This window comes from Pelecanus crispus, chromosome 3 (genome assembly GCF_030463565.1).
Source record: "Pelecanus crispus isolate bPelCri1 chromosome 3, bPelCri1.pri, whole genome shotgun sequence".
Lineage (NCBI taxonomy): Eukaryota > Metazoa > Chordata > Aves > Pelecaniformes > Pelecanidae > Pelecanus > Pelecanus crispus.
The window spans coordinates 53,206,161-53,494,518 of NC_134645.1; the positions used below are offsets into that span (position 1 = coordinate 53,206,161).

At 39.9% G+C, this 288,358-nt stretch overlaps 1 protein-coding gene across 1 annotated transcript; it reads left to right on the top strand.

Annotated features, from left to right (window-relative positions):
- The first annotated feature begins 19,307 nt into the window (after window positions 1–19,307).
- Window positions 19,308–216,308, top strand: PDE10A (phosphodiesterase 10A). The gene is made up of 22 exons (XM_075707658.1): window positions 19,308–20,157; window positions 104,336–104,464; window positions 137,555–137,583; window positions 150,644–150,764; window positions 152,705–152,754; window positions 168,095–168,235; window positions 170,612–170,767; window positions 173,574–173,624; window positions 175,546–175,604; window positions 178,280–178,331; window positions 181,919–182,061; window positions 184,248–184,340; window positions 184,979–185,165; window positions 186,591–186,733; window positions 188,801–188,884; window positions 192,916–193,066; window positions 196,168–196,323; window positions 199,572–199,744; window positions 201,773–201,884; window positions 206,403–206,483; window positions 210,484–210,572; window positions 216,191–216,308. The coding sequence occupies exons 1-22, from the start codon at window positions 19,308–19,310 to the stop codon at window positions 216,306–216,308; spliced, it is 3,168 nt and encodes a 1,055-aa protein (XP_075563773.1).
- Window positions 216,309–288,358: the final 72,050 nt, after the last annotated feature.

A 288,358-nucleotide genomic window follows, 5' to 3' on the forward strand; every position in this document is an offset into this window, starting at 1 on the left:
ACTGTTACTGTGAAGCAATAAGGTGTTTTAAATCAGGTTTTCATTAATCTCTCTTGCTCACTGACATTCATGCACACTCTATGTACATTAACGGAGGCTCAGTGAAGTCTTTCTCTACCCTGATATTCCCCTGGCAAAAAATTGCTTGTGCCAAGGTCTTGCGCCTATGGTATTGTAGACACTGGGAGGAGACCACTTTGTTACTGTTTGCATCCCAGGGACAGAGGTTGCTCCTAAACCGCAGTGAAGAAAGGTCAATTGAAAATGGGGCTTCTAAGGTACTTACTCTGTGTCCCCTGTACTGGCCACTTGCTATTTTTTTTCCAGAATTGCCTTGGAGTAACCCAGAGCTGAGGTCTGTTGTGCTAGTTTGTCATACTGCTTGAACACAGAACAGTAGACTCTCCCTGCTTCAAGGCCCTGACAAGCAAACTGATGAATACATAGTCTAAATGAAGTATAAAAACCCCATATAAAGCTAGGTTCAGGCAGCTGCTACTTCATACCTATACAACTCAAGGCTCTTCTTAGTGAAAGAGGAAAAAAAAAAAAATTGCAGTAAAATTCTGGTGACTTTTTAAGGAAATGTATGGTGGCTGCTGAACACAGTTTGCTCTCATCACTCTGTCAAATCCGGGACTGTCCCTGGAGTTCTGCTGGCCTAGCAGAGACAAAAACCTGAGGAATGGTTTGTTGGGCTATTACTATAGATTTCTCCAGTACTGTTAAAAAGGTGCGTGAGGCTTTACAAGTCCTTGAAAATTAGCTTTCGTGGGTGTTAGCACTTTCCTGCAGTTAGATGCTTTGATTAATGACACCTTCTCATAAAACTTCTCCATGAAAAAAAAATTCCAGTTCTTGACAACTAGTTAATAACTGAAGGTCAATAAACTGGAAGGAGGACTCTTGAGATTCCTCTCAGGGTAATGGTTAGTGATAATCAGTCTCCCAAAAGTTAAAGTGACTTTTCAGATGGGAGGTTGGGATTGCTTTTTGGAACAGAAATTCTGGCCCATGAAAATGCCACCAAGATGCTGAAGTGATCCCAGCTGTGGAAACTCCAGCTGTTCCTCACCAATAGCTTTGAGACTGTCAGGCCTGGATGGAGATTCAGGCACAGAAGCAGTGTCATGACCCTGTTTTCTTCTGCCCTGGCTGGAAGAACTCTTACAAGTGAATGAAGAGAGTTAAGACTGCAAGCCAATTCAGCCTGTGTCTCTTCCACTGAAACTACTGAGAAGGCTTGTTAATAATTTTTCATTTTAGAGATGTGCTTTCGAAGTGTTGTTGCCTTGCCTTTTATAGAAATGAATTGCAGCCATCAATGCCCTACAGGCAACCAGAAAGCCATCAGAGCACAGAGAAAGGTTTGAACCGTACTTGACAGAAACACCTCCCTGCGAATTAAATGAGCCCCCTTTTCTTAAGGGGTGAGGAGTGCTCTATTGAGTCTTAGGACATTAATAACTCAATTATTAGTCTGGTCAGCCTCAAGGTGAAATGCTGTTACTATTACCAGCCTCCTGAGATACCCATTCCGCTCTAATTTTGTACCATTGCACTGATTTTGATGCTCTATCCTGTGAAGGAAGTTTTTTTGGTATCTTTTTGCTCTTCCTTTGTTGTTACTGAAGATGTTCATTTAGTAATGCACAGCCAACATGCAAACATGTGCTGCTTTTTGTGTTTGATGCTAGACTACTATGTTGACACAACCCATTATGCATTAATTGCGTGGTTTCAAATCGCCATCGGAGACTTATCAAGGATAGGCAGGAGAGTGAATTGTGCCTCTGCCACAGGACTCTTGGTTCCTTCACAGCAGGTCAGGAGTCATCTTCGCCTCTCGTTGTTGTCCCTGGCCTCTGCGCCTTCCCTCTCTGTTTGCCCAGAGTGCTTTTTCCAGCAGTGTAATCGCCCCCACTGGGAACACCCTTAGAGGGTTTGGGTGACAGACTCACCAGAGTAGGGGTTGCACAGTGCCTGGGTCCCCACAGGCCCTCCCGAGTGCTACCATTATACAAATAATCAAGTGACTTGCACATCTTCACTCTCATCTGTATGTTAGGAGGGAAAAAATTGTCTTCACAGCTCGGTTTTTGGTGTATACATGTTACCTCCAGTTCAAATTGGAGAAGGTGGGGCAGACAGATGTGGTTACCTGCCTGCAAAACTTGAGCAGCACAATGCTTGTTGCTCCTGAGTTAGCAGTGAAATTCAGTGGCTGGTGTTTGTGGGAGAGGAATGCCAGATCCAGCCTGGTCATGTGGAAAGCATGTAAAATGCAACCATCCCACGTTTTAAAAAGGGTCACCCACTGCAGGTCTGGAGATGCTGGGGAGCCTGGGTTATGCTCTGTGCTGCTCCTGTGTGCTGGAAGACAGCGAGATGTTCCTGGTGGATTCTGTCGCCTTCAGCTGGGAGGGCAAAACACCAGTTGTTGTCAAAGAAGGGGTTATCAGACTTTGCCTCAGGAAATCACTCCTTGACAAAAGCCAAATCTCTAGTTATGATTTCTCAACTCATCCTTTCTGGCTGGTGTTTACTAAGACAGCTCAGATGTAGCATCTCCAACTGTGTCTGGAGTTAGCAGGAAGTTTTGGTTCCATTCAGCTCAGTCCTCTCTTCATCAACATGCATGGCACTTTCCGATTGAGATAAAAATGCCCTGAAAAGCTTCCAGCCCAAGTTAAAAGGAGATCAAGCACGAGGGAAAGGCAACAGGGAGCAGGGTGAGAAGGAAAGGGGGGAAAGTGAATGAAGGTGAGACTGGCATGATTATTGGAAAAACTAATTCAGATGACTGATGCCAGTGAGTTTTCCAGATTAATATGACTAAGTTTAAAGGCATTTCTTTGAATGTGGCAGAGGCCACTGTTTAAGTCGCATTGAAGCTAATTTTATGAAGGGGTATAAGGTGGGAGGAAGAGAGAGTGAATGCATGCCAGATGGGGTTTAGGAAGAGAAATCCAGGCACAGAGACAGCATGAAAAGAGCTTGCAAGCGGGCATGTGAGGGGAACACAAAGGGGCTGGAGGGAGGGGGTGAATGAAGATGGGGGAGGGCCAGGCTGAGCAGATGGAGTCGATGAGGAGGAGGATGGGCAGGCGGGAAGGGGATTTGCTTGTAAAGAGACCCTGGAAAGTGAAAGTAAGGAGTTTGGCATTGGCTAAGAGGTGGGGGAAGGGAGAGCACAGGGAGCCCCTGGGTACTGAGTGCAGGTGATGGTGCAGACAAGTTTGGGTGCATCTGGAGGGGACTGAATCCTCTTTCTGGGGCCAGAGCCCACTTGGCACCCCCAGAGACCAAGGCCTCACTCCAGAGTTGCTGTGAGTGCACAGAGAGACAGGATGAAGGTGTTTAGAGGTACAGGGAGTGGGATTTATCTAACCCCTTTCTGGGGAGTCTTTCCTTGTGCTGCTCAGCATTGCAGCCATGATTCAAGCACAGTCATAAAGATGTTAAAATGAAACAAGGCACCAGCTCCTAGAAACTCAAACATCCAAAATCTGTCAAGGGGACAACTCAGAAAGAAGGAAAAGCTCCATGTACAAAGACATGAAAGATAAGGAGATAAGAACAAGCTCAGTAATGCTCACATCTACAGAAATGGAGAGCAGACATGCCTAAAAGGTTTCCAACATAAAAAGTAAGGTGTAAGGAACTTCCATCACCTGTTGCTGAGGAGTAACTCCTGCGTCCCGGTAGAGGCGATGTCTGCCTGGCTGCATTAAGAATCAGGGGTAGGCAGCGCAAATTGAGGTCATCACTTTTGTGTCATCATTGCAACCCGTTACTAAATAGAGGGAGAGGGAAAAGGGGCAAACTAATTAAGAGTTTGGATGACTTGCTAAAATGCAATGGTCCTCCTGTCGGCAGAGAGCAGGAGGAGAGCGCAGGGTACTGACAGGGTACCCTCTGAGGGACTGAATGAGGAGGACGGGCAGTAGAGAGCAGTTCCTGTCCTGTGGGGTGGAAGATGGGCTGTCAGAGGGAGAGCTAATTCTGCAGCAGAGTGCTACCCCCAACCCAGGAGTGCCCTCTGTGCCTCCCGAGTGTGCTTTTGTAGCCCATCCACCCCCAAGAGAGGCTGCTCTACTGGGAGAGAAAGTAAACTTTTTTTTTTTCTTTTTTTTTTTTTTTTTTCATTTTAAACTCATTCAAATTTGTGGAATCAAAATCAGAAAAAAATGATATCTGTGTTTAGATGTATCAAGTTGTCACAAAAATGTCTCCCAGCGTGACCATGAAGTGCAGGTTATTGAACATGAAAGACAGGGTCATTAAAAGCTAACATCTCAAGAGATTTTGGGGATCTTTGTGTGTCCGTATCCATGCATCCCTTTCAGTCTCTTGTTTACATTTTATTATTCCAGACGGCTTTAAAATAACTTTTTTTTTTTTTTTTTTGTAAACAGATTCATTTGGGGGGAAAAAATCAAGGGGGAGGAAATAGCTAAACTTTCTAAAAGGTGGAGTATTTTTCCCAGCTGAGCTCAGCTGGCCTTAGTGGCCAAAACTGTCTGGTGGTAACACGCAGCTCCTTGCGCCTCGGCCACGTATATGTTGTTTGCAATCACCACATCAAGCAAATTGTTGCTTGGGGAATTACCTTTTGGATGAGTGTTGGGGTGATTCAGAGTGCGTTCAGTTGCGTTCAGTTTTGTGATTCACGGAGCTGCAAAGGAAAACTGATGACTGGGGGCGGGGGAAGGAGCGAGACAGTGAGGCAGAAAATCGATGTCCAGAAGGCATTTGTGAACAGGCACGTTTCAGAGTTTCTAACAATATGGGACAGAGACCTTTGGCAACCACTACATTTACGCTGCATGCTTTAATCTCTACTTTTTGACAATATTTTAATGTTTTGCAAAAACACTGTTGCTAACATATGAACACTAATATTTTTAGATCGCTTCCTACTCTTAGCTACTGTTATATCACACAGAAGAAGTTAAACCAACTGTTCCAGCCAGGTACCATTTGGGAATGCAGTCTGCTTGTCGAGCTATATTCTGAAGTCCTTATTCATCTTCTGTTCTGCCAAATTTCTTTTTTCATGTGAAGTGCTCCATTGCTCTGGTTAAACCATGCGTCCCCCTTTCCCCCAGCATTTTTTTAAATTATTTTCTTTTCCCTGAAGTTAGGTTTGCTAGAAACATAGAAGCAGCAGTTGCAGATAAGCCTCTGTAGTGGTCTTGCCCTGCTTTGAGAGGGTGCACTCTCAGAAACTTTGGAAGAATCTGCAAGAAATCTCAGCGAAGGCACCTGTGGAATGAAATGCTCGTGGGGGAGGGTTTTTCCTAGCCTCATTCATTGAATTGCCAGCCTAAATTCTGAAACTTAGGTGAACTTCTTCTCTAATTTCAAGCTTAGCCTTGTTAGCTGTCTATAAACACGTCATTTTTAAAATAGCAGTGATTCCAACAGCATGGTTACACATTGCATATTCTAAATATTTTTAACCAGTTATACAGTTTTAACATTTCTGGAAAAGAAGCAAACCCTTTTAGTTATTAACTACACTACACAAGCCTGACTCCTCAAGTTTCTGAAAACAACCAGGTAGCATCACCATGCACAAGTGCTTAGGTATACCTCAATATTTAGTGTTAATTATGTAGTTAGTTCTGTGTGCATAGCCATTTGTACAAACACAGTGTTCATAGAGTCCTTAGACACAGAGGAACAAAATGTTCCAAGGATTAAACATGGGCTGAAATGACCTGTCAGCTGAGGATGGTCAATGTTTGTGCTTGGAATATGCAAACCCCTAACAAAACCATGATCATCATGTGTACCAATGGAGTCAAAAAGCCCATTCCACTGGGCTCTTACGTACAATACAAAAAAATGATGCCAGAGGTAAAGAAATTCAGAAAAGCTTTTTTTCAAGTAAACAAAGCATTTCCCAAACAGCAGGACATAATGGTTTTGAAGATACCTGCAAAGTCAGAATTATCCCTGTCATAACTTACGGTGAGTTACCTAATCAGATAGTGACACCAGGGAGTAATGAACCTTAAACAATTTCTTTGGTGTATTAAGTACAAATGGGCTTTCATATAGCATCTATTCCTTTTGCCCCACATGATTTTCTTTTAAAAATATACTTATTGTAAAGAACTATAAAGAAATCTCTTTCATTCAGCAGTTAATACAGGGCTTGAAAAATTTACCTTACATCTAAATAGCCAGTGAAGACTGAGTCTACAAATGTGGGCACTTTGGTTTGGTCTCGTGTGAAAAGCCCAGTTGTAATTCTGCTTTCCCTGGCTTTCTGAGGATTTTTTGTTTTGTTTTGTTTTGTTTTCAAACATGCTTGGAAGGCACATGTTGACAAATCAGCAAAATGTGACAGTCTTGTTAGCTTTTTAAGTAATTTTCCATCTGGTAGATTCATCTAATTGGAGTGGTGGGCTTGAAGTTTTTAGCTGCTGCTCATTTCACACAATTCGAACAGTGTTACCTGCATGGGGATTCCTAAACTTCCCACCACTTCCAGTGCTCATTGAGAAATGGATCTACTCCTTGTCCCATGTGACTGCAGCAAGTACTCACCCGCAGCATAAGGCTTAGATAACTTCTAGCATTTTTTGCCTTAGAAAGAGAGAGAACCTCATCTCAGCCAGATCCCTGTGAGCCACAGTTGGAAAGGCTTTGAAATGGAAAAAAAAAAAAAAGAAGTATTACAAAGAGCGAATAAAGCAGGCAGGCAAGGGAGGGGCTGGAAGGAAAGGCCAAAAACATGCGGTCTGGCGCTTCTCTTTGATTGCGGTAGAAATAACTCAATCCATTGAAGTCCATGGCTTTATGTTGGTGCAAAGCGGAAAAGAATCAGGTGCAAGGTTTCAGGCATACTGAGGACACAATATTTCTCATGGGTAAATGAGTGAATTATCATTGCTCAGCTTGAACTTCTCATTACGAAGACTGTCGTATGGGTTGGAGAGTCAGAACATGAAGGGTCCATTAGACATGCATGTTTCCGATTGCCTCAATCAACTGCAAGGGTGTGGTAGGATTTACAATAATTGCTAGCTAAGCAGCTAAAAAACCTGCTCTGCTTTTTCAATAAAGATGATGCATCCTTTCCTGGGGCTCCCCCAGAGCTCCAAGATGGTGACTCCACTTGACTCCACTTACTTTTCCATTACCTTTCTCTACATTTGTCTTCCTTCCGAATTTTAACCTGCCATCTGGTAACACAGCTGTGTTTTTCCCTTCTCTTCTGTATACCTTCACACATCAGATTTCTAGATCTTTTCCATTCTTTCCTACATTTATTCTTCCATTTCCATAGAGTGCTACAGAGAGTTGGGGAAGTAGTATACACTTAGATCTCTTTTCTATAGAGAAACATCTTTGCTGAAACACAGCTATGCTGATTTTCATGGGAGAGTAGCAGTGTGAATTAACTTTGTTGTTATTGTTACTCAACACAAGAGCCATGTCAAAATGTCTTTTGAAAAACCTAATCTGACACACAGTGTACACTGAAGTAGCAGCTGTAATAAGTCCTGCTGTGGTCAGGTCATTTGTGTCCCAAAAAGGAGTACAGGTCCGTGCAACTGCAGCAGCTGCTGCTGTGTCAGTTACCTTCATATTGCTGCCTGAAACCCAGCTATTGGAAAAATCTAAGAAAAACTTTAGAAGCACCTCAAACTGTGTGCCACACGGGTCACATGGATCAAATATTTTTGCTTGGCAGTGTAATGCAGCAATCTCACGAAAGCTGTTAATATTGACAATGTGCTAATCTCTAGGTGGGACTCTTCCTTCTACGCCCAGGCCAGGCCATATACCTGATTGCAGAGAACAAATTCTCACTTACAAGAAAGTATGTGTAACTGGGGAGGTGGGGGCCTCTTTACATCTCACTATGAACAAAAAAATAAACCATGAGGTTGTTGGTTTGTTTGGTTTTTGGTTTTTTTTAATCAAATAACAGGTCAGTTACTTTTGCTTGGAGTTTCTAAATTTCTTCTCAGAATAAATTAAGTGATTTATGTACATTGTAATTTAACGTTTGGTAGAGTGGGCTTGTATAGAAGGCTAGTAGTTCACAGCTGAGGAGGGATGGTTTGATCTCAGCAATGAGTGTGGTTTTGAAAAATTACACTTCTGTTGAATGTGAGGGTTTGTTTTAAAAACTGTTTATTGTCATGTATAACAAAGAAAAATGGCCATGGGAAGAGGGAAAACAAAGGAGAGCAGAAATTTGTTTTCCTTAAAAAGGCAGGACAGCAGGCACTAAGGACAAGCCATGCATTGTGATCATACCCTCGGTGGCTGAGACAGCAGGAGACTTCTTGGGCAAGGCTGGAGCTGTGCTCTTTGGGTGGCTACCCTGCTGGAAGAGCTCATCTGCTTGCCTTCCTTGCAGGGCAGAGCAGGCAGCCAGGTGCCCTCTGGCAGTCTGCAGCTTTCGGGATCTGCTTACTTTGCCTCTGTGTGAAGCCAGCCCCAGCCTGGACTCCTTCCTCATACGTGCGATGGATGAGAAAACGGTGATAATGCAGGCAGAGGAATAGAGGAGGGACCAGGATTCTTTTGTGTCATTCTTTCAATGGTCTTTTGTAACTCTTTTTAAACTTCCTGCATAACTTTAGGGAAAAAAATTAAACTTCTGTGTTTCTTCCTCTGTAAGGCAGTATTAATGAATAATACCTCCCTGTTATGCAGAGCTGTCAGGCAATGTCTTGAGTATTTGTGAAGTCTGCAGAAACATTGGGTGCTGTAGACGACCTGAGAATGAAGTGCTTATAGCTAAAGGGAGGACAATTGCCCCGCTAGCATAAGGAAGGTTATGAGTTGAATTTAGCAAGAATTTGTTTGTTTGGGGACTGAACTGGTTTTATATTTTCTTTCCTGTATGCAAGTAAGGGTGTGTTAGCCGAGTTTATAGATTATAAAATTTGAGAGGCCATTGTCTGCACAGAAGGGAACTGGAGCAGATTTTGGGATGATTCAGAGAGCTCTGAAGTCTGTATTACTGGAAGTGGAATGAAACGTAGCAGTATGGAGTGCAAAATCATTCATCTAGGGACGAATATGAATTTTGTCTTTGAGCTCATCAGCTGGCAACAATGAAGAGGAAAGCAAGTCCTCATGGCTGCACTCATCACAAAATGACTTGGGCAACAGTGACCCCTCCCACCCCTCCAGTACTGCAGCCATGATATATCAGGCAAAATTTCTCCAAAAGAACTGGGCAAGTGCTTAAGCCATCCGTAAAACCTCAGCAAGAGCATGTCTGCAACTGTAGTTACCTGTACTGAGGAAAGCTGCATTTCAGGTGGAAGTGGTGTAGAGAAGGGCTTGTAAGGTGAGACATCAGGAGACTGGAGCTACTGTTATGTGAAAGAACTAAAAGACAATGCCTCGATTAGTCAAGGAAAATGAAGTCTGAGAAAGATACTACTGCTCCTTTTAAATAACAGAGGTCAAGAAGGCAGAAGAGGTATTTAAAGCTAGAAGAAAAAGCTGGACCAAAAGAAATGGCCATACATTTATTTTGGCTGCCGATTAGGAGGAGGAAGAGTGAGGTTCTGAATGACCTTTTTACTGGGGCACTGGAAGCCGTGTAACTGATTTTTAGATGTGTGACCAGTCTACGATACTAGGGACTGACGTCAGGGATCAGGGGATCCCTCACAGGCCTCTGGTTCAGAGCTCCACTGACCTGGAAAAGAGCGACGGGCTCCACGTGGCAGCGCCTGCAGCCAGAGCCCAGCTTCTAGGCAAGGGGGCAGGTGGGTGGGTTCCCCTCCTGTGGCACGTGCCACTTCCTAAACTTCCCCTCACACCAAAATTCTGCCTGATTGTCTCATTTTTGTTTTCTTCCGCCTTTAAAGGTTCCTGCGGCTCCCTTTCCCCCGTCATTTAAAGCCCTGCTCCACAGATCATTTAAAGCTGCGTTAATGGTAGCCTGTTATTTTGGATCTCCATGGGGCTGAAATAGTTAGAAAATCAACTCCGATAGTTTTGCAGGTGAGAAAAATGGTCTCCAATTTTGCGTCTGTATTGTGATAAGCCATGTGCAGGACAAGGGCTAACAGGCAACAAAAGCTATTTGCAGCAAAAAATTCTGCTTTTTAAATAAAATCCTTTAGATTTTATTTAGTGAAGCCACATCCAGTCAACCACAGCTTAGGTTAGAGTATGCTTCTACATAGAACTTCAGTTAAATGGGAGGTTTGTGGTCTCACAAAGGAACCCTTTCTCCAGAAATAAACCCAGAGTTGCTCCTGCATTAATGGCTTGTTTAGTCTGGATGTCAATCCGTACTTCAAAAAAAAAAAAAAAGGTAATGACAGATAATTATATCTGAGTGTGCATGAGCCAGATCAGATGTAGAGATGGTCTGATGTAACTTGGGTGTTGGGACTACCGTGCGATTTACTTTTTCTGCTCTTAGAAACTACAAACTAGAGGGCTTGCCAGAAGATTTCTCAGGGTAGGGATTCTGAGTTATGGGATTCGGTGGGAGCCACATTGTTGCTTTGTCTTGAAAATAGACCCACGGGTCCATTTACATCTCTGCAGACTGTATCCAGCAAGAGAAAGCTGAGCTGAGGATACTGCAGAGATTGCTTCAAATGGGTTACACAGTGCTTTCTCCTCTGCTTTTGTCCTAAAGGTGCAGGAGATTTGCAGAGAAAAGAAAAAAAACGATCAGTTCAAATAAACTGTTTGCAAAAATCTGCTAGGTACTCAGGTCTGTTCTTTCCAAATGTGATTGCAGTATTTTGCAGTATACTGCTCTGTACTTATTTTCTGTATAATAAAGCAATTGATATCTTTTAAAATCCCCATCCTGTTTGGCTAGCGTGAATACAAAGCTTCCTAGCCTGAACAGGACTCCTGTCAGTTATACCTAAGAAATGTAACTTTACTTTCTTTCTAAGGAAAACTCATAAAGAAATTATTTGTGCTTATTTTATTTCTGGGCTGTTTTGTAGTAGCTGCTGATCTGGTATTATCATGGGGGTAGGACATGTCCTATTTGTTCTGCTTGAGCTCCATGGTCTGTACTCAGTCACCCAGTCATTCATTCAGGGAACCCATATCGAGCAGGAGAGATGAGCGGCTCCCTGTCTCTGTGGCCAGGCTGATAAGACAATGCTGCTTCGTTTCTACCATGCTAAAGCCTCCTCCATAGGCAGCCCCAGGCTTCTTGTAGAGCAGAAGCAGTCTCTGTCCTTCCTCTTCCTCTGCTTTACCAGCTGACCTTTATTTAGACCCAAGGCTAGCAAGTACCAGAGCTCTCTGTGGGACCTGGCCAGCGGAAGGGGAGGAGGAGGAGGAGGTGCTTCTGCTGGGGAAAGACTTTGGAAGCAGGGAAGGGAAAGGAAAGCAGGTGAAGAGCTTGTTGAAGCTGAGACAGCAAGGATGCTGCCAGCCTGAAGTGTGTTTGCTGAGACGTGGCAGATGTGGTAGCATGGGGAGAAATGGTGAACTAGAGAGAAGTGTGGAAGGATGGATTGTGCATGAGGGAGGGAAAGCTGTTGGAGTAACAGGGGCTGCTGGATGATGGCAAAGGAGGTAACAGGGAATAAGTAAACAGACAGATAAAAGAGAATGAATAAAGTAGATGGCAGTGGTGTCTTATTTCTGGAGGAGAAGAATTGTACTGAATCAAATTGGCTTGTCTGCAGTGGTCTAGGGTTGCGTATATGAGGTAGTATTTGTTCAGGGATGATGGCAGTAATACCCCAGCCTTCTACATGGTGTTTTTCACATGTTGATATTGAAGAATTTTCCAAAGGAAATCTGTGTCATTATGTTGATTCTGCAGCTAGAGAAATACTGGCTCTGTGTGTGTGTGAGAGAGAGAGGACGAGAAGGAAAAAGAGAGGGAGAAGTGTGAAAAACAGGTGAGAAAAAGATAGCAAGTATGCCCTAGGGTGGGATATAGAGACAGCAGGTACGTGTTCATAGTGTGTGTATGTGTGCTGCTGTAGGGAGATAAGTTGGGTTGAATATCTTGGTGCCTAAAGTGAGGATGGGATAGAGAAAAGTTACTTAGATAATAAACTTTTCTCAATTTTATCAGCATGATCATGGTGTTGAATGAATGCATGTTACAGCAGCATCAGTCTGGGAGTCCATACAGGAGAGCTATGGGTGCACAACAAACTTAAAAAGTTCAAACTTTCATTTCAAAGTCAAGGTTTCTAGTCTTCAGGATTACAAAGGTATGTTTCTACATAGAAACAGGGCTTGGATTTGAAACCAAACTGGTTTAGAAAACATGTTAAATATCCCGTGGTTGCCAGAGGTATGCATTTCCTTGCACTTTTTCTCTCATCAGGGTGTTAACTCTGAAGGCTAATGCCTGCATTTCACTATCAACAGCCACAGTTTCAGGATTGACTCTTTTAGCAGCTAGGGCAGGGGTAGAAGTCCTGTTCTTCCCAGGGGGTAACTTGGTAGTTACTGCAACTGAGGGAAATGGGATTTTGTCAGAAACTGTAAAACAAAGGAGGAATTCCAGTGAAAAGGATGAAGCATTGTTCTAAAAAGAAATTTGTTTCCCTCTGACTGGTGCTCAGAAGTCACAACAAGGTGCTTGAATTCAACATAAATTTGGTTCCTTTGTAGATAATTCTGAAGGCTGGACTGAGTCTCATTTGTTTTTGCACCTGCTGTTAATATCAAAGAGGAATCAGCTGTGGGCTTAGGCTAGAAGAAAGTCTCACACTTAAACTCAGAGCTGAGATTGCTAGTTCCATCAAAGAATTTGCCAGTGATGGGGCAGTAGGATTTCTCATGAACCGTGCAAACTGTGTTGGGGAAAAGTCTGCTTGGTTTTAGTGGTTGGAAAATTTGGGAAGGTGAAGAAGGGGGTTGCAAGAGAGAGTTATGGGCAAAAGCTGGCATCCCTCTTGTGACAGTGGCAGTATATGGTCTGTGCTACAGGCTAGCAAGATGCACAACTCATGGTGAAGGAGTAAAAGATATGTCAGCATTAACTTTTTCTTTTGGATTTTTCTTAAATCTGTTACATATAAAGCAACTTTAGTTCATGTAAATGTTAGAATTTCTATATTCCAGTTGAACACAGAACTGAAATAACTTTTTTGTCTCTAGCAGATAGCAAATCATAACAACGTTCTTCTGTCATAAATTGACCCTAGATTTCATTATGAAAACAGAAAGATTCTTGCATTAAAAATGGCTATTCCAATAGCATTAGGTAACAACAGTGCTGCTGCCTACCATGCCAACTGTGACGTCGTTCGCTGTTTGTGTTTCATTACTACCTAAGAGGCCCTGGTCCCAAGCCAGGACCTGTTGTGCTGGACGTGATTCAAAAGATGGTCTTTGTATCAAAGAGCTTACAGTGTTTATAGTGCTTTGAGTTTATAATATCGCATCTCAGTAAAGAGAGCTGCTGTTAGAGTTTTAATTTATTTAGAGGACAGTTTCTCTGGAGGGGGGTCCTCTACTTTAACAAAAGTAGCTTAAGCCCAAACAGCTGTTTCCTTTTCTGAACACCCTTTAAATAAAACCAATAAATAGCTGATCTTTGTGCTGCATAGGTCAGCACAAAATGGTAGATGGCATCATAAGGTTTTCTTTAGCTTCTTTCGTAGTCTTTTATAGGAAACAAATCTGAGTATGACTATTGTAAATATTTCCCTTTGTACATTGGCATTAGCTTCTTTTTCCCTTTTAAAATTAAATGTATTTTGCTTTTTATTACAATGTAACATGTAGCGATATATTTACCTGAAAATTTTGAGATTAAAAAAGTCCTACCCTTGCACATGAGGAATCTTCTTACCATAAAGAATTGCAATTTTCCCCTGAAAAATAATACTGAAAACTTTGCATAGTTTTGTGTGTTTCTAAAAGGAAAAATTGGCAGGAAAAGACATGGTCTTCACAGCTTTATTAACATACCCGCCATCGTATGTCACATAGCATAGCACTTCTAGAGAAACTTTTATTATTTATAGTTCCAGCCGCATAACCTTTCAGCTGTCACCTTTCAGCAGAGCAGAAAGTAACATAAGCAGAGCTGAACAAACTACTGAAAGCAAAAAATATATTTATGTACTTTTTGTTTTCTTTTTCTGTATGTCAGTTATCTCTGAACAGACCTGGACTTCTTAAAAAAATGTGTTATTTTGGTTTGCTGAACGAATTGCAGTTCATTTTGGATCTCACAGTATTTCTTCTGCATCTGGACTAGGTAATTCCCCAAAACACTTTCCAAATGGCTGCTAGCACATGTTTGCATGTTATCAACACTTGCGGTTAATATCCTTGTGGAAAAGAGGTGGCTTGTATGAGTGTTGTGGGAATCAAAGAAAATGGCTGATACATACCCTTTAAACAAATTTACTCCTTGCATGTGTACAGTGTTTGAGAATAATCCTTTGTAAAAAGAATCCCTTATGAAATAGGGTTCTTTATAAATTACTCTAATTTTATTATAGAATAAGGCTTTAAGAAGCAATGTCTTTTCTGTAGGTTTCTAATTTGTGATAGCAAATCAGTAGCTGGGTAATAATTGCTATATTCTGTAAGATCATTTAGCAGAAAATCCCTAGAAAAAAATGTAATTATTTTTATTAACTTGCACAGGACTTTTCCATAAAGGATTTAATTTGGAGCTGTATTTACTCAGCTCTAGAGCTTGGGTTTTAGCTGCATTTATCCTTTTGCTTGCCCCACCCCACCTTTCCAGCAGGTTGCCTTCTCTGTATTTCATTGTGGCTGCTCCTGCCTCACCCACATTCAGGTGGTTTGTTCCGTCAGCTCCTCTACCACCATCATCCTACATTTTTGTAAGCTACCTTTCCCCATAATCTATCTTATTCCTTATTTTTTTCAGGGAATTGGTCATACATCATAGAGGGGACTCTCAGGATATAAAGATGATGAGTGAGATAAGAGGATTTACCAGGCAAAAGAGTGGGACCAGATAAAAGATGAGTCACTGTCATTCTTAAAATGTAGCAGACAGAATTGGGAAAGAGCAGGTGTTTGGTTTTAAGCTGTATTTAATACCAAACAACCGTTGTTATAACTTGATAACTCGATTTTACTTTTTCCCCATAATGTTTTCCTTCAAGTATTTTGATAATTATTGCCAAATAGGCTTATTTGCTGCTTTCAAACCAGGCCTGTTCCTGTAAGTACGATGCACACTAGACCTCCTGATTTCTTCAGTGGGAACTCTGGCTCCTGAACTCTTGTGAAATCGCGTTTACCCATGCACATGCAACCAAAGACTTTTGCCCATCATTGCATTCATACCAGAACTCTTGCACCTGACGCAAGTGGATGCATCAGAGTATTTAAATTTGCATTTCTTTGTGTTTCAGAGTTTTTTAAATCCTCTTGTTGGGATGATGTAGCAAACCCCCCCACTGTTTCACATAAAAAATTCCTATTGGAGTGGGTGAGACTTTTCTGGTAAATGACATGGGTGTATGGTTAGGACCACAGTGGCATCAGTGACATCATCGCTCTGTGGCACTGGAAACTGTCATGCTGCCTGAGCAATGAAAACCCAGATTGACAGATACATTGGGGAACGAGCAAATGCGATTCCTCACTAATTTATTCCCAGGTATTTAGATGGCCACCAAGCATATTTGACTTGTCCGCTAATCCGTGTATTTTACAAATATGTATGTACAGAGCTTGAAAATTAATTTTCACTGTCATCTAACTTTTCTTCTGTAATCGCTTTTGCTTGCCCAGCCAAGAAGCAGGTGACCAATCAGGTATGAATTGCTAATGGCTAATGAATAATAATCAAATGAACAGTTTGTAAATAACCCTTAACCTGAAAGCTGCTTGTCTAGAATATCTGTTGATTTCTTACAAATCAAAACGTATTTTGCCTGGTTTGTTGAATATACACATACATATTTATACATGCACAATTCACATTCCCTGTATAAATACAGAGATATCCAGTTTCAGGCAGCGATGTTTGAACAACTGTAGTTTGGATGAACAGCAATTGAGGAATTTAGTGTAGATTAGCATAGTCAAACAAGATTTCTACAATTATAAATTGCCGATGTAAAGTTTCAGTAGTTTACTCTTGATATTGACAGAACAATTTGGGACTAATCTGTCTAAAGGAGCAACTTTCATTTTTTCAGGTGAATAGCTCTTGCTTTTTGTCAGTCATTTCAGTCTGATTATCTCTTTCAATTGCAGCATTTTAGTATAAGAGATTTTCTAATAAGAAGTTGTTAATTGCTAAACAAATAGGCTGCAACAACAAAACACAATTCGCTGAAGTTTTGTTTCCATTAGCTAAGCTTTCTCTCAGAATTTAAATATTTGCTGGATCTCTAGTCATCCCGCAGCAGTTATGAGAGAAAAGCTCTATATGTAAAGCAGGCAATGCTTTGACTTAAGGAAATAAAAGCATCTCACACAAATAGACGTATGAAATAGAGGTTATTAAACTGTTTTGATAAAGTCAAATATACTAAGGGAAAATGGACCGCAAAAGCAGGTGCAGTTTTCTGTGTTTTAGTTCAGGACTTTTAGGCAACAGTTTTAAGAACCACGCAGAGGAAAACAGTTTAGGAAAACCTGTCCTCTCTGAGGCTGTTTGTTTTGTTGTGTGGGTTTTTTGTTTGTGTAATGAGAGTCTTTACTCTGTTTCGGCATTTTAAACCTTGTGCAAACTCTGTGGCTTGTTTCTCACCGTTACAGAACGTTCAACTGGCTGAAAACGCACTTTCATTTGAAGGCGTTGTTATTTGCAGAGGAACATCTTATTTTGCAGCCTTGCAGATTAAGCGATACATAAAGACTCCAAGTTTGACGGGAGTTAGCGTGTATTGCAGCATTTAAAGAAGTCCTGAAACGCTGCCTGTAAAACACTTGAACGATTTAAAATAAAAACCAAAAGCGCAGGTTTGTGTTGTTTTCAAAGCAGGAGTCGAAATTCGAAAGGCAAGAGCCTAATTTGGAAGGGAAAGAGGAAGATGCGGTGGTTCCATGAGGGTTCCCGCAGGTCCCCGGGATCGCACACCCGCTGAGGCAGCGCCTGGACTCGCAGCGGAGGACGCGGAGGTTGGAGCTCCCGCAAGACCGAGGAGGAGGAGAACAGAATCGCCCGCCTTTCGGGTGCCCCGCTGGCAGCAGCGGGAGAAACCTCTTCGCCGCGAATATCCGCAGCGGTTGCCGCGGTGCCCGCTCCCAGCCCCCCGAGCGGGGCAGCGCCGGCGCCCTCCCCGCCGCCGAGGAGCCGCTCCCCGCCGCCCCGCAACAAAATCCGCCGGCAGCGGCACGGCGGCAGCCCCGGCCGGGCGGGCACGGCCGCGGCGGCCGCTTCTCCGCCCGCTGGCGGGCGGGAGCGCCGGGGGAGCCGGCCGCCCACCTGAGGAGCGCGGTTCCCTCCGCCCCGTCCAGGTATTTGAGGGGAAGAAGCCTCGGCCGGGACGCCCAGCCGAGGCGGGTGGGCGCTGCGGCGGGAGCCGGCCGCGGCGGGAGCCGGCCCCGGCCCCGCGGCGGAGCCCCGGGAGCGCGGTTCCCCCCGGGGAGGGCGCTTGGCGCCGAGGCTGCCCCGCCGGGAGCCGGGTGCTGCCAGCCCGGCGCTCGGGCAGCGGCCTCGGCGTCCCCTCTGAGGGCGGGGGGCCGCCGGGCGAGGGGCGGCGAGGGCAGGGCGGCCCCCGCCCAGGTGAGCGCCGCCGCCCCAGGGCGAGGGCAGGGGCGCCGCGGGCCCTGAGCCGCCCGGGGCACGAACGGGCGCCGGCGGGGCGCGGGCGCGGCCGTCCCGGGGAAGGGCGGCGGCGGCGGGCTGCCCGTGCCCGGCCTGCCGTTAAGCTGCCGGGCGGCGCGGGGCAGCGGCTCCCCAGCGGCCGCGTCCCGCTCGGCCCGGCCCGGAGGAAGCGGCCCGGCCCGGGGAGGCCGGAGCCCCGCGGCCGGCTGGAGATGCCGGCCCACTTGCCCGCGGCCCGAGGTAAGCGCCGGCGGCCTTGGACCTCCCCGCCCGCTTCGCGGCGGCGGCGGCGGCCGGCGCCCAGGGCCGAGGGAGTTCGGGGCGAAAACGAAATTCGCGGGGCGGGGGCTTCCAGCGCGGCCCCGGGTCCCGCTCCGTTCCGAGCCCGCCCTCGGGCTTCCCTCGGCCGGGCGTTCCCCCGGCGGCTGCCCCGCTGAGGGCCGCCGTAGCGCGGCCCGCCGAGGCGCCGCGCCGCTGGGACGGGCGGGCTGGCGGGGCGGGGTGGGGCGGCGGGGCGCGGCGGCGGCCGAGGGGGCGGCGGTGGCGGCGGGACGCTCCTTCCAGGGGGGCTGCGGGGCGGGACCCGCGCCTGCCCGGGGACCCCGCCGCGGGGTCGGGGCGGCGGCTGGGCGGCGCGGCGGGCTGCGCTGGTGAGCGGCGCCGCCTGCGCCTGTGGAGCGAGGCCGGTGGCGGCCCCGGAGCCGCGCCGCACCTGCGGGCAGGGTCTGGGGCAGCCCCTCGGGGAGCCGGACGGCTCGGAGGGCCGGGGCGGAGGGGTGGGTGTGCCGAGCAGAGGCTGGGGGGGCTGAAGGGAGCACGTGTGATGCGGAGCATCGGGGAGGGGCTGTGCGTCCCCGTAGAGGAGCGGGGGGGGGGGGGGGGGTTTGATGCCCCCGCCGACACGGAGGGGCAGCTTCTGTGGCACCTTCGTGCCAGGCGCCGCAGGGCGTCTGCCTTTGGCTCTCGGTGGCTGGAAATAGCTGTTTAAAATAATGAGGCCGCATAGGGAGGATCTTTTTCTCGCGTCTCTGCCTGCGTTCCCTTTAGGTAACCGCTGTGCCGCGGCTCCTGTGTGCGCGGCGGTAATGAGAGGCAGGCGGGGAGGCAGGGAGGGAGGGAGCGGGGCCGCCTGGCAGCGCTGGCCCCGCCAGTGGGCGTTTTCTGGCGGCCGGGGCTGCTGTTGGAAGCGGCACTGCAGTGGTTGTAGCTGCCTCTTTGCAGACGCGCACGCAGATACGGGGCAGTGTTTGCCTCGCTCGAAGAAAACACAGGTTGTTGCCGTTCTCTGGCTTTGAATGCGAGGTGGGAGCATGAGGAAAAGCGGACTTTAACAGGGGATCGGAACCGCTTGGCGGTCAGTAGCGCCCTGTCCCCTCCGGCCTAAAGGGGGAACGGAAATGTGAGGATTTTATGAGGGTGGGGAGCCGGGGTGCAGAGGAAATACTGCCCGGGGGTTGCCTGGAGGGAACGAAGCGCCGAACCGCGGTTGCCCCTCGCTTGGCTCCGTCCTTTTTCGGCTTCCCCCGTCGGGTTACTCCGGGATCTCTCGTAGACGTCCTGCCTTAAACTGCCGCGAAAGGGAGGGAAGAGCGGAAGCATGTCCAACCCGGAGAAGCGGATCTTATCCCGCCCCTCGGCCCCCCTGGCTGCAGCACCCGGGGAAAAGCCCGGCTCCGGCAGCCGCCCGCTCCACTCCCATGGCCAGAGCGGCGGAGGTGGAGGCAGCGGCGGGTCTCCTCCTCCCCCCCCCGCTCCCGGAGGCGGCTCGGCTGCCTGCAGCTCCCTCTCTCTCCTAACAACCACCAGCAGCAGCAGCAGGAGCCGCGCTGCAGGGACAGCCTCCTCCGCCGCCTCCGCCAGCATCGTCCCCAGAGCGGCGGCGGCTCCTTTCCTCGCTCCAATCCCCTCCTTTTCCTCCGCTTCTCCATCTTCTTTTTACTTCTTGCCGCCGCCTCCTCGTTTCCCCTCCTCGTCTTCCTTTAACCTCACGAGTCTCCAAGGGAGGGAAGGAGGAGGAGAGGCGGCGAGAGCGGCAGGAGGAGGAGGAAGAGATGTTGGCGGAGCAGCAGCAGCAGCAGCAGCTCACTTGATCGCCCATCCAGGCGGCAGCGGCAGGAGGAGACTCTTCTGTTCTTCCTCCATCCAGGGCTTGCTGCTCCGTTCCGCCGGCGGCGGCCCCCGGCAGCACCACTCCCGGCTCCTCCTCTCCCCGGCCGCCTCTCGCCCGTGGTCCTGCAATTCCCTGGGTGCTGCAGCGGCAGCAGCCCGCGGCGACGGGATCCGAGGAGGCGACGGCCCCGGCGGGAGCAGGACTCCGAGGCGGCAGCAGCGGCAGAGAGGCGCCTTCTTCTCCTTCTCGTCTCCCCTGCTCCTAGGGCCAGACATGGAAGATGGATCTAATTCTGCAAGCTGCTTTAGGAGGTTTACGGACTGTTTCTTGAACACAAGTAGGTACCGGAGCTCCGTGCCCGGCGGCGGGTCGCCTGTGCCCGGGGGGGGAGGCGAGGGGCCGGGGCCGGGTGCATGCCTTGAGGAAAGGGCTTTTCTTTGTGAGCGGGGGGGAGGCGAAGACACAAAGGGGCCGTATACGTGGGGCGTGCGTGGACGCATGGAGGAGCGGCCGGGTGTGTATCGAGGATGCACGGACAAAGGGGATGCTCGATGTAACTGAGTGCTCTTTGTGGCAGCTGGCTGTTAGCGCCTCGGGGGTTTCGGCATCGTTTCGGGAGCAGACAACTCTACGTCTGCGTGTGTCAGCCTTTCACTCGGTGCGTGCTTGATTTGCTCAGGATGATGCGAATGGAGACTTTCACCCCTACTTACTTGAAGTAGCAATAAGGAAGCATCATGGTATCGGCAGCTGACAGAAAAGCGGCGGCGGCGGCGGACCGGAAAGGGCGAAACGTATCGCCGCTTTCTGCATCCCCTGTCAGATCTGCCGCACGCCTGCGAATTCCCTGGCTGTGGAGCGGCGTTGGTAGCGGGTGCCGCCTTCCCGCGGCCGCGGCTGGTTGCGAGGCGGGCGAGGAGCCGGAGAGAAGCAGGAGCCATGTGCTCCCTGCGGTGGGGGGCTGGCGCGGTAGCGGGGACGCTGACCGGCGGGCGGAGCGGAGCGGAGCGGGCATTGAGGCGCTCCGCGGCGAGCCTGCTCCGCTGCCGGCGGGGGTCTCGCCGGCTCCCACCGAGCTTCCCAAAGGCGGGGGGAGGGCGCGGGGCCGCGCTCGCCCCGTGGCGGGAGCCGGGAGGCGGGAGCGGGGGGAGAGCAGCCGCTCGGCCTCTCGCTGCGGGGCTCGGCGGGCGCCCTGCCCGCGCTGGACGGGGGAGCCCGGCGGCAGCGGGGGCCGCTGGCCGGCCCCAGCCCCTGAGGCGGGCTGCGGGAGCGGGGAGCGGGGTTTCGCACGGCAGGAACTCCTCGTTCGCGGGGACGCGGCCCGGCTCCCCCCGGGGTGTCTCGCCCCGAGCCTGCCGCTGCCGCCTGCCCCTCTCCGAGGCGTTCCGCTGGGCGCCCCCGGGCCTTCGGGCTGGACCCTGCCCTCCCGCCAGCCCTCAGCTCCAGCGCCCCGCCGGGAAACGTGCTGGGGTTCAGTTTGCTCATGGGGTTAATGAATTTCCAAGTGGAGCGCGCATCAGGGCTGAAATACGTCTTTTTTTAATCAGCAACTTTTTTTTTGCTCGCCTAATGTCTTGATGCTTAGGGTGACTCCAATCAGCTGTGGGTTTTTTGTGCTTTTGTTTTTTTTTTTTTCTTCCTTTTGTGACAGTTTCTTAAATCATAGATTTATGCCTTAAAAATATGCTAAGAGATTAAAATGCATGTTTAGGGACACTTTATTAGGTAACTTTTTGGATACAGGTGAATGGTACGTAGTTCACACATACGTATTTTGGGGGGATGTGAGAAGAGCTATAGAGATGTCAGCTGAAACCTTGTTACTTGTCTTATTGCCTTACAGCTGTCTTTAGCCCAGTAGCCTGCAAGCGTGGTAGTACTTGTTCAGTTCTACAGTAGAGGTGAATAAAGGTGGCTATATATTTGCTGCATTGTCTTTTTGAAACTTTACTCAATAGCTGACTATGTTACAGAGCCATATACTTGTTTAGTTTTGAGGCTTGAAGGGAATCCTAAGCTCTTCCAGTTTTTATTTTCTCTGTGTTTGAGAGGGGTAGAATGCTGTCATGTGTGTGGTACCACTCTGATGTTTTAAAATAAGTGGCCTTTGGAGCACGGGACCGAGCCAGGGAATGTGTGTCATGCAGGGCAATTCTCTCCTGTGCTAGACCAAGAAAGATGACATGGAAAGCATCAGCTCTGTTCAAAACACCATTTTAAAAGCAGCGGTGAATTCAGCTTAAGCTCTCTTATGAACACTTGAACACAAGAAACCTGGTTGCCTTTGACTGATTGTGACCTCTGAGTGAAGATTTTCCTGCAGGCAGGAAAGGAGCAGAACGGTTCTTTCCGCTGTGAGTTTACTGACGTCTAAGAAGACATGCTGCGTCTCTCTCTGTGGAGACACTTTTCTGTGCTCTGCAGCCTGCTCTCATGAAACTTTCAAGAACCTAAATGTCTGATATCTCTACTCCTCTTTTGAATGTGATTGAAACTGGCCAATGGGCTCCAAAGGTATTAGTGAGGTCAGACGGACAGACATCCACGTGTGTGCGTATATACATATGCGTACACTTCCCTCCCTCCCTGAGTGATTGCATAAGTCTGATTTCCTTAGGAAACCAGGCTGAAAAAAGGAGTGGAGGGAAGTCAAACAAGATACTATTCAGTTCCAGTGCAGCTACTGCAAAGAGCACTCGTCTTACTGTTTGGAGTACAGTGCACAGTCCTGGTTACAGTGCTACCGGAAGGCTATTATTGTTTTGAAGAGGATGAGATCATGTAGAATAATGAAGATAATGTGCTGCATCTCATAGCTTTTGTTTCCTGAACTGTATTTTAGGTTCTAAATCATACATATGTACACTGACTTTAAAGACAAAAAAGCCTAAATATTTTTGTAGGGAAACTGAGGAGTTTTGTAGGCAGGGGAATTAAGATGAGCTCTTTTGGAAGGGAGATTTAAAAGTGACTTAACAGAATCCTCAGGACTGAAAAACAGTGAAATTGCTAGAGATGTATTGTTCTTTCTCCTCTGAGCTCTTTCAACTTGCATGCTCCCCAGTCAGGATTTTGTTAGCAGGTTCTTGATATTATTGAAATTTTAGCTTCTACAATACTCAGTTTGTGCCTTGTCTGGTTATTTTTTTTTTTTAAGATTCCTAATAAAACACTGGACTGGATTGCAGGAGCTTATATGAACTTTGTGTGATGTTTTTAACTGTTTAAAAACTATAACTTGGTGCATAACACAGTGTTTGAGAAACTTTTTGTATCTAACATCTTGGATCAATTCTCCAGTGGAGTTCAACCATATTTAGGATATTGCAAGCTGCCAGGTATTCCAGGTTTCTGTGAAATGTCTTACCTTCAGGGGAGCATCCCATGTTCCTTCTACACTCAAGATCTTTCAAGCTGCATATGTGTAGCTATTTCATCTGTGTCCCGTGAGTCTACTCACAGGTATGAGTATTTTACAGTGTGGGGGCTTTCTGCTTGTTAGAGTGTTATCAGTATATTGATATTTCATACAGAGTTACCTTTTATCTAGCGCCTTTTTTTTTTTTTTTTTTTTTGTGATGCAGTAAGTTTATCCTGCACCTTCATGTGCCAGATACTAAGACTTTCTGCTTGAGTAGTACTCTCTAGGAAGAGTAGGTGTAGTAAGACCTGTAGCTGTGGAAGAAAATAGTAATTAAGATTTAAATAAAGTTAAAAGTATTCCTGTTACCTGTGCTAATGGGAAAGTTGATCTTGGCTTGACTCTTCCTCCCCTCCCCCTGCTCCGGTCTGTGTATTCATTACTTGCAATCAGGGTTTTGTTTTCTGATGCTGATCTTCAGCAACGAATCCCACGTGTAAAGGTGGACAGGGTTTGGTTTTACAATTAAATCATCCTTAAAATTTAGATGCTGATGTAGCAAATGGAATTGCCTCTGGTTTTCACCCCAGAGATTCCGGCTCCGCATTAATTGAAAGCAGAATTGTCACTAGAGCGGTGTAGAGTTATGATGATAAGTGATGTCATTCAGCAGCTCCCATCAGGGCTGGCGCTTCATAATACTGCATTTTGCGTTAATGTATAGGAACACTGCGTATCCTGGTCTGAAGCACTGCCATTCTATTTAGAGTGGTAATGGAGCAATATATAGGGCAGACAGCGAGGAATGGCATGGAAAGGGAATGGAAACTGTGCGGGCACAAGCAGTTAACAGTGAAAGAGGGCTTGTTTGTCCCAGTCGGATATCGTTGTCTATAAAGCATGCAGTTTACATTTGAAATAACTAATCCTCTGTCCCTTTGACTCCTCAGCTCTGCTGCCCATGTTTGCCTGATGGCTTGGGGGTTCCTAGCGCTCACAGGCCTTGAGAAAGGAGGTAACGCCTTCACTGTTAACTCAGTAAGCTTGCTCCTCGTGTAAAATAGACTGTGGAAGGTGTGGTTATGCATGGTGGGATAGCATAGGTGGGTTGAGAGATGGTTTCTTTGTCACTTGTGTGAGGAAGATGGCAGCTCATTTCAGATTCTAACAAAAGGCTGGTGGCACCAATCACCCCGTGTGTGTCTTCCTTCCTTTTGCTTGTGTTTAAGCCACGCGCATCAGCTGGACATGGTGAAAACCTGAAAGCATAAAGATGAGTCTTTATTTCAGCATATACATGACTTAGTGGCTTGATTTGGAAACAGTCATGTAAACACTCATTTCCACTAATGACCTAGGGCATATACTTGGCTTACTTGCTTTTAAATCTTCTGTTGTACAAATCAGTACAGCAGTACCTTCTGTTCAGGTTTAAGATTTTGTGCCGTATTCTAATACAAATAGATTATACCTAACATTCTCAAATCATGAACTTAGTTTTACATTCGAAAAATAAGAATGAGAGTCTGTGTATGTGTGGATTTATAACTTGGAAAAGGCTTATGCAGCTTGTTGGTCAGTGTTAACCTTGTCTGTGATTAAAATCGTATTTCAGTTTGGTGAGGCTAATATAGGCTAATTTTTTAATGCTTCTTTAAAAAGTATTTTAGTTTCAAGTCATTATGTTTAATACTTTAAAATTCAATGTTTTTTACAATATTCTAGTTTTTGCACTTTTGGCACTATTATATTCTAAAAGAAAGCTAAGATCATAAGAAAAAAAAATACATTAAAAGAAAAAGGGCTGTTTGGGTTTTTTAATTTTGTTTTAATACTCCCTCTGCTGGCTGTTTCAATTACAAGTACCTCTACTCGAACTTTGTTACTAAATCTGCTCTTCCCTTTACTGTTTTATCAAATGAGCAGTAACATGTATTGATTTTAATCTGTATTTAAAATACAAAAAAAGCCTGTAATTGTTAAATGAAGAAACACTATTTGCAGGAATGGAAAATTTGACACCTGTTCTATGGAGTAATGTTTTAATTTTTGTTATACCTTGTATTGATTTGAACTCTAAAAACAATTGAATCTTTTGGTGCGTGGGCCACATATTCACCAGTAAATATCACAGAAATAACAATTCATATATTTTTCTAAAAGTTTTAGTTTTCTATTCCATTTATTGTGACAAATTTATTGCCCAGCTTTGAAGAACAGCTGTGGCAAAACCTAAATAATTATGCTATGTTTTGTTATGTTGAAAAAAAACCCCATCATTCACAAGTTTGACTTGCATCTACATGATTAGCTACAAGGCTGTACTCCAGGTGTTCTGCTGATGTAATGGATAATTTCTTAAGATACTGGTTTTAGTACAATAGTATACAGTAGTGTTCATCCAAAATAGTTATAGCAGTCAAAAATTATAATTCTTAGGAACTTCAGAGGTTATGTACAAGGATTGCTGTATATATTATTGAATGAAGCCACTGCATTCCCCATGGGTGTCAGTTGTGGTTAAAATTGTTCAATATTTCTTGTTGATGTTTCTGCTAAAGATCCAGACTTTGCTACGTAATGTGTCCTCACTTGTGCTGGTACTTGGCTTCTCACTGTCAGAGTTTGAAGAGTGCCACCTACTGATTGACAGCTCCTTGCAGTACTTCGTTCCTTTGCCATCTGAAGGCTCTCAGAGCTCAGCCTCACTTATCTTGTGGGATGTGACAAGTTGATGTGGTTGAATGTGGCAACTGTGTTGAATCAAGCCTCAGCTTTGAGCTCCTCTATTAAATGATGCTATTTTTTCTTTCTAATTTGTTTCAAGGTGAGGAAACAGGATTTTCATCCTGGGAGGTGAGCTTCCCCCACCCCCCTTGTCCCCTTTTTAAAAGCTTGTGAGAGAGCAGTGTATTTCTGTGGTTTCATCATCACTTCTTGTCAAGCTGTCATAATTAGTGTGGGAGGAACCAGCCTGGCTGATGTTTATAGAAGACTTTGGCTTCTGCTATGCCAGACAAATGCATTGATGTGTTGCACACTTGAAAGAGACAGTTCAAAAGGCAGGTAACAGACTCGCAATCATGACTTTATTAACAAATGAACATTCCAAAATGCTCATGACGTGTTTGTTTTTGCAGGGGAGAAGGACAATCTGGTTAACAAGTTCTAAATTTTTATGGTAAATTGATGAATTCGTCTTTACTGTTAGTGCACGCTGAGAATGCTTTATTTCAACTTAGAAGTATGCTAATTATGTTCTTAGGGGAAAAAAAACTTGGCAAGAGTATTAATTAGTTCAAAAAAGTGTATCATTTACATATTTACAAGGAACTCCTTTGTTTTGGAGTTCTTTTTATGTATCTTCCCAGTGATTTATCGCCACAGGAAGCTTTCTTAATTCCCAGCTCCTAAGCACCTTGTCATAGGTGGCATTAAGAAGAAAACATACTGTGTTTCCAAATTTCATATTCTTTTGAAAAAATACATTGATAGCATGTTTTAGTCTGGGTGAGTGAGATTTTTAACAATGTTACATCACTAAGAGATGCCAAATCTTATGCCTCAGTAGGACTAGAACTGGGGTCTCTCTATCACTTGAAGGCTTTCCATGGTACTTCTGGCTCAAGAATACCAAAGGAGAAGGCTTTTGGATGTTACTCACTGCCTTCAGAGAACTCATACTCATTTTAGTGGTTTCTAATTAAAATAATAATAAAAAAACTCAACATAGAAGCAGCAGTAGTGATCTCACCTTCTTTGATGTTAGGACCCAAAGAAGAGATTGTGAGGATCAGAGACTGGTTAATCCACCTTCCATCTGGGAACTGTGGAGGTTTAATGCTTCCATTAGCACTTATTGATCTGATTCCTTAGTTCTACTTTATCAACCAACTCCTGTGCGCTGAGCTGTATTTCTCTTAACAAAGTTTATTCAGCTGTTAATAATTTTCCAACATTCTTCCTTCCTCTTATCCTTCCACTTGCATCAAAAAGAAATCCCCTAATGTCAAGCCACAAATAGTTCCTAAAAGAAAGCTTTTGCATCCAAAGTTCTAACAACTTTGTACAGAAACCTCACATCTCTAATCCTTCTGATCCATACATACCCAAAATAGCAGATATTTCTAGCTGCTGACAAGCATTGCCATGTTCACCTTAATAATACTGTTTACTTTGCTTCACCCTGTGGGGAAATTTCCTAACTTGCAGGAAAGATGCCACTTTCGTTGCCCTAGATATTTTAGCAGCATTTCTGCAACATTGGGTTGTTCTGCTGGTTCAGAAAATAAGATGCTTAGCCTGAATTATGGTGTGCTAAGTGTGCATCCTGTTCATTCTTTTGTGGTTTTCCTCACTGCCTAATTTTTATTTCCCCATTGTATTTCTTCCATAGTGTCTTATTTTATTTACTTCCAAACTGGGTAAAGCTACCACCCTCTTTTCTAATGGGCTTTGACTTATTCTAAAAGAAAAAAAAAAAATTATGTGCCTTAGTAGTTCACTAACGATTTTTCTCCCTAACACATAGCAGTTAAGTTTATGATAATTCTTTTACTTACACTGCTTTTTTGTGTTTATATTTTGGTTTTCTTTCGTGCATCTGCAGATACCTTGGCAACTTCTCCAGAGTGAATTCTTTCTTGGAACATAGCTCTATAGGCTGTGCTTTCTTTGCATGGCTTTCTTTCCCTTTCAGTTGTATCTGTATTTTTGGCTTAATATTATTTCCTACTTGTCCACCCATCAGCTTATTTTAGCTGATGTTTTCTTCTTGATTGCTGAATTGTGTTGATTTTGTTTCTTCCTGCAGTGGGCCTGTGTCTTACCCTGTCCTTTTTACAATGTTCTTATTTTCCCCAACTGCTTTGGTTGTGTGAAGGCACTAAGCTGCTGCTGTTGTTCTTCTGGTGTAGTCACTTCAGCTGTATTGTCTTTTTTTTTTTTTTTTTTTTTTTTTTTTTGGTAAGAGTAAATTTTGCATGGCAGTTTGAAAACTCTTGCTATGTGTTCTGTGTTTGCAGTGACTCATTGTATTTCCTAATCTGCCACTGTCTGCCCAGCCCTAAGTGTGATGTCAGTAGAGATTTTTTTTCTTGCTTTTTTTTTTTTAAGCAAATGTAGGACTGATGAAAGTTACTGTTTGATGTAACAGGAAACTGAACTCATCTGTTCTCAAAACAGGCACTGCTGTAGCCAGTGTACTCAGGTTTCATCATGCCAGGCTCCCGTGGCTCATGCTTATGAGCAAATTGCTTTTGTGGGGATGTGTCTTGCTGTTCCTGTTTCTTCAGACTCCAGTTTTCACCAGCAAAGACTTCCGAGCCAACTGCCTTCAAGAAGCTGCTTTTTCACAAATCTTGAGTCTTAAATGTTGTTCTGTGGCCTTCAGTTCATGATTATGAATGCAAGAGGGTCTTGGGATTAGAGGCGTCCTTTTGAGAAGTGCTTTCAAGAGGTCAGAGAGTATAGGTGACCTGCAGTCGCCAATGTTTATAGAACAGTGCATTCCCCTTACAACTTCTGGCTTAGCTCTTGTGGTGGTAGAGAGAACAGGATCATCTGGCACGTTGTAGGAACTTTCATAGGCTGTTTGTCGGTAGGAATGTGCTTGTAGATTGCCTGTTTCTTTCAAACCTTTTTTGGACTTTACTCGGAGCTATATGCAGTGCTTATACTTTTGAGCTAAGCACAGAGAGGATGCGGGCTCGAGCTCTGGCCCTGTCCATTCTGCTTAATTTTTAGTGTGCTTCTTGGACCAGTTTAGACGGGTGCGTAACTGCCTGCATGTGTGTTGGGAGAAAGCAAAGGGGGGCCGTTTCCAAAAGGAAGTGGGAATGGTACTTGTCTCTTCTGACCTTGTGTGAGGAGAAGAGTTTAGCTTTGTGGACACAAGCTGGGTCATGCCCCTTTATTTTGTGGCTGGAGAACAGTCTCTGGGCTGTTTTGTTTACTTGTATAGGGACACAGCCATACGGACCAGCAGAGGAAGCTTTATACTGTTTGTGGCACTAGGGCAGACCTTGTTTCTACAGACCAAGTTCTCCTGGCGAATGAACCACAGGTTCTACAAAGTCCTGAATGAAAGATGCATCCAGTGAATAAGGAGGACGGGGCTTGCTGCCTGACTCAGTGCAATTATTTAGCTTGTCTGTCTTTGTTTCCTCAACTTGCTGCTTTGGAAGGCTTCTTAAAAGTTGTGGCTAAAGTGCGTAAATGAATGTTCATGGGGGAACGAGAAGACACAAAGTTTGTCAACTGACAAGGATGAATGAAGTGTGTGTTGTGATAGCATGCATCCTGTGCTAACGAAAAATGATGGAGGCTTATCCATCCATGACAGTAGTATTGAAGGGGTAGAAATTGGAAATAGAAAAAGGAGAAGATTGGAATGATAAGAGAATGTAACCCTTTTATTGCTCAAAGGAATGTGATTACAGCATAAATAAATGTTCATCCTTATAGGGAAAGCTATTTATAAACTCTGAGAGGTTTCTTTTGGGGTAGATGAAAGACTTCATATGTAAATATCTCCCAGCAAATCATCAAATTTTGAAGAAATCTTTTCACTGAAGTGTAAGATTACAGGTTTTTTAAGTGTGAGGGTTATTTTTCTTTTTAACATCACAAATGCTTTCTTTCTGCTTAACTATAATTTTTTTCCTCTTTTTAGTAACAACATAAACAGTGCCTGGTGAATCTTCTGTACTTTATGAATGTACTTACAGATAACCTTTTAATTTATTTCTTCACTTTTTGTAGCTTAACATTATCTTCACCAATTGGCCAACTGCCATTTGACAGTCTCTTGTGTATGCTAGCTGGCCATGTCTTTTTACCATTATTTTACTAGGTCACTCTGAAAGTTTTAGTGTTCTACCCTGTGTGTTTTTATTTTCTTTTGTTTTGAAAGCTATATTTGTAATTTAATAACTTAATCACCTTGTTCCTGTTTTTTCTAACAGTTTATTAAAGCATAAATCTGGCTGGAGTATCTACAGTGTCTTAGGCTTTAATGATTTGAATGATTAATTAAATGTTCTGATATTAATTACATGTTAAGGACATTTATTCATGCTCTTGGGCTGTATATGCAAACGTATGTATAGTATACCTTAAAGGGGAAAGAACTACATGAATGTCCTGAGTAAGTATGGACTACATTAGTATAGTTAAGTGGTAAGAAGGCTCTCTTCTTAAAGGCTACCTGGTAGTAATCTTGTTGAGTAGCTGTGTCAAAATGTTACATACAGTTTGTGAAAATCCTCTGAATTTCACAATGGGAGTACAGTAAACAGTGCTATCATTTTCTGTAAGTTAAGATGTTAATTATTTATTATGTGATAATACTGACAGCACCCTACTAGTACTGATAATACATGTAGAGTGCATGCCCTTTCTCTGTCTCTTAACGTGAACTGCCTTGGATGGCTCTAGCCATGGATATGTTGTGAGTATAGCTAACATCACTGTGGCTGGTTACTTTGCAGATGGTGACCTCTTACTTGTCCCTGACAAGCCTTGGTTCTTGTTTACAAGATGATGTTGCAGTTGTTACCTTCTGATTTGACTGCAAGGCTAATTCTTTGTTTTTGTTCATTCAGCTGTATGTACCTTTTTTTAAAAAAAATAAGTTGTACTACTCTCTTAGCACTTTGCAACATCTTGTTTTAACAACTTGTGTTTGAATCAAAGCAACTAGCCCTTCTGCTGTGCCAAGAAACACTTTTTCCCAAGCACTTGTAAAAGGAGGTTTTTGTTCTTGTTTGACAACAATTCTTTTGGTGTTTATGGGGCTGAAGGGAGGAATGGTAAGTTGAATTTGAAATCTGCTATATATATCAAAATTGAAGAGAACATGAGAACAGTTACACAGTTATATTGAGCAATATTGGAATATTGAAATTATTTTGCTAAAACATAAATTGGTAAGACTTAAGCTTTGTCTAAATACAGAAATGTCCTGTGCTGAACTTCTCTTTGGAACTTAAAACTGAGTTGTCAAACTGATTTGAAAGTCTGTATAAAGACTTTTATATTGCCTTAAAGTAATCTAATTTTGGTAGGTTTTTTAGACCTCTCAGAGGTGAGATCTGGCAGGTCTGCTAGTGGCAGCTGAGATACCTAACCTATGCTTCTCTGCTCGAGGTCACTACCAGCTCAGCAGAGGTAGCAGAAGAAAGGCTCAAGCACATTGTCTGGCTTCCTAACCTGTGATACATGCAGAGGTGAATGTCTGCTGATATACTTAGTGGTAGGCTGCCATGATTGATGAACTGCAAAAGTGACCTTGGGGCCTACTCGTGTGCTGGTAATTTCTAGAAAAAGGTTGCCAGAGGCTGTTAAGATCCATGAGGACATAAGCTGTTACACTTACTTCCTTCGTTCCCCTTTCTGTCTGTTAATGCTGGAACATGTCTGACCCCAAAGCAAGCGTTTCAGGAAGCTTAGATGGTAGGTGCCTGTTGACTCTCTCTGGTGTATAGTAAGTTTTCTGCTGGCTAACTTCCTGAATAAGTTCACTGTGGATTCAGAGGACCACCAGTGCTGATGGGAAAACAAGCCACGTCAGCATGTTGCTGGGAGCCGATGAGAGGATAACCTTTTCATCAGCAGCTCATCTTAGACCAGCTTGGCTGTGCTTGATACAATTATGCCATAGCTTCATGGTCGCTTGACGTTCACATAAACTAACCCTCCTGTTTAAAGAAATGGCCTAATTCTTTCTCCTCAAGGCTGCTCTTTCCTATACATATGTCGCCCTCCCTTGTGCAGGCCCATGCGTGTGGCCCCATGGTGATCTAGACTGAGGAGCTGCTCTCAATTAAAACAGACCAGGATTAAAAAGGGAGAAGATGCATGCCTTAAAGGGTCCATAAACTTCTGAAAATAAGTTGGAAGTGCATGTTTGAAATGGAGAAGATGCATGCCTTAAAGGGTCCATAAACTTCTGAAAATAAGTTGGAAGTGCATGTTTGAAATGTGTTATTTAAGGTGAAGTGTCCTTCAGAGATGGGGAAATAGCATGATTCATGTAATGTAGGTTTTGCCGTCTTAGAAGTCAGCTTTATGAAGATCTCTACTTGCATGCTCAGTGTTTTTTGCTTTGGTGTTTGTTTTTTTTCCTCACAGGACTTTTGCTTTGCTTGCCCAGTACTTTACGCAGCCAGGAACATGCATGATGTTGATGATAGGAAGTGTTACTTGGTGTCCTCTTTTTTTCTTAGAAAACCCTGAATCCTTCTAATTCTATAATGAAGACCCTCCACAGAGCGTGGAATTGCTAGTTGTCTTACGGGCTTTTCTGCTGGTGGTAGTTGCATGAAAGTTTTGTGGGCATGAATTAATTTTTTTTTGTGCTATGGGGCAGTAGTAGACTTTTGTCACTTGCATATTACTGAAGAAGGCAAAAGGGGTTAGACAGAAGTACAAGAATATTCACTAGGTTTATGTATGTCGATGATTGCTGGTAATCTGAAATAGTGATATCCACCAGCCCTAGCCCCCCACCAAGTGCTGGGTGAGCACAGACTACTTCTCACAAGAAACCTGGAAGTTTTCTAAAACTTAGACAACATGGACACCGCTGTCATCTTTCCAAGCAGCTGGAGAAACCATTTCAAATTAGATGAGTGGCTACAAAGTAGAAAAATGGCAGAGCCACAGTGAGACTTCACAACTTGGCTTCTAATTTGGGATCCCCTCTGCCAGACAACATTGCGTTAATGATCCAAGGAGAATGTTGCTATAGCTTCCCGTGACTTAATTTGTTGTTGTGTTTATCTTTTTCTGTAAACAGCTCCCAGACACTGGGGATCTAGGAGCTTTGAATGAAAAACATAATGGTGCATTGTTCTCTTCAAGGCCAACAGTGAAACCAGCTTAAATATGCTTGTATTAAAACTATGAAGTGAGGTAATTATTAGTTTTGATTAGACCTACTTCTGCTGCCACCACTTTTCTAAGATACATTTTCATTGAGGGAAGAATTACTGTTTTGGCAAATAGTGTTATATTTGTTGAGAAATGGTAAGAACAATAAAGATGACAAGTTCACCTCATCGGTGTCAATAAGACTGGGGGGAGAAAAAAGATGAAAGAGAAGACAGAAGAGGAGATATCTTTCAGATGCTTTTAGACTGTATTTGCAATTCATAGTTTTCTGGGTACTTAGCATTTTCTGCCTCATTTATTGATCTTGAGCATTAGAATTTGCAGCTGTTTGACTTCACCTTTTAATACAAATTTGCTCTGAGTTTCAGAACGTAGTTTCTTCCTCCTGTGTATTTGCTGGTACGGTCTGGCCACTGCTAATTGTGCTGCAGTCAGTGCTGTTGCTTAGAGGGAAGAATTAAGCCGTAAGAATTAAGCTGCAGTTTGGTAATGTGGTGGTTTTTGAAGATGTTTTCGTAACTCAAACCTGCATCTTTGCATCAGTTGGGAAATCTTTGTGAAACTATGTCAGAGCTCTTGAACTTCAAAATAATTACCGTTTTTTGTGACAAGTATCAGTAAAGGGTGAAATTAAGGAGAAATAGATAAGCATGTTTAAAATTGTACAGTGACTGTAAAGTAATGTATCTTCAGTCTAGATGAGGGCTACTGATACCTTCCTATGTTGCTATTCAGCATGCACACTGCCATTTGCATGCAGAAGCATAGATAATGGTGACTTCTTATCTTGTAGTGCTGGAGGTTACATGTGGTCCTTCAGTAACTGGTGTCTTTTATATTTGGCTGTCAAAATCTGCATGTGAAGGTTTAGTCCTTCAGTTGTATCAGCTGATGTACAGATCAGTGAACCTTTTGAATTCAGGCTTGGGATTTATTTGTTTATTTTTTAGCAGTTTATTTCTGTCACACACTTGTTTGGTAATAATGCTGTTCTGAAAAAAAATTAGCTATGTATTTATGCATTGTTTTGGTAAAACACTGTAATACAAATACTGTTATCTTACTGCCATAATGCTTTCCTTTTTTGGAGCAATGCATAATTTGGGTACCACCCAAAGTGCTGCTATCCTATTTTATATATCTTCATATTTTCAGCTACTTTGCTTGCATGGTTTTTCTGCTGAAACTCTGGGAATCCGCTCAACTCTGCACCTGTGAGAGAGCAATTCAAATTAAGTAAGACAAAGACCAGGAACCTCTAAACCCCAAGCATTCAGTGGACATTAGATCTGAAATCTGGATGCTTCTGCTGCTTTTTCTTCTCTCTTTGCTTCCTCCACCCATTTCTTTCTGCCTAGCCTTTGTGCTGCCAGGAACCTCTGCTATCTCATAAGGTGGGCAGAACTTCTGTTCTCTTTTAGTGGCAACTTGTCCATGTCTCTGTGGTAGTCTTAGCTGCTGGTTTTCATGAACTCATCTGATACATGTATTGTTTGGTCAAATTTGATTGCAATTAGTCATAAGGTCAAAATGTATTTGTAGGAGCAAATTTTGTAGCTGAAAAGCCAGTAAGACAATTGCATGTCTTGTTTCTTTTGACCTTCTCAAGATTTGTTGGGCTGTTGCATCTTTATTAGTTCTGTCAGTAGCACTGAGGTTCCATTAATGATGGCTCTAATTTCTCTGGATTCCTAAAATTTTTGATGTTTTATGTACAAGGCAGAGATACATAGCTTCTGCGGGAGAGGTCAATGATGTTTTCAGTAGCTTCTTCCTTCTCAAGTGTAATTTACCAAGGGACTCTGCAATCGAGTCATTGTGATGGGAAGTGCATCTCAACTGATGTAATGCATTTGTGTTTCCTGGAAACAGAACAAAATCGCAGCTCCGCTCCGTTTAATGCAAGATTTGTCATTGATTTCAGTTGCCATGATATTTACTTCTATCGTGTGATCTTTTTGTTGTAATGGGTTGTTCATGCTTTATGAATCTGATTGCCTGACATCAGTCCCTCAAAGCAATGTTGAAAGTTTTTATTCATAAAGAGTATTTTTACAAAATATTTTGAAATATGGTGCAGCCAAATCTGATTTCAATAAAACTTCTAGGCTCTTCCTCTGCATACGATGCTAAAACAGGGAATCAACTTAACTGATACAGCAAGAGGGGCTAGATGCATAAAGCCGGATGGACTTGATAGATAAATTCGTCAAGTAGATTAAATATTTACCTAATGCACATTAATGCTGTCAGGAATATATTTTCTGATGAAGATGCATTGTTTCATCTCAGTCTGTCTCAGAAACGAAAATGTATTAAGTTGAAACAGTATCACCTTGATCCTGTCTGCTGCAACAGTATGTGTTTAAGCCAAATCATTTTGCTGTATTATACACTATTTTAACTATTTTGTCTAGAACCTCGTTTAATCTGAAGTAGAAACACATTGCATTTCATCACTTGCAGAAATGCTGTGCATTTTTTTCAGCGATTCAAACCAGAAATGTTCAGTGACTACTTCTGAATATTATTTTTTGCCTCTGGAAAACGATGACTGTCTTGCTAATTTTTTGACATGGCTTCCTCTGCATTGACTTCAGAAAAAGTAAGTCATGGCAATATATGGAAGAACGTGAGCTCCATGTTACACAAGTGGTTGGTCTGAATGCTTGGAGTGTCCAACTGTTTTTATCTGGTCACAGTTGCTAGAATACAACACACAGAAATTTACCTTAGTGATAATTTGTAGAGTGAATACTTATGTGTAACAAATTTGTGACCAGAAAATCTTCAAGAACACTCCAAAGGAAAGAGTCTTCCCTTAGTTATTCTTGTTTATCCTGAATTTCGGTGGGGTCCATGGCAGTGGAGTAGAGGACAGGTCTTGTGCTTAGTAACTTCAGCTGATTTTTGCTGTATTTAAGGCAATGGTAGAATAGGGGGCAGGAAAGCATACAGCCAATAAGAAAAAAAAATTGCAAAGCAAAAAAGTCCCTCCTGTGTACAGACACTTCGATCACAGAGATGTTTTCACAATTCAGCCAGACCTGTGTGATGTTGTTGTGATGTTCTGAAGAACTTTTTAGGCACTTTGTTACTTATGTATGCAGATATGGGAGCAAAAATGACTACTTGTAAAGGTTGCCCTCTTTCTTGGTCATAATGGTGCTCTGATGGCTCTGTGTTATTAAAAATAATGGTAATTATTTGTGTTGTGGGTAATTCCTTGTGCTGTTTTATAGCCCATGATCTCAAAGAAGTTTGCAAGCCACTGACTGAACCCTGTGGCACCCTTGACAGGAATGAAATGGTAACCAGACAGACAGTTGTTCTTTCTGTATGCTGTAGGGCAGAAGACTCAATGGTCAGGTTTTTATATGCTTAACTCTGCATAAATCTTGCTGAAGAAAACTTCTACAAGTGGTTTAAAAACAGTACGATAAAATGATTTTGTAAAATAAAACAAAGTATGTTTTTGTAACAGCTTGAAGATATTTATTTGGTTTAATGGTCATTTTGTGGCTGTTTGTTTTTGCAGGCCAAAGATGTATTTGCAACTCAAATCCCAATAAAACTCTCTAAACAAGAGTTGGATTCACAGATGAGAATGGTACATAGATTTTTTTTTTTTTTTTTCAAATAGACTTTTTTTTTTCTTTTAAGCGGGGTGATGTCTTTGTGTCCCCTATTAGGAGTATCTGCTGAAAGGGTGAGAGAACTTTCAGTGGCCTTTCCTCCTTCCAAAACTTTTCATATGTTTTGTTAATCGATTCCTACCACAGCCTCTTAGTAGTTGCAGTATCTTCAGGAAGAGGGTTTTTTTTTGGTTTGTTTTTTATCCCATCACAACTCCATTTCAGAAAAGACTTTTCTCTGAAAGACCAGACACCTGCCCCGTGTTGACAGCTTTACCAAGGGAGAGCAGCTGTCAAATGAATGAGATTGGTAGTTTTATAGATACCCATAATGTTTTTGAGAAATACCAGGAATGGATTATCTCCTAGTTACAATTCTGTGACTCCTTTAAGTAGTCGTCTTACAGCTATTTATTGTCTTGACTAATGCTGGCAGCATAAAGGGCTGCTTGATTCTACTGTGAAGTGTACTTTGAAAGATTAACGTGTGCAGGATGTGTTAATAAGAGGAAAACGGAAGGGAGCAAGAAAGCATATAAAAGAAACAAGACAGAATTTCATAGTTTCCTTGCCAATCAGAAAATAAACATAGCTGAAAAGACAGTTGGGACATCAAGAAATGTAAGGGGCATAAGGAATTTTCTGGCAGAAGAGGAAGATTTAAAAAATCCCAACAAAACAAAAATAGATTATGACACATCAGTTCATATTTTTCCATTGAGGAGATACAGTCCCACCTACTCAAGTTTCTGAAAGAAATTCTGCCAGTCTGAGGAGCTGAAGTATCAACCTTTGGTCATACTTCTTGTGATATGTTCTTTTTCTCTATATGTTAGGAGGATATAGGGACTGCCGTGGTTTTTTTATCATGTGAATAAGGCACGTTTTTTATTGCAAATAGCAGCTAGTTTTCTGGTAGATGCCTTTTATGGTGCACTTAGGTTTTAATGCTTCCTTAATCATTTCCTTTTTTGCAGCTTAAAAAGGCAAAGACTGGCCTGCTGCTAAGTTTCTAGGCAGCTGAGCTGACTCTGTGAGAGGGGTTTCTTTGCAGAATTTCCAGTGTGAAAGGAGGATGGTATTTCTTGGCCATTTAGGAAGTCTTAACCTCTTTGGACCTTGAGTCTGTTTTTCAGAGCTATTCAGAGTAAAGATTCCTTGTGTATATGTTTTCTTACTAAAGAAAGCGAGTTCAACTGCAAGTTGAGTGTGGAAAGGCCAAAGAGCTTTACAGACACCTGAGTATCAGAGGGCAAAGCGTTTCATACTTTAGGTTTATATAGAACTTGATTTAAATTTTAACAATGGCAAGGAAATGTCTGAGGCTTTACTGAAAAACAGACAAGGGATTTTCCTTTCTTCCTGTTTCCACTCTTCCAGTGTTGCTGAATTCATTGATGTGTGATTTTTTTTTTAAAAAATATTATTTTATTTTCTTCTCCCCTCTGCCAAGCCCTAGGGGACACAGCTGTCTGCCCTGTAACTTCCACTGTCATCATTAGCACTCTGTTATCTCACACGGCTGTGTGAGGACTTTAATCTTCTATATAATTGGTGGTGCTGATTGCTGCTGAAGCTGTAAAGGAAAAGCATCCGTTCACCTTCGTGTGAAACTGGATGATCGACGAACTCATGAATGTTTCCTCTCTCGGCTCTGAACCGAGTAAGTAAGGCAGAGTACCTCAGGCAGTCTAATTTCCTGGCTTGATAATAGACTGGGAAAAGAGCCATTTGTTGTCTTCGGGGTTGTCCATATATGGACAAATCTTTTGCTGGGCTGAGTGAAAACAGTCATCTTTCAGGAAAGAGTAGAATGTTACAGGATTTTGGAAAATGAAGGTTTTATAAGCAGAGGTCTAGCTTAAAATAATGGATGGTTGTTTGCTTCAATGCACTTCAAACAAGCACGGGCTCAGGTTTGTGTCCTGGAAGCGAGTTAGAGAATTGCAGCTATAGATGTTAAGCATGTAAGCGTGTTTACGCTTACCCTAGTTGTTTGGCAGCCTTTGCTTTGAGAAGGGCCAATGCTGATGCTGGTCCAGACTAGACCCTTAGGCTTTCACTGCCTTTTTATTTAGTTTTGGATTAAAGACTAGGAAGACATGTAAGGTGAAGTTAAATACAAGAAAGATTATTTCAGTCTTTGGCTATCTGTGGCTCGCTAGTAAACTTATTTGTTGTTGTATGAAGACCTTTAAGAGTATTCCTTGATGATCTGGAGGATCAAGCTGATCATTATCACATAGGAGATCCAAGAACAGCTGGACAAATCTTGAGCTGACTGCAGAATTGTGGTGTTATTTTCTAGTAATTCAAAAAGTTTGGGGTTTATGTGGGGTCCCCCCTGTTTTTACTCAAGGAGACTACGAAATACAGAGTATGTGTGTGGGGAAGCAGTGTAACAATTTTCTCTTGGATGGACCCTGAAACACCTCAAAATGAGCTTCTTACAGCCATTGTTGGAATGCTGTTCTGTCTGCGTTTCATCAGATGACAGACTTGAGGACAGGAAGCGGAGGGGAGTAAGTCAAACTCCTGGCTGTAGGATTATCTTGTATCTGCTAATATAGTTTCAACTGGTTACAATATTTTATGTTTAATATCTTTGTTCCAGGTGTAGTAGAAGAGACCTTGATTTCTGATGAGTAGGGACCACAGAGAGAGTCTTAGATTTCTGATAAGGGACTGTGTGTAGGACTCGTCCCAGTCCTTATGTTGTCAAGCCCACAGGCACCCTGCTTAGGACATTGGTTTACTTCTGACTTAGGGGAGATCATGCAGTATACCGAATAACAAAAATCCTCCCTGAAACTGTTATATTGCTCTGGAGGTTCACTTAAAGTTGTTTTGTTGACAGTCTTGAAGATGATGACCTTTTTTTGGCACATTAAAGCCCAGAGCAGCTTTATTTTTTTCTCTCCTACCTGTTGTAGTTGCAAGGAGAAGGTATAGAAGAGAAAGTAGGCAAGATTTATTTTATTTTTTAAAGGGTAGCGGGAACAGAGCAGCTGATTTGCTTTAGGCATCACTGAAAATTTCAGCCGAATTTCTTACACAGAAATAATAGATTGTACAGCAGATTGCTTAGATTGACAGATGTTTGAAACTGAATGATCTCTCTTTTTGACAGTTGGTAGGAGTCTTCCCAAAAGTAGGGAAATCCCCTTAAATATTTTTTGTTGTCTTAGAGGTTGGGTCAACAAAGGTTATAAAAATATCTTTGGCTACTCAAAGTATTGAAGTTTCAAGAGGGGGAGGAAGGAATGGATATAGAGGAAGAGAGCAGCATGCATCCTGTCTTTGAGCCCAGGGTGTTTAAGTGTTATAAAAGAATAGTGCCCAGATTGACTGCATTACCAGGCTGGACATCAAATAATGCAGTTTCATAGTCTGTCTCTAAATGTGTGGGATTCTGTAAGCTTAACTCTCTTAAATCTTAAATCTCAACAGGAGATTGATGTGGTTCGAACTCACCATTTGTGGCCTGAATTTTTAACCTTGAGTTTTTTCCATGCTGTGGGGAAAGTGCTTCACTTCTTTAAGGATTTTATATGTGTATGCTGAGTAACAATGACTTGTGTTTTGTGATTATTTTTTTTTAATTGAAAAAAGAAATTATTCGTTTGTTTCGCCTTTTAAACTTAGCAGTGAGTGTTTCAGTTTCCTGGTTGTCTTACAATGCTTTCCTCTTACAGAGCTGACTTAGAACCCTTGCACAGATCTTCAGCTGTGAAAACTATTACTGCATTTTCTTGTATTTCTTATTAAATTGAGCTAGTTTAAGCCTTCTCCTGTTTTTACGATTACAGTTTTTGCTGAAAGCAAAAGACAGTTAGTGCTGCAAAATAGTTTCTTGTTACTACCACCTGCTTTCAGAAATACCTAATCACCTATTGAAAAGAAAATCCGTATCTGCTCATAGTTTCATGGCAAACATTGGACCACTTTTTCACTAGACAAAAAGTTGGGGTTCGGTTAGGTTCAGCTAACAAAAAACAACTGAGCCAGATAAAATTAAATACTTTTCTTTCCTCCTTTACACAAATCTGTTTGTTGGAGGTGAAGTTTACATTAAGTTTCATTTTTCAAGGAGAATGAATATGAAAACAAATTAATACAAATAAAGTGTGTGTTCATTTTATTTTTACATTTCACTTTTTTTAATGTGTACACTATGCTTTGGTTCATATGTTGTACTAATACTTAGTTTATATTAAGCAAATCAATTAACAGTGTATTAACCATTACTGAGCAATAGCTTGACTGCATTCTGCCTCCAGCCCAAGCTCTGCAATAAGTTTATTTAGCATGAAATTGAAGATTTTGTGACATGTTAGTGAGAAGCACTTTGTTAAAGAATAGCAAAATAGTATTTTAGATTTTTCTAATGAAAAAATTAGCCATATGAATTATTTACATCTGTCCTATATGTATTTTCTCACTCTTTCTTGTGTTTCTGCGTTGCGTGTAGTACTTTCCAAGATCTGTTTTCATTCTGTCCCAGGCAGCTTTACTCTCTGGAGTCAGTTTCCCTCTCCCCTTGTATCTTGTTAGATCACTTTTTGAATGTCTTCCTTCTGATGATCTCTTGACTCACGTGTAATACCATTCCCTGACTGTTGAACTTAGGCAAGGTTTTAATTTTCATTACATTTCAGATAGCTTGAGACTTGTTCCTTTCCAGGCTGCCACAGGCTGGTTCTCCTCTTCCTCATCTGTTCTTTCAACATCGTTGCTGTATTCGGGGCTGTGTGTGCAGGTCTGCTTGAGCCTCAGTTTTGGTTTGAAAGAGTCAGTTAGATGGTTGTGCAGATGAGTAAGAAGCCTACAGGAGAGATCACCCTGAATGTCTACTCTACTCACAGCTAGTTTAAGGAGAAAAGGAACAAAGCCAGTGGGGAGGTTGCTGAGGAAGAGCACTTCAGGCCATGGGCTTGAGTGAGAAAGGGTAAGGATTGGGCCATGGAGGAAGAGGTTTCAGCCTAGGTCTAAGGAAGGATATGATCAAGCAGAGAGAAGGGCAGGGATTTGGGGCAGATTTATACGGTCAGGTTATGAAGAATCACTGACAATTTTCTCCTATCAAAGGCTCAGTTCTGCCTGTTTTATGGTGACAGTGTACTAGATTGCCCATTGCTGAAGTCTCCACCTGCTGGATTGTTCTTCGTTGGCTGACATCAAGACTTAACATTAAGTGGAAAAAAGTGTGACTGGGAGCATGTCTACATTAGCATGTTCAAGTCAAAAGTGTGCTTTTGGGGTGACTTTTCTAACTGTTCTTGTTAGTTTCTGGTTCACATCAGAAAACAGTCCTACAGAGCATCCATCCATTAACTGGATTCTTTCCAGAGAAAACAAAACTGGAATGTGAGCTACAGCATTCTACCCAACGAAGCAGGTTTGGCGCATAGGACCAGATAGATCTAGTCTGAGATGAAACCCACCAAACCATTAAAAGTAAGAATGCAGGGTCCTAGTAATCACCTGGTTTGGTCTGGAAACCCACTCTTGGCAGGCTGTGCTGTGTGCTAAGGTAGGCACAGATCTGATTTGCAGCTCGCTCTGCTTTGACAATTCAGCGGTGCCACATGAATCCTTTATGGTGGTGGTGGAAGGGGGGACCCAAGGTATATGTCATGCATTGACTGACATTTTGCTTGCGTGTAAGAGTCTGAAAAATGTCTTCTGAAGGCCAGGGTCTGCTGAAGACCTTTGGCAAAGCATAATGGAAATAGTGTAGAATATTGCTTTAAGAATATTTCATCAAGCATTGAAAAGAAATCAGATGGATGTGGATGAAGGATCACCTTACCATGGGCTTATTCAATCTGTTCATGATTAATGTGTTTGTAAAACATAGCTAAGGCTTATATATTACACTATTTTGAGATGCTATCTTGGGTTTTGGTGATTTATTAATGTTATAAATTTGATCCTGCTGAACTGAGCCTACTTGCAAAGAAAACCAGAATTTTTATTTCACTGAGAACAGCATTATGTACTGTGCAGGATGTAGTTACGGAAAGTTCAAATAGGTGTGGTTATGAAATGCCATGACTCTGAAATAGGAAGTGGCGAAAAAAAAAAATCCAATATACTTTCAAAACACAAATGACAAGAGAGGAATATTATGTTCTTCCCCACACTTTAATGGTGCGCTACTCAATGTTCTTTCTGGTTTATAACTGATTTTGTAGACTGAACTACTAATCCTTTGTTGTGCCTTCTTTTTGTATTTATATCAATATTGAACCTGATAGAAGAGTCCTAATTTAAACCATATAATGAGAGTTTTCTTGACAAAATTTGTGAATGTTGGTGGTTTTTTTTTTTTTTTTCCCCCTCCCTTGTTCTCCCATATCTAGCCAAGTGCATTTTTTTCCTAGCCTCATAATGGCTAATGGACAAACTTACGCCCTCTTTTCTGACTATCTAACCTAGTTAAAAATAAAATAACCTTAATTAGAAAGGTGTGAAGAACACACATGTTCATGAACTGTGTGATCCTGATTCTGAGCTGCTACTTCTCATGTACAGAATAATTCCAGTGGGCTTGTTCTCAGTTTCCAGTGGTGTGACTTGATTTTGAATAGATCTTTTCTGTTAATCTTCAGACTGTCCTTTGTCTGTATAAATAAGGTTCACTTTGCATTCTCTCATCTTTGTTTTAGTGTCATTTCTGGCTACTTAAGCTAAATGAGTGTCATCCAAAGCTTGTCTGGTTCTTAACGCAGCCATTGGAAGACAGTGAGTGTTTGACGTGTTGTGTAGCTGGATCACATACCAGGAGTTACTGCTTTCGTGTTCCCAAGCAGAAAAGCAAAAGGCCAATGTTGAGCTTCAAACTTGAATTCCCCTTTGATAGTGCACAGTGTCACTGGCAGGCCAAAGGAACATCTATATTTGCAAAAATAAATAAAACTGAAAATTGCATCCTCTGCTGGAGGCTATGCTGATCCCATTTTAATTAGATTCCTATTTGTGTTAAGACCAGTCTGATTTGGTATCTTATGCCATTGATTGGTGTGACATTATAGGTCTAACAGGAATTTCTGTTTGCTGTCAAGAAAGTGTATGTTTCAGCAATGAAGCACAGAGCCAATATTATAATAAGCATGACCTGTACCTTACTCTCGCTGAAGTTTATAGTGAACCTTTCCCTGACTCCTGGGAGCTGGAATGAATCCTGTGATGGCTACTTCCAGGTGTGATGCACTGGGACCATTCTTAGCTCTCTCTGCATGGCATGGGGAGATGTTCATAGGATGGTGCTAGCTGTCTTGCTGGGATTTAATAATTTGTGCTTTGATGAGAAGCCTTTTTGTTACATTTGCTGGAATGCCAAATTAGACAAAATAAAAAAAAAATCTCGTGTGCGTTGTAATTGATTCTCTTCCTAAATGCTGTTTTTTCTCTTTGTTCTCAGTAAATCACTGGTTTTACCTTCAGTAGGTGCAGCATGTTCTCCTCATGCTGATGTTTTATGTAACCATGGTCACAGTTATTTGCAAGGGTTTTATTGACTGATAACAAATCACTATTCTATCTTGCAATTTTATGTATTACATTACTAACACTACAATCATCTCTAGTGCAAGCACTGTACTGACAGGAACATATTAAAGTTTGGTGTTATCTCACTTTTTCTTGGAGTAATTCAGTAGAGCATTCAGGAAGTGTCGCATACACTGACATTACGTGTATTAAGTGTTTGGTGCTCGTAATGTTAGGGGGTGAGTGTGTGTATGTGTGTGTGTTGGAGTTTTTGTTGTTTTTTGTTTTCTTTTGTTCTTTGAAGCCCAGCATTGTCAATGCTACTGTGGCAACATTAGGAGCTTATTACTTCATTTTGATATCCAGAGATTCTGATGTGAAGTTGGTTTAGGAAGTAAACTGTACAAACTCTTGTGTGATAAATGCTGCACCTGTACTGGTCTCAGCTAAGTTATCCAAGGCTGCCTTTGACTCCAACAATATAAGCTAACTATCTAGGCATTTTTGAATTTTAGTGGTGCCGTGTAGCTCATATAAAGAACACTGGCAGCAATGTTTTAACCACAGATAAGGTGATTTTATTAATTGCTCTTTTGTGTAATGTTACTTACATTGATGCTGTGTTGGTACTTTTTATTATAGCTCTGTCTCTGCTGTTTGCATACACTGACAGCATGTTAAAAAATACAGATATGGCATTTGTCACAGATGTGGTTTGTTGTGCAAGGTTCTAGGCTGTTAGCTGGAAAAATAGCAGAGCAGAGTTCATGAATGTACTCGTGTGAAGCAAAGAATGTGGTGCAACACTGTAAGTGAACGTGTACACATAACAGATATAAAACACGCAGAGTTTGTGACTGACTTTTACCTGCCCTCTTGAGATGAATTGAACCATCAACCCCCCTGTTTCCGTTATCTTTATAGTCACGTGTAAGATTTGTGCACTGTAGACATATGTTGAATCCTACCTCCAAGGTGTGGATTTTGTGTTTTGGAAAAACCAGCACTCTAAGAATCCGAGAATTGTTTTCCCAGTTGTAATGACTGCTACAGTTATTGTGAATTGCCATGCTTTTTTTCTGAAAAGTTACGGTAGAGCCTGAATAGGATTTAAACTATGTTGAAATGATTGGTGGTCATGAAGGAGTCTGGCTGGGCGTGCGTTCTTTAATTTTTTCATCCAGGTTTGTCAGCGTTACATTTTGTACACACCAACATACAAAACATGCGTGTTTGATCTTGTTTAATGTCCATTTCTCTAGCGCCCATGTTCTGTTGAGTATTCTTAAGCCATTCCTGAGGCAAAGCAGTTCTTGCTGTCAACTGCAGAAGATAGAGCTGCTAGGCTGCACTTGACCATTGTCATGAAAATGAATCTAAGCACAAAATAAATGTTGTTACTTCTCTGCAAGCTGTTACAAAAGGAATAGTCACTGAAATGTTAGGTTATTATCTAAACCTCTTCCCACCATAAGGCTGTTTTTAACTAGGGGGCTGGGGGGTTGGGAAGGGGGCAGGAGGGAGGTTAGGTTACCTGAAGATGATAGATACTCAATTCAGTCTGACTTCAGGTCTTGTCTGTTTTGCATATACTGATTTTGAGGCAGATTGACTATTGTAAGGAGTCTGCAGGAATGATGCTGTAATAAATACATACATAAATCATACTGTAATGATATTTAACTTGTAACGTGGTCTTGGTGATTTATATATTTTGGTGATTTATAGACTTTGTGCACTTTCTAATTCTGAAAGGCTTTAAAGCTCAGTGGTCTGCCCACCCTCCCAACAAGATTTGAAAGCTCCACCTGGGATAACATGCTTGCTTTCAGATGATGTTTCTTCTGGTAGAAATTTGGAAGCGTACAGCTATAAACCTTAGAGACAGAAGGAGGACTGCTGTGTTTAACAGTGCTGATACAACATCAATACTACATGTAAAGAAAATAATTTAAAAAGACAGTGGAATATATGGGAACTGTTTATGACACTTATCTGATTAATTTGCATTTATGTTGAAATCTTAGGTTTTTTCTTTCTTTAAATGTCGTTTAAAAAAAAACAAGATAAAGTAATAATTCCACATCCCTTGCATAGTTTAACTGTTGCATGGTAGGTGTTGAGATCACACTTTCATAGAGATTAGAGATTAATAAGCGTGCACAGTCATCTCTTTCCACAAGAAATGTATGCTTTGTGTTCCCACTGAGACAGTCCTTAGGATAGAGTAGTATACGCTTATGTAATTAATGATGATAATGATACCACGTAGCCACAGGAAAATGGGGTTACGTTTCAATGATGAGCCTGAAGTTGGTGTATTCTAACTTCTGAATTCTGGCATTGCAAGAGTGAGAAACGATGACATAAAATAGCGTTTTTGCCTTAAATTTCCCTTTTTGGAAAAAAAAAGAAAACTGAAGAATCAGCAAAATTTAATTATAGTCCCATTGTAACAAATACTCAGATATCCAACTTGTAAAAAGGGGGCCTCTTAAATTAGCAGCATGTGGTATTGTTTGTTAACAGAGGTTGTAAAGCCTTAACCCAAGCGAGTGTGAGGGGAAGCTGAACAGAACACTATAAAGTGAGGATTTCAAAGAGAACATATTCTACCATGCTGTGAGGCTAAATAACATGCTTATAAAATGCAGAACTACCAATTTTACTGTGATTTCTGTGGAGCTGGATGTTTTTCCTGAGACTAACCACACTTTGGCAACATACTTAATGCAGGTGGAACATCAAGAAGTTTCTGGGACAAGTATTGAAGTTCTGAGCGTAGCCAATTAAGAATATTCGTTGGTTACTGTTTAACCATATTTGGTGAAGTCTTTGTGCATAGCTATGTATTACTCTGACTTCTGTTGTGATCCCTGTTCCTATTTTTAACCCCATAAGACACTAGAACTAATTAGGCAAATGTGCAAATGAGTGGAGTTTACTGAATGTGGGCAAATCTGTACATTTTCTGTCACTGTTTTCTGAAATAATTCTTTGCTGGTTTTGTGTTCAATCTAAGTTCCACTGAATTAAAACCAGTCACAGAAAACTTTTATTTAAAATCTGTGATTTATGAAATGATGATTTTAAAGAATAGTGTTGAGCAGTCTTAACTATGAAGATAGACACTGTTATCCCAGTCACCCATTTTGGAAAATTTATTAACTATAGATTTTATTTTTACTTTGATATATCGCCTGAGGATTTAGCAGTAATTATAGTAACAATAATTAGGCGTGATGCCTGCTTGTGTTCATTTAAGCTCTGTGAAGACAAATATCAATAAGAAAGCTAGACAGCTGGACCTCTGAGACCTTGTGCTTTGATGTTTTGGGGCAGTCTGACAAATACTTCAAGCCAGCATATGCCAACACTGCTGCTAAAAGAGTTGATAGAGGCGTTTGAGGTCTCCTTGCCAGCTCAAGGGAGGGCAAGGCAAAACATTTCCCCAAGGAGGGAGTGTGTTGATGTGCCCAAAACCAACAGGGAGGACTTTGGGGGGTGAGGAGTGAATAGCTGAGAGAAGAGGAAGGGTGCTCTAGAGATGCTGAGGTATGCCAGATCACATTACCTGTTGAACTAGCCTCAGGTTGGGTGAAGTTAGGGTTGGTCGGCTCTTGAGTGAAAGAACAAGTGATTAAGTAGCCACATGAGACTGAACGCTGAGACTAATAGAGCTTTTTTTCCCCTCTGTTTTTGTCTGGTGGCTGGTCCCCCTCTGTAGGTATCCTTGAATGTTGTAAGGATATAGCCCACACTGCAGACTTTTTCTCAGTGCAGTGCAGGCCCCCTCTTTTCCATGGGGCTGATCATTAATACAAGTATTCTATGGTGATCTCAAACAGATTAAATCCCTGAAGGAGATGAATATTTTTAGTTGCAAATTAACAGAACTTAATGTTTTCTCACATACATGTGCACGTTTGCACATACATTGATCTAATTTGTGCATTCCTTTTGGAAATAATGTAAAACCAAAGTTCTTTCATGTGGAGCTGAATTACACGTTCTGAACTTAGTATCTCTAAAGGTGCCTCTTCCCCACTGTAATGCTTTTGGCCTGTGTCCCCAAATACTCTTCTTCCCATGTTCCCTAATGGCCATGTGGAGAAGATGTAGCATGTGACATGACTGATGGTGTGGGTTGACTGTCTGCGAGTGTGCTGATTGACTAAACCCTGGCCAGGCAAGAGAAAATCTGCACCTTTTTTAACCATGGGCACGCCAGTTTATCCAGTTGCTGGTGGCCATAAAACTTTTGGGAATGTAGTTATCTTCGGATAACTGTTGTCCTGTGTTGATTATAGTTGAAATTGGCTCATAAGCCCAGAAGTTATTAAGGGACAAAAGCAGAGAGGCTGCTGATCTGGCCAGTCAGACAGGAACTGGGCTGAAGGTGTGAACACTGTGGAGCCTGGGTGTTTTCTCCTCTAGACTCCTGCAGCAGCTCTGACTTGCACAGGATGTTTCCAGACTTGCATAAGTCTAATGGGGCGAATGCAGAGTTCATTCTTTCTTCTTGCCTCTGCTTTACATTCCCGTGCTGTGGCATTTGTATCCCTGATCTCAAGTTGCAGGGCAGGATGTAGTCACTGCCTTTCTGCCTGACAAGGCAGTGTGCCAAACTCTGCAGGTCAACAGACTGACTATTCCTGTGATGCGGAGTGGATGTGAGCGTGTTGTGGTGTAACTAGTTAAAAATGCACTCGTCCTCCCCTGGTGTGTGACCCAGTGTACCAAGAGGATTGCCTAGTGTGTGACTCTCTGAGGACTTGTATAACGCCTGAGCAAATGGACTGGAATTCTGTTAGCTTGAGAGGTAAGTCTGTCTGCAATCTTGTCTTCATTCACCATCCACAGGATTGTTTCAGTGCTTTTTGTGTTAGAGACAAAGTGCTCTTTCAGGCAAAAGCTATTGGTGATATGCAATGTTTCCCGATATATTGATGAAGAACGGGAATCACAGTGCTCAGAAGTAATGCAATAAAATGCTTGGGAGTCTAGGATGGTATGTCACGACAACTGTAGAAATGGGGCAGCGGAGGGATGTGTGTTGCAGGGAAGGAGATGTGGAAAAGAAGGCAAGTTCTGTGATGAGAAGTGGATTTGTAGCGGAAAACAGTTTGTGCTAAGGATTCAACATTGATCCTACACATTTTAGTGAGGTTTACTTCAGCCTGGCTCTATTTCAGTTCTGTGCATTCTAAATACCCTTGGAGTTCCTGGAGTGCATCTTCCCACGTAGCTCAGCCTATGGGGCAGCCTCCATGCATGTGCTCTGAGACTGCTCTGCCATGGGGACCAAGGTGCGGTGAGGGGGGGAAATGGGGAGATTCACTGCAGAAGCAAACTGCAGCCTGTGATGTATGAATAGTGTGCTAGCATGATGCTAGCATGGAGATGCACCCCATAGGGTGCTTCTGGCAGTGTTGTTAACACACTTAAAGAGCACTGTGGATATCCCTGGAATCTTCTAGTAGTGGTTTGTTTCAGGTTTCCCTCCCTCCAGTGTCTGTGATGGGCTGCAGGGGTGGCGGTGCTGGGCCGCCCTGCGTGGGTGAGCCTTAGTCTTGCAGACGCTTTGCCAAGGCCCGCAGCAAAAGCTTCCAGAGAGCAATGGTGGGTTGGAGGCTGGTGGAGCGGCTTGCCAGTGTTGCTCACAAGCAGGCAAGGGGCAGGGTGCTTGCTGCTCCATGCTCGCTGCTCCGCTCCATCCTTTGTCCTTGCTGCCAGCTAACTGAGCCGAGTGTGTCGCCAGCCCTGATAGAGCATGCAGCGTTGTCGTGGTTGGGCGCCAAAAAGGACTGTCGTGGTTTAGCCCCAGCCAGCAACTAAGCACCACGCAGCCACTCGCTCACTCCCCCTACCCCGATGGGATGGGGGAGAGAATCGGAGGAGCAAGAGTGAGAAACACTCCTGCGTTGAGATAAGAACAGTTTAATAATTGAAATAAAGTAAAATAATAATAATAATATAATAATAATATACAAAGCAAGTGATGAACAATGCAATTGCTCGCCACCCGACGACTGATACCCAGACAGTTCCCAAGCAGCGATCGCTGCTCCCTGGCCAACCCCCCCCAGTTTATATACTGAGCATGATGTCATATGGTATGGAATAGCCCTTTGGTCAGTTTGGATCAACTATTCTGGCTGTGCCCCCTCCCAGTTTCTTGTGCCCCTGGCAGAGCATGGGAAGCTGAAAAGTCCTTGACTAGCATAAGCAGTACTCAGCAACAACTAAAAACATCAGCGTGTTATCAACATTATTCTTCTCCTATTAAATCCAAACCACAGCACTGTGCCTGCTACTAGGAAGAAAATTAACTCTATCCCAGCCGAAACCAGGACAAGCGTTTATGTCCTTGACCCCTGATCCACCAGGGTGGTATAAAGCAGTGCGTCAGAGGGGACCAAAAAGTGACACCTGGACCCATGGGCAAGATGACAAAAAAAAGAAGGAAGGAAGGAGAAATGGGTAAGGAAAAAGTGTTTGGAAGTCAGGGCTTGTGAGCAGCACCGAATGGGCAGGGCTGGCCTGTTGAAGGAAGAATGATGAAAAATGAGTGCTGGGGGGGGGGGGGGCGGGGAGCTTTCCCATGTCAAAATTCAGGGCTGGTTTTTTGCTTTAGATGCATTTGTTGCCCAAGTGGGCAGGCGTAACTGTATTTGAAATTCTTTCGGTGGTTGGTTGGTTGGCTTTAAAATTAACACATGTGCCACTGATGAGAAAAGGCTACGAAAATCTGTTAGCTGAAATAAATGCATGCTGTCTATCTGCATTTTCTTTCCAGAAGCTTCTCTAGGTCCTAAGTTACTTCTGTGACTTTAAAAGGAATATTTTCACTTGTCTCATTTTAAGTCTCTTTTTAAAAAAAAAAAAAAAAAAAAAAGTACTATTTTTTAAAAGGTTCCAAAGTTCAGTAGCTGTGAGGAAGCCAAAGATTAGTGTCAGTGGTGGTTAGCCCGCAGCAGCAAAGTCGGTGGACACATCCCAAGCCATAAGCACTGCAACTGATGACAGGTTTTGGCAGGTATTTGCAGACCACCAGCAGATACAAAGATAAAAGCAGTGCCAAGTGAGGTGCGATGGGGAGAAAGCTAGTGAAAGGGAAGGAAAAAAACCATAGAGCCGGCCAGATCTTGGTGGATGGAAAGGTCGGTTTTCCATGTGAGGAGAAAAGAGCTATTGCTGAGTAAGTCCATTCATGGCCTTGTCCGCTCCTAGAGAGAGGTTAGCAAGCTTTACGGGGAGAGGGAAGGTGTTAGCTCCTTTGGGGGAGAAAGCTGGAGCTGGTCAGCTGAATGGGATGAATTATCCGCTTTTCTAGGATTAAAAATTTTGGCAGTGCTTGTAGAGAGTGTGGGACTTAAAGTGCGAAACCTTTGCTAATAAGCATGCATCACTGATCCATTTGTGACTGACAGATTTTTTTTGCCTGAAGAGGGTTCAGCTCTTGTTGTCTGCAGGAGGCAATTCAATGGCTTTGGAATTTGTAAATTTTTCTCTTTCGTTTCTACAAGGTCAGTGAAAGGTGTATTTTAAAATTTGCTGTTCAAGGTTTGCTTGTTCATGTATTTCCACTTCAGCTTTCAAAAAGTGAGAGGCAAATAAACTTAGCAAAAGGGAAAGCCTTCAAACTTTTTGACTCCAGAAGAGATTTCTGCCCCTGCACCCTTTTCTTTCCCCTGCCTGTGGACAAGATGTGGCTTGCCTACTCACTTGACTGACCTGTCACTTCCATCACTGCCAGTTGTCCACTTTTCTGTGGAGATTCATGAATAATTTGTTATTTCTTCTGTCAAACCTGAAAATCCTGGAGATGCAAAAGACAGTATCAGCTTGTAGTCATGCAGCTTTTGAACATGGAAAGCCTGGTAATGCTGAAGAGGAAAGGCCTCCCACTGAACTGGTTGGAACTGGTTTGGCCAGTGGGTGGCTTGCTTTCTCCTGTGTCTGTAAGGGAGCGGGAGCTTTGTGTAATATTAAAGGCTAGTGTGCTGTTGAATATTGAAATCGCTAAGATGAAAACCGAGGGCTCAGTCCATTAGTTAAGAAACATTGGTATGACTGCATGTAAGCGTGTGCTTTCCGAACAGTTGGCTTGTACTCCGCTAAACTCGGCTCCGGATGCTTCGTCGGTGGGAGGAGCTCTTCCTCACCTCTCTGCAGGAAACGGGCGCTGGTCGTTGGGTGGTCTCTAGCCTGTACTACGTACAATGCACGTACGTGTACCTCTAGAGCCACAGAGAAAACACCTATCTATACTGTCTCTGTGGTTAAAACACTTCTGTGTTCGGTGAGTTTGAACAAGCTACGTTGACTTCTCCAATTAGATAGTTGCTCATTAGCAAGTGCTTCTACTTTGCAGGAGAGTTTACTATGCTGTATGATGCAGAAATGGTAGAAAAATGCAAGGAGAGTTGTATTCTGGAGTTAAAGCCAGAATAACAGGAAAGAAAATATGGGGGAGGAAGGCCGAGCAATAGAGGGCCGCAGAGCTCAGGGAGCAGGACAGCTTGATTATGTTTTTGGAGAGAAACTTGTTGAAAGGAAAGGAAGAAATTAGGATGTGTGATGTTGGTAATCCAAACAGAAACAGTTAATAAGAGTTGGAGGAGGTGGAGGAATGGAAACTTAGGGGTTTTTTTTTTTGGCGAGGATTCCCATCTGAAACTAATATATGAGAGTAAAACCAACAATAAATATCAGTGAAATGTTAAACATTAAATAGCCATTTCCCTTAAGTTCTGGGGCTCTGTTGAAGGTACTAGATGTGGCAGCATTTGTTAAACAAAAATAATTCCAGTTTGGGATGTTTAAATCAGGCAGAGCTTTGGCTGTTTGCCCATCAAAAGGCAGCATTTTCTAATGTTTATGGTTACACCTGTTACACGCAGCTGGCAAATACATAGCGTAGAAACCTATGGGTCTCAATTGTTTTAAGTAAAGGTATTTGAAAGAAATAATACTTTCTTGGTTTTGAGTTTTTGGCACTGACAGAATGATAGATGGGAGCAGTAACTTAGTGGGTATCTTCAGTTATAATTCATGATCTTTTTTTTCAAAAGTGAATCAGAATATCCACAACAAGCAAGCCTTTCCAGATTGGATGCACATTAGGTGAGAATCATGGATAACTTTTCAAAAGCTGAATTAAAAACATGATTTTTTTTTTTCTGAAGACTAGCGGGGAGGGGGGGGAAAGCTTTTAATTTGTACGTCTCAAATCTCAGGCAGGCCTGACCCTGCCTTTTGGCCAAAGAAGTCTGATCAGGGCAGGACCAGATGAGTAATGTTTGTGGTGGTTCAAATCCCTGGCGATCCATTCTGAGCAGCTGCAGTTCCTAGTTATTGGAAAACTCAGGTTTTTACTAAGACAACAGCCGGGGTCTGGCAGGTTAGTAATAATAAAACAAAATAGTATTATCAGCTTGACAATGGCAACAGCTTTAAATGTTGACTAAGAAATTTTAAATCCTTATTCTAGTTTTGCTTCTCGGCTAAAGGCAGAAAAAATTGGCAGTAAAATAAATCCTCTGAATACATTTCACTGTTCATTGTGTGGTGTTCAGGAGTAGCACAGTAGAATTAATTGGTACTTTTTATATTGGACCAAGGAACAACTTCCTCCCCCCCCCCGGTTTGTCCAATCCACGGAGTTTTGTTCCTTTTGAAAGTGTTGTTCCCAGAGTGATGTTATATGCTTTATAGAGATGGTAGGTATATAGAGGCTTTATATGCCTCATGGGGGGCTCCACTGCACGCCCGAGGTAGATGATAGAATATAAGGCAAACCCAGCTGTGAAAATAAGCCCCCTACCTTATTATTTTAAAACTGATCTAATCCAAAATGTCTGATAATTGAGGGGATCATGTAGCATTCTTTTTTGCCAATTTATTGATTGCAGATACTGTTCTGGTTAAAAATGAACGGCGCTGGTGTTTTAGTTTATAATACTATATTTCATAAACTTCTAGCAACAGTATCAAATATATAAGAAAGCAAATGACGTATATGGGAAAGTGTGTAGACAAGATGGTATTTCACAGGCCAGATGAAATCTAAATGTCAATACTTTTTGGATGTTACGCCTGAGGTTTTGTAATAATTTCACTTGCTCACCTGCTGCGTGTACACATGCAAAAGCAGAATGGAAAGTTTATTTAAAAAAAAAAAAAAATCTTGAGGAAACATTTCCAAGCCAGAAAATAATTCTTTTTAAAGAATATACTAAAATAATATAATTCCTGCCTGCAGTGTAGATATAATTCCATCCATTACTGGGATACTGGAAGGGCTGCAAGGAGTGCATACAACTTTGAGACTAGATGTCCCATTTCTGTGTTTACCTGCTGCTAAGAACTATGGTGATCATTGGGTTGGAAAGCTGAGCAGGAGAACATGTCTAATCTTAAAGCCTTCTGCTTTTGAGTAATAGCCTGTTTATCTTCTATGTTTCATGTTATTTTTTCAGCCCTGGTCATATTTTCCTTTTTGTTGAGCTATCAGAAGTGATCTGACTGCTATGAACAGTGTAATGGCTCTACTACTACTGCTACAGCAACAGTTATCCTAATGGCTCCTGAAAGGATAGTGGGTGTCACGTAGCTTCGAGAGGAAAAAATGCCCAGCACCAGGAAGAGAATAGCCTGTGCCGCTTTAAAGTAAGAGTTGGAGGATAGATGGGGATGTAGAAGGTAGATGCCCTTCATACGTGTTTTTAGTTTTTCTGGTTACACTGTGATAACTCTATAAACGCTTCTAGACATTGCCACTAAGACTACACATCTAATTATGTGCTCCGTGGCAGTTCGCCACTGCCACGGGCACTACTGCATATCTAATCTGATGCAAGATTAGAGGTAGTGCTTTCTTTACTAACAGATGCATCTGTATAAGTTCTTGAAATTTTAGTAATATACAGTCTGTAGTTTATAACAAAAAAAATAGTAGTGCTATTACATAGGAACAGAACATCAAGCAATGTTTTCCTAAGCCTTACTAACAACAGTATTAATACATGGTTTTTGTAAGCTTATGTTTTACTTGGAGTGCATTTAGTGCTGTTGAATCTGCAACTGGAGAGGAATAACTGTAAGTATTTGTAATTGGGTGCCTTTGGTTATCCAGAGTTACGGCACTGGAGGTACATACGAAAAGCCCTCCTTGTTTTCTTTTCCCTGTTGGCTTGCTTGTTTGCGTTTCTGTCTTTTTGTGGTATTTTGGAGAGAATCTTAACCACTTTCCACAGAGAACTACTTAAAAATTAAATGATATGTATGCCTGTGAAAACTAAATAGGCATACTTAATTCAGTGCTTGTTAGAGAGGAGGACTAATCTACTAGTTATAGCCTCAGCTGCTTCTCTCTAGCTAGGGCTTGTGTAGCGTTTCTCAGGATTCCCAGCTTGGTTTGTCAGAGTGCTCCAGAACTGTCTTGAAATAGGCTTCAGAGATCCCACGACACTTTCTGTGGGTGCTCATAATTTCACAATAACACCCGTGTGACTGTGTATTATGGTATTTAATTTTCCTTCATGTTTTCAGCCTCTGTTCAGTGATACTTCCATGCAAACAGTTAATTGAGGGACTGATGCCACAATTCACTCCCCCAGCATTGCATCATGAAATTAATTACAGATGACCACAGACAAAATACTGTCCAAAATTGTCCCTAATCTAATAACAGCTCCACAGAGGCAGACCCCGCATCTCCAGAGAGCCGGAATTAACTCTGAATCTGTACTTGGATCATTCATATGCAACTCATTGCAAGAGCAGTTGTAAACTGTGACCGTGTGACACTGAGTTTACGTACAACTATGAGCAAAGGGCAGGGAAGGAATGCAATATTGTTTACATACTGAAGCTGAGATAGGTGTAGATGCTTTCATATGACCCTGCTGAATATATTGCTATTTTATGGTATGTATGTAGCAACCATTAGCAATATGTACCACTAAGGTTAATATTACAGAAAATAGAAACAATGGAATAGAATAGTGTCTGTTACTGGAGGAATATTGGTTAGGTCAAAGACATTTAAGTAAAATATAAATCCAGTTGATTATCAATTCACAGTTAAATGTTAATCTTGAGAGTTTATAACAGATGTGTCATATTAGACAAATGTTGCTTCTTTTCAGTCACTTAAGTGTACAAAATAACAGATTAGTAACAGGCTTTGGTATTCATGTGTTTAAAAAAAATAAAACAAAAAAAAACCCCCAAAGCCAGACAATTACAGCTGCTCAAAATGATACCAATGTTATGAATTCTGCAAGCCATGGAAGTAGTGAAGAGGGAAAACACCTTCCATATTTTTAATAACATTTTTGTATTAAGTGTTCCTAAATAACCTAACGTTTGAGGAATTTGGGCAGTTCTGATTCCTGTCTTTCATTATTATTATCCATATTTATTAATTGTTTGGGTCTAGTTAGCTTTTAAAAATTATATGAGAAGATAACCTTAATTAAGGTAATAATATGCATTTTAAAAGTTTTTATTTAGTATCTAAGGTGTCTGAATCAAGCATGCAGCGCTTTTGACAATCTGTGCTGTAACACAGTAGCAGTTGATCATTGCTTACTTATCAAAATATTCTAGCTTTAAAAGGCTAATGATTTAAAAAAAAAAAAGAGAGAAGCGGCAAATTCCTGGCAATAAAATAATTCAACTAACTTTAACCTTCTGAGTACGACAGGGATTTTTGCGTCCTGACTCAGTAACAGCTTATTTGATCATTCTGACTGAAAAACCAACTCAGTCTGCTTTGCTTTTATATCCTTGCTTGGTTGATTGACTAATGGAATTATTCACCATAGATTAATCACAGTATTCAACAGCCACTCCTCCATGTGAAAGAGTTCCAAGAAAAAATTCTAAAAATAAGTGAATGGCAGGCAGTAAAGATTATAACTGTCTCTTGGATTGTTAATACACATGGGTTTTTTTGGTCAAGCTCGTTACTGTAGTCTTTTAGCACAAAGGCCATTTTACAGGTGGGAAATTGAGACATTTAGACCCGTATTGTGAAATGTAGCCACAGATTTTACATTCCTCTGTGCTAGAATGTCTCTCCTGAAAATTCTGGGCTTTTAAAAAGTGCTTTCATAACACAGAGTGAACCTAAATAGAAAACAAACTAGCCCTTCTGACAATCAGGCTGAAGAAGTCTCTGCCGGGTACCAGAACGTGACATCTGGAATTGCTGGTTCTTACTGAGTGGTTTGGCCTTTAGAACTTCCTCAAGATCTCATGGGAAAATGATGTCAGAAATGGAAACAGAATTTTGTTCTCTAAAGCAAATCTATTTTTATTAACAAAAATGTTATAATTAAGGCTTCATCATGGTTTCCACTCAAAGTTCCTGATCTAAATGCTCATTGCCCTCTAAAACTTAATGCTCTTTAGGCAGCAATTCCCAGGCTTATTTTTCTGGAGAGGAGAGGCAGGGAATGATGACAGTGACTTTTTGTTTTTTTTAATTGAAGCAAAACTTTGAGTTGAATGTTGAACTTGTACTTACTAAGGGAGATACCTGTTGGAAGTGTTTCAGGTTTTGATTTGACTACTATACAAATTTTGAAAGCTAATGAATGTGCAGGATTCATTTCAAAGCACTATTAAATGTATGAGGGGAGTAGCTAGAGAGGGTCTACTGCTTACGTGTTTCAATAACCTTGTGTTTTACAAATTTGTGTTTTCATGTTTCACATTTCAAGACAGAAAAAAGACAATATTATGCTAACGTGATCTAAAATTCTGTTATAGTTTTGATGAGTTAGCTTAGTAATGGAAAAAATAGAGTATCTTACATACGATTTTAAAAAAATTTTTTTTTTTTTTAAACCTGCTAACTTGACCAAATACAAAACAGATTTTCACCCACGGAGTGCTGTCTTGAAACTACAATTTGTTAATCCTTTGTTTGAATACTTGAGGTACTGTTAAATTTGACAGTATTGGTGGTTTGTGGTTTTTGTTTGTTTGGTTTTTTTGTTTGTTTGTTGGGGGGGTGTGGGTCCTGTCCCGTCCCCCCCATCCCCCCCCGTCCCCAAATAGCAAATGTACTTTATTTTACCATATCTGAAAAAAACTGAACTGTTTATCTGTTAGTCTGGTCTTCCCTGTCTGCGAATGTTTTGATAAACTTGTCTTGAACAGTGAAAATTACAGTTAACTGAAAAAGGCTTTTTCTGACACGAGTAATCTTAAGAATTGCCAGTTTGGGATCTAATGTCAAGTTAATGAGTTGAAAATAATTTCATCCGTCCCAAAAGACCATGAAAATACTGGATCTTCCTGCTGATTGTGAGGTTTGTATCTCATTGTGTTTTAAATGCTTCTGCCTTCTCCTTATGCTGTGAGAAGGATACGTATGAACTAAGGCTGCTGACTACTTCAAGGAGAGGACTTTTAACAAAATATAGCCGGAGTGGAGCCAAATAGCCACATTATTTTAATTAAATAATGCTGCAGCTTTTAATTTTAAATGTTAATTGAAAGGCTTTTTCCTCACATGAGCAAAGCCTGAAGGGTTGCTGTTTTTCTCTAACAGCTGCTGACATCACTCACACCTAAATTATGGCGAACTGCATTCCTTCTGCTGATTTAGGTTCTACCGATGCTACCAATTACAGCAGAGGAAACACTGGAACCCAGAGACCTGAATGCAAATATTGACAATATGTGATAGCAGAAGTTATTTTAATGTTGTTTTTAATGCATTTCTTTGTAATATGGTTTCTCTTCTTGCATTAATAAATGGAAACATCAATTGAGATCTTGTTTTATGTTTTAAATAATTATTTAAAGAGCATTCGTGCTCAATTTCTTGTGATCTATTGGCAGTTCTTTCCAAGCAGTGTGGACTAGCTGTGTTTCTGTGTATTTAATCATAACAATACAAATCTATGTATTGGAGAAGAACATGTATTTAGGATTTTAAATGTGTAGTTTTCCAGATTCTCTCTGCAGTTCTTACGCACTACTGATGTACGTGTGGAGGCTTAGGAATGTCAGCTGAAGAGTAATAATGTGCTTTGTAGAGAAACTGCCAGTATTTTTCAAAAGTACTTGTTAGTGCTCCTTCCTTCTAATCCATAGTGCCGTACAGTACATGCATGCTATACTCTACATGCACGCTGTACATTCTTTGCAAAAATGGATGAACTTTGCAATTCTATTATTAATCTTAATTTTTCTTTTCTGTATGTAATAGGAACTTCAGTGTATTCTAAAAATGAACACTATTGTAAAGTCATTCTTGTGTGAGAAATTTGATAGGCATTTAGTGTTAGTTATTTCTGAGACTGTACAATATTCATGCCTTTCAGTTGCAGGATGGTTGTTGCTGGATTTGGAGACTGAACATTGTGGTGAAGGTAAAATGACTAAGTTGAGAACATGTGAGTTAGAGGTCATAATTATTTTCTAAAAAAGAAAAAAGAGTGAAAGAAATCGTGGCCGTATTAAGAATGTGGCTTCTGTGGTCATCTTGCCGCACTGTAATTTTTTTCAGACATATGAACAGCACTACTGTCAAGATGGGCTCCAACTCTGTATTTGTTAAAGCTGTTTAATTATCTTGTTAAAGACACAACTTCTGAAATGCACATCCACAAGATAGTAATAGTTAGAAACATTTTTTTGACTGTTTTATGCTAATGAATATTTTAATTTCCAAAAACTATTTTTATTTTTCATGGGACTGATTAATATGAGACCTTAAAAATGCAAGCTGAAGCGAAATTGGTGTCAAGTATAGACTAAGTCAAAGTATAACTTTATGTACATTTTTAATGTTGAAAGAGTCTCTTCTTAATTATTAAAATGCATAAAACCAAACACAGTTTCATTTAGGAATAATCTTTGTCTCTTAACATGCTGTAGGTGATAATTTTTTTTGTATGCCAGTGGGAATATTTGTGTAGGAGAAGGCTGATTAAAAGGAGCCTGAAAGTGTCTGAGTGTAGTTAAGCACATATGCTTAATACTTAGTAAACTTATATATATTTAACAAGCGGCTTTTCATTCCTTGCTTGAGGCTGGGGTCAGCCTAGACTTGGAATTGAAAGTTATTACTTATATTACATAAGCTCAAACTTTGCTATTTTTGAATAAAGGACAGTGTTGGCAGTACATGAGTTGTGTTAACATTTTGGGCTTGGGAAGGCAAGGAGCATACAGCCTGGCTGAAGTTAAAAGCGGCGCATCACTTCTTTTTCTGCTTCTAAGAACCTGGCCTTTGCTTGCACTACAGAAGTTAATTCTGCTTGCCTCTTAAAATTCTTGTATTTGTTGTGTTCTCTGTTGTAGTGATGTAATTGTCAAGGCAGGATTCAGAGGTGGCTTTTTAAGTCATACCGTAAAGAGGATGATCCACTAAGATAAATCTCAAACAAGTGGGTCATACTGTCATCTTTAGAGTTTTTAGAATCACACAGAAAATACACTTTATAATACATGATTGAGCTGTATTTATGAAGTTATCTTTGGTGTGTTTCATTTGATGCCGCTTTAGCCTAATGAGGCATCAGGTACTATGTAGATGAGTGGTGTGGCAGAAATACTGGATGTCTCTTCTAGTTCCTCAGTGTTCCAGATGTTGGAATCCACACCAGACCGTGGCTAGCCTCACTTGGAGCTACACAGTTGTATATTTGCTCTGCCCCCATTACCAGGTTCCTCTGTTGGCAGAGTTTTTCACATTTCCCAGGTATCCAAGCTCTGTTTGCTCTATATCATAGGTAGTAACAGAATTCTCTCTGTTAAGGAGAGAGGGGAAAATGGGGGGAACAAGAAGAATATGTACAACAAAGGAAAGAGAAAACATGGAATCTAGTTTAAGAGTAAGCAATGGGCATAACCTCTAAAGGACAAATAGTACCAAGCATGCAGTTAGCTAGGGTTTCGGCATCTGAAGAGTTGAAAATCCATCTCTTGTATAACAGACTATTTATCAGTTTATGGCACTGCTTTGCTCTCTTTTAAATACATATTAACTTGAAGAAAATATAGGTCCTATAATTTTCACACTCTTAGTGTTCTTTTTATTCTTTGTGTTACATTCAAAAATGAATAACCTAAAAATTGAAGCTCATCTCCTGTGTAAAATCCTGTGCATTTGAAGTTGAATGCGGTTGTCATTTTGTACATGTACTTTCCACTGATTTATATGGAATTGCTGAGCGTTTCCGTTGCAGTGCTTGGCCTGAATTCAACTCAACTGCCTCCCCATTGTTCACATGAAAATATTGATAGCTTTAATGTTAAAAAAATCCTTTGTTAAGATGCAAGACTAACTTCTTTTTATGTGGTATCCGTATATCAGCCTAGCATTTCTTAGCACAGTATGTTTTCTGCTGTGTAAAGGGCTGTGGCTTTAAAATGGATGAATGAGTTGGCAGCTTATGTGAACCTTTGGGGTCTCCTTGGGTCTTGCCACTTGCATGATTCTGTAAGAGAGGCCCAAGCAATTACTGGCGGCTGTCACCCAGAACGCTTCTGTGTGCGTTTGTCCTCACCAGACCTGCAACTTGAGTCATTACATGCTACTTTCTTAAGGTTGTCAACACATTTGAAAGGCTCATCTGGACACTCTTCAAATGTTTGTTCCCAGCTACAAACACTTGTGGCTTGCCTTGGAATCCTTTTGGATAAACCATAGACACTTGAGCCTGGGGTAACTATTTGAAACATGCATGACAAATGTGTTGATTGCTTCTACCTAATTGTCACTCAGCTTAAAAAAAGAACCCAACAACAAAAAAAACCCCACCCCACAAACCAAAAAAACCAAAACCAAACCACAAATCAAAGAGAAACCACCAGAACTCTCAGGTCTGAAAGGCTAAGGGTTAGTTTGTTTTATTGAGGCTGGAAGGCTGACACCTTTCAAAGCCTGTTGCAGACAAAGCCTTATTGTCAAACTGGAGAAGCAGAGAGGTAGTACTGCAGTGCAAGGGGAGGCATACCTTTCAGAGAAAATTCTCTACAGCCATGCCTTGGCCCAGCTTCAGATTGTCCCTGCCTGATTGGGAAGGAAGGGCCAACCTTATAAAAAACAAAGCCAGGTGGAATCCCGAGTGTTGCTCGCCTCTAAGAGCGAGGCTGCTTTAAAATCAAACAAGACTTGGTGTTACTGCAGAACTACAACATTGCAGTTCTGTGGCTATAGAAGTTCTTACATTTTTCTACTTTAAAAATACTTTAAAAAGCTTGCAAGGTTTCTTATTTTAAAACTTGAAGATGAAAAGTCATCTTTGTATAACAATTTTGATCCCTTTCACTGTTTCAGTGCTGCTGTAGACGTTTGTGCGTGGGAGTCACTTAAAATTTCATAGATATGTGAATATGCCTGCTGAAATCAGTAATACTTCAAATTGGAGACATGCTGACATGTTTGCAGGTTTTGAGTTCTAGGCTTCAGCACAGAAAACATTTTCTGAGCAAAAAATTTTATTCTGTAAGCATGTGCCTCCCCACTCAAAAGTTGGAGCCTGAAAAAAACTCTTAGATTTTGCTGGCAAATCTGACAGGTTTATGAACGCACCGAAGCCTTTTTCTAGTGTACTAGCGCTGGGAATGTTCATGTACCTGTGTCAGTAAAACCCTTTCTCCAGCGATGAACAGGCAATGCAGTCTCCTTGCAGAAATGAGTGTTCCGGAGAGATCTTAAACTCTCAATCCAGAGATCACTGTGAACAGTACAGTCCTCCTTGTGTGCAGTTCAAAAAGGTAAATGAGTAAATTTTAACATTGCACTTTGCCCCTGAAGTGAGCAGCTGAGTGTCATTTTGAATTATGATGGTATTATCACTGTGGGCATCCGGTAAGGTTCTGGATGATGCACTGTAGTTAGCCTGGAGCTTCTGGGCAAAACTCTGTAAATAAAAATGGCAGAAACATGGTACCAGATTGGCCAACTGCTGAGAACTCTTTAAGAATCAGGTAGAGCCATCGTTCCTGCAGAATAGGACTTCAGTTGATGCAATTAATAAATGGCAATTAATAGAGTTGCTTTGCTAATGCCAAATAGTTTGTTATTCTTCCTTTGCATAGGGAACGTTTATGTCTATAGGCTTTTCTTTGAGAGTTTATGGTTTTCTGTATGTTACCATGTTTTCAATATCGAGGAGAAATGAGATGAAAAAGTAACAGGTTGAAATAGAGCTTTGTGGAGTTTGATTGCAAATGGCTACAGTTCCTGAGAGGATATAAGCGTCTTCTGCAGAGTGTGCTGCATCAGCTTTGGCTGTCCTGGGAAAGTTTTCCCCAAAGGGGAGTGTTAGCTGGCAGCACAGAGTGCCCACAAACAAGGCCACATCTCTTCAGCTGAGCTGACCTGATGTTGTGAAGACTGCCCAAGCAAAAGCAGCCAGCTGGGAATGTTCTGCTGGAACACTTCGGTTGCTAGCAAGAGTCTCGGTGGTTTTGGTTTGGTTTTTTTTTTTTTCCCCCCGAACTTTTTAGGGTGCACGGGGTCTAAATTTCCAGAAAAATATAATTTGGACATACAATATAAAGTCAGGTAATACAATGTGTAGGTCTGGAACTGTATCTGTTACTTGACAGTGGTGAAGTAAAGATAGCATTGTTTGTTTTAGAAGAGATTTTGTTAAGGTGGAAAAAATGAGTTACCAGAACGCTTAACAGCTAATGTTTTTGGTATGAGTATTCTTTCAGTCCTTTTAAAATTGTCTTGAAGCAAGATGTTTAGTTTGGGCTTTTAACCTTATAAACTGTATTTCTCTGTGAGAAAGTAGGAATGGGTATTAAGACAATCTGTAATTTCATATTAGTTAGAACTAAAAACAATGGTTATAATTGTGAACATGTCTAGGGTGTTTTCTTGAAAGTAACCCGTCCAAGTAGTTTTACTGGATTTTGTGGAGGAATAAACATTTTGGCTAAATAGTGATAGGTAGAAGATTCACTGCATCCATATGGACCTTATAATATGCTTAATTTCCAATACTAATGCCTTGTGGAGCAGTCTAACTAGTGCAATGAATAGAAAAACATAAGATTGTATAGATAATACTGAGTCTGCATAAAAGGTTTTCTTTTTTTTATGTTGCTTTATTTAAAGTTTATTTTTCTGCAGACCTTCATGCTGTCAGACTTGTTAAAATAATAGCACAGTAGACTCTTTTTCTGCTACTTCTGTAGTATTTTCCATGATGGAATGCAAGAAGACCAAAACATTCTGTAATTACATATCTTAGATGTTTTTACATAACTGATATTTAAAAACAAGTACAACTTGGTCATAATAGACTTAAAATTCCTTCTATACACAAAGAATTTTGTCATTTTTTTTGTTCATCCCTATAGCTGTTTGTCTTGCCAAAGCTTGACCCAGATCTCTGTGGGTAAAAAATGAAGAATTAAAAACAGACACCACCTCCCCGCTCCCCAACCTACATTAGTTTTAGAGAGCACACATTTATACTTTGATTTTTTACATTGTTCTCTTAATATATTTTGAGCACATTCTAGGGGTTTTTGAGATAGTGTTTGCCCAAGTGCATACCTTTCATGCTATGATATTTTTGAGGGATCTCATGCTAAGGAGTATTTTAAGAAATTTCATACGATTAAGGAAACAGTTTTTTCCTTCAGTCTGTGCTGAATCATTCTTTTAGCTGTGGACATGTCTTATCTTTGGATAAGATAACAATTTGTACTATATGGGGTTGTTAACTTTCTCATGGCACTTCATTAGCTGGGGTATGTTAATCCTTTGTTTTGGCCACTTTAGCTCACATAATTCTTCTCCTTCTGACTTACATTCTTTGTGCAATTTTGGTTTCCTAGTGCTTTCCTATTTACATACATAAAGCTGTTGAACTGAATTACATCAGAATGTCAAAAAAGCGGTGTTGCCTTAAGGTCTGATGGAGTTTCTTTAAGGAGGTAGGAAAGACTGGGGATCACTTTATCCATCTCGCATGAGTGTTGGGAGCCTTAAGTTCAGCCACTGTTTGCATAGCAGTTTGAAAACTGCAGAAAAGAGTAATGGAAAGTAAAGGAATCAATAAAAGTGCTTATAAAAGAATGATCAATGGCAAGCTTTTTTTTGTTTGTTTTTGTTTTTATTAGAGTATTTTTAGCAGACGTGGTCAAGATCAAGGCCATGCTCTGCTAAATAGGATGTTCAACCTGTACAGGGTACAAACACATGTCCTTCATTTTGCTGACCACAAATGTGATTATCTTTAAGCATGTGAAGAGACCTATTGACTTAATTATATTAAATACATGAGTAGAAATAGCATGTAAGTATTGGGATATTACCCTAAGAGAAGAGGTAAAGTTTGAATGAAAAGAATTGTACCTCTTTTACAGATGCAGAAATAAGGTGTATAGAGTGAAGGAGTGTTCCATGGTCAGACACAAGAATTAGGAAAATAAATTTAATTTTTTTAATTTTCAGGTTATTGGTTACCAAAGAACTGTTCCTCTTTTTCAGCTTGAAATTTGATTTTGTTGTGTAAAACATTCAGTAGTTGAGTAAATAACATGCTCTCCACGCCCCCTATCCTTCTGTAGCTTGTCACCTAAGTGGAAGAATGAATTCCCTAGCTACTCATCTATAATTTTTGTTCTGTTTCAGTAACAGAGAATATAAAATAATCCTTGTTAATTTTTGGTCTGTTTATAATTGCAGAGAAATTAATGTAACATCTTTTACAGTGCTGTATTAAAATCAGAAATGAAACAATTTCTTGGACCTTAAAAAAAGTAAGTATCCTTCCTCTGCCAGCGTGGGTGCTACTTTTCGATAAATATTTTGAAATTGTTTAATGTAAAAATCAATGGTTTTAATCAAGAACTGCTACCTCCTTGTGAAGTTTGGTAATCCTTCTTCAAGGACTGCAGCTACAAGTTCAGAAAGACTGACCATGTTTGAAGAAGCTTGCTAGCTGTACTGTGCCTCTCTAGTAATGTCATCTGTGTGAGTCTGGTGGGTCACACTCTCAACCAGAGGGCTAGGAGGTTTTTTTTTTTTTTTTTTGTTCTTTCTGGTGTTTAGGCCAATGTGTCATCAGAATTTCTTCCGCTGGGATAGGGTTATGATTGGCAGAAGTACATTTCTTCAGTTAACAAGGAATATAGGCACAGTTAAGAAAAACCTGATGTGCCACCCTCCAGAGGGCTGCATTGCCTCTGACATGGATTCAGAGTCTGGCCCAGCCAACATGGGTTCATGAAAGGCAGGTCCTGCTTGAACAACCTGATCTCCTTTTATGACCTGGTGACCCGCCTGGTAGATGATGGAAAGGCTGTGGATGCCATTTACCTGGACTTTAGCAAAGCTTTTGACACCGTCTCCCACAATATTATCCTTGGGAAGCTGGCAGCTCATGGCTTGGACGGGCGTAGTCTTCGCTGGGTAAAAAACTGGTTGGGTGGCCGAGCCCAGAGAGTTGTAAATGGAGTTAATTCCAGTTGGTGGCCGGTCACGAGGGGTGTTCCCCAGGGCTCTGTTTTGGGGCCAGCCTTGTTTAATATCTTTATCAATGATCTAGATTGAGTGCACCCTCAGTAAGTTTGCAGACGACACCAAATTGGGTGGGAGTGTCGATCTGCTGGAGGGTAGGATGGCCCTGCAGAGGGACCTGGACAGGCTGGACCGATGGGCTGAGACCAACTGTATGAGGTTCAACAAGGCCAAGTGCCGGGTCCTGCACTTGGGTCACAACAACCCCATGCAACGCTACAGGCTTGGGGAAGAGTGGCTGGAAAGCTGCCTGGTGGAAAAGGACCTGGGGGTGTTGGTCGACAGCCGGCTGAACATGAGCCAGCGGTGTGCCCAGGTGGCCAAGAAGGCCAACAGCATCCTGGCCTGTATCAGGAATGGTGTGGCCAGCAGGAGCAGGGAGGTGATTGTCCCCCTGTACTCGGCGCTGGTGAGGCCGCACCTGGAATCCTGTGTCCAGTTTTGGGGCCCTCAATACAAGAAAGACATTGAGGTGCTGGAGCGTGTTCAGAGAAAGGCAACAAGGCTGGTGAAGGGTCTGGAGCATAGGCCTTATGAGGAGCGGCTGAGGGAACTGGGGTTGTTTAGCCTAGAGAAGAGGAGGCTGAGGGGAGACCTTATCGCTCTCTACAACTACCTGAAAGGAGGTTGTAGTGAGGTGGGTGTTGGTCTCTTCTCCCATGTAGTTAGCGATAGGATGAGAGGAAATGGTCTCAAGCTGCACCAGGGGAGGTTTAGGTTGGAAATTAGGACGAATTTCTTTACGGAAAGGGTGGTCAAGAATTGCAACAGGCTGCCCAGAGAGGTGGTGGAGTCACCATCCCTGGTGGTGTTCAAAAACCGGGTAGATGTGGCACTCTGGGACATGGTTTAGTGTAGTCTACCCTTGACTGGTTTAGTGTGGACTTGGTGATGTTAGGTTAATGGTTGGACTGGATGGTCTTGGAGGTCTTTTCCAACCTAAACGATTCTATGATTCTATGATTCTAGTAACAAAATGAGCTCTCCAGAAAAAATATTATACCTGTTATTGTTTCATATTCTGGGATAGAAGTAGGGGGGACTACTTGATTAGTCATGTGAACAGCATGAACAGTAGCACTTCCCTGTAAATAACTTGAATTCTAGTTTTCTATTGTTTTCTAGGGGGGAAAAAAAAATCCTTTTTCTTCTTCCTTCACCTCCCCCCATATTTTCTTTGCTCTTTTTTCTCCCTGCAAAAGCAAAAAAAAAAAAAAACAAAAACCACAAAACCTAAATTGGAACACAAAATAAACCTCTAAACAACAACAGCAAAATTCCTAAACCAACTTCTTTGTGTTTGCCAGCAAGTTAAAATCTGAAGCTGAAAATGAAATTGAGGTCCTCCTTCTCTGTAAGTTATCACAAGACAAACAACAGAAGCTTGGTGGGTAAGAATGTGCCAGTTGTGACATGAAATCTTTGATAGACATGATAACATTTTCATTAATTAGAATTTAAATACAGTTTAAATAAAAAATTGAACAAGCGTGTGCAAGAAGTGTCATCTGGTTCATTCTTCAAGGCTTATGTTGGTTCTATAAGACTTGAGGGGCAGGGGAAAGTGTTATCCAAATATGACTTTGGTCATTGACTTAATTGGCTGTAGCTTTGAATTTTCAGTATTATAAAAACAAATCAACTTTCATATTTGAAGAAAGCCACACTTGAATAGTACATAGTATATATACTTGCTGAGTAGAGCCTGTCATCCGATTTAATTATGTAAAAAATGACTTAATTGTGTTAACAACAGCTGGTGGAGCATCAGTATATGACTTAAGTTTAGCACTTAAATTGACTTATATAAAATGACTTGGTATTGTATATTTGCCCTTGAGATCTTGATGACTGTCTTGTTCCAAAAAAATAAAGGAGCAAGAAGAGAGGGAGTTGCAAAATGCAGATACAAGGTAGGCCCTTTTTTGTACTTGAGCAGCCACGTAATGTGACAGATATGGTCTTCAGAGATGATGCACATTATTTTTTCATGTGTGTCTGTTTTTCTTGGCTAATGAAGCATCACATCCAGTGTTTATGTATGTGTGTCATAGATCTGTAACTACATGTACAATTCATTTGTCAATTGTGTTTTCTAATTGAAGTAGAAAGAGTACTGTTTCTTGAAAAATCACACGATCTAAGAAACGTACCTTCTTCTGTAAGTCACATAACACATGGAGTTGCATGATCCCACATGAAGTGATCTTTGATCACTGCCAGTAACTTCTATGTTTATCATTTAACTCAAGGGGAAACAGCATGCTCTGCAAGCTACTGATCCCAGTCCCTGTGCACAGGCCTTTAGGATGAGCACAGCGGTGACTTCAAGTGCAGAAATCCATCAGTAAAGGTTAGACTGCAGATTAGTGTCTAAAGGTGATGTTTCTCTTCAGGTTTCTGATTCTATTTTTCTCTCTTTCTGTTTCCCAAACCTGATAAAGCAAGAACCTGTTTGACCAAAATAAAGTAACAAATAAAAGAAAAGAAAAATAAATCAGAATCAGAAAAATCAGAATCAGAAAAAGTGTCATATTGTGGTAATTTAATAGATTTTCATAGCAAACCAGTGGTTATGTAGTATTTCACTTTATAGACAGTGTTTAAATGTCAGGATCCTTGATCATACATTTTTATTTTGTGTTTTATGTAAGAATATATTATTGGTGTTTACCTAATAAATAGTCAGGTCATATTTGGAGAAGGAAGTGTACTACTTCTACTGGAAAAATTCCCAAAATACACCGAACTCACAGTGCAGATTTTATTCTCCTACTGGCAATGTTGACAAAGGCTTAGGATGTGTTTTCATTCAGTTCTTCATTTCTGCTAGTGCGTTTTGACCATAAAGCATATTACCTCTTCAGATGAACAATTGTCCCACAGACTACACAGTATTATTGTGGTTCAGAAAGTTGACATAACACAAGGAATGAAACTTGAAGCATGGGATGGTTGTATGCAGCAAAACATAACAATTTTTGACAATACACGTTTGTGAAAACAGTGTTTTGAAGACTAGAACCTTCATTAGAGTGAACAGAAGTCCATGACAGGCTGCCCAGTCCTGGTCCTTCAACAAGGAGGCATTCTCGGCGGTCTGCTGAATCCTTAGCTAACAAGGTTTCTGTGCAAGCGTTGAGCAGTTCTCTTTTGTTCTGTACTGATGTTAATCTGGCTCACTGCGGTATAAGATGAAAAGTTTTTGTAGAGAAATACCTGGAAATAATTATAAAGATTGGTCAAGGGTACTAAACCACTAATTTCCACAGATACTTTAACAGCTTCTCATTTTTTCTTGTAATTTATACCTTGTGATGTGCTTTAGAGGTAGAATAGTGCTTAATTTAAGGAAATTGATCTGAAGGAGGTGACTTTTTCTTTTGCTGTCTGATTCATACCCATTGTGTAGGAAGGGTAGGGTAAGACAAATCATATTTTTCTGAGTAATTATATTAATTTTTCAGTTGGAATAAACCTTGGAAAGCAGATGTTTTACTTGATGATTGCCTTCCTGGGTGAATGTTTTTCTTAGTACTAAATACAAAGGTTCATTTGTGCAATCAAGTTTTAAGCTTGGAGTTGTACTGTATCGAAAGTCTTGTTTGTGTCTGAGAATAATTTGCTATAATAAATCCTGCTGAAGCTGTGCATTTGAAGAAATAATCCGGGCCTTTTAAATCTTGTTTGCAGTAAGAAACTGCACTGGTTCAGAGATTTCCTGGACGCCGCGCTTACCTTGATAAGCTTTTTCATGAGTATGTCATATTCCTCATTTCTCTGGCAGCCCCCTCTATCAGCTGTATGTGAAAGGGAGCATTGTCCCCCCAACATGCACATTGTTCTGCCTTCTCTGAAACCAAATGAGAAGTAGTTCCTCTCTCTTACGAGCGTATGGGGAAACCGGGAGAAATCTCCGTCAGGGTTTTCTGCAACCGTACACAGCACAGTGGGCGAAAGTATAATCTGGGTTCTGTTCTGCAGTCCAACCTGGCTCACAAGTCCCCTTTGACCTCCTCCCTCCCAGTTATACACACCTTCCTTCCTTCCCCTTTTTTTTTTTCCTTTTCTTTTCACACTGCAGCAGTTGAAGTGCCAGACCCTGCAAACTGATAAGATAAGAACCACATGGTGCATTGCCATAAGCCAGGGGTCCCTACTGGGTCTACTGACGCACGCAGTCCTCCCCTGATGTCAAACAGCTGATAAGTAGCACCTTGGCTCTGGTCCCAAATCTCTGTGCCAAGAGGGAAAAAAAGGCTCTTTGTCTGAAAAAGGCAGCTCTGTTGAGATATTTTTTTAACATCTTGTTGCTTTTCTTGAATTCAGGCCAGAGTTCTGTCTGTTTAAACTATTTAGTATTATTTCTGAATTGTTTGGCAAGAATAGATGTCCGCTCAAAAAAAGTGTGTTTAATTCATCATGCATGATGTATATTTGACTGTACTTGCAGCGTCAGACACACAATACAGTGTGTAGTGTTTATAAAGCATGATAGCCAAGCCCAAGTTACAATGCTGTTTAAAGCTATATGAAGCATGCTTTTCAAGAACCTAATATCATACTGTGGAGCAGAACAACAACAACAAAAAAATTACAAATTTAAGACTACATTTATGATTAAAAAAAAAAATTAGCTGTCAAAATGATTCCATAATAAACATAGTACTCTCTGAAGTCCTCCACCTTTTTTTATTGTTTCCATTCATCTTTATAGCTTTTATTGTTTGACCTACTGTATTCAACTGTAGTTTTAGTACTTCAGGTTTTGAAAGATGTGCTCATGCTTTAAAAGTATTATATTTTCTCTTGTTAATTTTTTCTTAACAAAATAACTTTTTGTTGAATATTGCAGAATGTTAAAACCTTTAGAAGTAAGATGGGGTCATTAGCTTACATGACTTCAAAGCTTTAAGTGTTGTAGTATTTTTAAGACAGGAAACTGAACATGTTTCATAATCACGTGCTTATTTTTGTGTATTTATATAAGCCTTTTGTTTGAAAATGGTACATTCATCTATCTATAAATGTTTCGAAATTTGCGTTGTTATTTGAAATTTTTATGTGTATGTTCATTTTTTCATGCTTCAGTGTACTTGCAGATGTATTTATAGGAATATACAGTGACAATTTTAATTTACGCTGCTGTAAAGCCAAATCCAAAACAGACATGCCAAGGTGACCCAATTAATCACAGGTCTCAAAGGTTTGGTTAGCCACTGCAGTGACTACTGTTGTTGAAGCCCCTCTAAGGCTGCTGAAGGTAGCCTTGAAGTGTTGCTGCTGCACGTAGTGAAGCAGTGGCAGAATGGCACTAACATGGTTACCCTGGGCTAACAATTCAAACCCTTACCCAAAGCTTTTGGGGAAGCTTCATGGTCTAAGGGAAAACCTCATACAACTGTTGGGGCTCTACTTTTAGTGCTGCCTGAACTGAAGACGATATCTCTGTGCATTGTGATGTGCAGGGTTGATGCTAACCTTGTCATTTTCAGTGATGATCACGGGGACTTAGTATATGTGGTATATGTGCCGTCTTACAGGTGTTATACAGAAGTTATTAAAATATTTGGACTCATTTTGGGCTACTTTGTGTATAAAGCTATGTATCTTACTTGTCATCTATTTGTAGAACTTCATCCATTTATCGTAGACCAAAAACTGCCTGAGAAGTGTTTGTGTGTGAGTCTGTTGGTGTATGTTTAAAATGCCAAACATGAAAGTCTGCTGCAAAATGGCTTTTCACAATTGCAGAATGATGCTAGCTCTCAGTGCTGCTCAAAGTACTGTTAGGGGTGTATCAAAATATAACTTCTCTTGGGTCTGGCACTCCCCTGGCTATGTAGGCAATGCTTGCAAAATTGCAAAAAAAAGCCTCAGTGGCTCTGAGTTGGATCGGATGTACAGCATTTAAGTCTAAAACACAAACGTGCTTCATTTCTGTAAGTATTCGATGCATAGGTGTGTTAGAAATGATGTGATTTTATATTATTAGTAGTTTATGCATTCTCTTATTAAGATTGGAATACTAGATACAGTATTATTTGTTGTGAAAGACCATGTTACTTCTCAAGTATGTAGTTGTTTTAAGAGATACCTAAATCATCCTGAAGTGGAATTGGGCATCAAGTGATCCATTATATATTTTTTTTTTTTTTATTACATAGGAAGTCAGAATGAATGGAGTGTGTTTTAAATTATGTGCAACTCTGATTATTCGGGGAATTATTATTTAGAAACAAATTATGCAGTGAATTCATCCATATACAGTGTTTTTCTCCTATCTCCCCTCCTCTCTCCCATATGATAGCGGGCATTACCTGATCTCCTTTTATGACCTGGTGACCCGCCTGGTGGATGAAGGAAAGGCTGTGGATGCCATTTACCTGGACTTTAGCAAAGCCTTTGACACCGTGTCCCACAGCATTCTCCTTGGGAAGCTGGCAGCTCGTCGCTTGGACGGGCGTAGTCTTCGCTGGGTAAAAAACTGGTTGGGTGGCCGAGCCCAGAGAGTTGCAAATGGAGTTAATTCCAGTTGGTGGCCGGTCACGAGCGGTGTTCCCCAGGGCTCTGTTTTGGGGCCAGCCTTGTTTAATATCTTTATCGATGATCTGGATGAGGGGATTGAGTGCACCCTCAGTAAGTTTGCAGACGACACCAAACTGGGTGGGAGTGTCGATCTGCTGGAGGGTAGGATAGCCCTGCAGAGGGACCTGGACAGGCTGGACCGATGGGCCGAGGCCAACTGTATGAAGTTCAACAAGGCCAAGTGCCGGGTCCTGCACTTGGGTCACAACAACCCCATGCAACGCTACAGGCTTGGGGAAGAGTGGCTGGAAAGCTGCCTGGCTGTAAAGGACCCGGGGGTGGTGGTAGACAGCCGGCTGAACATGAGCCAGCAGTGTGCCCAGGTGGCCAAGAGGGCCAACAGCATCCTGGCTTGTTTCAGGAATAGTGTGGCCAGCAGGAGCAGGGAGGTGATTGTCCCCCTGTACTCGGCGCTGGTGAGGCCGCACCTGGAATCCTGTGTCCAGTTTTGGGCCCCTCAATACAAGAAAGACATTGAGGTGCTGGAGCGTGTTCAGAGAAGGGCAGCGAAGCTGGTGAAGGGTCTGGAGAATAAGTCTTATGAGGAGCGTCTGAGGGAACTGGGGTTGTTTAGCTTAGAGAAGAGGAGGCTGAGGGGAGACCTTATTGCTCTCTACAGCTACCTGAAAGGAGGTTGTAGTGAGGTGGGTGTTGGTCTCTTCTCCCATGTAGTTAGCGATAGGACAAGAGGAAATGGTCTCAAGCTGCACCAGGGGAGGTTTAGATTGGATATTAGGAAAAATTTCTTCACGGAAGGGGTAGTCAAGCATTGGAACAGGCTGCCCAGAGAGGTGGTGGAGTCACCATCCCTGGAGGTGTTCAAAAACCGGGTAGATGTGGCACTCTGTGACATGGTTTAGTCTAGTGTACCCTTATTTTGTTTAGTGTGGACTTGGTGATGTTGGGTTAATGGTTGGACTGGATGGTCTTGGAGGTCTTTTCCAACCTAAATGATTCTATGATTCTGTGATTATTTCCTGATTGTATGGGAGGGTTTCTCTTAGCTCTCTTCCCCCTTCCCAATCTGGTTTCTGTATACTTGTTTCTCAAAGTCTAAGAAACGTGTTTTGTGTGTCCTCGTTATGGAAAAGAAGGGAGAGGTATTCCCTTAGTCCTCTACTGCTTCTGTTTTCTAGAGACTGTATTCACTGTAGAATCCTATTCAAGAGAATGTATTATGAAGCATGACTTAAAAGGCTAGTATGGAGTTAACTATTGCCAACAAAAATAAAAAGAGATCCAAATATTTTACACATACCTGTATGTTTTCACAGTTGTCACATTTAGAGAGCCTTTCTCTGACAAACCTTTTCTTCTGCTTAAACTTTGCAAGAGGAAGTACAGATAGATACTGTAATTAATAATGGCCAAATTTTACCATCCAACTTCAGCAGGATGATGTTTCACCCTAGGGATTCAAGAATGATTATCCCTAGATAATTTTGGAAAGAATTATTATTATTATTTTTAAGTCAAAAACATTTCACAAGTACTCAGTGGGAAGCTGTCATATGTAGTATTAATTTCCTATGTAATGTAACTTTAAATACTTTATACTCATGAAATGTTAATGTTTATAAAATAAAAAAATAACTTAAATTCTCATTTTATCAGTTAGCATCTTTGTAATAATAGCATGAAAAGATAATTGTGTTTTAATGTGAGTAATTATATAACTTTGGTCCTTTAGCAATTTGGAGGCTTAAATGGGTTGCATTATAGCAGCAGCATGATCTCTTTGTCTTTAAGGGAAGCACCAGGCTCTGTACTCTTCTTTTGCTGTAATGATTTTTGTATTGCTTATATTACTTAAAATTCAGGAAATCATTTTCTAGTGAGTAAAAGCAACTTTAAAAGAGACACTGAACCTTACTGATCAAACCCCTTTTATAACAACTCAGTTATTTAAAAAGACGTTTTTTGTGAAGGGTGGCTTAGTAATGTGTTTGTAACATTCTAGAAGTTTTATAATCTTAATACAGGACATACAGTATGAAATGAAAGAAGGAGGATGAAAGTCATGTTATGCAGAGTAACTGGAAAAATGTACCACTCTTCAAAAAAAAAAAAAAAAAAGGCAGAAATGGTGAGATGTTTGTTTTACATGAACTGTAACTCATTTTACCCCAAGATGTTCCTTAGGAAAAGCCTAGCCATTAGAGCTAGAGGGAAGTTATAAATGAAGTGAGCACGTAAGGCTGAACTAATGACTGTAGGAAGGTTCTAAGGCTGAACTAATGACTGTAGGAAGGTTCACTATGACAGAACATTTTATACAGTGGTATTAACAGTGCATAGTAGGAACATAGCACGCTAGGAACATTTCTGGAAGTTAAGTGCAGTCTAAGCAGTAGGATTTGATGAAATTCGTGATCTCTTTGTTTGAGGCTCTAATTCTGTGGGGGATGCCCTTTCGCTCCCACTCAGTATGGGGTTTTGGTTGCCTGCTGCTTCATCTTTCCTCCAGAGCAAGCACCGCGTGCCTGCGCCTCCGCCCGGGTGTGTTGTATTGCCATCCTGGGCAGTGAGAAGAGCTGCTTCCTGTGAGGCAGTAAGTTTGCAGCATGGCACGACTGCTTGGGAATGCAACGTACCTTTTCCTTTCATGCCCTTGTGTGCTTCCTCTGTGCCTCTGAGAGTCAGTCCCAAAGTCTCATCCCTCGGGCATTGAGAACAGATACCAATAATAGCTGTCAATCATTACTGTATGACGTGTATGTGGTAGTGGGCTCTGATGCTAAACTGAACATTTTGTGTGCCCTTTTTTGCTTTCCTCTTTCCTTCTCCTATGCCATTTCAGGCTTTTCTGCTTCTCAGTTTGAGAGCTGCTATGGTGACCTACAGAACTGTATCTCAGCTTTAATGCCGTTCTGTGCGTTATCACAAGTGAAATGGGGAACTCTCACTTAAATTATTATAATGGGATTACTTTACAAAGTGAACAGTGTTACTCAAAGAATAATTATTAGTCATTTGCTCTTGATCTTGACCGCACATGCAAACCTTTTCTTGGGCTACATATATTTCATATCTTTCATGGAAGAGGGTACAAAACATGAGGCTACATGCACAAAAATCAGGGGATGCCACCAAGCAAGAGAAGTTGTGAAGAAGGTTTGTCATTCAAAAATCTTGATAAACTGGAGTAGTGATCTGTAATGAACCAAAAAAAGTATGTTAAATAATGCTAAATACAACGTATGCAAATGTAAAATCAGAAATAGGTAGGTATAAGTACTGCAGAATCAGATACAGGAATAGTAATGGATAGCAAAATGAGTAAGTCAACAAAGTATGGCAAAACTTTTATTAATGGAAACATTACAAGTGACATGAAAAAATGATTCACCTCTCTTCACCACTGGTGAGGCTGTAGCCAAAGTAACGTGTATGTTGGAAGACCAAGCTCTGGGGATATGAACAAGTTAGAATCCAAAAGAAAGCAACAGCACTTGTAAGAGATTTAGAAAACGTAATAAATTTTGATCCATCTAGAACAGAGAAGATGGGCTGAAGAGGGTGATACAGAATATAGCAGTCGGTTTGAGAGAACTTGGTACATGAAGCAAGACAGTTGTTTATCATAGGAGGTCATGGTATCACAAGAGAAAACATCAGGGAGATGCTGACTAAATAGTAAGAAATACACTGACAGTAAAACAATATAAACTGAAATGCTTGCTACCACAGACTTTTAGGAACAGCTCTCAAATGATATCTGAGAAGGAATACACTTAAAACTACTTACTTGATCTTGATTCAGAGCAGAGAGAGAGACTTAGAGGTTCTCTCATATTCTATGTTTCTGTTCCGTTTACTGTGTAATTGAATCCTTTTTTTGATCACCTCTTTTGTGTAACTTTGAATCTATAAAAATAAGGATTTAAATCCAGAAGCCAGATAATTAGTGAGTGACCTGCATTGTAGCCCTTTAGTCTCTCCCCTGAATCTTGGCAGCAAATAGGAAAATGCAAGATTTATGAGATTTTAGAAATCTCCTCCTGTTTTTTCTTGCACAGAGAACAATAGTTTAAACGTCTTTCACAGCTTTTTTTACTTCTTCCAAAACAGAATTTGGTATGTGAACACTATGCTGTTGTTAAATTAATGTGATTAAGCAGTTTGGTTTGATTTTACTTTTTGCTTTTTATAAAGTGTCCTCCAAAATCCATTAGAAGGCATTTATACTCTAGGAGAGGGCAAGAATTTGGGCAGTATTTACTTTAAGTGTTACCTCAAATAGGAACCTAGTGTTTACAGAAGGGACAAAATATTCTTGACGTGTGTGTAGACTAAAGACAACTGAAAGTTCAATATCTCTGTCCCCAGTTGTAGAAAAATGCAAGATTAAGACAGAGAAGGAGTCAAGACCGAAGCAGCAAAATGAGCAGGCAAAGAAATTAGTGAATATTTGAATTTCAGAAAATGAGAGAAGTAGACTGTGGAAAGTCTGGAAGCCAGCATGTCATTTTAAGATTGTCACCCTGACAGTGGCTGTAGGAATTTGCAGATGACACCAAGCTGGGTGGGAGTGTCGATCTGCTGGAGGGTAGGATGGCCCTGCAGAGGGACCTGGACAGGCTGGACCGATGGGCCAAGGCCAGCTGTATGAGGTTCAACAGGGCCAAGTGCCGGGTCCTGCACTTGGGTCACAACAACCTCGTGCAATGCTCCAGGCTTGGGGAAGAGTGGCTGGAAAGCTGCCTGGCCGAAAAGGACCCCGGGGTGTTGGTTGACAGCCGGCTGAACATGGGCCAGCAGTGTGCCCAGGTGGCCAAGAAGGCCAACAGCATCCTGGCTTGTCTCAGGAATAGTGTGGCCAGCAGGAGCAGGGAGGTGATTGTCCCCCTGTACTCGGCGCTGGTGAGGGTGCACCTGGAATCCTGTGTCCAGTTTTGGGCCCCTCACTACAGGAAAGACATTGAGGTGCTGGAGCGTGTTCAGAGATGGGCAACGAAGCTGGTGAAGGGTCTGGAGCACAGGCCTTATGAGGAGCGTCTGAGGGAACTGGGGTTGTTTAGCTTAGAGAAGAGGAGGCTGAGGGGAGACCTTATTGCTCTCTACAGCTACCTGAAAGGAGGTTGTAGTGAGGTGGGTGTTGGTCTCTTCTCCCATGTAGTTAGCGATAGGACAAGAGGAAATGGTCTCAAGCTGCACCAGGGGAGGTTTAGATTGGATATTAGGAAAAATTTCTTCACGGAAGGGGTAGTCAAGCATTGGAACAGGCTGCCCAGAGAGGTGGTGGAGTCACCATCCCTGGTGGTGTTCAAAAACCGGGTAGATGTGGCACTTTGTGACATGGTTTAGTCTAGTCTACCCTTGACTGGTTTAGTGTGGACTTGGTAATGTTAGGTTAATGGTTGGACTGGATGGTCTTGGAGGTCTTTTCCAACCTAAACGATTCTATGATTTTATGAAGTCTGCATGAAGTCTGCTGAAGGTTGAAGAGGAGCGTGGTGGAGGGAGATGAGAGAGGTGCTAAAAAATTACTAACTAGCATGACAGCAGAATATAGCCACAGCATTCAAACTTCTTGAAAAATGTATGCATTTAATATGGTATATGGGGAATTGCAGAAGTCTGGTCAGGAAACAATTTAGGTGTGAGTAAAGTTGTATCAAGGAGGCCTGAGGTAAGGGATGCTGTAGTGCACACTTATGGTGTTTTATTGCTTCTATTCTGATACAAAAGGATGGACGTAAATATAAACCACGAGCTTTGGAGAAAACAGATATGTTTTTGCATATGATCTTGGTGGACATAGTAGACAGGCTGCCAATGCTTATAATGCAACTGTTCAAAATAGTATTCAGCAATTCAGCAAGGTGGGTGATGTTTTCGGATGGTTAGTGCTCTATAGGGAGCTTAGGCCAAGTTGCATCAGCTGAATGTGCAGTCCCATGCTGCCTGTTCGGGGGTTTTTGGTTTGTGGGTTTTTTTTTTTTTTTTTCTTTCTTTTTCCCAGTGGCTGGCAAAACATACTTTCTTCCTTTAATAAGTGCTGAAGAAAATACCTTAAAACAAAAAGAAGGGGTAATAGGAGGTTTCACTTCAAGAGAAGGTGCAAGGTTACAATTAAAGGCAGGCAAGCTCCAACTTCATGGACCAAAGGAATGCAATATGTGAATTAGAGGGAAGCAGTGATGGGACAGTTGTTGCCTAGAGCCTCTAACTGTTGTTTTATACTGCCTGCACATCAAAAGTTTTGGACACCCATGATTTAAATTAATTTAAACTGACAGTTTTCCTTTTATCACTTGAAAGCCAGAATGTTATTACAACACTCTATTGTAACTTGGTATGAATTATCCAAATATGTACAATTCTTTCTTTCCACTAAGCAGTAGGATTTACAAAAGAACTGAAGCAGGTTGAATGACTGTCATAGAAATAAATGCTGCTTAGGCTTCTACAGGGCTGTACCTCCTTTAAAAAGCCTATTAAAGCATCTGCCATCTTTATGTGATGTTATAATCTCTGCAAATTTGGCTTGTTGTCCTTTACTGTTTTCAAGTCCCAAATTAAATGCCTGTTATTGTCATACTGTGCTATGTTTGCTGAAAGCATTGGGATACTTTCTTGTGGATGTGACATCTGTGGGAACAATTTGGTCTTTCCAGAAACAGTGAGATTTCCCTTTAGTGTAAGGTTTTTCATTTGTATTCCTTTGTCTTATCAAAGAGGACATTTCGTTGAGAATGTATAACCTTCTGCAGGTATAAAATTCAATATTATTTATAAGTGAATTCACAAATTTTAGACACAAGATTTGTTCTGTATGTCTATTTAATGTAATACTGTTTTAGAAACATTCATAGACTCATTGCTCTATTTCAGACTGCATTGATTTTGCTAGATATATGTCTGCTTTTTGGGGTGAACTGGAAAGTGTGAAAACTTGTTGCTGCTCTCAAAGTTTATAGGTGATCTGAAAAATCACTAGGCTCTGAATATTTTAGTTACACTGTTTTTTGGATAAGTAGCACTGAAAAAGTGCACTGCACATTCAAGACATGGCAACATTACATTACTCCCATTGAGTTACAACTCCCATTGAGTTAAGTTGAAAGTCAAGGGGAAGACTTTGCACTTCTGAAAATAAGATTACTTAGATGAGGGTCTTAAAATGCTGGGATCATAAACATAAGGCCCCGCACACACCATTTAAAAAACTCCGTATCATGCATCCTGTCTGCCTGTTGGGCCTGCCCCAGGGAAGGTAGGGTGCGATTCCAGTAGTCAGTCTCTCTCTCGTTCTGCCTGGTACTCCTCACCTCCTCCCGGAGCAATGTCACTAAGCGGAGGAGTCCCTCTACCTGGGCGCACCTCACACAGGTGTGCTCGTGGCTGCCCTCCGGTACTGGTGTCAGAGCAGGGCATGCCCTGCAGCCTGGCACCCGGGTGGCAGCGTGTTCCCACCGGAGCTCTGTCTGGGAAGCCGCGTCAGTCGTGGTGGGTGCAGAGCTGAGAGAGGACATGGCTTTCTGCCGGGTGGATACCATTGCTCCCTGGTCGAGCTTGGCAGAGCTTCAGCGCCCTTCCTGCATGCCCTTCTGCGCCAACTGCCGTGCCATGCCCTTGCTGCCACGCCATGCCCTGGCCACCAGCAGTCACCAAGGGCTTCCTTTAGGCATGTGGGGGCTTGGCCACCATTACTCCTGGCCCCAGCCAGGTCTCCTCGGCTGCTGTTGCGCAATCTGTGGGCTCCTGGCGACTCTCTCTCGGCTCCCCTGGTTCGGGAAGCCCCTCTGTGCCCTGGAGATGAGTACTTATGAGCAGCCAATATTTTAGCTGTACTAACTATTTGTTTGGGAATATAGAAGACAGACAGTACTTTAGATAATTAAAAGGACCTGACACAAATTGCATTTGAAAGCGTTTATGCAGGGTACGTAGAGCAAAGTCATTGTGTACACAAGAATAAATACTGTTAGATGTTGTCTTAGGAGTTGTAAATAATATATAAGGTTTCTGGTAAGAGGCATTGATGTTGAAATATTTCTTACTTGATATGAGTGTATAGCTATAACATTAAGACTAAAATACTATTCTGAGTTCATGTTTCAAAGCTTATAATATTTCTGACACTTAAAGTTGTATGACTTTATTTCATGTAATGAAGTAGTAGTAATTTGGACTACTCCAAAGTTACAGGAAAACAAAGTGCAGGAATCATTTAACCTCTCTGTTTCTTTAATATGATCATAAAAGTGATATTCTTGAATGTCTGTGGGTTTAGTTAATGTTTATAGTACATCGAGGTGATATTTAAGTGAAAAGAAAATATTTTTAGGCAAACATAGGAAAGCTGTATTTCAGTTTTTTGAGAAGTCTATGCTTTATTTTGAAATAACAAGGTAGTGACTGTAGGCCCTAAAAATCAAAGTTCACCCAGTGTTTTTTACAGCTTGATAAAGTAAAATTATAGGAAATGCAGGAGGACAAAACTTTTAAGAACTAGTTACTGCTTATGACAAGATGCATGTTGTTTAAAAAGAAGTGACATTAAAGAGTATACAAACCTCTGCAACACCATTTTTTCTGTCTTTGGAGGCAGTCTACTTTTTGCAAAGAAAAGCTGAAGATACTTTGAAGATGCTGCTTCTCGTAAGCCACTCATTAAACAGAGAAGACACTTCTCTTAATTTCAGTATCATTGTTCTGAAGTAGAAAACAACTTTCAGCATCAAGGCACCATGACATTGTCTGTTTTTTGCGACTGCATGTGGTGCTGCTGTAATTTTTATTTTAATTAAGTAACACTTTTTTCATGATGCTATTTAAAAGAAACTTGAAACATATAAAAGCAAAGTGAAATCAGTGCTGTAGCGGACATAAGAGTAGTGTGTATCTTTTGATGCTTTTCCTTTGCTGTTCTATCTGATTGGATGGAAAGAAGAATTTCACTTTTAATGTTCGAACAAAAGTGCTGCTATTCTGCTGAGGTTTCTCTGTGTTCAAAACAGTCAGAGCTAGATTTTTAGTATACTGAATTCAGCTGTTCAGCTGCTTCCTGATGCTCCCCAAAGTGAGCTCTGTGTGTGCCTACTATCTCATCTCCAATCAAAAGTTCTCTGAAATGGGGACTCTTTACAGCTACCAACTTGTTGCTGCAATCCACAATAAAAGCTTCTTTTATGCTAATGTGAGTGAACATATTTCTGATTGTTCTTTCACTTGCCATGATTTAGTCATCATGCTGGCCCACAATATTTCCATTTCTGTGGTGTTTTTTTTCTTTGAATGACTGGATAGGTACATGTCATACATATGTACTGCATCATAACCATTGTTGTAATGTTTCAGTTAATAATTTGCTTAATAGTGCAAATAAAACAAGTTTTATGCATTTTTATAATAGTATAAGCAGATAAATCTATAAAATTATTAAATGCTTTATTAGTTTGGCAGACATAACTATGTATCCTTAGTAATAGCGGGAAGTTAATCCTTGGTAGATTTCTATCAATTTTATTAAAGCTCCTTCAAGGGAATAGTTGTTCTAGTGTGTGTGTGTAATGGTTGCACACTAGATGTTTGTATAGTAACTTTCTGAAATAGTGACCTCCTGCAGTGAAAAGTTTGAATTTCTCTTTTTTAGGGTGTGTGTGGGGAGGGTGGTGAAGGGGAGCACTAGGTCCTGAGAACAAAGTAGTAATATTTTTATCTCTGGATTTGCAACGTTTATGATTGTTACTGCAGAACATCTTTCCAGCATGGGCATTACATTTCTTTTAGGGAAGTGGGAAGTGTAGTCCTTAACTGATAACAGCAGTTTAGTAGCATTTCCTGCTACACATTAAAATGAAGGCCCAATAAAAAATGTGTATGTGCGCAACATGGATGCGAGTTGTTCTAGGAAGTTTACTTAAAGCGAAAAAAACCCTATATTGTTACCTTTTATGCGTGTTGTACAGTAAAAACCCACTGAATGGGGACCAGAAATAGTTTCAGGAGAACAAACCAGGACCATGGGGTACCCCTGCTGCCAGCTCAGTGCTGCGGTCCCTGTGCTGGAATACTGTTGCTTACTCTGCTCCTGGCTCTGCCACTTCTCAGTGTCTGAAAGGACTGAGACCTCCTTCAGAAATTTACCTCCCTCCTTTGCCTGCCTCCAGCTGGAGCTCCTCACTGCGTGCTGGTTAAGGCAGTCTGCAGGGATTTAAGAGCTGTTGGTTCAAATAGCTTTGGCTATGGAGGATAACGATACTACACATCCTATCTTCTCTGCAGTGTTCCTGCTACTGGGCTGTTGTGTAAAGAGGTAGTTAGTTTTGATTGCTCCTGTTGGCCTGTGTTAGCAATATACTGGCTAGATTCATAGTTTCAAACTCTCTTAGATGTTTAGGCTTCCCTTTGCAACCCTCTGGTCACAGAAGCAAAAGAGTAGGTGACAGTGCCCCCTGAGATTTTTCATGTTGTGTTTCTTTGATTTAGAGGAATCACAGAATCGTTTAGGTTGGAAAAGACCTTTAAGATCATCAAGTCCAACCATTAACCTAACACTACCAAGTCCACCACTAAACCAGTTAAGGGTAGAGTAATAATTAATTTCATGTTTCCTGGCTTGCTGGCTGGATTATTTTTTAATGAAAGTAAAAGAAGAATAGAATCACTAAGGTTGGATAGGATGTCTAAGATCATCAGTCCAACTGTCAACCCAACACCACCATGTCCCAAAGTGCCACGCCTACCCGTTTTTTGAACACCACCAGGGATGGTGACTCCACCACCTCTCTGGGCAGCCTCTTCCAATGCTTGACCATTCTTTCCGTGAAGAAATTTTTCCTAATATCCAATCTAAACCTCCCCTGGTGCAGCTTGAGACCATTTCTTCTTGTCCTATCGCTAACTACATGGGAGAAGAGACCAACACCCACCTCACTACAACCTCCTTTCAGGTAGTTGTAGAGAGCAATAAGGTCTCCCCTCAGCCTCCTCTTCTCCAGGCTAAACAACCCCAGTTCCCTCAGCTGCTCCTCATAAGACTTAGGAAACTAAGATAAGTCAGAGGATGTAGTATATGTGCATGCCCTGAGCATGAAGGAAAGCAAAGCTCAAATGTGTTTTTCCTCAATACTGTAGAAGAAAATTGTCTTCTCAGTTTGAATAACAGGAGAAATGCCTGTCCCATTTATATGTATTCCTAGATACATCTCAAGGAATCTTTTAGCAGTTGATCTCTCACCAAGGACTTTTATGTTGTTTTAAAAAACTGAAGATGACCACAAAATAGAAACCCTGTAAGTTGCTATGTTGTACTTATGGTAACTTGAAGTATGTAATATTGGCCATTAGTCTACTAATTTATCTTTTAAATTCAAAGACATGCCACACCACATCAGAGGGAAGCAGCACATCCCACTGATGGCCTAGGTTTACAGCTCTGCTCAGTTAAAACTTGGTATTTTCTTACAGCGATTACTTACAATTTCAGCTGATTTTTTTTTTTTTTTTTTTTTACCCTCTGTAGAAGATTTGTGCTATATATACATTTTACGAGCATTTAGGACATAAGTTCTTTGGGATAAAAAAATGCTGATGAATACAATAGATTTCCAAAGATGATGTTTGAAGTTCGTTTTATCATCTAGCATAAAAACCCAACAAAACCAAACCAAAAAACCACCCCCCCCCACACACACACCCCAAACCCGAGACATTTCATTCTCCTTTCATGGTAATTGTACGTTTGGGAAGTATCCGCTACATGTCTTATGGTTGGCAAAAAGGCTGATACTCTTTATCAAAATGCTTTAAATTCAAAATGGATTTGACATTAACTGGAGAGCTCCAACAAATAAAATTTGCTAATTTTCTCAAAGTAAAAAAACTTACAAAAAATTATCCTGTGTTTTTCCACTTCTATATTTAATTGCAAAATGGAAGTAACTAAGGACTAATTTTACCTAGCAGCTGTTGGACTATATGGAAAATGATGTTTTTCTTTAAATTGGTTATTCAAGATAATTATTCTTTACATCAGTAAACCCACTAATTTTCATGTGTCACATGGGTTAATATTTGGAACACATTTTTCAGCAAAAGTGCTTCTTATGGGCAGGGGTTTTTGATACTACACTATTCTTTTCCTGAAGAAACACTGCTAATCCACACATAACTCTGCTAGTAAACCTTTCAGTGGACAGGGAAATGTGGATGGAGTTTTAATCTTTATTTTTAAATAATGTTTTTTACTAACAGATTGAGTAAAGTTTTAAAAGTTCATAATTAAATATGTAAGTGCTCAACGAGGAATGGTTATGCACAAAACCGTTCTTGAATGGCAGTTTTGACTCCAGTGTGTCTGTGTCTCTTGGGTGGCATCTTCAGCTTCACTAGGTAGCCTGCTTATGTTGAAAAACAGTGCTTGATTTTGGCTTATTTTTTCTTTGTCTGGCTCTAAGGAAGCTCCATTGTGTTTTTGTCTCTATGAGGCCGTGCTGCTTGTAATATTTTTTCTATCTGGTTTGCTAAGTAAATTGATTGGTAAGGTTCAGCTCATTCTAGTGCTTCTAGTAAGGAGCAGTCAAAGAAACAAGCATACGCCTGCATATTGCATAATAGAGGGATTTAGAGTAGCATGGAGACGTGGGCTCTCACCACTCACTTGTAGGTTCTGGAAAATGTGGCATTGTTGAAATAAAAGTAAAAACATGTTCTATTAGAAAGATGGTGAGTTAATAATTCAGTTTACATTTTTCAGAATTCTAAATAAAATAATGTAAGTATTAAGTAGTATATGATTTTCATGTGACTGGAGCAATTTGTTGTGTTGAATAAAAGGAAAAAAAAGAAAAAAAACCAACCCAAACCAAAAGCCCCAAATTTTCATTCTTCTGTAAATGGCCCAAAGTTGTTTTTTAAGTACTGATTACAAATGAAAAGAAATTTCATGATGTTGGAATATTTATGTTTCTTGGGAAATTCTACTTTCCAGCTACTTCTAGGAAACTAGTTGATTAGATTTGTGTATTTTTAATAAGTATTTTGTATATCCTGAAAACACTGGTACCAATACCTTTCTTGACAGAGAAGAGAACTTTAGCTATTAGGAGGCACTGAGTCCAGTACTAAAAATTCAGATTCAGTACCTCCAAAATTCAGATTCAGTACCTCAAAAGGCACAACTTTGTTGCACAGCTTCAAAAAGAAAAAGAAATCTATATTCAATTATCTTGCTATCTGTCAGAACTCTTATGGTCATCAGAAACCTGCTGAGAATCACAACACTTTAAGGCTTTTTTTTTCCCTAAGTGAGGTTTGATTTAAGATAGCACAAAGATAGGATGCCATCAGATGGGATGTCCTCACTATTCTCTTCACTCCCAGGGAAGAGGTCTGCTGAAATCAAACTTCTTTGCTGCATCAGTTTTCAGAAGGATGGATTTTCCATGCGGTTCACCTCACAATTGCTCAAAAGCTTGCAAAGATACAAAAAAGGCATCAGGAATATAGAGTTGGAGGTGGAAGATGAAGCAACACTGTCCCTTTTGGTGGTAATGTGCTGTTAGATGAATTTTAAGTGATCATAGGAAACGCTATGAGCAGAAGAGTTTAGAAATTTATATCAAAGAGAAGCTTCTCTTTGCCTGCAGACCTTCTGGAAAATACCATGTTGTCCGTGCCCCCGCTGCCCTGCCCCAAGATTTCACAAAGAACAGAATCACGGAGTTGTCTTTCCAGGCAAGCAGATAGGGGGGTAGAGGGACAATAGCTTCCATCAATTAAAATCTTTGGCTAGCTAGATTGTCCTTGGTAAAACAGCGGTTCTCAAAAGAGCTTAAAGATACTAACCATTGACCAAGAGTTGCAAATGCAACTCTCATGCTTGTAAATGACCCTTTTGACTCAGGTGATTGTAGAGGCACTTTCATTGCCTTGTTCTTGTGTTGCAGGTGTCTGGAGAGGTTTTGTTTTCAAGGTGGTTAAGGTAATTCCTTGCACAGTTTCCATCAGTTTTTTAAAACTCATATTGCTTATGTTTATAAAAGAGGGATCATATATTGTATCTTCAAATCAGACTTTCAAGGTTAGGAGACCTCTCCCTTTGTCAAAAAAAATCGTTCAAAGGGGCTTCATAGAGTAGACTACATAGAATAAAGTAGCTTGCTGTTGTAATTGTTGACATGGAAACAATGTGCAATAAGTAAGAGTGTTGTACAATGAGCAAACAATCAGAAAAAACTTTTTTTCCTGCATCTGCTTGTTTTTGTGGTCCAGAAAGTCCGAACAGCTGAAGTTTTGTGTGCAGGAGACATCTAGTAATCTTTGGCATTTTTTGTAATGTCTTTATACAATAGATTCGTACTCTGTCAAATGAGTTATGATGTGAGTTACTTGTTTATTGTGTCCAAAAAGTGTGTTAGCTGATCTTTTCTGTATGTTATATACTTACAAGTTAAAGCGTAGCTACATGGCCTCTCAGTTGGCATGCTTTTATTCTTCCATGTTTTAGGCTGTAATTAGCAATCATTGTAAACCAGTGGAGGTGGACAATGTTTCTGTAAAAAGACATCCTGCCTTCCCTCAATCCTGGCTGCTTATTCCCACCCTCATACTGCCCACTCTGCTACAACATAAAGGTTCACACAGGTAGACAGGATAACTTGATTGTGGCAAAAGCTGTTACTTTGGAGTTTTGGGTGGGTTTTTTCCCCCCTGGTTAATTTTGAACTGGATTCCTCATTCCAGTTCTGTGTGGTGCCTACCCACATAGAAGTGTCATTCTCATACCTCCTGAATAGAGTCTTTGTACTTTCTGACCTATGTTCATCCTCATGCCCCTCAAGTTTGCTTCTGTCTTCTCTTTGTGCTTTCTCCCAACTTTACTCTGTCCATTTATCCATGATGAAAGAGTGGTCATGGATGGAGCCCTGTGACCTTTTTCTGCTGATAATATATCCAGTATTTCTTGAGCCTGCCTATCACAAGAGAAGGCAACTGCCTAAAAACTTTGAGTCAATGCGTTTTTCATTAGCTCTTTGCTTGCCTCTTTCTTCATTCATTTCACTGTTCTCTGTGCCTGCCCTGCCACCCTAAAAATACATACGGATTAAGGTTTTCTCAGCTGCTGTCATGCTAAGTGCACTCAACTTAAGAAAATACTTTGTTTACTGACCTCAGTATGCTTGGATATCTCACAGTGAAGTTACAGTATGTGTGTCACTGTCATTTGAACATAAGCATTACAGGATTGCTCGTTTGCTGGAAAGACATGCCAGGGGACTCAGATGAGTTTGACTGTCAGGTACGTTTGTTAGCTTGTGAAGTAGCATGAACAAAGTGTCAGCACTGTTAAGTCCCCAAAACTGCTGTTCACAAAATGACTAAGCCATTACTATGTAAAATAATGCAACAATGGTACTAAAGGAGAAACAGTAAGGTACTGTTGTTTATGACTTATCATTGATACCATATCCTTGAGAGACCTCCTGGTGCCATTTTTCTTGCAGTACAACACGGAGTCACTTTTTAGTTGTCTTGGGTGCACTGGGTTTTTCTCCAGATCTTTCATGTCACTGTCAGTTAAACTGAATAGTATTGAAATTTATATTCCCCAGCCTACAGAAGTTGCAGTCTTGGAGGCTTTCCCAGAGTGAATCTGAAGGAGTTTAAAAATGTTGAAAGCAACCTATTTGTTAAATCTCTTTATTTTGTCTGATTTGAAATTTTTGAAGTTATTTTGTTTACTTCTCCTTTTGGGTATTTTATGATAACAGCTTTTAACTGGCTAGTTTTGGCAGTGGATCAGTCTGTTTATGTGCTATCAATCTGATTTTTAGGTATGTGTTTAGAATTTTTGTTTTGTCATTATATGGTATTGTAATGGGCCTGTTACAGTCTCATGAGAACTGTTTCAGTTGGTCAGTGTGCTGGACAGAAATCTGAATTTCAGCCCCCAGGACTGTTACACACTAAAGTGAAACTTTATGACAAGCCCTGTGGAAATGGGCCTTAGTTTCCTGTATTAGAGTGTCTGTCTTATATGGACATCTTTACAGTGTTTTCTGAATGTAGCCAATGGCCAAGTTCAAGTAGGCTTTAGATAAAATCAGGTTATTACAAAGCTGAATTACATTGAACGATGAAGCAATTCTACCAGATTTTTTTTTTCTCATTAAGTACTCTATCGTCCTTGCCTGTGAAAAGTTTATATAAATCATTATAGCAAAGGTACAATGCAGAACATGCATCCTGTGAATGTGGGAATGTAGACTGAAATGTTTTATTTAAGGTGTTTCCTGAGTCCTATGCAAACACAAGTTCTCAGTTTCCATCTCTCCTATTTTCCTTTTCCTTTTCACTTCTGCTCTTTCCAAATCTTTTCCCCCCACACACTTTTTCTTCTAAGGATGCTTTTTGGAGGTGAACACATGTTAGTGAGCTATGCTGTCTCCAAAACAAACAAAAGAGGGTGGGGAGATGATGAGGGGGAGGAGGACAGGGAAAAGATGCAGCTGCTCATTTTTAATATTTTAAACTAGCCTTGAATTCTGTGGCATTTGCTTAAGCTTTATAATAAAAACTGGGGGCCCAACTAAAATACTGTGTCTTTGTTTTACCGTGGTTGCCAACAAAAAAATGTTAAAATAGTAACAAATAGATTATTTGAATTCTTGTCGAAAATAGTATCCATCGAAGATGTTTTGCCAGATGAGATTGCGTGAGTAGAGGGTTGTCACACCAGTGAAAGCTTGTGGAAAAGCGGCCAACCCCATACGTTGTTTTTTATTCTGTTGTCAGTAATCATCCAAGTCAGTAGCACCTATTTCCATTTACTTCACCTGCTAGGAAGTAGGAATCCCTATAACATTGAGTCCTGTAATTCCTTTCTATTGAACCTGCACAAGCAGCGTACCCTCACAGCAAAGAAGGCCAGCAGCAGCCTGGGCTACATTAGGAAAAGCATTGCCAACAGGTCAAGAGGGGTGATCTTGCCCCTCTACCCAGCCCTGGTGAGACACATGTGGAGTGCTGGGTCCAACTATGTGCTCCCCCGTACAAGAGAGACATGGACGTAGTGGAGTGAGTCCAGTGAAAGGCCATAAAGATGGTTGAGACTGGGACTGTTCAGCCTGGAGAAAAGAAGACTTGGGGGGAGCCTTATCCATATGTCCAAGTACCTTATGGGGGGGAAAGTAACATAGACGGAGCCAGGCTCTTCTTGGTGGTGCCCAGCCACAGGACAAAAGGCAGCTGGCACAAACTGAAACACGGGAATTTACACCTGAACACAGGAAAACACTTTCTCCGCTGTGAGGGTGATTGAATACTGGCACAGACTGTCCAGAGGGTGTGGAGTCTCCGTCCGTGGAGATACTCAAAAGCCAACGGGACAGGACCCTGAGCAACCCACTGTAGCTGACCCTGCTTGAGCAGGGGATGGATTAGGTTATCTCTAGGGGTGCCTGCCAGCCTCAGTGAATCTGCGATTCTTGTGTGCCTCTGATTTGGTATTTAGCTGAAATACTGGGCAATGTCAGATAACACTGAACAAGTTGCATGTTCTCACATATTTTTCTGAATGGTAACATTAATGAAACAATATTATTAACACTATTAAGGAAAAACTTGTGGTTGAGGAACAAAGCTTGAAACAACGTGTGGAATGAAATGTGTTTGGGGCTTTGTTGCACAACTCTTCACATGTTAGTGAGCTCTTACCCACATAAGTAGTCTCATTGACGTCAATAGGACTACTCCTGTAAGTGTTCACCAGTGCAAGTAAGGGTTGCACAATGTGTCCTTGTCTGTAATGTACAAGCATAGGTAACAAAGTATTTAATTATCGCTTCAAACCTCTCTTACTTCAGTGACATGTTCATTTAAATATCTCAAATGATACCGCTTTTCCTAGGCCATGTTTTACTGACTCGGAGATATCATTACATCCATCGCCATATAATTGAGCAGAGATAGCATCTCTGAAGAATCATCTTTCCTTCTGTTCATTTATACAGCTGAAAAAAAAGGGTGGCAGAAAAAGAAAATAACTCTCTTCCTTTATTGTGTTTTAAATAAATTGGAGTTTCTAACTTTTTTCTGACAGTTTGATGGAGTCAGTGCTTTACTTTCAGTGCTTAATTAGTCTGAAGGCTTTCTTTTCCCCACAAAAGAATTAAATAGTTTTTATTTCAGATGTCAGTCAAAGTTTAATTTTGTATAAAGGTGCATCTTGTATCTATATTTTATAGTAATACCGAAGGTCAGGTCAAAAGCAGTTTCCAAGATTAACTGTGTTGTACTAACTTTTCATATTTCAGTTTTATTGCTAAAACATCTGCTGTAGCACTTCTTGTAGGGTTGAGGGGAAGCTAACATTCAAGTGATACAGCCAGAATCTCTGTCACAAAACCTGATTTTTTGGAGACTTTTGGAAGCTTTTATTTTTTTAAAACTTCTTTTCTAGTTGGAAGTATTGAAATTTGGTCAAGGTGCTTGAGTTAGAAACTTTTCTGAAACTAAGATAGTGCATATGAACAGTTGGAATTGTGAAATGCTGTAAGAATACAGTATTATAATTTAGAAAAGTGAGCCTATTCCACTTTTTAAAGAGGATAGATGTTATTCATTCAGACTAGTGGTACCTTTACAAAGAGATGATCTCTAATGCTGCAAACTCTTTTAAGCTAATAGTTAAAGTATGAAAAAACATTAATTGCTGGAAGCTGAAGTAAGAAAAGTTGATATTGGAATTAGAATGTGATTTTTTTTAATTTTGATTTTTTTAATAGGTACACCCATTTAGTACCCATTAGTAACCTGAAGAGTTTATTTAGTACCCATTAGTAACCTGAAGAGTTTAACTGGGAAACGTGCTAAACTCTTTGACAGCTTGAGTCTTTTATTTAAAATCAGATGTCTTTTTTTTTTTAAAAGATATGCACTAGTTCAGCCTTCAATTTATTAGGCTTAATGTACAGCTAGCAGGTGACATTGTTTGTCTTAATCAGTAGGTCAGGATCTTGACAGTGGTTTCTATCTGTCCTAAAACAAATGAACCCATAAACATCATGGCAGAGCTTTAGGTCAGGTAAGAAGAGCACCTTGCAGCCTGCTCCTTGCATCCTCTCTGACATTTTCCATTCATATACTCAGCAGGCTTGTGCATAGTACAGTTACAGAATCTGCAAAACACATAATTTAAACTAACAGACGGGTATTTTTCTATACGTTTTGTTTTAGCCATGATGTCTCAAAAAATACTGGACTAGCATGGTTTGTTTTTGAAGAGCTTGCTTCCTGTGAACCAGATCACACCTTTCTGGATGCAGCTGTGTTAGGTTTCTTCTTAATAGAGCTTTTTAGTGACAGATTTCTCTGGGTTTTGTACCTTCTCATTTTGTAAAGGATGTTGACTGTATTTCTCTTTAAGCCTTCTAAGACTGTAAGGTTGGAGGGGATCAAAAAAGAATGACAAATTGTTATCTGTGATGTTGCAGATACGGTTCTAGTACTACCAAAGTAGAGAACACTCAGGTGTCCGGTCTTGTTGGCAAGTAGCGTGTTATTTGACTATGTGTAGCTGTTATTTAAGAAGAGTCCTGTGCTCTGGGAAACTGTCTTAACACGTCTACTAATTGTAAGTGTTAAGATGAAGTGGGATGCTCCTTTCAAAAGGAAGAACATTCTCTGTATCCTATTTAGTAAAATAACAGAGCGAGACTTGGCACAGGCATGTAGTATCCTTCAAAGGAGGTTTCATCATCCAGTATCTTGTTTGTGGAATAAGTTAAATAGCATTTTAGGGAACAGCACCATAAGTTTATATTGGAAAGTATACTAAAAAGGATTTACAGAACTTTATTCATGGGAGTTCATTTGAAAAAAAAAAAAAATCGGCAGTAAAACATTGGTAATAAAGATAGTAGGACTACTCTTGAGCCAGAAGAGTTTGCTCAAATAGGGAGCTACTCAGGGATCAAGTGTCAGGTGGGGTGAAGACATTACCTCAGTCAGAAGGTATTGTCCCAACACCTGTATTCAAGGGAAGAGTTAAGGCATTCTTACCTTGTATAATTGTTAGATTTTAAGTAGTTTAATTTACAGCTGCATATGATCTTCCCAGGAATTAGGTACGTGCAAGTTCTGAGTGACTTGACATTTTTTATAATGAGTTATGAATGAACTGTATTTTGGTACTTGTCACTGTTAAATTGACTATTACTGGTCATGTGTACTTTGGGCAGGAGACAAGGTAACCCAGTTGTGCACCTGCACAAGAGAATAAAAAAGAGCAAATAATTATAAGTCATACTGAGGTGTTCCTTATATGTTTACAAATACGTTTTTGCTTGCTTTAGTGTGGTGCATTATTTTTAAGTATGTTGATAATTATTTTTGTCAGTAACCTTAAGATCATACATAGCTTTCTCCTCAAGTAAAGATTTGAAATGAATTTGATTACAATTTGCAACCCCTGAAGCATTTTTGTATTCCTTTTGTTAGCTTTTTGCTGAGTGTTAATAGAAAAAAAAAAAAATTGGTCCCGTCATGCACCTGTAAGGAGAAAAAAGCTTGTTGCAGACCCCTCAGAGTTATCCAAAGTGCTAATTAGAACTGGAGAGAAGCTACTCTCAAACCAGGCAAGTAACATCAAATAATGGATGGTATTACAACATAAGACTATACGTGCTGTGCAGGATTATGCTATTCAGACAATTTGAAGTGTGTACTGATACCCTATGAAAAATGATTATTCAAATTAGAACACTCATTCACCCCATTAAGCATATGTATAATTCCTATGGCAATATAGGCCTTTTACCTCTAGCTGATGAAAACTGCTTTCAAAAACACTTTTACATGGCTTTTTGCTTTTTAACTTAATACTGAAACGGTGCTCAGGGCTGACAGTACTGTGCAGTCCTTGAGTGCTAGATTTTGGGAGACAACCAGCTGGGTATCTGTAGATGTCTAGAGCTCAAGCTTGCAAGATGCTGGTAATACCAGAAAAACCACTGTGGAAGTTGGTGGAAACTAAAGGCGCTTATGTCCACCCGTCGCTCGGCATCTGTCATGTTCAGATGCAAAGATACATCCATGGCTTTTTCATTCAGGAATAAGGGATTTGAATTACAGGATACAGGATGAGGTGGTTACTGGTATTCTTTCTGTATAAACACATTCCAGCTCTGTTTAGCTGAGCTGGTCTTTATTTTCTCTCTCTAAAACTTAAGCAGTGCTGCTGGTGTCCTGGCTGAAATGTTGCATCATGTACTGCTGGCTGCTGTAGCCACTGCAAGAATGACTGCACTTGATTGTGGGTGAAACTGTGATCTAAATGTATACGGAGCTTGCAGTTTTGTGCAGTGGTTTGAGGCTGACATAGTTAGGCATTCATCTTTATATGAAGATTTGAAATGTTTAATGATAAAATTAATTACATGTGAAACAAACGTATGCCCTTTTTAAATACCCAAATTGACAGTGTAGTCTTTTTGTGTACCGCGTTATTGTTTTTTCACTGCTAATACTGCGAACGCTGGAGCTGCATATTGTTTTTCTTCTAGCAGTGCAAGCGGGACTTGGAGGAGGATTGGCAAAAAAGGTGAATGGAGCTCCTGACAGATGAGTTTGTGAACTAATTTTTCAAGAAAAGAGACATGAAAAAGAGGTTTGATCATTCCGATTGCTTCTTGTTAATGATTATACTTTTTGCCAGACCAGTAATGGCAGGTTTCACAGAGTTTGGGCACTTGGTTGCATTACATTCCTGTGTACTTAAATGGATTAAGATAAAAAGTCTGACTTGAAAAGGATATTCCAAAACTGACTGTGCCTGTGGTTTTGAATCCTGATGCTTTGAACAAAGAAGGGATTGATTTAATGGGATTAATGCTTAATCCAAATGAAGCAATGTACACACATGCCTTGAATGCTTTTGAGAATAACTACAAATATCATTTATAAGGTTCTGTAGAAAGATACAGAGAGGTGATCTTTGCGTAAGAAAGAGACGGGGCAAGACAGCTTTAAATAAAGGAGCACACAGGCTAACTTGTGTTCAGATTAGCTCTTCTGGATTACTTTCAGATATTTTTAAAGTTTCTTTTTTTGTACAGGTTTGATATTTATTTTCAAGTGCTTATTCTGAGGAAGTGTTACACATCTCCACCATTTTGATATTTCTGATGAGAAGATTAATATTATCCATTTTTTTTACTTGTAGTTGAGGTAAGATTGTTTTCTGTTTCAGATAACACCTTATCTGGAAAGTATTTATCGTCATAATTTTTTTTTTCTTGGCTTGCAGATTTTTTATGTGGCGCAATATATTGTTACTTACTTGGAGAAATTATGACTTTGCCCGTATTTGCTGTGACTCCGTGGCCCCTCTGATTTCAGGGAAAAATTGTTTATTAAACCAAACAAGCCAATTTGTGGGTTTTTTTGTTTGGTTTCTTTTTTTAAAAAATGTACTTTTTATTCTTTTAAATGTTAGCAGATGCAACTTTTACAACATTTATAGTTATTTCCTTTCATCTTTATTAATAAAAGCTTTCTCAATACATAAAATCCATCCAATTTCTTACATTGACCAATCTATACCCTTACAATGTGTTTTCAGTACTGGATGCTGTCTGACTGGGGAAAAGGTATGTCATATGCATCAAACACTGTTGCAAGGTTTCTGAGGAAAGCAATGACTGTAGTCTTTCAGAGCGTAGCTGTTCTAGGATAAAATGCTAAGCCTCGATAAGTATTAGGCTGGCTCATCAATTTTTCTCCATTCTCCCCTGCCTCCCCACACAACCCCCAGCCTGGGAACCAGAAACTTTAGGTGAAACCTAAAATTCTTGCCTAATCATGAGATTTGATGGAGCCGAGTGGTTTTAGAAAAAGACCAAATATCATAACACTAATGAAAAAATTTTGAGAATTGCTAATGATGTGACTGATTCATGTGGCTAAATGGAGCAGATTTTTAAACATAGCTCTAGGCTTCAATTCTTTCAGCTCATTCACAGTCAGTTCTGCTTTATACTGAGCTCAGTGAAGCTATTCTCAGAGGAGAGTGCAGTATGACATGGATTAAGAGCCGGAGAGTGGAGCCATTAATCGATTCAGTACTACACAGGTTGTCTAATATCTAAGAAATGTTTTAAATATTTTAGGCAGTATAAAAAGCTGAAAGCAAAAATATAATTTTCAGGTGATTTTTGGCGCTTTTTTTGTTTTTTTTTTTTTAAAAGGAAGGCTATTGGAGACTGGCTCAAAGGTGAGGAGTAGTTACTGGTAATTGATGTTTGAAGGAGGTCTTGTTTCTTAGTTTATTTTTGAGTCCAGCTATGCTATATCTGGGATAGTAAACAGTGGGAAGGAGCATTCTTATGTACTGGATTTTTTTTTTCATCTGTGCTGTTACATTGTTAGAATGGTTCTTCACAGTGCATTGGCCAAAGCCAGCTAGTGATGTCCCAGGCATTACTCTGGAGTAGGGTCAGGCTGGGGATAGTTCCCAGCAGCATTGAGGATGAAGGAAGTTACAAGCCACTTGGTTTCGGGTCAGTTTACTGATGTAGACGAACCTGCAATGTTGACTTGCGGTACCATTACAATTGAAACCGGTAAAGTTTTGATATCCAGTGTTTTTCCAAAGAGTATTTTGCTGGCATCTTAAGAGGACAGCAGCATATAAGACTGTGATGGTGTTTACAGTTTCTGTCTCTCCTAAACCCTAACATAGACCTTATGAGGATTGTAGTAATCAACAGGGTGAATATGAACACGTCTATTACATGAATCTTCCTATTCCATAAGCTCTGTCCACTGTTAGCTTTGTTCTGTATTGGCCATTCAAATATACATTTAATTTGAAAACTGTCTTCACTCACGTGAGGCTTCTTGAAAAATATTTGTGCCAGTACCTGTAAAATGATCTGCTTGCATAGTATGTCCAGCTGCAATGAAAGTTCCCTAATCTTCTCTCACCTTAATTAGTATTTTTTTTAGTGCTAGAGATTTTCTTTTTGACTTACGAAGCTGTCGGTTTACTTACACTGGACAGTGGGAGATTGCTCTGTGAATTCAGTTGATCCCTTTTAGGGTTCTACCTGATGTTATCTCTAATGAAATGTTGGAGTTGTTGAAATGAAAGCTTTACCGGTAGATGAAAAGGGGAATCCAGGCTTGAGCAGGCCACGCAGTCACTAAATCAAGCAGCCTGCAGTACTCACGCTGGCTTTATATGGGACTCAGAAATATAGGTTTATTGGAAGGTGGTGGTGGTGGTGCTGGGATTTTTGTTTTCATTTGGATTTTGGTATAAGTACTAACAAAACCAGTCAAAGTCCTAGTTGCTTTTGAAGCCTGAATGGTCTAGTCCTGGTACACTGTTGAGATACATAAAAAGAAAAGATAGTTTCTTGTGGCCATTCAGAATCTATGTGAGTAACTATTCCTCTTTAAATAGCTCTACTAAACTTGCTAAATTATCTTCAGGTAAAGGTTTATTTATTCTTTTCACTTAGTGAAATGAAGCCCTTTTTTATGAGTATTAATCATAGGACCACTGAAAAGATAGTTATTTGTTGAACCAGACTATCACAAATGTTTGGCTTTCTACTTTATGTTGAAATTACTGGACTGTGATATTTGGTAGCAATATTTGTATTTTCGATAGTTAGTTTACTAAAATAATACAGGGAAGAAATCCACCCGTAATTCTGTCTTCAACTATATATATTTCTGCTGTTAATTTCAGTGAAAGAAAAACTATTTCTTGTAGTTTGTGAAGGAAAAAGAAAAACAACCCCAAACCACTCTTATACATGCTCCATTGAAAGTGAAGGAGTTAGTTAAAAAAAAACCCTCACAAACACCACCACCAAAAACACCAAACCCCAACCACAAGACACAAAACCAAGATTTTGATAGACTGGCACGAGCTATGCCAAATTAGATGAAAAGCTCAAGCCTCTGGCCCATGCAAAGTGGAAAAACAAGGCTGTTGTTTATTTGGTGGAGTGCACTGATACATCACTTTATAGAAATACTGTAAGTAAATACCATTGTTTCTTTTCTATAGTTTGATTTACCCTTCCCACTCCTAACATCCCAGAATGAATGTCCTGCCACAAAGATTGTTCCCTCTGGCAGTAAAAAGGCCTTTTGCTGATCAAGGAATTGCCTCTTGGGTGGTGTTGGGGGGCAGACTGTCTTCTGCCTTCTGCTTTGTATCAAGCTTTGCCAATTTTATATCATCCTACCCTATAATAAATGAGATACACAAAAAACACAATAGGGTGAAACACTTGCATAAAACCCGGCATTTATTGAAAAGCTGTATTTCCACTTACTATTCAGACAGGGATGGCCAAGAAATGGGGAAAAAAGAAACCAAACCAACCTTGATTAATGTTTTCCATGCATATGGATGCACTTTTAAAAGCAGATGGCATGGCCAAAGAGAACATTTCAAATTGAGATCTACAAAGAGAACCTAAACAGGTATGCTGGTCAGGAAGTGAGGAGCTGCTGACTTAGCATATGCGGTGGGCAGCCTGGATGTTTCTTTGCCTACAGTATGTTCAGAGGGAAATTGAAAAAGGAAGAGCTTATCTGATATGCGTGTGTCCTTTTGCATGATATTTTTATTATGATTTTCATTATTTAATCACAAATCCAGAACAAAGAGTTAATGTGTGCATAAAACACAGCAATAGCAAGTTGTGCCAGAAAGATACTAGCACTGAAATGTGGGTTTATCACTTTAAAATAAGAACACAAGGGAGAAAGGTGGTTTGGTGTGTGTGTTTTTAATTAAACAGGACACATATATGAATCAGGAAGGCAACCTCTAATGTGTAAATGGAATGAACGGACATTCAACTCAAATGCCAGATTCCTCTTTTAATTCCCAGAGGAATTAGGGTCGTTCCAGTCTTTCTGTGCTTTCTGGCATGCTGCATGCTAGGCTGTTGGCCAGAGTTCAGCCCTCCCAAGTGATGGTCCCTCTTGATAACTGCCACAGCTCTGTCGGAGGACAGGCAGGTTACATGTACAAGAGGCAATGCTTTCTGTAACGAAAAGAATCAGAATCATGGAATGCTTTGGGTTGGAAGGGACCTTTAGAGGTCATCTAGCCCAACCCCCCTGCAGCGAGCAGGGACAGCTTTAACCAGATCAGGTTGCTCAGAGCCCCGTCCAACCTGACCCTGAACGTTGCCAGGGATGGGGCCTCTACCACCTCTCTGGGCAACCTGTTCCAGTGCTTCACCACCCTCATTGTAAAAAATTTCTTCCTTATATCCAGTCTAAATCTATCCTCCTTTAGTTTAAATCCATTACTCCTTGTCCTGTCACAACGGGCCTTATTAAAAAGATTCTCCCCATCCTTCCTGTAGGCCCCTGTTAAGTACTGGAAGGTTGCAATAAGGTCTCCCCGCAGCCTTCTCTTCTCTAGGCTGAACAACCCCAACTCTCTCAGCCTGGCCTCATAGGAGAGGTGCTCCAGCCCTCAGATCATTTTGGTGGCCCTCTTCTGGACCCGCTCCAGCAGGTCCATGTCCTTCTTGTGCTGAGGGCTCCAGAGCTGGACGCAGTACTCCAGATGAGGTCTCACCAGAGCAGAGTAGAGGGGCAGAATCCCCTCCCTCCGACCTGCTGCCCACGCTGCGTTTCATGCAGCCCAGGATTCGGTTGGCTTTCTGGGCTGTGAGCGCACATTGCTGGCTCATGTCCAGCTTTTCATCCACCAGTACCCCCAAGTCCTTCTGCGCAGGGCTGCTCTCAATCCCTTCATCCCCCAGCCTGTACTGATGGGGGGGTTGCCCCGTCCCAGGTGGAGGACCTTGCACTTGGCCTTGTTGAACCTCATGAGGTTCACATGGGTCCACTTCTCAAGCTTGTCCAGGTCCCTTTGGATGACATCTTGGCCTTCTGGCATGTCAACTGCACCACTCAGCTTGGTGTCATCTGCAAACTTGCTGAGGGTGCACTCGATCCCACTGTCTATGTCATTGATGAAGATGTTAAATAGCACCAGTCCCAGTACGGAGCCCTGAGGGACCCCACTTGTCACTGGTCTCCATGTGGACATCGAGCCATTGGCCACGACCCTCTGGATGCGACCATCCAGCCAATTCCTTATCCACTAAGCAGTCCACCCATCAAACCCATATCTCCCCAATTTAGAGAGAAAGATGTTGTGGGGCACTGTGTGGAAGACTTTACAGATATCCAAATAGATGACATCCACTGCTTTTCCCTTGTCCACTGATGCAGTCACTCCTTCATAGAAAGCCACTAGGTTGGTCAGGCAGGACTTGCCCTTGGTGAATCCGTGCTGGCTCTCTCGAATCACCTCCTTGTCCTCCATGTGCTTGAGCGTATCTTCTAGGAGGATCTGTTCCATGATCTTCCCAGGCACAGAGGTGAGGCTGCCAGGTCGGTAGTTCCCAGGGTCCTCCTTTCTTCCCTTTTTAAAAATGGGCACAACATTCCCCCTTTTCCAGTCAGCAGGGACTTCACCTGACTGCCACGATTTTTCGAATATCATGGAAAGTGGCTTGGCAACTACATCAGCCAATTCCCTCAGGAAGAAGCAAGGGGAGCTTTTGTTTGGGCTACGTGCGAGAAAGTGTATAGACCAACAGAGTTATTAATGCGTGCACTACTACCTTTTTCTTTTTTAGATACTGTTGATGTGTACACTTTATGCTCCATGCAAGTATTGATGAACAAGAATGAGAGAAGTCCTGGCATCACTGGAAGTGATGAGACGCTCCCTGTTGTGTAGAGAGCACTGTAGAAATAGTAGACATAGACTATTGTCTCTACTAGTCTATGGGTCCAGTAGTAGTAAGGGGAGAAAAAAGGAGTAGTGGAGAAATATTTCTAACGTGAATGCATGTAGAAAAGTTTGCTGCCCAAAATACTTAAGACCAATACATTAGTAACAGAAAAATTAATAACCAACATTGGCTTGCATTTTGTTTGTTTGTTTCTAATTCTGTAAATGATAGCTGATGGCATGATAAGCTTTTGGTTCCTCAGTTTGGGTGTAAGTATTACGGTCCTGTTTCTTCAAATGTTATTAATCAGTGCCTGTGAATTCTCAATTTTTTTTTTTCAAATTTTAGAGATAGAAGATTACAGCAGTTCGATGGAGAGGTTGATAATATTTAACAAAAATATACGTACCAGAAGTTTTCACAAACATGTGAATGTTCAAGAGAGCAAGTGTGTCCATCATTGAACCTATGCATAGTCTTATCTAAAAATCTTATTCTTATGTACATCTTACAATGTAGAGGACTTTATATATGCCATAAAATAATTGTTTATGCACAGCTGTAAAATGCTCTTACATTGAAGCTTCTTTACAACGCTTTTTTGCCCTAATGTACGTAAACCACAAAACATTTAAGCTTCTTCTAAAAGGCTACTTTCTAATAATGTTACATTTTCTTAATGTTACATTTTGTGAAGTTACAGTGTGTTCTTGCTGGTTTTGGTTGCGGGTTTTGTGTGTATGGCAGCATGTATTTTTTGACATAGTAGACTTACAATTAGGAGGACCTATAGATAGCCTGTAGAGTCTATGTAGAAAATAGATTTAATTACGCCTTTTTAACTCTGCACATGCAGTTGTAAATCCTGTTCTGCTTGCTCCCATCTACAAATCTGACATTGAAAAAGCGTATCTGCACAGATGCCTTTAGTGAAAGAAAGGAGGGTAATTTAAAGACTGTCATAGGATTTCTTATATCAGTTCCATGAATCAGTCTTCCATATAAGGTTAAAGCAGAGTTTTCACCCTCAGGTTGCTGAAATTGCAGGATATTTGGAATGGAAATTAAACTCCTGACATACAGACTGAAATCTTATTTGGACATTTTATTCAATTTTGATGTGTATATTACAAAAACCACAACCCATAAAGGTTTGAATCGAGGAAGTATTTCCATTGAAGTCAAGGAATAGGAATACAGACTACAGGCATAAGAAAGTTAAGGTTATTTTCACTGAAAACACAAATCAACCCTTGTACAATTTCAGTTGCTAATTTTACAAACTTTTCAGTTCCTAGTTTCTTACTAGAAGCAGGTGTGTGTTTGCAGTCTAAAGACAAGCTGGAAGTAGCAGGCATTTTGTGACAAACCTGTATTGATCAATTTTCATCCAGAACAGATATCACAGATAGATTTTAATGACTTTCTGATGGTTAACTCTGGTAAATCTTCAAACTGTGATAGTCTTTATGAATGATTCTCCAAACACATGTTTTCTTTTCAAATTCTGTTACTATGAAATTAGAAAGACTTACTTTTTCAAGGTATTATATTTTTCTTAGTTGAGCAAATTACAAAATTATATTAATTTGTCTTGATTTTTTGCAGTATGTGAAGCGATACTTGTATTGGCTGAAAAATCTTTTCGTTCATGTGGCACACATACTTCTTTATAGATGCATTATGATTTAAATTTACAAACTGTCACCTAAAGTTAAACAATCAAAGTAGTGAGGTTTTGTTGTTTTCCCACTTCTTGCTGATCATCTCCGGCTCTTACTGATTTAGGAAGAACCTTTTCCTCTTTACTAATGAAAATCAGGATGCTCACTTAGCTCTCTTAATTCAAGCGATCCAGATCCAGAGATTCTTGTCTGCAAGTGGGAATGTTGTTATTTGAGGCTATGATATCTACTAGGGACTGCTGCCTGTGTGGATTAAGAGAAAGCATATTTTAAACCAGGTTTGGGCTGGTGGGGGCTAATGTGGTGGGAATGATGTGGTGCAGTTGGCGTGGGGAGAGTGGCATGGGTAGTTGGTGCTCTGCAGGTGGGAGTTGTTGGTTTGAGTTCTGGTATTGCTTCTTGAAGGCTTTCATCGTAAACATTTGCAAGACATCTTAAAGTTTCCAGTTGTTGACTAGCATTTAAATTACACTATAGCTGTTTGCAGCATGTTCTGATACTGTGCGAAGCATAAAATAGGAAAATGTATCTTATTTCATAGCACAATTACTCTCTAAAAGAGGTCAGTGTTGTTTGGAGGGGCGTTTCTCTTCTGCTGAACCTAGGCTGCATTCTGTGGAGAATTTACAACTAGATTGATGTACACACAACAAGAGGAAAAGGCGTATTTAGAGTCATTACAATGGTTATTACTCCTCTTCCCCCGAGATCTCATTAAGGCTTTTGTACTCGGGGTGCCTGCTCCCTTTGTGGCAGCCTGGAGCTTAGTCCCTCCGGACAGATGTGCTGCTTTCCTGCCCTCTCTCGGAAAGCCTTGGCACTCTTGGGTTCACCTCCCTGCGGCCAGTGGTTTTGTTTGGGGGATTTGTGAAGAGTGTGATCAGATTCGAATTTTATGAATTTGGGAATTTATTTATAATTGTGTCAGGGAGCTGAGATTCTGAATTTTGATTCTTTTTCTGAAATGTGGGCTGAAGCTTTCTTTTTTACTGCGGATATTGTAAAGGCCTTTTCTCTACAATTACTTTTATTTTGATAACTGAATTACTAAGGCAGTGGAAGCATGCATGTGAAAGCAGTTTATATTTCTAAAGTTACTTCAGTAACTCCAGTATTAAAAAATTGTGTTTGATTTTGGTGTTGCATAATAGTTTTTGTTGCTTTTGCTGCCACTTGCAGTGAGAATACCGAGTTTGGTGCTCTATGAGAAATACCAGTTCACTTTCTTCTATCTCCTTCCACCCAGTTTCTTTATCAGTATATCATCTTGTATATCTTGGAAATAAGTCATTTTAGAGTCATAATCATAGTCACAAATTCCTTCCTGGCCATTTCTCCCAGGTCACGTTTATGTATACTTCTGTAGGGGACTTTCTGTATGCAGTATCTCGCATGGATAGGCTTTGCTTTTGCTATTTCCTATAGGACAGCTCATTTTTTGACTGGATATTGTTCTGTCTGGGAGAAGACAATTTAAATACACTTGCAATCAGTCAGTGTGTTAAACAGAATATTGATTGTTGCTGGCATGTAGGTATTATTTCATACAAGGAATTTTATACCAATAATGTAATCAATTACTATTCTCTCTTTCAGGTTTAACGGATGAAAAAGTGAAGGCCTATCTTTCTCTTCACCCCCAGGTACTGGATGAGTTTGTGTCAGAAAGTGTAAGTGCGGAAACTGTGGAAAAATGGCTAAAAAGGAAAAATAACAGACAGGAAGGTAAGTCCTTTTTATTTGTGATTAATATTTAGCTTTGAACAGCTCAGTTCTTATTTTTAGATTTAAAAAGGAAACCTTGTTTTGGTAAAACTTGACTTTTATAATTTTATGTCTGGGTTCCACCATTTTTTGAAAGGCAAAAGAGGTCAACAGGCTTTTTTAATATTTTCAGCCTTTTGGCATTTCTATTTTGGAATATACTGGTATTCGTTTTGGAGGTTCAGTTTACCCATTTTGAGTTGCAAATACTATTCCACCAACCCGTAATATCTGTTACATTAGTTTATGTTTTGAGAACATAATTTGGTCTTCTTGGATCTAAAATTGGTAAGTTTTGGATTAAAATTATGCAGTATGTGCAGGATATAAGCCTCAGTAAGATACTGGATATACCATCTCAAAAGTTCCTAATTGCAGCACACATTAAGTCAATTTTAGATATGAACATTGACACAGAGGTTATAAAGCAGTGTGTTGAATTCTGGACGTATTTCTGTTGGGTTGCTTGAGGTATAATCCCTCACTAACTAGACCCGGAAAACTGTTCCTTATGAGTCGGCCTGGGTTGACAATGATCATAAATTTTGTAATGATCTTAAATTTTGTGGGATTATGTGCAAGCATAAAATTCATGCAATTCTAACAATGATTTGGAATGTACCAGGTAAAATGCAAAAGAGGAGATTACCAAGAAGCTGAGGAAACACTGATTTTACTCTGTATGTGCATTGCTCTGTGGCTGACTTCTAAGGTGCTTGGGGTTTAAGTTCTGGTGATAATTCCCATATTAAATAGAGGAGCTATTGCTACTTCCTAGAAGATAACTGAGTGTTTTCTGCAGAATTATTAAAAAAAAAATATAGTGGGCAAGGGACAAAAAAGGCTGTATCAAGCCAGATTTTTGGTGGTGATGATTATATATCTGATACAAAGGTGGCAGTACATTTTTGCTGGTGTAAAGAGGTTACCTAATGGAAGAGTAAAAGTATGTAGCAAAAGACCACCTGTTTACTACTTTCTTTGTGGTTTACAAACTGCAGCACTGCAGGATGGCTATTGTTACAATCCACAAATGCAATCAGAAACACGGTGTTATGAATCAAGTGAATAAGTCATGACAACGCTTTTTATAGACAGAAGAGAAAAAATACTTTGATGTTACCAGAAACAAATACTATTTATTTTAAAGACCTATGTTTCTGTGAAAACAATGGTTTTCTCTAAGGTGCTTGAAATCACTATAAGAAATGATCACTTGTTTGAAATGCAGTTTATAGTCTAGGTCAAGGATCTTGATCCTAAAACTGAATGAATGCTTTAGATAACATTTTGGCTTCAAGAGTCTTACATTGCTAAGTGGAATTTATTACTAGTTTCTCAAAGTTTCCCTTTTTTTTGGCAGGGGGGTAGTGACCTGAAAATACATATCTGTGAAAGTGCTCATCAAACTTTTTTGAGCCAACTACAAAAGAAAAGTAACTGCTGACCATTCTCTTAGTGAAGTTTTAACATGAATAGCTGCAACGGTGTGATTTGCCCATTGTTTCCTTAAACTTTGAAACTATTGTTTTATGGCTAACTCTCCCCAAACTGTTGAATTAACAGTGTGAAGCAATAGTTATGCCATTGTTATCATTCAGCGTTATATCTGTTATTGTCAAGCAGGTCTTTCTGCCTTCCCTGCTACTTCCCTTTTGCTGACAGTGATCTTTAAGGTGGCTGTATTTATTACACTAAAGGCAGTTACGCAGATGTGGCTTTTTTAGTGTTGGATTTTTAGATGAAAGTAGGCAGAAACAGATTTAAAACTACACTTGCCAAGTCAAAAAGAATAATTTGAATGCATTTTGTTTATAGAATGAAACAGGTACTGATTAGTCTTATCTGTGATTTTCTTCTAGAAAGATAAAGGCTACAGCTGTATAAAATGTCTCTAATAACAAAGCACCTTAATTTGTCAGAATGCAACATTTTTAGGAAACAAACTTGCTAGGTGATTTACTCAGTTTGCAGTATGTATGTACAAATCCTACTGCCTGAGTAATGGTGGCAGTGAGAAATGCAGAGAAGGTGGAACTGATTCTTTTGGTGTCAGCATGGATCTGTGGTGACTTAAAGTGAATATGTAGCCTAAGTCACTTTACATCAATAGCGGTATAATTTCCCCTCTATCCCTCTTGCTTTAATGTAGCCTACTTTAGAAATGTTCACATCATGTAATGTGATACAGACAGAAAAATAAGCTTTGTTTTTATTAGAAAGTTGCCAGGCAGGCGAAATGCTGTTTTGAGATCTCTGGCTTAGTGTCTGTACTCTTAATACATTGGTGACGCAAAACACTCATTAACCTATATGCAGAAATTGTGTCCTGCCTGATTTACAGGCATCCAGCTGTGTGTACTCTTCAGCCAGAAGGCAATGGGCCTGCAGCCAGGGTAGTTTTTCTGAATTTCATTAGCACGAACATAAACTGAAATGTCTGATTTTTAAATGAACCAAACTTTATCTGTTACTGAGATTCGCTGAATTAGTTACTTTAGATGGATTTTGTGGTTTGTTTTTTTTTTTTTTTTTAAACCCAAAGTATTAAAAAGGGAGGCAGTAAATACTGCAGTGTTGAAGGTATAACTATATCCCAAAATACCATGAGTTTTGTCATCAGTGAGTACCACATAAATCCTGTATCTATCACAGTAAATGTTAGATTGAAAGTTGCTCATGACAGGTTGATGGTGACCTACCTGGGTTTATAAGTTTGGGGTTTTGTTTGTTTTGGGGATGTGTGTTTGTTGTTTTGTTTTGGTTTTTGTTTTTGGGTGTTTTTTAAGTGTATTGGTGAAAACCTGCAAAAGTAGCTCTGGGAAGGAATGCTGCTCATACTGATGATATTTGGGTATTCACTGCAGCTTTTTGAACCCTGACTGTTATCTACCAATAAAATAGTGCTCAAAACACACCCAGGCCTTGTATTGTTACACAGCATTTCCAAACAACTCTATTTATAATAAACTAACACTTTAGTTTTAAATTTTTCACATCCGGATCATGGCTGAGTTAGGCAGGACTTTGAATGAAATTGGAGCACAAACTGGGCTGCTTCTCATGCAAAGTAGTTTTGATTAGTTCTTGCAAGCAAAATTTAACCAAGTAAGAGGGTGTCTTGATTAAAGAAACTGCTTTGATATTATAACTCTTCCTCAAACTTGTTTAAGTAGTAGCTATGGAAGAAGCTTGTTTACAGATTAAACCTACTGCTTGTAGTCTGAGGTCTGGTCTGTACTTCATGCATTATGGCCTAACGGGATGTTTTATGAAGTTTATAGATGAGAAAAACATCTTCATATAGACACAGTAAAAAGTGCCTTTGCATGTGTATCTAATCTTACCTGAGGTACTAGTTTACGTTATACCAATAAGATACATGATTTTGCTTTAAAGATTCATTAAGTTTACAGCTTGATAGAAGGAGATTTTTTTTCAGTGGACTTTAAGAGTTAATCTGCCAGAAGGAGATCTTTTCTTTTCCAGATGCCTAGATATAAACCCACAGAACTCACAAGATGTCTTCCATTTGTCCTCTTCCATATCATTCAAGCAAAAGTAACAGACGATGGCAGCAAGAGCCGTAAGATTATGGAAGTTTTAGGCTCTGCTGCATAGATCATCATCTCCCGACAAATTTCTCGGAAAAATATTTACGAACTCCAACCTTAATTATATTATTTGAAGCTTCACTGCCACAACAATAGAAAGAGGCTAAGCACATTGATTATAAGCCAGGTGCATGTCTTTTACCCTGCTCATACTGAATTTCACAGGTGTCTTTCCTAATTTTTTAATGGCATTTTTGTATAGGAAGGACAAAGTGTACTGACACAGAATTTCTACGTGGAAAGCTGACTATATTACCTCGTGCTCTGTGGGAACAAAGTTATCACTTCCCTAAGGGGATGGCCCTCATGTTCATCAAAGTGCATGATCATGTGCTTAATTACAGCTGAATCTGGACACATCAACAACAGCTTTATACATTATTTTCTTCCGGCAATGCTTGCCAAAACTACGTAAAGCTATGTATAGTAGGAACTTAAGATGCTTTGCTACCGTACAAATGCTGTTGTTAAGTAATTCTTAAATACAATTTAAAAAAATTTTTAAAATTCAGAATTGTATATAGCATAGTACATTCAATACACAATATGACACTGATTATGCACAGTCAGAAGTTACTGTCTGTTAAGTGCTGTGGACTTACAGCATTTACAGGAACCCAAAATTTTGTAATTGACCTGTATAAAAAAAAAAAAAAAAAAACAAAAGAAATGAGAAAATTAATTGCATAATATGATGTTAGTGTGATATTGCTGTAATGTTTATTCAGGATGTATAGTCCTCAAGAAGATATCACATAATTTTTCCTTTGAAAAACAATAGGATTGATTGTCTTAGGGTAAGTCCAAGGTATTGCTATCCTAATACTAATATTCCCATTTATGGACTTCATAATGTAATACTGTGCTGTAACCTGCTGTACATTCAAGCAAGAAGATAATGTATTATGTGACCAAAATATTTAGCATTTTCTGATATTTCCTTACATGAGTTGTTTAAATAGAAACATGAAATGACTTTTTAAGTAATTTTACATATATTCTCTTATGGTCTGTTAATTTTTCCTGTTGTGCTTTCCTGTATCCATTAATTTCCTGTCAGTGCTAAATAAGTGCTATTCGATAGATATTCTGTTGCTAATATGATGCAAATGATTAAATGAGTGTATTTGGTTGCTTCAGTTAAAGGACATTTGTGAACATTCAAAATACTTTTTCTTCTTTTTTATTTGTCATTACACAGTAAATCAGAGTGTATTCATTGCTACTTCTACGTAATTACTGTAAGCAGTCTGGCTGACTGCAGTAGTTCTTCATTAGTCATTTAAATACATGATTTTCTCATGGCAAATCTCATTCTTGTGTTGTTTCTTGTGAAGCAAATATGACAACTGTGTGCAGGTTCAGAATTCAGATTAAGCTCCAATTCTGTCCTTTTTTTAGCTCAGCCATTTAGCTTTTCACCCTTTCCCCCTTCCTTTCTACTATGTGCCCTAGAAGTGGGCAAAGATGGCAATCGGATTTTGTACACTGGATGGCTTTAAGTTTGGCAGAGGACTGGAAGCGGTTGTCTCTGCATACACTCATTTTAATTATTTGGAAAATCACCGTAGCTTCCCTTCGGCAAAAAATTGAGTAGGCTTCATGAGGAAAGACATCTGTGTAAAATCCCTCACCCACACGCTCCTTTAGGTCTTCACAATACACTTTTTTATACATATCTGTATATATGCTGTAACAATACCTATGATAGCTTTCAGTGGTCTAACCGAGCATAGAAAGGATAGATCTCTGTGCAGGTTTATTAAACACATTTCTTTTTCTTACTTTATAATCCATGCTGAGCTGAAGGTTTCATGGACTGAAATGGTTCTGGTGCCTGAGCTGGTTTGTTTAAGGCTGATACCTTCTCTGTGGTCTTTAGACAAAGAAGCTGTGTTTTCTTTTTAGTCTTTTTTTCTAGAGAATGGATTGGAGGAATAGGATCTGTGGCAAAAGACTTTGTCATACCCAGACTTTGAGACTATATACAGAGAGAGAATTTGTTTACTAGTCCTTTAAGGCTAATACTAAATGAAAAATTGTGCTAAGCCGCATCATTAAAATGTAAAAAAAAAAAAAAAAAAAAAAGTTCTGTGATCCAAAATAGACTGAAAATTGTTTCTTGTCTGGTGCCACAGTTTCAGATACTAAGATACCAGCACAACGTGCTTTAAAGTTTGCTACGGTCCTGTGAGAGAGATGGTAGTGAGTTCTGGAGAGATGTTGATGTGTGGCTCTATTTAGGGAGGAAGTCTGTACTTAAGTATTTATTGTTAAGCACTACTGAAGTACACATTTCTACAATAAATCGTAGTTATTCCTTTATTTGCTCTTTTAAATAGGTAATTCATTCCTGTTTTTAAGTGTTGCTGTGTAGAGGAATGTTATTTGCACTTTGGCTAAGGTTGTTAAATATGCAAAAGGATGGCTAACATGCATTTCCATAAGCAGGGATAGAATACATGAAAAGATAAATGTAAGCGGGAAGAGTATATGTATGCTAAATATGTCAGCTTTCTGCCAGAATTAAAAAGAAAAAAAATGGAGCCTATGCTTGATTTGTTCGTTTTTGAGGACTGCATTTCCATGCTAACTAATCAGAAATACCTGTTCTGTAGCATAGGGTAGTAGTTGTGGCACTCTAGATGAAGGATACTCAGAAGCTGGAGACTGTCACTGTTGTGATACTCCACAGCTTGCTGCAATTCTGACATCTCCCCAACCTAGGCAAGAGGAACTGATACGGCAGCATGTTAATGACCTCCTTGATCTATAATTAGGCTGTCTTTAATATTTCATTGATGCTGCAGACATGCTGCTGTTTCATTCTGATGCAGCCCTGCTGTGCTTACGTTTGTGATATCCAAGCAGGCAACAAATACTTGCCAAAAAGCAAGAGTGAATGTGGGAATGATTTGAGTAATGCGTGACTTGCACCATTGACAACATAGTAGTAGCTCTTAATGCTTCTTATTGCCAAATCCCACTATGTACATATTTTGACACGTTTCTTGCAGTTTTTTTTCTCAAAATAAGGCAGAAAGGATGAATCCTCCAGTCCCATTCCCCCCAGCACAAGTGGCATAATTGCTTACCCTGTTCATACTCTTCCCTCAGCATCTGCTAACGGCCAGTTGGAGACAAGATGGTGGGCTAGGTGATCTTGTTGGACTGAACCAGTGTAACTGTTATGATGCTGGCAGGTGCTACTTTTCTAGGATAGTATCCAGACTGATAAAAGCTGTCTTTATTGTGAATGTTTTTCTTAGAAAAGTTGCAATATCAGGGGGCTTGACTGCATAGACCCTGCTCCTCTGTGTATTTGGTATAGTCCTTAACTTCTGCAGAGATAAAACTGATCGGTAGACTTTTGTATGGAGTATTTTACAGGTTGGCATTTTTCATGTGTCTAGAAAGGTTATGTTAGTGTATCAGTATTTCAGAGGCAGACAGATGAAGTGAAGGCACTTCCCAGAGCTGTGGTAGAGCTCTACATGGGAATGCCATTTTAGTCCTGGTGATGAAAATGGCATACAACCGCCAATGGTACAGAGTAATTTTGGAGCTGATTTCTGGGGAGGCTGTTGTATTGTGCCATTGCTTTTAAAAAGTATTTTATCGCTGCATCACTTCCTGAAACAGTCAGTGTAATTGTCCAAGGTGAAATTTTTTCTTTCCTGTGTGTCCAGTTCAATGGGGTTTTTATTGTTTTCCCTGAGTTAGTCAGAAGAGAAACAGCTTAGTAGTGGGTTCATTCTGGCTGTGAAGATACTGAGGAAGAGTCAGTGAAAAAGTTTCTCTCTGTTGTGTTGTCAGGTTTTTACTTTGGGCAGAAAAAAGGTTAGTGGAAAGGATATGTAGGTCAGATAGATCTGGAATTGTGTTTATGTATTGATAGCACAGAAGTATTGAGCTGTGGCCTCTTGGTAGATAATACTGAGGTCTTGAGTGGTGATGATGTTTTTTGTTCAGTATGTGTCTTGATGTTGAAGCAGTTACTGGTTTTATTCTTTGTCATTTGAATGGCTGTCACTAGCAAACTCCAAACAACTGCAAAAGTAAGCCTGGTACATTAGTTGAATATGTTTGTGATTTTTATCTTCTAATTTGCTGAAGTACATGAGAGTTTATTGCCTGAATTGGTTTTTTGGGTGTTTTTTTTTTTTTTTTTTTTGGGTGGCTCAGGTGAAGGAGGTGATTCTTCTGTTTTTCTGGCGCTCTCCTGCATATTTAGAATTGTTTAGATGGTCAAAGATTTGCAGAGGGTAATCCTTTAATGATGAGATGTTTGGCCTTAGGAAGTAGATGTCACTGCTTGGTCTGAGTTCCCTCTTGAACTAATTATGTTAATCACATTATATCTAGAGCAATTATTCTCAACATGTACTTAAACTGATGTTTGTTGTGTGTTTGTTAGGCTTGAATTATGAGTTTTTATGGTTTTTTTCCGTCTACTCAAAAATACAGCTTCACTGAATCATTTTCTGCCCGTATCTGCTAGCTACATTAGAAAGTAAACAGACTGTGATTTTTGTCATTTCACAACCTTTCAAATACATTAGGGCATGAAGCTTCCTTTAGTGTCTTACTGAGAAACAGGTTTCCCAGTTTTCTTATTGTTTCTCATCAGTTTACATTTCGAACCTTTCCAGATTATCGAAGTCTTCTATAAAGTGTGGGCAGTGGAAGAGAGATAGCATTGCAATAACAGGTTCGTTAGTATTGTATGCAATACAAACTCATTTCACTGACATGTGAAGTCATGTCAAGACTTCACATGCAAGACAGTGCTCCTTAATGTTGCCTGGCCCTGCTGCTCTTTGTTTTCAGATTGTTTCCCTCCTGTATACGGCATCTTTGGTTTAGAGTGAAAATCAAGCAAGCAAAAGAAAAAAAAAAAATCTCTCAGTGATTGATGGAGAAGCTCCATTCTGATCACATATGTGGAGACTGTATACCGACGTTGCCAACACTTTTTAATAATGATTATTTATGTCGATGTAAGTTAACCTGTTTTACCTGCATTAAAATGGAGTAGGAATATTCCCATGGTCTGTAAGCTGGGAAAGCAATAAATAAGAACAAGGGAATAGTCATTAACTTTTATGGGACAGTAGCTTTTAAATCCAAGTATAAAAGTATTAACTTGGGAAGTGTTGGCTAGACAAGGCCTGTAATCAAACATTGACCAATAAGGATAAAAAGACAAAATGTAAAATAACTATATATGTTAGCATTGCTTGTTCTGTCCATTAAATGAGACTTGCCTCTTTGGTGAAAAGACAGTATGTGATCATGCAGTTTAATAGTCTGTTACACTACATGTACACAAACAAAGGATGAGTAACATATTTATTCATGGCTGTTCTGTATGCCAGTAGTGAAAACTCCATTTAGCAAAGTTCTTGATACCTTGTCCATATATAATATATGTGTAAAAATTCTGCCATCTCTTTTATCTCCCAGGAAGTACAGGAAGCCCTGAGGATGAGTGAAAATTCATCTTTTACTGTGGAGATGGCTAGTTGGATGTAAATGATAACACCATGCTCTATAAATGGATGATTTTATGTTTCTATGGGTGGAAATGAATAATATTTGTCTTAACCTCATATTGGCTATTAGTGAAGATTTTCAGCACAAAGTTTACTTCTGAAACTGCTCTGTTGTCTAATACTTTGAATTGAGATTGTAAAGACAGGAAAGTAAAGCAGAGATGTCAGTATATTCATAGTATGGGCTTAGTGAAGACTATCAGTTTTCGGTGTGTCATCCTATTGTGATTTAGCTCATGATAATGGTAATTCAGTTACTTTATCCTTCAAAGTATCTATGATTAGAGTTTTAGACTAGTTGTCCTGTGCTTGTCTATCAGATTTAGTGCGGCTGATTCAAAGAGTGTCCTTTTCATGGTGAGTCATAGATACTTTATTTGTCCTGGTGGTCATTGGTAGGTCAAGTACTTGGAAGAAGTAGCTTTGTCCAAAAATTACTTCTTCATACTATGCGTAGTGAAATAAATCCTGGTAATTAACTTTCAACTAGACTATAATAAACTACTTTTTTTGCATGTTTTATAAATGCATGTTAAATTACATTCCCACTTCATTCAGCAAGAGGAAGGCCTAAGCATGACTTCATTCCCATTGGTTTACTGCTATACATTCCCTAACTTATTGCTTCAGGTGATGATACGTGTTTAAGTGAGCTATAGGAGGGAGACATGTGTTGCACATAAATGAACACTGCTACCTTTGTTTAGCTGCCATAGACTTTTGTTGAAGGAAGACTTATGTCACAAATATTACTCAAATACTTTGAAGATATTATTAAGCACGCAGATGGAAATTATTTGGTTCAAAATGTGTATTCAAGTTTCAGATAATAAAAAATACCAAACAAAACCACAAAGCTTTGAGATTAACTTTCTTCAATGGTATGCAAAGATACAGGTATTAGAGGAAAAGTCCTCCTATAGATTACTAAGTTGCTAAAAACTGGGAAGTAAACTATAGGAATGCCTAGACAATTTTTAGTACAAAGGTCATCAGTAGTCTGAGAGGGATTTTTATTTTCATAAGCTCTGTGGAAAAATGGATGCATACTAGGATGATAAAGTTTCAGGCATAGTGAAAATTAAAAACAGATGTATAGAGGCTCAAAAGAATCTCATAAAGCTGAGTAATTGAAGAGTAAAATGTCAGATAAAAATCAATCTTGACTGATCTTTGCCTCTGAGGCCAAGTTGCACGGCACAAATGACATCTACAAGGCTAAACTTCTCCCCGCACCCCACTCCCCCACCCCCCCAATAGGATGTTGCATCCAAACTACCTCCTGGTAGTTTCAGTTGGTCCTGGACAGATGCTAGCGCTCTCACCTGAGCCTAAATGTTGTTTTAGGAAAGTGCAGAGTGGCAAGGTCCAAGCCATGCTGTGAGTACAAACGGTTAAATCTGGTACTAGTGATGTTCAAGCCCAGTCTCCAGCCCTGTTTCCTCTGTTACTTTAGGCCTAGCCTGAATGAGCTAATGCAGCTCAATGAGAAATGTTGGGAATGTAGTGGAAAAACCAGCCATTAGAGCTTAGCAACAGATACATAGTTCAGCCAAATGCAACCAAACAGCAAACATCATGAAGTTGCTGTGGAAATTTGCAATTAATTTGAAGTTCAGATGCTCCGTACAGGTAATGTCACCTTCTCAGCATACATAGAAGAGCAAAGATGACCAGATGTGTAGAAGTCTATAACCTGTATTTCTGAAGTCTGAAAAACAAGGAAGAAAGGAAGTATTTTTTTAGCATAGATCTTTTTGTTGATCCAGTATGCGGCAAGCTAACAGTTCTGTCAGCACAGCCAAGGGGGACAGTGAACTGTTTGACTAGCAGCATGTCGAGGAACCACTTAACCCGACTTTGTCAATGGAAAATGTACTTGGATAACAGCACACTGAGTTTAATTATGTTTAATTATTTTAATCATTTAGACAATTTGAGCGAAATGAGTGACTATCGATTATAGAACAGGAGGAGATTGTAGATGGTAATCTTCTCTGGGTCTGAGAGGGGTGGATTTTTTTTTTTTTTTTTTTTTTTCCTGTGGAACACTTAAAACTCAGGTGTAAGGAGTTTTCTGGGGAAATTATAATGGGTTATAAAACTAGTGTCAACTGGTGTTGAGTCAATAACAGGTATAAATTTTATTTGAAGGATTTGTCTTAAGCAGCAGGACTGAAAAGCTAAAAAAGAATTAGTCATTTAAAGAATAATCTTTTCTAAACAGTAATGCTGAGTTTCTGTTCTTTATAAATTCCATGAAGACATTTACATCTATTGAACTAAATATATGACATTTGAGGATGCTTGTTTAGTATCCATAGATCTCATACTCTTTTGTAGGAGGCTTATTGTTGTGGTGGAGGGAGGTTAGCAAGGTCTGAATTTTTTGCGCTGGCTAGCGCATCTGGTTCAGTTCAGCCACAAAAAGACCCCCACTCCTGATAACACTATTACCTCTTTATAAAGCCTGCCTTGCTTGTTATCTTTAGACTGTTATGACTTTTATGATGCTGCTACCAAACAGAGGGGAATTCTTCATTCTGCAAAAGACCTGAACTGTAGCAGAAGTTTTATAATTATGACTGTCATGATGAAGACAGTTGACAGATACACCTTTTTCATGACAGAAGAACTGAAGGGCACCCTGCGAAATGAATTTGCTACAGATTTGAAACAACAGGATGTCCCTTTTCACACAACTCATGCCTAAATTTTGAACACATTAGCATAAGATATTTTAGATGTTAAAAATGTAAATGGGTTCAAAAAGTGATTAGACACATTCCAAGGAAGAAGTACTTCATCAAGAGCTGTTACATACTATGATCCTGATGCAGCCTCCAGCTGAGAAAATTCATAAGCATCTGATTGCTCTGAGGACATACTGGAGTAAGTATTCTCTGTGCATCTATAGTGTGTGCGCTCTCTCCTTTTCATATAGCGTAGTTTCTTGATACTTTTTCTGTAATGAGCTGTTACTAGCCATTGTCATAGACAATGAACTTGAGTAGATGGACTTTTAGTTTAGCAGTGTAGGGCCATTCTTCTCTATCATTATGCTTCTGCTGCCTCTCTAGGATTTTTATACCATCCATTTTTAGAAGTGTGAGTCAAATTGTTTTAATAACACATTTGAATATGCTGGAAAAGAAATTGTATTTTTATATTATAACAGATTGTTATAATTGTATATCTTTATAGCATTGTATGTCTAAATTGTATATAATTGTTATCTTTTTAGATAAGCTGCAAGAGGTCTTTTCAGTTGTAACACTAAGGCATCTTTCAAACCCTTTGGAGACAGCACCTTATCCAGACTCATGTCACTTAGCTGCAGTACTGAGTTAAATTGTTTTATTCTTTCTTCCAACCTGCATTATGCAGAGATACCCATAAGTGATGATTGTGAGTCTTCTTTGGCTTGCAGAAAAAGAGAAGGTTTATCTTTATCCAGTTGAAATTGCTGAGTAACACTGAGCAATAGAATAACTTTCTTGTATTTCTTTTAATGCAAAGCTAGAATGTTTTATGTGATTGTTTGGTTGTTCAGCTTGTAGAAGGGAGCTCTTCTACAGGGTTATTGGTCCTTACCCCAAAGTGCTACAGTTTCATTTCATTTGTCATTAAATAAGTATGGGGAGTGAAAGGGAAAGAGATGATTGTGGTGATGAGGAACAAGGGTTAGGAAATTAGTAAGACACAATTCAATAATAGGTGTGGGAGGAGGAATGTATGGGAGTTTTTAAAGGATTTATAGTAACTGGGTGTAACGGTCGCATTAGGTTTTGGTGATTGAAGTGGGGAAGTGACAACAGACCTGTTACAATTATGCTAATTTGGTTCAGGTTGGTTCATTGTGAATGCTCGGAAATATTTTCATGCAGTGCGTCAGGTATTTGTGTAGCAATAGAGAGATGTTTATTCCTGGATATTTGCTGGGCAGTGTTTTTATATTCACCGTAGAACACTTGTGGAGGTTTATCACAACAACTTTTAAAGCTCGTAACTACACAGTGACCCATCTTTTTGAATCAGAGTTGTCATGACCTACACAGTGAATGCCTCTTTAGGACAGGAGGGGGTTACTTCATTTGAAGTTTTAAATTACTGGAATGTGCTCTTTTTGCATTGTATAACCTAGGAAGCCACATCATTGTGACACCTGCTGGCTTACCATCATGTATGTATTTCATGGTATATCATGTAAATGTGCTTTAGGAATAATCTGAGTTTTCCCTATTGCCTGTTACATTTCTTAAGCAAAATTTTAGTTCTACAAATGATAGTGTGTCTTACAGGAATGCACTATTACCAGATTGCCTTTTCCAACTGTTCTCTGGCCAAAAATATTTTTATAGAAAAATAATTGTTATCCTCCCCTCTGCCAACATGTTCCTCAAAAAGCTTTGCTTATGAGTAGTCATCAGTGACAGTAAATCTCTGATACATTTGAATGTTTGCGGTGCCTATTTGTCATGGTTTAACCCCAGCCAGCAACTAAGTACCACGCAGCCACTCGCTCACTCCCCCTGCCCCGGTGGGATGGGGGAGAGAATCAGAAGAGTAAAAGTGAGAAAACTCATGGGTTGAAATAAGAACAGTTTAATAATTGAAATAAAGTAAAATAGTAGTAGTAATAACAACAGTTTAATAATAATAGTAATAATAATATACAAAGCAAGTGATGCACAATGTAATTGCTCACCACCCACCGCTGACTAATGCCCAGACAGTCCCCAAGCAGCGATCGCTGCCCCCTGGCCAACTCCCCGCAGCTTATGTACTGAGCATGACGTCATATGGTATGGAATATCCCTTTGGCCAGTTTGGGTCAGCTGTCCTGGCTGTGCCCCCTCCCAGCTTCTTGCTGGCAGGACATGAGAAGCTGAAAAGTCCTTGACTAGTGTCAGCACTACTTAGCAACAGCTAAAACATCAGTGTGTTATCAACATTATCCTCATCCTAAATCCAAAACACTGCACTATGCCAGCTACTAGGAAGAAAATTAACTCTATCCCAGCTGAAACCAGGACAGTATTGTAGCAGCCAAATGTATACACCAAGTACAGTGAAAATGGCAGCATATAATATAAGGAAAGAGTATTACAAGTCCTCTCAAATTCTGGCTTTGTTCCATCAAAAATTTGTGTTTGCACTGATTAATAACAATGAACAAATTATGAATTAACATGGTTTGAGCAGGTCTGAAAATAATTTAGCCTCTTCAAAATGTTTGGCGTTTCCATTTGCAATAGGCGGCAGGGAGTGTTGAAGAGTCGCAAAAACATAGGAAATCTCAGATACACTGTTGTCTGACATAGTCCAGTCCAGCATCTTTTATCGACCATTTTCAGAGCTGAATACTGATGAATGGGCCACTGGCCCTTGATGGCAGTTTTGTATTTCATAAATAAGTCTTAATGATTTGAGAACGGATAAACTAAAATTTTGGAATATGTACTACAACTGTATGTTTCCTCACAGACAGATTTATTTAAGCGTGGCCAAGATTGGCCCTTTGATATAGGGATATAAGTAAGATGCTTTTGAACACACTTGGAAGAAACTCTCCAAATGTATGCTTTTTTTCTGGATGGTGTAAGTTATTTGAACATTTTCTTTGCAGTGCGACAGTGGTGATGATGCTCCTGTTCACAGATGTGGATGACTTGTCATCATTCTGAACTTGTCATTTGTTAGTTTATGTATCTGTCTGTCAGCTAATTATCTGGAGGTGCTTCTGGAGCACTTCTAGGAATATAGCAGTGCTCATGGAATCTAGAAGAGCTTCTGGGGTCAGCTGAAACATTCATCGGGCGGGTTTCTGATTTTTAGCAGAACCATTTGGTTTTTTTGAATAGGAACAACGAAAGAAGCAAAGCTATATACACAGAATCCTCAGGAATAAATGTCAGGTTAGAAGTTCAACTTTTTTCTTCTTTTTTTCTTCTTGTAAATCTGTAGTTAAAGGGAGGGAAGATACTTGATTTTAGCTTTTCTTAATTTTTAATAAACATGCATAAAATCTTGGGTAAATACATCTTTGTACTTGACTTATATTTGGTTTTCTGTACTTTTGTGATGCATCTTAAAATATACAGTAATGGCTTATTTGAAATAATACAATATTTTCTCTGGAAGTGTTGTCAACTCCAGAATTTCTTAGTTGAATTTTTTAAGAACTCTCTCTTCTACAGACTGTTAAGAAATGATTGGCTTTTTCTGATTGATCGCCTCTACGTAGACCTTCTCTTCAGGTATTAAAATCAACACCTGCTTAGGTGTTTATACCTTATTTGCCTTTTGATAAATGGGCAGAATAAAGCCTGGTGTTCCTTAATTTCCTCTGCTTCCCTAGGCTTGTCATTTTTTAAATGCATATGTTAATATATTTGTGTATTTCTAAGATTATTGGGACATACACAATTTTTAGTAGGTTTTTGTTTTAAGGTCTTCCATTTCTTTTTATACATCACAGTGATGGAATGGTTTCCCTTGGTTTCAAGGTTCTTCCTCTCTTCATATGTCCAAATCCCTCAGACATGGTTGTCTGTCTTTCAGTGCTCTTTCTGAAGATGTATTTTCTTAAAGAGTGCAGAAACGGAGAGACTCATCTGAAGCCTTTTTTTGTACAGCAGTTAGATGAGATTTGTCTCAGAGCCAAGCAGTCAGGGGCTTTCTGACTGATAGCAAGCTTCATTTAATAAAGCTTTGGTGAGTTCTGACTCTACTTTTACCTGTTAGAAAAAAAATCTTTAGTAGGGGCTTCTGTCATTACTATTTTCATATCCTTGAGGTTTCATCTGTACTTCTGAAAAGGTTAAGGAAAACGATTCCTGTGGTAAGTGACAAGCACACACATTTCCATAAGGAAGATCAAGTAAAACAAGGGCAGGTGTTTCTTCATTCTTACCAGGGCCTTTTTTGGTATTTTTGCATCAGACCAGGTTTTTGAAAATGTTTTTAGAACATGTCCAGGATAAGAAGAGGAGAAATCAGTGAAAAGTGGTTTGGTAACTCTTGAGTTTCCTCGAGGAAACAGATTAGGAATCCAGAGAACAGTATTGAATTTCTGTTCTGAACTTCCAGTAGTCCTGTTATCATCTCAGTTTGACCTCTGCTTTGAAAATACCTCTGATTAGTTGCAAGAGAGATGGTATTTAATTAAATGTTTTCCATTTGACTACTTTAATTTTCACAAATTTTCCTTTTAGTGGTTGCACAAATATATGTTGAGTTCCAAATACTGGTATCCATATAGACAGGAAAAAAAAATCACATAGCTCCAGTTCATTTAATGAATTCTACTAGAAAAGTCTAGTTTTATGCAAAAGCAGACTGTATTTTTTTCAGAGAAAAGGTATCTGGTGTTTCTTACGGCCAACTGAAATGCTGCAGAATACATGCTGAACAACGATGGTTTTCCTTGAGTTGATGATACAAAGGTCTTGTTGTTCTGATCCCAAAACAAATCTAAAGATGAAGTCTCTGTGACTTTGGCCAAAAAAAGGTAGTGTATGTGAAGAATAGTTGTGTAAAGGAAATTGTCAGTACCTAAGTATTGACTCCTGCCTTTCATACTGAACTCATATCTGAAGAACCCTCCTAGCGTGTTTATAAATCCTCACCTTATTGAGTCCTTGTACAAATTCAGAATCTTATAAATTTTCCAGTACTAAGCTTAGCATTTACTAGAAAAATTACTGCTCTGAAGATTAGTGTTTCAAAGACATTGTGGCATAATAGATGACAAACTGAGCTGCTCTGTCAGTAGAGAAGCTTAGAAAACAGCTTACCTGCTTATCCCACTCATGCTTTTTGTAAACATCCTGGGCTATGTGCCCAGTAAAGATAGGAATGTGAAGTGGTTTTATCTAGTGGTTTCTTTAAGGCTTCCCTTATGTACTGAAACTGGAGCCCTTTGGGGTAGCGTAGGATAGATAAGAAATGTACAAAAACAGGGGGAGTAGATGCATTTGGATGAGAAAAAGGAGTGGCTTGTGTAATGTATTGCTGACGGCAGGGTGAGAGACTTATCCCTTTCAACTAATTAACACCTCATACATTCCAACAAATATGGAATATTTATTGTTGTTTTTAATTTTCTTGCTGATTTTCATTTCCAGCTATTAGTAGATTGTTCAGGTAAGATTCTACAGAGCCTGGGTTTCTTTGGGCCGGAAAACGTAAGTTCCAGAATATAACATGTTGCAATTCAGATAGTAAGTACTATTTAGATTAATATTAGCTGTTAACTTAAACAGACAACCTAGAGTTTCTAAAAGAATGTCTGCAGTTATATACTTGTTTTAAGGTTATGGGAAATCCTTTTATATGTCAAATTAAAAGACGCTATTGCTAAATGATAGATGGAATGAGAAGTAAGTCTAGTGACTGATAATATTTTAAAACAGAACTGAAGCATTTAATCAGGATTTTTTGCTTGTTTTGATAATTACAGAATGGTGTTTAGTAGAAGAACACAGGCTTCTGTCATGAAAATAATTCGAGTATTTGTTGTGCTGTGTTTTGGATCAAATTGTGTACAATATGGTTATGACTAGCATTGACCAGGTGATAGTTTCAATTGAAAGATGATTATTCTTAATCTTTAGACTCTAAACAACCTCCCAATATGTTGCCAACATGAACGTGTCTTTGGGGACAGAACCCAGTCTGCACCATATGGCTGACTGCCACGTCTTCCCACTGGAAAGCTAGCTATTATTTTCTACTTTATACTGTACAGTAGGGTGCATCCACCCCTTTACAGCATTCAGCCATAGCTTTTTATTTTATAGTAATCTTTTCTATTACATATTCACAAGAATAAATTTTCTCTAGCCATGTAGGTCATATTTCTTCCAAGCCAAAGCTGAAACATGATGGACTCATTTAATTCCTAAAGAGTCTTTCTAAAAATTGTAGTCTCTAGCTAGGATTTTTCTTGGAAATGGACACATTTTTCCCCTGTCACTGGCAGTGTAGGCATACCTTATCCAATTTCATTGCCATACTACGATAGGCAAGGAAACAAAAGTAAATTAGGGAGTAGTTTTGCATTCCTTCACTGTACGTGGAATTGTAATGGAAAAAGAAAGCAGTAAAGGTAATAATGCAGCATTAATCAGTAACTGGAATCACAGGCATCTTTTAGAACGAAGTTAGGGATTCTGCCATTGTGCTGTCAAAGCAAGTTTCTCTCCATGCTTATTTTCTTCTTGAGATTTGACTAAATAATTCAAAACCAGGAAGCTAACAATAATTCTAAATCTTAATCCCCTTCCTTCTTTGACTGTTGCTAGAATCTTCTTATCTAAAGAGTCAATCCTAAACCATGTAAGTGTAGGATTGGACCAACAGAAGCTGCTCAGTGGTATGACTTAACTCTGTTTCTTGTGAACGTTAAAACAGTGTTTCAAGATTTGAAGATAACAACATGAATTCTTACATAACCCTTTCTCTGCATGCTGTACAGATATCTAAAACATATTAAAACTTCTTATTCTTTCCACTAATGTGCTAGAGGAAATGAATAAATAGAAGTGAATATTGGTGTAGATCATCATACCCTTTAAATGGAAGAACCCATTAAATCTAGACATCTCTGCAACTGCTACATTTCACTAAAGAGGGTGTGTCTGTTTGTGTCTCCTGCCTGAAGGTAGCCATAATTGCATCTTTTTTTTTATTAAATATGAAGTTATTACAGATGAAGGAACTTGTTATGCTCAAAAAAAATTTAACAAGCATCTTAGCAAAGACAACTTTCGATGCCTCCTTAAGAGTCTTCAGAATCTCAGGCTCTTTTAGTAGGCACCAACTGGCCTTGAGTAGCCCAGTCATTAAGAAACTGAGATGCCAATGAGTCCTGTCTGCTCAAGCAATGTTCACTTGAGCCAGAACCTCTTGGTTCCCAGGAAATAACTCTGTGGTCGATCTAAGCCTGCACTGCTGCCCTCAGCTTCCATCCCTGGGTGTGTATATCCTGCCTTTCCCTTGCCTTAGTCCTTGTGCTTATGTAACCACAGATTATATCTACAGCTCACTGCGTTGCTGCAGCTGAAAACTGCCCCAAGGCAGTGGGGGGAGCGCAGAGGTGGCAGCTCAGGCTTAAATTGGTTTCTGCTGGTGTGGACCTGCACCTTGCAATTCCATCTCTGGTTAGGTTCGTCTCTTCAGGAAGAGACAGTTTCAAATATTCTAATCTGAGATTGCATCAGTTGTAGTTGGTTAAGTAATAGGTGCATGTTGGCAAACCATTGGATAAGGTTTGCGTAATAGATCCATCAAAAGAAAAAAGAAGTGCCATGCAATTCTTTAAAATTTGGAAAAAGTACACATTTTGAAATAATATGCATCCCTCTTTGAATCTTTTTCCATGTGTAGGTATCAAAGCGAGGACTTTCCAAGAATGACATGTTAGACTGGATAAAATATGCTCAGAGTGGACAGGGTGCTTAAAGGAGTTAAACCTTAACACAGGTTGTACTAATAAAAATTGCAGAGAGAAGTGGTGTACATCTGAATATATCAGCACATATGGGAACTGATATATATTAGTTCAGAGTGAAAGCTGAATTTTCAGTGTGTTAGCTATCTCTTTTTATAGTGAATCCATTTTGTCACATTTTGAAGGTGACAGGAATTTGCATCTTTTTCAAGTAAATTAGAATACTAACAGACACCACTTTACCAAGTGAAGACATTGCTGTGGCTGGAAGAAAGACAATAGAAAGCAGGACAGGCAATTACAAATCATATGATTCATAAGTGAATTCTTTGTAGGCTAATAATTCAAGATGGTGAAGAGTGTTCTTCAGATAAAGCATCTCAGGTATCAAATAAGCCAGTCTGGCACAGCATTTAAAAGCACTAACACGTGTGCTAGAGGCATTTGGCTGACCTTTTGTTTATTTTCTGGGAACATCACCTCAGAGAATAAGACTGAAATTTCTGTGGGGATTATTTCTAGAGTAATTTCATTGTTACTTATTCTACATCATAGTATGAATTTTACATATACGTTTAAAGAAAAGTAAATGTAGTGAAACCAACAGGCTTTTTCCCTCTCAGCTGTCTTATAGACTGTCTAACTTGAAACCCTTTGTATAGAATTCAGGCTCAGAATGCATGCAGTAACTTGGAAGTGACCCTGGAAAATAAATTACTATTTTACAGAGTTTTTCATGCATTTTTGTGTGCTTTTGTTTTGTTTGGCATTATTGTTTTTATATACTAACTCATAAAAGTGGGTTTAAAACTGTTATTTGTCCTTTTTTGCTATTTTAAATCCTGCAGCTTTATTTGCAGTATTACTGTCTTTTTTGTATGGTTAGTGTTGTCTAATGAACTTATAAATACTTCTTTCTACTAGAATTTTAATAATGCCATCTGTTCACTTGATGGAAAACGGTGAAGCACGTTGAAGCAACTTCTTTTTTTTTCTTGACAGCTGTATTTTTAAAGCTTAAGATTTGAGGTTTCCAGTTTTTTCTTTAACAGTGACAGTGAACAATATTGCAAACAAAAGGATACATTTTTGCGCAAATCTTACTTTTTGAATTACATGTATGATTTTCTTTAGATGCAGTTTGGTTTTTTGATCAGTAATAAACAGTATTATTTTTTCTTTTGAGTAGAACTTGTTTTCTACCACGGCATTAAAGTAAAGTAATCCTAGAGAGGTCAGTGTGAGTACATCAAAGTTAGTAGCATCTGACGTCTTTGTCCCAGCTTCTTACTCACCCTGGCATCCCTGTCCCTCTCCCCCTGCATCTCCTCCTTTTGAAACTCTGTTTTGAAGCTCTTCTGGCTCTTCTTTCCACTTTCAGTCTTGGTTTATTTAATTATGTTAATGTTTGTCTTTTGAACCACCAGCTTATTATGTAGTTATTAAGCTGTTCTCTTTGGTGTACTGTTTTGTAACTTAATTTCACTCCTCCAATTAGGTGTCAAAACAAGTGGCCTTGATGTTTAGAAATGGTCAAGTTCCTAGTGGCTCCTGAATGAATTAGTGCTGCTGGTCATTTATTGCTTGTGAAAATCAGATGGCCTTATATGTATGTCTACGTGGATATGAGACCCAAACGGTTTAACTAACGCAGCTCTGGTGTTCGTTAACCAAGTAGATGCAGAATACAAAGAAAGCATCTAAGGAGCAGTTGCGCGACAGGGTTGTTTTTCCAAATTCCTCTTCCAGGTAGTTGTGTGGCGCTTGCTTGTGTAAGAAACTCATGCTGGTGTTGACAGAACTATATGGCAGGCCTGATGAAGGAAGTTGGGAGGAATGATGCTGTAACTGACAAAATATGAGATTCCTCATGACTGTTTCAAAACTGTTTTGAAGGCATGGGGAGAAGGGACTTAGATTATGAATTACCCTTTTCATACTTGCAGGAACAGATTTCTCGCTTGGTTGCCTGCTCTCAGTGTGTGATCATTAGTAGTTCTCTTAGATTGACAATTTGGGAGATAGACATAGCTCCTTATCCCAGCAGGTGGCAACTTCAGCCATGCTGAAGAGGTATGGTTGGCTCTGGTTCCCTTTATTCCACTGACAGAAGTGGTACTTCCACTCTCTCTTACTGCTGTGTTAGATATAGTTTATTAGCTTCCCAGCTGATTTCTTTATATATTTCCTGAGGTCTTATTAGTATTTCAATTAATTTACCATCTGCATTGGATTTTGTTAGTTAAATAACAAAGCACATGAAAGTAATTTTGTCTTGCATGAACACATCCAGTTCTTCATTCACTCTAAGCTTGTACATCTGTATTTGCAGTTTTATTTTGGATGTTTCTACAATTTTTCTTCCTCGTTCCTTGATATCTATCTGTCAGGTGGGCTGTGAGCAGAGATTTCCTTCTTAACCTGCCAGTGTAATCTCTTCTCTGTATGGGTGCGTGTCTGAGGCATGTTTGCCTTGCGTCCTCTAAAGATGGGATGCTTTCTGTCACCAAGTTTTTCTCACGTTCCTAATTGTAGAGGTACTGTGATTTACCTCCCTTGCTTACGGTTCAATGTTTTGGTCAGCTAGATCCTTATGATGGGGCAACCACCTGTGCCTGACGGTACAGCCAGTCCTCCATTTGAAGCCTGTGCCAAAGTTTCTGTAGTTCATGTTGGTATGCAGTAGATTTGTTGGCGTAGTGGAGTGTGAGGATGTGAGGTAGATATATTCAGAAATGAGAAATTCATCAGTCCACTGTCGACTGTGTTCTGCCTGTTGATTTTTAAGGAATCTCTTAGAGAACCACTGTAGATAAAAGGACTGAGTAATCTGGATGCTGAGGTGCCAGGGTATTTCATGACCATAACTCCTGATGTATGTGGACTGTTAGGTGCCATGACTTTGCAATGTGTTCCGGTGCTGAAGTGTCTGATGTTGGCTGTCACAGTGTCTCCTTGAGGTTTACACAAGACCCATCGGAGGTATATAAACAAAGTTTCATTTGGAACATTCTTGTTTTTAGCCAGGAACAACTGGTATGTGTCACGGTTTTTATGTTGCTTTTTAGTAAGCTCACTGTCCAATATTATAACCTTCATCAATTATGTCATGCATTGAATGAGAGATTCATTACATAGTGCAGAGCCTTAAGATGATGCTATAGGCTGACTCCCCACAACTTAGTGAATTATCATGCTCACTTGAGCTGTGGTAAATCATCATGCCTACTAATAGTTGAGGTATTTAGCTTCCTTTTATCTCAAGGAATTGGGTGCCTGATTTGTTTAGAGATTTTTGGAAATCCTAGTGCATGTATCACTGCCTGAAAACTTTCGAAGTCTGGCCTATTATCTCTAATACTGTACCTGCTGCTAGGTAGAGTTAAAATTTTGCATTTGTTGAAATGCCAGTATAAGAATACTGAACTCCATAACATGTCTTGGATTTTTTCTTTTTTTTTGTTGTATAGCAGCCAAAAAGATAAATTTTGTTACTGTTTTTTTATTTTTCTTGTATAATTCCTGTGGATTATAATTGTCTGTCATTATAAATCTTTTTATAGTAAAACTGTCTAGTTTAGAAATTCACATGGTACTGTCATTATCTTTCATAAAGAGCTATCTATAATTTTGTAGTTACATATTCTGTTCCTTTACGCTCACTGAAGTTACAACTTTTTTTTTTCCAACAGTCTCCTCCTTGCAAGCAAAATGTTTCACTCGTGGTGGTGGTACTGATAAATGATAAATAGTTCAGTCTTCTCTTGGTTTCAATCTGTTTATTGTGTTAATGTAACATGCCATTTTTCAAAGACTCCAAAGTCCTAAATTATCAGCACATCATTATTCTGTAACACTCAACACACAGTCACTGAGAGCTTGATTATGATTACAAACAAATCAGCTGAAATATCCTAAAAGCAAAAAGGCTTAATTTGTAAATTCTATTCTGTCACTTTTTCTTCTTCAGCATTATCTGGATTAATTTGAACATTTTCTCAGTTTCTCAGTTTTCAGTCTCCAGGGTAAAATAAATAAAATACATCTCTAATACAAATGTATGTATGTTGTAGTTACAGTAGGGTTTCTTCAGAGGGATTGAAATGATTCCCCTGACGTAAATGTTTCACACCGGATCACTACACCCTCCCATGTGGTAACCTATCATCTCAAGCTCTAATGATCCCTTACCCTTGTTGACGTTAGCAAACTTTTCCTCTGGGGCATTTTCTTTTGTTTCTTTTGTCAGCTGGTCTAAAGAGAAGAAAACTGCTCAGTCTTGATTTTTCTGCAGATGTTGAGGATTTTACTGCAAAGTTCAGTAACACGACATTGGTTTTCAATGTAGTCAGAGACACAGAAACAAGAAAATCAGGCAAGCTGCAAAGCTTCTTGTTCTACTTTAGATTCCCTGTAGCAGATAAACACCGGAATCTGAAAATTTTAACCAACTTCATAAGAGTGTGATAGCTTACAATTTTATTACATGGGCATGTTTTTCCCTAAAAAAATCATGTATGTTTCTAAACAAAGAGGTGAGAATATAGTAAACGAAAAGGTAGGGTTGAGAGCAAAATAGAAAGAATTAGAGGGAGAAAGCATAGTAAAAATGTTGGTATCTGATGCTCTTTTTCCCCAAGGTAAGTGTAAGATTATATTTTTCCCAACAAGCGTAATGCTGTTATGTTCTCTTGCTGTCACTGAGCCATATGCAGTATTTCCTACTTCAGAAGCTGAGAACCTGCTGAAATTTCTTGGCCTGTTTGCACCAAAAACTCTTTGAAGCCACACTCCATGCCAGGGATGGGAACTTCATGTCACTGAACTGTGTGCACTCTGTGATCCCATCCCTTGTAGGGCTGAGAATGGAGGATGGGCTGTCTACAGATGTTGGGGAAGGAGGAGGAAGTGCCTTTCCTTAAAATCCTCCAGATAGCTTATCAGTCAGGAAGAGGTATTCATGGACTAGGAATGGACAAGCCAACTCAAGAGGCCCAGTAGTGTTGAAAGAGTATGCATAATAATACATGTTTTTAAAATATCCAAAGCTCTTGCAATGGACAAGGTCTAGTGTGGCTTTCTCAGGTTGTTGGAGCTTTGCAGGACCTGCTTCTAGTAGCATTCTCTCTTCATGATCTCCTTCAGCCCTGGATCACTACACATAACAGGAATGCCGCAGCATTTAATACATGAAAGCATTTCTGGTTTCCAGTGCCTGCTGTAGCAGTTCTATTGATTTCATGGAATTGCTTAAGGTATATGTCCGAGTAGTATTTGAGCCAACAGCACCGTAATTTTTTCCTTCTCATTGAAAACACCTGCTGAACACAATAAAACTTCAACCTTTGTGCAGTATATTTGAAACACATTCAGAAGTGAAGGAACAGCTCTATTCAGTAGTGAGAGAACAGCTTAATAGTGTTAATGCTGTTTCTGAAATATATCAATTGCAGTAAACTTCAAGGGTACCTTATACTTGGCAACCAGTGGGATTCTGGGAGCAAAAAATAGCGGAAAATCAAGTTTGATTTAACAAGAGTGATACTGAAATTGTATTACTACTGGATGAGAGACTTCCTTCACCAAACATGTTTGCAAGACCTATAATCAATTTTAAAGAAAGCTGCCTACAACAGCTAGTGCAGTGAATGCCAAACAGAATTGAGTGTCAGGCAAGAAACATGGTAGATACAGGCAAAAAGGTGTAGCTGCAAACTGGTAAGTATGAAAAAAATTGTAAGTTGTTATACATGCTCTTCAGCCCATTGTCTAGTGGCTGTATTCTGGTAATAAACAGTGATGATTGCACCTTGTTGACTGGTAAGATAGATGACCTAACCAATTAAACACTCTCTTCATTCAAAAGTTGTGTTGAATAGGATATGAAGACATGGGCCAATTACCATAAAACACAATTGTAGACTTTCTTGGTAGAGTACATTTGCTGCTGGAAACTATTAAAGTTTCTTTCTGGTGGTCAGAGACCAGGTTCCAACATGATTTTTGCTGAGGTGTATTCAACTTGAGAGACTTTTACAGAATTTTATGAAACTTTTAGCTTATGTGGGGAAGCTGTCATTCCACAAGTTCAGAGGCACATCCATCATCCTGCTATTTAACAGAAGTGAGAAGGTAAGTCTATGTTAATTATAAAGCAATTTTCTTGATCATCATTTTGTGGAAATACCCTGCTTAAATTAGCCTAAATTGTCACATCAAGTATACAGTTGAGAATTTTTTGTCCATGGATATAGAAAGTGCGGAGCTACTATCAGTATGCTTTGTACTGCTAAGCAATTTCAGAAATGAGCAAAATCTGGATCTTCCATATGCCTATTTTGTTCTCACAAGGGCTGGTGATACTTTCAGAGGGTCCCTTTTGGAAATTTTCTGGCCAGAATAGATTGTCCTGCAAAATTGCTCCAAATGTTTCATCAGTTTTGTGAGGGCTAAGACCATAGAAAACAATGAGCTTCCAAACATTTAGGTGTCTCTAATGAAGTCATATGCATTGTCTCGTGGCTGCTATTTTGTGTAGTGTCCTGTTTGCTTACATGTAAGGAAAGTATGAAAATTTCAGGACACCTGGCAGACAATATGTTTCTCTGCTTACCATCTGCAATGAAGTCTTGGTTCAGGACTTATTTATTTTCTGAGCCATGTTACTTTGTTGTTTAAGGAGAGGAAGAGCTGAGCATCCTTTTTCAGGAACTTTTATAAAACGTGGATCTTACTGTTGATGTAAAAAGGCTAGAATTCATGTTTTGTCCTGCTTCAAGGAAAGAAACTTAGTGTGCCACCAGGGATCAATACTAATGAATATTCCCTTTCAATGTCTAAGTCTATGTCTAAACAGGCTGTCTAAGTTAGTTTCTATGAAGTAACATTACAAGTGCTTCTGAATTCTGAAATAAACCCAGACAGTCAAAACTCAGGAGACCTGTTCAGGTGCTCTCAGTGAGATTGTGCATTAAGAAGTAAGAACATTTTTGGATGATGGCTTTAGCGTTTCTGTTATATATGTGTGATAGTTGCCACTTTAGAAAACTCACCCTCAGCTAAGGTGTCTTTGAAAGATCTTACAAATTCAGTGGAGGCATAAGCTGCCAGATAAAAGGTGTCTAAAATAAGGATGTGGTGTCTCAAACAAGGGTGCAAACTGCAATTAAAATAGACTAACCAACTCATCCGATTGATGCTATTCTACCACAGAAATAAATTAAACCTGGTAAACTTTATTTCATGGTGGTGAGATCAGTCTTTAACCAATCTACACTTATTGATGTGGAATTTCTATTGATGTGTGGGTGTATGACACTTCTCAAGGGAAGAAAAGGCAGCAAAGATATTTATGCTGGTCTAATTGCATTCCAAACAACTTGTGTCTTATTAGCTGAAGGAAAAGGAGCCTAAAGCAAATTTTGAAAAGAAAAATTATTAGGTCAATTTGACATCTGCTGTGTGGGAAAACATTCCTTGGGAAAATGTGACTGTACAGATATCTGGGATCTCATAAACAGAATTAATCCTAAGCATTTGTTTGCTGTCATCAACAACAATGGTGGACCAGCAGTAGTATTTAACTACACAGAACAAAGAACAGCACAAGATGAGGGAGAAAGTGCAATATTGTTTTTCCAAAAGAGTTCCTGTGGTAAAACTTACTAGGCATTAGAATTATTGCTTCCTTGATAAATGCATCAGAATATCATATCTGAGATGTTGAAAGCTTGCTTTGTATTAAAGTTGTCTTTGTGACTACTCTGGCTTAGCATCTTGCAATTGTCAGAAAATCATTCACCTTTGTTGTTTGGGTTTTTTTGTTTGGGTTTTTTTTTTAAAAAAAGCATGCATAGAAATACAAGTATGGAATGAGATTTATTTTTTTTTTTTGTAATGTGCCAAGTCTAAGTTTTTCCTATTAAATGAACTATTACACAATTTAACACCCCTTCACACATCCCCCAAAAAAGAGAACCCCAAACCAAACTAAGCCTGGCCTCGTGTGTATTGTGCCAAATACCAAATGTGGCCTCATTTATACTGTGCCAAATGCCAAACCTTCTGTGGAGTTTTTTTCTGTCTGTTTCCTTTCTTGTGTTCTGCTTCTTCCTATCTTGCTTGTCTTGGTTTAGTATGGAAGCTTTCCCAAATGGATGTTGTCTTTAATTACCATACCAATTATTACGCCTATCTGTAGTGTGCTGTGCAGTTGTTAATTAGAATTGTACAGGTAGTAAAGCTAAGGTATTAAAGTCTGTTAAATTGGATTTTTGTTTTTAAAACCCAAATCTTATCATGGAACTCTTCTCATTCTTCCAAGCCTCCTCCTGATGTCACTACCCTCTGAAGAGAGGTTTTTAAATAGTAATGTTTGCAAAGTTGTCAAGATAAAACCTGGTTTTGAAAGTTTAGAAAGTGAACCATTTTCTGCACATTTAGTGGGCTGAACCAGCTCACTGTGGGGTAGAAGAACATTATTGCTGGTGCAAGGGTTTTGGTCTGCAAACTTGGTGTACGGAGGTGGGGGAAGCCCTTGAAATCTAGTTCTGTTCCCCACAGTTTCCTGGTTTTCCAGTTGTGATATCAGTGCATGTCTATGCTCAAATTAACATGATATTAACATAACGGCATTTATAGCATCAGCTAAACCAGGGCATTCTGCTAGATTACTGATGCGTGCCTAGTGCTTCTGGAGGACAAAATTACCTCTTGCTCAGGTCGTGTGCTCTTCTGAGCTGCTCCCATCGCACTGCTGCTGACTACCTACCTCACTGTGCATCAGGCCCCGTTGAGAATCATGGTGTTAAAAATACAGCTTGCAACAGCCTTGACTGAGCAGTGTAGCCAAGTTAATGTATGTCTGTTTAGTGATTTCTTTTCAAGAGTTCATCACTTTATTTTTGAAACTGTTAAGAGCACTGTTGGCATATTCAGAGTGCCAGAACTAAATCATACACATTTCTTGTACTGTTCTGTGTTAATAATTATGTCAGGTATCACAAAAAATTAATATGATCCTCCTAAATTCTGTGAACGGTAATACTACCAACAAATGGGATTGAGAGGGTGACACTTATTCACGTATCATGGCTGATTGTATTTGATGTCTAAAGAAAAAGTGAACTCCAACTGAAAAGTTTCTAGTGGCTGGAGCATTTGTATGATCTCTTTCACCAACACTTGCTTTCTCCCAGGGTGTTTATTTACCTCAGTGCAGACACTAATAAGATGCTTGCCCCTGTCTGGCTGTTTTCCCACGCAATATGCCGTAATAAATGGGGACCTTTATATTCAAGCACAGAATTTTTCTGTGAGATTTAACTCTGTAGCAAGCTGCTATTTATTGATGTACTTAATGTCTCTGAATTTATTTTAATGGTTAATCTGTTTCTTTAAAAGGTACATATTTTACAGGGATGGAACTTGATTTACAAACAAGAGAATGGTGTGTTTGTACCTTTTTAAACAAAGAGAAGTCATGGCTTTTAAATAAACAGGAGTATGCAAATTGAGGGTATTTTTCATCACCCCCCTGTTACTTTCATATATTAACTAATCCTGTATTTTGGCTATTAAAATAATTTGTGGGAAAAGCTGCTGTTCCAATGATTTTCCCTGTATTTAGCCCACAGAAACTAAGTCGTAAGGGAAGTATCATACTCTGTGCTATGCATAAAACCACAGCAAAGTGGTACCAGCACTGAGGTGTACATGCATCCTATCACTCAGCATGTACATGGGCCTTAAAGACTGCATCTCCAGAAAAGCAATTTAATTCACTCCAGGTTCATGGGGTCACGTTTCTTCCTTTACTCTTGGGGGGGGGGGAGGCGTCTTGTTAGGCCTTTGGTTTCTTTTAATATGGAAAATTATTTTCTAGCTTATTTTGTAGTAATTTTAATTTGCGTCTAGATGTATTAACAGAGTATTTGATGCTATTTTTTCCCTTCTCCCCCTCATATTTTGCTTTCCTCCTTCCCCTAAACATATCTTCCATTTTTCCCACCCATTCATAATCCCTGAATTGCAAACCTTATCTGTGGAGTTCTAATACCAAACTTCCCAAACACTTACCTTTCTTCTGAAAAAATGGCATATTGATTATATCTTTTTTATTCTAAAAAAGTATTGTCTCTAATAATTGTTCCATGAAACTTATCTTTATTGACTACCATAAGTGTTATTTTTTCCTTCCTGATCTGTTAGCATATTTCTTTTAATTTCCTCACAGAAAGGAATCAAAAGTTTTTTGATGTAATGACCGTCTGTCCATTTTCATGTCTTGTACCCAGCAAAATGGACCCATACATGGATGGGGGCTTCATATGTTACCTTTGTACAACTTCTTAATAAAAGAATGATTCCTTTATTATAAATAAATATTATAAAGGACTACTTCTTTATTATAGATAGAGGAATTAACAATGAATTGCAAGGCAGGAGTGACACCTGTGTATCTCATGTTATACAAATTAAAGCACAGTATTATATATGTGTGGGAAGTTTCATGTTGGGTTGATGGCATTTGTAACATCTTGCTCAGACTATGAAATTGCTTTGTCAAGGATCTCAAAGAATAGGGAGTCATTAATTGCTCTTTCTGATATTGGAGCACTGAAGTTTTTTTTATGGTGGCTCAGATAGAGATTATGCAGACTTTTATACTGTGTAGTAAGCTTCAGATTTGGTACCTTTAATCTATCCACTGTATATGATTGGAAACTGCAGTGGCAGTTGTGTCTCGCCATGGTGTGAAAGCCATAGGATGGTGATGGTAGTCATTTATACTAGATACATTACAATAAATTCGTTTTGTTCCAATGGAGGGAGATCACTAGTGTGATTTACCCATGCTTTTCAGCATATACATACATGATTTGGGTAAGAGGATGCAGGGTTGAAGTTAATTTGAAAAATGAGGTTGGTTTTGGGGTTGTTTTTTTTTTTTTTTTGTAGGGTATGAAGTTATTCAGGGTGCTAAAAGTACTGAGTAACTGAGAGATAAAACAGCTGACAAAGTTAATACTGATAAATGCTGACTGCTTTACATGAGGGAAGATGTTTCTAAGTTTACATATACAGTAGTGGGCTCTTAATTAGTTGTTAGCGCTGTGGAGAGAGATACTGGTATTACAAACTACAAAGGTTTGAAAATGTTAGCCCAATGTTTAGTAACCATCAAGAAACAGGTAAAATGTTAGGAATTACTCCTTTCAAACACAGAACAGACCCCTAAATCATCCCTGTATCATTCTGTAAGTCCCCGTTGTGTTTTCCTGAGCCGCAGTATTGCCTGTAGTTCTGGACTTCCCATCCTGGAAGGATGCAGCGGGATAGAGGAGGTAGGAGCGCTGAGAGCGACCCGCAGTGCCGAGTGGCTTGCTTTGGCACCAGCAGCAAACTAGACCAGACCTCTCAAGCCAGGGAAGGTTTTGATGGGGTGTGAAGCAGAGAAGGGCTTGTTTGAGAGATTTGTAGAATCACAGGCTCCATAGATGAGGTGACTAGAGGGCATCAGATGAAATTCATAATGTGCAGATTCCAAATAAAATAGAGATAGTTTTTCTCATAATATCTATTTAAACCGGGGAACTCGGAGAATGTTGCGAATGCTGAAGGATGGTGGCTCAGGTTTAAAAAACAAACAAACAAAATCTAACACCCCTCCCACCTCCTGAAAGTGTGAGGAAGAAAACCCTGTCCTAGTCTTTTAAACAGAACTGTATCACCACTGATTCAAGGAATGTTTGATCCATTGGTTGCTGAAAACTGAGAGTATACTCCAGGGAAAGTGTCCTTATGTCGTTACACGGTTTTCTGCTGTTCACATCTTCTGTTGCTCACTGTTAGAAATCAGGTAGTAGGGGAGATGGATTTTGAGTCTAGCTTTGGCTGTTCTTGTAACTGGTGTGTAGATTCGTCTGGTCAAGGAAGGTAACATCGCTGAACATTGCAGAGTATGTGTTATACATTGCATTGCTACCTTAAATAGCTCAGTTAAGTTTATGTCTGTGTTCTCCATGTGCAAATTGCTGGTGTATCATTTGATTGGGGGTAAGAGAAGACTAATATTCACTCATAGTTGTGCAATATATTATTTTACTTGGTATCACTCAATTTTGAGGAGGAATCTGTATGATTTAAGAGTTCTTTCATTGAAAATTGGGTCTTGAATCTGGTTTCTAGAAAACATTTTTTTCTGGCTTTATTGTTTAAAAGTTCACCTTAAATGGCAAGATATGAAGAGCCTTTGCTGGTGATAACATTGAAATACTTGTAAATGTGTGCTTCTCAGGGGGCACCTTGAGATCCCTCCTTCACCTGGGGATGATTTTGGAGAAAATGTAGTGTGTCTGCTATTAAGCAGCCTAGGTGATACTATGTGTGTATCTGACAGAGATATCTGAAGATCCACTCAATAGAGATGTATCAAAAGATGTATGAATTAATATAAACATATGATCTTTCTCTGTGAGATTAAATCTATTTGGTGACTTAAAATTAATTTCCAAAGCATAGTAATTTGATCCCTAGTATCAAATAAAAGGTTACAAATAGTTCCCTTCATGTTTTCAGAAACAGCTCACCAACTGGAGGTTTGTAAGGGTGTGTTTAAGCTGCTTTTGGTGTGGCTGAACTGGAAGTTGGAAACTCTTCCTGTGGCAGATGCGTTCTTGCTGTATAACTGCTTTCCCTTTATTTTCAGAAATACTGCTCAATGTTGTAGCTAGTGCTCTGGTATTGTACCTGTCTTTATTTTTACATATTTAAATTACAAAAAATGCATGAGACTCTGCTTGCATTTGGAAGGACAAAACACTGAGGGGGTGGTATGTACATGTGTGTGTGTGTTTTAAAAAAAAAAAAAATATAAAACCTTGTAATCTATGTGGTTTTAACATGTTATGCCAGATATCAGCGATATTCTTCTATTCTTATGGTCGCAAGGCTTTTTTTCCACATCCAAAGTAGTCAACAGGAATAGCATCTTTGATCTTCAGAACAGAAAGTCTGTCTACTCACTGACTTGCTTGTACATGTAGGATGTTGGTGGCATATATTTGGTAGCAAAGGGCCTCTACTTCTCAGACTGTGCAGTACCAACAGTTGCTGACTGAATTGGAATCTAAATGTAGGAGAATGATATAGGACTTACTGGCTTAACTGGCCTGTGAATTGATTTATGAAATGTAGGAAATTTTGTATTCTTAAGTCAGGACAGAATTTTTGAATACTTTATCCTAATTTTAATTTATTTTCAGATTTAGAAGTTTAAAAGATTGTAAATGCACACCAGTCTCAGGATATTTCAATTACTTTATTCAGCCATGTTAGAACAGTTTTGTACAAAGGTGCAAAAATTGTTTGAATTCAGTCTAGAAACTTCCCTGAGTGCCTAATTGTTTGTTTTCTTTCCTCTTAGATGAATCAACTCCTAAAGAAGTCAGCAGGGTAAGTGCTACTCTTTATCCCCTCTAAAAAGAATGTAGTCTCTGAGGACCACTGTTCACTTGGGATTATTTTTGTGCAGTCTCTGATCAAGATTTGGCTCTATTACCTGGACGTAGTGGATCTCCAGAGAAAAAAAACTGGTGCACTGACTGACCAGAGAACAGTTAATAAGGAAAGTAAATAATAAGAACACTTGGTTTGCTGTAAATAAATTAAAGGGTATTTTGCATTAATAAATTTAGAGTTCTCACAGTGCTATCTTTGTGATCCAGTTTTAAAAAGGTACTTCATGGAAACCAGGAAAATCATGGGACTTTGAGATCAGGCCTAACAGCAGACTATTTAATCAGTGTTACTGCCTTGAGAGATGGCAAGCATAAGAGGAAACAAGGGAAGGAATGTGCTCTGTCTAATAACTCCCTTCAAGCTGTGCTGTTGTACAGATGAGCTAAATTCTTTAATTTGAAATATTTTGTAGTGTACTGTATGAAGTGTAATGTAAAATCTTAAAAAACATATTCAGTAAGAAATTCCCAACTCTAGCCTTACATCTGATTGACACTGTGTCTTGCAGAATATCAGTCCATGGTTGACGTCTAGTTAGGGGGATATGGTAGAAACCAGTGCCTTTTCTGGGAATGGCAAAAGATCAGTGCAGGACAATCTCTTGCCCTCAGATATGTCCAGTCAGCCTGAAGGACCCAAATGTTATTTCATATAAGATGAAGGAGCCGCTTACAACTTTCTGAGGTGGAATCATAGTCTTGTTTTGCTCCTCTTCTTGAATGTCTTACATAAATTATTTCATGTTCCCAGGAGAAACACACTAGTGTCAGACACATATTAAAAATATGGCTGATTGAAAGACTGCAAAAGCCAGCTGGGTGGTCTTTCTCTCAGTAGAAGTCCTTTGGAAAATACTAGGGTATGGAAGGAGTGGAAACAGGCTGGTAGTGGAAACCTCAATTTGGTAAACCTGAGAGCAGAGGGCTGGCATAAGGGGGAACTGAAGTTCACCTCTTACGAGACTACAAAAAAGAGATTAAATGATGTCTAAAATTAGTTTATTTGAGCAGAAGTTCTCCATATACATGATGTGTTATGGATGTATAAGGGTGTTGAGAATTTAGGTCAAAATTAATATGTTTTAGTAATTTATTAATTTATAACATGTTTTTTGGTCACCCCTTAGTATTCAACAGTTATGGCAGTTGAGTAAATACCTATCAGTGCAACCAAAGATTATTATTAGTAGAATATCTGTGTATATTGTTTTGATTTCAAAATAATTAAAGATCTGCCTAAAAATATCAGAAGCTGTAATTATTTCTGTGGAAGAAATTTCCTTTTAATTGTCATTAATTTGGTAAATAGATTCACATTTTACCTAAAACTCTGTAAAATGGAGTTACAAAACATATCTAGGTTACCACACTTGAGCTATTTAAGGCAAAAAAAAAAAAAGCAAGCTCTGGAACCCTGAACGCCCCCCGAGTCTGCCCTGCCAGTCACCCACTCCGTCTCTTAGACATGCTGGTCCCAGCCATCTCAGCCCCCAAAGTCATATATAGTGACTCAGAGGTTTCCTGAAGATGGATGGGCTGTCACTTCAAGTCCTGGAGTCAGTGGGGTGCAGATGATACTTCAGATGTTCTGAAGTAAATGTTTTCTCCCTTGGTTTTCTTTTTTAGCTGTCAGTCTTTGTGCACTTGGTGTGTATACTATGTTACACTTTTTTTTTTTTTTTTTTAAAGTACAGTACTTGAGGGCCCTCCGTAACACACCATACCACAAATGAACATGTTTGTTAGTTTATAGTATTTTTGAATAATGCAGTATATAATAATGTAGACCATTGTAAATACATCCTCTTTCTTGAGCAGCAGCTCAAACAGATGCCAGTTTAATTAAAATCTGGACATAAATTAGAATTTAAATTAGGAAAGTTCTGTATGTGAGTAATGTTTTTCAGACAAAAAGACATGTTCATGCTGACTGAAGAATTACGAGTTTTAAAGTCATTAAGTGTTACATTTTTAATTCCTGAAAATGTCTGCAAGAAGCAGCTTATATCATAGGGAAGCAAAAATAAAGGTTAGTGAAAGGAAATTTATTGCAGAATTAAATCACCAACTGGTTTAAAATATTCTATTAGTTAGGAACCAAGGTAGAAATATGCTGAAAAAAATGTGGGTTTCATCACTGGATTCCGCCCCCCCCCCCCCGCCATCTTTCAATGTTGGGCAGAGTGAAAACATTAAAACATTCTTAGTCATATGCTGTGACATCAGTTGCTTCAGTAGTCTCCTTTTCTGTTGTGCTTACGCGGGACAACAAAATTAAATTGGGGGACGATATTTTTTGTTAAATTTATTTAAGCCCTCTCTCCCCCCAAAAAGCCTCACCTTTTTTCTTTATAAACTTACAAGATTATGAGATTGTTCTAGGGGCTCCAGATACTGAACTTGTCATTAATTTGCCTTTTTTTCTTTTTCTCAACAAAACGGTGTCCAGAATTCGAAAAAAATCTTTCACTTCTTGAATAATTGGAAGGAAGATTCAGTATTTTCAAGGGTTTATATTGCAGTTTCACACTTTGAAAATTGAGAAAGTTCTGAAAAATGCTGTTGTATAGGAACTGCATTTTTAATCTTTTGCCATTTTTAGCAGCTTAGTAGAAAAATGAAAATAAAGTAACAATCTTGGCTACTAGCATTACATTGCATGTTTTTGAAACAAGGACAGAGTAGGAGAATCCTTCCACATATTTTAAATTTTGAGATTTGTAGAATAGAAAAGAAGCTTTTCAAAATTTATTGTCTTTAAATCTGGTCTACTAATGCCAACTTCATCAACATTTTGGTGTTCAGAAGTTATATGTAAAGATATCCTAGATTTGCCTGACATAGTAGCTGGCGGGGCTGGGGGGGAAGATTTCTTGATTCCTGTAGCCTGCTTTTGGCAGAACAACAACTCTGGTTCCAAAATATCTCCTGAGCATCTGTGACCAAACAGTGAACCTGTGAACTTTTTTCTGCATGCTAGATTCCAGTATTTATGAAATATATGTAACTGGGGACAGAATCTTCTTTTCACATTATGTAGTATAGGGAACATCCTTGGAAATGCTGAGTTTTTTCTGCTTACTTATTGTGCAGATGTGTGTTGGCTGATCCCATCTATCCTAAGCTACAGAAGTGGTTTTCTGGGCAGAGGGATTTCAGAAAGAAAACCAGTTATTGAACTATTTTGATGAAGAAAACTTAAGCTGAATTTTATACTTTGTTTTTGCTGTTTTATCCGCAATAGAAATGAAAATAGAGGAGTGTGAGTTTGAGCACGAAGTGCATATATATTCATGTATATCTAGACTCAAGATATATTTCTTTGACAGTATTAGTGAAAACAGTGTGCATTGGAGACAAGTTATTCTTTTCAGTTGGCAAAAATAACCCCATTCCTACATGAACTATAGCCAAGATTTTGTTCTACGTGCTGCTAAGTTTCCCATGATCACTGTGTGCTCTTTTGTACCTCAGATTCTGAAGTTTAAACAAAAATACTTAAAGTTCCTGATATGATCACAGCAAAATTAGCTGTTGTTCATTTTGCTTAATGACTTTCCATTCCATGTTTACTTGAACAATACTTCCTGTGAAGCTGCATTTTGGCAAGTACCTCTGCTTTGTAAACTCCGGTGATGCCAACAGCAATTCACTTTGCAGAAGTTTACCATATAAACACCAGAAAATTATTACCTAGCAAGTGACTAGCTCATTTACAGTACTTTATTCTTGGAAACAGGAATAATACTTTAATCCTCTCCTTTCCCCTTTTTGGACTTGGAGCCTTTGGCAGCTGCCTTGGCACCAGCTAGCACCCAGCACAGTATGTCACTGACAGTTACAGAATTAGCAAGTGTGTTTTCAGTAAATAGTTGCAGTAATTGCATATATCTTCACTGTGCAATTGGTAATAAAAGTTTGGGCTTTTTATGACACATTTGCAAAGCAAGTTCATTCTTTGTAGTATTTCCTTATTAAAGATGGGATTTAAATGTTTTCACACAGTCCCAGAACTGAAGACTGCGATGAATTAATCAAAAAGTCAGGGGAACTGGAACAAATGTTTATATTCAGCCTTTAGAAGTGATGCAAATGGCATCGCACCCATTGTCATGAGAAGATGCTTGTATAAGCTCATTTCTTTATAAAGAAAATCTTGTGGATACTGTGGTAGTGATAAGCAACAGTGGTAGGAAAATGAGGAAGTTTATTTTTAATTTTGTACACGATGTCTTTAGAGTGCTTGCAAGTCAAGTATTAGGAGGGAATGTGATTTTTATAAAAAGCTTTTTAAAAAGAGGAGCAGTATTCAGCCTTGTCAAGTTAAAATGAAGCTCATTATGCTGTTTTATTATATAATCTGGAGAGGTGATATAATTGCGATATTCATGCAATTTTATGAGCCTTACAGTTAATAACAGCTTATATGGTTACTTCTGTATAATCATAATGTTCTTTTCTTGTAAGCCAAACCTTTGCTTTTTATTATGTATTTTTCCTATTACTAGTGAAGCAGTTTATTTCAGTGTTACCATTTGACAACAGGGAGGAGCTGATGGAAAGATCAGAATTGGATGCCAGTGAATGGGGGCTATTTGGCAAGAAGCTTCTCCTAGGGAAGGTGTTCACCATCTCTCCAAGGCTTGGAAATCAGCTACATAAACAGGCCGGGAAATGCTTGCCCTCAAAACTAGTGAACCCTTTCTGTGCAGAGTGAGAGCTGGTTTGCATCTTTTGACATAACAGGGCCCATCCTGCCAAATGTCATCTCATATTTTCCCTTCTTTGCTTTAGTCATGAACAGTGTTTGATGTGCAAACAAACAATTCATAAATACCTGTGTAAGGTGCCACAATGCTAAACTTTATTTACCAAGCAAGTTCTAACCCATGTCCTCTCCAGTCAAAACAAGAAGAATAGACGTCAGACAAATGCGTGTAGAAGCAGTTTTCTCTGAGGCTATGGACAAGTATTAAAATTAATCACCTCAGCTAAGTATGCTCTTTATAGCTTCTTGCTTTCCATTGTCCAAGTTTAAACAGAACTGGTTACTCCAGCCACTGTTACCTCTTCGGATTTTTTGGAGTAGAGAGATTTTTCTAAGCTTCCTCTCCGAGCTCACTGCTCCTCTGAAAGCCAGCTCCAAACTGTAAGCTTGCTTGCCACACTCTCTCTACTTTTATTTTTCAGTCTGAGGATTTCACATTCTTTGGTTCAGCATTTCCACCTTGAAGCAAGCAAGCAATTTTATTCCCTTTCTATAGCAGTGGGGTTTTTTTTGTTTGGTTTTTGTTTTGGTTTTGGTTTTTTTTTTTTTTTTTTTTGTGGGGTTTGTTTTTTTGGGAGTGGTGGCGGTGGTGGGTTGGGTTTTTTCTGGAATGAAGTCCAGACCCATATTTTTGGTTCTTCACATATGCAGTTTAGATGTGCTTTCACTGTTATTAGGACACAGTTATCTGTTGGTTATCTGTGCCCAGAAATGAGAAACACCAGTTTCTACACAAGATGTGAACTAGCCATCAGTGCAGCTAAACAATGCAAAATACTGCAGCCAGTGAAAGTACCAGGCCTACAGAAGGTAGCAGTACACGGACACATGCATATCAAACATGTACACAACCTAACTTATATACACATATAAATGACCTGAATAAAAGTTGGTGGTATTTTCCCAGTTTTATTAGTTGGTTTAATTAAGTATTTTGGCTTTTTTTAATATAAGCAGTTCTTTCTTTACACCATTGGTCATCAAAAATAAAATAACATTACTATAACTAAAATACAATAATTCCTTGCATTTAAAGAAGTAGGTGACTATTGTGATACTCACAGGTATGGCCTTTTTTGTTTTTGAATTAGTTGTGTGAATAGTCATTGCAGTAAAATGTGGTGACACATGGAGTGAATATTCTAGGTACTTTTAAACAAGATGTCTCTTCCAAGGCTGCCTTTGCAAGGGCTGGATTTGGTTACCAATATGTTCCTCTCTAGTTATGCATTCCTTTGGGGGGGAGGAAAAAAAGAAAAGGAAAGAGGCAAGAATATACTTCAGTTTAAAAATCTGCTTATTATGTGGGCAAATAAAGTAATGGTCCCAAAATTCTTAAAGGAAATATAGTATTACTTTAAAAAAGATACAGTAATTGAGTATTGATGATCTTCCCAGAAGACAAGTTATGGAGGCAACCAGAAAATTACGTAGAGTGAGTTTCTTAAATCAGGGTGGTAACTGTGGATCTGTGTTTTTTCATAATGCTACCTGAAAGGAAGGAAAAGCCGATCTGTTTCAATAAAAGGCATCAAACAATTTAGTTTGTTCATTTACTTTTGTGACTGCAGTGCTTGTTTTTAAGAAGTACAAAAGTGTTGCTGTTGGGAATTCTTTTTTCATAAAGCAGGTATCAATGCCATTGAGAGCTTACACATGTATGACCAGTCTTTTTATACTTCTGGTCCAGTTTGAGCATACCTAGCGTGAAATAGTTTAGACTGACATCTTGATCAAATGTCAAGCAAATGTTCAGACCATTAAGACTGCAGACAAATGCACTTTTATTATTTGAGGGGCTTTTTAGTTCATCTTTAAATTTGTTCCCTGATGACTCTTGTTGCTGAGACTGTAGTTTTATAGGAAAGAAAACTTGTGTTGGCTGGAAGTTGATCAGGAGATTTTTGTCATGCGGGGTTTAGCAGCTGCTTATGTTCTGTAGTAATGCTTCACAGAGAAGAGGGTAGCTGTCAGTTTTAAAGGGAAGACTGAAGAAGTTTGGGTACAGGTTGTTGTCACATTTCAGATCTCATGACTTAGGTGTTTGTGGTGAAATCCAGTCCCTGCCTAAGGACACTGTTTTGTATAAAGAGCTGTGCAGAATCACTTGGATTCATTATCTGCAAGACTTGATGCTGTCATTGACAGGTTAATTTAGGTGGTTTGATGAAGTATTAGCTGGTTATCTGAAATACTACCTAATGTAACCAAAGAGAGAATAGGCATTTGGAACTCCCCTGTCTTTATACAATCTCCTCGGCCTATGTACATCCTTTGTCGTTAGTGATTTAGCACCCTTCAAGAGCTGAGGCTCCTTAGAAGAGCCTCTGTTCCTCCCAGTGGATCCTAATCCTGGTCCAGGAATTGCTTCTTACCTGTTTGAACAAAATGGCTGTTTGTGGGGTTTGTTTAGTTGGTGGCTTTTTTTTTTTTTTCTTGGGGTTTGGGTTTGGATTTTTTTTTATTTGTTTGAAGAATGTTCATTTTGATCTCATGAAGCTTTTTTGTACTTAGTTTTTTGAGGCTTTTTTTGTTGCTGTTGTTTGGGTTTTTTGCCTGCTTACATGTCTCGGATCACATTTATGGCCTCAGTTTCAAGTACCCTGGGACAGAATAGCCTACACCTATCCATGGTGTGGCCCCTCTGACACCTGTAGAGTTCCTTGCAAATGGATAGGGTGGCACTGGACACAACAGGCACAACATTAGCTTGCTCAGCACTGCTGATGTCCTCATTGCACGCTCTGTCCAGCCAGCCTGCACAGTGGTGACAGTCAGGCAGTGCCCCTCACCTCCCAGCTCCTCTTGCATGGCAAATGAAATAGGGGAAGCCTGGGATGGCACCAGGAATTGAAGCACTGATTATGAAGGTCCATAAGGTTCCATGAAGGTTCCCCAGGGCTCTGTTTTGGGGCCAGCCTTGTTTAATATCTTTATCGATGATCTGGATGAGGGGATTGAGTGCACCCTCAGTAAGTTTGGAGATGACAGCAGACTGGGTGGGAGTGTCGATCTGCTCGAGGGTAGGATGGCCCTGCAGAGGGACCTGGACAGGCTGGACCGATGGGCCGAGGCCAACTGTATGAGGTTCAACAGGGCCAAGTGCCGGGTCCTGCACTTGGGTCACAACAACCTCATGCAACACTACAGGCTTGGGGAAGAGTGGCTGGAAAGCTGCCTGGCCGAAAAGGACCCCGGGGTGTTGGTTGACAGCCGGCTGAACATGAGCCAGCAGTGTGCCCAGGTGGCCAAGAAGGCCAACAGCATCCTGGCCTGTCTCAGGAATAGTGTGGCCAGCAGGAGCAGGGAGGTGATTGTCCCACTGTACTCGGTGCTGGTGAGGCCGCACCTGGAATACTGTGTCCAGTTTTGGGCCCCTCACTACAGGAAAGACATTGAGGTGCTGGAGTGTGTCCAGAGAAAGGCAGCGAAGCTGGTGAAGGGTCTGGAGCTCTGGAGCACAGGCCTTATGAGGAGCGGCTGAGGGAACTGGGGTTGTTTAGCCTGGAGAAGAGGAGGCTGAGGGGAGACCTTATTGCTCTCTACAACTACCTGAAAGGAGGTTGTAGTGAGGTGGGTGTTGGTCTCTTCACCCATGTAGATAGCGATAGGACAAGAGGAAATGGTCTTAAGCTGCGCCAGGGGAGGTTTAGTTTGGAAATTAGGAAAAATTTCTTTACGGAAAGGGTGGTCAAGCATTGGAAGAGGCTGCCCAGAGAGGTGGTGGAGTCCCCATCCCTGGAAGTGTTCAAAAACCGGGTAGATGTGGCACTTTGGGACATGGTTTAGTCTAGTCTACCCTTGATTGGTTTAGAGTAGACTTGGTAGTGTAGGTTAATGGTTGGACTGGATGATCTTAAAGGTCTTTTCAAACTTAAAAGATTCTATGATTCTATACTGCTTTCCCAGGGGCTCTCTATATTTCGGTCTAATACTTGAAAGGGTGGGTCAGGAGCCCTGGAAATTTTTAAGAAAATGCTTGATCCTTGCCAGAAGAATTGGTGCTTGCTTTCCCAAAAGTCTGTTTCCAAGGCATACTGATACGACAGGTGAGCACCTTCTCCCGTTTCCTGGGTGAAACACCTGTGCTGTCCATCCCCATTGAGCCTGTGACGGAACAGGACTTGCCAGCCAGCTCCCCGAAGGCGGTGCCCCGCTGGCCCTCATAGCCCTGTGGTGGGCTGGAGGCTGCCTGCAGCAGCTGACAAAGTGCTCTGCCTTGTGGTTCTCTCTGACATCCTCTGAAACCAGCCTAAGATGCCTAAATTACAGATGAAAAATAAGCAACAACAAGAGGAGTCTCTCTGGATGTGGCCACTTCCCCCCATGTTCTGTGGCTTTCACCGTTTTTTGGTTTTTTTTTTGTTGTGTGGGGTTTTTTTCTCTCTCCTTCCTCTCCTCGTCCAATGAAGCTCTGCATCCCCAAAGTACATTTGGCCATCTCTCTCCACATTACATGGAATTTTGGCTGTTCCTTTATTCTAACTCCTCCTTGTCTGTGATAATTTCATATACTACGAGGTCTGTAAAGGGGTATGTTTCTGTTGCAGAACCAGGCAATTGTTGCTGTGGAGAAAGAGCTCTGTAGTAGGGAGTAAGTATTACATAGGGACTTGCTCTTCTCATTGCTATTCAGAAGACATTTTAAGAAGTTACAGAGAAAACAGATCAACTTCTGGATTATCTTGGCACTTCTTGACCCTGTGCTGTATTAGTGAAAGCTTTTTGTTGCAGCAGAAAGGGCTTTTTCTTTTCTGCAGGAGCATAAAATGCCCCTGGCACAGCTACCCTATAAGCATGAAAGCATGGAAATTAATCTTCATTTCAGTTTGTCATATGTAAAATTTAGTTTAGATATTAAATTGCGTCCTTGGATTTTTTTTTTTTTTTGGTGTCTTAATTGTTCAGAATGAATGCTTAAAATCCATTTCACTGTATGATATTTCAGTATCTCATTTCATGGTATAAAATGTTTGTGATTCTCAGCCTCTTTGTTTAGATTTAAGTCGCAGCACTATTCTTAAATCACCTGTCATGGGTTGCTCTCTTCTGTTGCACCACAATATTCTAAAGACAAATAACCATAGAGATATTTTTATATCAATCCTGCAAAAATGTCCTTCTTTCATATTTGTAAATTTGAATATGAATATTTATAACAGGATTTCCCTTCTTGTTAGTTCTTTTTCATAGCATTATAATATATGCAGCTACTACAAATATGATGCCGGTATGATAGCCCTAAACCAGTTTTTAGTCCACTTGAATTATTTTAATGTAATATCACTGAAATTCAGAATTTTGCAGTAAATATGCCAAAATACTTGTAGACACTGAATCTTAAGTAGAAGGAAATCAGCAATGGGAAGAATGAATGAATTAAAAGGAGTTGAGTATTAATAATGTTTAAATTGCAAACTAAACTACCATAAGAAACTGAGAAACAGTATGTACGGTATATCTGATCAATACTCTTTTTCTACTGAGTGTGTTGAATTTTTTTGAGAAATTACTTTCCTAAAGTAAGTTTTACACCAAATATGTGCAGGTCTGTGTTAGCAACCGCATTGGATAGTGCTTGCACCAAGGCTTGCTGATGACTTATTCAGTGTTTAAATACATGGTTTCATAAAGAATATTGTGGCTTTTCAACCAAACATAATTGTGGTTATCCAATCTAAAATGCCTACAACCAAATAAACAAACTTCTTTCATTCCACTGTAATAAAAATAAAACCATTTTATGGCACGATGGAGTAATTCTTTGCTGGTGATAGATCTAAGTCACAGAATTATTGTGAATCTGGACAAATACTATTCATCTGGCTGGTTGTGGATCCACAGATTGTCAGTAACAGAAATCTGCTGTATTACAGCTGCGTGTATTACGCAGCTACCATCGTTTTAGTAACAGGGATGCATGCAATGATTTGCCCTGCTTACAAAATGTTTGCAAGCATATGTTGCAGAGGTGAGGATAAAGGACACATAGCTTATTGTATAATTACTATACACACGGAACTGCTGCTTGATTACGGGGAAAGTTATTATTCTGCTACAGCTGTTATGCCAGTGGGCTCATTTTGATGATGTGTTCTCTTAATGTATTAGCTTTAACCTTTGAAGATTTGATTTAAATCCTGACTGTGCATCACAGGTGAAGGGATATGTATTCATTTCCAAGTTCTGAGAAGGCATTTTTCCACATGATAAAGGCTTTGTGCATGCGTGCTTGATTAGCTATTGTTGCTTTAGGATATGTGGCTACACATGCTTTTGCAGATACGGGTTAACACATATGAATAATATAGACTCTCGTTCACCATTTTCCTGTTATATGGCTGCTTACGACTATATCATAAGTATAAAAATTCCACTTTCATGAAACCATGCTATTGTTTTCTCCCTTTGAATAATCATACAGTAGTAAATGTGGGACACAACAGAGGGCAGTCAATGGAAGCTTGCCAGCTGCCATACGGTGCTGATAATGGTAATGGCATGCAGGATTGTAAACTCAAGACTTACAGCAATTTATGCATGTATACAGTGTGACCTTACATTGCTGTCAAAATTTCCCATTAATTTATAGAAAGAATTATTAAGTGATAAGTTTGTTACACATTGAGAACATTGTGGACACCCTAGGTCTCAAATGTTCTAATATGTCCATCTGGAGCAATGGATTAATACAACACCATGTGCTAAGAAGGACTCACAGCAAAGATTGCATGTTCTGAGGAGCCATTTTAAAGTCAAGATTAAGATCTGCTTATTTTAAAGGAATCGGGAATTGACACTATCCAGCAAGCATTTGGAGTTTTTGTTGGTGGAGTTTGGGGTTTGGTTTTTTTGAGATGAAGGAGCCAATTGTATCCTAAATATATGGCTGTATGCTCTGTGTTCATGACATAGTGTGTTGTATGTAGAAATGCATGAAAGTAATAGTGGGAATAAAAGTTATATCATGGAATATATTGTGTAAGTTACGTGCTTAATCCACCAGTAAGTGTCACATGTACAGATTTCCCCAAAGTTATAGACAGAGAAGATCTAGAGGGATATGGAGCAGAGGTACACGAGTGCACATAAACGTGGGAGCGGTGGGTAGACTGGGATATTCTGAACTTTCATGGCATTTTTCATAGTGCTGTTTACATTAGTCTGGTCTATATTACATTTGGTTCTTAAGTATGAATGAGCGGGAGAATAAGTATTAGTCTTTCAAGCAACATTAATTCATCTAAATATCACCAGCTTCATTTTTAGTTTAAGCAACATAATTTACTGCATCACTGAGTTCAATAAATAATTGACCATATTACTTTCTTCAGTTACCACATTACCAGTTTTGGGCAAGGTAATGAATCTGTACTTACTGCCAAGTATTGCTTTCTGTGAAATTATTGTTCACGATGCTGTCATGCAACACATGCACATTTACTACCAGTTTATCAGCCCTTCAGGACTTGGTTTCAGGACTCAGGAACTGGATAACCAAGTGCCATTGGGCCCCTGAAGTGAGGCTGCATCTCCTTTCCTATGAGATTTTAACCACGTCACGCTCTTTCATTGTACCAGCAGCCAGCACCCCATTGCTCCCATCTAAATATCCTAACTGATTTGTAGTCTCTTTCTGGCTTTGTCTGCCATCCTTTGTTGAAACAAATGCCTGTTAGGCCACAGTGGCTAGCATGATTTTGACTCACGCGATTTCTGTCCTTCAGTTTGTTGGTGTTAACTGCTGCTGTATTTGGAAGGCTGAGCTCCTTGAGCTACCACCTCAAAGCTCTGGTGCTTGGCACAGTTCTGTCATTTGGTTCATGAATTTGAGGTGGAAGATGCTGGCAAAGGCAGCTAGTTGCCTCCTTTCGTGGTGGAGTAGGAGCTTAAAAGGAAGGAGTTGAAGGTTACTTACCTTCCAATTGTCGTATATCTCGGTTTCTTCTTGAGACATTGTCGTGTGACCTTGGCCGAGTTTAGGCGCTTGCTAAATGCTCAGTGGTGTACTCGGTACACTTTGAACAAATGTCTAATGGAGCATAGAGTGGAGTGCTGTGCCTCTTGCTTGGCAGTGACCCAGTTCTTCAGGCAGCTGGATTACAACAGTCACGATTAACTCGGTATTGAAATCTCAACATAGTATTTTTAGTGCATTTGTATGTTTAAAACCTGCAAAATACGTCTGAGTTATTCTAAAGTGTTCTTCTTGTCTTTGCTTCCACAGTACCAGGACACAAATATGCAAGGTGTAGTGTACGAATTGAACAGCTACATAGAACAGCGCCTGGATACAGGAGGAGATAACCAACTACTTCTGTATGAACTGAGCAGCATCATTAAAATAGGTAAGAAAGAGAATCAGATGTCTCTGAGGTGTTACTTAGCATCAGTGCACAGCACATTTCTTACGTGGTTTAATTAATAAAGACAGGTATTGAGGGATGACAGTGTTTTCTTTGGATGTTGTCTCAGTATGAACTTACTTCGCCTTCTGTCTCTCAGTGAATCCCTGACTGTACTTAAGTGAATTTCTTTGGAGAGAGTTGTGTATCCAGTTGAAAAATCAGAGTCCCCTGTTAAATGAACCAAAGAATAACTATTCTGGTTATGATGGTGTTGCAATGTCAATATTGAAAGTAAAGAAAAAAAAAAAAAAATCTATCAGTAGTATCACTGCATACTTGAACTCCTTTTGAAACAAAACTGAGGTGTTACTGAAAGAGGGCATCTCTTTTGTGTCATCTCAAATTACATTCAGTTTTTAACCATTTTTTCTATCTGATATAAGTACCTTTTGTGGTAAGAAAATACAACACATGATCAAAAGTTAAAAAATAAAACCAAAAAAATTCCCAATACCACTCTAAGTGTAATTTGGCTTCTTTTTAGTCAGAGTGGATGTACTCAGACTTCAATAGGAAGTATCAGTAGCTTTGTTCAGTATATCTTTCAGTCAACTCTTTAGAAAGGTTTTACCGTCCCTGCTACTTCATCATTTTGTGATGATGAGTAATGGTTCTGGTTTATATACATGATGTTTTAAAAGGACCACTTCCGTTTACTGATTTTGCTCAAGTGGTTATTTGGATATTGATGTTCTAGCTCACAGCAAATCAGACTGGACTTTGTTAATACACAGCAAGTGAGAAGCTATACGAGACAGGGTCTGCTTATCTTTTACAATATGTTTTCCTTTTATAAAGCAGATGAGATTTTTTTTTTTTTTTTTTTATTGCCTTTACGTGCTCATTTGCCTTGTAACTCAATGTGCTTACAAACTACAGCTGAAGGATTTAAAATCTGAGTGCAAATTGTCATGCCCTGAACTCTTACTGGTGCTACACAGTTGACAATAAGCAAGTAACTTTTTTCCTTTTGTAAAAGAAATGCAGAAAGCCAATTGATTTGGTCACGCACAAGTATAATCACTCCCCTAAAATGTACTAAATGGATTCTTGTGCTCATTCATAAAAACTGGGTATCAGGTATGTACGTTTACTGATTGCAATGTGTATTAACTGTTGGAAAGACAGACAAACTTAAACTCAAAGTATCAAAGTCTGTTGTGTAAAGTGGGGTAAAAAACATTGAGTGCTATATCCTCTTCTGATTTTGAGAGTTTTCATTTTAGCAATAAGTTATGATGGTTGGTTGACTTCAAACTTTTGAGAGTTCAAGGAACTTGACTTTGCCCTGTTTCATACAGCAATCTGAATCTGGCAGAAATCTGACAAGTATAAAGTTTCTGGTGCTTGTCAATGTTTTTAATATGGGGCAGGTGCAGAAAATAGAAACAGTTTGTTTTGAAACACATTTTTATGGCAATATTTGCAACATTTTATTTTCCCATAATTTTCTATCTTAAGGCAAGGACAAATATAGCTTACCATCTACAAATGGTACTTATTTTACTCATGGAAATGATAATGTTATGTGGCTGCTTATATTGTAAATACAAGTTCTTATGTTACTTCTATACTGTCATATGAATTAATTTGAATTTACAGACATTAGGCCTTGGAATAAGAATAAGATGTATAAAGAGGTTGTTTCTAATTATCTTCTAGAATGTAGTAAATGACAATGGGGAAAATAAGAATTATCTCGTACCTCTAACTTTGTAGAGTCTGGGAAGTTTCAAGGGACATACCAATAGACCTTCACCTTTAGAACTGTAGATGTTTCTCCTAAGTGGAATTGAATCTGTGGTTTCATCTCAGAGATCTTGTGTAAGTTCAATTTCCCCCTGTGAGTACAATTATTTCTTTTATTATTGCTTTGGCAGCTACAAAAGCTGATGGATTTGCACTATATTTCCTGGGAGAATGCAATAATGTAAGTATACTGGATTAAGATGCTGCTTTTCTGTACAGTTACAAATGCATTTTCCAATTTCACAATGATATTTTGATTTTATTTTGCACATCGTTTAGCAGGAAATATTGCCTGAGTGCTGAATATTAGCTTTATGTTATTTTTATTTCTGTAAAATAGAAGTTTATTGAACATAGTGGTAATGAAAATTTTTTCCTGCAACTAGATCCTTGGCTTTTCAATTTGTTTTAAAAGATTTGGCAGGAACGCTGTTGTTTCTCTGACTGTAGCAACTTAACTTGTGATTTAGCCCCATTATTAATTGTCTTTAACAAACAGAAAACTTAACTTGGATTTACTCTGCATAGCCTATTCTTCTAATCTAGTTATCTCTCTGATTTTTTTAAAAAGGTTATCAGGTCTTTTGTTAACTGCCAGCTGCAACTTGATAGTGAAATACTAAATTTCAGATGTAGATTTTAGTTCACATAAAATAAATTGTACATTTAAAATCTATGAATGAAATTAGTTTCTGATGTAATAATTTGAATAACAATGAGTCCAATATTTGCTGTTCTGTTATTTGGCATTTAGAATGCATTACATTTTTTTCTATCCAGATTAATTTGTAGTTACCATTATACAAGATTTTGTAGTTACTTCGAATGGCTACCAAGAAGGCAGTGCAGTTTATACTTCAGTCAGTTCCATCAACTTAAAAATCACAATTTGTCAGCAATTTTATGTCTTTCATTGGTTCAAGAAACAAATTAAACTCTTCTTACTGAAAAATGACTAGAGAGGAAAATATTTTTCTCATTGTTTTTGTTTCCTTACTTTACGCAGCCAGTTTTAATAGTTTATTTTTGTAAAGTCCATTAGCTAATTTCCTTTGCTCTTTGTGAAATAATTGAATTCAGAAAAAGAATGACATTTTTGAAATAATGGAAACAGGATTGAAGATGTACAAACCTGCAGGTGACTTGAGCCTTTCCTAAGAGTATTTTTTACTTATTCAAAAAAGATAGTGTCTAATTTGAAGGATGTGGAAGAAGGCCCATACAGAAATTTCCTAAAAGAAATGCAAATGGTTTTTGCGGTTTGGATTTTTTTTTCTTTTAATGATTATTTCACATAATAAAGATAACCCATTTTATTATTCAGAAATTGGGTCTGCTCTGAATGGGTTCTGTAAGTATGTAAATAGCATATATTTTTTAATAACCCCTTCACTGAGGGGTGTAATTTAAGTAACGTGTTGTTCATCCTTTGTGAATGCAACCTTTGGTTCTCATTAGTAGGTGACAGCGTCTGCTGTCATGTGTGGGGGGTGATGCAAACAGTCACTGAAGAGCTTCCTCCTGCTACAGATACAAAGGCAGGAGCTTGCAGGAAGTACAGGCATCCATTCTGAATGCGCAGCGCTGGCCAGCTTCAGTGGCAGTAACTGCATGCCAGCTGAGCATGTTCCTCTCTAAATGCTTTGTAAAAGGTTACAGGAACATTAACTTTACAGCTTGAGACCTAGAGAATTCTTACTATGGTGAGGTTTTTCCTGTCAGATTAGTGTGGCATAATATGGGGTTCCTCCCAGTCTTCTGATACCTTGAGGGCCTGGGCACTTTATAACCTTCTGCTTTTGCTTTTTTTTTAATAGTCTGTTAGGCAGTTGAATCTATTTGCTTCACCATATAACTCTTTCCTGAAAAAAGTTCCAACCACTAAAAACACACATTGACTTTATTAACCACTGCTACGTAGCTGCATCTCCCAAAACAGAATGTTCTACATTTAGTTATTATAGGGTCTGATCCCAAGTCCTTTGAAGTTAGTGTGAGATTTTCCATTCACATTAGTGGGCTTTGGGCCAGACTCATGTTTGTAGTCTTGTAACTAAATGATAACGCGTTAGCCTACTGTGTGTAAGAAATTGTCATTGAAAATTAATTTGGATATCTTTGTCTCTTGAATATTTAATTTAAAGGGTGTGTCCAAGTGAGCTTAACCATTGTCCAGCAAATACTGGCAATGTATTTTTATTTATTTTTATTAAATATCTTTTTTAAATGGGAACACAAAGATTCTGCATAGCTTGAATGGCAGAAAAGAGCCAATTCTTTAAGGTGAAGTTTCAAAAATGATAAAAAACCCTATCATTAGCCCGGACAAAGTAGTTGCTGAACACCTATGGCCACATGTTGAAGAATGGCTTCTGTTTTTTGTTGGCTTAATTTTTTGATGCTTGGTGTGTGACTTAAGTTTTGCAAATTCAGCAAAACCTTACACCACCCCCACCCCCCCACCCCCCCCACCCCCCCCCGCCTTCAATTTTAGCATTTGGCTTTTTGTTTGTTAGCTTGAGAAATATACATAAATCTGCTTGTATTTATCCAGTCAGCAGCCTTGTGTTTCAGAACTAGACCTGATGTAACACTTATTTCCACCATGCTTTCAAAGAAGTAATTTGTGCCTGAATACACCTTTTCTGGAGTGTGTGTATATGTGTTTTTGAGAATTAGATACTGGGAGGGGACTGTGTAAGAATGGAGGAATCCTGTTAATAAGTGGATACCTACTTTCTCTCAAATGGTTTTGTAACGTTTAGTGATGTGTGTTCTGCCTATATTCTGTAAGGGAAATTAGGATCAAAACTGAAGCAAAAGCATTAACTCTACTTCGTTTCAGCTCCCTCTGTAAATAGAGGTGTAGGTGTACTTATGCCTGTTTAAAGAAATCCAAATTTGAGAATCTTGACACATGTTAATATCAGCTAAAGAACATTTTTGCAATATGAGATTTCTGTAACTACTCAGATACTAGAAACAATATAGCTTCCTCATCAGGGCCAAGTGATCTGAACAGACCTTTGCCCATACTGCCTCTGGTTCTTGAACTTTCTCCATATCTAAGAAATTATCTTTGTCCATGGGTTAGTGCAGTTAAGCAAATAAAATGATTTATTCTTAAGGTACATAACTGCCATTTTACAAATCCTATATATTGGAGAGCAAAAACACTTCCAAATCAAGCACAACTCTCCAGCAAAGGACTTGACTTTATTTCAGTTTTCTGTTTTATTTCTTATGGGGATGAATATATAGTTCATAATTCTCATGTTATGACCTTAGTTGAATATCATCTTCAAACATGACTTAAAGGATTTACTGAAATCCTTGTATAGGGTACTGTGTGTGTAAATCAATGTGCCTAAGTACCATGCTAGCTGGGCATGGATTTAAGCCCACAAGCTGACGTCTTTACAAGGCGGTATTTCTAAAATACTTGTCACAGCTGCAGAGTTTCTGATGTGTTATTATATTATCTGATTCTTCAGATGCTTCTTGTTTATAGTCCTTATTTGTGTAATTCACCTCATGATTACATTGTGATTCCTACGTAAAGAGGTATGACTTTGAATTTAATAGGCATACAAATGAAGTAGATGTTACTAGGTCTTGTGTTCCTTATTTCCTGAAACTGCAAACTGTGTTGACAAACAGATCATCCTTGCTTCAAATAGACATTTCCAATGGCTTTATTGTAAGAAATAATTATGTGAGGCCACAAATATGTGCACATACTCTGTGCTTCAGGGTATATCTTATTAAGCTATTCTAGAATTTCTGGTCATGCAGAAATTGTTGCAGCTTGGTGTGCAGTGCCACCTAGTGAATTTATGGGGTGGGTGATTTAAATGATTAAGAACCAAGGCAAAAACTACTGCTTGCTAACTCTCTCAGGTTTTTGTGCCAGGCTAAGGCACATTATTTTGGATGTGTAGACATTTTCTCTCAAATTTGAGTCTTTTAAACATGTTTCCAGGTGAAACCCTTCTAGCAGCAAGTCAATTCAGGAAACTTTGGTCTCTATGCTTGAATCAATTCCAACATCATGTACTATTTTTAGATATAAAGTGGAAGTAATCTGTTGCTTTCTTATTTGCCAGTGAATAGTGATACTCAGCAGAGAGGGAAAGCTGTTGATGAGTTATAGTTTAACTTTGAGTCAACAAATTATCAAACTGAAAGAAATTAGGTAAATAACTGACAAGATATATTTTAGTGAAATTTTGGTCCTGTTTCATTTAATATTCAGGTAAATGGACTTGTGGAATATAGTCATGATGAATATACTATAGGTAGAATGCAGAACTGGTCAGAAGACTAGACAGAGACTAGTTGTTTGTGGTTCTCTATCAGAATGGGAACGTATTTTCATAGAATGATAGAATCATAAAATCGTTTAGGTTGGAAAAGACCTTTAAGATCATCCAGTCCAACCATTAACCTACACTACCAAGTCCACACTAAACCAATCAAGGGTAGACTAGACTAAACCATGTCACAAAGTGCCACATCTACCCGTTTTTTGAACACCTCCAGGGATGGTGACTCCACCACCTCTCTGGGCAGCCTGTTCCAATGCTTGACCACCCTTTCCATAAAGAAATTTTTCCTAATTTCCAACCTAAACCTCCCCTGGCGCAGTTTGAGCCCATTTCCTCTCGTCCTATCGCTATCTACATGGGTGAAGAGACCAACACCCACCTCACTACAACCTCCTTTCAGGTAGTTGTAGAGAGCAATAAGGTCTCCCCTCAGCCTCCTCTTCTCTAAGCTAAACAACCCCAGTTCCCTCAGACGCTCCTCATAAGGCCTGTGCTCCAGACCCTTCACCAGCCTTGTTGCCTTTCTCTGGACACGCTCCAGCACCTCAATGTCTTTCCTGTAGTGAGGGGCCCAAAACTGGACACAGTATTCCAGGTGCGGCCTCACCAGTGCTGAGTACAGGGGGACAATCACCTCCCTGCTCCTGCTGGCCACACCATTCCTGATACAAGCCAGGATGCTGTTGGCCTTCTTGGCCACCTGGGCACACTGCTGGCTCATGTTCAGCCGGCTGTCCACCAACACCCCCAGGTCCTTTTCGGCCAGGCAGCTTTCCAGGCACTCTTCCCCAAGCCTGTAGCGTTGCATGGGGTTGTTGTGACCCAAGTGCAGGACCCGGCACTTGGCCTTGTTGAACCTCATACAGCTGGCCTTGGCCCATCGGTCCAGCCTGTCCAGGTCCCTCTGCAGGGCCATCCTACCCTCGAGCAGATCGACACTCCTACCCAGTTTGGTGTCATCTGCAAACTTACTGAGGGTGCACTCAATCCCCTCAAGGATTTATCCTGGATCTGGTTTTGCTCAGTATATTCATTAATGCATGGGTGAAAGAAGAATATAGGCTTATTAAATTTGCATATTACATGAAATTAGGAAGGACTGCAGATGTGTTTGTAGGGACGGATTAGAATTCAAAATGATCTTGGGAAAATGGTCTGAAGAAACTGGACAATGATTCAGTGAGGACAAGTGCTGGGCTCTCCATAGATTGCCTCTCTCTGTGTAGGGCAGTTGATGACTTTGAGAAAGATTCTGGGGTTTGCAGTGAATTTGAAGGTAAACATGAGTCAGCAATATTATTGCTGTAGCAAAAAAGGCACTATTGCATGTAGCTGAAGCAGAAATTTAGCCTGCATGTAAGTTAATTTTCCCATTCCTCTGTCCACTGCTAAGGTCTCAGGCGGAATAATATGTCTGGTTTAAACACCACACTTTTAAGAAAAAATTGGAGGAGTTGAAGTGAATTCAGGAGAGCAGGGAGAATGGTCAGGAAACAAAAGAACTGGTATTGCTTAGTCTAAAGAAAAGAAAGTTGAGGGGTGAAGATACTCCTGGATAAGGCAGAGAGAAATGGAATCATCTTTCTCCATATCTACAGTGTGTAGGGCAAGAAGTAGCAGGCTTGAACTGGCATTAGGAAAGCTTCCCCAGTTGTGGCTGTAATGAAGCACTACAGTGCATTGCTTGTGGAATCTCAGGGATCCTCATCCCTGGAGGTGTTTGAGAACTGTCTGGACAAACATCTTTCAGAAAAATGCTTAGTTGACCATGCCTTAAGACTGAAGGGATGGAAGAGAGGTATGTCAGCTTTGTTTTCAGTTTCAACTGGTATAACTCTTGCGGTGATTTTCAGCTGTGTAGATCAACTGGAAAATTTCCAGGAATGAAGTGCAGTTAGCAATTGGTACCATTGAGAAGGATGAAAACATTAAACCACACACACACAACTACTAGTTGTTTTACAGCATGTAAGTACATCATCTTCATTTCACAAGTATCCAACATTTGTACATACTGTGTAGTTTAAAAAAGCAAATCTCTTGTCAAGTGCACTGTCAGTTATCAAGAAGGAAATAAGTTTTTATAAACAACGGAGGTAGTTGCTGGGGTTTTTTTCTTCTTTTATCCCTGCGTGCTTCAGGTATTAGGTTTGCTGCACTTGTGTTTAAACCCAGGACGTAATTGCCTATAGCTTTTTCACATTTTAGCACGGTAGTATTGGTCTACTACTTCAGCTTAGCCAGTTTACAAATCCAAGGTTTTTGCCTGTGGATATTTTCCAAATTAGTTCTGTTTGTTTGGTTTTCTTGGTCATCATTGCTTATTGTGATGAGTTTTATTCCTGCAAAAAAAGGCCTTAGGGTCCAGCCTTTATACCTATAAATAATTTTATCATTAGGCTGTGTGGTCTTACATGCAGGTTGTTACATCCTTTACCAAGAGTAAAAATCTATTGCTGTTACTGAACAGAAAAGGATGTGAGCAGCAAAAACCATTAAGCTCACTTAATATCAGCTTGCTTAATTCCAATTTCTCTTTAATGTTTTTTTTTTTCCAAGCATCAAGTCGTATAGCAATGCTGTAGTATTAAGGCTTTCATTTAAAGTCAGCTGAATATTAAATGATTTTCCATTAAGCATTTTTAGGGCCAGTTTTATCAGCAAAATTCACTGTGGAAGAAACTAGATCAGGATCCAGTCACCCTTACCACCAAAACAGTTTGTTAATGGAATGCTTGTCATGTGTGTACTTTAACCCTCATTCTAATCATTAAACCTGATTCTTATCCAGACCTCTTTTCTGCAAAGTAATTTTAGAAAAATGAGTTCATGATTGGTATTTGCTTAGCTATAAGGAGTATTCTAAAAAAAGAAGAAGCAACTGAGCAGTTTGTGAAATGGCAAGCAATACATGTTTGCAGTTCAAATCCAGCCCTGGCAAACTTTATATAGTTAGTTGAATGGTTTCTAGCCTTTGTGGGTTGGGATTTGGTGGTGTGCTGGAATCCCACACGCTACACACCAACAGCCACTAGAAAAATAGCATCAATTACACATGTAGTTGACCTCTTCATCAGGAGAGCCAAAGACTGAAAGCACCTGAAAACTGTAGGTACCTTCTTACCACTGCAAGATTATCTGTCAGGATGTGCTGATGGTATGAGACTTGAGCTGCTACTCCCCAGTTTTTCTTTTACTGGGATTTTAATCTGCTTCCTCTGTCAAGCATTAGATTTTCACTAGAAAAACCAACCGTGGGGCCAAGTTACGACAGCATGACAAGATGAACAACAGTAATTCTTCATGTGCATGCTCTTAGCTGTTACAAACGAGGAGTCATGAGGGTTTTTTCAGCCACCGTAAAAGAGGTTCAAGATAAATTACTTCCTAATTTCAACAGAGTGTGCGCATGGTACCAAGAAAAGAGCACCGAAAGCCATGGTATTATGGCTGATTGGATATATAGTAATTTTGTTATGTATCTGAAAGCCAAGTTTGCTGTGTTTAGCTGTGAATTGAGAATGCTGTCATGCTGATATCCCTCAAGAACTGATTACAGTGTACGTCATTCTGCATTCCTGTAGAGTGGAAGACTTGTTAATACATGAGCGTTTTAAAAAGACATTAGAGATTACAATATGTTGCCTATATGTAAAATGCCTATGAAATATGAAAGGGTGAATTTTGTTATGTTTGTGTGTGTTCACCAGTGGTTGAACCTTTGTTATAGTTGTCATTTGTTTTGGACTTTCTGGTTTGTTTCAGTTTGGTTTTTTAAGCACCTCTTGCTCTCTGTGGTCCCAATAAGGCCATTAGTGGATTCCAAGCCACACTGTAACATCAGTCAAAATTAATAGGAGTTTTTTGGTTGGAGACTGTATCAAAGTGAATTAAGAGATTAAACTAGGAGGGAAGGAATAATTTTGAAGATTTTGGGCCCAGCTGGAACAATCTGTCATGTCACAGAAGGCAGGAAAGGAAGCACCTTGTGTGCTCTGAGGTCCCAACGAGGAATAGGAGGTTTCTAGTGTCAGACTTGAGTGTTCCCCTGCCTAACTACATTTAAACAAAGAAGTCCCTCACCATATGGAACTTGTTGGAAAAAGATTGGTAATAGGGTAGTTGAGTTTGCTATAGGTAAGGAGATTCTGTCTGTGTCTGGAGGGAGGGGAAACAGATCAAAATAGGGAATTGCAGAATCCCATGGGCTGCCAGGTGTCAGAATGCATGAACCTGGAAGATTCCAAAAGATTTGCTCTCCAAGTCAATGTTTGCTCTTTTGGTAGTTTATCAAACCCAGAGTGACGCTCCTATCTTTGTGCCTTCTGCCTCATCAGCAGTAGAGATATCTAATGCTCTGTCTACACTAGATAACTTTTATTACTTAACTTTTGCCAGGAGAGAGACAGTGACATTGCAATGTCAGTAAAGAGCTATTCATGTTTATCTGCTTCTGATACTGACTTACATTCTCACTGCAAGTCGTTATAGCAGCAAAAGATACTGTGAGCAGTGCACAGGCATCCTGCTGTCTCCTCAGCCTTTTCCTTTTACTGCATTGAGAGCTGTCAGTATGGTATTTGGTAAATTATGGGACTTTATATTCTTGTATTTCCTTTTTTGTTGACTATCTATTGTTTAAGTTGTGGTTGAAAATCCACTGGTTCCTTATTTTGATTATTAATCGCTGTTCAGTGTCATTACGAGAAATGCAAACTGTTAGTCTGTTTTTGAAGTAAAATATTCAAACCCACTAGAAGAAATGCGAGTAATTTGAAAGGGCCCAATCTGTCCATTTGCTCATTTGCTTGTAAAGCTGTGTGCAATATATCTGATGTCTGCATGGGAACATTTCTAATTATCCTTTGAGCTGGTGAAGGATGATTTGAATGTGCATTTGCAAATTAAAAGAATGCTGGGGTGATTCATGGTTAGAAGAGAGTAGGTGAGCCCCAAATTTTATTACTACTACAGTACATTTTGTTTTGTAAGTATTTTCTTTAGCAAAAGGAAAACCAGGAAATGTGAGCTGGATAGGTGATGTGAAAAACCTGGTGGTTTTGGACAGTGGTAATTAAAGAGATTCCCTTAAAGCTGTGTCTGTGGGATGCCTCAGAGATTATTTCAGTAACATGCCATAGTAGAGCAGAGCACAGCTTTTTTGTTCGTACTGTGCTTTGTTTGGCTAACCTTGCCATTGATAGCTTCTAGGATTCCAAAACTTTGTTAACAAAACCCCAACAAAACTTGAGAAATTTCCACATCCTCAATTGACAATAGATGTTTAAACTCATTCAGATTTAAATTGATCATATAGGGAATGTATCAACAGCCATGAAAAGGTGTATGCAAAGTCAATGTAAAATGGTTAGAAGCTTATGGACTACTTGCAGCTTGTATATGGTTATGAGAAAATTTCCCTTTCTTTTTAATAGCGCTGCATGGACAGGATAAGATTATCAATTGTTCCATGGTCTTGGAGACCAAGGGTGGTTGTGGGGTCTAGGTGGAGGTCTTGCACGGTCATACTTTTCCACCTGTACAGAGTTGGGAGGAATAGTGGCAAACTTGGAACCTACTGGGCAGTTTGAAGAGTTTTTTGATCACTGACCCCTTAGCAGTGGGGTTTGTAGTTTCCCATAACAAGCAGAATGGGATTGCTTCTGCAAAACTTTTTATCACTGGAAGTAAAATAACGTCCATGAGCTTTTTGCAATACAGGATGCCTGTTCACAGCAGTACCTCATGGTGGTAGCAACAGAGGGGCTTACCAGCCAAGCTGATACTTACATGAGGACATGGGAAAGACTGTGCTGGCGAAAGCAACTTTTGCAAGTGATGCTTCATGGTGTCAACACAGTTTTTTGGCCATTGAAGATCCAGTGAAGGCCTTTTCTGGAGAAAAATATGTATGTGTGGAAGAAGCGAGTTCTTTGGTTTTCTGGTGAAAGTGGCTGTTTGGTTTTGTCTTTTTTTCTTTTATTTTGTTTTGAGAAGCTGTTTCTGAGAAGAGTAAGATGTGTGCATTGTTTTATATTTAGTTGCGGGCATGACTCAGGAGGCCGGTGTGGAAAAGCACGTTTTCTACACATAATTTAAATAACACAGTTGCTTTGCTAAGCATCACACATTGCTATCTTAGCATAAAGAACCAAATATGTCTCAAGAAAAAGTAACAAGAATGGTGTGAATGAAAGTTTTAATCTTTGGAGAGATCAGCTTTGGTCTCCAGCATCCTGTTAAGTTAATTTGACTCATTCCACTACTTAGACTACATAAATCAGACTTTAAACATTGTATTTCATCTCCTACATTTTGCAATACTCTGCAGTATGAACCACCTTTTCAGTGTTGAAGACATTACTGTTCCTACTATAAAAGTACTTTTTTAATAGTAAATCTTTTTCCTATAAGCATATAGTATAGCAGATAAAACATTTGTGAAGACATGTATTTCAGTATTTCTGTGCACTTTATATCCTAAACCTTTTACTAGCTTCTTTGATTGTTTAAAAAAATATTTTATATCAGAACACTCATCTAAATAAATCGTGAACTGTGGTTTCTTCAGTTTTATTAGAATAATGTACCTTTTTTTTCAGATCATGGGGTGCTTTTCTTGGATCTGTTACGTAAAATGTTCTTTTTCATTCTATTTAAGTGCATGTAAAAACATGAAACTGAAACTTACGAAGGCGAGTAACTGTGAAACTATGTTTTAATTTAAGAATTATGTGTATTTTTATTTTATTAGATTATAAAAAAGAATAAATGGAGCTTTTTATTCTGGTAAATTGAGCAGGCTTGTTCTGGCAGATTCAATGCACTGATTTAATGGTTTTTGTTGTTTGGGTTTTGTGTGTGTGTTGCTTTTTTTTTTTGTAGCACATCATTGTAATTCATATGGAAAATAAACATTCTGACTTCTCCAGTGTCTTTCACTGCTAAAGGCCACTCTTTAAAGAAGCTGTGAGTGTAAATGGGTTTGAAGAATAAGGTTGAGGTTTGGGATCAGAATAAATAGAAAATTTCAAGATTTCATGCACTTGTACCATAATGCAAGACATCAAAGTGGAGTAAATACTGTGCCTGTTCAGTAGAGCTACTGCATGGAAGAAGTATCTTTCTTTCCAACTGCATGAGACGTATGAAATAAATATGCTGAAATGACTTGTCAGAGCTAAAATACCATGTGGCAGCTCTATTTTCTCTTTTAAGGTAGTTTAATTCTCATCTGTGTCACAATATTAGTAAATGAATAACTGGATGGAAAACTCTCTTCCTTGTCTTGCTGAACTTTTTGAGACGCCTGACTTTCTGCTTAAGTACAAGACAAATATTCAGTTACTAGTTCCGTCAGAATCTTGAGTGTTTTTCTGTGGAACTCACTAAACGCCCTAACCATTGGACTACTGATTCTTCTTGGATAGACTTCACTCTTTTTTGGCTGTCAGTTCCATACTTTTCTTTGGCCATTTGTTTTCCCCTCAGCATAAACTCCAACTTTCTCCTTCCAAAATGCTGTTAATCAATTACAGCTAAGGTATCTTCATCACTGCAGGAGTACCTACATATGGTGCATTACATTGCATCTCCTTAGTTTCTGAACATTTCAGTGTGTTCTTTTTGGAATTGTTTAGTATGTTTTATAATGTGCCTTGCATGTTTGCAGAATAAAGAAATGATAATTATGAAAGGATGCATCTCATATCATCACTTCATTTTCTACAGCTGACAGTAGATGCTGAATTTTCACATGCAAATTGTACCTTTAATATTCTGTGCTAGAAAACAGCCCCTGTTTAGTAATTTACCCAGTCTCCCGGGCCCAAACTGGTAACTATCGATCTCTGAAGTCTGTTTCCTTTCTTTCATACCTGAGTTTTCTTTGTCTTGTGATCTATTTATCTCTCTCTAGCTCTAAGCCATAGTGCAAAGCATTCTGTAGGCTATGTGGTGAGCTATGTGAAGTTTGTGGTAAGCTATGTGAAGTTTGTACTCAAATGGTAATTGGAGCCTCAGCTAAAATAGCCGTATTAATACAAAATTTTTATTTTAGTTTTCATCTATAAAATGAGGATAGTGTCACCACCTACCTTACAGGGGAGTTGTAATAATGCATTGTTAGAGATTATGAGGTATTCAGGTCCTATAGTGATACTAACCTCGCAGGTCTAGGAGAGCAGAATAAGATAAATGCCATTGATTTCATAGTGCCTAGATTTTACTTAATTTCTTCAATGAATCAGGTCCATAGATTTTTTTTTTTTATATTTTCTGTTGTGTTTTTTTTTTTCTGCAGGGAATTAAGTATGCATATAGTGGCATAATATTTAAATAATAATAATTCCAGTGCAAAGCTCCCTGCTACTGCTAAGCCTAAGCTGAAATCTTATTTGAACAAACTAAAAGTTCTTTGTTCAGTCTTTCAAGGCAACGTGGCATTCTGAGCTACTGGAATCTGGAGTACCCGTGCACCTGTTTTGTCTACTGTTACAGTATCATTTGCGAATGATAAACATAGGAGACAGATTCATAGAATCATAGAATCATAGAATGGTTTGGGTTGGGAGGGACCTTTAGAGATCATCTAGCCCAACCCCCCTGCAGGGAGCAGGGACAGCTTTAACCACATCAGGTTGCTCAGAGCTCCATCCAACCTGACCTTGAATGCTTCCAGGGATGGGGCCTCCACTACCTCTCTGGGCAACCTGTTCCAGCGCTTCACCACCCTCATTGTAAAAAATTTCTTTCTTGTGTCTAGTCTAAATCTATTCTTCTTTAGTTTAAATCCATTACTCCTTGTCCTGTCACAACAGGCCTTGCTAAAAAGATTGACCCCATCCTTCCTATAGGCCCCCTTGAAGTACTGAAAGGCTGCAATAAGGTCTCCTCGGAGCCTTCTCTTCTTCAGGCTGAACAACCCCAACTCCCTCAGCCTGGCCTTGTAGGAGAGGTGCTCCAGCCCTTGGATCATTTTGGTGGCCCTCTTCTGGACCTGCTCCAGCAGGTCCACGTCCTTCTTGTGCTGAGGGCCCCAGAGCTGGACGCAGTACTCCAGGTGAGGTCTCACCAGAGCAGAGTAGAGGGGCAGAATCCCCTCCCTCGACCTGCTGGCCACGCTGCTTTTGATGCAGCCCAGGATACGGTTGGCTTTCTGGGCTGCAAGCGCACATTGCCGGCTCATGTCCAGCTTTTCATCCACCAGTACCCCCAAGTCCTTCTGTGCAGGGCTGCTCTCAATCCCTTCTTCCCCCAGCCTGTATTGATATTGGGGGTTGCCCCGTCCCAGGTGCAGGACCTTGCACTTGGCCTTGTTGAACCTCATGAGGTTCACACAGGCCCACCTCTCCAGCTTGCCCAGGTCCCTCTGGATGACATCTCAGCCTTCTGGCGTGTCAGCTGCACCACTCAGCTTGGTGTCATCTGCAAACTTGCTGAGGGTGCATTCAATGTAATTAATATTAATTATCATAACTGTTGATGCTGTAAAATCTTGAGCAATTGTCCCTAATGAAAGCAAAGTCTGATGGTAAAACGAATCAGTACAAAGGAGTGGCAAAACATGTGGCCATTCTTACCAGGAATATTAGTAAAACTTTGTGTGGTGGCACTGTCATCTCTCTGTGGTATTATATATGTAAATTAAAAAAAACAAACCAAAACAACAACTCTATTTTCCTAGCAAGTCTCTTTGCTTAAAATGTTTCATCTTAGTTCATATGCTTTGAGTTCATAATTTAAAATCATATAGCTGTTAAGCACTAGTTAGTTACTACAGGAGCTCTCTCTATATACTCCTGGACTTATTAATTTATCAGTGAAATAAGGTGGATCATTGATTATAGTAAATAAGAAAACAGAATTTCCCAATAGAAGGTGGGTCTCTGAGGTGGTGCTTCAGTTGTGTTAAAATATTAAGAATGTGTAAGGAGGGATAGCTCAAGAGATTAGGACATTAAGCTGAAGTCTTGGAAATACAGATTTGATCCCTGCTGTTCTAACACTTTGTGTAACCTTTGCCATGTCATTTATTCTTCATGTGCCTAAATTCTCTTTGTGTTTAAAGGGTAATAGCTTTGCTATGCTGAATAGGGCGTGACAGTAGTAAATGGTTTAAAATTTTGAGAGTCTCTGGGATTCTGTAGCGTTAGGAGACACATAAATTGATGGATGTGATGAGACAAAGGTAGAAAAATGAAACAGAAGATAAAACTTTTTGCTTGTAAAATGAACTGTTCCTGCTGATTGCATTGGAGACAGGGGTTTTTTGTGGCTTTGCGACTTTAAAATCAGTTGTCACTAACAGACTGCTTCTTTTCAGATTGTCTGAGGGGGAAAATAAAGGAAAATTTTAAAGAGATTGTGATAGGGACATTGTTTTCCGGCACTCTACTGTTCCATAAAGTTAATTTTTAATCCAAAAATGAGTTAAATTTTAGATTTGAAGAGTGGTATACAGAAGGGTTTGCAGGTTTGACCTTTATGTATGTGTTTAATTTTCTTTTTGTAAAATAGTATTTGCAATCTCATTCATTCTGGTGGTGTTAACTTTAATATTTTTGTTATAGAACAATTATCAGATGTTTCTGATTGAGTTTCATGATATGAATGTTGTCATACCTGACTTTTCAACAAACGAGACAGTTTTAGGTAGGCAGCAAGAAAGATCAATATTTCTTCTAGTACAGGGGACGAATGCAGTCACTTGGATTTCAGGAAATATAGTGTTAGGATAATTTTGAAATTACTTTTCCTTGGGATGAGATAAACTAGAAATTTAAAGACTATCTCTACTTTTTGAGTATTTTCTATTGAAATGAGTAAGTGAGTGCCTCCTGGAAGAAAAAATTTTTTTTCTCTTACAACGTAATATTTTCCTCTGTGAGTCTTTATGCAGTGTACTATGTGTTCAAAGTAAACGCAATCCAACCCTGACATAAGCAATGAATGACTTCAGCAGAAGAGTTATCCACTGTCTGAATGGTGACTTTAGAGTGGGATTTCCTAAGATTTCAAAACAGTTAAGCAGAGTTTATCCAACTACTTTTCATTGTCAAAAGCTGTGTTTCTCTACATTATCTACTTTATTCAATCCTTTACACTACAGAGGCAGCACAGTAACTCTGTAAAAGTAACCATGCTTTCTAATCGCATTCTTTTTTGTTTTTTTTCTTTTTTCCTTCTAACTAGAGTCTGTGTGTATTTACACCACCAGGAGCTAAAGAAGGACAACCACGGCTCATTCCTGCAGGGCCCATTGCACATGGCACTACAGTATCTGCTTATGTAGCCAGATCCAGAAAAACGTTGTTAGTAGAAGATATTCTGGGGGTAAAAAGCTTTCTCTTTTTAATGAGATGATTACAGCGTGTTCTTAGAATGAATATTTTGATGCTGAAATGTTTACTGAGCTGAATGTATAATGATAGAATTTACATCTGTCTTGCTACCAAGAAAATAAATTTGATTTTGGATTAGCTTGATGGAATAATTTCAGAATATCTCATTTCTTTTTAAGTTTAATTTTTTTTTTTGTCTTTTAACATTTTTTTGGTTGTCGGATAAGGGAAGTAATGGTACCATAGTCACTTGGAGAGAAGAAAAACCCTGTCAGTCAAAACTCCTGTCCTGGTCTTGAAATACTTAGTGTGCTAATCCCAAACAAGATGATTTACATATAGTCAATCATATGATTTAATTATAATGCAGGGCTCACACTGACAAGAATGTCAATCAGAATTCTGGTTATTAGACAGGATTTTGATCTCTGCTTACACTAATGTAAAGCTAGAATACTTATCAGTAGACCTACATGCAAGGCGCACTAATGTAACTGATATCAAAATCCAGGCCTTTGCCCGTAAAAGGATTCAGAAAATCCTAAGGTGATATTCTGATAATTCTTGGCACTGTGTATATCTGTCCTTTTTAATTTTTTGAAAAACTTCATCCTCCAGTCACATGTATGCAATTATATGAAACTGGTAATTTAAACTGTACTTTATGAGAACACTATGATCAGCTGGTTATGAGAACATCAAGGAAGTTTATATTCTCTCTTCAGTGTTTTCTGTCCTTTTGAGTTCTATCCAGAATAACAATCTTTGGATACTGTGGCCAAAATTGGACATTGCTGTCTCTATTTTAAAAAATATTTGTTAAAAATTGTATGACCTTTATTGGGCAAACCTGGGCTATAAACAAAATACCAAATACCTAATGTGAGTACACTTAAACACAAACACAAACACAAAAACAAAAGGCAGAAGCTGCTTTCCCTGTAGTAACAGTCAGTGCTTTCTCTACACCTTGGACTGTAAAGATTTCATATGTCGTTAGGTTTTTTCAGTCACATACAGGGCTTAAATTTTTACTGGTAATTTCCAGTTAATATGATATCCTTGTATACAAGGGTTGTATGTTTTCATTTTACATTCATAATAAAATCCCAGGGGGTAGTGGGGGGAGTTTTGCACTTTTTTGTTGGTTTACAGTATCAGTGGATTATTGACCAGAGAGATTAATTTTGATTATATAGTTTGCCTTCATGTGATTTTAGGAGCATCTCAACAGTGAAAGGGAAGCCCTTGCAGATAGACTTGCCAGCTCTTTTTTTTTTTTGGGAGGACAGAATTAAAAAGTGAAAGCAGGAGGCTCGTGTTGCAAAGTGCTTCCCACTCTCTTTTGTCTGTCATTTGTTCCTAGCTGTTCAGATTGATTGTCATCTTAGTAATTAAGGTAGAGATTACTTGCTGTTTTCTTTGAGAAAGGAGAGATTTTGATCAGCCTTGAAGGAGTGTCTGTCTTGCCTAAGAACAGCCTGCAGGGAACATCTGGTACGAATCAAGCACTGAAGGATTGATGTGCAATGAAGTGGGTCTTGCACACTTCACATTGGCTAGTTATTGCCTTACTAACCATAGCATCCAGGTGGTTTCTCAGGTCTTTGTGAGTTTTCCTACATGAGGAACTGAAGCTATAAAGCCTTGGACATTCCCTGTGTAGATTAAAAATTATGAATTTGGGCCTTTTGTAGCAGCTGGTAGGATTATTTTGACATTTGTTGCTATAACTTTTGCACCGGTTTCTCCAGGATGCATAAACAAGGGAAGGAGAAAGATTCTTACTCTCATGCATAATTTTTTGGGAACGCATTTTCCTCCTCAGGAGTTGGTTGAGGATTGTAACTGTATAACCTAAAGCCTTAGCCTCAGGTTTTGATTTTTGTTCTCTTGCAAGCACTGCTGTCTACTTGGTAACACTGAAATCTGAGCAGTCCACTTCATGATTACAAATGCTTTGCAGGGTTTTTTAGAGGGGGAGGGGGTGGTGGGGTAGTGTCGTTTGTTTGGGTTTTTACTTAATCTGGACTGGCATTAGCAATGAAGTGCTGGTTTTGCTGCCTGTGAGATTAGAGAAAAGGTATTATAAAAACAAACCCAAAGCTGAGTCTGATATCACAGCTCATTCTGACTTTACATCAATAAGGTTTTCTGTATCTGTAAATTAATGCTGAGACATTTTATTGCTTTTTTTTTTGTAGATGTCTTAATACTGTGTGTAAATTATGCTGAGATATGAGTTTTAGTGAATTTTATCATTTTCCTGCATATGTGATCAGCGAGGAGAGGGAGGAAAACATCAGTATATCTTTCATGTTAATGTTACGATATTTACGTTTTATCAGATAATGTTTACATTTTCTAGGATGAGCGGTTTCCCAAAGGTACTGGCCTGGAATCAGGGACTCGTATCCAATCTGTTCTGTGTTTGCCAATTGTCACTGCAATTGGTGATCTGATTGGTATCCTGGAGCTTTACCGTCACTGGGGCAAAGAAGCCTTCCACCTTAGTCACCAAGAGGTGAGCTCATGCCCACCCTTTCCCCACTTCCCTACAATGGTCAGCACTTCAACCCCTTGAAACTTTCTTCTCTCACTCTTCTCATGTGATTTTACCTTTTTCATACTTGATTTTTGTTCTCATTGAATGTTACTTATTGAAAAAAACAGGTAGTGATTTGTATTTTCAGTCACAGGGGGTAAAATTTACATATAAAGTGCAGGGACACATCAAGAACTTCACCTTGTGTTCTTTTGTGGAAAAACAGGTTCAAGATTTCTTGATTGATTATAAACTCAATGCAGAGTTGTTAGAGAAGTTAATGCAGAGCAGGTGAATGAAACATAAGTGTAAATCAAATATCAAAAACCAAAATCACTTTATATAAAAAGGACACTGCCAAGTTACCCTGAGTGTCAATTTTAACTTTCCAGTAAAGCTTTATTTTACAGTATGGAAAGATTTTTTTTTTTTAGTTGACTTTTTTGGTGTGGCTTCTCAAGTGAATGAGCCCTGTTGTAAAACATAATGTTGCAATGTTGTAGCAACAGTATAGCAAGTCTCAATGCCAGGTCTCACAGGAGGGAAAAGTGATTTTATTCTAAAACAAAAGTGAAGCAAAAGATATTTCATGTTTTTGCATTCCCATTCTTACATCCACACACTCTCAGGCACCAAGATGTGTGTGTCCAGGCGGTATTTCCAAGAGTCACGCACAGAGATGCGCGTATCCAGGTGGTCTCTCCAGGATGCCTTGCAATGGGAGGACAAGGGATGCCGGCTATTGAGTCCTTATGTCTCCTAGTTTCTCCCTAGGTTGACAACCATGTGCTGGTTTTGGGTCAGCCTTTTATTTAGCCTTTAGGAGCTGACATCTTTTGCCTCTCTAGCCTGTCCCATCTCTGTGAGCTGTCAAGATTTTCTCACTGTCCTTTGTCTTCTGACCTAGATGTCCTTAGACACTGTGTGTAGATGTGCTGGTACCTGGATGACCTGCTAATCTAGGTGACATTCGTAAAGCTGTCTTCTGCTTTTCTTCCTTCTGATGCTTCCCCATCCAGATATTCCCATTCATAACCATTTTCCCATTTCCATGACTGTTCTCTACACTGCATGGTTTACAGTATTTATATAAGGCCTGTGTAGCTACATTGTCCATACCTGTCCATTTGTCAATCCAAAGTTATGAGTTGTTAGCCAAGTACAAACAAATTTGAAAATGGAGCAGATGTCTCAAAGACTATCGCTATATTAAAGGTGTTAGAAGTGCATCTTAGCTCTCATGTCTGGGTGTGGTTCCCTGTTATGTCCCATTTACACATTAAGACGGCTCTCACATTAAGATGAATGTACCATTCGTTTCTTTCTGTACCGTTCTCCAGGGAAGGGAACCTGAACACAATGGTTAGGACAAAATGGGGTGAGTTCTAGCCAGGTCTGTTGTCTCAATAGTGGTATGAGATGCATCGTGGAACAGTTTGGCTGTACTGAACAGGAATTATTCTTGAGAAAAGAACAGAAAACGTGCAGATGAGATGTTAAAACTAGCCCTCCCAAGGAAGGAAAAAACAGCAAGATTTGTCAGTTGTATATTCTGTTTATCAGTAACCTAAGTAGCCTAGCATACATGTGGTGCTCATACACATTTATCAGTTGGGCAGTCAACGTGGCTTCAGCCTCAGTGTCGCACCTGGTATTTTTTCACCAGTAAGTAGAGGTCATGGTAGGGGACTGGATTAGTATAGTGGTGCCAGTGTCCCTGCTTGCAGAACAAAGAACAGGCATTCATACAAAACCAGGCTTCATTAATTCTGCTGCTTACACACAATGTATTTATTTTTTAAAGTTATCCTATTACATTAATCAATCTACAGTTCAGATAGGTCTTAGGCATGCATTATTCTGTGCAAATATGAATCTTTTATGTTGTACGAAATACCTTCTGTAACTGAAGTTCATGAATGTTCTGCTTGGAAAAGACTGGCTGCTAAATAAAAGTATTTTATTAGTAAATTAAAATTACTTTAAGGTCACTTTCTGAGTGTTTTAAAGCATTCTTTTCATTTTCAAGTTTCAGAAAGCCTTTGGATACCCCTAGCAGTTTTTATAAAATGTGTACGAAGTGTTCTGTTTTAAAAAAAAAAAAAAGTACCTTTGGAGGGTATGCAGCAGCAGACCTCTTGTACTTCTGTCTTCTGTGTTCCTGTAAAGCTCCTGTGTTTCAAGGACAGGAGATTATGCATGGTAGCACATCTTAGTTAGCTGCAGTTTACATGACATTTGTTTGAAATGCTGCCTAGAAACAGTCATACTTAAAACAGTAGTCTTGAGCTGAGGGATCAGGTCTGGTTCTTCTGCCACCAAAATGGTAGTGAAAGAAACAGTGCCTGTTTACAGCTGGAAATAGCTGTGGCTGAAGAGATACAGCCCCAGAAAGACGTTATGGGATATTTTATTTCTATGGCAGATGCCTTTCAACAATGTACATAATGTAATTTTTAACACCCTCGGCTTATGGGATGTTTGTTTTGACATATTTCTGAGCTGATGGGTTCCCAATACCACTTCTGAAGAACATTGGTAAGCATTTTTTTGGTACAAAAAATGAGGCTTTTTCTCTTGTGACTGAATGTACCTTACTAAAATTGAAACATTCGCAAGTATACCGAGACTTTCACAAAGTAACTGTCTTCCCACAAATTGTTACTGCCTGCCTGTCTAAAACAGCTCAGTCAATTTACTTAGCAGCTGATAGAGAAAACGAGCACATAACTGATGTGCAGTTTTCAAGGTTTCTTCAGAGTTAGTGTCTTCTCTTTTGTTTCAGGTTGCAACAGCAAATCTTGCATGGGCTTCAGTAGCAATACATCAAGTACAAGTAAGTGTGGGTGGTTTTTCATTTTTTCATTGTGTGATCCTTCTGCCAGAACTTGATTAGTAGGAACATGGTTTATGATCAAACTTAAGTGGAGGTCACTACTAAAACATTGATTCAAGCCCCTTCCCTGAACCTGGGAAAAATATGCTAACATTTTTTGTTTTCATTGAGCTAGTTTTCCTCACTTGCAACCGTGAATCAAATAACTTGACAAACAGTATTTTTACTAAAGGAAAAAGAAACTTTAACAAAGTAGATAAATAATTGTTAAAGCAGAATTATAACAACTTTGCAGTTTTTTTCTTGTAAGAAGGCAACTGCTAGGCCAACTGGTTGCTTTCCTCCTGCTTTGGTATTCAGTTTGACTTTATTAGGTGTTTCTGGCTAAGCCTACTTCAAGCCACCCTTGCTAGCTGCTTCATGGTCCTGTAACTACTCCCACTAAGGATGCTTCATGCTGTCCCTAGTCGGGTGCCTACAATGAAGCTCCACACAGTGCAAGCTGCTCTAGCAAACCCCAGCAGCTTTGCTAATAGGTTTTGTTACTTCAGCTAGTAGATGACGGTAACACTGAAACTAAACATATTCCGTCAACTCACAGATGCTAAAATAGGTTCTTCCGTCAACTCACAGGAGGAAGTTCGTGACATTCTTCTATCCAAGGTGTCTTTCATACACTTGGCAGAAGACTTGCACAAAGCTTCCTGCTTTTCTTTTTTAGACTCTAGTATTTGCCACCTTGGTGGTGGAAATGATTGACTTTGTTTGGGATGGTCATTCACCCTGGCACGTTTAGGCAGAATTAGCTGGCATAGAATATTGTACGCTAGTAGAATTGCAGTTGCATGCAGCTGTAGCTTCACTTTGTAACAACGACTCCCTCTTTAACTGAGAAGTCTTTCCACCTAACAAAACATGGAAGGTTTAGTTTAAGCCTGTCTATTGGTCATTTTCATTTCTCTCCCTTCTGCTAAGCAGAAGGCTTGCCCTTCCCAAGTTTTTGCGTGAGAAGAATGCAAGAGTTTTGATCTGGTGTTGGGCCATACCTACCAGAGTCACAGCTGGGCTTTAGGAAGTAGTGTATATCAAGAAGTTGTACCTAGTTACATAATTATATGCAAGAGTAAGGCTTATGGATGTAGTTTGTCATGCTTTGCGTATTTATTTATGTCAGCATTGCACAGATGAAAGATATTACTAGTTCTGAGTGATATTTTATTTTGTAAAAGGTACAAACAGTAGAGGCTTGTTTTCTTTTTTTGACAGTGCTTGCTCTAGTAATATACAGGTGTACAGTTGTACTTTGGATACAGAGTATGCAATTAGGTGAAGTAAAAATATAGTTCAAAGCTTTGCTTCATCTAACACTTCGCTTCTAAAATATAGTACGCATACTATTTTTTGTGTTCATATTCATGCTGATTTCTGCCAAAATTGAGCATATATCATCTGCTACTTAGCTTACTTAAACTTGCCCGATGTCAGTCTTCAGTTGTGTCTACATGCTACTTTGCAACCTGGAAAAAAGTGGTAAAAGTATGGAAAGGAAGAAAGCAAACAAAATACTCACCATTCTCAGAAGAGCTGAGGGTCTGAATAAGGAGGTGTCATTAAGCTCATTCCATAACCGCATTCAGTGGCAACCTTTGAGGCAGCATGAACAAGTGTAACAATCAGCATCTTTCAAAGAGTTAAGAAAGATCTTACTTGCATTTGACAGTTTTAACTCGGCAGCTAGATAGCTAAGATTGAAGCACAACACGCAAATCCAGCTTTTAATTTTATACAGTGCTGTAACATATGTATATGCTAGTAGCGGTATTTTTTTCATACAAATTAAATGAGTAGACTGCGTGACTTCAGTTTCCCTCTGACTTCACTGTTCTTCTGGAGAAAATGATAATGTGATTTGTGCTTCCAGGTGTGCCGGGGGCTTGCCAAGCAGACTGAGCTGAATGACTTCTTGCTTGATGTATCGAAGTAAGTGTGATTTGCACTATAATCTCCTCAATTTATTTTGATGAGCTTTTCTAACATGGCTCTTCCAATCTACCTGTGTTTTGCACTGTAGCTCACAAGCAGGTGTGAAGGCACACCTCAGAGGGGGGGCAAACTTCTGCACAGGGACAAGAACGAATGATGTGGGTGGCAGTGGTGTATGCCTGTTAAACTTTTTTTTTTTTTTTTTTTGTGATGGTGCAGAAGAAAATGTAACATCCAATTATACCTTACAGAATTTGTTTACTCTTGTGGTATTTTGCATGGGGTTTTTGCATTTTTTCCCCCTCTCCTATCAGAGTTAAATGTGGCCCTCTTTTGAGGAGTGACAAATAGGCTTGCCATCTCTTTTCATGGCCAATTTTAGAAGGTTTGAAAGGACTTTGTGAGAAGTTAGTTAGCTTGCTTCAGCTTTCCCCCCCCCTTTTTTTGACATGTATGTATACCCACACACTCACAAGCATAAGTATATGCGCTTCATGGATACATCCTTGAAGAATCAGGGCTGCCACATGATTGTTCTTCCCCTGCATTTTCTGGAGGCTCTGTTTTCATTTTCCAAGACTGTAACTGCATGTAGTATGTTTTCTTTTAATTTCTTGTCACAATAAATGCAGTATTAAATTGAAACACAGTAAGAGTATGAAAGCTTGGGCTTAGACTTGCAAATGCAATTTAGTGACTTAGGTGATCTGCTCTTCCTTCATCCCTTTTTCTTTGTTGCTGCTATTAGCATCTTTAAATAGTAGAGATAGCAAATACATCAGAAGACAAACCAGAGCTGTACTTTTGGTAAATCACAGTCTGCGTTGCTTAACAGTGTTTTATCAAACTAGTTGGTTGAAGAATTTCTAAGTGCATCACAAAGGACTGATGATACTGTGGAAAAATGAGCTGTCTTGGATCTTTGCTGTTACAAACACTTTTGTGGGTCTTGATGAACAATTCTCAAACTGATGAGATTAGAGGATGTCCAAGATTCCTATGCCATCACTCAGGAATGCAGGCAGCCAAGTTGACCCAGCTGGAATGGGGAGTGATACACTGCAGGGAGGAGTCTACCCCTTGCAAGGAGGGCAAGCTGGTTGTATCCAGATGTTTTTCCTGGCTTTTTTCCTCAGGGATGACTTTTTTTTTTTTTTTTTTTAATTTCAGCTTAGTTTCAGAGTATGTCTCCTAAAGGGCACTCTCATCATTCCCTTGCCACAGCTACCCACTTGCTACAGTGTCTTGCACCATTATGTTCCTTTCCAGAGTGCTTTTATGTTGCTAACATCTGTACTGAGCTAGTTTACCAGACAACTCTGGATTAATCTACCCAAATTTATGGGCTGGCAATTTACTCTTGGTATGTAGTACTGACATTGTTTTAAAGAACTTTGTAATTATTTTAAATTTTTAAGGTAAGAATTACAATAAGTACTGCAAATATTTAATATGTCTTTCTATAAGAAAATACCTCTCATACAGCTTTATCAATAGCTAGAATTGTTTAGTTTTAACAAAAAAGAAACCCTTGGGATCTCATTTAATAACAACTTGATGAACTTCATGTAGGTAGACTTGCACTAGCAAGAAAATAATTAGTTTCCTCTTAGAAATGGTCCGTACTTTTTCTTACATGGAAAGAGCGTTTCCTATTCAGTGAGGAAATTGTTCGCATGCAATGTCACTGGGACATGTTCTGTAACATTTTGGAAAGGGCATAGTATGCAGCGCTCCACCTCTTCATGTCCCTGACAATGTAAGACTAGCATATTATGTATTTCCTTTCCACTAGACCCAAACAGAACTGAGCTGTGTATATGTTCAAGGCCATAGGACAATGTCTGTCTTTCTGCTGGGAACATTGTAATCCGAGGGTTATTAAGACTTGGCATGTGGAAGATTTAGACTTCTTTTACTAATAAGTTTGACCTTTATCTTCCAATGTTCTTGACTGTCCTTGGACAGTTACCACTTTACTGTTAAACTGAGATACCTTTATTTTTTTTTTAAGTCACAAGATCAGTCTTTTTCTGCAACTTCAACATGCTACATGTGGGTTGATAGAGAAGACTCATTAATAGTTTTATAAATTGTTGCCTTTTAAATAGTGTGAAGGATTAGATAATATGACATGAATTTAGCTACAATACATAGTTTTCATTAGTTCTCAGTACATAGTCCTCTATGCATAAACCTAATGAGATATTTTGAAAGCATGTAGATAATATATATCAGCAATAGAAGAAATTTTTTTTTAATCTTTTGGGTTGCTTTTCTTTCCCTTTTTACTTCTCCTTTTAAAATTTTCAGTGTGTAATGGGTGCCAAAGCATTTTGATATGTTCTTGGTGTTGCTCAGCAGGGGCCTATTCAGTCCATGGTAGGCAGCGCTTGGTAGTCTTTTCCTTCTCTACAGAGAAAATTCTACATATTGTAGAGAATATTCTACATTTCTGTCATTATAGAATAATGGCTTAAAGGAACAGAGCTAGGACCATTTCTCAATTCCCTTGTGCTGTAGCAAGCCAGTCAGTGATTTTCAAGGTGCAGAGGTTTGTCCTCACCTGTTCAGGCTCCACTGTTAAGCGGTTGTGAAACAAGAACCTGTGACAGCCATTTGAGAAGTGTTTGACTAAATGCCAATATTTACTGACTTCTCTTTCTCTGCAGAACGTATTTTGATAATATAGTTGCAATAGATTCTCTACTTGAACATATAATGGTAAGTTGTGTTTTTCACTTCTAAGTTTATTAGTCTTAAATTCCTTCATTCTCCTTTCCTTGAAGTAAGACATTACATCACTGAAATATGTGAGCTGTTTATAATGGACATGTAATATGTACAGCATTAAAATCTCTATATGGAAGAAGGTGGCAAAGGTCAGCTTGAGTTTTCATTGTCACAACAATTTAGTTTTACAGCTTTCATAACTAATGAAAGGTGACTGTCTCTGAACTAAATAGTTACTATTGTGTTTTAGAGAAGGTTTGAACATTGTAACAGAAAGGCTTCTGTTTTTATTTCAGCTTGTTGTATTGATTCCTTTTCTCTAAATTCAATTTGCTACCTGCTGCAAAACACTCTTGAAGAAGTTATTGTCTGTACGAAGGACTAGAGGTCAAACATTACTCCTAGAGTATTTGTTCCAGTTGTTGAATGAGATGTGCAAGACATGACATCCCTTTTGCTTCGCAAAAGTATTTACACCCATAACTAGAGTGACAGAGTCAGTCAATGTTTTGTAAAAACCACTAAAGCCAAGTCCATTGAAATAACTAAGCAATGAATTAAAGTACAGTTCAAAAACAGATTATAATTTTCTGAATCAATTTTGAATTCAGAATTATTTCCTGAATAGTGTTTACAAATACATATGGACTAGTTCTTCATAGCACATTTTGAGTGTTTGATACATGAATTATGCTTTTTAGCTTTAGGCACCTTCATTGCATACTGCAGTTCTTTTTCCTGAATGTAAATCTTAATCAGGTCTGTGATACTATTGTTTCAATTTGCATATTCAAAAAATTACTCTCCAACAGTGCTCCAATACTTGCTCCAGTCTTCAAAGTGATATTCTTAGCTAGGCTAGTCAAAGACAACAAACTTAGAATGCAAACAATATTAAAGTGGTTTTATTTAGAAACGTGAATTAGTAATGGAAAATATTCTGCAGTGTTTGTCTTATTCTAGTTAGTACACAGTCAAGAATTCTGTACATAGGACAAATTTCTGAACATTGGCTTTTCCAATTTAAATGAAATGCTTAAAAACAGCTTAACATTTAAAAGAACTGGTGTAGTATAACATATGGCATTGAGAACAAATATTGATATTCTTCCCTGTTCTTCCCTGTGAATAGAGGTCTGGTAGAGAACACAATTGGCAGTAAAATATGCTTACTCTTTCATCGTCTTTTCCAACACTTGGCTGCATCATGATTCTGCATTTTAACCTGTGTAGATGTTTGATACTAAGCTTCCTTTGTAAGCTGTAGCAGTTGGCTGTTTCTTGGGTCAATTAATTGAATTACGTGTTTGCACATTTATTGCCGTTTTATGGGAGTGTGATTTTATCATTATCTGGCTTATTCTGTGTCTCACAGGGAGAGAAGAGTGGAACTCAACTCTTCACCTCACTACTCCACCCTTTGGTGATTGCACTTAAAGTTTGATTTATTCCTGTAATAATAAAGAAAAAAGTACAGGGATTTTGGCATTCTTCTCATTTTTATTTTCATTAAAATCCCTCAGCGAAGTTCGTGATATAAGGGTGTTTTTGAATATAGATGCAAAGAGGGGAAGCAGAAGTTCGAGTTGCCTTGCAAATTTTCTTACCAATATGCTTGAGTAGTTACAAGCAACCTACCCAAAAGGTAGTCTCTGTCCTCCCTGTTGGCGATACATAGCATACCTTTTGTGCTGGTATTCCCCTTCAGTCACCGGCCTGGATTTGAGCTAGGGCTTTAGAGAAGTAAGGCTTTCTCATCTCATCATCATTAACTATTTCTCTCAATTAGTAGTGTTTAAGCAGTTATTTTTGAAAAGCATGAGTCGTGACCAAAGTAAGTTCTTGAGTCATATGCATTAGAACACAAAAGTCTAATTGTATAAAATCAACACGCAGTGTTGATTTTATAAAGAAATCTGATACAGTTTCTGAATAGGTGTAGAGAAGCATTTACTGGACCCCTTGTCCTTTTTGGCACAGTTTATATTCATTTTATTTTGAGCAAAGGAATAAATGGTGTGAGTGGTTGAGAACTTTAAACTTCTTAATGCTCTAAATGGGAAATATTTCACAAAAGTTACCTCTTAGCTTGCAGTCTCCCTGACTTTCTACTGCTCTTATGGAGGAAATGGAGTAGAAAGCAACAGAATCTTTCCAGCCACAGATTCTGTCAGTACAGGAAGGCCCTCCAAGTTTTGTAGAGTTGGTCTAGATGGTTTCTGTGCAGATCCCATTACATTAGCTCGTATGACACAAGATTAGAGTCTCCCAACTAATGATTTATCATCTCATAGTTTTTTTCTGCCAAGGTCTAACATTTGTCTGTTTGCATTAATATGAGATGAAATATTTTAAGTTTTTGTTTTTATTTTTGAAAGACAAGAGAGAAGGGGAGGGAAGTTAATTCATTGATATGGAAGTCTTGAGAATTCCTAAGACATGCCACCTGAATCCATTGCACACCAAGATGTAGTTAGCCTCTTTCTGTGGATGAATGACTAGATAGCTATTATATACAATTTTAAAAAGTTGAATGAGGTCCGCCTCAGATCATGCTCTACCATGCAGTTACTATACTTCCTGAGCAGCTAAGAAACATAGGAGACGTATCTGAATTCGATAGAGAGGTTCTTGAACCTGACTATATGGCATCTTAAGTTAACACAGTGATCCGTGTTCAACTTGGGTTCACTCTTTTCTCTTGTTCTCAGAAAGTCCATCATATGTCTGAGAAACATTTCAGTGAAGAGCTTCTGTGTTCCCGGGACAAGATGCTGTTCTGACTATCAGTGCTGGCTGGGAGTTAGTTTCGCTAAGATAAAATTAGCTGGTTCAAATTATGAAAGAGACCATACAAGTCTATTGCTGTACTGTGGTACTTGCTTGGCTATGGGTGGTACCTTGTGGACTTTGGTTAGTTCATGTAGAACTACTAAGTCTCAGCTTTTGTGCAAGAACTGTCCCTACCATCAGGAGGGCACAGCCATTTCCTATACTGCTGCATAGGGCAATCCGTAATGACAGTTCTAACCTTCCCTATTTGTTCATTGTTATGTATTACAGGCACATTTAGGTTGTTTAGAAACAGACACTAGCCTCTCTGTTATGTCTGTCTTTGCTGGATATTCAATACCAATGTATTTGCATTGAAGATAAAGACAAAGAGCCAAAAATGTTCTTAGGTCTTGCTATAGCCTATCTATTTAAAATTAAGTAAAGGTGAATAAACATAGAGAGAAGGGAGGTACCATTTTGAAAAGCATTCCTTATACTTGAAAAACAGTGTAATAGGAAAACCTTTTTTCTTTTAGCAAACATTCAAGTCTCTAAAGTTATTCCTGCATTTCGCAAAGAGAAGAACACTCTAACTTACAAAAAAAAATTGAATAAAAGACAAACTTTCATTTTGAATTGTATCCTAAAAGATTGCTGTGAAGGTGGATGCTCCTTCAAACAGATTTGCATACTGGATGATTTCTCAAAACTTTTGTCTTCTCAGGACTTACTTTTTATCAGATAAGTGACTGAAGATCATCTAACTCATGACCGTTAACTCTAGTTTTGTTTTTTGTCTATAGATATATGCAAAAAACCTGGTGAATGCAGATAGGTGTGCACTCTTCCAGGTTGACCACAAAAATAAGGAGCTGTATTCAGACCTTTTTGATATTGGAGAAGAAAATGATGGGAAACCTGTCTTCAAGAAGACCAAAGAAATAAGGTAAGAGTAGCTAGCAGAAGAATGCAGTTTCATTATAACTACAGATGTGCAGGCATTTTATTACCCAGTCTCTGTGCCTATCTGCAGGTGCCCTGACAATACTTGTCATACTGTGATATCATTCCCACCAGGACCCGCCTCCAGAAGGTAGTACTTCTGGGAATGACATTGCAGTGCCATCGAAACAACGTCTCTGAAGCTATAACGTCACTCCTGGAAATGCCGTCTTCCGGAGGCGGTCCTTTTGGAAATCATGTTGGGAAAAAAACAGAGGTGTTCTGAGGTAGGTAAAGGTGCAGGTAAAGGTGCACCTAATCCATAGTCTGCCAGTATGGGACTTTTTTTCCCAAGAGGGTTCCCAAGAGGAATTGAAATTTGTGCGATTCAAGCACATCCAAAGCAAAGAAATCACAATTCTTACAGATGGATTAGGCATGTGCAGAATCTAGTATGGACTAGTCAATGGTTTTGAAGATTTTGAGTCCAGTAATTTAGTTTTACTTTTTCTCGTGAATTTAGAGAATTTTCAAACTTTTAAATAATTGTGATTCTGGAGTATGTTTGAAGTGGTGAATTTGAAAATGTATATGGGCTTGTAATGAATACATAGGATTCTCTGCCTAAAATCGATGTGTATTTCTGCTTCATGTCACAAGTACATAATTTTTACATATATGCACGTTTTTTAATGAAAGAGGCAAAACAACAGAGTAAATATAACATTTTTCACTTTTCAAAAATTATGAATTCTTAATAGATGCAGATTGAGATTTACAGAGACACACAGGTTTTAAACCTGCAGCTTCTTAAAAAGAAAGAAATGTATGACTAAATATCCTGCACTAAAATTTTGTTAAAATACTCAGCATAGATTTTCTCAGATATTTTTTTCATTTCCTCCTTATACTTTTTAAAGTTCTGGGCCAATATGAGATGTGATTCATGTCTTCACTTAGACTACTTTAGACAAACTTACTCCTACTTACTACATTGTGTGAGTGAGAGTGGAAGGAGTCAAAATTGGTGCAATTTACATACTGACAAGCAAGGAGGTGGTGTAAATTAAATAAGGTGGCCTGTTTTAACATGCGCTTTCATACTTCTTCTTGATAATTGTTTTTCTTGCTTATATCTTTCTGTCTTTTCTGTATGAAAATTCTTGAAATGTTGACTCTGAATGCAAGGGTGTGAGCCGTTTCACGGGAGCTGTATACTGAAAGAGAAGTACAAATTAAATATCTGTGAGAAAGTGATGCTGAGTCAGTCAGTCATCAGGAAGAAGCCTTAAGTTGGTGTGATGTACATATCATAAGAAGCAGCAGAAGAAACTAACTTAAAATCAGGTGTGCAGGGTGAAATCCTCCTGTCAGCTGTCACTAACTTCAGTGTGGGCAGGATACTACCTGGGTACATTTAGATTTGAGTGTGTTCCACATGTGATTCTTTGTACTTATTTTTCTCCGCAAATTCTTTTGTGCTTGTATGTCATAACTGGCTTATGTCAAAGACTTGAAAATTATTTCCTTGCAAGGCAGACTTGTAGATTTTTCTGATTCAGCTCCAGAATATATTTGCTGTGTTTAACTTTCTTGTGGTGATTAAGGGATGCGGTTGGTATCATAGCATTGTTTGCATGTCATGAGATGAAACAAGCTAGTTATTCTGAAGTGTACATGGCAAATGCCTATAATGTTTAGCTTTGAAATTTCCAATAGTCTTTTCCCAAAGTTTATTTTACCAAACCCACCTGCCCCCCCGAAGAGACAAGCTCCATATTGCCTATGATGTGTCTAAAGAAACAATGAGTGCGTAAAAGCAATGATAAAATCAATAGCTTGTAAAGGTAACCACAAGTCTCAGGTTCTGGGCAAATGTTATGTTTATTAGGCATAACCCCCAGGGTTATTGAAGACTTTGAATTTTTGTCACTAAAATGGTCATATTATGGCATCTTTTGTATTAAACTATGTAGTTACATAAAATGTTTTCAGAAAGTATCTATTAGTATGTGCTTTTTTATTTTATTATCTACTAGTTGTTGTCTTGTAAGATCTTTCTCCTAAAAGCATCAAAATGACGCTGGTTGGGAACAAATATCCATTACCGTGCCCAAAACAGACTCCACTGGAAAAATGGTTTTCCAGGTAGCTCATATTGTGGCTAACACACATTTTTATTTTCTGCAGATTTTCTATAGAAAAAGGAATAGCTGGTCAAGTGGCAAGAACAGGAGAAGTCCTTAACATCCCTGATGCCTATGCAGATCCACGCTTTAACAGGTAGGATGTTATTCATGGGAGGACAAGATAGCTCACCAAACCTTTTACTTAAATTTACTACTTGAATTTCATATTAGGATGCATTCATGGAGCTGTGATACTCTGATGAGGAGACAACCTATAGGTATCTATTTAAATGCTTTAAGCCATCAGAGATATTTTAAAGATACAAATAAAAAGTATTATTTTTATCAAATAGAAATATAATGGAGAAAAATTTACTTATTTTTCCTGGTACTGAACTTTGCCCAGTTAGGTAGACTGTTGCTGATTTTCCTTGTTAGCCTCCCTGCAATCTGGTTAGTTTCGGGGGGGGGGGGAGTTCAGTAAGAAATAGCATGTCTAAGTAGCTGAATGTATTCTTTAATTTTATGAATAAGCTGACTGTACATTTGAGGAAGTATTAATTCTTTGTCTTGCAAATGGAGATCAAAGGATTAAAAAGTTCTTTCTAAATATGACACAGTAGATGGAAATATTTGAGAGCTTTGGAGGTGAACTTCTTGCAGGTACTAATTACATCCACTTTAAAACTATTTAGTATATTGTACATCCACATTTCTGAGAATCAAGGAATAGATATTCATTAATAATATTAACTCTTTTCTGTTTTTCCTTTCTCTTTTCTGGCTCTCCAGAGAAGTAGACCTCTACACAGGCTACACAACCAGAAATATCCTGTGCATGCCTATTGTAAGCCGAGGAAGTGTAATAGGTGTTGTGCAGATGGTGAACAAAATAAGTGGAAGTGCCTTCTCTAAAACTGATGAGAACAACTTTAAAATGTTTGCGGTCTTTTGTGCTTTAGCCTTACACTGTGCTAATGTAAGTTTTATTTACAGTTTTGTAAGCTGTTGGTTATAATGGGAAGACTTAGAATCCTACTGAAGGATTTTGATGTTCCGGATTATTAAAGTGATTCATAAGTCTGTTTTGTTGAATTAACAAGGAAACAAGAATCACTGAATTCTTTGCTGAATAATTGTATTTTAAGAGGATGATAGGGATTCATTTGATAGCTAAACTCGTGTAGCTAAACTCAGAGAGCAAGCTCTGAAATGTGAATGATATCTACCTGTCTTCTCTTTTCCATTAGAAAGTATGGTTCTTACTAGTTTTATAAGTTTAGATCACGTGTTTTACAATTTGAACTGGGGGGTGGAGATGTTATGTATTCTCTCGATTCCATATGCTTAATATTCAAAGATACCAATTTATACATTTATATGCTGGGCTATATACTCATAATTACCCATGTATCTAGATAAGAGTGGATAGCTATTTTTGTTTTCAAACCCTTTATCATCACAAAAATTACTATTCCTATAGGAAGCATAAGCAATTTAATGATCATTACTATGTAGGTATAAAAATGCAATAAATGTAATAAAAATGCAAGGCAGAAGAAAAGTGTCATATTCATGGGAGGTAAGATATAATGCAATGCTGGTTAAGCCTGGTGATTTGCATTAAGCCATTTTACCAACATCATGCTGTCAGTATACTGGGGCAGCAAATTTTACTAACAATTACATAAACTTGTTCCGCATGACTCAAGGCAAGTAGAAAAGCCTGCATATAAATGAAACTTGGGATTATGCAGTCACTCAGTTGTGGGTGCATTCACTCTTTTTAGATGGTGAATGTTACCATTCAGGGCATACTGCTCCAGAGGATTATCTTTACTAGTAAAATTGTTGTGCCCTTGCTTGTTTACAAACCATGCCATGTCTGCAATAGCTGTCTGAACTCTCAATAATTAAGTGTACTTATTTTTCACAGTTATTGCATAGTAATGTAGGTATGATAAACATTTCATGTGCTTTTCGCTGTGCATAGGTAGCAGTTATTTGTATCAATTAATAGCTGAATTCATGCAGTGGCGCAAAATATGGATTGTGCCCTGTTACCAGTTTTCTTTCTGTTAGCATATTGCAAGGGACTGAGCTCTGTTTCTAGCTCCTGAACTTTGATTCTTTTTCCTGGGAGAGCTCAGACTCGGTGAAAAATCAGGCGAGCCTTAGATGTTTACCCGAGTGAGTAGATGCAGAATGATGTGATAGAAGGCCCAGTTTTCCAGAAGTTCTGAATGTCATATAATCTGTCGCTTTTCTAATGTGTGAAGTTGAGCAGCCAAAAGCACTGATGTTTTTGCAGATGTGTATTTTAAGAATAAGTGCTTGAATACAGGAAAGAAATGTTTCTTCTTTTATTAAAGTTTCATGTTAATAAATGACTTCCCTTTTTCAGATGTACCACAGAATTCGCCATTCAGAGTGTATTTACCGTGTAACGATGGAGAAGCTATCCTACCACAGTGTTTGTACAGCAGAAGAGTGGCAAAATCTCATGCACTGTACACTGCCTCCACATATTTATAAAGAAATTGAACTGTAAGTATTTTCCTCATATAGCGACAGTTGCATCTTGTATCAGTCTGTGAAAAAGTTTGTTTTTTTTGTTTTTTTCCTCTCTAGGTGTAGTGGAGGTTTTGTAGGAAGCACTTATATTATCGAACTATCCCAAAATCATAGGAGTTTATCTTTGGCTTTCTTAGTTATACTTAATCACCTGTGAACAAAAATCTATCAAAGATGTAAAATAATACCTACTCTGAATGGTAGCATTTTCCTCAGGCATGGGTAACTACAGTAATTGCTTTAAGCATTAGTTTATATCTAAAGATTGTAGAGATGAGCTTTCTTTCTGATAGACCCACGTCAGCAACAGCTTAGAGCCAGAGATGAGGCTGAGCTGGAACATCAGTAGTTAAGACCAAATGCATGATTTCATCCCCTTGTACATGTTTTAGAATAAAAGATTCATCTCGTTCCTGGGATTTTCTGGGTTGTGTGTTTTTTGGTTTTGGGTTTGGGGGGGGTTGGGGTTTGGTGTGTTTTGGTGTGGTTTGGGTTTTTTTTAGGGGTATGTGTTTTGTGCATCTGCTTGTGTTTCTTGAAGGAGGGGAAAATGAATACAGATCTCCAAACTTCTGAAGATAATTCAGGGTTATGAATCCCAGGTGCTAGAGTTTAGAGTTGCGGTCTAAATTTGGAAGAGGACTTCCCACCCAGCCTCTTTGGCTTTCTCTGAAATAATTGAGTTACTTTCAGCTCTCAAGGATCTGCTGTGTGCTGAAGATGTACCTCTTGCTGTATTTTGTCAGTCAGTCCCCACTCAACACTAACACCAGGAGTCATCTCATTTTTTGGTCACTGTTTCTGGCCCAGGACAATAAATTCTACTGTAGCGACCAGGTGCCTAAAATCAGAATTCTATGATACTGAGTGGCAAAATCTAAGTTGTCTTTGTAAACCTAATCTCTAGAACTCGCTCACTCCTGTCAGGCACTGAGCATTGTAGCTGTGAGCAAGCAAAGCATGCAAGCGTCTGCTTAACAGGGACTGCTTAGAGTTAAAGTTCATTATGTGCTGAAGTTATTTGCTTGAATGCCAGAGTGTTAGCAGGTTGCAGGATTACACCCTAATAGAAGCTTATTCTTTGCAATACAATTTCTTGTGCTTTGTTAGATGATATTATATAACCTACCTCCTCAGCAAAAATGACTTTCACTTCCAAAGATGACAGATTTCATTCTAAATTATATTAACATCGTTCAGTTCGAGCAATCTGAATACATTTAACCATTTTCCAAGCAATTCAGCTACCTTCAGCTCTCTTGTACCTGCTGTGCTGTTCAGTATGCCACGTAGACGCAAGCGTTTAGCTGGGTTCAATGGAAAGTAAATAGAAGAACTTGCAGCACAGCAGGTGCAGGGAAAGGGGTTAATTAGTAATCGAAGGACAAACAGTTCTGCTGAGCGGGTCCCTAATATTAGGCCTAAATGTTGATATCGGGAGAGGGTAGAAGTCCTCAGCTAATGAAATATAAAAAATGCAGTATTAAATGATTTTTGAAGTTTGGGCTTAATTTCTCTTAGCCAGTAAAAGTTGATTTTTTTCCTCTACAAAATTAGAGTGAGTCTCACCAAATTTGTGACAGAAATTGTTGGAAAAAAGCCAGTAAATATATCATTAGAGATACCATCTTTACAATTCCTGGGAGGAAAGTCTGGAATATTTTAGGAGTGCCTGTAAAGCTCTTATCATCCCCGTAGAACAAAGATTTTTGTACGTTACTTAAGTAATGGATTCTTAAATAAAGATCCATGTTTCTATTAACTAACGAAGCCGAAGGCTAACAGTTGGACTCGATGATCTTAAGGGTCTTTTCCAACCTAAATGCTTCTATGATTCTGTGAGCATAGTTCCATTGACCTCAGCAGAAATGTATTAACTTACATTTATAGCCTTAAAAATATAGCCTTGTAAAGTCAGTTTTCTGTGTATATTCAGAAACAAGTGAATGCTGTCAAATATATATTACCTAGTTGTTTTCACTTGCTTTTAGTAAGAATGAAAAGGTGTTTGTCCTTATTAAGCTGAAACTTTCTTCGTAGATACCACTTTGATATCAGTCCATATGAGGATGTCTGGCCTGCCATTTTTGTCTACATGGTTCACCAGTCCTGTGGGACAGCCTGGTATGAAGTATATGATTTATTGCTTTAATTCTGTTATTTGTGTGTTTGTTTTTTAGGAAATTTGGAGATCACTATGTTCTAATTCAACATCTTACTTTCTTTAAAGTTTATTTACTATGTCTGGTCTGTACAGGGCTGTAGTAAGCAGGCTGGATTTCTTGTCCCAGCTTCTTTTTCTTCAGTGAATAAAATTCGGGAACAGACAGGTAAAAGAACTCATGATATCATCCAAACAGTTGTCCTTCCAATATATAGGAGTATTGTTTGGTTTTGAGATGAGATTGCTTTTCAGACAGAAGATGGTGAAGATATTAAAGGCATTCTTGCCAAAAAGGAGAGGAAGGTCCATGAATACTGATTTTTCAAATACATAGTTGCTAAACTTAATATAGCATATGGTTAAAATAATCCAAGGTTAGTTTTTATCTTGCTAAATATATCAGTTACTAGTGTGGTGGGTTGGCCCTGGCTGGATGCCCACAAAAGCTGCTCTATCGCTCCCCCTCTCAACTGGACAGGGGAGAGAAAAAATATGACAAAAAGCTCGTGGGTCGAAATACGGACAGGGAGAGATCACTCAGTTATTACCACCATGGGCAAAACAGACTTGACTTGGGGAAATCAGTTACATTTATTACCAGTCAAATTAGAGCAGGATAATGAGAAATAAAAAACAAATCTTAAAACACCTTCCCCCCACCCCTCCCTTCTTCCGGGGCTCAACTTCACTCACGATTTTCTCTACCTCCTCCCCCCAAGTGGCACGGGGAATGGGGGTTGCAGTCAGTTCATCACACGCTGTCTCTGCCGCTCCTTCCTCCTCAGGGGGAAGACTCCTCACACTCTTCCCCTGCTCCAGCCTGGGGTCCCTCCCACAGGAGACAGTCCTCCATGAACTTCTCCAATGTGGGTCCTTCCCACGGGCTGCAGTTCCGCACGAACTGCTCCAGCGTGGGTCCCTTCCACAGGGAGCAGTCCTTCAGAAGCAGACTGCTCCAGCATGGGTCCCCCACGGGGTCACAGGTCCTGCCAGCAAACCTGCTCCACCGTGGGCTCCTCTCTCTCCATGGGTCCACAGGTCCTGCCAGGAGCCTGCTCCAACGTGGGCTTCCCATGGGGTCACAGCCTCCTTGGGGCACACCCACCTGCTCCGGCGTGGGGTCCTCCCCGGGCTGCAGGTGGATATCTGCTCCACTGTGGACCTCCATGGGCTGCAGGGGCACAGCCTGCCTCACCATGGTCTTCACCACGGGCTGCAGGGGAATCTCTGCTCCAGTGCCTGGAGCACCTCCTCCCCCTCCTTCTTCACTGCCCCTTGGTGTCTGCAGAGTCATTCCTCTCACATATTCTCACTCCTCTCTCCAGCTGCAATTGCTGTTCCCCCTTCTTAAATATGTTATCACAGAGGTGCTGCCACTGTCATTGATGGGCTCAGCCTTGGCCAGCGGCAGGTCCGTCTTGGAGCTGGCTGGCATTGGCTGTATTGGACATAGGGGAAGCTTCTAGCAGCTTGTCACAGAAGCCACCCCTGTAGCCCCCCGTGCTACGAAAACCTTGCCACACAAACCCAATACAATAAGCATCATTGTGCATTAATTATGGAAGTGAATGGTTTTCAGATGAAATGTTTCATTTATTATCCTTTCTCTCAGTGTCCATTATTATTACTAAGATCAGTAGTCTCTTGGCTAAGTATGTCCCATTGCTAAAAGAAAGGAGCTGCTCCAAATTATGGACAAAATCTACAGATGGGCAACTGAAAGGGGAAGTACCTCCCTGCAAAAAGGAGCAAGATTTGGGAAAGATTTGCTGGTGACTTGTTATTCTTAGCAACTAGATGAATCTCCATGCAAGCATACAGTCAAACCTGAGGGTCTTTCTCATGTTGTCTTCAATAATGCAAAATATCTGTTCTAAATACAGTTCTCTACTGCTCAATGTAGCTTGTTTCCATTTCTGTCTGAATGGCTGTGGAGGCAGGATTGGGGTTCAGATTTTCAGCTAAGTTCTGTTCTTTTCCCTGTCTGTCTCCCAGTCTCTTTCTTTCAAGGTGTAATTTTGATTGGAAAGAATTGATATCTACTTGATGTTTTTCAAATGAGTCTCAGCTTCACATATAAAGTTAAAGAAATAAAAGTGAGGAAAATATTGTAAAAGGAGGCTGTTGGGAGTGGACTTGTATTTAATTTCTGAAACAACAAAACTTCTCAACCCTCTGAAACGAGTACAGCTATTTTAAGACTCAAATTTGATTTTTAATATATTGAGGAGTAAGGTTGTGCCTTTAAGTATACACCTATGTAATGTATAACTGTCCTGTCCAGGGAGGATTTTGGAGAAAAATCTATGATACTCGCTACATTTTCTTTGCTCTTACGAAGAAATAGTCTTTTACTGCTTTAATCAACTATATAAAATACAGCAGTGGAAGACGTAATAGTATTCTACGTTGAGGTATCCTTGGTAATAATTTCCCCTTTTGCTACAACTGTACTATCCCATAGTAACCATTGAGTTGATATGGGATGTAGATGACTCTTGTGATACTCTGAATTATGATGTACTATTTTAAACAGTAGTTCTAACAATTGTTCTAGAGCTGCCTGACTTAACTCTCTAGAATTAAAAAAGAAAGCCTAAAGCTTTTTTTGAAAGACTATATGCCTCCATTTTTACTAGTGTCAGACTAAGGCTAAGAAGAATGATTACGTTGCTCAGCACACAACCATAGAAATACATTTTTGTATCTAACTGGCTCCGTATACTAGATGTGTTTACATGTTTATGTATAGGTCAGAGACATTCAGCTTTGTTTTCTCAGCCCACATGTACTGCAAAACTAGAACATTAATACCGCTTCCCTGAGATACCCAAGAAATTGTCAAAACATGGAACTTAAAAAAAAGTCAAACCACAGTAACAGGGGAAAAAATTAGAATAAAGGAAAACTGATCTGTTTATGAGGGAAAAAGGCAGTGACTTGGGACTCTGGCATCTTCAGTTCAGTTCTGGGCTCAAGTGTAATATTCCCTTTTCACCCCAGGCAGCTCAGATTACGTAATTAGGAATTAGGAAAATTAAAATCAGGAAAATTTTAACTGATATCTAATCTGTGCCTGAATTTTCCATGTGTAAACAAAAAGTATTCAACTTTCCTTTCAAAGGAACATTGGTAGCTTAAGTCTATTAAATATTGTGCAGAGCTCTGGTACTACAGAATATGAACTCTCTCAGAGGTGTTTTTGATGAGCCCGTAAACCAAACATAATTACTTTATTACTGCTTTTTATTATTACCTTAGTGAAAATACTCTTGATCATAAATTCATTTTGCTTGTCTGTATTAATAGCAAAAATATAAGAAAATTTCTTTAAGAAATAACCCCATAAATGCAAGAGACTTGGGGCATTTTCATGGTTGACCGGCAATTACTTAACAAAATATTGTTTGGTGAAAAATGAAGAAACAGTGAAATGTGAATTTCTGTTCATCTGGCCAAACTAGAAAAAAATCTTGAAGTCTTGAAAAAAGTAAAATCTTCTTCTTTTCATTATGTCAATATGGAACATCTCAACTTCTTTTATTCAAAACAACAATTTGACTGAAATTTTAATTTAAACAGGATTATTTCTGATGCTTAAAAAAACCCCTAATTTTCTGTTTTGATCACAAATGATGTTTTCAAATTGTCCATTAGATGCAGAGTTTCACTACTTAGCAAGTTGACTAGATAACAATTTAAAGAAACCACGCTTGAAGTTTCTGGGAGCAGGGAAGGTTATGCAATTGTGTTGCCTGAGCTGGGTAGCTTGACATATGTTCCAGAACTTCACAGATTAAACCAAGACCATTGTCAGGTATCCACGCTCCCTTGTCCTTGGCAAAATTTGAATGACTCTTGTAATCAGTGAGTCATCCGCAATGAGAGTCAATCCTAGCAAGAAGAGTAAATCATAGAGCATCTTTTGTCCTCTGTTGGTTATTTTTCCTGTTCTTATTTCTTGTCTCTGACCAACTTAATTTCTTTCTAGCTTTGAACTTGAAAAGCTATGCCGATTTACTATGTCTGTAAAGAAGAATTATCGCCGTGTGCCCTACCACAACTGGAAGCATGCAGTTACCGTTGCACATTGCATGTATGCCATACTGCAGAACAACCAGGGGCTTTTCACTGATCTAGAGGTAGGTGAGATGATTGTATCAGTTAGTAGACCTCATCAGAGGTATTGGCCGTCGTAGAAGTACATTTTCTGTGCTAGAGTTTTACTGTCAGCTTGGGCAGAGTGTATATAAAGGTCCCTGCAGAGGAACGGGTGTGAGTAGAAAGCCTGAGGAAGAAGAAGTTTTCAGATTCCTAATCCTCGTGTTTCCTTCACGTTTTTCAGGTCTGCCCACTGAAGAAGCAGTAGCAGATTTGCTACAAGTCCCTGTCCATGTTTTGAGGTTCTCCCTACCCACTTACAACCACAGTCTTTATTTTAATTATTTAACTAACTGTCCTAGATCTGTACTAAGGGGAGGGAAACACCCCGGATCTTGAACCCTGTGAGGTCTGGGATATCCTGAATAGGAAGACAAGGGTTGCAGAGACGGTTGACATAGGTGAGTAAAGGAGAAGAGTAGAGAGGATGGAAGGAAAACAGTTGTCCAAACATGCTAATTCACTGATTAACTTTTATTATATAACAGTTTTCCTTAGCATGCTTGTACATATTTTAAAGATAAATGCATAGTGTTTAAAAAAATCAGGAAAAAAAATGCTTGGAATAATTCACTAACTGGAAAAGTTATAATCATAAAATGGAAGGCTCAGAATTGCTAGATGTTAATATACACTATGAAGAACTGTCACTTGTTTTTTTTCTGGATTATGGTAGGTGCAATTGGGATTGCTGTCTATTACTACTACCTGAAACTTCTGACTGGGAGAACCTGTTTTCAGTTTTGTATAACTTTGCCAAATACTAGCCATTTGGGCTGTAATTTTCCAAGCTCCGTGACTTCCTCAAGCTGATTCATTTGGGGAAATTTCAGCCAAAATTGTTTGGCTCTTTTAAAGAAACACGCTAGGAGAAGTCAAGTTTTTGTTCAGCGTATAAGAGTAAAATAAAATTTGGTATCTTCCATGTGACAAGGTCTAGTTTATTCTGCTGTAAAGCAGGGACTTGAAAATTGACACTGAAATAGGAAAGTGGCATTTGCCAGGCATATCCTGAAAGTTGGCAACGCTATATAAGTTTGAAACAATCAGTATTCCTTTAACAACAAAATCTGCGGATTGCAGCTTCAGGGAATATTTAAAGCTCTGATAACATTCAGTACTAAGTAAGTAGTAAGCCCCATTTTTTTGGAGACACCGAGTAAGAAAGACAGGGAGAGCAAAAAAGACAGGGAGAGCAAAAGAGGCAGCTGTTAAGAAAGATGGAAACAGTCTTTGTTCCCTGCCAAACTCCAGCCAGCCTTCACCTGTTTGAATGCCTTATCCCAGTCTATGTTCAAGCTCTTTCTAGCAGTCTCCTCTCTGGAGACTAGAGATGAATCCAACAAGAATACAGGAAACTCCTGAAGGAGAGTTTGGGCAACTAGGATGGGCTGGTCTCAGGTGAGGGATGAAGACATGAACCTCGATAGACTTAGAGATGGGAAGAGAAGTATGAAACGCTGTAAAGGGGACTCTGATCTAGAGACAAATAGATCCAGCAGTTGGCAGTGGTCAGAGAGTTGGGATCCAAGCAGGGACAATGGGTACGTGGTCAAGAGCACTGGTATTAGGCATTGTATAATCCTGAAGGACTGAGACAAGAATGACTTCCCTGGGATGTGAAGACTGGGACAAGCCAGGCAAAGAGAACCATCCAGTACAAGGGACAGACTGATGAGAATTCTAAGACTGGAAGAAACACAGGTTGTAAAGGATGCAGCAGGAGAATTAAACTTGTGGGGGAAGGACAGAAAAGCTTATGCCCACTAGATGTAACGTGTAGAACAAAGGATTCTGAGACTCATCTTTCTTTTGCTGTCAGAGACTGTTTTCCAAGTCTATTTATTGGTTACATGTCTTGCCCCTCCTGATAGTAGTGAAAAGGGGATACCAGCTTCCTACAGCTGGTACTGCATGACTTCAGGTAATATAGGTTTGTGTTATGGTCCTAAGGGTTCCACTTCTGCTGAGGATCTGTGTGGATGTGTGCTGCTGCACCATCGGTTTTATTATTTGCTTTTCAAAAATGCACTTCACAAGATGCAATATTGAAAAGACATCATTAAAAATAAAAGTGAAGGATTTAAAATAAAAGTGAAGGTCTCAAAATCAGAAATACAGTTAGGGTTGCTACAACCTTAATTCTGCATATTATATATTTGTGATGAAATCTTCAGTTACATCATTGTTTGCTATTTTTCCACAGAATCACGTGCCTCAGTACAGTATACAGGTTGGATATTACTCATTTAATAGGTGGTTAATCAGTATTCTTCTTCTGCTTCGTTTTATAGCCTTATCCTTGTTTACTGAACACTCATCAGAACCAACTATAAGACAGAGCTGTTAAGTCTATAAAGAAATTTTTGTGATACTCCATGCCGACAGTGACTGCTTCACAAACATTAATGAATGTGTTTTGAAAACACACCTGCTGTGTGACAAACTTTTGCAAGTGTTCATGTACTTTGTGTACTGAAAGAGAGCTTTCAGGGACTCCATTTCTTCAGGATATTAAGAGTTATTTAAATAAAAAAATCACTTACTGTCTGTCTTTGTTTGCACTTGCCGTTGTCCACCACATTAGTGAATTCCTAGGAAAAGTTTCACCTAGGAGACTTGGTCAGTGTCTTCGAGGAATGTTGCAGAGGCAGGTCTAGCATCAGACTTTGGTGCAGCTGCCTTGACCAGGAGATCATACATCTTATGTATTTCCTCTCCCTCAATAACTGCTCTTTTTATTTTTTTAATAAACGTGGTAAGGATTCAGTGGATGACCAGACTATCTGTTTAAAACTCAGATTTCTTCCTGAAGCAGAATCCCTCCAATAGTATGTGATTGTGCAACAATGTTTTTTAAATTCTTAATATAAATAAAAGGTTTGAATTACAATTGGACTGAGAATTTTTAGTTCAGCACATCCTCACTTTCATGTTTCTTGCAATTTTAAGGATGTTTCTCCATGTGCTTTTTGAAGGCAGCGTAAGCACAGTGCAACTTCTACAGTATATTGGGAAGAGAGTGACATCTAGGGGCAGGAAATACATCTTACTTTTCATGTTTATCTCAATTTGTTTGTAGCGAAAAGGTCTTTTAGTTGCATGCCTGTGTCATGACCTGGATCACAGAGGTTACAGCAACAGCTATCTTCAGAAATTTGATCACCCCTTAGCTGCTCTCTATTCCACGTCAACAATGGAACAGCACCACTTCTCGCAGACTGTGTCCATCCTGCAGGTAGGATTATTGAAATTGTATCTTCTGTGCAGTAAAGTCCAGTGGTGGAAATAGGAGTCACATCACTGCCCAGCAGATTTTCTGAAGCATGCTTAATTTAATTTTTGGATTGTAGTGCTGATTTAGAAGAGTGGAAGATTTATTACAGCAAGCTGGGTTCCACAATTAGCATCCCAAGCGTTCAATAATAGTGCACAACATAGCTTTCCCAAAATCTTGATGTTATGAAAAATATTCTGTATTTGAGGGTCTTTGCTTATGGCCTTCCTTTGGAGCTTTTAGCTTCTGGGTCAATGAGGGTTTTTCCTATGACCATATGGAATAGGAACTTTGAAAATGAAAAATCAATTTCTCATTTACTTAGATATTTCCAGCATAATGTGCTTCAACAAAGTCTTCATCCATCCTGGAATTCTGAATAAAAAGTCAAGTACTGGCAAAAGTTTGCATGAGAAGCTTGAAAACCTGCTGTAATAAATTCTGTGAACATTAAATGTGTGGCATGAAGAAGGAATGTTAATGTTGCACGCGTGAAAAGTTTAAACTTGTTTCATTATGTTATCATGTGCTTTTTTGTTATTCGGCACTTTGAAATTAAAAAAAAAACCTGAGTAAGGTAATATTCTATGAAAGAGAGTTACTAATATGAGGTAATGCGTCTGTATGTTTAATGAACAGAAACCTACAAGAAAGCATGCAGATGCATTTTGGGAAATCCAGGTGTCCTATTGACACGCAAATATTTTCTCATCAGTGAAAATTTTTTTCATGCTCAATTAGAAGAGTGAGAACTGTCACCTGTGAAACCACTGCCAGTCCGTAACATACCTGTGCTCACTGGTTTTAGTTTACCATGCACACACTGAATGCACAGCCTTACCAAGCTACTGTGCCGCTAATTCATTGTTAACTTTTCTTTCTTTCTGGTCTTTCAGGGCGAAGATATTTATTTTCTTAAATACCTAATCGCCTTTTAGGAAAAATGCATATTCTGTATTGTATTCAGAAGCACATCTTGTGATTATGGTCTTAGGTATCATATACATTTCATCAGAGAATGGAAGCTGTATCTCTGAATGCTCCTCCATGTAGGAGGGTGTAATTGAATCCTTCAGTGGTGGTATGGCATTAGATTTTTAGTATTGATTCCTCATGTGAGTTTGTGCACAGTGAGCAAGTTCCTCAGTCGCTAACACTTCTCTGTCCCACTATGGCTACGTGAACCAGACCTCAGTCATTCTTCAAAAACCATTTTGCATTTTTTCTGCAGAAATGTTGTAATTGGTGAAAGTCCCATTTGTCAAGAAGGCAAGGAACCCTTTTGCTTCCCTGCTACCTCCTAGCCTTGGCCATCATTGTGAGTGAGGAAGGGGAGATTGGTGGTCAGGGCTGTAGAGTGGATTCAGACACTGGCTACCCAAGTGCCGATGGGTGGTGATTAGCAGCAAAGGCAGATTAGAGCAGCCTTTTGGACTTGCTTTTTTTCATTTGAATCAAAAAGCCTTAGGGAATTCCTGGACTGTTAGCAAAAAAAAAAGCCAACCACCCCACCAAACCCTTCAGGGTTTATCTCAGTGAGTTTTAATTTTGTGTTAGTTAACCTGCAGTACTTTTCACTGTTTGAAACTTTATAGCTGCTTTGCTCGTCCACCTGCAGTTCTAGTGTACACCATACTTACCAATACAGACGATTGTATTCACTAGCTTTAGCTCAGCAGGGAAAGAATAAAATTTTAGGAGCTGTGCTTTGCATGTACTACTCAAAAGCCTAAGTGACATGCTTAGAAATGGCTGCTTCTGTCAGCACTTAACAGAATCAATTCTTTTCTAGTAGAATGAACAGAAGTTGTCACAGTGGTCTTCCTGATAGTGCGACTTCTAAAGCCTAAAGAATAGAATCTAGAATAATTTAAATATTAGGACAAATAGCCTGTTCTTGTGGATTAGGCAGCAAGGTTGGGGAGGAGAAAGGGTCCCCAAAACCCTAAATCATGAAAACTAGTACTAGTCATTTCATGCTCCCAAAGTATTGATGATGGGTTAAAATGTTCTGAACTTTCTTTCTTAAATACCATGTTCTATGACTTAGAAGTCTGCCAAAGGAACATTGAGACATAGACGGATTGTATTTTCTATTCATTATTCACAATAAATCTACTTGTCCAAGTAAAAATGTTGAAAAATGACGTGTATGTTCCGGATGGTGAGAGAAACCAAGCCTGTTTGTACCACGGAGGGTTTATTTTGAACAAATTATGTAAATGCTTGACAAAAGTCAAGGAAATGTTTTATGAGCTTCAGCCCAAATGCCAATTAAATGTCAAAACACATCTGCATTTGATGTATTTAATAATATTTTCTGTTTGTGAATGCGCACACCTTGACATGGCTGGCTCATTCTTTCTTATTTTTCTCTGTTTCCTCTCAACAGTAGGAATATTTTTGACAAGTTGTTTTCCAAATCTTAGAGACAGCAAATAGTGTTGACTTTTCAAAATGTGATATAACTTCATGAGCGATCACAGTACATGGATATTGTCAGTTAAATGCGCAATAATACATAGTGGAAATTGAAAAGGGATGACAGTGGCTTGTTGCCAGAGCCTCCATAGTGGAAACCATTGTTTTCAGTTTATGAGTCAGTCAACTCATGGTTGAACAAAGCAGCTTTTTCCCCTAAGTGTTCATATACATTAAAATACTGTAATTAACTTTATTTCTGTAGAGAAAATTGTATCAGCAAATGCAGCAATTTCAGGCACACTTCATTTGGAAGACTATGAAAACAAAATTATTTTAGTACTTTAACTTGGATATTTCCTTATCCATATTATGTATTATGCGGTATCAAAATTGTACTTCAGAGTGAATCAGACACTCGGTTTACCAACTTGGCAATGCAATATTCTGGATCAAGATTGAATCGCAAGTTCCCAAGCTAATACTGTCTGGAAGTGCTGTGTCTGTATTGCTTATAAATCAGAGAAGAAAAAGCTAGCATTTTTCTCTATTAATCCCTTTAGGCTTCAGAAGGAGCAGTCCCAAAACCAAATCAGTGACTTTAGTCATAGGTTTCATGACAGTATTTAAAAAGGAAAGATAAAAATGGGAATTTCAGGCTGTCAGCATTTGAATTTGCAACAAAAATTGTCATTGGGCTGTAAAACCGTTGTAACCTGTCTGGTGAAGTGAAGACTGAAATCAGAATTAGAGCTTGTGCTTTTTATTGGTTTTTTACTTTTTCATAGCTGGAAGGGCACAATGTCTTCTCCAATCTAAGCTCCAGCGAATATGAGCAAGTACTTGAGATCATCCGGAAAGCCATCATCGCCACAGACCTTGCCCTGTATTTTGGAAATAGAAAACAGCTTGAAGAGCTGCATCAGACAGGAGCATTAAACCTGAAGAACCAAGCCCACAGGCAAGCAGCAAACCAGTATTAGTTCACTAGTTCAGCGTTTGTCCTAGGAAGAAAAACCTTATTTTTGCAAAAAAATTTCTGTGTGCACAGTAGTTTTCTTACATATGAGATTTCTAAGACCAGCTGTGTGTAAAGTTCCAAATATGTAACAGTAATTTCCATTGTTTTATATTTGCATGTCACTGCCTTTGGATGTCATCTGCACAGTTCAGTGACAGAATCATCTGCAGAGGAAAGTTAGTGCACAGGCAGTTAGGTGATGGGGTAAAAGGTACAGTGCAATAATTACTTAGTTTTATTTTTATGTCAATATTTTTATTATTCTGTCAACATGCTTTTTTGGAAAGAATTCTGGTCAGATCTCAACCTTTGTGAATTAAGATAGCTCTAAGTTTTAAAAATACACGAGTGCGTATATTCATATTCATAAATAGATGACTCTCTTTGTCCACGTAAACAAAAACATAGTGCACCCTGGATGAGAGATGTGTCTCATAACAGGCTTCATTAAAGTGCTCCTGCAGCCCTCTGAGCTTTACTGGAAAGTGGATCCTGTCATTAATCTAATGCAGGGAAAAATTAGAGAGGTAATATGGGAAAATATTGACTCATGATTCTGATTTCTTTTCAAAAAGGAACTTTGGTACTTGGGTGTTCTTTCTGAGGAGTTTCACAGGGGTTTGCCAGTAGTTTTGAATAAATTATTACAACACTGTAGGAAGGGCAGTTTTTAAAAGCTTATTTCCCAGTATGGAACTGAAGCTTATCGGACTTGAAATAAACCTCAGCGTCTTAAAAAGACAAAGATATAGTAGCTTCTGACAATCTCAGAATGAAATTTACCAGAAAGCTTGAATTTAGGGTTTATAAAATTTAAATAGGATCACAACTATTTAGTGTGTGATTGAATATTCTATTATGTTTGTTTTTTTTTTTTTAATCCTACCTGCCCTCAGCATTTTCAGTGCAAAGCCATGTGCCCGAAGATAGGACATCAGTTTGTAATGTGGCTAAAGAATCCAAGACTTCTAGTTGGTATCTGTACATGCAATGGAATGCTAAATTTGGCCTCTACGTGGCTGATGAATCCTCTTTCTTCATTCAGGGGAACTGCACTTTGCCATTTATCTATTGATTATATTGTGTATTTGTGTATTTTGCCTGGTATATTTGCCTGTTGGTACAGTTGTAATGACTGCCATCACACTGGCGTGCCAGTTAGCAAGTCGTGTGCTTTTTTCATGGAATAGGCATTATTAACAAAGATGCAGGTGTCCTGAAGTGTCATCTTAAATTCTCCATTGGGTGGAAAACACATTAATTCATTCATTATTTTACCAGTTCTCTTTATAAAACTTAGATTCATAAACCATAGGTTTGGGTAGTAGACGAGTGCTAGAAAATATTTAAATAAGATTTTTTTGTGTGTGTGACTTATTCTAATAATGATTATAATCCTACTGATGCTGTTCACTTATTTTGTGAACAGGTTTGTCAGTGTATAGGACAGAGTTACGTGTAGTATTCTTGTTCTGTTAGGGTTAGAATTCTTTCCAACAAAGCAATGACAGAGTACCCTCAGATAGTACCCTCAGATGGAACTAGTTATTTTCTTTTTGGAGCATGTGTTCCTCTCTCTTTAAAGAACAGAAAGAAATGCAGCAACCAGATATGGCATCTTTCTTTGTATGGACTTGTACTGTATTTTCAGAAAATTAAGGAGGTGCATGTCAGTGTTTTAACAGGCAGGCATTTTTGTATACTTTTCTATGAATGTGATTGTGCAGAGGATGGTCAATGAACTCTGGTTGCAAATAATGCAGGGAATACTACAGGGAATATAATACACAATTTGTGTGATGCCTTACCAACGAGTTGTAAACAAGTGAGGAAGAAACAAGCAAGTGGGAGAAATTTTGTAGTATATATACTTTACTGCTGCTTGAAGTGAGGAAGAGTAAATAAAAACTTTGCCAAGTGATCATGAATTCTCTACCGAACTTACAATTTAATGTTATTTTATTTTAGAGATAGAGTGATTGGTCTGATGATGACAGCTTGTGATTTGTGTTCTGTAACAAAGTTGTGGCCAGTTACCAGACTGACAGCCAATGATATATATGCGGAGTTCTGGGCTGAGGTATGCATGTTTCTTTTGTTTACTCTCTTTATAAATGGAAGTATCCAGGAAGAAAAAAACAACCATAAGTATTTTTGAATCGGTATCTTAGTGTGCTTGTTTTAAAGAGTGTTCATTGGTGCATGCACGTGTTTTGTTGTTTACTCTGAAGCTATTTAAAGAGCTGAGTTAGCTTCCTAATTTTCCGGCAGCATTTTTTCTCTCTGTTAAAGATGAATTTAGAAAGTATGTCCTAACATGAAGTGACCATAAAGTGACCAAGCAACAGAACACAGAAGAAAATCTGTAAGGTTTTTTGGGTCACTAACTGCAGTTTTGTGAAGGATCTATTTGTATTCTAGAAATCCAAAATATGAAACCAGCTTCCAAGGTCAGCTGCCTTGAAACACACTTACAAAGCTGTAGTATGAGTCCAGGAAATTCTAAAGCAAATGTGACAAACCTTAAAATTGTTCTGATCTGACCATTTGAATCTTCTTTGTGAGCCAACTCAACAACTGGGTCTCAGAGAGAGCTGATTTTTTAATACACTGAAAGTTACTCCACAGATAAGAGGTACTGAGAATTGAAACAAGGCATTGAGCTGTGCTAATGTAATCATGTTTATGAATAAATATGCAATCTCTCATGTGTCTTATGCTGAGGAGTAAATGTTCTAATCGTTTAATTTTTAAAGTGCAAGTGACTACCTCAGGGGTAAGGAATAAGTTCTGACAGTGTTGTGTAGAGTTGAATGATGCAGTTTTAGAAGATAGCTGTATTTTCAGAACTACTATTGCACATGTGTATCATAAAGTGTTGTTCTTTTCTGTTATGTGCCCTCTGGAAGTCTTCAGAATTCAGTGGGCTTATTCCTGTTTTACACAGGTGTAAAATGGAAATCAGGCCCACAGAGTTGATGTGGCATGCATATAGTGTGGAGATGTTGTCCTGCCTGTTGCATGTTCATTATGAAATTCAAGATGTGCATGGCTTGTGGGTGTTTTTTGTATTCACGTGTTCTTGTTCTGTTAATTATGAACAGCTCTGACTACAATAAAATACTTGAAAAATGCAGACTTTATAAGCTCAAAGATCTAGTTTTCAAAAATCTCAGCACTGGAAAGTGAGTGTTCTTATGAATGATGTAACGGAGGTACAATGTTGATGTACCTCACTGATTACATATTCAACTTTTTTGCTTACAAGTAAAAAGACTTTTTAATGCAAATCTTGTAAACTCAGTGGAGAAGGAAGGATCAAAGCAATTTTTCCTACTCAGCAATAGTAAAGGTGGAACTATGGACATAATTGAGCCTGCCCAGACTTCAACCTGTTTTGTAATCCAAGGATGAGTTAATAAAGGTGGATCTTGTTATATTGATACTTAATGGAGCAAATGTAAATTAGAAGTTATTGACAGAAACTGAATTCTGTATTTGGTGTTTTACTGAATCCTCCTTAAGAAGAGGTTAATTGATACATGGCAGAAGTTGGATATGTTGTGATCCAGTCAGGATGGCTGACAAATCCAGCCACAGGTCTAAATGCTTCTGGAAATTGGAAAGCTGGAGACAAATATAGAGAAAAACCTGGGAAAGCTAAACCAGTAGAAAGTTTTAGGTTGTGTTTCACTGCAGAAATTGTTATTTAATTGGGAAGAAATGTGAACTCTAGAAAAGTGTATTTGACTAGATTGAATGGTTATGTTACAGTTCTAAAAGTGGGATAGAATGTTGCTTCTAATTATTACTCGAGTTCATAATCTTAATATATTGAATGATATATTCAGAGCATTTTTATATTATTTCTTCTTTGTGTAATCATTAACTAAAACAATAACTGCAGGAGAGGTTGCAGCAATTTTGTGGTATGTCACACTGATCTTTTTTCATTGAACAAAGCCCAGTATAGCTGGTGTTTTCAGCTAAGATCTACCTACCTGATATCGTTCAGCATGAAGCTTTCCCACAGTGCTACAACTCAAGCAAAATAATATGTTTGCTGATCAATTATATAGGATTACAAGCTTGTATAAGATTTGTCTGCTGTGATTTTTTTTTTGTGAGATATGAGACACTAGGCAGTTGTTAAACCCTTTCTGCAGTATTTTTTTGAGAGACCTATAAGCCACTTATTATAGCTGTACTGTGAGTATGATACAAACTTCTTTGCTTAAAATTTCAACTTAACTTTCCGATCATTATCGTAACTATGAGGATAAAAGCAGTATTTTTTACAACAGTGTATCATATATGTTCGCACATACTGAACATGAGAAAACACTTGTGTTTCTAGTTCATGCATCCCATCTAAACGTAATACTTTTTTACTGTGGGGGTGGTCGACCAGTGGCACAGGTTGCCCAGAGACGTTGTGGAGTCTCCATCATTGGGGTTAGTCAAAACCTGACTGGATCACTTGCTGTAGCTGATCCTGCTGGGGTAGGTGTGTGGGATGGACTGGATGATCCCAAGAGGTCCCTTCCAACCCAAATCATTCTGTGATACCTTTTTCTTTCAAGGTGTAACGGTGAACATAAATCTGAGCTTTGTTCAGTTTTGGCATAATCAGTCAGAGGCTGGACAGCTTCCTCAAAGCTCTGACTTCAAGTGTTTCTCAGGCACTTGATATTATGTTAATCAAAGAGCTTAAAATCATATGACGCTAGATGGTTTAGTGCTGAGGTTTGGTTGGTTCAGTGTTGAGACTATGGTAGCTGCAGACAGTCCCAGATCAATCAATTGCAGTACTTCAAATGGAAAAAAATTACATATTATTTACTGGGGCACATACAAAATTTGCTTACAGTTCCTAAATAAAAATCCACTGAATTTCTGTGCTTGGAATTGTTACAGGCATCTTTTTTTTTCAGCTGAGGAAGGAAGCCTTGCCTTTTGTTTCTTTCAACAGTAAAATGTCTAACAGGGACTAGATTCACTAATTCTAGCCTCTCTGGACTAGATTCACTAATTCTAGCCTCTCTAACTACTTGGTGAAAGAAATATGTGATATGAGAGAATAGTACAGACACCAATTCAAAAATAGCTTCCTGGTTACATCTCTTGTTGGTTAATTGAGCAGGATCGTAGTTAATAGGTGATGTTGAGGCCAAATATACAAGAGGGAATTGAATTCCAGAAGCCCCCATCTTTTCTACACTCAAGGTAGCTGCAAGGCAGTCAAACAGAAGGATGCTCTGCTCAGACCAGAATCAATTTATTATATTGCAAATTTCTCTTTAAGTAAAAGGGCCAAAATTCTCCTTTGGAAGGGCACATTGGCACTTGAAATGTGGCTTGATAAAAACTAATGAGAAAGATGTAATAAATTGTCTTCTGAAGATGCCTTCACTAACTGTAGCAGAAACACAGATTTAGGGAACATCCCGAGCTTTCAGATAGCTAAACCTCTGTGAGCTGAATCTCACATTAAAGGACACAGATAAGCAAATGATGTATGAGCAGTTATCCTGCATAAATTTTCTCCCTAACTAAGGTGTATTGGGTCTGGCTGGGATGGAATTGACTTTCCCCATAGCAGCCCTCATAGTGCTGGCACTGGGTCTATTGGACATGGGGGAAGCTTCTGGCATCTTCTCACAGAAGTCATCCCTGTAGTCTCCCTGCTACCAAAACCTCACCATGCAAATCCAATACATAAGTTTGAAGATCACATTGACTTTGGAATCTCAGACATAAGGAGTAGCCAAAACCAACCATTGCTACAGCTATAGTTGCCTTTATAACCTCAAGAATAAACATCCGTAGTGTTTTGACCATGCAGTTGAGGCATAAGACTTGGAAAACCTCAATTTGTTACAGAAAATAGCCAGCTACTTATGAATTTTTAGTGAGTAATTGTGTTCAGGCCCAGTATAGTGCTCAGAAATGTGTTTTGCCTGCTCTGCTAGTAATGGGTGAAATGTAAGGAGACAGTTTTCTCTTGTACATAACATATATCTGGTCTTTGGGTATACAGCATCTTTCCCATTCTCTTATGAATGTAGAGAGATAATGTACTAAAAGAAAAGAAGGCGTTTTGACAGGCAGCTTTTTCAAAGAAGTGTGGTCAAAAAGACTGGATTGTTGACAAAGAGGGCACATTGTAAATTCATGTTTTACTCAGCTTTTCTTTGGATGGGTGAGTTGTGTTCTACTGGTCATTGTATTATAGTCCTTTAAACAGGTAATGTTTTGAAAGATGAGACTAGCTATGAATAGAAAACAATAGAATGAACTGATTTCTTTGGTTTTATTCTTCCAGTTGCTTTTTATTATGGACATGCCCTTGGAAACAAGGAAGATGTCTGTGCATCATCTCAAAAACTTTCAGGATCTGCTATTTACATTACCATTTAGGTGACTGTATAAAATGAGCCCCTCCTTAGGTGGTTTTCTGAGATTGCCTTAGACTGGTACCACACATTATTTTAAATTCTGGATTTTTAGATTGACATACAATAGAAGATGGAAATTAATTTAGATCTCAGTAGTCTTGATTTTTATTTTCCTAATCTCTCTCTCTGCTTTTCTCCAGGGTGATGAAATGAAGAAAACGGGTATTCAACCTATTCCTATGATGGACAGAGACAAGAAAGATGAAGTCCCTCAGGGACAGGTATGAACTCTCTCTGTAAAATGATACATGTTTTATAGTGTCAATAAAACATGTATCAAAAAAACATTTTATATATTAGTGAATATTTCATTTGATGTTAGGGTATGTGGTCTGCTGAATTCTTTCTATGTTTTGCATGCAAAACTTAATTTTTTTAAGTAGCAGTGGAAAACTTGTTTTTAAAGACATTACTTAAATGACAATGTGCTCTTTGCTGTTGTCACTTGTTCCATTCTTTGTACTCATAACTCTAGCTAAAACCACAATCACCAACAATTTTGAGAAGTGTCAATAACACTTTTCCAACTTAGTAACTGGTTGCTTCAGCCCTTAGCTAAAAGGTTTCACTGTTCTATCCTGAACACAAAATGAACTTCATCGCCTGTTCCTGGTTAAAATATCCAGGTTCAGATTTCAAAATATTTGTAATTTTAGACCAATACTTCTTCATCAGTTTTTTGAATAACTACAAACACTGCTTTTTGACATTCCTAAAAACAAAGAATGTGAAGAGTTTCTTGAGGATAAGCAATAACCGGTATATTTCTAAGAGCCTCAGTTGTCTGTTTCTCAGAGTCTTTGGGTACTGATTTCCCTGTGCACAAATGTGCAGAAATGACTGCTTTTTTTATGCTTTCCCTAGGGAAAATAGGTATTTTGTAAACATAAATTTGAGAGAAAAAAAGGTCTTTGAACTAACTTTTTTGGGTAAACGAAAAAAGTAGCTTGTCCTTTGATTATCTGAGCAGAGAAAAAGAAATTTAAATTGCCCATTGTCCATTCATATACATATATATATGTATAGGGTGGGGGTTTTTTTTAATTTCAGTCGCCTCTGATGCTTTAATTGTCAGTTGTTAAGCACTCTCAAAGCATTTAATGAACTCTGAAATTAATAATATTTAAAATAAATTAGAAATGACAAAGCATCACAAAATCACTGTATATTAATTAGTTGGTAAGCAAGACTGTGGAAATTTTAATATTCTGACACTTTACTCCATATGCTCTATCATATTTTAGCATAAAAACTATTACCCTTATTGTAAGGAATTTAGCAGTTAATTTACTAAATTTGTGTGTTTAGTATAAGACCAAAAAGAGAAGAAACATTTTTCTGCATTTGGTTTATTTTTCCACACACTATATTAGTTATCTTTGAACATCTTGAAAAGTGCACAGTATTATAGTACGTAGGCATCTTGGCATTTGTGAAAGAATTGTTAATGGGCTGAAAGCACAGCTCTAAGAAATAAGCTATTTTCTTCCTCTTTAAAACGCAGTAAGTATTGTTCCAGGTACCGTCTTCATCAGGTTCTTTTTTTACTTTGTGCTCCGTTTCATGCTTCTTCATAGTGTAAGAGTAAAATATTAGAGCAAAATAGGATGTTAAAAGTCAACTTCAGTAGTATAGTTGTAGCTGCAGTATCTTACAACAATGTTACAGCAAAATGTGAGATTTAGGACATACATAATTCTGTAAGACAACCATTCCTATATTTATGTAGAGACTGAAGAATTTAATAAAGCATTATCATGCATTTCCGTGGGCTGTAACAAAAAGCATTAATGAGTATTTTTTATGTGGATTTTAATTAAAGCTTTAATACCTTATTTAAATGACAATGATGTTTAGGAAATGAGGATTTGTATAAACATGTAATCTCTGAAAAAAACTACTTCTGCCTCAAGTACTCATCTTTGATGAGAACAGCTTGTACTTGGCTCTTCCTCTCACTGGGGTGGCTGGATCATTTGGTCTCTGTTGTGCTTTAGTCCCTTTGCGGCACAATTCATGTAAGGTCTCTGAGTTTGGTGTCTTCCTACTGTGGAGCCTGCACTGAAGATTTGGTCCTGACTCAGCAAGGATCCCATCACCCTCTTTTCTGCCCCTCCTTTTGGAACCTGTGAAGAAAATAGAAATGCCAAAACTATGCAGTGACCTGAAAGCCCTTTTGATAAACAAGTCAAGCCAGCCTGAGTAATGAAGGGAGAGAGAAGGAACAGTTCATGTGCTTCAGGCATTTAAAGCTTATCCCAGAAATACAGTTTTCAGGTTGAAAATAAGATTTACCATCATTATCATCATTAAAGGTAGAGCTCTAAGGTACAGCTCTTAAAGCTAGCAGTATGTTTAGGATGCACGGTTTGAAGAGACAGGAACAATTTATTTCAGAAACAAAAGATATTCTCTAGTTCCTCCTTCTTATGCATTTTAGGATATACATACACTGCCTTTCCTGCCGTGGCGTCAATAGATTGCTCATATCTGAGTGAACTCTAGGCTTTCTGTCTAGCCACAGCAACATAAAAATTAGTCTGGAATAATTTATTCAGATAACCTAAATGTTTTACAAAAGGGATTTGTGTGAGTTTGCTCTGGTCAGAAATGGAAACTGTTGTGAAGGGCTGGTATTAGTTAGCTTGGCTTTATTCAAAACCTAAATCCATTGAGCCTTTTAGGGTTTTTCTTCCTTGATTGATGTGCATTTTAACCTAAAAGCTTCCAGGACCTTAAAGGACACATTTTATTTTAAATACCAGAGTTCCAAAGAGAAGGTCGTTCAGAATATATTGCAGATTAACTTAGTTTGGTTGAAATCCTTTGTGTTTTGCAATGGCAATGCACTTCTCATTGAGCCAGAAAGTCTACAGTGTGACTGTACCTATGGTCCAATTTTAATTTTTGATAGATGTGGAGTAATCTGCTATTTTCCAGTGAAACAAAATATTCCCCCTTAAGAGCAAACAAACAAGAAAGAAAAACACAAGAAAAAACACGTAGGAAGAAAACAATGCACTATGCAAAATAGCAAACTTTTTGTTGATAAGCAGACATCACAGCTGTGTGCAGCCTTGCCTTCTCACCAGCTGCAGTTCCTTTCTATCAGTTACACCATGATTACTTCAACTCAGACTGTTGGGTTCTCAGGTCAGAAAATGTATCTCATTTTTTTAAAGTACAGAATGGACTTGGTTACATAGCAGTATGGGAGGAATCTCTATATTGAAGAAGGTGAGGACAAGAGTTGCCCTTTAATTTCTGAATATGAGCCAATGTTTAGACTGTTAAAAGGAGACTTATTATCAAATGCTTTGGTCACAGTACAATACATGGTATTTCACTAAAAGGCATTTAAAAACTCTGCCCAAAGAAAGGGATCATAGTGCACTACTGTAACTATCATGAGAGTCTGGGATAAATGAGTGATGTTATAATGGATCTGAATTTAAGCTGTCATCCTTGCTAATGTGTAAGTAGCATTTTCTAAAAATTCCCTCATGTCATGACAGTTCAGCTGTGAAATGGTAGCTGTCATAGGCCCCTAAGCCTGTATGAATCAGATATCATTAAAAAGGTGCTCAATTGATGTTCTCTAAATAGATTTATATGATAATGGTAAAAATATATCACTGAACTGTGTATATGAAAAGAAAATGCAAACCAATTATTGATCACAGTGCACACCTTTTAGAAACTTTCCAAAGGTGCAAAGCCCCTAGCATCTCAAGTAAATTGAGCTATGGAATATATACTCTGTAGAACATCAGAACAATCCAGCGTCTGACTGTATTTTAGCAATGCTGCACAACTTTCCTTTTAAAAAAAAAAAAAATTTCATTACAAGAATAATGTTTGTAGAAATGGCTCTGCCATCTGCACCTACTTCCTGCCACTACTGACACCAAAAAGCCAGAGAGATCCTAAGCAAATCAGTTGAATCAATTGAATAATAAAAGGTCCTGTAGAAAATCCTATCTGAAGCAGCCATATTAGTCATGAAAGAGAGGCATGTTAGCAACTTGTAATTGCTGGAGACTTCATTCTTAGTGCTTCATTTTAAAGTATTCAGATATTAAGAGGAGATGCAGAAGTAAGAAGTACTAACATAGGTAGTAGTAAAGTAAGTAGTCAACAGCTTTGAGCTAGTTGGCTGTTAACTTCAGTGTTGTAGTTTGGCAACATTTAACTGGTTTTTTTCATTGTTGTTTTTCATAGATCGGGTTCTACAATGCTGTAGCCATCCCATGTTACACCACACTTGCACAGATCTTTCCTCCAACTGGGCCACTACTTCGAGCATGCAGGTGAGTAAATGTGCAAGTTTTTGCATAGTATGTGGCTTGGTTAAAGAAAAAGCAAACATGCTTTGCAAGTTTGTCTGGAAATACAGACTTTTAATTTTAGAATTTGCATGCAGTTAAACAGGGATAAGCATCTTGCATTAATCTGTGCAGAAACCCACAGGCAATAACTACTGGCTGGGACTATCCAACTCAGATCTACAGACACAGCTGATTAAAATGCGTTTGATGCCAAAGGCATTTAAAGGGAAACAGGTTCAGTGCTTATGTATCCCTATCTAGGTTGGTTCAGTGCAATTTCCCTGTCTGTCCTTTTTACTTCAATGTCGTTCTCACAACTAAGATTGGCTAGAATTTGAAACAATTAAGAAAATGTGATTTTGGCATGTGGTTTTATTTCATGTCAGAACATGTTTATTAAAAAGCAGAAAAAGAAAGACCCCCAGAATATTCAGTTATTGGGAGCATAAGGGCAGTACCACTGGGATGTGGGAGAGGCAAATGTAACTTGGTCCTATCAATCAGTTGGGATGTAGATTGAGATCTTCTGGAGGAGAGTCAAGGGTCCTTAACCAATTGTCTGCTTCTACCATGGAATGATGGTGGATCTCTTTGTAGGTAGTTCTGTCCAATAATTATATCCTGAACCTTAGCAATCTTTCCTGGCAGAACTTATTGAAACCAGTATGCTTTATGAAAATGTTCCAGTTTCAGGTAAATCAATATTCTCTAAGAAGTTGGTTCATAAAATGCCGGCAATCTTTAGTCACATCCAGGGAAGAGAGGCCTGTTTTTCTATGCTCTTACTAGCACCTCTTAATCTTTTTTTTCCTCTTGTGGTCCTTAAATTCTAGCTTGCATTGAACTTTTTCTTTGTCCTGTATGGCAGATCTACCTACTCTGTCACTTTCCTGGTCTTGTAGGCCAAATGATGTGTGTGAAGTAACAGGAGGATGCCCGCTGTATACAAAACATCGTGAAATTTAATGTAGTAGTTAGGAAAATAATTTCATTCGCACCCAAATACTATTTCATGTAGCTATGAGAAGAATACATAGGTCTGTACCAGTGGGAAAGAGGACTATCTTACAAAAAACAGTGAATACCTATCTAGGGGCCATCATTAATAGTCAGCTGCCTCTAAGGTCCTGCTGCTGGGCATGGCTGTGCAACCCTTAGGTGGATGTGGAGGGAATATTAAGTAGGATTAGAGACTATACCTCTGTAGTTATTACATTAATGGGGCTACAGCTGCAATCCTGTTTAGCGTCTGCGCTTTAGAAGAGTAGATAAAGATACTAGCAAATAAGAGAAGATTAAGAAAGAGCTTAAAGAATGTTTTGAGATCTTAGTAGTGAGAGACTAAAATGCCTGACAGGATGTATTTAGTTTATCCAAGAGACTTTATGAAAATTTGTAACAGTCTCCATAGTATGTTTTCTGATTAGACAAAGCTTATTAATTTAGCAGGTAAAGACTACCTGAAGCCCAAAGGTTCAACCAAGGAATATGGTGAATGTCTTTTTTAGCATTTAGAATAATATCAGTTGAAGATCTTAAACCAAGGCTAGATATACTTTTTAAAAGAAAGAGGTAAAAGGGATACAGGTCTGAGGCATAGTTACTGTAATGAAATTGCCAAGGCCTGTCTTTTCCAGACAGTCAGGCTAGGTGATCCTTATAGTAGAGTCTTTTGTCCTTAAAAGCTATGAAAGTAACAATGTCTGGTAAATAATAGGCAGTAATTTGTTATCCTAAATTGAGTAATGTGGAAATATTCATAAGTGCATATTTTAGTGGTTCCATCCAGTTACAATATAGCATTAGACTCTTCTCTAGTTTCAAAATGCTGTAGAGTGTGTTACTGTCATAATGGTATCAAAGTCCAAATCCTGTTTTGGAATTTGGAGTTACAGTATGGGGTAGGAATGTGTACTCCCTGAGACGTGTTGGCCTAATATATATGTGTTGGTAGTTTGATTATAGATAATTTAATAATGTGTACTCTGACAAATAAAGAAGATTTGCTTTCAGTGTGAAGTCAGAGAACATGAAGTAAACTACAGAACTCCTTGTAATCCTTTCAGTCTTTAAAAGGTCATGAGTCATCCAACTGCTTTACTGAAAGGTAGTCTGAGATCTTGGAAGTTTTCTAACTTCTCTCTCTTTGCAATCATTGCTTGAAGGCGTGTTGCTTCAGCTGTATTGATGGCTGAAAGCTAAACGGTCAGTTATTCAATCCATGTAACTGGAACACAGATCGTGCTTTGCGTAACCATGTTTCCAGTCAGAAGGAGTTTTATGCTGTTTACATGGACTAAACAGCATCAACTATAAAACCCACCATTAGAAATGCAGTAATGCTTGTCGTGAGTGTTTCCAGTTACTTGTTTCTACTCAAGCTAACCAATATTGTCAAACTGCTTTATATATGTGAAAATTCTTGTTTCCTTTGTGTTACTTTTTTGTCAATATCTGGGTGTACTTTTACTCCCCAAATCAGTATCTATATGCTTTTAACATGAAAATGTCTTGCAGAGTCTGTAGGATTAATAAAGTAACCTCAGCGCTGGATGTCAGGAAAGTTCTGTTACTAGCACAATCAAATGGGTTTGTATTTACTGTAGAACCATTTGCATAAGCCTGCCAGTACCTTTGGTAAGGAGTTAGCATTGTTATTCCACTTAGTGGGAACTGAGGCTGAGAGAGGCTAGGTTGAGTGCTTAAGACTGCACGGCATCTTTTTCGGGAGCAGGGTTCTGGGAAGACCCGTATCTTTTGATTTGTAGATACATGGATATCCAAATGAGGCTTATTTGCCGAAGTGGCTTGTAATACTTGATGATCCGTCTTTCACTACTCAGCTGAGGAGATTTAAGGTTCAATTGTAGGATATCAAACACCCACATACATATGTGTTCTAGATGAAAGGTTCTCCATGCTTCTGAAGATCAAGCACGAACATCTTTTCAGGAGTGGGTTTCTCTGCAAAAGGTGTGATATCTGAAGTAAAAGCAATCAGACCCCTGGCAGAGGTTATATGAGCTTTTTCTATTCTAGAAGTTATGTTTGTTGTTTGGAATTCCAATTATAGTTATAATACTGATACTTCTGAAAGCTGCACTGGCACAATCTCCAGACTGGGCACAGCTCCCCACCCTGCTCTGGTGTATTCCTTAATTTAGATTGCACTGATGCAGAACTGGGGCATAGATGTGTGGATGGGGATTAAGATCTCCATAAGACTAAAGAGCTTCCTGAAAATCCACACCCTGGCATAAAAGCTTCTGAGGAGCAGTTTGATAGTTTTAGCTTAGCGTTAAAATTACCCTCTGCTGTCTGAGGGGGTTGAGGAGGAAGTGTTGAGAGTTCAGACTTGAAGATGTAGCGTAGGTGATCAAGAATACAGACCTAACTTCAACTCCCCAGTTACTAAAATGTATGTTATTGCAGGGTTTAGGTTACTCCGGAGTGTTTCAAATAGCTGATTTTGCACTACACTTTTTTTCCTTTATTTTTGATGGGTAACTGTTATTCAGTGTGATGAGAGGAATACAGCCTCGTTGCTGTTTGGTATTGCCTCAGCTGCTGACTGAACCAATTTTGATATCACCCCTTCACCAGCAGTGCTTGTTCTTGGAACACAGCATTTAAGCTGCCGTGTCCTTGAGTTGTTTGGAACACAGACACCAGCTGCAAATAATAGCAGCAGAAGCAGCCAAAGCAGCATGTCAGCATCAAGGTTCTTATTTTGAGAGCCTCTGGGCATTTATTCCAGACACTTAGGAGCCAGGGCTTCATTGGGAGCACAAAGGCAAATGAATCGTATTATCTGCATCTTTGAAAAAAAAAAGTATCAGTCACTTATTTCTCTGAGGTAAGGTACCAGCTAAGAATCTAGAAGGTTTTCTTGTCCAGTAATTTTATTCCACATTTTTAAAAACTCTCTTGTCGTTCTGTGTAGATCAAAACTACCAGCCACCTGTGTTACAGTGTTCAGAATAAGTCCTACGTGTGTTTTGTAGTCCACGTACTCAGTAGGCCTACTAAAGTGGCAAATCTATGATAGTATATTTATTTTGAGGATGAGGTGAAGTGATTTTTTTTTTTTTCCTTTATTTCAGACTGAATAATTTTAAACAATATTCCATGTGCTTTCAGGTCTCTCAATTCTGGCTGAAACGGATATGATTTAAAATAGTTTGGCTGCAATTCTCCTCATTACTTCCCTCATTAGTTTCAGGAAAGGGACCTAGAAATAGTGGCAGTTCAGTTTTTCTGATCCTTAGTGCCTGACTGTATTAGCTGAGATTGAGCGCCATATGAACACTGGCTTCGTGACTTCCAGTTGGCCTGGAGCACTGGCAGAGCAGGTTTCCATCTGCCTGCAGAAAATGGTGTAGGTGTTCCCCTAGAGGGCACCAGCTTTCTTCGGTAGACTCCATCAGATCCTGCCTTCCCCCATCCCCAGAAAATGCAATATTTTCTCTTCTTACCTGTTCACTGTGCTTTCAGCTCATTATTTGCTGTTTTGTCAACTGTTTCAGCAAAGCTGTGACATAAAAATCAGAAGAGTTCTGCCACATAAATTCTGATGTAAGACGATAATATGACACATAGCATATAAGACCTTGGTGCTTTTACCATCCTGTTTGCTTACTGAAGACATCTAAGAACTGTTGCTTTAGTAACTAGGTGTCTGATAGTATGAAATTGAAGCAGTTGAGCTTGCTGTCTTTCTCTCTGAAGACTGAATGCTAAATTTGGCCATAGTTTCTAAGTATGCTCCGCCATTGGGTATCATCAATATAGACTTCCAAGTCACTGGAGTGGTACTAGTGTACAGCAAGTGAGATTATGGGTCTGTACTCCCTTCAGATCATTAGAACATTACCAGCTTAATTTATCATCATGTTATGGCTTGTGAACCAAAATTTGGACCTGGGGGTTGGCCAGGCTATGAGTCACTAAAAAAAATTTCTGTCTCGAGGAAGGGGTACTCTTTAAATGTAGTAGATTGACAGTATGATCATCACATTAGTAGCTGCAAGTTGATACTGTGGTGTTGGCATGCAACATTTTATACACTGTCAGGCAGCCTGTGTGCAGGGGTTTCAGAAGGATTAATGCGCTTTTGTGGTTTCCAGTGAAGGAAGTTTCCTGGCAAAAGTCCTGATCTCTGTGGTAGTTTTGAAAATGGCCAAAGTATGCTGTCGTAAAATCCCCAAAGTCTAAAGTCACAAAGGCTGCTTGCCTCCAGACTGCTGTTTCAGAGTCTGGTGCAGACATGTGTCTTTTGGGTCACAGCTGGGTTTTCTCTGCAGTCATGAGGGCTAGAAATTTGTAATGCAAGCAGGTGGTAGCCTCTAGCTCCAGGGCTCATTCTGGGGAAGGTGTGCTGTAACCAACATGTATATGAGCCATACAGAATTACAGGAAGGGATAACTGAAGGTAAATGATGAAATAATGTAAAGATGATAAAAGCTTGATGACATACAGGTACTTATATACGGCATAAAGCAACATCTCAAAGTATAGTACAGCAGACAGTATTGTTAGGAAGAAATTCTAGTAAACTTCTGAAAAGTGCTTTACTACTTTGACTTTTTTGCTTCTCCAGGGACAATCTCAACCAATGGGAGAAAGTAACAAGAGGTGAGGAAGCCTCTATATGGATTCCTTCCCAGTCCCTTGCTCCTGGGACCTCAGATTCACTTCCTGTGAAGATCGATGACTGAACAGCAGCAACAGATTGCTTTAACCTGAAAAGCATCCCATCTTGTTTTGGGGGTTGTTTTTTGTTTTGTTTTGTTTCTATTTGGGGGGGGAGGGGGGAGAAGGAAAAAGAAAAGCTCCAAAATGCTAACTAAGAAGCAGATCTGCCTAGGAAGGTAACACCTGTGGAGTTACCTCAGCTAAATGACTCTGGCAGCCAGTCTCCTGACCTACACCAGTGACACAGCGTGAACAGAGGGAAAACGACAACCCAGATGTTTTGGAATCAGCTATCAAAAGAGAACTTACAACTTGTGAATATAAAAGACTGGCCTTATCTCATGGGCTATATTGCTGAGGCCTTAATTTAAAACTGATGGGGGGGGGGGGGGGGGGATCTTAGGGGGTACTTCTAAATTGTATCTTTCTAGTAAGGGTTTCAATGGTACTTTTATTATACCGTACTGTGGCTGGCTTTAACACCAGTGTCACTTGGGAGTTCTTGGCTATAAATAGAACAATATACCCATTGCTATTGTGAATGTTTATGTGTGATCTACTTGTAATCAGTTTGAACTCCAGCAGAATCCTTTGAGACTATAATTCATGCTTAGGTTACAGTGAATTCTCTTGCTGCAAACTAAAGGAAAACCAACATTCAGGTTAAAGGTTTAAAGTTCTTCATTAAGCATCATGATGCAAATTGTCTGTCACTCACAAGGCAAATGTTGAAAGAACTAGTGATGGTGCTTTGTTCTTCAGAATGATTTACAAACCTAGACAACTCCTCCCTTAAAACACTGGAAGTACTGGATATTTATCTCCAATATGAGAGAGAGTTTCAGGTTGGAGTTTTTGTATCCATAGTGACAGAAGCATCAGATTAAAATTTAAATGTGACAGCAAAGATTTCCTTGCCTAGCTCACAATTAAGTAGTCATCATTTTTATTTCTACCTGCTGAGTTGTATTTTAAAAGATATTAGAGACATACCTGAAGTATGCTATCTGCTGGGAACAAAAGCCTTGTCAGAAAAGTCAGGTCTGATAAGAGGGATTGTGGTACCATCACAATAAATCAAAAATGTTTTTGTATTGACTAGCTTTTGTGTTGCACAGTAACACTGCATGTCTTCTACTGCTCTCTTCCCCCGTTCCAAGATGAGTGGAATTAGGAAACTTCTCCATTTGTTTGTTTGCTTTTTTCCCCCTAGTTCAGCAAAATTTCCAGGCTTAGAACTGCCTTTCTCAATGAAAGAATAGCTGGCTGAAGAAAAGTGCTCTAAAATATTGTGTTTACAGTTCTGTGCTGACTTAGGCTTCAGCCTTACGAGCTTATTAAGACCTTACCTTTAATGCCACTCTTTTAAGTTTAGTGCAATTGTGTAGAGTATGTTTCAACAACACTTAATTTGCCTTCATCTTTCTCTGAAAAACACAGAGAAAAAAATCTTCATATTGATCCACACAGTAGGTGAAAACTCAGTCTTTGCATACCTTTCACATACAGCCTATACTGCATTATATGCTTTTTCACACATAATACAGTCTTGTAGTGGTTCCATGATAACATGGCCATTTGTGTAACTGCAACGAATAATAGTAGGGACTTAAAGATAGAACACAGGTTCCCTTTTTCCATCTCATGTCTGTTGAGCCGTATTGCTCTAATAAGCATGCCATCTTATGGGTTTCATGTAAATGACTTGGACTCTTGAGTTTTGCCTTCTGTTATGGTCGAGCACATACCAGTATCTGTACATGTGTACAGTATGCGATACATAATCGCATAATGTATAAATGCACCTAAGCCTTTGCAGTGCATAGATATCCCAGAGGTTGAGAATTTGATATGAAGTTATCTTACTTGTATGGTACAGGTTACCTAGCAGCAGCCCTGTAATTTTTTTCAGTTTGCATTGCCAATTCTAAGTGCAGAAATTCATTGTTAACCACAGCAAACTATTTTGGAGTAAAAGAAAATGGCAGGAAACAATTACAGCAAAGTAGAATGAATAGTATCTCATACTGTGTCCTCTGCTTTACTCCTTAGCAGTTCTGTTTTAACTAAATCACATAGATGCAACCTTTCATCCACGAAGTACTTGAGACACAATCCACGGTTCCTAATATTTACATGAAAACTATCCAAATCTGTGGTGACTACAAAATTCCTCTCTGAAATTCAGATACCCCAACAACTAGATGGAACATTTTTCCATCATGGGTTAAGTATATTTGCTGTTATTCTCCCTCTTTGAATGCTGATCTTACAAGCATTGCAAAAATACTCCTTATCACACTGTGTCTGTGCTATGGAAAGCTTTTAATTAATCTTTTACTCATTGGCAGTAAAGATAACTTCACTAGTTCTGTTACCCTTCAAAATATTTGGCAGTATCACATAATATTTTATGTTTTGAACTTTGTAAGTACTGATACAGAACATGTTTCCCTAACAAATTTGTCAAATTGACGATAAGTTGTTCTATTAACGTCTCAAGTCAATCAGGTATTGTTTCTAATACAGAACTATCCAAACCACATAAAATATATGTTTGTTATAGAATAATGTCCATTGGAGTTAAAAATTTTGGCTCCGGCCAGCGTGGTTTGCTTTGTTTTCCTGCTGTGTAAAAGGAGAAAGGTCACGACAAAATGTTACTCTCTGTTAGCACCTAGACCAACAAATGTAGCCACAATGGGCTGTATTTTCTAAGCGAATTTAGTCCCTCTCAGCATTTACAGAGTGCAGATTTAGATGTGTAGATTTTTTGTAGAAACAAACTTATACCCACACTTCCAAAGTCAAAACCACCAAAAATTAAAACTTTGAAGCTGCATTTGAATTTCATGGCTCAAGTACATGTTGAGATTTAATTGTTCAAAATTCTAGACTTGGACTCACAAATAGAGCAGTAAGACATACAGATCTGTAAGACATCTGGCTCGTTAAGTTAAACTGCCAAAAGCCATTCTTCCTTGCATTTTTACCCTGCTAAAAGTGATCTTGCCCAAGATCAGTAAGAATGTATAAAAAACCTAACAGATCTCTCCTTTCCTAGAAGTGTTTGACTTCATACTCCCAGAACTGCATTATTTTTGTTAATAATTCCAATTGCTTTTCCCTTTTAAGCTCGGTAAAGGTAAAAGGACTGTTTGAAGCCGTATCTGAGCATTTCTAATGTATTATGAAATGGTGCCTGAAAGGTAGGCACTAAGTGAGCAAAATAGTTGACATAGCATGATACTCATGTGAGATGTTGCATATTTTATTACAGCACTGACAGAAACTCCACTGTTATAATTAATCTGTGAACTTTGTACAGTAGTACAACATTCTGCTGTAATAGTTCAACTCATGGCAGTATTTTTTTATAAGTGGCCATTTAGTTATTACATTAGAGAAATGCAATACGTTCTTTTTTAGTTGGAGTGTATGATAAAACATTTAGATTGGAGGGGACATGCAGTGTGGAATTCATCTTTTTATGTGGCACAGACTTCTTTCATGTGTTTAAACTTAGAACAGTGTGATCAGTTTGCTGTGACTGCATTTAGAGCATTTAGCATTAAAATTGTAGGGATAGCAAATAGCACTAGTCATGTTAAAAAGTGGAGATGGTTAGATGCTCAAAACAATTATGACCCTCTTGAAATAATGCATTTGCCTCAAACACTGTGATATAGGAACAGTTCTGTGACGTGGAACAATTAATTTGTTCACTCTAAACACAGAAAAGGCTTTCTGCACACTACTACAAGGAAGTTCACGTTCAAAGTTTAGGTTATACATCCCAATCTAGCAAAGGCACATCATAACTCTTATTTTGCTTTCTGACCAAAAACTGTGCTCGATTGTAATACGGGTGTATACTCTGTCAAAAAACCTAAAATAATGGACTGCTTTCTAGGGTAGATCAAACTGATTTGTAGAGTAGATTCATATGTATTCAAAATTCAGGTTGGGCTGTTATGTGAAGAAGAACGAACTTCAAGGTAACAACATTCAACTTTACTACATTTAGTGAGCTGAAAAATTTGTTTTATATATATATATATATTTACACACACACATATATATATATATGATACATATAAACTATCTTTGTAAAAAAAAAATATGCAAGTGCAATAATTTAAAGAGGTCTTAACTTTGCATTTATAAATTATAAATACTGTACATGGTGTGTAATTTTTTTCATGTATTCATTTGCAGTCTTTGTATTTAAAAAACAAACCTAAACCTTTACTATTACGTTTGTACAATAGAACAGTAAGCATTTATTATGATATAGTTCAGTTGTAAATAAATTCACAAACCAAACAGCCAGTACATATGCATAGATGGGTGTCCTATTGTGAAACCTGTTTTTGCTTTTACTGCTGGCTTTAGCACAGCAAGACTACTTCTGTGGATATGTAATTATACATATAAATATATGTATGATACATAAAATATATTTAGAAATGTTCATAATTTTAATGGATATATCTATACATATACTTTGGTGTGAATATTACTGAATACAGAGTTTTTTAATATTATTTTTCATGTTTATTTTTGCTATTATTGGGAGTGGAAATGAGGGGTGGGAAGCGTGTGTGCGTATGTGTGCATTTATACCACAAGTAATCCACAGGAGATATGGAATCAAAGCATAATGCAATACATAATACATTGATTTGCTTCAAAGATCTCTTGCACCATTCATGCTCAGTAAACAGGGTGTTCGCCATTTCTAGACCTCAAAATGGCCTTGTGTCGTTATGACTCTGCATGACGCTTCCATTCTGGGAGAAAGATGTTGAGCCTGGGATAGAGTTGTCAACCTGAGCTCTGTCTCCAGTTCTCGGCATGGCCTCCAAGTGTTCCTGGTCTCCCTCCTCACTGAAGGAACTCAGCATCACTAGGACGACTTAGCCAGAAACAGGTTTCCAGGGCAACTGTTTCGGTTTAACTACTGCATACAGTTGTCAAAAACAAGTTTTATAAAATATACCTAGGTTTGTGCTGTTGTGACCAGCCCTTCCAGAAAGCTGTTTGCTGCAAGGGATGTGCTGCTAGGGCTAACTTTTGTGATGAAACAGAAACTGCACTGACATTTAATGCATTTTTTTTAGGGTTTATTCATTTAAGTTAGAACTTTCCAAATTACTTTGAGGGACAGGCAATACAAGAGGAATGTTTCTGTGAATACTATTAATTTGGTCCTTTCCACCTGTTGCTGTATTGTTGGCAAGGGACTGTAGGCTGAAGCCAATTAATGACTTGCTGGTCAAGCTTTTCAAATTGATGGCAGTCAGTCACATGCCTTTTCATATTTTTCTGCTTGTCTTGCAAATTTAGCTCTTGCAGCGCAGCATGGTGCTTTGCAATTGATGGTCACTGCCCAGTTGGTCTGCTTTCCTTCACATTTTTCGCCCTTTGTTACTGAAAAAACATCATCAGAGACTTAAAAAAATCAACCTCTGCATACATACCCTTGCAGATATTGGAAAATGTAAATGTAAAAGTGCCTTAACTGAAGCTCATTGAAGTCTGGGGAGGAAAGGAGTATTTCTGGTGGTTTTGAGGAACTTTGAATTAGGCTTATTTGAAAGTATCAAAGTGCTCTGTAAGCTCCTGTGCTCATTTGAGTCAGTTGTAAGGGGCAGCGATTTCAATGGATTTCACCTGCTCAACAGGTGTTGGAGATTGCTTTGTTGTACTTATTTTGCTGAAGACTATTACTGACAACAAATTCCACTTCCTCAGTCTGTACTCCCTCTTCCCCAGATCAGGGAGAAAAGTTTTTTTCAGTGTGTTTCACTAGTGCTCTAGGAAGAGCTACCTGTACCATGGATGTTGCTTACGTAGATGAAGGTCTTTGTGTCTGAGTCAAGAATGAGCTACAGAGAAAGGCTTCAGAAGGTAATTTGTGTGTCTAAGACCTGTTGTTTAAAAGCCTGCTAAAATAAAGGGGAACCTGAGACTCAAGAACTTTGAGAAGAATTAATTACACCAGGTAAAGTTTTCCTTTCATTTCTTTTTTGTTTTTAACGTTCATCTCTTAGCATTCAGCTGGCATTAATTCTTTTTTACAGCAATGTAAACTCTGTGAACATAGGGGAGAATATGATGTTTGTAGAGCTACTTCTGTTCCTTGAGCTGTCTTTATGCTGCTTACAAAAGCAACATAAGTTGTTAATAAACACTGTTTAATAAGCATTTATAAGCATATGGAAATGTAAAAATAGGGCTTGTAAAATAAACAACAACAACAAAACAAACCAAAAAAGAAACTTTTGGAAGCACCTAAGAGAGTCAATATCTGTCAGAAGCCTTTGAAAATTTTACTATCAAATGTTAGTAGCAGTGGAGAATGAGGTGCAGTGGTGAATGTGGGTGGTTTGGAATTAGTGCTGATGGACAAGCTGATCATGAAGAGAAGCACTATGATAACTAACATGAGTTTCCAACTAGTGAAGCCCAAGTTGTTTTCTGCTGCTGACTTGTGGAGAGAACATAAGCATTCCATATTGGGCGTATTTTACATCTCATAACAAAAAATCCCACCTTGCTGAAAAAAATGTAGTTTCTTATGTGACTAGCCTGGGAAAAAGGTCACCGACATGTTACTTTCCTGTTAACATGAGAATGTACTGAAGCTTGCAAAGAAGAATATTCACAGCACCTTTGGAAAGACAATGGACATCTGTTAAGATGCTACTTACGGACTTGACGGAACTGAGTTGCTCTGTGACAGATTTCCATTATGGCCTTGTGCAAGTTGCCCAACAGTGGATGGTTTTGGGTTTTGTTAACTTATTTAAGCCTCTGAACACTTTTTTGTGTTATGCATGTTTGGAAATTTCCCTGGTTACACACAGTCCAGAATTCAAAATACCTGTAGAGGTAATCACCTTATAATATGTATGATGATGCTCACTTTCCTCTCAGGTCAGGACAAAATCACAGAGCTGTGATGCCCTCAGCTGTGTTGCTGATGAGTACCATAGATGAGTATCTCCTTTTCCATCTTCTCCAGATGTGAGGGGAGGCTTAAGAAATTACAGTGCAAACTTTCAAGCTGGCATATATAGTTTCATATTTAACAACTTTTGAGCTGTCACAGTGCCATATAATCTTTAAAAAGTTCAAACTCCTTTAATTAAACACAGTATCAGATTTTATTTTAAATCTATACTGGCTTCTGTGTGAGGACCAGTGACAAGTGGTTTTGAGTATCACATCTCTGTAGTTCCTGTTCCGCAGCCATTTTGCAGGGTCCTGTTCCAGGCCCGCTGGCAGCGGTATGGTTAATTCTCCTGGTCCTCTAAACTGTCTGAATCAGCTTCAGCTGTCGGACAGCATCCCCTTTTGGACTCAGAACCTGTCCAGGGAACTGGGTCTATCTTCTGTGCAGTTCTCCCTGGGTTTCGTGATTAGTTACCAAATATATTAAGACATGCTATAATCTCATGCAGAGCTTCATGTGCAATATATTGACCTCCTTCCTTTCAAAGTTTCTTAATTAGCCACAGCAGTAGTAAATGTTCTAGGTACTCTAGAATGATGAGCATGGTAGAACTTAAGTTTCCAAGGAATAAATACCATTTTTTCATGTTGTTTATTGTTGGAATGTGTGTAAAATAACACACAAAACCTCAGAATGTATTCCTTTTGGAAGTTGTCTTTCCTGACTGTTTTCCTGCATATTACAGAAAAATGTTCTCTGAAATCCCTTCTCCTGTCCCCAGCAGAGCATTGCCATCACAGCTAGCTATCTTTTGCTGGTGATATACCAGAAGCATTACTGAACTAAGTGCCTGGTCTGCCAAGCGAACCTAAAGAACTTCCTTATGGTCTGGGACTTGGAGCTCTTTTCCAGCCTAAATGATTCTATTATTCTATTCTATGTTTCTAATCCAGGATGCCTGCTAATATAGTTTTGCTTCCTGAATATACAAGGACAGCAGTCCTTATTGAGTTTGTTCTGAACCTTTGCAATGCCGACAGATCAGAAGGATCCGACCTAGTGTTTAGAGGTGGTTGCCATTCTAGCTGGGTGAGGCATCGGTTGAAGACTTTTTCTATCCTTCACCACAAAGTGTGTGAACTCCAAGACCACCAGCCTCAGAAAAGCAAGGTGTACTGTACTGCAGACTTGAAAGAAAGCTTCACACAGGAAAACTAACATCCTATGAGAGACTTGCATAGTTGCTATCTGAAAGCTTCTAAATCAGTTCCTTGAAATCATTAAATATAATTTGCTGATAAGGTTGGCACGTTCCTCATTTTCTGTCTTTTTCCTTTCTGCTCTTTTGTCCTATGAATTTGGCTTTCCTGGTGGAGCAATTTGGTTTTTTTTTTTTCTTTCACCTTTGAGGACTGCATGAGTAAAACAGACTGCCCTCTCTACAGCCTCTTCTGCCCTCTCTACAGCCTCTTCTGCCCTCTCTACAGCCTCTTCTGCCCTCTCTACTTCTGTGGTCTGAATTAATTCCTAGTGATGGGGAATTAAAAGTGTAAAGCTATTCTGCAGGGCTATGTTTCCAAGGTTTATGTAATGCACAGAGAGCAGGGTATGTACCAAATACGGAGTTAATGAGCTGGGACTGTGGAAAGGAGACCTTAGTTTCTTTCTGCTGTGAGAGTAATAGTTTGCATGCAGTATTGCATACCTGAAAAGCCTGGAAGGAAGTAAATGCTGTGGTGTATCAGGGTAAGGTGAGGGCAGAACTAAAATGAAAGACAGGCTCTGCATATAGGGAAAGCTGCTCTCACCCACTGGCTAGCCTAAAGTAGGGAGGCTAATTTGAAGTCTCAGCTCCCCAGTCTTCCTGCACAGTAAGTTGTACCCCACGTTGCATAAAGGCCTCGTACAGAATCACCCACTGCCTCATAGCAATATTGTGTAATGCTTATGATGCAGAAGAGATTTCTGAAGTGCTTTGGACAGTGTCTCTACACAGAGTTAGCATAGATCAAATGAATGTGGTTGGGGATCCTGGTGCTTTTCTTTTGAAGCTGAAGCTGTATTACGGACCTATTTAGGAAGTTACAAGAAAGGACGACAGAGTGAGATCAGGAGGGTTTTTCATTTGCAAGACCTTTTTGCCGATTTCCTAAATTTAGTTGATCCTGCATAGCCTATATGTCACAGATAAAGCCATTTGTGTGTCTCACTCTTTTTGCTGCTAGCTTATAGTGGCAGTAAAACAGAGCAGAGTTTGCAGAATTTTGCTTAAGCTTCCGTTTCTGTTTGGTATCTAACCTTAGTCTGACAAAACATTTCTGATACTGAAAGAGATCCCCCTCTCCAGGAATGCTAATGTGACGGGAAATGCTGAAGCAGACATCCACATGGTAAACAGGAAAGATTTTTTTTTTTAACATTCTTTCAACTGGACCATGTACCGAGAGAGGATTTGTGTCATCTTTTTCAGTTAAGTCAGCCAATATAAACCATACCATGGGAAGACTGGAGCAGAATGTTATTTCTTTTGCAGATGTGGGAAGGCTTTGTGTCAATGACTTGTCGCTAACTGTTTTGCTCTATTTTAGAAACAGCTCTACATTTTAGACAAGAGAGTACTCTGACTGACAATGCTGTAATTTAATGTTTATGCTGCCACAGTCAAGGCTAATGAGGTTACAGAGCCTGGAAGTGTCTATTCTATGATCTTTACAGGGTAGGCTGATGGCTGTAACGCATCTTCCCTCCTTCTGTAAGTGACATTACTGCCATGCTTGTCCTGGATTGAGGGGGATACTGGTAACTTCAGCAGAGAGAGAGGACAGGCTGGGACAGACTGAATTGTCTTCCTTTCTAGAGCTAAAAAAAAAAAGAATATGCCTGCAATAAGATTAGAAACCAAGTATGAACTGTGTCATTTTCCACATGACCCTACAGGGTTGGTCCAAATCTTTCACATGCCTTTTCATGTGTATGTACATAAAAGCACACATTTTTAAAATCCCACAGCCTGTATGGTTCTCCAGCACTATACCCACGTAGCATTCAGTGTGTGTTTCAAACGCAAGTAGCCTAGGAGAAAAATGTAACATGCTATAATTTCTACAGGCCAAGAAATGGTGGGAGGGCAGTGCTTGTGAAATCTCCATGAGAGAGAGTGATATTTTGGGGAAAAAAAAACCCCAACTTTTTTACTCTGAGGAGAGTTGCATTTAACTTGATAATAAACCACTTGGATACTACTTCTCCAGGTTATAAAGACTCCAATCCAAATAGCTATTATGATTGTTGGAAATAATATAATCTCAACACTTACAGTAACAACAGGCTGGGAACACACAGAAAGAGACTTCATAGCTAAACTATGAAAAATAAACTACAGAAAGCAAAACACTGGTGTTTGAAAATGGTAGAATCATAGAATGCTTTGGGTTGGAAGGGACCTTTAGAGATCATCTAGCCCAACCCCCCTGCAGGGAGCAGGGACAGCTTTAACCAGATCAGGTTGCTCAGAGCCCCATCCAACCTGACCTTGAATGTTGCCAGGGATGGAGCCTCCACTGCCTCTCTGGGCAACCTGTTCCAGTGCTCCACCACACTCACTGTAAAAAATTTCTTTCTTATGTCTAGTCTAAATCTATTCTTCTTTAGTTTAAATCCATTATTCCTTGTCCTGTCATAACAGGCCTTGCTAAAAAGATTCTCCCCATCCTTCCTCTAGGCTGCGATAAGGTCTCCCCGCAGCCTTCTCTTCTCCAGGCTGAACAACCCCAACTCTTTCAGCCTGGCCTCATAGGAGAGGTGCTCCAGCCCTCGGATCATTTTGGTGGCCCTCCTCTGGACCCGCTCCAGCAGGTCCATGTCCTTCTTGTGCTGAGGGCCCCAGAGCTGGACACACTACTCCAGATGAGGTCTCATTAGAGCAGAGTAGAGGGGCAGAATCACTTCCCTCGACCTGCTGGCCACGCTTCTTTGGATGCAGCCCAGGATACGGTTGGCTTTCTGGGCTGCGAGCACACATTGCCGGCTCATGTCCAGCTTTTCATCCACCAGTACCCCCAAGTCCTTCTCCGCAGGGCTGCTCTCAATCCCTTCATCCCCCAGCCTGTACTGATGGGGGGGTTGCCCCGTCCCAGGTGCAGGACCTTGCACTTGGCCTTGTTGAACCTCATGAGGTTCACACAGGCCCACCTCTCCAGCTTGTCCAGGTCCCTCTGGATGACATCTTGGCCTTCTGGCCTGTCAGCTGCACCACTCAGCTTGGTGTCATCTGCAAACTTGCTGAGGGTGCACTCGATCCCACTATGTCATTGATGAATATGTTAAACAGCACCAGTCCCAGTATGGACCCCTGAGGGACCCCACTTGTCACCGGTCTCCATGTGGACATCGAGCCATTGACCACGACCCTCTGGATGCGACCATCCAGCCAATTCCTTATCCATCGAACAGTCCACCCATCAAACCCATATCTCCCCAATTTAGAGAGAAGGATGTTGTGGGGGACTGTGTCGAATGCTTTACAGATATCCAAGTAGATGACATCCATTACTTTTCACTTGTCCACTGATGCAGTTACTCCTTCATAGAAAGCCACTAGGTTGGTCAGGCAGGACTTGCCCTTGGTGAATCTGTGCTGGCTGTCTCGAATCACCTCCCTGTCCTCCATGTGCTTGAGCATAGCTTCTAGCAGGATCTACTCCATGATCTTCCCAGGCACAGAGGTGAGGCTGCCAGGTCGGTAGTTCCCAGGGTCCTCCTTTCTTCCCTTTTTAAAAATGGGCACAACATTCCCCCTTTTCCAGTCAGCAGGGACTTCACCGGACTGCCATGACTTTTCAAATATCATGGAGAGTGGCTTGGCAACTACATCAGCCAATTCCCTCAGGACTCTGGGATGCATCTCATCAGGTCCCATAGACTTGTGTACATTGAGGTTCTTCAGGTGGTCTCGAAACTGATCTTCCCTTACAGTGGGAGGGGCTTTACCCCCCTGGTCCCCATCTTTAGGTCCATTGATTCAGGAGGGGTGAGGAGAGAGGTTGCCGGTGAAGACCGAGGCAAAGAAGTTGTTGAGTACCTCAGCCTTCTCCTCGTCCGTGGATACAAGTTCGCCTTTCTTGTTCATCAAGGGGGGTACGCTTTCTTTAACCTTCCTTTTCTGGTTGATATACCTGTAGAAGCCCTTCTTGTTATTCTTTACGTCCCTTGCCAAATTCAGCTCCATCCTCGCCTTGGCCTTTCTGACTCCCTCCCTACACAGCCGGGCAGTTTCCCTGTATTCCCCCCAGGACACCTGTCCCTGCTTCCACTGCCTGTGCAGTTCACTCTTACTCTTTAGTTTGACCAGCAGGTCTCGACTCAGCCATGCTGGTCTCTTCCCTTCCTTGCCTGATTTCTTACACTTAGGGACTGATAGCTCTTGTGCTCTATGGAACGTGTCCTTCAAGATCTGCCAGCTCTGTTCCATTCCCCTGTCCCTGAGGGCTGTTTCCAGGGGGTCCTTCTGACTAACTCCTTGAAGAGCTGGAAGTTTGCTTTTCTATAATTTAGGGTCCTGACTGTACTCCTCGCTTTTCCCGTGCCCCTCAGGAGCGTGAACTCCACCAACGCTTGATCACTGCAGCCCAGGCTGCCTCCAGTCTTGACATCACCAATGAGCTCACTTGCACTGGTGACCATCAGGTCCAGTATCGCGTCCCCTCGGGTAGGTGCATCTATTACGTGGCTTAGGAAGTTGTCTATGCATTCCAGGGATCTCCTGGATTGCCTACAGCTCACCATGTTGCTTTTCCAGCAAATGTCAGGGTGGTTGAAGTCTCCCAGCAGGATGAGAGTCTGCAAGCGTGAAGCCTCCTAAAGCTGGAGGAAGAAGGCTTTGTCAGTAGGCCCCCCTTGATCAGGTGGCCTGTAGTAGACACCAACAACCAGGTTCCCTTTGTTACCTCTGTCTCTGATTCTTACCCATAAGCTTTCGACCTGCTCATGGCTGTTCTTCATGGACAGCTCTTCACACTGTATTGATTTCTTTATGTAGAGGGCAACGCCTCTGCCCCTTCTTCCTCGCCTGTCCCTTCTGAAGAGCCTGTAGCCATCGATAGCCACATTCCAGTTGTGGGATTCGTCCCACGAAGTTTTGATTATGGCAATCGGGTCGTAGCTTTCTAGTAGCACAGCAGCTTCCAACTCTTCCTGTTTGTTCCCCATGCTGTGTGCGTTCGTGTAGAGGCATTTCATCTGGGCTGTTGGCCATGTCGCCTTCTTAGTGGAACATCTCTTGTTTCCCTTGGGGTGTTTCACGAAGGTTTTCTTGTGAGCTCTAGCTATCTCAGGAGCCCCCAGCTCATCTCCACAAGACTTCAACTGTGCTGCAGTGTACCCATCGTGCCTTTGGGCAACAGGTTGAGGGCTCACAGTAGCACCCCGTCCCTCTAACCGTTGCGTACCATCCCCCAGCTTGTCACAGGCAAGCCTGATATTCCCCCTCCCCCTTCACATCGAGAAATAACTTTCTCAACTACTTTTAGCATGTGGCAGATCCCCAGCTTGTTGGAAGTGGGGTATTGGCAGGGCAGGGAAAGCTTTAGGAAAGCTGCAGTCAATTTTCTCTCTTGTAGTCACATTTAGTGCTGGCTGTTTAGAGCGATCTAACCCAGAAGCTGCTCTGCATGTCACTGTCACAGCATTAATAGGACTGGAGGGTGCTCAGTGTAACTGCGAGTCCTCTCTGTTTGACAAGGAAGAGGTAAGTACCACCGGTAAGGCGATCTCTGCCAATCACCAAAACAACAAGCAGTAGGCACAACCAAACCAAATATACCCCTGTGTGGAAAAGACTTTGGGACAGAAGCCCAGGGTGTTGCTCATCTCAGTTCCCAGCGATATTAACTGGTGGAATCTACAGGAACAGAGCTGATGTGAAATCCTACCCAAAGGGCCTAATCCTGCACTGTGTTCCCAAACAGATATTCCTCTGACCCACGGTGCTGATGAAGCCTGGGTTCCTATGGGTTTACATTATTATTCTTAAATTAAAAAGAATTAAGGTAGGTTTTTCTGTTGTTGTTACACATATCTTTGAAATTCTCCTCTGTTTCCCATTACAATTCATCTCTTGCAGTATTTTGGCCATGATGCACAGACTCCCATATTCTGTAGAAACTAGACAATGGGATGGAAAGTTATGGCGTGAACCCCAGTCCTCTCTCTAAACAGCCACCTGTTTTATGAAACGTGGGACTTTGTTATTTTTGAGGCTGTTTCCCTCTGAAGTTTGCATGAAATCAGCCAATATATTCAAAAGCTTTATGGGAGGAGAATGAAGGTGCCAGGGAGTGGGAGGTCTAGTCTGACATTGCTGGGAAGTCACCTAAGATACCAGACTGTGCTTTACAGTTTAAACTTTGACTTTAGAACTATGTGAAAAAATAAGATCTACTGAAGCCCCACAGACTGTATGAATACCAGCAAACTTTTATTTTTGGCACTGCTAGTACACACACTAAACAATTCAACCTGTCTGCAGTATCTCAGAAGAAGTCTGGTCTTACCTTGTTTTTCTGTTTAAGATGCATTATGTAGAGATATTTTACCACTGTCTGCAACAGGGTACAATACCTCTTAACAGATAAGTCCAGACTGAGTGCAGCAATGCTTTGGAATACCTACACGTTACATTTCTGGGACAAAAGTGTGATTATGAAACTGGGATGGAGACAAACAACTAAGTAGCACATTTTTAAAAATAATCTTGGGTTTTGAATTGTTAAGGAGTTCTGGTTTTATTTAAGGATTTAAGTTTAGAAACTCTCTTAAATCTAATCCTGGAGCCTGCTGGTGTTGAAGCCAGCCTTCCCAATGGTACTGATGAGACTGCATGGTGTGACTACTGAATAGCTGGACTGTGATGCTGTCCCCAGATCCTATGAATAGTTGCTGACAGATGGGCTGTATTTCAGGGCTCCATTTTGCCCTTTGCATAAAGCCTGCCCTGCACAGCAGACAGGTTTAAACTATCCCAGTCCTATGGTAAGCCTCCCTCAGCCTCCTGCTCTTTCCCCTCTGCACCCTAGGGCCTTCAGCTCTGTCATGGTTCATGCAGAGAAATTGGAGCTGGATCTTGGCTGTGTTCATGGAGTATTTCCGCAGAAAGGTCCTGCTGACTCCTTTCATAAAGACCAGCCTTAAAGGGGGGTTGGGACAGGTGTAAATGCCTAAATCGTCATCAGTCCCTAAAGTACAATCACCATTTAGCCTCCGAAGGTAGCAGTGTAATTAGTGATGGTTGGTAGCGACCTACTCTAATAATGCAAATGCTGTTTGCCCCTATTGCCCAGCTTTGGAACTTGCCTTTGACACAGGTACCTGTCTGAGCCTGCTCAGGCCCACTGCAGATGGCCCAGATTACACATCTGGCTCAACACAGCATCCAGCCTGTTTCTGTGCCAGAGATAACTGAGAAAGCCTCTGCCCTCATCCTGCCTCTTCCACACACCACAGGGCTGCCTCTGTAGTGCTTAATCCAGTGGGCTTATGCAGCCTCTGAGCTGCTCCACGGATCTGAGCACAAGGTCACTCAGCTGTAGTAGTCTGGTTCAGGCCCCTCATGGCAGCTTGCAGAACAAATGCATCCGACTCTTCAAATGGACCCCTGCCCTCTGCTTGATTGCGTCTTTTTATGTAATAATGATACGAAATTTAAGTAAATGGAACTCATGACTGTGACAAAGTACGTAACAACCGTAAGATATTTGCATTTCAGGGCATTTGAGGGGAAAGATAATATCCATAAAACTTGTAGCGATGGATCTGATTTCTTGGAAGCCTTTTCTGTTGTTCATTGCAAACAAAAGTCCCACTGTAGCACCAAGAGTAATGGAAGGAACGCTGCTGCTACTCTTCCCCTTACACAAACATACTAAGAGGAGCAGGAGCAATAGCTCAGAGGTAAGAGAGGCTTTGCAGCTCGGCGCCTCCATGTTTCACGAGTAACAAAGCTATATTGACTTAGCTAGATTTGTGGTCACTGTACATAAGAATGCTGGCTGGGAATGATCACTGCTGGGTGCAGATGGGAGGTTTCATGTTTATTCTAAACTATAACTGGGTCCAAGTGCTTTGTGACTCCTGAGCATAAACCAAAGGTCCTCTGGAAGGAGGGGCTCAGACTGCTGTGTGCCGATCTGTAGGATGGCTGTCAGCCTAAGGACAGCCTTTTGGGTCAGGCAGGTGCGAGGACCAGTGCTGTGCTCGATGTTCACTAAAGTGGTTGTTATCTAGCTTGTCAGAAATCAGGCACATAGTCTGATATTACTAGAGCTTCAGGAGAAAAGGATTTCATTAGGTATGCTTGTAAGATTAATGTACAGGCATCAGTACGGTTGATTGGGTTTGGGTTTTGGTTTGGTTTTTTTTTTTTGTAGTTCTTCCTTTCTACCTGCACTGAGAACAAATTATGGGATTTTCAAACTAACACATATGTGATGGGACAACTGTGCTAAGAAAATGGGGCCTTGCTCATGGTTTTAAAGCTAGTCAGACATGTGCCTGTTGTTACCTGTCAGGGAAAGGCTATCTTCCATCTTATTTCTCACGCACTTTCACTATGTCGTCAGCTTGTCTATGGTTTGATTCAACAACTTGATGTGGGTTCAGAAGTCTGGTCTGACACTCACAGAGGCTGTGGCTTTGCTAGATATTGTGCTTTTAAGACTTTCCATCACCTTGTTTTCCTTCACCTCTTCCACAGGCCATTTACTGTATGGTGTTGCTCCCCTGTTTAATTTAAGCATACAGACTCATCCATGAGTCTGCGTACAGACTTGCCTGTAGCCTGTTTCCCATGTGACAGGTCCTTCTCACCCACCTGAAATTCCTGGAAAGGTTCATGCTTTGACTTCATCCCGTGTCTTGGTCTCTTACTGGATACTGGTGTGACTGTGTGGGGATATGGGAATTCATCTTTGCTGGATTAGGCCTGTTGTTGGTCCTCCACACTGCAGCAACACAACAGCTCAGTTCAAGGCTAAAAATCTTCAGTCACTGACTGCTGTCAGTAAAGCAAAGCAGGAAGCCCTCTTTCCTTAAAGGTTAAAATATTTTTGATATATAATGAAAAGACTTGGTGCTCTGTCAATGAAAGATATCTCCTCAGACAAGAGCACTATGTTTTTTGCAGGTTAGCCAATGTGGAGGGAAAACCCAAGCATTATCAGAGGACTAGATGTAAGGTCTTGGTCCTTCAGCTCCTTTGTGTTTGTAATACCCGAGTCACATGATGTCTTTAGAAATAGATGAAGCCTCACTCTGCAAGGAGGGTGAGGGTGGTGGCCAAGGTCCTCTGCACACCTACGTTGACAAGAAGGCTGGTGCAAGGCTTAGAAGGGAAATTGTACCAGTGAAAAAGAAGAATCTGCAGGCATGTGAGGGAGTGAAAGAAAAGTAGGAGCTGAGTAGCAGAAACAGGATCAATGTCAGGAAATATCCAAACTAAGCATATATTCTCTGTAGGCATTCCTCCTGGCTCTCCACAGCTGTCCTGGGATCTCCACAGCCTCTCCAACCGCAAGCAGCAGGTGGATGCTCAATATGCCCCTCAATACAAGAAAGACATTGAGGTGCTGGAGCGTGTCCAGAGAAGGGCAACAAGGCTGGTGAAGGGTCTGGAGCACAGGCCTTATGAGGAGCGGCTGAGGGAACTGGGATTGTTTAGCTTAGAGAAGAGGAGGCTGAGGGGAGAACTTATCACTCTCTACAACTACCTGAAAGGAGGTTGTAGTGAGGTGGCTGTTGGTCTCTTCTCCCAAGTAGTTAGCGATAGGACAAGAGGAAATGGGCTCAAACTGCGCCAGGGGAGGTTTAGTTTGGATATTAGGAAAAATTTCTTCATGGAAAGGGTGGTCAAGCATTGGAACAGGCTGCCCAGAGAGGTGGTGGAGTCCCCATCCCTGGAAGTGTTCAAAAACCGGGTAGATGTGGCACTTTGTGACATGGTTTAGTCTAGTCTACCCTTGATTGGCTTAGAGTAGACTTGGTAGTGTGGGTTAACGGTTGGACTGGATGATCTTAAAGGTCTTTTCCAACCTAAACGATTCTATGATTCTATGCTCACATGTCCCAGGAACCAGGAATTTCTTCAGAAATGGATGCTGAGTGCCTCAGATTTGCTACAACCGTGCTCCTGAGCAGCCTTGAGCTGGGTCTGCTTTGCCACAGCTTTTTCTTTAAATGAGGCGGAGGGAGGCAAATGAGGGCGAGTGGAGAAGAGAGGGAGGCAGGAGGAGAAGGGGTAGAGACCAAGTCAAGAGGAAAGGAGTCAGTCTTGTCTGAACAGGAACCACAACTGCTTATCCATGCTCAGGTCACCTCTAAGGAGTCTGAACAGTCATGGTGCATGGATGTTGAAAGGACTGGTGCACAGTATTGCGAGCCTGAGAGCTTTTTAAAAGAAGGACGTTGGATGAAGGGTATCATCACCAAAGTAGAAAATAGCAAACATGCCACCTGTATTCAAGGATAGCAGGGGGAGAGGAGGAGGAAGGGAAGAAGTAACATCTAGGCACTGCGTCCAAATTAATTGACCTTTAGTTACATGAGGAACATAAATTCAGGAAAAATTCTGAAAGTAAATCTAATTAAAGACATGGAGGGAACAGAAAAAGGGGACGGGGGGGAAGTTTACCAAAAATAGGACATGCCAGAAGAAATGCTTCCCCCCACACCTTTTTTTCCTTTGGTTACTAATGCTTTTAGACAAGGGATGAATGGTGTTGGTTGTCTGAGGGGGTTTGAAATAGTGTCAGTTAGGCCATTCTTAGACAGAACTGGAGAAAGCAGTGATTAGTGCAAGAAGCAGTAGTAATTAGCACAAGAAGTACCTGGGGAGATGGAGGAGCTATCCCAAAAGCCTGGCTGAGTGCATTGCATGTCCCACCACCCATCCTCCACGACGGTGTGGGTGGGCAGGAGGGCGTGCTACCAGCAGGGAGAGGCGTGTGGGGCTGACCCCGGGGTGGGGAGGCAACTGTCTGTAACTGGAGGTTAATGCTTGGGAAGGAGCAATGGGCTCCTGCAGTAAATTTGGGCTGGATTTGGGGGCCCTGCTGTAGCTTCAGGGGGAGGCAGCAGGGTGGCAGACAAGTGCCTTGCAGAGCTGATGCCAAACCAAGCCCCGGTCGGGCCTCACGTCCCAGGCCAGAAAGTGATCGAGGGAATCATCATCATAGAATCATCATAGAATCGTTTAGGTTGGAAAAGACCTTTAAGATCATCCAGTCCAACCATTAACCCACACTACCAAGTCTACTCTAAGCCAATCAGGCCTGAGGGCTCGGCCCCAGTGCCGGGCAGGGGCCTGGGGACAGCGGGGCGTCTGGCCAGCGTCCGTGGTGATGGATGGGACTTGTGGTGAATGCGGTCCCAAGCCTCTGCCAGGCTCTGGCAGCAGCGGGAGGGTTAGGTGAGCACCTCGGGGCTGAGGTGCTGGTTCCTGTCAGCTGGTCGTGGCTGAAGGGCCAGCAGGGGGTTTTGGTGTACGGTGAGGAAGCCACAAGGAATGCAGCAGGCAAGACCTTCGCCCAGCCTGCCACCTGATGTGTGGACTTTCCACGTGGCAGGGAAAGCCAAGCATCACCTGTGTGGTCCGTGCCGGTGAGCGGGGATCGGCGTGGCACATGCTGCGAGGCCGCCCCTGCTCAGTGACCTTGTTCAAAACCTCATGCGGGGCTCTGGCACATGTATGTGTTTCGCAGTGTGTAGCCCAAGTTTCCCTGACTCCTGGGAAGCTGTGTTCAGCCGTACTGAGCTGCTTTGTCACGCTTCAAACCTCTCTCCCACCCTCATGTTCTGTAGGCAAAAATATCCCTCTGCCTCTCTCAGGAGGTATATCGAGAGGAGAGATGAAAATGTAGTTAACATCTATTCCACTCAGCAAGTGCCAATTATGTGGTTTTTTTTTTTTTCCTCAGATGGTCTAGTTGATAAATATAGCTAGCTAAATTCAGAGTAACTGTTTTCAACCTGAGTTTAGTGCTAAAGTGGGCTGGTTCTATTTTCAGGCTGAAGAAGCGTTTTTGCGTGCCTGAAATCCTGTCCAAGTTGTTCTAACTATATCAGTCAGTCTAATAAAAGAGATTACCTCTTCCTACAGACCTTGCCTCACTTGCATCCTTCAGGCACTGTGAGTACAATAAAGCTGCTGCTGCTTCTTTCCTGTTGCTTCTCTGCCACCTGCAGTGCAGAGCTTGAATGCACAAGACAGAGGATGAGGGGAAGCACATCAGGGTATTTCCTGACTTTACAGTGTTTCATTTGCAAGCTTAAAGATTGTCCTGAAAACACAGAAAAAATTAAGTCAGAAGGGACCTCTGGAAGTCATCCAGTCCAGTTGTCCTCTGTGCTGGGCTCAGAAATTTTGGTTGGATGCTCAGGACATTATCCAGTGAAGCTGCAAGTACTTCCAAGGATGGAGATTTCACAGCCTCTCTGGGTACGTGCCTCAGTGCTGAACAATTCGTGCTGTGAAGATTTTTTTCATTATATCAAACCTATTTTTCCCTTCTTGCAACACGTGGCTGCAGTCCTTTGCTCTTTCACTGTGCACTTCTGAGAAGAGGCTCTTTCTTCTCTGCCATGCATTACAGTGGGAGACTGCAATTTCTTTCCTGCCTCTCCTTGGTGGTCTCATCTCTGGCCTATACAAAAAAGTTCCTCCTGGGGGTGACCTGTGCTCCAGCCTCTCAGCAATCTCCGTGTTCCTCTGCTGGACTCTCTCCAGTTTGTCAGTGTTTTTCTTGCTCTGTAGGGCTCAAGACTGGACACCGTCTTCCAGGCATCGCCTTGCAAGTGCAGAGTAGAGGGGAATAAGAACTTTCCATTGTCTGCTGGCTACACACTTGCTTATGTAGCCTAGTGTGTGGCTAGCTGCCTTCATCGCAAGGCACACCGCTGTCTTTTGTGCAACTTGCCCAAAAGGACCCCTCAAGTACTCTTCTGTAAAGCTGCTATCTATCCAGTTAGTCCCTAGCCTGTACTGCTATGTGGGGTTAGGCCATCCCAGTTGTAGATGTTGCATTTCTCCTTTTTGACCTTCAAGAGGTTCCTGTTGGCCCATTCCTCCAGCCTGTTAAGGTCTTTCAGACTGTTTTTTCTACCCCCGTACTCTTTGTTAAGCATACAGTTTCCCATCCTCTTGTGCTTGTGTTTATGCTATACAGACATGTCCAAAGACCAAGTTCCTCCTCAGAGCAGTGTTTGCTTTTATTATAGACTATAGAGGCATGGTGGGATGGATTTTTAGAAGCAGACTACTCTTATGTGCAGTGGAGATAGACAGTCTTGGAAGGGGAAGGGCCTGTGCTGCCCAGCGTGTTGCCCAGTGCCTTTGGAAACTTTCACTTTCCTGTTGGCTTCCCACTTACCACCAGAAATCATAGTGACAGGATGCAGACTTATCCCCTTGCAGGAAATGGGCGCTGAGGTGTTCACCTTTGCTATCTGCTCATTGCCAGAGTCACTAAGGAGGCAAATTAGAGAATTTCTGCTCCTGAACTGCTCAAGAAAAACATTTTATAACAATTTGCTTGCTTTTGCTTCGTGCCTTACCTTGTATTTTTCCTTATCTTCTATCCACTTAGACCTTAAAGCTTCAGCTTAAATGAGGACTGAACTCAAGGCTGCTTTTGTGTTGAGGTTTTCAGACTACCATGATCTGCCTAGAGAGGAAATGAAAGGACAGCATCTGAGTATGAACTTATCCCAACCCAGCCCTGGGCTTCCCTTCAGGGCCATCCCAGACTATATTCTGAATAGTAAAACACAATTACATTCCTTTTCTGCCCTGTACCTAGCCAGCCTACTGTCACATTTCTAGATTAAATAATGGTAATCTCCACAAGAGGGGTTTGTGTTGGTTTAAAGACAGAAAAGAGGAGCAAATATAATCGGCTAGGCAGATCCTTCTCAGTAGCAGGTGCCACGGCTTCTCCTCTACTCAACATGCTGCAATATGCTCTTTCTCTCGCGTGTTTCTATGAAAAAAATCATGACCTTATTATCATGCTCATTTCCATCCCTCCAGCACAAGTCAATCATGGGAACAATTAAACAGTTCTGGAATTAGAAGTGACAATTAAAAAAGAAACAGAGATAAGAATGGAGTGGCAGGAAGGGAAAATTAAATGGTTTCCTTCCCCCCTCCCTTTTGCTCCCTGTATCATAGTGTTGTTGAAGGAATAATGTAATTCTGCCTTATTAGATATCAGTTTATAAAATTCACTCTGTGCTACCTAAAACCTACCCATACCTGCACGCTTTCTCCTACTTCTCCCCAGTGGTCCTTCGCCCAGTGAGCCAATCCCACTTAAATTTATTTCTCCTGGATATGTAAATTAAGGCTCCAACTGCATCATATTTAAATAAGCACTTCAAATACTGTTTAATAGCAAGGGGATTCTGTGGGTTATCATGCTGTCCAGGCTGATGGGTCAGGATTTGACTTTCTGGCTGTGTCTATCAGTCCCCAGTCTGTTTTCCTGGGTAGCAAGAGCAGTTAGGGTCTGGCCACCCCAGGCTGCTCATTTGGAAACTGGGAAAAGCAAGGCATGCTCTGTAACACCGGAGATGTTTTTTTTTTTTCATGCCGGAACTCCTAAAATCTTTGCAGTCATGCTACAAGCATGTTGTCTGCTATATCTCCCTCATTTGGTCTCTTCTTCAGGCTAAATTAAATTCTTCCACTCACATACATTTTCTTCTCATTTATGGTTTCAACTCACTCTCTTCTGGAGTCCTCCAGTTGTCCTAAATCTTTCCTGAAGACCAGTGCCTGAAACTAGGCATAACATTTGGCTGAAGCCTCTTCTGTGCTGGGCACGCTGACAGGAGCGTTCCCACTTGCTATGTGTTAAACACTAGCCTGTGTATCCTAAATTGGTGTTTGTCTCGCTCACCATACTAACACTGTTGATTTGTGCTGACTATGTCATCCACCATATTCCCCAGATATTTTCTAAATAATTTTCTACTGACCCAGCTGTTGCTGGCCTCTGGGCAGCTGATTGTTTCTGCACATATTGAAGTTCATCCAGCTGTTCTCAGAATTTTCCAATTTATCAAGAGCATTTTCAGTTCCAATCCTGTCTCTAAGAATATCTGCATGCCTTCTCCATTTCATGTCATCTGCAAACTTAACAAGCATACTGTGTATTCCATCATACATAGTATAAACAAAAATGCTTGGAAAATTAGATACAGATTCAGGATGAATCTCCGTATAATACTGCTTGGTACCTCTTCCGTTTGGACAGGGAACCTTTATAACTACTCTTTGAATATAGTTTTACAGAGTTTTGTTTCTATTTTGCACCCATGCTAGCCTATCTCCATCTAGATGATTTTTATTTCTGTTTTGCTTGCTCCTAAGAATGCTACATAAGATAATGCCAAAAGCCTAAGTAAAGTCGAAATATGCAACAGCTACTGCTTCTCCCCTGCACTAACACTCTTAAACCATCATACTGTCTGTTATTTAGCTCCTTGTTTTTCATCTTGGTGCTTAGAACAAGTTTACTTTTTTCCAGGATGTTTTTTCTTTTTGGAAGTTGAAGGTAAAGTTGCTGAGCTTTTACTCATCTCCTTTCTCCCTTCCCCACTTCTTTTAAAGACAGACCCTGTACTTACGCTATTCCCACCATTGGTGGCTCACCAGACCCTGCATGTCCTTGAAAGTAACTGCGAACGCATCTGAGACTGTTTCAGGCAGTTTTCACATATGCTAGACAGATGTTCATCAGGTTGGGCCAAATTAGCAACATATTACTCTAAGTGCTGTCTAATCTGCTCATTCAGGCTATTAGGTTTTTTTAACATTTATTTACCCTTTTCTTGCTGATGTTACCTGTACCAGCCACCTGCTCACCTTTTCAGTGATGAGTGAAGGAAAAAGATCAATTTCTTCATGGAAAGGGTAGTCAAGCGTTGGAACAGGCTGCCCAGAGAGGTGGTGGAGTCACCATCCCTGGAAGTGTTCAAAAAACAGGTAGATATGGCACTTTGGGACATGGTTTAGTCTAGTCTACCCTTGATTGGCTTAGAGTAGACTTGGTAGTGTAGGTTAACGGTTGGACTGGATGGTCTTGGAGGTCTTTTCCAACCTAAACAATTCTATGATTCTATCACTTTGGCATTTTTGGCCTCCTCTGCCCCCTTCCCTGTTGAGCAGGGTGGCCACATTTCTTTGCTTTTACTATTAATGTTAATGCATTCAACTCATAGTGTCTTGTACTGTTTTGAAATGAAGAGGCAGTGCTTCCATGTGTTTCTGTGGAGGGACTGTATCCCTTTACAAAGAAACATGTCCTGCTGTTTCAGAACTGCTGGACATAGGTTGTCACTGTGACAGCGCTGTTGGCTTGCTGGGTCAAAGTCTTCCCTTGCTGCAAGCCCTCCATGTTCACTACCAGGCAGGGTCAGCTTGTCAGGAGAAGCACTGGTGTGCTGCTAATACAGCAGACAGGCAGACTGGCTTTGCTGTGGAGGCAGGAGGGGCTAAGAGGAACCTGGTTTAGCCACATTGGGTCGTCACCATCTTGAGGAGGTGAATCAAGCTGTACTAGGGAGACAAAAGTGAGAGCCACTTTGAAATATTAGCTCATTGAGGCTGGCCTTGCCTGTTACTAGCACTGAGAGCAAATGCCACATGGGCATCCTGGCACACACTGGCAATGCAAATGTACTCTTGCCTTTCTCATTAGCTTTCTCATGGGTTGCCATTGGGTTTGGGGAGTGGGGTGCTGAGGTCAGGCTGTGCACTGACCTTCTAGCATGGCCTCCTGCAGGCTCGAGTGCCTTTCATGTGTTGTGTGGGTGTCTGCCAGGGTCTGCAGGTGTTTTAAGGTCTTGTCCAGTGCCCTGAGGTATGGAGAGCTGGCCTAAGCACCAGCCTACCCTTGATTGCTGCCTGTTCCTTTGTCCCAGTGCAGCACTGAAAGGAGTTGCATTGTTTTCCTCCAAATTCCTGTCCCTTTGGAGACAGCTCACAAACCTCTTGTCTTCCTAATCCTGCTTCTGCAGGCTTCATTGCCTCACCTGCCAGGGAAACAAGGTCCTGCCTTGTTTCAAGGCATAAGTACAAGGTACATAAGCCTAAATAAGTTCAAGGTACACAAGCCTAAATACTTCTAATACATCAGAGTGCAACAGTGACTCATTTATTAGGTCACTCTAAACCAGAGTACAATAACAACATGAGTTACAAAAAATTTTCATTTTTTGACGGCAATCTCGCCTCCTACCCACCCCCCCAAAAAAAAAAAAAATAAAAAAATAATCAATGGCTCACCTTCCAGGAAAAAATAGGGAAATGGGCCTACCATTTTTCTCAAGTGTTAGGATCATCCTGGTAACATCCTGATGTTACCTGAGTTTATTGCATTATTTAATGCTGAGAGAGTAAATGGATGAAGTCATTATCACCACAGTTATTAGCTAGTTATCAGCTGCAATGTTTGTGGGCCTTCTGAGTCATGACTGTGACATGGAATAGGCTATGCCATCTTCATCCCAAAGGACCTATGGTCTAAGGCTGAGGCATATTAATGCTAGGTATGGGCATCCTTCCTTGCTAAATATGCTCCAGGGATGTCATTGCCAGTGTTGTTATGACTTGTTCTGGTGATGTCAGATCTATGCTAATGCAAAGTGTCAATCCAAGCACAATGACAGTTTGGCAGAAAATGCTGCTTTCATCCCATCAGATTTTTTTTTCTCTTTTTCCTTTCAAATAAGTAAACTTCTTTTTGAACCAAAAGTCTTTTTAACTTACAATCACTCAAAACTGGCTCAACACTTGAAAATGGGAACATGAGTAAATGCTGTGTACGGTTCTGTCATTCATGTTCAGGACAGAGGAACTCAGACACCCCTTGCAGCAAGAAGGGTCAGGCACATCCTGGGCTGCATTAGGAAGAGTGTTGTCAGCAGGTTGAGGGAGGTGATTCTTCCCCTCTGCTCAGCACTTGTGAGACAATTCTGGAGTATTGGGTCCAGTTCTGGGCTCCCAGGTACAGGAGAGACATGGATATACTGGATTGAGTCCAGTGAAGGGCCATGAAAATGGTTAAGAGTTTGGGGTATCTGATGTATGAGGACAGGCTGAGAGAGCTGGAGCTATTCAGCCGAGAGAAGAGAAGACCCCCTGAGTCTTCTCTTCAATTTGCTATCAAAGTCTATTAATACCTGGTAGGATGAACAAAGAGGATGGACCCAGGTTCTTCTCCGTGGTGCCCGGTGACAGAACAGGAGACAATGGGCACAAACAAAACCACAGGAAATTCAATTTAAACTCAAGAAACAACTTTTGTCATGATGAGAGTGGTCAAATGTCAGAACAGGTTGCCCACAGAGATTGTGGAGGTTCCAACCTTGGAGATAATCAAAACTGAACTAGACATGGCTCTTAGCAACCTGCTGTGGCTGACCCTGCTTTGAGAAGGGGGGTTGCACTAGATGATCTCCAGAGGCGCCTTTTGATGTCATCCATTCTGTGATTCTGTGTAACTATAAGAGGAGCAAAGCATTGTTATTGAGATGACTAGAAGAATGGTGAGCCTACCTTACAAAAATATGTTTATACATAAACAACATACAATGAGCTGGGAAGAAAGGAAGAAGGCTGGGAGGAACCATGTTTTCTCTTTATAAACAACATAAAAGAGTAGATGACAAGAGAAGAACTATTGAAAATAAAGAACTGGCACAAGATTAGCAGGTGACAAAGTATTATCTGACAATGAACAAAGCTAGACTTAAAATTAGGAAGACTAAATTTGTAAAGCAACCACCAGTAAGAATACTGAGAGTTTCTGAAAGGGATTATTTGACATACAGTGGAAAAGGACCTCAGCCTTAGGCCTAGTGTTAATGAACAGGCAGAAGGGGCTGCTGTCTCAAGCAGCAGAACTCATGTGAAGACCTGGGAGAAAAAAGTCAGAGACTGCTACCAAGCCGTGCGGGCAGAGGCTGAGCTTCGCAGGAACCCACATGTCTCTGTCACTTTACTATATACTGCTGTGGATAAGAAGGAAGGTAGCATATTTTTGTAGGCCATGTCTGTGTAAAATACTCTGTTCTCAAGGGGAAGAGTTTTGTTCTGTGCTGAAAGTTTTTGTCATCTAAAGTTTTCCCTTTTTTAACTGTGTTTTGTTTTTCCTCTTTTGAGTGTGTGCTACGACAATCCATTTCATCATGGAGAGCAACCATCAAGTGAGGAGCCTGTCTCATCTCTTAGGTAGTGTGGAAATGGCCTACAGAACAGATGTTAAACTTTACAACTACAGGCACTTAAATCATAAGAAGATTTATAAGCCTTCAGAGAAAATAAAACAGGGACGATGGTACTCTGCCAGGAAACAAACTAGTTTCATGACAGAAAGAAATCAATTCCTAGCTGAAAATGAGTGAGCAAGGAAGATGAAAAGATTTTTCAGGTAACTTTTGTTCCAGCATCCCTCTGCTTCCAGCACAGGCTGAATCTTCCCACCCTAACAACAGACATCCACAGTCACCTGTGACCAGTGTTGGCGCCTCAGCAGATTTTTCTACTCCACTGGAAATGTTAAAGTTGAAAGCGCTTAAAAAGAAAGTAGAGGAGGGAACTGACATACCTTTTAGTGTGCATCTCAAAAGAAATGAGTTAGATGTGTCAGAGATTACGGTGCTGAAAAACAAACCGGTTAAGAACAACTGACACTGTGTTGTGGAGCTTGCTAAGGAGGAATACCAGTTCATACCTTCATACTTGGGTGGTGTAACTAAAACTGAACAGTTTAACAAGTTCCTATGTTTCCAGAAGGAGTTCATAGCAAAGCATGAACCATTACAGAACAATTTCACAGCGAGCAAAGTATCAGAGTAGCATGAAAGAAAGCTGGCTAAGGTAAGAAAGAGAGTCCCCATGTTGAGGGAAAGGTAAATTTTGCATTATCTTTCTGGGTGGATTGGTTATGTGTGTTCCAGGAAAATGGAATGGGCTTAGGCAAAATCACCTCTCTCTTCTTGTCAGAGAGATGATTCCATGTGCTTGCTTTGTTGCGCACTTGTAAGACACATCTACTATGTGCTCCGAAGCCCTGAGCTCAAAACTGCATGCTACTGTTTACAATTTCCACCATTGTCTTGTGGAAATGTTGTGTTAAGTACACAGCAAAGCAGGATCTTACAAGCTAGTGATCTGTATGGGATAAATCACTGTTGGTCAGCAGCTCTGTAGGAACCATATATTCAGTGTCTTGTCTAGTAGCATGTCTGAGATAATTTGAAAATGAAGCCACCTTCTCTATGTGTGCTGTAGGCTATTTCTTTATTTGCAGACAGTTGCTGCACTCTGGCTGGTCTCTAGTGATGGGTGGGATGGGGAGTGAATTTGATGAGTCAAAGCACATAGACCTTGCAGAAGTTTCTTGTGTTGCTTGAGCTGCTGCCCTGGGGGAAGTGCTAATAATCTCATCAGCACTCGGAGCCAAAGGCAGGAGTGAGAGTAAGATACTGGATTCATAGAAATTAGGGATGGAACTTAATGAAAGCAGTTGGGGGTAGGTAAGCTAACAAATGGGTAGGATAGCATGGGCTGGAGAATAACTGGCATTTCATGTAGATGAGAGTAACTTTTGAAAGAATTTGGCACCTTGTCTCTCAGTGTGGCCAGGTTTTCACTCTTTGTAAGATGCCTGCTGATTTATCAGGGGCGTTATACAGAGAATTAAGCCGTGGTATTTGCAGGACCAGGGGAGAGATGATGATTGACAGAGAAAATAGAGGTCAGGCTTGACTGAAACAACCATCCCAACAGCAGTGCTAAGTATACCAGAAATTGGTAAAGAAATGGTCAAGCCAATAGGCAGTGGTATTTCTTACATACCTCCAACACACTACCAAAGCTTTTCAAGGGAAGTTATGCAAAATAAGGGAAATGAGGCAACAAATTCAAGCAAAGTACTCATGAGTATAACTTTTGGAGAAGCAGCATAATCCATGCTCCACTGGATTCTAGGAGGTATCATCTGCCATGCAGTTAACGAAGTTGCCAAAAAAGCTGGCTACTTCCCACTTCAGTAAATATCCCTAAGCAACCTTTCTCCTATGCCTCTGGTCTAAAAGGAAGAAGGGGTGGCGGAAAACAGAAGAGGCAAAGTGCTGTATTATAGCAGGATAACAGCTTGATCTTGTAATTTTTAAAGCAGTTTTTCCCAGAAAACATTTTCCCCAGAAACAATTTGAATCAGTACAATTTTTGTGAGGTAGTGTAACTCTGGTAAAGTTTAGCAGAAAGCTGTACTAACTAGCAGTCATGGCAATCTCTGCCCTTCGATTAAATGGTCAAAACTTCTATCAGCCTTGGTTTGAAACAATGATATTCACGAAGTGAAAAACTGCCATAGTCTAGTATTTACCTAAGAGGCTTGTTGTGAAAAAATTCTTAGGAACAGAGGCACTTTGAACTGAGGCCAGCAGCACTCTAGAGAAAAAGATCCCATGACAGAGGAAGTAGCACAGGTTGCCTAAGAGACCCTTCCTTTCTCTCTTCCAGGTTTATTACTCAGAGCTGGCATGCATAACCATGAGATTATGAGTATATGATTTCAACTATTGTATTCCTTAGCTAGGGTTTCTCAGGTTATTTATATATTAATTATGTCTCTCTGAACTAACCGTTGCTTTAAGGGGTGCAACGCGTTCCAAGGGCTGCTTCTTCCAAACCTGGAGATGATCTGTTGAAGTCAATAGAGATAGGCAGACTACCTTACACTTGGCTGTAAAGATGTAAGCAAGATATTCAACAAAAAGTTGAGGTGTAATGTAGTAGTTGTCTTCTGCCACACAGATCTGTGTCGTCTTTGTTTTCTAATAGTCTTTTTGATGGTTAGTACATCTTGCCTTGTTTAATGTGAGCTTTCTTCTTACTGACCATCAAAATAGAGAATTCATGCTATGACCATGACTTAATCTGGATTCTCATGATATTTCTTACTGCATACTGCCAGGAGAAATGGCATGAACTTGAACAAAGTAATACGTTCTGACAGTAACTATTTTAGAGCACCTTCTGCACACGTGGGTATGTAGTCGTTCATTTTGGTGATTGTACAGGAACTCCAGAAAATCTGTAAGTCTGATCCTCTCCATTTCAAGTGACTACAGGTTGTTGAGGAAGTATTTGAAGATACATGCAACAGTTCTCTGATATTTGGGGATATTCTGAAGGAAATTAAGGTAAGTAATACTCCTAAGCTTTAGCACAACATAAGCTAAATGTACACTAACTATTGTTTTAAATGCATTATCTCCCAGTGCACTTTGCCATTTTTTTTATCAGTGCATCTGGGACATTTAACCCTTTTTAGCTACAGTGAGGAAAGTGATTCTCCTGGGAATTTATATTCTTCAGGAGACTTTTCTCTGCCCTCTTGCTCACATGTTAAAATCAAACATACCTAACAAACTTCATGGGCTTATAGCATTTTTTTTTTTCATTTAATCACTTGTGGTCTCAAAGGGGATGGCTGATTTCTTCCTCATTTTTACTCCTTCTCCCACTGTACACAGGTAAGTAAACAAGAGCAGAGAATAGAAGTGGTAAGAGATATGCCTCTATAGAAAGCTGGTTTCCAGCATGCTCAGTGATTTGAGCTGACACCATTTCCATCTATGAGCATCATCATGTTGATGGAGAAAGGAGAATTCACAAGCAATTGCACACCTCTGCAAATCATCTGCAGATGCAAAGGCCAAAAGACTGGACGATATAGCACTGGGGAGAAAGGTGAATTGGAAATTGCTCATATTCCATGGTTCAGGAGCAAGCTATGTTTTTAGTCACTGCTTTCATTTATTCAAATTAGGGCCATTGACTGCGTGTGTGTTAAATGTTTCCCTTTCTTTTTCTTTTTTTTTTTTTTTTTTTTTTTAATAGCTGGTCAGCAAACTAAACTGCATGGCTATAAAAGCCATGTGATTTTTGTCTTTAGTGCATTCCCAGTTCTGCTTCTGGCCCTAGTGGTGAGATGACAAGCCCTTGCATGTGTCCCCGTGTTCCTACTATGACTTTATGCTTTTTAATTAACCATATAGGAGCAAGCCATGACTCTTTTTCTTCCTGCAGTGTCCCCCCCATTACGAGACAACAACATCACATATACACTTGCTCAAATGTCTCTGTATGGTCAGGAGAGAAGGACAGACAGCTTTTGGAAAAGGCGTATGAGTTCTTTCCCAGGTTTCCCCTAATGTACTGTGTGAGTTACACAAACAGACACCAAACATCTGGCTACCACTTAAGCACTTTGATAAAAGCATTACTAAAAAACCCACACAAACAAACCAAAACCCCAACCTTCACAAACTTTTTTCTGAAACTCTACCCCTGATTCTAAAATCATTAAAATGTTTGGGGAAAAAAAAGTCAGGCTGTAACCTACTGGTGAATTATTTTTCCACCTCTCACTTTGACAGTTGCACGTGAAGAGTGATAATTCTTATCTGACTTATCAGGCAGTTTCCTATTCTGTTTTCCTTTTGTTTTTTGACTATGCTGAAGGATGACACTTGAAATCCTTTATTTGGGGACCAAATCTGTTTGTTCTCCTCTTGGGCACTCAGGACAGTGATTTGCATGTGGAACATAACTAAAATATTATAGGCAAAAAATGAAGTTACATTCTGATTCTGTACACTGACGGGGTACTAGTGATGGTAGAAAATCTACATTGACTCTCCCAGTAATAACTGAGAGGGGCAAAAAGTAATTTTTCCATATTTATTGACAAAATAATTATGTGCTAAAATCCAGCATTTATAGGCAAGAGAAGGGAAGAGGAGGCAGGCATTACAAGCAAGAAATCCTTGAGGAGGAGGAGCTAGTTGGGGAAGTGGACTGTGCTGAGAATGATACTGGCATAGTCAAAATCCAAATGATCACCTCCGGGTTTTGAACAAACCCATGTGTGGTAGCATAAGTAAACCTTCCGTCACAGTGCAAAAGGTATGATTTTCCTGGAGCCAAAATGAAACAAGAATCTGTAATCTATGGACTGTGTTAAACATTTTTTGATGGTCTTCTTTCCTCTCAATTTATTTAGAGGGAGTATGAGCTGTACATGATGATGCTTCTGGACTCTCTGCCTGTAGCGCAGTACAGGGTAGTATTTTCTTGTCAAAATTAGCTCCTTTCCTTGGTGATGCTACAGAGAAATTAAATATTTGCAGTCAGATATGGGCACTTCCTGAACTTACCTTTGACATAGGAGATCTAGTGCTCACACTTTGCTTCATTGCTTACAACAGTTTCTGTAGGAGCAACCCACAGTAGAGAAATCTGAGACAGCAGCTGCTACAGAATAAGCAGAGCATTGGCTGAATAGCCTGTGCTGGATTTCAGAAGTATCACGTCTATTGCCCTTCTGTCTCCTTTTTGGTAGGGCCACATCAGGCTTTGTGCCAGCTTTACTGCAGAAGTGCTGCTGTACGGAGGGTGGCGTTGGCCTCAGGCTGCTAGGAGTAGTGCCACACACCCTTTCGCTCCCACCTCTCCCACCAGTGACATCTTACTTCTGAAAAAAGGAGGAGGTGCCAGGAGAGGTGTACTCCACTATGGAATTAGAAGGGGAGCACAGAGGAGATGTCAAGCCCTGAGGGCAGAGCCATCCCTGACTGGCCCTGCCCAGCCCCACTGGAGCCTCGTCCCACCCTGCCCATGGCACAGGACCCCATTTCAGCCCAGCCTGGACCTGTCAGTCCCTGCCCCTTTCTCTATTTGACCCTTTTGTATTCTTCCTCTTTTTACTTTCCCTGCTCAAAAACTAGCCCCTTCCACTCCTGATAGCTTTTTAGGCCGGTGTTCTCCATCGACCCAGAGCCAATCCTTTGGATTTGCTCTGAGGATTTCACCCTAGTTATCCGCGCTCTTTGGCATTGAGCCTGGGAGCTTCTGTCTGATATTGACAATCTGTTGAAATGAAAATGAAAGGTAATGATGAACGTGGCATGTTTGACAGCATAAGTGCTTTGTCTAGGATGAGTAACACACTGCTCAGTGGCAAAACACCTGAAAGGATTGTCCAAAAGCAAGGGGTCTGCATGAGTCTGAGTATTCATATTTACTGGCTGTGATACACAGAGAGAATCGTCCATATTTTTTTTTTTTTATTTGTAGCAAACCTTTAATATATTTACAAATAAAAAGAACTTTGAGTTCCTCTAAAACCCATCATAGGGGGTTTTTTTGTTCATGTCTGGCCATATTAGCTCTTAGTCGCACAAGCAGCTCATTCAGAAGTTTTCATCAGAACTGGATTTTACTGAAAATGTAATTTTAAAAATGGTGCCAGAGCCTGTAGCAAAGGAAATAAATATTCAATGACATGACTTCACATTTTACTCTTTTTCATGCATTCTCATAGGCTCTGAAGTCTTAGGTCAAAGGGATGGAAACAAAGCCTTCAAAGGCTCCAGAAATACAGGCACTAGGGAAAGATATGCAGGTTCTCATGAAGAAAGCCAGTACTGCTCTGGAAGGAAACAAGTGTAAGTGTTGCAAATGCTGTCAACCCCTCTAGCAGCAACTAGGTAGAGGGGATAAAGCAGAAACAAGTAAGCAGAGTTCTTGAAGTTTTTAAAACATCAGGTTTTGGAGGGAAGGCCAAGGGATTAGACCCTGTGGATGGCCTGTTCTAGGCAAAAATTTTTCTCCTTTCTTAATACATATTTTTCATTCCCCCTCCCACCCCATCTTTTGTACCAATCACACTGGGAGACATGGTTTAGCCCTGGGCAGGACAAAGGCTTTCTTTTGCCATCTGCGACTGACCCCCACCAAAGAGCTTATGTCATTACACAGAAGTCTCCTGACCACACAGACTGCAGCCTACATTGTTAAATTTCAGAGTGTGTCACTTTTACTGGGACATTGGCATTGTTCCCTATTATGGAGGCAACAAAGCCTGTGCTTTCAATTGCCTGTGTCCTGTCCTCTAAGACAGGGCTTGGTTTGACTTTGTTATTTTGACTAGCTTATTCTCAGACCTTCTGAGGCTCCCTGTCTTCTTTGGACTGACCCAGTGTTCCAATGCCTCTGTTGTGTGCCCCTGATACTTTATATCATAGCTTCCAAATCTCCTTACTCACGCTCCAAGCTCTGATCTGACTTGCTACCCTCAATGTTTGGCCTTATGGTTGTTTAATTCTAGAGCTCTCACCTTTAGGCTTGAAAGCTGTCCTAGCAGGAGATCTTATCTACCAACTTTCCTTTTCTTGCCCCTTCCACTGTCTGAACCTGAAGAATTAAGAACACACTCTTTTATTAAGCTGCTGGTTCCCCTTCTTACCCATCCCTTTTTCTCATAAATGTTTCTCTAACTAGACTGCATGACTTAAGAGGTCTTTTATGCCTTTGCAATTGTTGTTTCCAATGTATTTAGTGTGTACACATTACAATATTTACACTGTGCTTTTGAAATGTGGTTTGGATGATTCTGAAGTTAAGATACTGGAGTGTGAAAGAGACTCATGTTCACTAGTTTCTGCTAGTGTAAACAGGAAGATAATCAACAGTGGCCCAGTACTCTACATGTCTATACTTGTCGACAAAGAGAGAATTCATGATGTGTTACTATTGGATAAAGTCAAACTGGCATGAATTTAAGATGGATCAGGGGCATGGTGGGAATATTTATAGAGCACGCATATGCAAATTTTATCTAGGCTACAAAGATTGATTTTTGTGCAAGCTTTTATAAGTATTTTAGAGGTAAAGGGGAAAAATATGACATTTTGTCTTACTCCAAAGGGCTGAAAGGGAATAATGCTAAACATCCTAGAATCATCTAAAGGAGTTCTTGAGAGATTTGACAACTATAGGTATAAGAATCCAATACCCTGTAAGACTGTTTAGTTCTGGATAATGATCTGTTTCCAGAGAAGTCTAGGAACTTGAGCTATCCTAATGACAACTTTGCATGAAAACTAATAATGAAAATCTGAGTCATGTGCATGCATTAGTTGCTAGTGGGAGCCTAAGACCAAATTTTTCCTCTTGCCGTGGACCATGTGTAGTCCTTTCTATGTATAGGGAAACCATCCTTGGAGGGTGGACAGAGGAAAAGATTTTCATACAAGACGGAGGTCTTTTTTAAAATTACATTGGTTAGTAGGATTTTCGAGATCTGATGAGGAGAGGGGAAGTAAGAATATTGAAGTATATGCAAAGAACTAAGCTGTTCACTTGTGTTATTGTGATACCTATGTGTCTCACTATGTACACAAGTAATGTGTAACTGCTTCAGTATTTTCATTCAGTGAATAAGAGATTTCCCCTCTTAGGAAAAGAAGCTGCAGTTTTAATGAAGTAGAGGGTGATTGTTTGAATCCTGTTAGCTCCTCCCAGAGTCAGTTCTTCTCTCCTTTACATCACTGAGCCTTCAGACCTGGAGTCACTTCGCTGTAATTCAGTGACCTTGAATTTGTTCTATGCCCTGTTAGAGCAACATTTGGCCTCTGGATGTGTGTAATAATCTCCTTTATACGTAACAACTATTAGCTCACATCTAACTTTGTATATGATCTTGAAAAGATATTTGTGAAACTGTTGTTCTCTTTTGTTCTATTTGAAGAATGAATTAGAAATGGTGCTACAGATCAGACAGACTCCAGAAGATAAAACAGGTGAGTGATAGGACAGTTCTGAGTCAAGCAGAAAAGAAATACAGCACAAATTATGGTAATCAGATTTTCTAAAAAGTCGGGAGGAAAACCAACCAAAAATTACCTCAGCAGTTGAAATTTTTCCTGTTAGTATGATCAAAATATGCTGACATGTAATCAGGCACATAACATCTTTCTCGTACTTCTTTCACTCCTGGCCTTATCTGAAACCAGTAGGTGTCAGTGGGAGACTTTCTAATGCTGAAAAAACCTAGGGAACCGCCAAATCATCTCTATGAGTCTGTGACTGATTCTGTCACTGTCAGAGTCACTGCACTCTGGTGTGTTAAAGATGTCTCAGGGGATGGTACATGAAACCCTTCAGCTGGCAGAAACGTGATAACTGGATTTCATGCTTATCATGAGTAGGTTAAGCCCTGAATCACATGCTTTCACATGCTCTTCCTAAGCTTCTTTTCAGCCTTCGCTCTATCAGTCCTGGATGCTCTGGTTATCCATACAATAGTCCAGTCCCTCTTGGATGCTTGCTGGGTACTTTGGTTCAGTAACAGACAAGGTTTACACTCTATTTATGTAGTGTTCAAGAAAGGAGTGTCTTTTGATAAGGCCTTTGATCAATGGAATCTGGATCAGGACCTTTGAGTAAGATAAAACACATAAATCTGGAGAGTTGTGGAAGAGCAAAAAGAAAAGCTGACTGATGATGAACTGGGAAATCCTGTGAAATGCTGTCAGGGTAGAGTATAGTATAACTAGTCTGACTGTAATACACCTGCATTTTATGCCTTTATTGAAAACCTGTACTCAAAGCAGTTTTCTTCCAGAGCATGAGAACATACCAGTTAGCAAATTATAATGTGGTAAATAAGGAAATAGCTGTTTAAGTGGTGATATAAAATGCCCTCTGCATTTCCTCTTTGAGGAAAGAGGAAGATCTAAATCTGCTTTCTGTGCAGTGTCTCAGTGCCCTAGTGTCCTGCTTCAGGCTGTGGGCACTTGTTAGCTTCACCATGGGCAGCTCCTATCACTGGCCTCTAACTCACTTTTACAAACACACCTTCAGTAGGAACAATGCTTGACCAATCAAACCAGCTTTTTTTCCTCAGCAATTAAACTGGCCTAAATTCCTCCCTAATGTAACTGTCTGCCCGTCAATGAATGTATGCCTGAATGCAGCTGGCCTGATTATGTTTGTTTCTACAGCATGGTGCAGGTTTTGAATTCCAGAGCTTTTCAGCCAACCACAAAAAAAAAGCGTAAAATCAGTCGTTGGCGCTGGGTCTCCCACAGGACTAATGAATAAAACAATCAGGAGTCTCTGGGCCAAGGCATATCTGAGGAATGGTTTTGCATAAAATGAACTAAAAGACATTTAAACAATGGGTAAAGGTTTCTCCTCTTCTCCTCCCTACCAGGTACTAATTTAAAAAATACTTCCTCAGTTAACCTCAAACTTCTCCTCCCTACCTTCCTCGATTACACATTGAGAAATCAAAACCAGCCAAGTCAGAAAGATGTAAATGTTGCTGTTCTTTTTGTGTTACAACTGTATTTAGAAGCCCAAGCCAAGAAATTTGGGCCAAATGTTCTAACATGTGCTGGCACTATAGGGAGCAAGGCTCTGCAAATATTGTTTGTTTGGGTTTTTGGGGTTTTTTTGTTTGTTTGTTTGTTTGGGTTTTTTGTGAGGTGGGATGCTAAGCAATTAAAAAAATATTCAATCCAAGTTAACTTGAAATGAGAACTTCACAGTTTTCCCAGAGGAGAAAAAGGAGATCGGATTATTTTTTTAAATGGCATAAAATGTTTTCTTAATCTTTTCTAAAAAAGAAGGCATTATTTCCTTCTCTCCAGGTAGCATTTCTGTAAGACCCTTCCAGGACCAGTAGCTATCCCGATCCACAGAGTGGGGATATGCTTTCTATCATTTTCAGTGGCTCACAAGAAAGGACGGGATTTTTGAGAAGCTAGAGGCCATTAGCCCCTGGGATGGTGAGCAGCAGGAAGCACAGTCAGGCACTATCCCCACATGAGGCAGTGCATCACTCAAGCTGGGCTCACGCTCTCTTCCTCCAGCCTGCCTCGCTTTTCATCAAAGCTGTTGGCTCTCACTGGACCTGTTGACTGCACACCGATACTGCACTGCAGACCAGAGGGTGGCAGAGGGGGGCTGGCTGCCCGTGACAAGCTGCTTGGAGAGCAGGAAAATTAGGTGTCCTAGGATAACAACAGGCAGTCTTTAATTGTTGAAACATCATCACTGCCCAACACAGTGGCCTAGCCCTGAATCTGACAGCATGGCATAAAGCTGTTACGTTGCAAATGTGGCTAATGAACTACTGCGGGCTCCAAAAGCCCTCCCAGCTCCAGGGCAGCCCCTGAGTCACCAGGATTTTCTTGACCTGCTCACTGCATCAGTCAGACAAGCCAGGCTGCACCATTAGGAGCTGTCACACAGCAGAGGCAGACCAGTTGTTCCTCTCCCTGTTCTCACTCCCTTCGCTAGTGCCTGCCTGCCTGCCTTCCCCTCTCTGCCTGGTCTGCAACTGCAGAGCTTTGGAGGTGTAACCCTGGTAACCCTGCACCCTGGCATCTTTCCTGGCTGCTCCGCTTTCCATAGCTCCCCTTGCAGACAAACACCAAGAGGTGAACCAAGGTGTGGGAGGCAGATAAAACAGCATGACCTTGAGCTGCGCTGTCACCAGGGAAGAAAGTGGTTTATTTGTATTAGTCCAGACCCTTGGAGTGAGGGAGACTATTAGTCTGTACATGTAGCTCCTCTCATTCCCTAGATGAGATGCTGTCAAGGCCCTGTAATACAGCTCTGGCTGCAGCAGCACAGGCACCAACAGGCTGCAGATGAGCTTGCGGACAAGCTGTGAAAAGTTGAAAAGGTCTTTGACTCGAATAAGACCCTGGCTGGGCAGGAGCATGAGCTGGCCATGTAAGATCTTGTAGGATCACATTATTGACTTGTTTTAGTGAGGTGAGTGGGTGAGGTAGCAGTGAAGTTGGCCTGTAAAATTCTGAAGTGCATTTTCTGGACTCTCCTAAAGGAGTACAGCATGTTTATTCTGCTCCTTGCATGCTGTTATCTGTTCTCCGTGCTGGGATGCAGTGATTTCCTCCTTGGCTGTGTTCCCGTTGCATCTAGAGCCTGACTGTATTTTTGCATGAAGTGCTAAAGGGCCTTGGTTGGCATGGCTGTGAAAGGTGAGTGGCATAGCTTGTGTGTCAGCGTTCAGACCGATGGAAATGAAGTGTGGGTACAGTGTGTGTGTGTACCAGCTGAACTGGGGGCAATGTTGTGGGTGCTCCTGGTCTGTACTGCTTGGCTTGGTGTCCTGGTTTCGGATGGAATAGAGTTAATTTTCTTCCTAGTAGCAGGCATAGTGCTGTGTTTTGGATTTAGTAGGAGAAGAATGTTGATAACACGCTGATGTTTTAGTTGTTGCTAAGTACTGCTTATGCTAGTCAAGGACTTTTCAGCTTCCCATGCTCTGCCAGGTGCACAAGAACCTGGGAGGGGGCACAGCCAGGACAGCTGACCCAAACCGACCAAAGGGCTATTCCATACCATATGACGTCATGCTCAGTATATAAACTGGGGGGGGAGTTGGCTGGGGAGCAACGATTGCTGCTCGGGAACTGTCTGGGTATCGGTCGGTGGGTGGTGAGCAATTGCATTGTGCATCACTTGCTTTGTATATTGTTATTATTATTATCATTATTATATTGTTATTATTATCATTACTATTTTCCTTTATTTCAATTATTAAACTGTTCTTATCTCAACGCAGGAGTGTTTCTCACTCTTACTCCTCTGATTCTCTCCCCCACCCCATCGGGGCAGGGGGACTGAGTGAGCGGCTGCGTGGTGCTTAGTTGCTGGCTGGGGCTAAACCACGACACTTGGTTAACTGAAGCTTGTATTTGGGTATGCCTACTGAAAGCACTATGGACACAGCCAGATACCAAATACCTTTCCACTGCCAGCTCTGTCCTTTAAATTGTGCTTGTGTTTTTATACTTCCAGAAACCTGCAGCAGACATGAGTCAAAGAGGATAGCATGAAAACTGCTTTCTGTTTCTGAACAGCTTGAACCTATGAGGTGTAAAGTTCTTGATAAATAGGAGGAAATGAACATTGTTTTTAACCGGTTGTATTTCTTGGCCTGAAGAATGGGATGGTTCTGATTGGGATTTTCAAGTATTCCTAGCTGGCATCATCTACCCTTGAAATGAATACTGAAATGCCTAGTAACTTCAAAGGGGGAGAGATAAGACAGTCCTGATTCCCTTTGAAATCCCATTTCTAGATGCTTAGATAACTGAACATTACTGCAGATTATTCACTGGGGTATATAAATGACCAGAGCTGTGAACACATTTCAGACACAGACAGGAATGTCATGTTTAAGTCCAGATTGAAAAAGAGGTGTATGATGATCGTCGATAGCAAGTAATTGATTTTTAATAAAATTACAAATATTAACATGAATACTTGTTTACAGAATATTGTTATTACCTTTTTTTTTGTAATTTGCTAGGCTCCGTCATTATTGGTTGAGCTCTCATTGTCATTGGCGTTGTACAAAGCAAACAGTGAGAGACAGACTTGTATTGACTATTGTGCAATCCAAGGTACGGAACTTGCAGATTTGCTTATGTGCTAAAATTTGCATACTGGGAGTGGCCTGTGTGAGGACCACTTAAACTATAAAAGTTAGATGCTTGCAAATTTCTGCAGGATTAGTGCATTCAGCATTTAAAAACAGCATTCCTTTTCTACTGGCAGTTCTGCAGTTAGAAATAGCACATGATCTCAATAAAGGCACTTTTAACCAGTCCTTGTCACTAGTTATGCTGATAAGTGTTCCAGCTGTGTGAAATGAGGAGGTAATTTCATGCAGCTAAATACATGCTAAAAGTACAGTCACCATGAACAGGGAATAATGTGTCACTCTTAATGGTGGGCGAACAGCAGTTGTTTACTTAGAGCTTATGTTTGGCTAAACATCTAAAAGGTCAAACATTTCTCCAAACTTTCTGTCCCCTGAAGCAGAGTTATACCTGTTGACAGGACATCAAATTAATTGTACTGAGAATAAAACAGAACTGCCAGTAAGTCACAGGAAAGCTGCAAAAACCTGTGAAAAACACATGAAAATTGCCCAAAGTCTGTATTTTTCTCTTTACCAGTTCAGGTATAGGTACAGCCATTGTGTTCTTGTACTATGCTTGGCTGCCTTTAAATTGAATGATATATTTCAAATAATTGTTTTTCCTGCCAAATTTTTCAACCGACCTTTTGCACTGTTACCTAAGAGTGCAAGACAGCAGTCTGTCACTTGTTTCTAAAGCAATCAGCAGGCCTCCAACATCAGAGATCTTTGGGGGAGGAGGTGACCTCTTGGTTAATTTAGACAAATTTACTTGGTATCAAGATATTAAAACAGTGAATATCAGCAATTAGTCATGATAACTTCAATTTTATTTTTTTTTTTCTGGCAAATAGATCTTAGGCTCCATGTGCCTTCTGAACTGTTCCTGTGTACACTCTGTAAGATACGCTCCCACAGTATAATAAATGAGTATATGAAAGCTGGTCCTCTGAAAAAATAGCCACTCTGAGAAGTTCCTCTCTTTGCTTTTTAAAACCAAATATGAATATTCAGATAGTCTTTAGATATAAATTGCTGGTTTCTAGAGTGGGGTTTGGGGGGGGGGGGGGGGGCGTGCTGGGCTTGGCCTGTGCTGTAATGAAAAAGGACAGTCAGCAGGTGGCAATGGTGTATAGCGGTTGCAGCAGGAGACCGCCACATCAGCAAGGGAGGGAACCCTCTGACAGTAGCCATGAGGGAAAATGGAGTGGCCCCTCCAGGCCGTTGGAGAGTTGGCCCTCCAAGCATACTTTGGCTGAATGCTTGTGTGGGCTTACTGAGTTTTTATTACTATTTGTAACAGCAATTCAACATGTAAAACCTCTCATTTGAAAGGGCAAGCCCATTATCATTTAAGAAGAGCAATCTAATTAAACTAGTGCATTTCCATATTCTTTTAAAAACATGATTTCATAATGCTACATAAGTACAACATGTTCTTTCCCACACAGATTGCATTTTTAAAAAGATAAGTGGGTCTGATGCATTTGCTTTTGCTGGAATGTTGTGTGACAATTTAACTGATCTGTTACTGCCTTTTCAGGCTGAAACTATGAAAATCAACTCATCAAACACGTTTCTCTAAGGCCAAATAAAAGTTATTCCTTAGAACTCACTGTGTTTCAGGCATAATGCGAACTGGTTTATACATGAGTTACCTTCACTAGGTCTAATCCCAAATAACTGGAAAGCTTCTCTTTGGCTTCAGCAAATTCCAGATTAGGCCTGCTGTGCTTTGCCAGCTAGAAAGTCAAAAGGTACCAGATATATTTCCACCTCCTTTTTTTTTTTCTTTTTTTTTTTTTAAACTACTGTGGAGTGCTGTTAGGGTACTTTGATCTAAATATGTAAACCAAAGCTGCAAAATCTCCCTGCTTCCAGCTGTACTGAAGGCACTGGAATGAGGTAAAAGAGCCTGTGGTAGATAACTCCAATATATAAAATCCATGGAATAGCTCAGCAAGAAAAACTTGGAAAGACTTCTGTAAAATATAGGGACTAACAGATGTCTTTAGAGAAGAAAAGTGAGTAATAGTTTGAATAAAACAATCTTTGGTTCAGAGAATATTCTGCTTCACATCTGAAGACTGAAGCTCTGTGTTAGTAGCCAAAAGAGCAGGCATCATTTCAGATGTTAGTGAAATGTGAAGTACAAAGCTCTTTGCATCCAAACAGAGTCTTGTCTAGCAGCTCAATTTAAAAGTCAGAAATGGACATGTATGCGGAAGGACAAGAATCAAGTTATTTGTATCAAAGTAATTGGCTTAGCAAAAGCAAGGCTATGAACACCCTTCCTTGTTTACACAGTAAGACCTGGTTTTACTGTCTGTTGGGTTTCCCTCAGGGTACAAGAACTGGCAAGAAGTGAAGCTCTATGTCAGACTCAAAGACGTGTGCAACTTGAGATGTAGTGCTAAATTAAAACTCCTGTCACACAGGAACTACTTACTATAATTTATGTCAAGGTTAATGGAGTAAAAAGTATTGGAGTATTTTAAATGCTGATCAGACATGTATCACTGCAGATTTTTTTCCTTTGTACTGAAGGATATTTCGATGTTTCTCACCATTTACGTCTCTTTTACAGGAAGTTGAAGGAAATATCACAGAAATTTTAGATAAATCATTCAGGAAAATGAAAGGTGAGTCTAAAACGTTCAAATATCTATGTTAGTGGAGTTACACAGAAAGTATTGGGAGTGATGGAAATGCTGGTTGTAACAACTTGCTAGGCCCAAGACAGACAGACTAGTTATTAAAAGCAACTGCATTCAAGTGCTGGTTGTAGAGCACACACAGTAGTAGCTGGGAGTTATAATCAGATATTATAGATTTGACTTCAATATGGCCGAGAGTGTTAAATAAGAAAAATTAAGAATGGGAATTATGCATAGTGTTTGATTAACAACTCTGACTGCTTCAGTTGTTTATTTAGGTACAGAACAGGCACATTATGGTACTTGTTAAAGCCTTTTAAGTTTTCTGACAGTGTCCTGCTGATGTTTTTTCACACCTGACATGGAGGAGTTCAATCCCTTGTCTGTTCTGACATTGCTCCCTCATGCCAGTTTTGGTAACTTCTTTGTGAAGTGGAATTTTTTTATGTTGGGAACTGGCTTGAGATTCCTAGACCTGTTTCACATAAACAACTTTTTTTTGTTGGGTTTTTTTTTTTTTTGAAAGGGGTGGATTATGGGGTCATCTCAAGTATTTGATATAACGTGTTTTAAGAAGTTAAAGCATGCAGCTTTAGTTATTGATGCTGCCTGCCAGAAGTATATACTGAATGTATTTGCTGCTGTGGTGCTTTCCGTATTTAGGTTTAGCCCAAGACTGTTTATTCTTGCTATGTATTTAATGTTCCAAAGCCTTGGATGAGGAGCCATGCAAGCTGAAACAGCATGGAAGAGAGGCTGTCTCTACTTATTCATCTGCTCTTAATGCCACAAAAAGCACATACTCAGATAGGTATGGGCTTCAACATAAGTGACATAGCTCCAGATTGGTTGTGAGTTTGTAGCGCTGCTCACAGGTTTCCTTTTCATACAGTTTTACAGAAACTGAGCAAATGTCAGCCATAACTAAGGCTCTGTATGAGTTGAAAAAATATATCTATAAAATAGATGAAAAGTCTGATTTATTGTCAGAACAGAAGGTAGCTTTTCACTCAAGTGCCATGCTATTGTCCCCGGGCATTTTTGCACCTACAATTTATTGGTATAAGAAATCACTGCATCCAGGCAAGTCAGGTAGTAGCAGGCTGCACTCAGTTTAATTCCTTAGTTTGCTGCATGCCTAATTTGTTAGTTTATATCTGCACATGTAGTGCAAAAAGATTTAGTCTATCTGCTGGAGGTGGACATTGCAGGTTAGTAAAAGGTCTGAGCAACACACAGAAAGGCTCACTGACCTTAGCGTGTTTTGGGTCAGCCTTTTAAGTTTTCAGACATTAAGCAGACATTATGGAGTTGTGTCCTGTTGTCACAACACAACACTAAGAGAACGGTTTCTTAAACTTAGATGGCAGGTGGTGTTTTGTGCCGTAGGGCACAGAACAGTTGCTGCAGGTTCCTGTTGTGTTTGTCTGCGAGCTATACACTTCCGTGCACAGTTAGGACATTGTTGCTAAAAATCCAAAATGATACTTATAGACTCCAAAGAACAAGATCCATTAATATAGAAAAGAATGATTCTATTTTTATCTTATTGCCAACATTTGGTGTTAAAGGGGATATATTTTCTTAGCTGACGATTGGGCGATTACAAATTTGTATGCAAAATTGCATGAAAGTGTGTTGGTTACTGATAGTTACGTTCCCTTCGGGAACTGAACATAAGTCAGGGTAGCTGAGGTGGTAAGGATGACAAAAAGGACCTGTATGAATAGGAGTGTCCTTTGATCCTTCCCTTCAAAAAGATACTGATGGGTCATGGTCTAAGGGCATGCACAACAGGAAAGGTGCAAACAGTATGATAAAACATGATCACACCTGCATCTGCTTAGAAGTCACAGAACTGTGCATGAACCTACTTTCTGGTATTTCTTTGATTTTGAAATGAGAGTAGCATGACCTGCAGGTCAGGTATGGAACTTAATAGATAAAAGTCAATGTCATTTGACAGACCAAGCTTGGAAGAGAATGAAGCACAGTCCGCTCTGAGAGGATAATAGGATGTATTTTGTGAAAAGTTAAAATTTGGGAACATTTTTAACATGGAATAATTGGTCAGCCAAAAGGCTATTAGAAATAAAACATCAAGGTAATTAGTAGTAGATATAGTTGAATACAAGGTTAATTAGTCTCATTTGTATGATGTTAACTATTAAAAGTAGTCAGCCCTGGGATAGTTACAGAAATGCTCTTACTAAAAGTTTTAAAAAATGTAACAGAAAGACTCTTACATTTTGCTTCTAGCAGAGCTTATGTATAAACCTTTTAAAGATGCACACTGTCTTGGGATATTTGCATAATAAGATGCTTTATAAAATGAATGTCCAAAATTCTGCCCCTCCCTCCCAATGTTATGGATCACATTTCTAGAGCTGGCATTATTCTCTTTCTCCAGGACAAATCAGGGAGACTGAAACATTAACAGTAGCATGAGATTTCTGAATCAAAGCCTATCTTGAGGCATAATTAAAGGAGGGCGTCTAATTATCTGAAGTCAAAATTGTATCATCCTTTGCCCTTAATGCACATAAGATAACTTAGATGACATTTAATTAGAGGCAAAGCATGGATTAATACTTATTTAATATCTACAGTAGAAGCTTCCCTCAGGTGCTAAGAGATTGTCCAGTGAATTGGGGCAAATATTTAGCCTGTGTCTGCAGCTAAATGAGTAATTTGCAGCAAACAATTTACTTAGCCAAGTTTCTACTCTTTCTGCACCAAGAATGTGATTTCTTCAGGCTTAGGAGTGATCTGATGAAAACTTATTATTTTTAATGTTCATTTGAGAAATTAAAAATATTCAAAATACCAAAGTTTGAACAGTATCATTTAGCTGTAAATGGATGGATTAAGTCTTTTTTGTTTCTTTGTTTTTCTTTGTTTTATTTGTTTTCCTGGTTAGATGGTTGTATCCACAGCTCTAGTGGAAGCAGTGAAATTCCTTTTGGATTTAGCTTTCCATTCTCATTTGTATTGGTCAACTGTCTCAAGACTTTTTTGAAGGTGGCTAGAAAACAACTACAGAATGTGATGAAATATGTTCTTTTTAATGTGAGCAAATATTTATGAGGATACACCACCCCCCACCCCCATATTTATTGTCAGGTCTTAACAGCTCTATCTGATCCATGCCTAAGTCATTGTAGGAAAGGAAGGCAGCAGGAAAGCAAGCTATTCTGTGGAAACAATGACATCCGCACTGAGCATTATAAAACCTTATGGACCAGTGCCGTGGATATAAATGATCTTTACTTTCAGTGCGTAACACCAGATCTAGAAAAGGTGTCTCTCTTGGTCTCTGTTCTTTAGAAAGGTGTAGAGGGGAACAGCATATCTTTACATTTTAGAGCTGCTGCATCCAGCTGAGAAGAAAAGGCAGCTGGATGGCATCTTTCTGCCTAGATCAATTCCAACAAATTTCAGTCATCTAGCAAGATATTAGGGAGGATGAATCATCCTCTGGAGAAGAATCTTTCTCTCTCTATATGCAACCTAAAGTGCCTGAATTTAGATCAGTTGTCTTAGTTCCTTTTGTATGGCTCATAACAGGAAGACTCCCCAGTGCTGCTTGTGTTTACATTGGGGTGTTGGCTGTCACTGACTTAGATCTCAGTTTCTGCTCAGTGATTGTGTTGGTCATATGCTATACGTTTTGTAGGAAGGTGTGGGAGCTAATAGAGGGAGTCGTGTTACCTGAAAATGAAGAATGAGTTTCTGAGAATCCAGAAGAAAATAAGGGTAATGAAGTAAAGGAAGATAAATACTCACCACTTCAAATGTACTCTTAACATCTTGCAGTGGTGCAAGTGGAATCCAAGCTTGAAAAACTACTGTTGGACCTTAAAATCAAATCTTATAATGCAACTTCAAAATCAGAAATGTGATTTCATTTTTGCAGACATATTGTGGATAGCTATACTGTCTGCATAAAGAAGTATTTTCATATAACATTTTTAGAAATATCTAGTGCTAATAATTGTTATGTTAAATAGCTGTGTTGTTCTATACAGTTTTCAGTAGATACTGCCCTCATTCCATCATGGCTCCTTTCCATATGGGAGCACCAGCAGGTATTAATTGAACTCTCAGGACAGAAGTCACAAGTGGAAGTTATTTAAGTAAATTGAAGCTGCATCTTCTAAATAAGATACGTGTGCTAGTCTTGAATCAGGCCTTGAACTATGGTGGTATGTACTGGCATATGAACATTGCTTATGCAAGTCTTTTCATGATCCTCAAATTTTGACTTTCATTTTATGAAAACTGACTATGGCTGCAGAATTTTTTTGGAAGCATGAGTCGAGTTCAGATCAGGTGGAAGCATCTGCCGGATTTTGCAGAAAGCCTGAAAAAACGGGTCAAAAAAGAACTGGTCCTTTCAGCTGGAAGGGGTGGTGTTGTGAATACCCGTAATTAAACTTTTGTTATGAGGGTTGTTTCTGTTTACCTTTATGGAGGAATGTGAAGAAAAAAGTAGGAAGGAGACAGATTATACCAACTGCATAGCTGTATCCATGCTAAAGGAACATCTTATTTTGGCCCATGCAGGATCAACCTGGGGACAACAGAATCTTTTTTTTCAACTTAGTAAGTAATCAAATGGAAAGGGGATGTGGGAACATTCACACTTCTCAGCAAGCAAGACAAACCCAGAGATGTCAGTGTGTCAAATGGATGTTTTTGTATTCATTGGAGGGACGCTCAAGACAGAGACTCATAGGCTATACATCTCAGTTTAACCAAGGTACATAGTCTACCGCTGGCAACTTGGGAGAAGTCTTTTTTTAAAACAAAACAAAACAAACAAGAAGTAACCAAACCCACCATTCCCAGAAAGAAAAAAACCCAACAACCCAGGGGTTTTGGGATTCCTTGAAGTTGTTTCTTATTTGGGAAAACTAAAAGGCTAATTCAGTTATTTTTTGCTATTTTTTTCAATAAGGTGGTTTAATCAAATTTCATGAACAGGTTGTCACTGTAATAGGAGACATTGCAAGACATCAATTTGAAGAAGGTACTTCATGGAGCTGACTTGTTAGGTTTTTGCTTTGTTTTAGGTGCAGATCTGTAAAAACCTGTAGCTGCCAGAAGTGAAATATCCTTAGCCTTCTTCCTCTACCTCCCTTCTGGCTCAGGCCGCTTTCTAAGATGAGAGACACATGAAGTCCAAATTCTATAGCAGTGTCTGTAGTCCCACAGCATTTCAATACCTCACTTGCATTGGACTCCCATGGGATCCACCAATAAGGCATTACTGTCCCTGTCTTTGACATAGACGTCTCAGAGCATGATTCCAGCTTGCCCTAAAAGGTGTATTTTAAACTATATTTAAAAAATATTATTTCAGACCTGTAGCTGCTTTATCCTGTCTTCTGAGGAAGAGTACAAGAACAGGGATGATTAGGGGAATTAGCAGTGTCTCCCAGCTTCTAGTGAATCACTTCTTGTTTGAATCTGCCATCTTCTGCCATCTGTGCTATTAGAGATCAGTTAAACAAGCCATGATGAAAAAGGAAAAGAGAAAGGCAGTAGTATTATCTCCATGATTTGCTGCCCAAGGTTTCATTTAGCTGTGAAAACCTGCTGTAGAATGACATTGTCACCAAGAAGTGAGGACAGGATTTTCTATGGGAAACAAGAGTAGTCAGAATTACAACAGTTACTGTTTAAAACAGAAAAAGAGTTGAAAGTAAGCCAGAATCCCTCAGTAATATCTAATCTGTGGAGTAGGAAGGGAATGTCATATAGCAACATATGGTGCTGCTCGCTACTGGAGACAGCATTCTGTGGAAAATGCTTTCTGAATTTGGGCCCATGGTGCCAGTTCCCATGTCCTGTTTTAGAGATGGAAAATGGAGAGCTGCTGCAATTTGCAATTGCCCAGGAATGTACTCTATGAGGGTAACTTAAAATATCATAACCACAAAGTCCCAAATTCCATATTTAATCTCTCTCTTCTCTCTCTTTTTTTTTTGTGTGTTTTTTTTTTTTTGTTTTTTTTTTTTTTGTTTTTTTGTTTTTTTGTTTTGTTTTATTTGGAGCCTTTCTGATCATTTCAGTGAAATCAGGGCAGGGGAAAGTGATTTGAACTTTCTTCTGTGTACAATGTGTGCATTCATGTCACTATAAAACAGCATTACCCAAGTCTGATCTAACTCATGTACGAGTGCTGATTAGTATTCTGTGAACAAGAATGTGCGTGTCGAACTCACTAATTATTACAGCAGATTTTTAATAATTCTCTTCTTGTAACCCTCAATTTATCTTTATTGCATTTATGAAATAAATGTAGGAGCTCTCAGAAGGTGAATGTAATATTATTTTGTGCTCACCTCTCATCAGGGACTCTGCCAGAAGTTTACAAACATCAATTAAGTTTCACCATGCTGCCATCTGGGAAATAACTTTTCTTACACCCATGTTACAGATGAATAAACAAACAGGAGCTAAATAACTTGGCCTGGATCATGTAGCAAATTGGGAATAGAATTCTCACACTGTCTCCCAGTCCCTCACGCAGGTCCAACCAGTAAGCATGCTGCGACATAGTTTATTTATATTTTGAGACTGTTTTTTAACGAACTAAGTTGCCATTTCTTTTTCTTCTGAATCATCCAAAACTTGCCAATGTTTTATTTTCATAAAGCTTTCACTTACTCAGGCTGGTATTTATAGTCAAAGATAATGTTTATCCTCACCTTTGGTTGCTTCTGACATTTGTGTATGCTGCTAACACAGGATGATAGTAAGCAAAGCACAAATAATTTTTTTGTGGTTCCTTTTCAGATGTGTTCCCACAGACAACAGTGGCTTTTGGATCAGTTCCTCATGCTCATATTATGAATTGATCTCTCCAGTTCCTCAATTAGTTTTATTTTTCCTTGCACAGAATCCTTTCCGTTTTCTCATGTTTTTATGGTGGTAATTGATAAGGCATGCCCAAGAGGATGAGGAGCTGTTTTTTTCTGTTGTGGATTCTTATACGCTTTTTCACTCAGGTTGGACTGATTACAACTTCCTTTTTTTTTTTTTTTTTTTTATTGTAGAGTTTTTCTTCCTGTATTGTTGGTAGACCCTTTCAACCTAACAGTGAGATATCTAATGGTGAAAATGGAAAGCTTCTAGTTTTCACAGTTGCTCTCCATCCATTTCAGCTCTAGGTAATTAAAATTTTCTGGGGTGGGGGGGGTTAAAGGTCATATCAATTCTCCTTTATTTGTGGTATTAATTATAAAGGTAGAAAGACCACTACTATAGTAGTCACTCTATGACACTGGAGGATTTACTTCCATGTGAAAAATGGGTCATTATTGTTACACTATTGGAAGTTCCTGGAATTATTTCTCCTGGAGAGAAGGTGGTGCCAAAGAAAACTTGGTAAATTACTGCACTGATAAATGCCAAATTTTAGGGCCATTCTCTCAGGAGAAAGCCATCCTTACTAACCTATGACATTTAGAAATGCCAACTGGTTCTTTCTGATTTTGGCATCAAGACGGACAATCATTAGAACAGATGGGTAGGTACACTATGATAATTCTCTTTGTAATAAGAAGCATTATTATTTAAAAATATGTCCGATTATACCTCAAATATTGGCTTAGGGAGCAGTCAGTGGAGGTCCGTTACTGCCCTGAAGTGACTGGTTATTGTTATATCTGTTCCCAAATGAAATCCAGTCATATGATGCATACACTAATCCCAGCAGGGTGACTGTATAAAGTATGATTAGCAGGGTTATCTGTGTATAAAGGAATATAAGTTAATAACATGAAGAAGATCCACATAGGGATTTGAAACTGCCCAGACTGACCTTTTGCTTCACAAGCGGCTAGCAGTCTGTCAAGTACCACAGCAGTCACTGGCTGACTGCTTGCCATTTGGGCAAGTGATAATCACATCTAATCATGCCCAGGGGACACCAATGTTTCGAAAGCAGATGGGAGCAGCTGGGGGTGGGACATCAAAGGACATCTTTGAAGGAAGAAGTGGTGGGAAAAAGAAGATTTGAAAGAGAAGATCTGAGGGGTTGGGGAGAAGCAGAAAGTAGAGAATCCCAAATTAAATCCTCTTCTGTTTAAAAATTTTATTTCCTTTGATTGTGCTAAACAACTAGATGCTGGCACTTGAGCTCTGAATGTCTAACAGTGAGTTTCCATATGAACCTTTAGAGCTGAGTGAAGTAGATTTCTTTTCATTTTTTATTAATTTTTTTCTGTAGATTTTGTAACTCTCTTATCTCTTTAGCTTTTGTCAATAAATGGTTTATTTTGCATTTACCTTAATTTGGCTGGAGTTAAGGTTGGTTTTGGGGTGCTGGCAAATGCTAAGATCAATTACTTCTTCTGGGCAGGGAACATTTAACTTGACTACAGGATTCGCCCCCCCCCCCCAGTGTCCAGCAAATCTATTGCTCTTGGTTCCCAAAAGGAATCTCAGCACCTGCCCAGCTGAATGGGCCAGTTTGCAAGCTGATAATGGAGATCTATGTGGAAGAAGCATCTTTTGGCTAACAGCATTAAGTATAGAATAGCCTGACCCTCAAAAAGTTGGTGGTATCCAACATTTAATTTACAAACAATTTTACGAAATTGAGTAGGTGATACTTACCCCCTTTTCTGAAAAAAAAAAAAAACCCCAAACAAAATAAGCTATTCTTATCCTTGCAAAGCATAAGACAAGATTCATGACATCAGCTAGAGAGGATAAACTGAGGAGGGGATTTTTGATAATGGTAAGAATGGAAGAATAAACAGTCTGAAGTGGAGGATATTAAATGAAGTATTAAAAGAGAAAAGACACCGCTTCATCACATTCTGCAAGCAAGAAATCTGTTCCAGACCTGGAAGCAGTTCAGCAGAAGAGAGCCTGAAGCCAAGTGTTAGAGTTTAAGGATCTAAGATAGAAATCCATCTATGTTCTAAAACATGGATGCAACCATCGTAGATATAGTCCATGGAAAACTCAGTGTCATTTACAATATGAACAGTTAGTAAATCCTGTGTATTCTAGACAATATTCTTTACCTTAATGGTGGGTCAAGGAACTAACATAAAGCCACCTTGGACACGGACATGGCACTCCTCTTTCCTACCGTGCTTATGGTGTTTATAGTAGTGCTTGTAATACAGATACTATTTCTAGGATACCAACTTACTGCAAAGTGGAAACTTGAGAATTTTGTTTTTTCTTTTGCACATGCTTGTACCTCTTATAAAGTGTCTTTAATTAGGTCCTCTTTTGCCTATATGGTTAATGTTTTCTAATAGTGAACACTCAAGGTCTTGAAGTCTCCACAGGACCCTTAAAATAGAACATTTCTTTCATTAACTCCCAGGAGAGCAGACCTTCTAATTGGATTTAAAGAGGTACTGTTGGAACTTTCATTAAACAGAGATATTTCTCTTTAGTAGCAGAATTGTTATTTTCTTCTTAGATGTATTGTTCTCCTGCATTCTTAAAATCAATTATAAATACCATGTAAATATTATTTTATTCCTGTTCTATTCGCAAAATGAGAAATTATATTGAAAAAACAATGATCTTTAAAGCCAACATTATTTGCACTGGGATGAAGATGACACAGCCTTAGATGGTTATTTTTTTTTTTCTTACCCCATTCTATTCTGATACGTCAAACTGTCCTTATCCAGCAAGCTCAAACTTGCAAAGTTTTTTAATAAAAATAGTGAGTTGGGTGCCTGAATTACAGAAATGCAGAGCTGGAATAGTGCTCGTGAAACTTAACTGAGTCCCAACACCTGTCTAACCTGTTCTTAAAATCTTAAAAATATAGATGGTGAAGTAGATTCTCACCCTCTATAGCTTGCCTCATCTTGGGTTTCACTTTTCTGACTGTTAGACAGCTGGAACAGTTTTCTGAAATGCAACTTGAAGTCGTCTTAGGAGTGCATCTAGCTGATTTCTTGCAGTCTTTGAAAGGGGAGTAATCTTTCAATGAAGTTTCAGTCATGCAGTTTGATGGAGGGAAGACTGTCCCCTTCAATAAGCGAAATCTCATTTAAATCATAAAAAGGACCAAGGCTTCCGAATACTCATTAGAACAGTTTTAAATAAAAGCAGAACTCTTTCAGTGGCAAAAATCTCACCACCATGCCAGCAGTACTAGCATTTCATTCACAAGTTTAGTATCGTGGGCCAAATGATGCAGAGAGAAGGCTGTGGTTACTGCCAGATTGTGCATTATAACAGGTGAACATAGAAAAATGTGAAGAACATACAGGGACAAACCCCACAGAGAGTGCTTTGGAGTGAGGAAGACCTTTGTGGGCAGGATTCATTAGAAAGTGGAGAAAATCTGCTTTGACAGCTCATTCTGTAGGATTATCAACTGGTATCCATTTTGTAACCATCCAGGAAGAGTTTTTCGTATCACTTTTATGTTAGATAGTTCTTGCCCTTATACATGACGGTACAATGTCACGGATGGTTTTTCAGTTCTGGAATTCTCTTGGTTTGCTTGGTTCATTTATCTCAGGAAATCTTTGTTTCCCAGTCATAAGGGAAATAAAGGTAACTTTCAGGATGGCAAATTACCATCAGCGGGCAAAAACAGGCTTACTATTCTCTACTACCTTAAAGCAAATGAGCTCAACTCCTTAGATCTTTGCAATGTCTATCTGTCCCCTGCTAGGGACCTACTCTGTATGATTGCAACTCCAGCACAATATTGCTTCAAATGAGCAAGTAATTTCCCATTATTAGCTGCCAGGGATGGGATGTTTACCTCAAGTCATTACAAAATCTGGACATGACATACAATCAAAGCATGGCATGCATTTCTTCTATGTTGTTTTTCTAGTTAATTAAGCCATTATCCAAAATAATTAAAATATTTAACCTAGAATAGTTGATGCAGTCAATCTCTTATTTTTTCCAATAAACGAAATGCAAGAATTGGGTAGTAGTAGTAAGATATTGTAATTAACATTTAGTTCTGTTAATGAAAATAGAACCCAAACATATGATGAAATTAGTCAGTTACCTAAGTGAATTTAAAACTGAACATGTAAAGCTGCCTGTGTATGTAGTAAAAACCTAGTTATTGGGTTACCACCAGCTGTTTGATGATGTAAACAAAGTGATGCACTTGTCAATGTCTACATTGCATCACTTGTCTAATTAGGAGCAGATTCAAGTGTCAAAAATCTCCATCATCCTTATCTCTTTGTTTTCATAAAGCACACTATTTTGGGCCAATATCTTGACTAGAAAATACTAGGCAGGACTAGGAAATACTGCTGTGTGTTCTTCAGGATCCTGTGGAGTAGAGCCAGTTCAGGATATCCTGGCATCAGGAAAACAACTGGGAGCAGTCTGGACATTTCAGGACCGATAGGTGGGTATGGAAAGGATTGGGCTGGGTGGGGGACCAGCTAGTGATTTTTTATGAAAGGCTGAGTATGTAAAATTAGGTAATACAGCTTTTAGGAAACTGTGGATAGAAATCACGTGGTTTAATGGGACCTTTGAGGTCTGTGAGTTAAGTCGTCTTCTCCCTTCTTCTCTCCTAGCTTGTCCTCCCCCTTTACTCCCCTCTAACAATCTGAGGTTTAAACCTTTGCTCTACAGCCCTCCTGATACCCACAAACCATCCTTTCTCCATGCAGACTTTTGCTTCTACCCTCATGCACCTTCTGCTTGCTCTGCCCCTCCTCCCTATTTCAGGGCTCACATAGGTACTCTATTATCCTGCTTACTTGCTAAGGCTGCCCGTGCCTCCAGCTGGCCCACGGGATGAGCCTGCTCCAGAAGAGTTTCCTTCAGAGAAGCTGCAGCTGTGTCAGATAAAAGGGCACCAGCACCTGGAGAATATGGTAACACAGAGGAAGAGTTGTGTGATTGCTATCAGTGTTTCCTAGTATTAGGCCTGCATAGCATATATTTAAGGTTGTAATAATGTTTCCTCTTGAAGTACGTCTGGCAGATGTGAACTTGTTATGAGACAGGACCAAGCTGGAGAACAACTTTGTTCAGGAAGTATGCAAATCCCACAAAAAATATAATGAGGAAAATGTGCAGTTGCCAAGAGCAAGATGTACTAATGAGAACATCTATAGCTTGCTGAAGCAATATAAATTCAAGGTAGAAAACTGCTTTTTGGAAGAGGTAGGCTTTTATATAGAACAGGTACACTTGTGTGCCTACTGTTTTAAAAAGAGTATTCATGTATAAGCCTGTCTCTTATTTTTCTTAAGTGAAGATAGGAGTGGGGAGACAAATGCAAATCTAAATGAGGATCCAAAGTGTTCTGAAATCTTTGTGAGCTAGCTATTATTCAGTGCCAAAGAATTACTGAGATTTTAATTAGAGATGTTATAAAGGTAATGGGGATGGGAAGAAACAAGTTAGAAAAGGAAAACCCATGCAGATAAGGCGTGGTGTGCTTCAGTCTGCATAATGGGAAGAAGGGCGGCAGTAAGTGGTGTAAGCAGAACGGTAAATGAGAAGCCTTCACCTTACAGGGATGTCGGAAGCTGTTTGCAAAAGGCAGGCAAACCTGTTTTTTCTCTTTGGGATTTGTTTTTAAGTACTCAAAGTGCTTTTTTTGTAGTGGGTTCTGTGAGCCTTTTCAGTGATGACATGGGGAGGTGGTGCTGTGCCATTGTATGGTTATGTGTGTTGTACCCAGTTTGATATGCAGGTGTTCCAACCCACTTGGGCTGAATTGTAGCTCTGTACTGGAGTTCTGCAAGGGTATGGGATTCAAGAATAGGTCTTTCCTGTGTGTAGTGTTGTTATTGTGTTTTAGAAGACAGCACCTCCTAGCTTCCTTTGGCTATGGGGTAGTGTGGCATATGTGCCGACAGGCAGGAACATGTGTGGGAGGGGAAATCTTTACTGGCCACAGTGTATTGCTTCTGGCTTGTTTGTAGTGTTCCTGGAATTTAGCCTTTAGTAGGATTTCTGTGTGTACCTGCCATGTCTGATCTAGTTTACTGACTTCCTTGGTGTTTCCTTGTCTGCTTTGAGCTGTTTGCATCTTTTGCCTTTCAGCAGCTGCTGAGCTGCCACAGTCCTCTCTGGGCAGCTGAGTGATGCCCTGTGGGCTGCCAAATAGCCCCAGAGCCTCCTAAAGTAGCCTCCCAGTTCTACTCAGAGATGTTGTTTACAGTGGAGCAGGTAATATTTTTTTAATGAGTGCTTCAAGGTGAAGTTATGAATAACATTGAGTGGAATTGGATCTTTAGGAAGAATAATCTGTTTTAAAAAGTTATTGTTTGGTCCGGGTAGTTGTCTAAGAACTGTAAATGACTGATTTGAGTCTCTCATCTGCAGAGATGCTGAGGAGATCTCTTCTGGGAGAAAGGTTGGTGCTGAGGGATTGCTTTCTGCCTGTGTGTGAAATTAAGGGACTCGCGGCTGCTTTTATGAAAAGGCAATGGCAATTTTGCTAAACCATGACTATGCCATTTGTTTGCCTAACAATCTGGAATTAAAGCTTAGTTTGTGGTGATAGAACACTACCTTTCTGTATGTGCTACTGCTAACACTACCACTGGATGGAGAACTGCAGATGTTTTATTCACTGTTTTTGTAAGTTTTAAGCTAAGATCTGATTTCTGTGGCATGCAAATGTGCACAAGTATAATGCTACCATCTGTATCTATACCTACATATTGTCTCAGTGTAAAAACAAAGGTACTTAGTAGACTCCCTTCACTGCTGTCACGAGTTCACGTGTCTTCACAGTCAGTCTTGCTAAATGTTGCCTTTTGTTTTTATTGCTTAGTCAAGGAGAGGAAACACAGGCCTTCTAACCACTAGTATGCTTTATTTTTGAACCCCAGATCCCTCAATTCTGCCTCAATTGCTTTCATAAATTTTTTTGTTGTGTGGGTTTTTTTTTCATTTTTTTTCCCCTTTTCTTTCTTTTTTGAGACTGTTCCATTTCAGGTATAACACTGAAATATTTTGGGGTGTGAAGACCAGAACTCAGGTGTCCCAATTCCCAGCTGAGTGTCCCAGTGATCAGTTATTTACTCTTCTCTCCCACACTTGGTGAACATTTCAGTGTCTCATCAAAGAGGAGTAGCATGCACATGACAGAGTACTGCTGCGGCTAGGACATGCTCCTGTGCTGTGCATGATGCAGCTCTGTCCAGGCAGAGGAGGGAGCTTACACCTAGCCTCCAACTTCCTCACCTCAGCCTGTAATTGCCAAGATCCTGTTAGTCAACAGGTGAGTACTACCCAGGGTGCTTCCCCATGCATCTCTCAGTGTGTTCTGTATGCCTGTCAGGTTGTGTTTCTCAGGTGTGTGAACACCTGTTTTGTGAGTTCCTGATGTAAGCAGTTAGGCATCAGCTTTATGCAAGGCAGTGGTGCCATTGGCTTGCGGGGTAGTAGACTTTCAGTTTTTGCTTGGATTTCTAGAAACTTCTGTTGTCCTGGGTACCTAAGTGAATTATTGAGAATTTTTGGTTAGTCTCTTCTGTGTAGGCACCTACTAGTTTGCCTAAATGGCACCTCTGATATCCAAGTGTGGACTGGTAATTACCTGAGGCTACAGTGGCAGTGTGTGCTGTCAGGTACTACACTTTGAGGTTTCAGCGAAACAGCTGGAATCCTTAGCTTTGTATTTCTTTACTTATAATCTTGTGGATAGTGAGAAGAGAGGAGGAAAAATAGTAGGATAGGCATGGCAAAACAGAACTTGGGTAATAGTAATGTGATGAAATGCACTTTAAAACTATTTAGAAAAATGCAAGGCTACAGGAACCTCTAGATCATCTTGTTTATTTTGTGCATTTCAGGCTATGTAACTAGGTTGATCCTTGCAATCTGAGTTAAGCTACATTGTTTCATCACTCAGAAGACTAAAATACTAGCATGGCCCAGGCCTAGACAGTAGCAATCAAGGTACTTCATGCCCAAGATCACTGTGCTGTAATTAGGTTGCTTAGTATGATGTGGACACGATTAACTTGGTGGATTATTTCTATCTCTGCAACTGAAAAGTGTAGAAAACCACCATATTTCCTTCTGATGTTACCATCTTGGAGGCTTCATAGAATCATAGAATCTTTTAGGTTGGAAAAGACCTTTAAGATCATCCAGTCGAACCATTAACCTAACATTACCAAGTCCACCACTAAACCAATTAAGAGTAGAGTAGCAATTTTGTGTTTCCTGGCTTGGTGGCTGGATTATTTTTCAATGAAAGTAACAACAAGGAATCACTAAGGTTGGAAAGGACCTCTAAGATCATCTGTCCAACCATCAACCCAACACCACTGTGTCCACTAAACCATGTCCCAGAGTGCCATGTCTACCTGTTTTTTGAACACTTCCAGGGATGGGGACTCCACCACCTCTCTGGGCAGCCTGTTCCAATGCTTGACCACCCTTTCCATAAAGAAATTTTTCCTAATATCCAACCTAAACCTCCCCTGGCGCAGTTTGAGCCCATTTCCTCTCGTCCTATCGCTAACTACATGGGAGAAGAGACCAACAGCCACCTCACTACAACCTCCTTTCAGGTAGTTGTAGAGAGCAATAAGGTCTCCCCTCAGCCTCCTCTTCTCCAGGCTAAACAACCCCAGTTCCCTCAGCCGCTCCTCATAAGGCCTGTGCTCCAGACCCTTCACCAGCCTTGTTGCCCTTCTCTGAACACGCTCCAGCACCTCAATGTCTTTCTTGTATTGAGGGGCCCAAACCTGGACACAGGATTCCAGGTGCGGCCTCACCAGCGCCGAGTACAGGGGAACAATCACCTCCCTGCTCCTGCTGGCCACACTATTCCTGAGACAAGCCAGGATGCTGTTGGCCTTCTTGGCCACCTGGGCACACTGCTGGCTCATGTTCAGCTGGCTGTCTACCAGCACCCCCAGATCCTTTTTGGCCAGGCAGCTTTCCAGCCACTCTTCCGCAAGCCTGTAGTGTTGCATGGGGTTGTTGTGACCCAAGTGCAGGACCTGGCACTTGGCCTTGTTAAACCTCATACAGCTGGCCTCGGCCCATCGGTCCAGCCTGTCCAGGTCCCTCTGCAGGGCCATCCTACCCTCGAGCAGATTGACACTCCTACCCAGTTTGCTGTCATCTGCATACTTACTGAGGGCGCACTCAATCCCCTCATCCAGATTGTTGATAAAGATGTTAAATAAGACTGGCCCCAAAACTGAGCCCTGGGGAACACCGCTCGTGACCAGCCACCAACTGGACTTAACTCCATTCACCACAACTCTCTGGGCTTGGTCACCCAGCCAGTTTCTTACCCAGCAAAGAGTACGCCCGTCCAAGCCATGAGCCGCCAGCTTCCTAAAGAGAATGCTATGGGAGACGGTGTCAAAGGCTTTGCTGAAGTCCAGGTAGATAACGTCCACAGCCTTTCCTCCATCCATTAGGTGAGTCACCAGGTCATAAAAGGAGATCAGGTTGGTCAAGCAGGACCTGCCTTTCATGAACCAATGTTGGCTGGGCCTGATCCCCTGGTTGACCTGCACTTGCCTGTTGAGTTCACTCAATATGAACCTCTCCATAATCTTTCCCGGCACCGAGGTCAGGCTGACAGGCCTGTAGTTCTCCAGATCCTCCTTCCGGCCCTTCTTGTAGATGGGCGTCACATTGGCAAGCCTCCAAGTCATCAGGGATCTCCCCTGTTAACCAGGACTGCTGATAGATGATGGAAAGTGGCTTGGCGAGCTCCTCTGCCAGCTCCCTCAGTACTCTCAGGTAGACCCCATCCAGCCCCATAGACTTGTGAGCATCCAGGTGGCATAGCAGGTCATTAACTGCTTCCTCCTGGATTATGGGGGCTTCATTCTGCTCCCCGTCCCCTGTCTTCCAGCTCAGGGTGCTGAATAGCCTGGGGATAGCTGGTCTGGCTATTCAAGACAGAGGCAAAGAAGGCATTAAGCACCTCAGCCTTTTCCTCATCCTTGGTGACAGTGTTCCCTCCTGCATCCAGCAAAAGATGGAGATTCTCCTTGGCTCTCTTTTCATTGTTAACGTACTTGTAAAAACATTTTTTTATTATCTCTTACTACAGTGGCCAGATTGAGTTCTAGCTGGGCTTTTGCCTTTCGAATTTTCTCCCGGCATGACCTAAGAAGATCCCTGTACTCTTCTTGAGTTGTCTGCCCCTTCTTCCAAGGATGGTAGAGTCTCCTTTTTATCCTGAGCCCCAGCAAAAGCTCCCTGTTCAGCCAGGCCGGTTGTCTTCCCCACCGGTTCATCTTACGGCGCATGGGGACAGTGTGTGTTGTGTTTTACCACAATTCTGTGCGAACTTGAAAGACACCTTATACTATTTGAAATACTTCCACACTGTTATCTTAACAAATGCTGCTCATTGCTGCAAAGTCAAAGTATATTTGAATATAAGGGCACTTACAACATATTTATGTTATCTTGGGGCAACAGCTTTAAGCCTGTAAAGCCTAAGCAACCAGCCACCATCCATAATTGTGGACTTCCATTATTAACCCCTGTGACCAGAGTACTGCTGGATGTGGAATGAGATGCATAAAGTATTTATTGAGAAATAATAAAAATGCATTCCCCAAACAGAATTTTTACCTGCATTCTCACAGACTGATTTTGTGAAACAAAGGAATGAAAAGATCAGCCTGCTGGAGACTACTGGCCATGGGGCCAGGGAGGGGCAGGCAATAAACCTGAAAAGCTGAAAAGTATTGTCAGAAAAAAGGAATTAGTTTACATCTTGCCTACATTTGTATAAGAAAGTTTAAGCAAATTAATTGCTCTCTTGAACTTGTAAGTTCCCCCAGAATTGAAGCCTGGAACTAGGATGAAATTATCTCTTGTTACAGTAACATTCATGTATTTGTTTCAACTAATTGTCTTTGTATTGTATAGATCGCTGAACAAAACCTGCTGTTAAGTCTAGAGTCAGGTGAAGTATTTGCAGTGGCATATGAAACTAGGCAAAATTCTGTTTCTGACACTTTTGAAAGTAGGCCTCTGATGCAGTTAATTGCAACAAACTTCTTTACCACCTGATACTAAATTGTATGACAAGGCCACAGAATGTTGGGGGAAAGAAAAGTGATAGTGCTATAACCATGAGAGATAATACAGGTGCAGAAATTTTGATTGATACTATTATCTCAATTGAGGGTAATCTTCACCCATCTGAAGAGGACCACTATACACTCAAAACTGATGCTGATGTTTTAAGTAGGACTTCAGTGGTGTCCAAGGATTATGCCAGCAGTCTGCACTGCAGTAATCTTGTTTTTTCTCTTTTTTCCTGAGACCTGAAAACCAGCTGATTGATTTGCTTCCACTCCTCCCCCTTGGCCACCTATGTTGTTACAAAACCCAGGGATGCTCTCTAGGAGAGACAAATTTTATTTTGTGTGTGTATTAGACCTCAGTAAATTCTTTTTTTAAAAAATTGTTTTTTACTCAGTTACTTGTTGGTGTGTGAAAAGTGCCTGCTCTCAGGAGAAAACTTCAAACCTTTTCTGGAAAAAGAAAATACTCCAAATGCATGTTGTCAGCTACAATGTTTCTACTTGGCTATCCAGCAATGACGTGCCAGGAAGCTGTCATTTTGTTTCTCATTCCCTTTTCTCCAGTATGACATTCCCAACAGGAGTAGGACCCCACATTTCATGAAAGTCATATACTTGTTAAGTGTGGAAATGGCAGGGCATGCTGGGAACTGAGGCAGTCTGGCCAAGGAGCATGCTTATCTGCTGAGGATACCCCGTAAGGCACTTAATTAAAACTCCCAGCAGGCAACATCTGCGTGAAAACAATTTCATTTTTGGTGCAGACTGGAAATTTCAGCTTTCTGACGGATTTTATTTTTTTTCCCCCCCTTGGTAAAAATCTATTCTCTAGTGTATATGTAAACAGACCCCATGGATTCCATTAAAAACTTGCAAATTTCCTTTCTGAATAATTTCACTGCTGTGTTCTCACCATGTCTTCTTAAAAAGGAGTGTCAGAACTGTAATGGCGATCACTTGTGTATGCATGCACGCATTAGCAGCTTAAGGGCAAATAGTTTATGCGTTTCTATGTCATTGAAATAAGTAGCATGTAGTAGAATTGGCCTAGCTCCTGAGTGGCAATACTGTGTGATGTTTATTCGATTGCTAGTTTAAAGGTATTATGGGGGCAAAAAAAATGAAAAAGAAATGAAGCTCTACAGGCAGAGCAATTACTAAATAGCATTTGGACTATTATACTCCAGGTTTCTGGTCTAAGGTACCATTCACAAACCATGGCCATTTTTCCTGTTCTCTCCTGGTATCCCTGCCCTTAGCAGTCCTTATTATTGACCTGGGAGTGAGCACAATTAAAATCTTTTTTTCAGTTCTTTCCTGTACTCATCTTTAAACTTGATGGGTATTTTTAATATTGAAAATGCAAGTCAGAGGAGTTAATGTTCTAAAGCCTGGGGTGGATGATTACATTTGCTGAAAATGAAGCTCAAAATGAAAGGAAAGAATAATTCAAGTAGCAGTTATGTTTTCTAAGTGTCTCTATTTCATGTCACAGGTGGCATAGCCATAGCCTGCTATTAGATGTCCCAAAGCACAGTTTTCATACTGGTTGCAATAAATCACACTCAGATAGTGACAAGGGAGAAAGAGGGATAAGTGTGGTCACTTAAGGAGGGGAACACAAAAGCCTCAAAGGGAAAATGCTGTCATACTCATTGGCCTCCATTGGGAAGGCTTCTTACTACTGTATGGACATACTTGACCAGAAATGGGTATGGTTGGAAGCATTTTTAATCAGTAAAAACCCAAAACATTAACAACAGCAGAAGACCCTGAAAGAAAGTATGAAAACCACCTACAAATGGTTTTGCAAGGGCCAGAGATGATGAATTAAAGGGAAGGACCATGCTGTTGGACATGTAAAAGCTGAGAAAATCCTGAATATTCACTGGGGATCTGCATGCCCAGTGCTAGGAATAGTCAGGGTATTTGAAAAATGTGTTAGCTTGCACAATTATTTCTTTGGTCTATTCTTTTTGCTGGCAAAAACATGGCTCTGCTAAGTTCAGTAGGTGACTAGCACCCATACTGCAGATACTTACAAAGTATAATTAATTAACTAAAGCACCAAGCAGGGCTGATACTTTACCTCCTTCCTCACATGAATGGTTTTTATAAGAGCTATCCACATGGCTGAGCGTTGTGGAGTCAGGCTTTGTATTAGTGAAAAACTGAGGCAGAAAATTCCCCTTCCAATACCTGTGTGCATGTATCTGGAAAACTAAGTTAAGTGTAAGAACAAGAAGGTGATATTTCATTATAATGCATGCTGAAATACCTGTTTCTTTGCCAAGATGCTTCATAACCATAGCTCACCCCCTCAATGTAATTTAATTGTATTTTTGTACAAATGGAGGTTCAAGGCAGTGTTGTTTTCCCCTTTGGAAATGATTATATGAATGACTGCATGAATTCAGAAGGACGTTGCTTTAATCTTAATCACATCTTCAGTAGCATTAAACCCTTAAAAATGATATAATATCAGAAAATAATTTTATCTGTGGGAAAAAGTTTCCCAGGTCATCTTACAACTCCTGCCTCTACTGTACTAGCAGCTACAACCAGAATGTTCTTTTTCTCCTTGGATGAGTTGCATGTGGATTTTAGTGGAAATGATTGGAGTACATCTGAGCCCTGATCTGCTGCAGGGGCTGGATCTGAGTGTGCACCCCGGCTAGCTCCAGGCCTGGAGGCTCCAGACCTTTGGTGTGGTGCGGATGTCATGGAAGTGTGGAAAGCTCCAGTCCTGTCTAGATGAAGACAAAGTTTCTTGCAGCATCTGCTGACAACACAGCTGCTGAGAAAAAGGGGATATTATACAAAAACTGTTGGCTTGGTTTGTTGTGTTATGAGCTACAGACCTTCCTGTCAATCCATATATTGAGTATTGGAGAACTCTTGACGTTTGCTTTTCGCATATTGAACAAAATAATTTTTCTTTCAAGAGTCAAATTTGTCCCCACATCAGCCTTCTTTTTTTCCCTTTTTTTTTTTTCTTTTTTTTAATTTATCTTTTGCTTCTTAGGGTGGGGGGAGAAATCAAAGCAACACTTTTTACATAACAGTTTCTTTTATAACTTGAAAATTATTAACTCATGTATTTTCGTAAATGCAGACATGTCTTCACGTCCAAAACTGCAGGTACTGGGTTGGGTGGTGTGTGTCAAAGAAATATTCGTGTTATGGCTAACCATCTGTGTAATTAAGTATCTGCCTTTATTCCCTTGTATTTTGCAGTAGCCTGTTTATTAACAAGTTATTTAGTTTTAATTGAATGAATTCCAATTATGAGAGGTAGTAATGCTGTCCTTTCAATGCAAGGCAAATTAGTAAGAATCTGGGCTGTGGAACCAATTGCAGCAATGAATCCTTAGGAAACAAAAGGGTATGAGTAAGCTAAATAATGGAGTGTCCTGGACATCAGGAGAAAGGACAGGTTCTTGGAAGAGAAATCCACTGAGGATGTCAGTGACATGGACACCACATGTGGCTGGGAAACTCCCCTACCACAAGCAGTGAGAAGGCACAAGAGATGCTGTGATTCATAGGTGCTTCCTCTTTTCTTGTACTGCTTCCAAGGCATCTGCTTACGGCCACTGTCAGTGACAAGGTACTGGACTAGATTGACCTCTGATTTAACTGTGAATGACCGTTTTCATGGTCTTAGAGGTGCTAAAGCTTAGTTTGGATCTGGACCTTTGGTAGCTGTTTTAAATGATATTCTGCCTAGGCAAGGTAGCTGTTTTCCTGCAAGTGAAGACAAGCATAGGCTGTGAATATCAAGCAAATATAACTGTCCTGCTAGAAGGCTCTGAGCTGGCTTGGATATCTCTGCACAGGGTGTGTACGCAAAACCTTTAAGACATCTGAGGAATGGAGCAAAGAGGACACTGCTCACACTTTTATATCTAAAGATATTATTTAGTTTTACTACAGAAGCACTTTAATATTCTGCAGAGGCTGGTGTTCCCATAAGCAGAAATCAGGTTTTCTGTTGACTGCTTTATCAGGGGACTTGCCTCATAGTCACAACTGGAAAGAAAACTCCTGGCCTGGTTTCTTGGGAAGTTTCCCTGCTAAGGTTTATAGGTCTCTGCCCTTGGACTCAATGTAAACTAATATTGCACCTAACTGAGAGTCTGGATTAGGTCTGGGCTAGTCTGTGAAGTCCTAGAAATTTCATGTTTCTATCCTCAGAATTTTGGGTGGTTACTGATATTTCAGTAATACTGTATTTGGGTTTTAATTGTATTTTAAGACTTTACTGAAAGCCAAAACTCAGAAGGGGTAATTCAGATGTTAAAATACTCAATCAAGGAGGCCACTCTATAGAAATGAATGAAATATCACCCTTTTAACGTTTTTTCCTCTTTGTAATGAAACAATCAAATACTTCTGTCAAAATATTTCACAAGAATGGAAGCAGGAGTTGTTGATTGAGAAAAAGCAGATGTTTCAATCCTTATTAACTAGCAGGAAAATATTTTAGTTTTTGTATTAAATCAACCTGAGTCATTGAAAGATGTAGTAAATTCTGTAGTGCATTATTGCTGACTTATCATGAAATGTATAATGTGTTTAGAATATTTTACAACATCAAATATTGAAAATTCAAAATGTGTTTTATTCCTGAGGACAGGAAATGCTTATTTTGCTTTGAGTTGTGGTGAAACTTACTCTGTAACATCAGCATTTCTCACAAAACAAGAATTCTGAGTTTGTTACCTCTACTACCCACATTGAAAAGGTGGCTGCATACCTTTTTTGCAGTGTTGTAAGCTTGACAGGTTATGGAGACCAGCTTCTCAAAGATAAGGCTCAGGGTGAAATAATGTATTTGAGGGGCTTGTTTTATGGAGCGGCATTTATAATGAATTGTATCAATACTCTGAGCAGACTCATATTGATCTGGGATATGAAACTTCTATTTCATGCTCAACAAGTTTGAAATCCTCCTTTTGCACTGGAAAACTCACTTCAGTGGTTTCCCTTGTCATCTCTTTCATATTTCTGACTTGACAGTAGTTAGCTTGCGATATCTAGATGTGATACAAAGCACTTTTCAGAAAGAAAGGAGTACTACAGCTTATCAGACCTAAACTCTGCATTTCTAAAGGTAACATTTTAATTTTTAAATGCTTTGTTTGTTCTTTGATGAAGAGAGTCTGAATTATGTTCACTGTTGGGTGCTCATGAAGAATACATGCAAAAAAAAACCCCCTAACCCTGCAGTTTTACTTCATATTTCTTCTGTTTTCTTACTTTGGTGGGCCTAACTGAAGAATTTAAAAAGATGTCTGGTGAGTAATCGCATTAGATTCTGGCTTTACTGTGGGAAATTCCGTTGCAAATCCCTCTGAATCAGGGTTTTTTTTTTTTTCCCCAGTTAAGATTATTTCTCTCACTTTTTCCTCTTTTCCAATGTAGCAGTGTCTGCCTCAGCTTTCAGATTTTACTTGCTGACTACTTGCTTCTATATCTGAAGAATGTGGGTACTGGGGAGAAACTTAAATATGACTTTTTTTTTTTTTTTTTTAAGGTGTGGTTTTGTATTCTCAGTGGTCTTCCTGTGTGTGTGTGTGTGTGACCTTCTGTGATAGCAGGTGAGTTTTGTCCTGGAGTCACACAGCCCAGTGAGTACTCTCCAAGACTTTCTGGCAGTTCTGTAGAAACTTTGGGGTTTGTGTTTTTTTTATTTTTTGGTGGGGTTGGTTTTTTTGTTGTTGTTTTTTGTTCCTTCTCACTATTGCTTATGACAAGGAATGCTTTCAGCTTCTTTTAAAAGAGGTCTTTTTGCTGTGTTACTCTTTTCAGTTAAGAGGTTGAGGGAGTTTATTTGCAAATGTCTGTTCTCAGAGATTCGTGTGGGTTGTGGTTATGGAAGTGTAAGACATATCATCAGTGGTGAAATGGTATTTATAAACTATATTTCAGATGAAACTCCTGTATATCTATTAACTTGTATTCGGTAACTAATGCCTTACAGTTTGGTGGATGAAACAGTTTTGCCTCTTATACTAAAAGCATGTAGACTTTTTTTCCATGTGTTTACTATCCTAGGCTTTTTCTAAATAGGCTGCATTCATTAGTCCACTAATTGTTATTAGGCAGAAGTACTTCTGGTGTCAGCCAAACAGTGGGACAGACTGTATGACCATTCGTATCAAATACATTTCATTTTGCTTAGAAGTTGCGGGGCTTTTTCTCCTCACCACCCTTTTGGGGAAATTTTACTTTTTCCTCCCCAGAACTTTCCTTAGGTGAGGGTGCTGGCACAGGGAGCTGTGGGACAGGGCAGGCCACCCTGGGAAGGTGGGAAACCTGGGCAGAAGGGCATCAAAGCCACCCTCTGCTAGCACCATACTGCCAGGTAGGGTATAGCAGGGTGGTAAGAAAACAGTTGTGGCACTGGGGGGGGGGGGGGAGGGGAAGAACAAAAAAAAAGAAATAATTCCTGTTATGAGTTGTCATCACTGGTGTTTTTCAGGAGAGCAGAGGCAGTGGGATCTTTTACCTGCTTAGAACATATGCTGCTTTCAGTGAAACAAGTTGCTTGTAGTTAATGTGGTGCTTAATTGATTTCTGGATGGGAGTTAAACTTTCCTGGTTAGCAATTTCACATTTATTCAAAAAAATGTTTAACAAAATCCATATGCTTTCACCAGAACCCTCATTAATATTTTTGAACTCCATACCTATCATGATATATCCCCTGAAGTATAGCATTTGAACTGTGTATCCATAAAGTACAATGTATGTAAGATTTACATTAACATGAGAAATTCCAGTCTGCTTCTGTACAATCATTTTTTCTAAAGTATGTTACCCCATAGTCCATATTTTCTGCTTATTTACCAAACCTCAAGGCAATGAATTGCTGTTGATTACATTATTCAGCTATCAGCTTGTTTTATTCCTTCAGAGGGTTTGGGGGGAAAGCTCCATAAAAGCCTATTGTAAAGCAGCAGTGCTCCTGCTGCATTTATTCAAGCTCGAGCTGGTTCTTACTGGACTCCCATGAAATGGTGGTGCTGTGATACTTCGAAGAGCAAGGAAAATGAAGAATCAGCTTTTAGCCTGGGATGAGAAAGTTACTGAAGTTATGTTTTGTTTCTCTGTCTCTTTTTATGCTGAAATCTGCACTCCTGGGTATAGAGTCATTTAACTTGAGCCTTCTTTCCCCAGAAAAAAAATATTTCTTTTTTTTCCCCCTGAATTGCTCTCCTTTTTCCATTTCAAACTATTTCCAAGAATCCATTTTTTCCCTTCCATTTAGGATACATCTATGTACTGCTGCTGCAATCATCATTTATATTGCATATCATTTTTCACTACTCTGCTCTTCTCTCTGTGTCATGTCAAACATAAGCCATAGCTTTTCTCTTAAGGCCTAACTATCCTTCGTCCCAACACTGACAGCTCGACTCCTACCTCCGGTAACCATCTGGAACCAGAAGTGCCAGATGCTTTCACCCTGATTTTTTTTTATGTTCTTGGGCAAGTACTTTCTTGCTGTCTCCTAGTAGCGCAGGTGCTTGTGAGCAATTCCAGTGCTTTCCTCCACCACTGTGAAGTGACCTCATTGCTCTCTTTCAAATGCCTGCTTGTAATTCTCCTTAAAACTCCCCTAATACCTACCAGAAACTTGACGAGAGCTGGGCTGTCATAGGTTGGGCTGCCAATGGGCTGGCATCAGCTGTGCTGCTGAGCGCTGGCTTCTCTTTGCTTTCAGACCCTTGCCTACATACCCCTTCACTTGGGTTCCAAACCTAAAGCTTAGGGGCTGATACCCTGTTTGCTTGGCTGCCCACAATATGGGTTGTTATGTGCAACCAGCAGGCTGGTGTGCCAAGACAAAACGAGAAATACATACCACAGCTACTGGGGAATATCCATCCACTGCCTCGTCTTTGCCTATTCTCTTAATAGACTTATGTTTGATTTCTTTTATATATTTATAAAATATACAGAATATAGGTCTATAAACTGAAATCTGTAGCGAAAAGTGTTAATTATTGTTAGAAGTCTTGATTTGGGCAGATATCAAATACAAAGGCAACCTAAACATAAAAATTCCAGTTATTTTGTAAGTTAGTTTCTTACATTTATTTAGCTCTTCCTTGCACTAGTTTGCTGGTGCAACAAGAAAATACTTGCATTACATATTCAAGAACTATGGGAGGGGGAAAAAAAAAAAGCACCCTCTCCTTACGCCAGATATCAGAAAGTCCTAAAGACCCGTATGTGCTGTTTTAAAATACATGATAATAAAAAATCTCTAATAAAAATTACTTATCTCAGTCACGTTCTTCACAAAAATGTTAGGCTTTTTCAAAGGACTTTTATACTTTTGCCATCTAAACGTTAGTCAAACTCTTTAATAATTAAACACTGATGGCTAGAAAAAATACATTAATTATGCATCTCCTAGGCCACAGAAAGAAGCTATTTTATCAGGCTACAAAATGATTTAGTATGCATAAAATTTAACATTTAATAATACCACCAAGAACATTTATTTTAAATGTTTCCATGTTCCAGTCCTGTCTAATTAATATTTAAGTGTTAGTGCACTAGTAATGCTCTTTTGTTTCTTACTCTGGGCAACTGAAGTTATTTGTTTAGCAGACCTTGGCTGATGCTTCAACAAACCATACAATGGACTAAACAGGCTGCCTGGTGTAGACTGGAGGATCCTGAGATACCTCAGAAGTAAGGTTCATGAGGAATGGTCATAAGAAATGTTTTCTGTTACAGACGAACATGAGTTATTGTGTATCACCAAGAAAAAAAAAATACAGAAGAGGGTTTGGGAAGTATTATGTAGGTTAAAGAAGGTTGCATCCCTCAGACCTGCATTTTCATGCATAACTAGAGAAGCAGTGAAGACACTGGGGGCTTGACTAGCATTTAAAAGTGTGCACTGGAACAAGTTTTCTAATGCCCTCCTGAATTTTGGTCCCTGAAAGACATGCTGCACTTGACAGCATATTAAGCTATTCAAGCTGAAGGGAGGCCTTTAAGCTGAGCAATTGTTATCTGTTAAAGTGCAGAAATATCGGTTCTAAGCTAGGCAATGTATAGACAAAATATAGATTGAGCTAGATGACATGTTCTCATAGTCTTGTCTATGAGTCTTGTCCTTACCAAAATAAGACCCGTTGTTGTACCTTTGGGTGAAAAGCTATTTCAAGTACAAAACTGACATCTGAATAGAATGGAAGTCCTGCCAGGGGACGACTGCTGCTTTATCAGTTAATTTACCCTCCTCCTCCCTCCGTGGCATGCAGACACTAGGGCATTCTTTCATTGATAGACACTGATGTCAAGTAGTGACAAAATATCCCAAAGCAGTGTTAAGATACTGGAAACCCTTATTTTATTTCTTTCTGAAACTGTTGCACAACCTTTCTCTTCCCTTTTCTGTTTCTTCACTGTTTATCTTTTCCTGCCCTGCAGACACCTTGGAAGCGTGAGAAGAGTCCTAGATGCCTCACCAATTCATTTCTTACCTTCCTTCAGGTGAAGCCTTTGATTAAATAATCCACATATGCTAGATGGTGTGGATTGTCCTCTGAGGCACCACCTTTATGTAAAATACTTATTGGGTAGAGGAATATCGATAAAAGCTTCTTGTATGATAGTTGCAAAATGGCAGCCTCACATAACTGAAATTCCAAAGGCAATGCCTGTCAGCATTACAGACGATGACTTGCTAAATTGTCTAATAAGTAAATGATTTCCTTGCATGGAATTCAAGTGAGAATTGTGTAAAGGGTATGAACATCCCCTGTAAGGAGAGCTGAGCGTAATGGCGGCAGCCACAAGAGTAGACTTCACTTGTATTAGGCCAGTATTGAAGGCTTGTTGGGGAGGAGGAGGTGGGGGAGGGCAAAAAAAAAGTATAAGACGGCACACTGTCTAATTTGAAAGGTTAACACACAAGGTGTCTCAAGAAGGGCCATCAGCATGAGGCCAGCTCTTCTTTTCTTTACCATATGTGTGTTTGGTTGCTCTTGGCAGTATTTCGTGTCAGAACATGGAGGGGATGGAAACTCACTAGACTCTGAGTAAAGCTTGTGCGTGTGATCAGGTGGTGCTTTGAAATGTGAAGTGAGCCATTCAGTGCCAGTTTTCCCACCTTCTTCTGGTCACAGAACTGGAGGATAGCTGAGGAGGTGACTTAGTTCTTTCTCAGCTTTCTTCCTGGATCCCAAAGCTGTCTATGGTCTATGTGTGGATCTGCAGTACCTTTCGTCCTGCTATCTACCCTCACCAGGCCAGCGAGGACTTGCCGAGGACCATGGGCCTGTGCTGGCATGCTGAGCTGCCAAACTGGGGCAGCAGAAGCACCACTGCATGCCCCATTCTGCTGCTGTGGAGCCAGTGATCCAGCAAAGGGGCCATCGGGAAGCTGGCATAGCCACTGATCCCAGACTCACCAGAGTTTTCTTTCCACTTCTCCCTGGTGAAGCCAAGCCACAAGGGGTGAGGCCAAGACCACTAGCTAAAGGTTTGGGGTATCAGCTTCGACGAGCTGCTGTTACCATGCCTGTGGCTGTGCCACTACAGTGGAAGGTTGGGCTCTGCTGGCAGGTGGTGTCCTGCACCAGCAATTCATATAGCGTGTAAGTCAGTGCGACCTCTTTATGATATGCAGTTCTCAAAGCAACTGTTAGATTATTTTGCAAAGACTCCTACTCTGGCATCATGGGAACTTAGATGTGAGAGTTAAGACCTGGCAAGGTATCTTCTTGTAAGCACAATCTTGGGTCTTGGTGTGAGTTGCTGCTTTATTTGTAACCTGTTTTTCAGTTTTGGAGCTAGAATTTTAATTTTATTTCCTTATTGAAATCAATTTAGCTTTTAATGCTTAGATTCTGCTGGAGGTGGCCACTGCCAAATTTGGGGTGTGTGTTTCTTTAAAGGAAACCATTCCAAATACAGCGATAAGAGCATAATCCTTGGCAAAACTGTTCTGTGAGGTGTGTAATGGGCTGGAAAGTGTCTTCTGCCAAGCTACAAGGCCAGTACAGGAACTAGCATTGCTGGATTGTGATC

Bases quoted from the DNA above. Each gene is read 5' to 3' on its own strand.
- PDE10A (XM_075707658.1), top strand. From the start codon at position 19,308: ATGTCCAACCCGGAGAAGCGGATCTTATCCCGCCCCTCGGCCCCCCTG. The intron at 173,625-175,545 runs GTAAGTGTGGGT...TTGTGCTTCCAG, and splicing joins TAGCAATACATCAAGTACAA to GTGTGCCGGGGGCTTGCCAA. The intron at 182,062-184,247 runs GTAAGAGTAGCT...TATTTTCTGCAG, and splicing joins AAGAAGACCAAAGAAATAAG to ATTTTCTATAGAAAAAGGAA.